Here is a 267645-nt window from a genome sequence, read left to right on the forward strand (position 1 = left end):
ATATATATGCAGGGCTGGGGGGGCTGTCATCTGCCAGTGTGGATGTATATACAGGGACTGGGGGGCCGCCGTCTGCCTGCGCTGATGTGGATGTATATACAGGGCAGGACTGGGGGGCCGCCATCTGCCTGCGCTGATGTGTATGTATATACAAGGTCTGGGGGGATGTAGATGCTGGGTCTGGTGTGTATTCACAGGTGCTGGTGGATATACGTTGTTGGGGCTGATGTGTATACAGGTCCTGTATATACAACAGTCCCAGCACCTGTATATACCCAGCCCCAGCAATGTATCTCCACCAGCACTTGTGTATACACCAGCCCGCCCCTGTATATACACCAGACTCCAGCACCTGTATATATCAGCCCCAGCACCTCCATATACATATGAAATAAAAATCCTTTATTGTAAATGAAACAAAACACTTTTACTTTTTTATTTAAAAACTAGCTGAAGAGCTCGGCGTTGCCTGAGCATAGTAACCAACTCTGGTTAGTTATAACAAATTATAATGATTATATTGCTCATAAAAACATTTCACATCATATTTTCAACACTACAGATTTGTAACACAAATTAACTAATTGATTACCCAAGTATTGATAGTATTTTATTTTCAACTCATTCAAGATTTTTGTTTTTTCCTTTCGGTGCAAAGATGAACAGATTTTTGGCAGTTCCGACTCTTGAACAGATCACGTAAAGTTGACTGTTGTGAGTTCATTTTCCCCTTCGTCACTGGGGTCTGGTGAACTCCCTATTCTGGTAAAGGAAGGTAATGAGCCTGATTATCAGGCACCTGAGTCTAATGAGGATGACTGGCTGAGTGGAGTCACGGACTGGATATAAGGCTGCCGACGCCCTTCTGCCCTGCGGGTGATTTTTCTGTGGACTTCTAGGACACCAGTCTGATTCCTGCTCCTCTCAAGCTAAGTTTTCTGTCTTGCCTGTTAAGCTTTTGTTTTTGTTTTTTGTTTTCCTTGCTTTTCTGTATTCTGCCATTCCCTGCTGGGGTGAGCTAAATCTCCTTTTGCCTGTAGCTCTGTCTTCAGTATATTCCTGAGTACTGACATAGCTTTTTGAAGCCTAGCGTCTTCAGGGCCTTTTTCACTGTCAGTCTGTTGGCTCTTATTTTTATAGGGTTTTTCACGGATTGCAGACAGCAGCCTTCCTGTCCTTTTCTGTCTAGTTAGCTTGGGCCCCTCTTTGCTCAGTCTATCTTTCTGTCTGTGTTAGTATTTTCATCTTGCTTCACCGTCATTATATGTTGGGGGCTGCCTATTGCTTTGGGGTCTGCTCTGGGGCAGTTTAGATTTCCCCTTTCTTTCTTTAGGCCTATTTAATTCTCCGGCTGTGATCGAGGGGTTTGGCATCGTAGGAACCCCCCACGGCTACTGCTAGTTGTGTTGATAGGTTCAGGGGTCTGCAATCCGATAGCTGCCAACTTCTCTGGTTTTCTGGACTTAGCTAGCATTTCTGTTTTTTGCCTCCTACGGTGACTCAATCATAACAGTTGACCATGAGAAAAAAGCATGGAGATTGCAAATCGATCCATACTACTTTAAAGGACTGTCCCTGAGCCTTGTTAATAGACATTGCAAATAGCAGTTGAACTGGAAACTGGAGGCGTTTAAAATAAAAAAACTAATCAGATGGAATGAGTGGAATTCTTGGCCGCAGCAAGATAAGAAAAATAAGTTTGGGGGGGCGGTCCGATGCAGTCCGGTCCGATGGGTGTCGCAGCTCCAGGTCCGGCGCCTCCCTTCTTGCGATGTCGCCATCCTGCTTGGTTCGTGGCTACCCGGCATCGCGCTCCTACACAGGTGTCTGAGTAACTATAATAAAACTTATTTGTCTTATCTTGCAGGTCGGATGGGGGGGCTTATCTACAGCATTATAGTATACTGTATATCAGCCCTGAAAGGCGGTGGTTTACAAAGAATGTGACTAAATAATTTTGAGTGTTTACGACTAAGCATTGCACTTTTGTTTTTAAAGGGGTTGACCACTAGTAGATAACCCCTTCTCAATTACTATATTCCACCATGTAATATAATAACAGCCTGAACTCATCTCTGGTGTTGGCAACATTCCAATCGGCAACATCGGCACTGGGTCTCCTGGGGCTTGCAACAAACTTTTGTCACATAAGCCCTGCAACCAGTCAGCAGCTGATAATGGGCAATTGAACTCTTACTTTCTAACGTAACTGACATTCAGAGAGGGCAGCAGCAGCAGTCCTCACTTCTTCTAGATGTCAGTTTACTCTAAAGTAGGTAAGTGTGAAGCAGCCTATTAACTGCAAGGCTCATGCGACATAATGTCATGCAAGCCCCAGGAGACTCAGTAGCGATGTTGCTGGAACAGCAGCAGCACCAGAGAGGAGTGTAGACTGTTATTATTTTACATGGTGAGATATAATAATTGAGAAAGGGTTGTCTGAGTATTGGATAACCCTTGAAAGTACAGTGCCTTGCGAAAGTATTCTGCCCTCTGGAACTTTTCAACCTTTTCCCACATATCATGCTTCAAACATAAAGATACCAAATGTAAATTTGTGGTGAAGAATCAACAACAAGTGGGACACAATTGTGAAGTTGAACGAAATTTATTGGCTATTTTACATTTTTGTGGAAATTCAAAAACTGAAAAGTGGGGCGTGCAATATTATTCGGCCCTTTTAACTTAATACTTTGTTGCTCCACCTTTTGCTGCGATTACAGCTGCAGGTCGCTTGGGGTATGTCTCTATCAGTTTTGTACATGGAGAGACTGAAATTCTTGCCCATTCTTCCTTGGCAAACAGCTCAAGCTCAGTGAGGTTTGATGGAGATTGTTTGTGAACAGCAGTTTTCAGCTCTTTCCACAGATTCTCGATTGGATTCAAGTCTGGACTGTGACTTGGCCATTCTAACACCTGGATACGTTTATTTGTGAACAATTCCATTGTAGATTTTGCTTTGTTTGGGATCATTGTCTTGTTGGAAGACAAATCTCCGTCCCAGTCTCAGGTCTTTTGCAGACTCCAACAGGTTTTCTTCAAGAATGGTCATGTATTTGGCTCCATCCGGCATCTTCCCATCAATTTTAACCATTCTCCCTGTCCCTGCTGAAGAAAAGCAGGCCTAAACCATGATGCTGCCACCACCATGTTTGACAGTGGTGATGGTGTGTTCAGGGTGATGACCTGTGTTGCTTTTATGCCAAACATATCGTTTGGCTTTGTTGTCAAATGTTCGATTTTGGTTTCATCTGACCAGAGCACCTTCTTCCACATGTTTGGTGTGTCTCCCAGGTGGCTTGTTGCAAACTTTAAATTACATTTTTTATGGATATCTTTGAGAAATGGCTTTCTTTTTGCCACTCTTCCATAAAGGTCAGATTTGTGCAGTGTACGACTGATTGTTGTCCTGTGGACAGACTGTCCCACCTCAGCTGTAGATCTCTGCAGTTCATCCAGAGTGATCATGGACCTTTTGGCTGCATGTCTGATAAGTCTTCTCCTTGTTTGAGATGAAAGTTTAGAGGGACGGCCGGGTCTTGGTAGATTTGCAGTGGTATGATACTCCTTCCATTTCAATATGATCGCTTGCACAGTGCTCCTTGGGAGGTTTAAAGTTTTGAAAATCATTTTGCATCCAAATCCGGCTTTAAACTTCTCCACAACAGTATTACGGTTACGAACCTGCCTATTGTGTTCCTTGGTTTTCATGATGCTCTCTGTGCATCAAACAGAACCCTGAGACTATCACAGAGCAGGTGCATTTATACGGAGACTTGATTACACACAGGTGGACTATATTTATCATCCTTAGTCATTTAGGACAACATTGGATCATTCAGAGGTCCAAAGTGAACTTCTGGAGTGAGTTTGCTGCACTGAAAGTAAAGGGGGCGAATAATATTGCACGCCCCACTTTTCAGTTTTTGCATTTCCACAAAAATTTAAAATAAGCAATAAATTTCATTCAACTTCACAATTGTGTCCCACTTGTTGTTGATTCTTCATCAAAAATTTACATTTGGTATCTTTATGTTTGAAGCATGATATGTGGGAAAAGGTTGAAAAGTTCCAGGGGGCCGAATACTTTTGCAAGGCACTGTATATTGCAATTTTCTTATGTTATTTATCTTTTCTGACATGCTGCATTTTTATGAATAATGAATGTTTTATTCATCTTGTGAATTAATAACGTAAAATACCTCAATCAGCAGACCAAAGTTTGCTCAAAGATTGCACAGATTTTTTTGGTTAATGTTTTTCATTGTCTCAATGTTTTGAGATTGTGTTTTCACTATATATTTAATTTTTGTAGTGGAAATACTATAACTTAATAAAAAAAAAATTTGTTCTTATCATGACTTCTTCCTGTTAAGTTTATTACACGTGTGTTATGATGGGAAGTTCCAGCTACAGTACTAAACTATTTGATGTACATGTATGTTTTCCACCACTTGTTTTTCCGCAATGCTAATATAATTACAAATGGTAGCTTTGTGGTTGATTCAAGTAAGAGCAATCCACCTTTATAGTAAGGTAATATGAAGCAGAATTACCACACGCAAACCTGCAACCAAAAAAAGCGTTGTGAATTTATCCTGTGGGACCATACTTTAAAGACGTCTGTTCTATGATATTTCTGATTTAACAAACTGTAGAGAAAAGGTTGTATTGAAGATACCCTCCCATTTAAAAAAAAAAATGTATGTGTGTATATATATATGTGTGTGTGTGTGTATATATATATATATATATATATATATATATATAATATTATTATAGCACGTGGGCTGTTTTGGTTGGTGTGCCAGGGCTGATTTTTAGTCCCAGTCCGGCCCTGGACAACACTCAGGCTTATCCTCCTGAAACTTCTCCAGAGCACGTTTCAAATCGGGCGAGATGGCAGAAAGAACCACCCCCTCACCTAAGATGGTAGCAGGCTTGGTCACAATAGGAGAATCAGCCAAAAAACTCCTAGAGAGGGCATCAGCCTTAACGTTCTTAGTGCCCGGACGAAAGGAGACCACAAAATCAAAACGCGTGAAAAACAAGGCCCACCTGGCCTGTCTCGGATTCAAGCATTTAGCCGACTCAAGGTAGATCAAATTCTTGTGGTCAGTGAGGACCACAACTTGATGTCTAGCTCCCTCCAACCAATGTCTCCACTCCTCAAATTCCCACTTCATGGCCAACAGTTCTCGATTCCCCACATCATAGTTGCGTTCCGAAGGAGAGAACTTTCGGGAAAAGAAGGCACAGGGGTTCATTTTAGATGTTACAGGATCCTTTTGGGACAAAACAGCTCCTGCACAAGTCTCTGAAGCATCCACCTCCACCTGAAATGGAAGTGAGACATCGGGTTGTCGCAAAACCGGAGAAGAAGTGAACCTCCGCTTCAGCTCCTGAAAAGAAGAAACAGCCTCTAGAGATCAATTCAGCAAATCAGTGCCCTTCTTAGTCAAATCGGTCAATGGTATGGCAATAACAGAAAAATTGGCTATAAACTTACGATAAAAATTAGCAAACCCCAAAAACTTCTGGAGAGCATTCAAAGAAGTGGGCTGAACCCAATCATAAATGGCCTGTACCTTGGCCGGGTCCATTTCAATAGTTGACGGAGACAAAATAAATCCCAAAAATGAAATCCTCTGTACACCAAAAAGACATTTCGATCCCTTAACATACAGGGAGTTTTCCCTCAAAATCCGGAATACAGTCCGAACATGTTCCACATGAGAGTCCCAATCCCTGGAAAAGATCAAAATATCATTCAAATAGATGATCAGAAACTTATCCACAAAGTCCCAGAAAATATCATTCATGAAGCACTGGAAGACAGAAGGGGTGTTAGTGAGCCCAAAAGGCATCACCAGGTATTCAAAATGTCCCTCCGGAGTATTAAACGCTGTCTTCCATTCATCCCCATGCTTAATGCGAATAAGATTATACGCCCCCCTGAGGTCAAGCTTGGTAAACCAGCAAGCACCTTCAACTCTAGAAAATAGGTCAGAAATCAGGGGTAACGGATACTGATATTTAACAGTAATTTTGTTAAGGGAGCGATAGTCAATACAGGGCCTTAATGAACCATCCTTCTTGGCCACAAAAAATAAAACAGCACCCAAGGGTGAAGAGGATGGTCTAATATGACCCTTCTCCAACGACTCCTTAATATAAGAATGCATAGCCTCATGTTCGGGTACAGATTAAAAGGTCGACCCTTGGGAAATTTACACCCCAGACTCAGCTCAATTGCACAGTCATAACTCCTATGAGGAGGCAAAGACGCAGACTTACTCTCACTAAACACATCATAAAAATCAGCCAAATAGTCAGGAACCTCATGCGACTGGGGAGAGGTGGAGAAAACAGGAGTGTCACTAAGAGCACACCGACAACCCCAACTCACCACAGACACAGATTTCCAATCCAAAACTGGATTATGGATTTGCAACCAGGGGAACCCCAGAACGATGGTATCATGCAAATTATGCAACACCAAAAATCTGCAATTTTCTTGATGGTCTGGGGCGACCCGCATTACCACCTGGGTCCAAAACTGAGGTTTATTCTTCACCAACGGAGTAGCATCAAGACCCCTCAAAGGAATAGGCATCCGCTGGGGTGTCATAGGGAAACCACAACGTTTAGCAAAATCCAAATCCATTAGGTTCAAGGCCGCTCCTGAATCCACAAAGGCTTTAGTGGAAAATGTGGACAGGGAGCAGATCAGAGTAATTGCCAGAAGAAACTTAGGTTGTACACCACATACAGCAAATGTGTGTGAAAAAACGTTTCTCTCGTTTAGGGCAGACAGAAATAACATGAGAGGCATCTCCACAGAAAAAACACAGCTTATTACGTCTTCTAAACTCCTGACATTGCGCCCTAGACAAAACTCTATCACATTGCATAGGTTCAGACACTTGTTCAACAGGTGGCAGCATTTCCCATGTAATTTTACGTTCACGTAAACGCCGATCAACCTGAATGGCTAATGACATAGAATCGTCAAGACCAGAGGGAACAGGAAATCCCACCATAGTATCTTTTACGGTTTCTGAAAAACCCTTCCGAAAGAGAGCTACCAAGGCACCATCATTCCAAGTGGTAAGGACCGCCCACTTTCGGCATTTTTGACAGTACAGTTCTGCAGAATCTTGACCCTGGCTCAATGCCAACAGGGTCTTTTCAGCTTGATCAATCGCATTAGGTTCATCATACAACAACCCCAAGGCCTGAAAAAATGCGTCCACATTTGTTACAATAGGATCATCTGGTACTAAAGAAAACACCCAATCCTGGGGATCGCCGCCCAGCAAGGAGATGACAATTTTAACCTGCTGCGCAGAGTTCCCCGATGAGTTAGGCTTCAAGGCAAGAAATAATTTACAATTATTCTTGAAATTCAAAAATTTAGACCGATCCCCAAAAAACACATCAGGAGTGGGGATTTTTGGTTCAGCAGTGTGTGAATGAGCAAGATAGGCGGAAATTCCTCGCACTTCAGCAGCAAGCTGCTCCACACGATCAGACAATTGCTTAAACTCCATCAGAAAAAAATATTCCTCCTACGGCCTCAGAGAAAAATAAGAAAAAATATACACACCCAAAAAAAAAAATTCTGACACTTTTTTTTTTTTTTTTACAATTCTTTCCTGCTCCTGAGTACCCTAGAATCTGCGGTATGGCTGGTGATTCTGTTATGATTGAGTCACCGAGGAGGAAAAACCAAAAATGCAAGCTCAGCCCAGAAAATCAGAGAGGTTGGAAACTAGCGGATTGCAGACCCCTAATCCTATCACACAACTAGCAGTAGCCGTGGAGTGTTCCTACGGTGATCATAGACACCGCGTCACAGCGGAAGATATAAATAAGCCTAAAGAGAGAAAAGGGAAAAACTGACTGCCGCAGAGCAGACCCCAAAGCAATAGGCAGCCCCCAACATATAATGACGGTGAAGCAAGATGAAAACACTAACACAGATAGAAAGATAGGATGAGCAAATGATGGGGCCCAAGCTAACTAAAAAGGACAGGACAGAAAAGCTGCTGTCTGCAATCCGAGAAAGCACTGCTAAAAATATTACCAACACAACTGATAAGCAAAAAGGACCCTGAAGTCACTAGACTTCAAACCCTATATCAGCACTCAGAATATTCTGAAAGCAGAGCAAAAGAGAACACTGATCAAGGAATAAGAATCCAGCACACACCCAGCCGGGGATGGCTGCAATCCAAAACAAGGTAAACAAAACCAAAACTAATAAGTTTTTGCTCTGCTATTGAACTTATCTTTGGGAAGCAGGAATCAGACTGGTCTCAAAGAATCCAGCAGAGAAATCACCAGCCACTCAGAAGGGCGTCGGCTGCCTTATATCCAGTCGGAAGTTCCTGTTACCCAGTCACAATCCACCTGATCGGGTGTTTGGTTTCTTTCATCCAAATCAGACTCCCCACCTTACTTCATCAGAAGAGGGAGATCCTCGGACACAAAAGGTGAATGAACAGATGAGCTCACAACACCTACCATTGATTGGGTTACAGGGGAGATCACTCAATGGGGATGTAAGGATAAATGTGGTAACCTGGGACATCTTCTTAACGCTGTTAAATCCATATCTGTGTCGTCTGTTGGTCTGGAAGGTATTCCGGAGTACCTGAAGGATTTCAAAGACGTTTTTTCTGAAAGTGAGGCTGAGGCGCTGCCACCACATAGACCCTACGATTGTGCCATTGATTTAGTACCCGGAGCCAAGTTACCTAAGGCTCGATTGTTCAATTTGTCTGGGCCTGAGCGCCAAGCCATGAAGGAGTACATAGCTGAGCGTCTCCGCAAAGGGCATATCAGGCCTTCTGTGTCACCTGTGGCAGCAGGATTCTTCTTTGTGAAGAAGAAAGATGGTGGTTTGCGGCCATGCCTCGACTTTCGGGAACTAAACAAGATAACGGTTAGGAACACTTACCCGCTTCCCCACATCCCAGACTTATGTAACCAGTTACCTGGGGCCCAATGGTTCTCCAAGTTAGACCTGCGGGGGGCCTACAATCTGATAAGGGTTCGGGAAGGGGATGAGTGGAAAACTGCGTTCCTCACATCAGAAGGACTCTTTGAGAACCTAGTAATGCCGTTTGGGTTAACTAAGGCATCCGATATTTTCCAGAATTTCATCAATGTTGTGTATTCTGACCTGATAGGCCGTTTTGTTATTATTTATTTGGATGACATTTTGGTGTATTCCCCGGACAGCCAATCTCACTTGCAACATCTACAGACAGTTCTCCAGAGACTCAGGGAGAACCGATTGTTCGCTAAATTGGAAAAATGTTTGTTTTTTTGCACAGGAGCTGTCTTTTTTGGGGTTGATTGTGCCCTGTGAGAGGTTTCGTATGGATCCTAAGAAGGTGCTGGCGATCGCTGACTGGGCTCAGCCTCGAGATCTCAAGGGGCTCCAGCGCTTCTTAGGATTTGCGAACTTTTATCGAAGATTCATTAAAGGTTTCTCACAAGTGATTAAACCACTCATGGACCTTACCCAGAAGGGCGCTGATGTAAAAAATTGGTCTGTACTCACTAAGGAGTCCTTCTCAGTGATTAAGAAATGTTTCATGTCTGCCCCGGTGTTGGTACAACCAGACCCGTCCAAACCAGTCATTGTGGAGGTGGATGCTTCTGAAGTGGGGGTGGGGGCTGTGCTGTCCCAGGGTCTGGCCACCCTTACCAATCTCATACCCTGTGCCTTCTTCTCCAAGAAGTTCTCTTCAGCAGAGAAAAACTATGATATAGGCAATAGAGAACTTCTTGCGGTCAAGCTGGCGTTTGAGGAATGGAGGCACTTTTTGGAAGGGGCGGCTCACCCTATCATGGTTGTCACGGATCACAAAAATTTGGCATACCTTGAATCTGCTAAGAGGCTTACTCCTAGACAAGCCCGTTGGTCACTTTTTTTTTTCACGATTTCAGTTCTCCATTACTTTTCGACCGGGGTCCAAAAATGTTAAAGCGGATGCCCTGTCCAGAAGTTTTGACCCAGTGTCTCCCCCTGAGCCGCCGTCCTCCATTCTTCCCCCAGGGGTGGTAGTGGCGGGGGTCTTAACTGAGTTGGAACAAAAAATTCTAAGGGCTCAGGCCCTAGCTCCGGCAACCAGGCCAGGGAATAAACTGTTTGTTCCAGATTCATTGCGGCCTAGACTTCTGCAGGAGTTTCATGAGTCTAGGCTGAGTGCTCATCCAGGTATCACGGCCACTAGAGAGGCAGTAGCCAGGGGTTTTCGGTGGCCTTCATTAAGGTCCGATGTCAAGGAATTTGTTTCTGCTTGTGGTGTGTGTGTGCCCGTTCCAAAAGCTCGCATAACCGGCCGGCTGGGGAACTCATACCTTTACCGGTTCCTGATAGGCCATGGACTCATCTTTCCATGGATTTTATTACCGGCCTTCCACCTTCCAGGGGCAATACCGTGATCTGGGTGGTGGTGGATAGGTTTTCTAAACAGGCCCATTTCATTCCCTTGGCAGCATTACCCTCAGCAGAAACATTATCAAGGTTGTTTGTGCAGTATGTGGTCCGATTGCATGGGGTACCCCTGAATGTTGTGTCTGACAGAGGTGTGCAGTTTGTGGCCAAATTTTAGAGGGCGTTCTATATGAAATTGGGCATCTCGCTCTCCTTCTCGTCGACATATCACCCGGAGAGTAATGGTCAGACAGAACACACCAATCAATCCGTGGAACAAATTCTCAGGTGTCTGACCTCCGCCAGACAGGAGGATTGGTGTGATGTGTTACCGTTGGCGGAATTCGATTTTAATAACCGGGTGAGTCAGTCCACCAACATGTCCCCATTCCTGATTAACTATGGGTTTAATCCGCATTTTGGGGAGTTTCCACAGGTGGATTCCGGTTGTCCAGGGGTAAAGGGGTCCGTTCAACGGTTAAAAAACCTCTAGACTGAAGTCCAGCGTAATATCTCTTGGGCCCAGGGGAGGTACAAATATTTTGCTGACAAAAAGAGAGCCTCGGGAGACATGTTTCAGGTGGAAGAGAAGGTTTGGCTTTCCACACGTAACATCAACGTAAAGGTACCATCAGCTAAGTTGGGACCAAAGTTCATTGGTCCATACGAGAATATAGAGATAGTCAACCCAGTGGCATATAGGTTGCGTCTCCCCGCCTCCTTAAAAATATCCAATGTGTTCCATAAATCTCTGTTGAAATCCGTAGGGCCTGTCAAAGAGGACTCCGAGCCTGTTGTTCCTCCAGTACTGGTGGAGGGTCAATTGGAGTATGAGGTCGGACATATTGTGGACTCTCGGTGGGTGCGCCGCTCTTTGCAGTACCTGGTCCACTGGAAGGGATATGGACCAGAGGAGCGCTCATGGGTCCCTGCTCGCTCTGTACATTGAGATCGCCTCATTTGGGCTTTCCATGCCAAGTACCCGGGGAAGCCTGGGGGTCCAGAGGCCCCCCCGTTGAGAGGGGGGTACTGTCATGATCCCAGTGCAGGTTTGTGAGCTGCACGTCAGGGGTTAATGTCTGGAGCTCAGTGCAGGTTTTGACCTGCACACCTGGGGTTAATGATTGTGGCCTCTTTCTGGTTCTGGGAGAGCTTCTTAAACCCCTGGGAAGCTCCAATCCCTGCCAGTTATACTTTTGCTTTTGGCCGAGTGTGCTGACCTCCGTGTGCCTGTGCCTGTTCGTTGTTATAGCTTGTTTATATGGTTCTGACCCGGTTCTGTTTCCCGTTGTGAGTTTGCCTGTTGATTCTGTACTGTGCTATCCTCTCTGTGTATGACTCATTGCCTGTGATCTGACTACTCTCTGCTCGCCCCTCTTGTACCGTGCAGCTATCTCTGTGTATGACTCATTGGCTACGTCCTGACTATCCTCCCTGTCTATGCCCCTTGGTAACTTTGTCTCGCAGTTACCCTGCTAGGAGTTCTCTTGCAGCTCCTAGCTCTCTGGAGTTTAGGCCACTCCCCTAGCAGTCACGTGCTTCAGGTCCTGTGGCTCTGAAGCACGCATCTACTCGGCTGCTGCCCGCTCCACAGGTATCTTTGAGCACAGTTCGCTTTACTCAGGACACGCGCACTGGCTCAGTGAGCAAGTCAGTGCGGTGTTTCTGACAGCAAGCTGACGAACGCCCGATGCATAACAACACTGTGGTGATTTAAAGATAATGCATCTGGCGAATGGAAATGGGCACTGTACCTTTAAGGTGCAGCCCGGGTGCATCATGGTCCTGATGTGTGATGTCACACGCACACTCTGCTCGCACTTCCTCATTCCGGAGAGCAGCATACGGTGTGCCACGTGTGGGCGGATGACGGAAGAGAAGGCGGCAGGCAGACGCGGACTGGACGAGCAGGCGGAGGCATGGGCAGACTGGAGGCGCAAGCTGAGGCGGTGGGCCGCTGGTGAGCAGGGTGAGTCTTTTCGGTGAGAAGAGACTTCAGCTTGCTCACCATGGCTGGCAGGCTGCGTCTGCTAGCAATAGCATGTGTATGGCTCATGAGGGCTCCTGGGCGCTGTTGGATGCTGGCCTTCAGTCACCACTAGCCTCCTCCTGGGCCAGGGGGATTCTAGTGGTGACTGTGAGCCTGGGTGGTGGTGGCGGAGCTAGGGTGGAGGCGGAACTCTGAGGGTGGAGCCTGGGCGGAGTCTCAAGGGGGCCCCGAATATGTTGCCAGTATGAGGCCCCGAAATTCCTAGTAGCAGCCCTGGGGCCATCCTACTATATATATGGGGTAATAAAGGCCATCATACTATATGGGGGAAACTGGGGCCATCATACTATATATATGGGGGAACTACGGCCATCGCACTATATACAGTGCCTTGCGAAAGTATTCAGCTCCCTAGAACTTTTCAACTTTTTCCCACATATCATGCTTCAAACATAAAGATACCAAATGTAAATTTTTGGTGAAGAATCAACAAGTGGAAGACAATTGTGAAGTTGAACAAAATTTATTGGTTATTTTAAATTTTTGTGGAAATTCAAAACCTGAAAAGTGGGGCATGCAATATTATTCGGCACCTTTACTTTCAGTGCAGCAAACTTCAGAAGTTCATTGTGGATCTCTGAATGATTTAATGTTGTCCTAAATGACTAATGATGATAAATATAATCCACCTGTTTGTAATCAAGTCTCCGTATAAATGCACCTGCTCTGTGATAGTCTCAGGGATCTGTTTGAAGCACAGAGAGCATCATGAAGACCAAGGAGCACAACAGGCAGGTCCATGATACTGTTGTGGAGAAGTTTAAAGCCAGATTTGGATACAAAATGATTTCCAAAACTTTAAACATCCCAAGGAGCACTGTGCAAGCGATCATATTGAAATGGAAGGAGGTTCATACCACTGCAAATCTACCAAGACCCGGCCGTCCCTTTAACTTTCATCTCAAACAAGGAGAAGACTGATCAGAGATGCAGCCAAGAGGCCCATGATCACTCTGGATGAACTGCAGAGATCTACAGCTACTACAGCTGAGGATGGACAGTCTGTCCATAGAACAACAATCAGTCCTACATTGCACAAATCTGGCCTTTATGGAAGAGTGGCAAGAAGAAAGCCATTTCTCAAAGATATCCATAAAAAGTGTTGTTTAATGTTTGCAACAAGCCACCTGGGAGACACACCAAACATGTGGAAGAAGGTGCTCTGGTCAGATGAAATCGAACTTTTTGGCAACAATGCCAAACGATATGTTTGTCGTAAAGGCAACACAGCTCATCACCCTGAACATACCATCCCCACTGTCAAACATGGTGGTGGCAGCATCATGGTTTGGGCCTGCTTTTCTTCAGCAGGGACAGGGAAGATGGTAAAAATTAATGGGAAGATGGATGGAGCCAAATACAGGACCATTCTTAAAGAAAACCTGTTGGAGTCTGCAAAAGGCCTGAGACTTGGACGGAGATTTGTCTTCCAACAAGAAATGATCCCAAACATAAAGCAAAATCTACAATGGAATGGTTCACAAATAAACGTATCCAGGTGTTAGAATGGCCAAGTCAAAGTCCAGACCTGAATCCAATCGAGAATCTATGGAAAACTGCTGTTCACAAATGATCTCCAACAAACCTCACTGAACTTGAGCTGTTTGCCAAGGAACAATGGGCAAGATGTTCAGTCTCTCGATGTACAAAACTGATAGAGACATACCCCAAGCGACTTGCAGCTGTAATCGCAGCAAAAGGTGGCGCAACAAAGTATTAAGTTAAAGGGGCCGAATAATATTGCACGCCCCACTTTTCAGTTTTTGAATTTCCACAAAATTTTTTAATAACCAATAAATTTTGTTCAATTTCACAATTGTGTCCCACTTGTTGTTGATTCTGTTGGCATATGCAACCAAAAATTTACATTTGGTATCTTTATGTTTGAAGCATGATATGTGGGATAAGGTTGAAAAGTTCCAGGGAGCCGAATTCTTTTGCAAGGCACTGTATATGGGGGAATTAGGGCAATCATACTATATACAGTCATGGCCAAAAGTATTGACACCCCTGCAATTCTGTCAGATAATATTCAGTTTCTTCCTGAAAATGATTGCAAACACAAATTCTTTGGTATTATTATCTTCATTTAATTTGTCTTAAATGAAAAAACACAAAAGAGAATGAAGCAAAAAGCAAAACATTGATCATTTTACACAAAACTCCAAAAATGGGCCGGACAAAAGTATTGGCACCCTCAGCCTAATACTTGGTTGCACAACCTTTAGCCAAAATAACTGCGACCAACCGCTTCCGGTAACCATCAATGAGTTTCTTACAATGTTCTGCTGGAATTTTAGACCATTCTTCTTTGGCAAACTACTCCAAGTCCCTGATATTTGAAGGGTGCCTTCTCCAAACTGCCATTTTTAGATCTCTCCACAGGTGTTCTATGGGATTCAGGTCTGGACTCATTGCTGGCCACCTTAGAAGTCTCCAGTGCTTTCTCTCAAACCATTTTCTAGTGCTTTTTGAAGTGTGTTTTGGGTTATTGTCCTGCTGGAAGACCCATGACCTCTGAGGTAGACCCAGCTTTCTCACACTGGGCCCTAAATTATGCTGCAAAATTTGTTGGTAGTCTTCTGACTTCATAATGTCATGCACACGGTTAAGCAGTCCAGTGCCAGAGGCAGCCAAGCAACCCCAAAACATCAGGGAACCTCCGCCATGTTTGACTGTAGGGACCGTGTACTTTTCTTTGAATGCCTCTTTTTTCTCCTGTAAACTCTATGTTGATGCTTTTGCCCTAAAAGCTCTACTTTTGTCTCATCTGACCAAAGAACATTCTTCCAAAAGGCTTTTTCAGGTAAGTTTTGGCAAACTCCAGCCTGGCTTTTTTATGTCTCGGGGTAAGAAGTGGAGTCTTTCTGGGTCTCCTACCATACAGTCCCTTTTCATTCAGATGCCGACGGATAGTACGGGTTGACACCGTTGTACCCTCGGACTGCAGGGCAGCTTGAACTTGTTTGGATGTTAGTGGAGGTTCTTTATCCAACATCTGCACAATCTTGCGTTGAAATCTCTTGTCAATTTTTCTTTTCCGGCCACATCTAGGGAGGTTAGCCACAGTGCCGTGGGATTTAAACTTCTTGATGACACTGCGCACGGTAGACACAGGAACATTCAGGTCTTTGGAGATGGACTTGTAGTCTTGAGATTGCTCATGCTTCCTCACAATTTGGTTTCTCAAGTCCTCAGACAGTTCTTTGGTCTTCTTTCTTTTCTCCATGATCAATGTGGTACACACAAGGACACAGGACAGAGGTAGAGTCAACTTTAATCCATGTCAACTGGCTGCAAGTGTGATTTAGTTATTGCCAACACCTGTTAGGTGCCACAGTTAAGTTACAGGTGCTGTTAATTACACAAATTAGAGAAGCATCACATGATTTTTCGCACAGTGCCAATACTTTTGTCCACCCTCTTTTTTATGTTTGGTGTGGAATTATATCCAGTTTGGCTTTAGGACAATTCTTTTTGTGTTTTTTCATTTAAGACAAATTAAATGAAGATAATAATACCAAAGAATTTGTGTTTGCAATCATTTTCAGGAAGAAACTGAGTATTATCTGACAGAATTGCAGGGGTGTCAATAATTTTGGCCATGACTGTATATGGGGGAACTAGGGCCATAACACTACATATATGGGGGGTCACTGGGGCATTCTACTACATAGGGCCATCATAATATATATATGGGGGAACTGAGGTCATCATACTATGTGGGAGGCACTGGGGCCATCCTACCTTATATATGGGGAGAACAGGATCCATCATACTATATTTGACGTAATCTCCGGTCCTCCCAAGACCTCCTTCTCTCCTCCACACTTATTCGCTCCTCACCCAACTGCCTCCAAGACTTCTCTCGAAAATCCCCCATCTTCTGGAATTCCCTGGAATTCCCTGGAATTCCCTGCCTCAACATGTCCGGCTATCATCCACACTCGGATCCTTCAGACGGAACCTGAAAACCCACCTCTTCAGGAAAGCCTACAGCCTGCAATGATCCCTGCTGCATCCTCACCACTACTGGAGCTACCGCCTCATAATCACTGGAGCTGCTGTACTGTCTCCTTCCCCACCATCCTCTAGCATGTAAGCCCAAAAGGGCAGGGTCCTCTCTCCCCTCTATATCAGAGGGGGTATAGTTTATTTGCTGTAAGTGAAATCTGTAATTTGTATGTAACCCCTTCTCATGTACAGCACCATGGAACCAATGGTGCTTTATAAATAAATAATAATAATAATAATATATATGGGGGAACTGGGGTCATCATACTAGATATATGGGGGAACTGGGTTCATCATACTATATATATGAGGAGAACTGGGTCAATCATACTATATATATGAGGAGAACTGGGTCAATCATGCTATATATATGGGAGACTAGGACAAACATACTATATATGTGGAGGAACTGGGGCCATCATACTACATATATAGGGGAACTGGGGCCATCATACTATATATATGGGAGACCTGGTGCCATCATCATAATATATATATAAATATATATACTGTATATACACTCACTGGCCACTTTATTAGGTACACCATGCTAGTAAGGGGTTGGACCCCCTTTTGCCTTCAGAACTGCCTCAATTCTTCGTGGCAGAGATTCAACAAGGTGCTGGAAGCATTCCTCAGAGATTTTGGACCATATTGACATGATGGCATCACACAGTTGGCGCAGATTTGTCGGCTGCACATCCCTGATGCGAATCTCCCGTTCCACCACATCCCAAAGATGCTCTATTGGATTGAGATCTGGTGACTGAGGGGGCCATTTGAGTACAGTGAACTCATTGTCATGTTCAAGAAACCAATCTGAGATGATTCGAGCTTTATGACATGGCGCATTATCCTGCTGAAAGTAGCCATCAGATGTTGGGTACATTGTGGTCATAAAGGGATGGACATGGTCAGCAACAATACTCAGGTAGGCTGTGGCGTTGCAACGATGCTCAATTGGTACCAAGGGGCCCAAAGAGTGCCAAGAAAAAATTCCCCACACCATGACACCACCACCACCAGCCTGAACCGTTGATACAAGGCAGGATGGATCCATGCTTTCATGTTGTTTACGCCAAATTCTGACCCTACCATCCGAATGTCGCAGCAGAAATCGAGACTCATCAGACCAGGCAACGTTTTTCCAATCTTCTACTGTCCAATTTCGATGAGCTTGTGCAAATTGTAGCCTCAGTTTCCTGTTCTTAGCTGAGAGGAGTGGTACCCAGTGTGGTCTTCTGCTGCTGTAGCCCATCTGCCTCAAAGTTCGACGCACTGTGCGTTCAGAGATGCTCTTCTGCCTACCTTGGTTGTAACGGGTGGCAATTTGAGTCACTGTTGCCTTTCTATCAGCTCGAACCAGTCTGCCCATTCTCCTCTGACCTCTGGCATCAACAAGGCATTTCCGGCCACAGAACTGCCGCTCACTGGATTTTTTTTCTTTTTCGGACCATTCTCTGTAAACCCTAGAGATGGTTGTGCGTGAAAATCCCAGTAGATCAGCAGTTTCTGAAATACTCAGACCAGCCCTTCTGGCACCAACAATCATGCCACGTTCAAAGGCACTCAAATCACCTTTCTTCCCCATACTGATGCTCGGTTTGAACTGCAGGAGATTGTCTTGACCATGTCTACATGCCTAAATGCAATGAGTTGCCGCCATGTGATTGGCTGATTAGAAATTAAGTCTTAACACACAGTTGGACAGGTGTACCTAATAAAGTGGCCAGTGAGTGTATATATGTATATACTCGAAAACATACTAGAAAACATAAAGTATATATATGTATATACTTTAAAACATTTAGGAGGCCGCAATGGCACAGTGAATAATAAAAATGTAGAGTAGGACCCCCCATATGAGATTGCCTTGGCGTGGCGGGGTGGCTCAATATATTGATCAATATTTTGCTAAATGTCTCATTTTGAATGCAGTAAGATATGTGCATATGCACCTCATGTTATGTGTTCTGACCACTGGCAGTGCTGGCTCTTCTCTCTTTTTTTTGCAAATTGGTTTTGTGGCTGACCACCACTGTTGCCGTGCACGCTGGGTCATGTTCGCCATCTTTTCTGTGTTTATTGTGATTGATCTAGGCTGCTGTGCACACTCACGGCAGCCCCGCCCTGCCCCAGGCTTTATTTATTTTTGCATCCATGTCTGAGCCTGCATTGCCCTTCATCTGTGTTTGCTGGTCAGGCAGTGTGTGGAGGTCAAACCTGAGATGTCTGTGTTCAGACCTGGTTGGCCTTCATCTGCACCTGCTCCATCTGGCTGCACGGGAGTGATGCAGATATGCTTCAGGTATGGATTGCATTTGATATGGTCTTGCTTTTAAAACATTTAGGAGGCCGCAATGGCACAGTGAATAATAAAAATGTAGAGTAGGACCCCCCATATGAGATTGCCTTGGCGTGGCGGGGTGGCTCAATATATTGATCAATATTTTGCTAAATGTCTCGTTTTGAATGCAGTAAGATATGTGCATATGCACCTCATGTTATGCGTTCTGACCACTGGCAGTGCTGGCTCTTCTCTCTTTTTTTTGCAAATTGGTTTTGTGGCTGACCACCACTGTTGCCGTGCACGCTGGGTCATGTTCGCCATCTTTTCTGTGTTTATTGTGATTGATCTAGGCTGCTGTGCACACTCACGGCAGCCCCGCCCTGCCCCAGGCTTTATTTATTTTTGCATCCATGTCTGAGCCTGCATTGCCCTTCATCTGTGTTTGCTGGTCAGGCAGTGTGTGGAGGTCAAACCTGAGATGTCTGTGTTCAGACCTGGTTGGCCTTCATCTGCACCTGCTCCATCTGGCTGCACGGGAGTGATGCAGATATGCTTCAGGTATGGATTGCATTTGATATGGTCTTGCTTTTAAAACATTTAGGAGGCCGCAATGGCACAGTGAATAATAAAAATGTAGAGTAGGACCCCCCATATGAGATTGCCTTGGCGTGGCGGGGTGGCTCAATATATTGATCAATATTTTGCTAAATGTCTCATTTTGAATGCAGTAAGATATGTGCATATGCACCTCATGTTATGCGTTCTGACCACTGGCAGTGCTGGCTCTTCTCTCTTTTTTTTGCAAATTGGTTTTGTGGCTGACTACCACTGTTGCCGTGCACGCTGGGTCATGTTCGCCATCTTTTCTGTGTTTATTGTGATTGATCTAGGCTGTTGTGCACACTCACGGCAGCCCCGCCCTGCCCCAGGCTTTATTTATTTTTGCATCCATGTCTGAGCCTGCATTGCCCTTCATCTGTGTTTGCTGGTCAGGCAGTGTGTGGAGGTCAAACCTGAGATGTCTGTGTTCAGACCTGGTTGGCCTTCATCTGCACCTGCTCCATCTGGCTGCACGGGAGTGATGCAGATATGCTTCAGGTATGGATTGCATTTGATATGGTCTTGCTTTTAAAACATTTAGGAGGCCGCAATGGCACAGTGAATAATAAAAATGTAGAGTAGGACCCCCCATATGAGATTGCCTTGGCGTGGCGGGGTGGCTCAATATATTGATCAATATTTTGCTAAATGTCTCATTTTGAATGCAGTAAGATATGTGCATATGCACCTCATGTTATGCGTTCTGACCACTGGCAGTGCTGGCTCTTCTCTCTTTTTTTTGCATATATATATATATATATATACAGTGGGGAAAAAAAGTATTTAGTCAGTCAGCAATAGCGCAAGTTCCACCACTTAAAAAGATGAGAGGCGTCTGTAATTTACATCATAGGTAGACCTCAACTATGGTAGACAAACTGAGAAAAAAAAAATCCAGAAAATCACATTGTCTGTTTTTTTTTCATTTTATTTGCATATTATGGTGGAAAATAAGTATTTGGTCAGAAACAAGCAATCAAGATTTCTGGCTCTCACAGACCTGTAACTTCTTCTTTAAGAGTCTCCTCTTTCCTCCACTCATTACTTGTAGTAAGGGCACCTGTTTAAACTTGTTATCAGTATAAAAAGACACCTGTGCACACCCTCAAACAGTCTGACTCCAAACTCCACTATGGTGAAGACCAAAGAGCTGTCAAAGGACACCAGAAACAAAATTGTAGCCCTGCACCAGGCTGGGAAGACTGAATCTGCAATAGCCAACCAGCTTGGAGTGAAGAAATCAACTGTGGGAGCAATAATTAGAAAATGGAAGACATACAAGACCACTGATAATCTCCCTCGATCTGGTGCTCCACGCAAAATCCCACCCCGTGGGGTCAGAATGATCACAAGAACGGTGAGCAAAAATCCCAGAACCACGCGGGGGGACCTAGTGAATGAACTGCAGAGAGCTGGGACCAATGTAACAAGTCCTACCATAAGTAACACACTACGCCACCATGGACTCAGATCCTGCAGTGCCAGACGTGTCCCACTGCTTAAGCCTGTACATGTCCGGGCCCGTCTGAAGTTTGCTAGAGAGCATTTGGATGATCCAGAGGAGTTTTGGGAGAATGTCCTATGGTCTGATGAAACCAAACTGGAACTGTTTGGTAGAAACACAACTTGTCGTGTTTGGAGGTAAAAGAATACTGAGTTGCATCCATCAAACACCATACCTACTGTAAAGCATGGTGGTGGAAACATCATGCTTTGGGGCTGTTTCTCTGCAAAGGGGCCAAGACGACTGATCCGGGTACATGAAAGAATGAATGGGGCCATGTATCGTGAGATTTTGAGTGCAAACCTCCTTCCATCAGCAAGGGCATTGATGATGAAACGTGGCTGGGTCTTTCAACATGACAATGATCCAAAGCACGCCGCCAGGGCAACGAAGGAGTGGCTTCGTAAGAAGCATTTCAAGGTCCTGGAGTGGCCTAGCCAGTCTCCAGATCTCAACCCTATAGAAAACCTTTGGAGGGAGTTGAAAGTCCGTGTTGCCAAGCGAAAAGCCAAAAACATCACTGCTCTAGAGGAGATCTGCATGGAGGAATGGACCAACATACCAACAACAGTGTGTGGCAACCTTGTGAAGACTTACAGAAAACGTTTGACCTCTGTCATTGCCAACAAAGGATATATCACAAAGTATTGAGATGAAATTTTGTTTCTGACCAAATACTTATTTTCCACCATAATATGCAAATAAAATGAAAAAAAAACAGACAATGTGATTTTCTGGATTTTTTTTTCTCAGTTTGTCTCCCATAGTTGAGGTCTACCTATGATGTAAATTACAGACGCCTCTCATCTTTTTAAGTGGTGGAACTTGCACTATTGCTGACTGACTAAATACTTTTTTGCCCCACTGTATGTATATACTCGAGTATAAGCCGACCCCCCAAATTTTGCCACAAAAAACTGGGAAAACTTATTGACTCGAGAATAATCCTAGGGTGGGAAATGCAGCAGCTACTGGTAAATTTAAAAAATAAAAATAGATACCAATAAAAGTAAAATTAATTGAGACAGCAGTAGGATAAATGTTTTTGAATATCCATATTGAATCAGGAGACCCACATAATGCTCCATACAGTTTATGATGGGCCCCATAAGATGCTCCATACAAAAAATATGCCCCATATAATGCTGCACAAAGGTTACTAATGGCCCCATAAGATGCTCCATAGAATAATATGCCCCATACAGTTGTTGCCAAAAGTATTGACATCCCTGCAATTCTGTCAGATAATACTCAGTTTCTTCCTGAAAATGATTGCAAACACAAATTCTTTGGTATTATTATCTTCATTTAATTTGTCTTAAATGAAAAAACACAAAAAGAATTGTCCTAAAGCCAAATTGGGTATGATTCCACACCAAACATAAAAAAGAGGGTGGACAAAAGTATTGGCACTGTTCGAAAAATCATGTGATGCTTCTCTAATTTGTGTAATTAACAGCACCTGTAACTTACCTGTGGCACCTAACAGGTGTTGGCAATAGCTAAATCACACTTGCAGCCAGTTGACATGGATTAAAGTTGACTCAACCTCTGTCCTGTGTCCTTGTGTGTACCACATTGAGCATGGAGAAAAGAAAGCCGAAAGAACTGTCTGAGGACTTGAGAAACCAGATTGTGAGGAAGCATGAGCAATCTCAAGGCTACAAGTCCATCTCCAAAGACCTGAATGTTCCTGTGTCTACCGTGCGCAGTGTCATCAAGAAGTTTAAAGCCCATGGCACTGTGGCTAACCTCCCTAGATGTGGACGGAAAAGAAAAATTGACAAGAGACTTCAACGCAAGATTGTGCGGATGTTGGATAAAGAACCTCGACTAACATCCAAGCAAGTTCAAGCTGCCCTGCAGTCCGAGGGTACAACAGTGTCAACCCGTACTATCTGTCGGCGTCTGAATGAAAAGGGACTGTATGGTAGGAGACCCAGGAAGACCCCACTTCTTACCCCGAGACATAAAAAAGCAAGGCTGCAGTTTGCCAAAACTTACCTGAAAAAGCCAAAAACGTTTTGGAAGAATGTTCTCTGGTCAGATGAGACAAAAGTAGAGCTTTGCGGGCAAAGGCATCAACATAGAGTTTACATGAGAAAAAAAGAGACATTCAAAGAAAAGAACACGGTCCCTACAGTGAAACATGGCGGATGTTCCCTGATGTTTTGGGGTTGCTTTGCTGCCTCTGGCACTGGACTGCTTGACCGTGTGCATGGCTTATGAAGTCAGAAGACTACCATCAAATTTTGCAGCATAATGTAGGGCCCAGTGTGAGAAAGCTGGGTCTCCCTCAGAGGTCATGGGTCTTCCAGCAGGACAATGACCCAAAACACACTTCAAAAAGCACTAGAAAATGGCTTGAGAGAAAGCACTGGAGACTTCTAAGGTGGCCAGCAATGAGTCCAGACCTGAATCCCATTGAACACCTGTGGAGAGATCTAAAAATGGCAGTTTGGAGAAGGCACCCTTCAAATATCAGGGACCTGGAGCAGTTTGCCAAAGAAGAATGGTCTAAAATTCTAGCAGAGCATTGTAAGAAACTCATTGATGGTTACCGGAAGCGGTTGGTCGCAGTTATCTTGGCTAAAGGTTGTGCAACAAAGTATTAGGCTGAGGGTGCCAATAGTTTTGTCTGGCCCATTTTTGGAGTTGTGTGTGAAATGATCAATGTTTTGCTTTTTGCTTCATTCTCTTTTGTGTTTTTTCATTTAAGACAAATTAAATGAAGATAATAATACCAAATAATTTGTGTTTGCAATCATTTTCAGGAAGAAACTGAGTATTATCTGACAGAATTACAGGGGTGTCAATACTTTTGGCCACAACTGTATGCTGCTCCATAAAGGTTATGGCCCCATAAAATGCTCCATAGATTATGCCCCCATAAGATGCTCCATAAAATAGGCCCCATATGCTGCCCCATAAGATGCTCCATAGATTATGCCCCTATATGCTGCCCCCATAAGATGCTCCATAGATTATGCCCCATATGCTGCCCCATAAGATGCTCCATAGATTATGCCCCTACATGCTGCCCCCATAAGATGCTCCATTGATTATGCCCCTATATGCTGCCCCCATAAGATGCTCCATAGATTATGCCCCTATATGCTGCCGCCAAAAGATGCTCCATAGATTATGCCCCCATGTGCTGCCGCTGCTGCATTTAAAATAAAAAAAATTACATACTCACCTCTCCATCCCTGGGGGCCAGGTGCCGGTGTCACTGCTGGCACCTGAGATATTCACCTGTCCCCCGGTCCATCGTTGCTTGCTGCTGTTTGGCACGTCATCTGTCAGTGATGTTCAGACTGCAGGGGGCATGGTGTGCACTAACCACGTCACCGTGCCCTCTGCTGTCTGAACGTCACTGACAGATGACGTGCCAGACAGCAGCAAGCAGCGATGAACTCCGGACAGGTGAGTATCGCTATATTTACCCATCCTGGCACGGTCTTTGCAGCCCCCAGCTTCTCCGTGATCTCCCTTTCTGCCTTCAGCGGTCACGTGGTACCGCTCATTACACTCATGAATATGCACATACAATGAGGTTTATTGTACTAACAGAAAATGTGCAATCTGCATTTAAACAAAATTTGACCGGTGCAAAAGTATGGGCACCTCAACATAAAAGTGACATTAATATTTCGTAGATCCGCCTTTTGCAAAAATAACAGCCTCTAGTCGCTTCCTGTAGCTATTAATGAGTTCCTGGATCCTGGATGAAGGTATTTGTGACCATTCCTGTTTACAAAACAATTCCAGTTCAGTTAAGTTTGATGGTCGCCGAGCATGGACAGCCCGCTTTAAATCATCCCACAGATGTCCAATGATATTCAGGTCTGGGGACTGGGATGGCCATTCCAGAACATTGTAATTGTTCCTCTGCATGAATGCCTGAGTAGATTTGGAGCGGTGTTTTGGATCAATGTCTTGCTGAAATATCCATCCCCTGCATAACTTCAACTTCGTCACTGATTCTTGCACATTATTGTCAAGAATCTGTTGATACTGAGTTGAATCCATGCGACCCTCAACTTTAACAAGATTCCCGGTGCCGGCATTGGCCACACAGCCCCAAAGCATGATGGAACCTCTACCAAATTTTACTGTGGGTTGCAAGTGTTTTTCTTGGAATGCTGTGTTTTTTAGCCTCCATGCATAATGCCTTTTTGTATGACCAAACAACTCAATCTTTGCTTCATCATCAGTCCACAGGACTTTCTTACAAAATGTAACTGGCTTGTCCAAATGTGCTTTTCCATACCTCAGGCGACTCTGTTTGTGGCGTGCTTGCAGAAATGGCTTCTTTCGCATCACTCTCCCATACGGCTTCTCCTTGTGCAAAGTGCGCTGTATTGTTGATCGATGCACAGTGACACCATCTGCAGCAAGATGATGCTGCAGGTCTTTGGAGGTGGTCTGTGGATTGTCCTTGACTGTTCTCACCATTCTTCTTCTCTGCCTTTCTGATATTTTTCTTGGCCTGCCACTTCTGGGCTTAACAAGAACTGTACCTGTGTTCTTCCATTTCCTTACAATGTTCCTCACAGTGGAAACTGACAGGTTAAATCTCTGAGACAACTTTTTGTATCCTTCCCCTGAAAAGCTATGTTGAATAATCTTTGTTTTCAGATCATTTGAGAGTTGTTTTGAGGAGCCCATGATGCCACTATTCATAGGAGAATCAAATAGGAGAACTACTTGCAAGTGGCCACCTTAAATACCTTTTCTCATGATTTGATACACCTGGCTATGAAGTTCAAAGCTCAATGAGGTTACAAAACCAATTTAGTGCTTCAGGAAGTCAGTAAAAAGTAGTTAGGAGTGTTCAAATCAAGAAAATGATAAGGGTGCCCATACTTTTGCACCGGTCAAATTTTGTTTAAATGCAGATTGCACATTTTCTGTTAGCACAATAAACCTCATTTGAATCCAGAAATATAACTGAGTCCATCAGTTATTAGATATATGAAACTGAAATAGCTGTTGCAAAAACCAAAATTGTTATAAAGAAAAAAGGTTAACATTAATAGGGGTGCCCAAACTTTAACATATGACTGTATATGGAGGAACTGGGGCCATCATACTTTTTTGGGGGAACTGAGGCTGTAAGGGAGGGACAGGACTGCAGTCGTGACCTGTATTCCGGTAGCAGCTGTGTCCAGTCCTTCCCCTACATGAAACAATACTATTCTTTTCAGCATACCTGCATCTCCAGATTCAGCTTCACCCAGGCACTTCCCAGGCCATAACGGTCCCTCTTCTAGGCGACCCCCATCAGGGAGATGTAGGAAGAAGGACCGGAACAATAAAGGCAAAGGTGTCTCTGGGACGGAACCATTGGGACTGCCACTAGTGTTGCAGCGGGACAGAGAAGCTGACCGGGACAGACCTGTGACCTCTACCACCAAGTGCGTGTCTGATATAAAAAGGACTGTGCGCGGGAATCTGGGGCTTCTGGCGGGAAGACAGGAGGTACGGCAGGTAAAGGTTTGTTCCCTCCCTGCGGATAACACTACTGATGGCAGACTGCGCTTGAGTGCGCACCCCCCAAAATACAGCAATAGCACCAGTGACCGCTTACCACTGCTGGACGTCGACCCTACGTGACCGCAGGCAGGAAACGCTGACCGTACTGTGCAACGCTTGACAGCTGACAGTGTAGAGTGCATAGTTCTCGTTGGGGACTTCGACTTTACAGCCGCAGCTGTTCTGTCCCCACATGAGGCGAATGGATATATAGTTGATTGGGGTTGGGAGAGATTCCTACCTTCCGTTTCCTCAATGCAGAGCAGACAGGACCATTGTTGCTGTTTTGCTGTTCATGCGACCAGAGAGATGATACACACCAGATATTGTGAAGTCCAGACTTGTTTATTGGAAATCTGGACATACAGCGTATGATTGGAAATGCAGTACTTCTCCAGAAATGCAGGTGTAACAACCCAGGTGGTACAGCAATGTGTGTGCAGCAAGGTGTGCAGCAAGTTGGTAGCAAGATGATTCAGCAAGTTGAGCAAATTGTGCAAATTATGGAAAAAAAACTGATGCCTCTCACAGCCTGGTAAGCGTGTCTCTCCCAGGAGAAAATGAAACTAATAATGGCCACCGATAGGAAGAGAAGGAGTCACCTGACCTGGAAATGAAAGGCATGTACTAAAATTAATTAGCTGCAGTCTGCTATACAGAAAAAGGACAGCAGGTGGCAGCAGACCAAATGCAAAACTGAATACAAAGATAGGTAACATAACACAACTATATAAGCATATAGATGGGACAGCACACTCCCCGTCTGAAATTCCATAAAGGATTTCACTATATTAATGTTTTTTGTTTAAGTAAAGTTCAATAACTTAGAAAGGAAACATAAATATGCATGAAATAATAACAACTTCAAAACGAGGTAGATGGCAGTCAGTTCCTGAGTCAATCCAGTGGTACCCATCTTCGAATCGGAGAAGCCGCACTAGGCCAAACTGCCTCCAACCCAACGGTAATCCAATGGATGAAATAGTAGGGCAGTGTTCTGTTCATAGTTCATCCTACCGGAACGTCCTCAATTGGCAGTATCAATACGAGCTCGTGGATTGGCCTCTGAAATGTCTTAGGCTCGTCTTTCCTAAGGACCTTCAGCTCCACCTTCCGGACCTTACCGTCTTGACTAGGGAAAGTCTTTGTAACGATTCCCATAGGCCAGTCGATCCTTCGGGCTTGTTGTTCTTTCATTAGTACCACGTCTCCTTCTTTCAAGTTCGGTTTATTCTGTCGCCATTTTCTTCTTCCTTGGAGAGGAACGCCCTGCCCAACAGAAGGGAAATAATAAACCCCACCTTATCCCGTTCCATAGGGAATCGCGCAGCCAGTAACTCCAGCTGGATAGAGCACTGGCTCACGAATCCCCTACAGGAGGCGCAATTGGCAGAAAATTTATCGGGCAACGGGAGGTGGGAAACTGTCGGCACAGGGGAGGACATGGACATACGTGAAACCGCCTCTGCGATCGCCTGTACAGCAGCCTCCGAAGACTTCGCTGCTGCGATAACACTCTCAAGAGTAGCCAACCCACCCTCTCGCTGGCGAATGCACTGAAGGAGTTGCTGCTAATCTGCCATTACTAGCCAGACCCTGGCGCTAGTATAATGTTAGGAACGGCGGAATGCACTAAATAAAAATAAATAATAAAGTGCGTTCGCCACTCGGGGTCCACCGTGCAGTAGGTGCTACACCGCTGCTAGGTAATGACAGACGAGCAACATGGCGGTATAATGCGCACGGGTTAGACTTCACCCGAAGTGCGCAAAGCAGGCTCTGTTCACACACAGAGGCGCCGCAACATAAACATACGAAAGCGCTGAGCTTGTTAGTGTCACAGACCACAGGGAAATGCACACACGGAATCTGGTCACAGGAGCAGGACCCAAGGCAGAGGAGCTGCGTCCGTCTAGACCTACCGTGTGTGTGGCGTTGCTACTGCGGACGCCAAGGACGGCTGCAACTGCAGCGCGGCATAGGGCACGGCCACTAGTCAACAAAGCTAGTAGGCAGGCGTAATGTCGGACGCTAGAGTAGAGGTGCGGTGTGCACAGTGGCCTAAGGCTTGCCACTGACTGGCGCTGACTGCTGCACTAATTCCCTATCCACATGCCTAATATCAGAGGGAAGGGGTTTCAAATGAGTCAGTCACCAGAGTCATACATCTGTCACCATTCACACATTTAGCTTGAAAAGTCTATACTAGCACATGGCTGAACGGTCATGCGCGCTTTTTATAGCCCTGCGGGACCTTCCAGATCTCCGAGATGGACCAATGAGATCTGGAGCAGGACCTGGGCACATGACTCCCGATCTCCAATGGGAGATCGCCTTGTGAGCATGCCCAGTAGGAGCACAGAGGAACTTAGTCTCTGGAGCGGTCTGCTGCAAAGTAATCTTCACTGCAGTAGATAGACAGCAGGAGACCGCAGAATGTGAGCTCTCGATTCCTGCAGAGCAGACGCAGAACCCAGACGCCTAACAATAATATATACAGTTAGGTCCATATATATTTGGACAGAGACAACATTTTTCTAATTTTGGTTCTAGACATTACCACAATGAATTTTAAACAAAACAATTCAGATGCAGTTGAAGTTCAGACTTTCAGCTTTCATTTGAGAGTATCAACATTAAAATTGGAAAAGTAATTGGACAGATTAAATAATTGTAAATAAAATGTTCATTTCTAGTACTTGGTTGAAAACCCTTTGTTGGCAATGACTGTCTGAAGTCTTGAACTCATGGACATCACCAGACGCTGTGTTTCCTCCTTTTTGATGCTCTGCCAGGCCTTCACTGCGGTGGTTTTCAGTTGCTTTTTGTTTGTGGGCCTTTCTGTCTGAAGTTTAGTCTTTAACAAGTGAAATGCAATCTCAACTGGGTTGAGATCAGGTGACTAACTTGGCCATTCAAGAATATTTCACTTCTTTGCTTTAATAAACTCCTGGGTTGCTTTGGCTTTATGTTTTGGGTCATTGTCCATCTGTAGTATGAAACGACGACCAATCAGTTTGGCTGCATTTGGCTGGATCTGAGCACACAGTATGGCTCTGAATACCTCAGAATTCATTAGGCTGCTTCTGTCCTGTGTCACATCATCAATAAACACTAGTGACTCAGTGCCACTGGCAGCCATGCATGCCAAAGCCATCACACTGCCTCCGCCGTGTTTTACAGATGATGTGGTATGCTTTGGATCATGAGCTGTACCACGCCTTCGCCATACTTTTCTCTTTCCATCATTCTGGTAGAGGTTGATCTTGGTTTCATCTGTCCAAAGAATGTTCTTCCAGGACTGTGCTGGCTTTTTTTAGATGTTTTTTAGCAAAGTCCAGTCTAGCCTTTTTATTCTTGATGCTTATGAGTGGCTTGCACCGTGCAGTGAACCCTCTGTATTTATTTTCATACTTTATGGTAGATTTGGATATTGATGCGCCTACCTCCTGGAGAGTGTTGTTCCCTTGGTTGGCTGTTGTGAAGGGGTTTCTCTTCACCATGGAGATTATTCTGCGATCATCCACCACTGTTGTCTTCCGTGGGCGCCCAGGTATTTTTGCATTGATGAGTTCACCAGTGCTTTCTTTCTTCCTCAGGATGTACCAAACTGTAGATTTTGCCACTCCTAATGTTGTAGCAATTTATCGGATGTTTTTTTTCTGTTTTTGCAGCTTAAGGATGGCTTGTTTCACCTGCATGGAGAGGTCCTTTGACCGACTGTTTCCTTCACAGCAAAACCTTTCAAATGCAAGCACCACACCTCAAATCAACTCCAGGCCTTTTATCTGCTTAACTGAGAATGACATAACGAAGGGATTGCCCACACCTGTCCATAAAATAGCCTTGAAGTCAATTGTCCAGTTACTTTTGGTCCCTTTAAAAACAGGGTGGCACATGTTAAGGATCTGAAACTCCTAAACCCTTCATCCAATTTTAATGTTGATACCCTCAAATGAAAGCTGAAAGTCTGAACTTCAACTGCATCTGAATTGTTTTGTTTAAAATTCATTGTGGTAATCTCTAGAACCAAAATTAGAAAAATGTTGTCTCTGTCCAAATTTATATGGACCTAACTGTACATGAGGGAACTTGGGCATCATACTTTATGGGGGGAAACTGAGGCCATCCTACTATATGTATATGGGGGGAACTGGTACCATCCTACTATATACAGCTCTGGCAAAAATTAAGATCTCTTTCAAATGTTCAGTTTGTCTGATTTTTCTCTTTATAGGTATATTTTTGAGTAAAATGTAAATTGTTCTTTTAGTGTATAAATGTCTGACAACATGTCTCTGAATTTCCAAGCAATACATTTTGTATTTTTTTTCTGACACAGAAAAATGATCAAAATTAAAAAAAAGAACAGTGCTTTGAAACCTCAAATAATGCAAAGCAAACAAGTTCATAATCATTTAGAAACAACAATAATGTTTTAACTCAGGAAGAGTTCAGAAATCAATATTTTGTGGAATAACCATGATTTTTTAAAACAGCTTTCATGAGTCTTGGCATGCTTTCCACCAGTCTTTCACACTGCTTCTGGTTCAAAATTTTAAGCAGTGCTTCTTTGTTTGATGTCTTGTGACTATCCATCATCCTCTTGATTACATTCCAGAGGTTTTCAATGGGGTTCAGGTCTGGAGAATGGGCAGCCCATGACAGGGTTTTCATGTGTTGGCCTCTTAATTTTTTCCAGAGCTGTATATGGGGGGGAGACTGGGACCATCCTACTACATATATGTGGGAAACTAGGGCCATCATAATATATATATATGGTGGAACTGGGGACATAATACTATATATATGGGGGAACTAGGGCCACCATACAATATATGTGGCGGAACTGGGACCATCATACTATATATATGGGGAAACTGGGGCATCCTACTACATATATGGTGGGAACTAGGGCCATCATTATATATATATGGGGGGAACTGGGGCCATCCTACTATATATATATATATGGGGAGATCTGGGGCCATCATACTATATGGGGGGAGCTGGGGCCATCTTACTACATATATGATGGGAACTGGGGTCATCATACTATATGGGGGGAACTGGGGCCAATCTACTAAAATATGGGGTAACTGAGGCCATCGTACTATATAAATAGGGGAACTGGGGCCATCCTACTATATATATGGGGAGAACTGGGTCCATCACACTATATATTGGGGAGAACTGGGGCCATCATACTATATACAAGGGGAGAACTGGGGCCATCATGCTATATATATGAAGAGAACTGGGTCCATCATACCTTCTATTGGGGGAACTGGGGTCATCATACTATGTGTATGGGGGAACTTAGGCCTTCGTACTATATATATGGGGATAACTGGGGCCATAACACTATATACAGCTCTGGCAAAAATTAAGAGACCTCTGCAAAAGTTTCAGTTTGTCTGATTTTTCTCTTTATAGGTATATTTTTGAGAAAATGTAAATTGCTCTTTTATTCTTTAAACTACTGACTGACATGTCTTTGAATTTCCAAGCACTAAATTTTGTATTTATTTTCAGAAAATGAGAAATGGTCAAAATAACAAAAAAATGCAGTGCTTGCATACCTCAAATAATGCTAAGAAAACAAGTTCATAATCATTTAGAAACAACAATACTAACATTTTAACTCAGGAAGAGTTCTGAAATCAATATTTTATGGAATAACCATGATTTTTAATCACAGCTTTCATGCATCTTAAAATGCTTTCCACCAGTTTTTCACACCGCTGTTGGGTGACCTTATGCAGCTCCTGGTACAAAAATTTAAGCAGTTCTTATTTGTTTGATGGCTTGTGACTATCCATCTTCCTCTTGAATACATTCCAGAGGTTTTCATTGGGGTTCAGGTCTGGAGATTGGGCTGGCCATAACAGGGATTTGATGTGGTGATCCTTCATCCACACATTGATTGACCTAGCTGTGTGGCATGGCGCATTGTCCTGCTGTAAAAACCAGTCCTCAGAGTTAGGGAACATTGCCTGAGCAGAATGAATCAACTGTTTTTCCAGGAAAACCTTGTATGTGGCTTGATTCATGCGTCCTTCGCAAAGAATAACCTGATCAATTCCAGCCTTGCTGAAGCATCCCCAAATAATCACCGATCCTCCACCAAATTTCACAGTGGGTGCAAGACACATTGCCTTGTACACTTGTACATTGTTGGCTAGCAACAGAGGTATACTGTAATTATATATGTATAGTTGTTATTTTAAATGGCTATAGGGGGGTCATACGTGGAAACATGTACTTTGGGGCTTGGACCCCTGATCTTTTAGGCCCCTGCTGTACTGTGTGTTTACGTGTTCGTGTTTCTGGAGTTGTATGTTTGTAGGTAAGTTCAGTTATGGTACCATATCTCAGCAGTAAGGTTGGTTCTGGTTCTGAGATCAATGTATTAATCTACATTCTAGTACCACATGTATGCCGTAAGCTTGGTATTGTTCCCGTATCTATGTGGTAGCCTTAGTAAGCTCTGTTCTACTCCCTTATCTCTGCAGTAAGCCCTGTTCTGCTCCCTTATCTCTGTAGCAAGCTCTGTAATGCACCCTGTTATGAGTTCATTTTCTCCTTCACCTCTGCTGTCTGATGAACTCCCTCTGCTGGTGAAAGGAGTTAGTGAAATTGATCTGGATGGGAAGAACCTGTCATCTGAACAGGTGGAGTGTGATTGGACATCCGGAATTTCTGAGTGGATATAAGGCAGCCGACGCCCTGCAGGGTTGCTGGTGATCCTTTCTGCTCTGAGCTCTGGCATCCAGTTTAGTTCCTGTCTACTAAAAGCTAAGTTTTTGCTCTGCTATTTTTCCATGAGATTTTGTCTGTTTACTTAGTGTTTGTGTTCAGCCTGCCCTGGTTGGGACGGGCTGAACTCGATTTTTGTCTCTGATCAGTTGATCTCTTTGCTCTGTCTTCAAAATATACCTGAGTGCTGATATAGTGATTTTGAAGTCTAATGACTTCAGGGCCTTTTCTATCAGACGTGTTGGACATTATTTTTGGCAGGGTTTTTTGCGTGATTGCAGCCAGCATCTTTTCTGTCCTTTCCTACCTAGTTAGGTGGGCCCCATCATTTGCTCAGCCTGTCTTTCTGTCTGTGTTTGTGTTTTCATCTGTTTTTCACCGACAATACTTGTTGGGGGCTGTCTATTGCTTTGGGGTCTGCTCTGGGGCAGTTTAGATTTCCCCTTTCTTTCTTTAGGCTTATTTAGCTCTCCGGCTGTGACGAGGGGTCTAGGGCACCGTAGGAACCCCCCACGGTTACTGTTAGTTGTGGTGAATAGGATCAGGGGTCTGCAATCAGCTAGCTACCAACCTCTCCGGTTTTCTGGACTTAGCTTGTGTTTTTGTTTTTTCCTCCTCCGGTGACTCGTTCATAACAGCACCCATATCTCTGTAGTAAGCTCGGTTCTGCTCCCTTAACTCTGTAGTAAGCTCGGCTCTGTTCCCTTGTCTCTGCAGTAAGCTTGGTTCTGCTCCCTTATCACTGTAGTAACCTCAGTTCTGCTCTCTTATCTCTGTAATAAGCTTGGGCTTGGTTCTGCTCCCTTATTTCTGTAGTAAGTTCGGTGCTGATCTGTTATCTCTGTGGTAAGCACGGTTCTGGCCATATATCTCTGTAGTAAGCTTGGTTCTGCTCCCTCATCTCTGTAGTAAGCTCTGTTCTGCACCCATATCTCCATAGTAAGCTTGGTTCTGCTCACATATCTCTGTAGTAAGCTTCTTTCAGTGCCTATATTTCTGCACTAAGCTCGATTCTGCTCCTATATCTCTTTAGTAAGCGCGGTTTTGCTCCCATATCTCTCTAGTAAGCTCGGTTCTGCTCCTATATAGTAACAATGGTTCTGCTCCCTTATCTCTGCAGTAAGCTTGGTTCTGCTCCATTATCTCGTAGTAAGCTCTGTTCTGTTCCCTTATCTCTGTAGTAATCTCGGTTCTACTTCCTTATCTCTGCAGTAAGCTCAGTTCTGCTCGCTTATCTTTGTAGTAACCTCGGTTCTGCTCCATTTTCTCTGTAGTAAGCTTGGTTCTGCTTCCCTATTTCTCTAGTAAGTTTGGTTCTGGTCTGACATCTATGTAGTAAGCTCAGTTCTTCTCTCTTATCTCTTTAGTAAACTCGGTTCTGCTCACATATCTCTGTAGTAAGCTCTGTTCTGCTCCCTTATCTCTTTGATAAGCTCTATTGTGCTCTCTTATCTCTGTAGTAAGCTCGGTTCTGCTCCCATATCCTTGTAGTAAGCTCGGTTCTGGTCCCATGTCTCTGTAGTAAGCTCGGTTCTGCTCTATATCTCTGTATTAAGCTCAGCTCTGCTCCCATATCTTTGTAGTAAGCTCGGTTCTGCTCCCATATCTCTGTATTAAGCTCAGTTCTACTCACATATCTCTGTAGTAAGCTCGGGTCTGCTCCATATCTCTGTAGAAAATTCAGTTTTCCTGCCATATCTCTGTAGTAAGTGCAGTTTTGCTCCAATATCTCTCTAGTAAGCTCAGTTCTGCTTCCATATCTCTGTAGTAACATCGGTTCTGCTCCCTTATCTCTGCAGTAAGCTTGGTTCTGCTCCATTATCTCTGTAGTAAGCTCTGTTCTGCTCCCTTATATATGTATTAAGTTCGGTTCTGCTCCCTTATCACTGCAGTAACCTCAGTTTTGCTCCCTTGTCTCTGTAATAAGCTTGGTTCTGCTCCCTTATTTCTGTAGTAAGTTCGGCTCTGGTCTGATATCTCTGTGGTAAGCTTGGTTCTGGTCTGATATCTCTGTGGTAAGCTTGGTTCTGCTCCCCTATCTCTGCAGTCAGCTTGGTTCTGCTCCCTTATCTCTGTAGTAACCTCGGTTCTGCTCTGTTATCTCTGTAATAAGCTCGGTTCTGCTCCCTTATTTCTGTAGTAAGTTTGGCTCTGGTCTGATATCTCTGTAGTAAACTCAGTTCTGCTCTCTTATCTCTGTAGTAAATTCAGGTTTGCTCTCATATCTCTGTAGTAAGCTCTGTTCTGCTCCCTTATCTCTGGTAAGCTTTGTTCTGCTCCCATATCTCTGTAGTAAGTTCTGTTCTGCTCCCATATCTCCATAGTAAGCTCAGTTCTGCTCCTATATCTTTGCAGTAAGCTCAGTTCTGCTCCATATCTCTGTAGCAAGCTCAGCTCTGCTCCCATATCTCTCTAGTAAGCTCTTTTCTGCTTCTTTATCTCTCTAGTAAACTTGGTTTAGCTCCCTTATCTCTGTAGTAAGCTCTTTTCTGCTCCCATATCACTGTAGTAAGCTTGGTTCTGCTCCCATATCTCTGTAGTAAGCGCGGTTTTGCTCTCATATCTCTCTTGTAAGCTCGGTTCTACTCCTATATCTCTGTAGCAATATTGGTTCTGTTCCCTTATTTCTGCAGTAAGTGTGGTTTTGCTCTCATATCTCTCTAGTAAGCTCGGTTCTGCTCCTTTATCTCTGCACTAAGCTTGGTTCTGCTCCCTTATTTCTGTAGTAATCCCATTCTGGTCTGATATCTCTGTGGTAAGCTCGGTTCTGGTCTTATGTCTCTTTATTAAGCTTGGTTCTGCTCCCTTATCCCTGTAGTAAGCTTGGTTCTGGTCTGACATCTCTGCAGTAATCTTTGTTCTGCTCTCTTATCTCTGTAGTAAGCTTGGTTCTCCTCCCTTATCTCTCTAGTAAGCTTGGTTCTGCTCCCCTATCTCTGCAGTCAGCTTGGTTCTGCTCCCTTATCTCTGTAGTAACCTCGGTTCTGCTCTGTTATCTCTGTAATAAGCTCGGTTCTGCTCCCTTATTTCTGTAGTAAGTTTGGCTCTGGTCTGATATCTCTGTAGTAAACTCAGTTCTGCTCTCTTATCTCTGTAGTAAATTCAGGTCTGCTCCCTTATCTCTGTAGTAAGCTCTGTTCTACTCCCTTATCTCTGTGGTAAGCTCTGTTCTGCTCCCATATCTCTGTAGTAAGCTCCGTTCTGCTCCCATATCTCTGTAGTAAGTTCTGTTCTGCTCCCATATCTCCATAGTAAGCTCAGTTCTGCTCCTATATCTTTGCAGTAAGCTCAGTTCTGCTCCATATCTCTGTAGCAAGCTCAGTTCTGCTCCCATATCTCTCTAGTAAGCTCTTTTCTGCTTCTTTATCTCTCTAGTAAACTTGGTTTAGCTCCCTTATCTCTGTAGTAAGCTCTTTTCTGCTCCCATATCGCTGTAGTAAGCTTGGTTCTGCTCCCATATCTCTGTAGTAAGCGCGGTTTTGCTCTCATATCTCTCTAGTAAGCTCGGTTCTACTCCTATATCTCTGTAGCAATATTGGTTCTGTTCCCTTATTTCTGCAGTAAGTGTGGTTTTGCTCTCATATCTCTCTAGTAAGCTCGGTTCTGCTCCTTTATCTCTGCACTAAGCTTGGTTCTGCTCCCTTATTTCTGTAGTAATCCCATTCTGGTCTGATATCTCTGTGGTAAGCTCGGTTCTGGTCTTATGTCTCTTTATTAAGCTTGGTTCTGCTCCCTTATCCCTGTAGTAAGCTTGGTTCTGGTCTGACATCTCTGCAGTAATCTTTGTTCTGCTCTCTTATCTCTGTTGTAAGCTTGGTTCTCCTCCCTTATCTCTCTAGTAAGCTTGGTTCTCCTCCCTTATCTCTCTAGTAAGCTCGATTCTGCTTCCTTATCTCTCTAGTAAACTCGTTCAGCTCAATTTTCTCTGAAGTAAGCTCTGTTCTGCTCTCATATATCTGTAGTAAGCTCCTTTCAGTTCCTATATTTCTGTACTAAGCTCAGTTCTGCTCCCATATCTCTGTAGTAAGCTCCTTTCAGTTTCCATATCTCAGTAGTAAGCTCGGTTCTGCTCCCATATCTCTTTAGTAAGCTCAGTAATGCTCCCATATCTCTCTAGTAAGCTCGGTTCTGCTCCTATAGCTGTATAGCAAACTCAGTTCTGCTCCCTTATCTCTGGAGTAAGCTCGGCTCTGCTCCCATATCTCTGTAGTAAGCTTGGTTCTGCTCCCATATCTCTGTAGTAAGCTCTGTTCTGCTCCCATATCTCTGTAGTAAGCTCCTTTCAGTTCCGTTGTCTACGTAGTAATCTTGGTTCCGTTCTCATGTCTATGTAGTCAGCTTGCTTCTGTTACAGTATCTATGTAGGCAGTAAGCTTGGTTCTGCTCTTATATCTATGTACCAAGCTCTGTTCTGTTCCCATATCTATGTACCAGCCTGTCTTTAAAGCTTAAAGTAAAAAACTTGGCACTCAAAAAAGAAAACTGATTTGACAGTTCCTTTATTGTAAAAAGCATCCAGTTCAACACACTTCTTGAACGTTTTCGAGTTTACAAGAAAAACAAAATATTGCAATTAGTAAACAACTCAGTGTTATAGCCAAACATGTACAAGAGGATGCCTCAGACAAATGCATCGTGTGATATAATTTTTTTACATTTTTTAACAAAAGTGTTGATGAAATAAATCAATACTGGAATTGCAAATCCTGAGATAGGGCTTCAAGTGAGCTTAGTGAAACTCCACAGAATATGGGGGCGGTGGTAAAGAGTCCATGCTGTGATGGTTACTAAGGAACATAAAATATACGTGCCACAAGAGGTTCAAGAAAAAATGTGTGTGAAACTACTGAAAGAAGGATACTGAGAGATTCGTCGTCGGCTGGACTAAATGGTGTATCGACACCACAAACAGTAGGTGATAGCCGGATGGAGTACGTGCCAAAACAGATACCTGAAAGGAGCTGTAATGGAAAATTCCTTATATTATTAAAGAGACAGCTGTTATGAGTAGGCACTATTCTGAGCTGAAAGAAAACCACAAGTTAAGTCAATGAGTCATGGTGGCACACAGTCATGTAAACAAATGAAATATGAATAGTGAGGAGAAAAGGGAGAAGCCCAGAACAATCAGTTAATACCTGAGTATATAGGTATACAATTGTGGAGTAACAGACGTCTGAAAGGCAGCGGATAATGGAGAAGAGAACTAGAGACGATAAATGAGATGACAATATTTAAATGCATGTTTTTGAAAATTAGGCAATGTGATATTTGCTATGGACAAGAGAAATAAAATACCCCTTTAAACGGGAGAGTTGGGTCGCCCTCCCAGGGCTGTGGGGTACTCGGTACCGGGCCGGTCTCAATGGGAGATGTCACGGCAGCTGGGACCTGGTCCGTGGCCCTGGGCACCCATTGTAAAAGGGAAATGTTGAGTTTGTGGGTGATGATTAAAGTTTGTGAATTAATGATTTGTGACGCCACCTGTGGTGTTCGGCAAGGGAGATGTTAAGCCAACGCTGCAAGCAGTTCCTCTGGGACAGATGATATGGTGCAGCAAAGATGTAATAGCTCCCCACAGGTGAAGCTGTAGTCCCAGGGCAGTGTAGATGTAGTGACACTTAGATGGTGTAGTGTCTGGCGCCGGGGATGTAGCGGTGCCAGGCAGGCGGACGTAGGAAGGAATGGAGGACACCAGGGCATGTAGTTCCAAAGCTTTACTCACAGTCTGTAGTGCCCGCTTCTGTGCCGTGTCCTCTGGGTCAGGGACTCAGTCAACCTCCAGGCAAGATGGAATTCTCCCTTCCAACACTCCGCCAACTTATGTACCTTTTCTGAACGTCTCCTCTATAGCGCCTTTAAGTGTGAAGATCTCCTAGTACTGAGTTACACTGGAGTTCCTCCTATCAGATGTTCCCAAGAACTCTACTTGTACGGCAGACAGCTGTAGCCTGCTTCTGGGACTCCTTACTCCTGAGTCCCAGCTCTCAATCTGTGTTGCTGTTGTGCCCCCAAGTCTTAGATGGGAGTAGTGCATTTACAGCCCACTACTCCACCGGTGTCTGCTGCAGAACCATTAGTGTCCATACAACCTCGGAGACCGGGCCCCGGCCTTGCGCTTAGAACTTCTAGGCAGGGTTCTCTCCTAACCCTCGTCCTCTCTGTTCCCTTTGTCTCCTTCGTTCCGTGCTAATCTCTCTTTCTAATGGAAGTTCAGGCTTCAGTTCACGTCTTTCTCCTTCTTTCCTTTCCCATGTCAGCAGACCTGGATCACTCAGATCTGCTGCAGCACTCCTTCCTCCATCCCTCTTCCAGGGATCCCCACTCCTCTCCGAGTCGCTTCCTCCCTCCGACTCTCTCGTCTGACTCTCTGACAGACTGACCTGTAATCTTAAACCTTCCCACTCTTTTGTGTATTCTCAACTCCACCTAACTCCCAGCACGTCTAGTGTTCCAAGCAGGGAACCACCAAAAGTGCTCTGCTTCTCTCTAAGCAAGGAGCCGCAATGTGGATATGCTGAACTACTCTAATGTGTGGGGTGCGAGTGTTGGAGTGTGGTTAGGAGTTCCCACCTTACCTGGATGATGGGGCACCACACCTTAGGAGAAGGTGCAGTACCTCTGTGGCGACTGAGCCTCAGGGGCGCCACACTTGCACAGTAGACGTCAGTCTATTGATAGAGGGAAGAGAAGGACGTGATATGCTGCTTTAATGATAAAGACACCCAGGGCATGCGCTGTGGCGCTCTGAAGGGCCCTATGGTGTTGTAATGAATAAAGGAGTTATGAGTTGAGGGGCAGAGCGTGCATTCCTATGTTGGGGTATATATAAGATTACGTTGAATGAGAATATTATTTCCGCCGGTTATCTCTCAATGGCTTTCCTTTCTCCCTTTATTTTCCCATTATAGATTCCTTTCCACATCAAAACGCCCAGTCAATCACACCTGGACATTACAATTTACATTCAGACTCACTCTCCATCTCATTCAACCTAATCTTATATATAAAAGTGTGTTGAACTGGATACTTTTTACAATAAAGGAACTGTCAAATCACTTTTCTTTTTTGAGTGCCAAGTTTTTTACTATATTCTATAGTTGGTTGGATACCTGTCTTGTGCACCTCCCTCTCATTCATTGATTACCATGTTTTTTTCTATTCTGTCTTTAAAGCTTGTTATTTCTACTTCTTTAATTCAGTGGCCAGAGATTAGCAGGCCAGATATGGGCTACTACAATTCGAGGGCCATTGCCCTGTGATTGCCCCCCAGGCTGAATAGTACCTGCCAGCCCCTGCCTATTACTGCACCTGTTGTGTGGTCCTGTGTGACTTCTAAATTATAAAGCAACCCTCTAGAATAAAGATATGCTGGATGCAAGTGACCTAGAAAAGAGCGTCCACATTTTGTCCCCTAGAAAGTGTATGACCCTTTGATAGTCACAGTAACTTGAGTTCCCCTATATCAATAAGTGCCCACTTTACATTTAATAATGTAACGAGTCTCCCTCTATACAGCTCCCCTATATACAGTATGATGCTCTCTTATACATAGTATAATGCCCTCTCACTGTATATATACTGACCTCTTAGTATCCCCCAAACTGTTTGATAGCTCCAACACCGTATGATGGCCTTGTCTGTTATGATTGGGTCACCGAGGAGGAGTGCAAGCCCAAGCTAAGCCACAGAAAACCAGAGAGGTTGGTAACTAAGCGGATTGCAGACCCCTGATCCTATCCACACAACTAGCAGTAGCCGTGGAGCGTGCCTACGATGATCCTAGATGCCTCGGCACAGCCGGAGAGCTAACTAAGCCTAAAGCAAGAAAGGGTAAATCTAAACTGCCCCAGTGCAGACCCCAAAGGAATAGATAGCCCCCAAACATATATTGTCGGTGAGACAAGATGAAAACACAAACGCAGGCAGGAAAATAGACTGAGCAAATGATGGGGCCCACACTGACTAGACAGGACAGGAAAAGAAAGACACTGTCTGCAATCACGCAAAAAACCCTGCAAAAAAGTCCAACACGTCTGATGCAAAAAATACTGACGTCGCACGACTTCTCCCACTATATCAGCACTCTGGTATATTCTGAAAGCAGAGCAAAAAGAGGCCAATCTAATAAGGGACAAAAACAAACTGGCACAAGCAGTAACACATGGATGGTGATTCAGCACAGCCCCAGCCGGAGCTGGCTGACCACACAAAGCTGAGCTAGACAAAACCAGATCAAATGTAAACAGAATAGCATTATTTTTATCTGAAAATGCAGGGACTGAGCTGGAAACTAAGACCTCAGGAGGCAGGAAGAAAATCACCTGCAGGGATAGAGGGAGTCGGCTGTCTTAAATCCCAGTCTGACACTTCAGGTCTCCAATCATTGTCCTCATTATCAGGTGGCAAGCCTCTGTGAATCAGATCAGCTCCATTACCTCCAGTAACCACCAGAGGGAGCCCAGAATGAGAACTTGCAACCCCTCCGTCAATTTGACCAGCTCCACTACCTTCAGTAGTAACCAGAGGGAGGCCAGGAAGCGAATTCACAACACTCGTCACTGTAATCCCCACACTGTATGATGACCCCCTAGATAGCCTTCATATAGTATAATGCACCAGATAGTCCTCAATATAGTATAATGTACTCCCCATAGGTCTCCATATAGTATAATGCACCTGATAGTCCTCATAGCATAATGCACTCCTCAGATAGACTCTAATAGAAGGCAGCGCCCATAGGTAGACTCTAATAGAATGAGGCCCCCCATAGGCAGACTCTCATAGAATGCAGCCCCCCATAGGCAGACTCTAATAAATTGCACCCCATAGGCAGACTCTAATAAAATGCAGCCCCCCCCATAGGCAGACTCACAGGAAATACAGCCCTCCATAGGCAGACTCTGTTATATAATGCACCCCCATAAGCAGACTCTAATAATATGCAGCCCCCTATAGGCAGACTCATATATAAAGCAGCCCTCCATAGGCAGACTCTGTTATATAATGTACCCCTCTCATAGGCAGACACTAATAAAATGCACCCCCCATAGGGAGACTCTATGCTATATAATGCACCCTCCCATAGGCAGACTCTAATAAAATGCACCCCCATAAGCAGACTCTAATAAAATGCAGCCCCCCATAGGCAAACCCTAATAAAATGCAGGCCCCCATAGGCAGACTCTAATATAATGCAGCCCCCCATAGGCAGACTCTAATATAATGAAGCCCCACATCTCCGGACCGCAAGCGCCAAGTAGTGACGTCATTGCGACCCCCTGTCAGTGTCGGCGTCTGTGACATCAGACGCTGACAGGCGGATGGTAGGAGAGGATGTGTGATGCTCCTTCTCTCATCAATGTGGTCAGCTGTATCGGCATCCAGCCGATAGAGCTGAACTTGCGATTATGGGTGGGGTGCCCACTGCTGGCACTGGGGCCCCCAAACCTGCACAGGGGCCCCATAGCGGCCAGGTGGCAGTGCAGGGAGATCGCCCCCTCTGCCCCCCCCAGTGGCAACGCTACTGATTGCCACGCAACTGCATGTAAAACTTATCACACAAAGCACAAAGGCAGGCATTGGATATAGGGGGTATAAAGCATGTCACCACTGGAATCTGGAGTAGCAAGGTGTTCTGTGGAGTGATGAATCAGACTTCTCTATATGGCATATAATGGATAAGTCTGGATTTGGATTTACCAGAAGAACGTTACCTGCCTGACTGCATTGTGCCAACGGTATAGTTTGGCGGATGAGGGATAATGATTTGGGACAGAGTTTCAGGGGTCGGCCTAGTCCACTTATTTTCTTGCATTTCAAGACATTATGGACAATTGTAATGCTCTAACTTTGTGGGAAGAGTTTTGGGGGCTTTCTTCGGTTCTAATTTGACTGTGTCCCAGTGCACAAAATTCATGGTTGGAGGAGTTTAGTGTGGAATAACTTGATTAACTGCATATAGCATTGCCCCCATCAACATCAAATGTATTGTGATTAACTTGAACTAAGATTTTGAGGCAGTTCTTCACATCCAACATCAGGTTGTGACCTCACAAATGCTCTTCTGGATGAAGGGGCAACAATTCCCACAGTCCATCTTGAAGAAAGTCCTCCCAAAAAAAGCATGGTGTTTTAACTGAAAAATGGGAACCAATTCCATATTAATGGCTATGTTCTTGTGGAGGGAGATCATAAAAGCTTCTGGAGACGTAATGTGTAGGTGTCCTAATACATTTGTCCGTATAGTGTAAGTGCTTTACGTAACAGGGAGAATAAATCATGAAGTTGACAGCCTTGCGTTTCACCCTCATTGCCTGTTAGGGTGTGGGTGTTCTTCCCATCACATGTAGAATTAATTCAAGGATTGGCAATCAACTGCATCAAAGTATAGAAAGAAGCCAGTTCTCCGTGTAATCCAAAGTCAACAAATTTGTTTTTGTACAGCCATCAGAAAAAAGTCATTCATTCTTTATATGTAGTGTTTATTATCCAATGTTACAAATTGCAAAAGATCCTGCATGTTTCAAATGCTATTTACTTTCTTATTCGTGACACAGGTGCTTCTCACTAAACTAGAATAGGAGCGGAGCCGTGCGCCGACCACCGCCACAGCGTCAATTCACCGGCAGGGCAAATGGACCGGTGTCTGCAGACCGCGCCGCTCCACCAGCACAAAACCACAGCAACAACAGCCGCCACACAGCACCAACACCAAATGAAAGGAGTCCCCATCGCCCCAACAGAACAGAGCCATGCATGTTTTAATACTTCTTTCATTTGGTGTGGGTGCTGTGTTGTGGCCATTGTTGCTGTAGATTTGTGCTGGTGGAGTGGCGTGGTCAGGAGTCATCGGGACTCAGTCTTGCAGCACGGGCGCTGTGAGGCACCAGGCTGTCCGCCCTGCCAGTGCATTGCCGCTGTGGCGGTGGTCGGCGCACGGCTCTGCTCCATTAGGGCGATGGGAACCCACTACGAGGTTTACCCTGATGTGCCAGTGGGCTTCATACAGTCTGATCAAAATGTTAAACTAAGAACATCATGTTCAGTTAGGTATATTTTTGCATAGCGGCATTAGATCAATGTATGATTTTTGGAGGTGCTGTCCATTCTCTTTTTCAGCATAAAAAATGTTACAAGTCTTAGAGATTGATGGAGCACTCTTGAAATTGGGGGTGATCACAGAACCATGTTGAGAAAAAAAGATGCGCATTAGCTTCCAACGGTTTGAGAAGAATCAAACATGAAGTGACTAAGAACCCAAAGTCCTCCAGTGCTGTCGTATTCCAGAACTGCAACCTCACTGGAGAGACCAGAAGTACAAGGTCTTAGTGCTCAAGTCATGGCCAAGGTAAGGAAGGTTGAAACCCAACCACCTCTGAGAAAGACACAGAAGTTGAATCATCAAGCTTGGGCCAAGAAACATAGAAATATCTGAAGATTTATCAAAGGTTTTATTGACTGATAATAAGAGAGTGGCTCTTGACGGACCAGTTGGATGGGCCCATTGCAGGATCAGTAATGGGCACAGACTTCTACTTACAATAGCAAAGCGGAGGTGAGGTACTGCTATGGGTTAGTATTATTAAAGATGAGATAGTTGGACTTTTAAGATTGAAGATGTTCTCAAAATCAACTCTCAAACTTACTGGCAGTTTTTAGTAGACACTTTCTTCAAGCAGTGGTACAGGAAAATGTCTGCATATTTCAAGAAAACCATGATTTTTATACAGGACAATGCTCCATCGTGTGCATTGAAGTGCTCTACTTCTTGGTTAGACAGTAAAGGTCTCATAGATCTTGTGGGCCCTTTTTAAAGGTAGATTTACGGTTAAAGAAAACGGTACTCCTCTACTGTTTGGTTATTCTCACATAAGTAGATGAAAACAAACAATTTAGATGAGAAAATTTATGTTTTTCATTTAGTTGCATAATAATTCTGCACACTAAAATTTTCCCAATAATTCTACATACATAGATATTCTCCTAACAAAGACAAAACTACACTTTTTCTTTCTTAAATAATCAGGTTTATTAGCCTTTTGGGCTGACTGATGGCACTGTAGTTATTGAATAAAAAAATTACTCATCAGATATTCAAATTGCCTAATAATTGCGCACATAATGTATTGGCAACATGGGGCTGTGTTTGGGAAATGCTAAGTCTTCTAATTGAGTGCCACAGACCAATGTGTGTAACCAACTGACAAGAATGTAATTAGTACAGATATACTGGAGTTAGTATGGCAGCAAATTTTAATCTCAGGGGGCTAGTTTAGACATACACCCACAATACTACCCCTTCCTACCGCTCCCTATCTAATAAAAACTACCGCAATCTTTCCAACTTAAAACCTGTACCATTGACACCCAACCACCTGTTTCCTCTCTCTGGAGCACTTTGGAATGCCATCTGCAATAAGCTTCATGTGATTCATGACTTCTTTCTCTCTCACAATCTTGCCTTCTTCGGCCTCACAGAAACATGGCTGACACCCTCTGACACCGCCTCCCCTGCTGCGCTGTGTTACGGCGGCCTCTACTTCACCCACACTCCTCGCCCTGGCAATAGACACAGTGGAGGAGTGGGTCTTCTCCTTTCTTCCAACTGCACCTTTAACCCAATCCCCCCTCTTCCCTCCCTAGTCTTCCCCTCTTTTGAAGTCCACTCTGTCCGCATCTACTCTCCCTCCAACCTCCAAGTGGCGTCATATACCGACCTCCAGGCCCGACCACTGCCTTCATTGACCAATTCTCTACCTGGCTTCTTCATTTTCTTTCAACTGACATCCCCACTATCATCATGGCTGACTTCAACATCCCCACTGATACCCTTCAGTCAGCAGCCTCCAAACTCCTGTCCCTTTGGACTTACTCAGTGGTCCTCCTCAGCCACCCACACAGACGGACATACATTAGACCTGGTCTTAACCCGCCTCTGCTCTCTTTCTAACTTCACCACCTCCCCTCTCCCTCTATCTGACCACCATCTACTCACTTTCTCATCCCTGTCCTCCTCTCCTGGCACCCATCTCCAGCAACATGCGCGCCCCCACAGAAACCTCGCACACCTAGACACCCAAACGCTCTCTGACTCTATTCTACCACTGGCATCCATATCCTCACTCCATGACACAGACAGCGCCACTGCTTTCTACAATGCCACTCTCGCATCAGCTCTTGACATGGTCGCCCCTCTCGTTCATGGCAGAATGCGATGTTTCAACAGACAACCCTTGCACAATAACACCACTATAAAGCTCCGGCAAGTGTCCAGGATTGCAGAACGGTGTTGGAAGAAAACTAATTTGCAAGACGACTTCACCGCATTCAAACAGGCAACACTCACTTTCAAATCTGCCCTCACCTCTGCTAAACAGGCCTACTTCACAACCCTCGTATCTTCCCTATCTTACAACCCCAATCAGTTATTCAAAACTTTTAACTCCCTCCTCCGCCCACCACTGCCCCCTCCAACCTCTCTCATCTCTGCCGAGGACTTTGCCACACACTTAAAAAATAAGATCGACCAAACAAGGCAAGTCTTCATCATTCAACCACCACAACCCCTTTGTATACCAGACCAATGCCCAATCCCCATAACCTCCCTCTCCAACATCACTGAAGGGGAGCTTAATTGTCTCTTCTCCAAATCGCACCTCACAACCTGTGCACTCGACCCCATCCCATCCCACCTCCTCCCCAACCTCACCACCACACTTATCCCATCCCTAACCCACCTCTTCAACTTACCACTAACATCTGGTACCTTCCCTTCTGCTTTCAAACATGCCACAATCACGCCAATTCTTAAAAAGCCTACCCTCGACCCAACCGCTATGTCCAGCTACCGCCCAATATCGCTGCTCCCATTCGCTTCCAAACTCCTGGAGCAGCACTTCCACGCTGAACTTTCCTCCCACCTATCATCTAAATTGCTCTTTGATAATCTACAATCTGGTTACCGGCCCATCACTCCACTGTGACAGCCCTGACCAAAATTACTAATGACCTACTTACAGCCAAATGAAATGGACAATACTCTATACTCCTGCTTCTAGACCTGTCCTCTGCATTCGACACAGTTGACCACTGCCTCCTACTACAGATCCTCTCCTCCTTTGGCATCAAAGACCTCGCCCTTTCCTGGATCTCCTCATACCTTTCTAACCACACATTCAGCATCTCCCACTCCCACACTACCTCCTCATCCCACCCTCTCTCTGTTGGAGTCCCCCAAGGCTCTGTTTTAGGACCCCTACTCTTCTCAGTCTATACACTTGGTCTGGAGCAACTCCCAAAGTCCCATGTATTCCAGTACCACCTTTATGCTGATGACACTCAGATCTACCTCTCTGGCCCAGACGTCACCTCTCTACTGTCCAGAGTGTCTATCAGCAATATCCTCCTTCTTCTCCTCTCGCTTCCTCAAGCTCAATGTGGACAAATCTGAACTCATCATCTTTCCTCCATCTCACAGATCTTCCTTACCCGACCTACCTATAACAATTAATGACATCATGCTTTCCCCAGTACCGGAAGTCCGCTGCCTCGGAGTAACTTTTGACTCTGCCCTGTCCTTCAAAGCACACATCCAAGCTCTTTCTACATCCTGTCGCCTCCAGCTCAAAAATATTTCCAGAATCTGTCCTTTCCTCAACCCTCCATCTACTAAAATGCTTGTGCATGCCCTCATCATCTCCCGTCTCGACTATTGCAACATCCTTTTATGTGGTCTCCCTGCTAACACCCTCGCACCTCTCCAGTCCATCCTTATCTCTGCTGTCCGACTAATTCATCTTTCTCCTCGCTACTCCTCCGCTTCTCCCCTCTGCAAATCTCTTCGCTGGCTCCCATTCCCTCAGCGTATCCAGTTCAAATTACTAATACTGGCCTACAAGGCCATCTATAACCTGTCTCCCCCATATGTCTCTGAACTAATCTCCTGATACCTTCCCTCACGTAATCTCTGGTACTTCCTTCTCTCCTCCACAATTATCCGCTCCTCACCCAAACGCCTCCAAGACTTCTCCCGAATAGCCCCATCCTCTGGAATTCTTTGCTCTAACATGTCCGATTATCAACCACATTTGGATCCTTCAGACGGAAAATGAAAACCCACCTCTTCAAGAAAACCTGCAGCCTGCAATGACCCCACTACTTCCTCACCACTACCGGAGATATCACCTCAACCAACACCTGAACTGCTGCAACCCACCAACTTACTGTCTTCGTCCACACCATCCTGTAGCATGTAAGCCCAAAAGGGCAGGGTCCTCTCCCTTCTATATCTGTCTGTCATTGTTAGGTTGTTTGCTGTATGTGATATCTGTAATTTGTATGTAACCCCTTCTCATGTACAGCACCATGGGATCAGTGGTGCTATATAAATAAATCCTGCTTTGAGCAGGGAGTTGGACCAGATGGCCCAGGAGGTCCCTTCCAACTCTACAATTCTATGATTCTATGAAATAATAATAATAATACTTTGCAATGTGTGTGCAAATTTTGTTTGAGAACATGCCGCGACAAATTCAAATCATGTTATGGTGGAGTTATCAAAATAATGCCTTCAGTAAGTGTATGGGAGGTGGGAAACTTTTCAAGATGGGTGGTGACCATGGCGGCCATTTTGAAGTCGGCCATTTTGGATCCAACTTTATTTTTTTCAATGGGAAGAGGGTCATAAGACACATCAATCTTATTGAGAATTTCACAAGAAAAACAATGGTATGCTTGGTTTTAACATAACTTTATTCTTTCATGAGTTATCTACAAATTTTTGGCCACTTATAAAATGTTTTCAAAGTGCTGCCCATTGTGTTAGATTGTCAATGCAACTCTCTTCTCCCACTCTTAACATACTGATAGCAACACCGCAGAAGAAATGCTAGCACAGGCTTCCAGTATCCGTTGTTTTATCTTCACAGCATAGACAATTGCCTTCAGATGACCCCAAAGATAAAAGTCTAAGGGGGTCAGATCGGTAGACCTTGGTGACCATTCAACTGGCCCACGACAACCAAATCACTGTCCAGGAAACTGTTCATGTAGGAATGCTCGGACCTGACACACATAATTGATGGTGTGGTGTGGTATATGGGGTACAAAGATAGTGGGGCCATTCTTCATCAATGGAAGCCTCAATGCCACTGGATATCTGAAATTGCTACATGATGATGTGTTGCCCTCTTTATGCACTGCAGATGGCATGTTTCCTGAGTTTTTCTTGCAAGATGGTGCACTACAACATTATGAGTGTCAAGTCCGAGCATTCCTTCAAGGTATCTGTCCCCCTTAGACTAGCATTTCTTCTGCGGTGTTGCTATCAGTTTGTCAAGAGTTCCCGTGCGGTCGGCGGGGGGTGTCAAAACAACGCATCCGCATACATCCGTATGTCCTGCATACCCAATGTTAAAGATAGGTATGCAGGACGCATGCAGAAGTATGCGGAAGTAGGCGGAGCTTAATGGAGGAAGTACGCAGCCCTCCGCAAAGCCCCCAAACGCTAATGTGAACTTAGCCTACAGGTAGACTTAATATCTGTCTTCAAATATCTGGAGGAATGTCACAGCATAGAGGGATCATCCTTTTTCTCATTTGCACATGGAAACATGAGAAGCAGTGGAATAAAACTGAAAGCGAGAAGATCCAGATTAGACATTAGAAAAAACTTTTTGACAGTGAGGGTGACCAATGAGTGGAACAAGCTGCCACAAGAGGTGGTGAGTTCTCCTTAAATGGAAGTCTTCAAACAGAGAGAGGCTGGACAGACATTTGTCTGAGATGGTTTAGTGAATCCTGCATTGAGCAGAGGGTTGGACATGATGATCCTGGAAGTCCCTTCAAACTCTAACATTCTATGAGTCTATGATTATACAGTGTGAGTACTATTGCGTTTGGAGGAAGCAGTGAGGACATCATGCTGTGTATAGGGGAGCTGTGAGTCCTATACAGGTGCGTAACATCTCCGGTTGTAGGGGTCGCAGATGCGACAGGGTCCCTGAGCACTTAGGGGCCCGGGCCCCAGGGCTGTCAGTCAGGGAATTAATGCCCTGACTGGCATATGGAGCCCCTATGAGCAGAGGGGGCCCGCATCGGGCCCCAGCAGTGAGTCAGCCTGGGCAGGAGGAGGGGTCAGAGACGCACCATGTCAGTGCCGACTCCCCACACCGCCGCATTGATCTATACCGGCGTCTATGAGTTCAAAGCAATGATAGAGGAGAGAGCTTCAGCTGACGCTCCCTCTCCCATCATTCCCAGCTCTGCCTCTGATGTCATCGCGCACTCGCTGTGTATCAGTCAGAGCAGGAGACAGGAGTCAGGAGCAGCGCAGGCATGAGGAGAAGGTGAGGAGAGTTTTTTTTTTTTAATGCAGGACCTGTGATGAGGTCACAGGAGGGGAGGAGTCAGGGGTCACATGATCAGGGGGCCCTGACTCCTTCCCTCATGTGACCTCAGCATCAGAGGCTAAATTGTAGGTGCGCGTAGCAGAGCGCATAATGCTGCCCCCTGAGCACAGCATCTGCCTGCCGCCTGAGGGGGCTGGCTCAACTCGCCTCATTATGGGTGCACCCCTGTGTGCTGTATACCATGGGGGGTGCTGTGCTGTATACTATGTGGTGCAGTATACCGTGGGGGGTGCTCTTCTGTATACCATGCAGTGCTGTATACCATGGGGGGCTGTATACTATGCAGTGCTGTGTACCATGGGGGGTGCTGTGCTGTATATCATGGGCGGCTGTATACCATGCGGTGCTGTATACCATGGGGGGTGCTGTGCTGTATACCATGGGGGGCTGTATACCATGCAGGGCTGTGCTGTACACCATGCGCAGCTGTGCTGTATACCATGTGGTGCTGTTATATACCATGTGGTGCTGTGCTATATACTATGCGGCTGTGTTATATACTATGGGGGGTACATTATATTCTATGGGGGAGGCTGTGTTATATAATATGGGGGGTGACATTATATTCTATGGTGTAGCAAGTCAGACACCTGCCCTCCGCTCCTTTCATTCTCTATGTGGGTGTGGAGTTATGGGAGCGGTGGGGCTGTGGACAGTTCGAGGGATGGAGCCTGGGCTGGTCTCAAGGGGGCCCCGAAATTCCTAGTGGCAGCCTGTGGTGGGGGGCCCAATTTGAAAGTTCGCACCGGGGCCCATAACTTTGTAGTTACGCCACTGGTCCTATACTGAGTATAGGGAAGTTGTGGGCCCATTTGCAATGTGAGGACTACTGTGGACCCATCTTACTGTGTATAGGTGAGCCGTGGGTCCACCATACTGTGTATAAGGGAGCTGTGAGTCCACCATACTGTATATAGTGAACCTGTTGGGGCACTGTACTGTTCAAACAACTAACAATGAACCACAAAGCTGTCTATAATCTGTCTCCTCCATATATCTCTAAACTAATCGTACGTTACCTTCCAACATGTAATCTCCAGTCCTCTCAAGGCCTTCATTTCTCCTCCACACTTATACGTTCCTCATCCAATCACCTCCAAGACATCTCCCAAGCATCCCCCATACGCTTAAATTTTGTGCCCCAACACGTCTGTTTATCCACCAGTTTTAGAGCTTTCAGACGGAACTTGAAAACACATCTCTTCAAGCACACTTACAGACTGGTGTTTTCAGCCTGGTCATCTGTTGAGGTTCCTCTATACCAACAACTGGGGTGCGCCACTGTAGTTGTAAACAGGGCCAACTCAAAAGTTTTGCCCTAGCTATACCTCTGTGTGGGAGTCATATTTTGTGAAGAGAGAACAGTGAGAAGCAATAGTTTATTCAAGGGCACAGCGTAGGGCAGATTTTTTTTATTCATGAGCATTATTATCACACTTATTTTTAAAGACACCATGTGGGGATGTGGTGCAGAAGAAAAGAGAAGTATGCAGAGATGAGCTGTGCCTGTAAAAAGTCATCAAGGAAGAAAAGGATGAGAACCACTCGAATTGGAGAAGATGTCACCTATAAGGCTACATTACCATGATGAGCTTTTGGTGAGTTTTTGATGCTGCGTATTTTTGCTGCATGAAAAACGCTGAGTCTTACAGTTTCAACAAAGTGAATGAGATTTATAGAAATCTCCTGACAACTGTGCATTCATTTTACTCAGCCTTACCTGACCTGCGATGCGTGTTTCTAATCCACTGATCCCCAGATCCTTTTATTTGTATTTTAGTTTTTGTATTTTTAATAAATTATTTTTTATCTTTATTATTTGTCATGTTTTTATTTTTTTATAAGCTTTTACTAACTTTTCCTTTTTTGCTTCTATTAAGATTCAATCAATTTAATGTGCCCATTCATGCCTTGGGACCTGTACCTCATTTGTGAAAGTTGTTTTTGGTGTTCTTCTTTTTTCATCATGTGAACTTTTTAGTCCTTCACATATATATGTATTAAATGCATTTTTTGTCTCCATCACTTTTTTATTCAAGCCATTTATTCACTTTTTTGCTGCAATATTTTTTTATGCACTGTCACTTTAAATCACTTTTTGATGCACATGTTTTCATGCACAGTCGCTTTAACATATGCGTCGCAATCATTGTGCTTATTTTTCATGATACATTTCATCATTTTATTATTTTTTTAAATTTTTACTTTTATTATGCACTGTTACTTTAATATGCAGTCCCATTTATGTGCTCTATGTTTATAATATTTATACTTTTGATTTTTATATGTACTTTGGGGCAATGTAATCCAAGCACGGTCACTTTATTTATGTCTTTATTTACTTATACTCCAACACCATACATTTCCGATTCTATACATATTCAAATCAGGTTTCATTTCTCTGGTTACTATGGTCACAGCTTGTTGTATACCGGTAGTACGCATGCAGTCTTACCTCCCCCTCTCTCCTATTCCCCGGCGGGTCTCACCAGTGTCATTGCGGTTTCCTGGACCCGGGTTTCGCTCACTTGATTCATGTGGGCGAGGCCTCGGGTCATGTGATCGGGGTGTCTCCATGATGCTCCGGTGGATTGGAGCAACAGAGGGGTCAATGGGTGTCTTCATACTCCAACCAATACTGGCGTATTAAACGTGCCTTTTGTATCTCTTATCTCATTGGCCACATTACTATGTAACAAGGTGGCATGGGGTGGTATTCATGTCCTAGTCCATTTAAAGCAACAGTCATTAAAGTAGTCATGTCCTAGTCCATTTAAAGCAACAGTCCTTAAACACCCCGGCCCCTTGCACATGAAAAGACAGGTCCAGTCCCACAGCACAGTCAGTTACCTTCTCTTCCACACTCACTGCAGCCACTGAGGGTATCCAGGAACAAAACATGTCAGGCACAGTTCTGATCCAACAGGGAAAACTTTACTGTAAAATAGGACTTCCTGTTCTGTACCTGTACCTGCTTGAGGCCGGTCAGCATCAGTGGCTCCCCTTCAAACTGGAGTGCCACACAGTCATTCTGAAGATGGACCTACGGTCCCAAGGATCATTCACTCTGCCTGGCAGACAAAAGCAGCAGTCTGCGGCAGCCTTTAATCCCCAGTTGGGGGTCATTTCTGTTCCAGACAGGGACACACGTCCTGCTGTAACAAGGTGTCACGGGGTGGTAGTCCCAGCCGAGTCAACTAAGCCACAGTCAATAAACACCACGGTACCTTGTACAGAAATAGGCAGGATAGACGCAATCCAGACACAGCTGCAGTCCAACAGGGAAATGGTTTAATAAAAGGGATGAACAAAATGCAGCAATAACTTCCTGCTCTCTCCCTAACTACGTCCACAGCTGTACCCACAGCAGCTACAGTGGCCGAAAGAGGAGGTAGTCGATATGCCAGAATCTGGACGCGGGGCACTTACGTAATCCTAGTGCCCATTGCGCTGATCAAAGGTCCGGGGGCAGCACCCTTTCCCCTCCTGGAGTATGGCAAGGCTCCCAGCCACAGCTGAGTATCCGCCTGTGACGACCGTCTGCGAGTAGGACAGCGCCCCGAGTAACCCCGAGACCCTTAACCCCTATACAGGGATCTGGAATTAAATGAGAAACTGGGTCTGAGCAGAAAAAGTAAATTAATGTGCATACAAAATCTAATTGCATATGAACACATGACCTTTACACAGAGAAAACCAAAAACAAAACACAAAACAAATATCCTGGAATAAAAAGGTAAAAAATATTGCAAAATTGCATGAAGGTAGTAATAATAGTAATAATAAGGGTATTTATTAAACATAATTTTGATCAAAATAATGTAGAAGCCATCCCGCCACGTCAAGGCAACCCCCGTGGGACAGTCCTAACTCTTGTATTTAAACCTTTCCACTTGTCAAGTGACGTAAATGTGAACAAGGACAGAGGGACTGAACCACCAATAATATAGGCCAGACAGGATGGATTTTCCAGCTCAGAAACAGGGATCTGGAATTGTAGCAAGGCCCAGGGGGTAGCTGTCTAGGGGCGCAGTGGACCAGAGCAGAACGGTCGTTAAAGGGTTAAAACTAAAACCCGTAATAGTGGTCCGGAGAAAGGAGTCGGAGGTCGGCAGAAAGCAGAAGTACAAAAATAGCAGGCAGAAAGGTCAGGAATCCAAGCCAAGGTCAGCGTCAAAAATCAGGAGAAAGGCAAAGGTACAAAAACGGCAGGCAATAGAATGGTCAGGAATCCAAGCCAATGTCAGTGTCAAAAAATCAGGAGAAAGGCAAAGGTACAAAAACGGCAGGCAATAGAATGGTCAGAAATCCAGGCTGAGGTCAGAGCTAACTTTAGCAAATCACACAGTAGCACGCAGGGGAAAGAAGAATATATCCGGCGGCTTGCAAGACCAGTCCCAAGGTATTTGAGGGATCAGGTCATCCCTCACAGGTTTCTGGACTGATGATGTCATCAGGACCGCCCCCAGGACCAGGCTGGATGGTGATGCACCAACCCCTTCATGACTGACAGAGGAGCGGAGCCTGCGTCCACCAGATGCCTGCGCAGGAGCCCCATCTCTGTTGCCGCCATCACTCGGGGGTGAACCACGGCGCTTCCCAGTGACAGAGGCAGGAACAGCAGTCCCCGAGTTAGACGGTGATGTGACAGTCCGGCGCCTCCTAGTGACCGAGGCCGGGACAGCAGGCCCTGAGGCTGACGGTGACGTGACACCGCCCTGGGCAAACGTCCCCAGACTCTGAACTGGAAGCAGGAGCTTCCTGCTCTCCTTTTTGAGCTGTTAGTCCAACCCACAAAGTTAACCCTTGATATCCCTAACGCTACAACAGTACATACAATGGGGGGATACAGGAACATTACACAGGAAATTGCAGATGTAGGGGGTTGTAAAATATGGCACTTTTTCCCCAACCCCCTTAAAGCTTGTAAGCAATGTTTCTAATTGTCCTTGTATGTTGTTTTCCTATTGCTATGCTGCTATTGTAAATCATGTATATTGATGTACAGTTCTGCTACTGTGATATAATGTGTTATACAGGGAAATTGTTTTACCCTGGGTTGGCCACTGGAGGGGGGCCTTATAGTATTCAGTTAGAATAGAGAATTATAGTAGTAGAAATGGTTAAACATAGGAGGGGCATGGTGGGATAAGTTAGTGAGGACTTCCTGATAGGGAGTAGTCGGGGGCGAGGGCACCCATTAGCTCAGTAGGGCTGTCTAGCCCTGGGGAACATCGTGCCCCGTAATGTTTTGACAAGTTCTAGGCCCAGCATATATTTGTGACCTGGATTATCTGAGGAAGGATTTACAGCATCAGTGCTGGGAGTGCAGTTAACGTGGGTCTGCAGTTGCTAGTGAAGACTAAGCAGTACGGGCACATCTCTTACTATGTGGCAGCTAATCTCATGGGCAGACGCCCTAAAAGCCAGGGTGAAACAGCTTAGGGAACACCCAAATGGAGTGAGGCTGAGCACTTAAGATGCTGTGGGACCGTTCGGCACGGTCCGTCCTGGAAGCGGGCTTAGTGACAGGGAAAGGATGAAAGGGACAGAAGAGAAGATGGATGTTGTGAAACCTGATAATGATGATGCTGGAAAGAATATGAATATGCTGTGTACAAGTCTCAGTAAAGTTGCTACTACTTGGGCAATAGTCTCTTCCTCCTCTATGGGTTTACCGTTGGGGCCTCCAGACCCAGGTTGGGGTTCTTCCAATCCTGCCTCCACTTTCCGGGACAGTACAGACATGTGTTCGTGGACAGTCGACATCCTCTCCGCCTCTTCATGGCGTCTGACACCAGAACATTGTCTTGCTCTGCGTGGGGCTCTCCTTTTTCCGCCATACCTTTCCTTCCAGGGGCGATGCTCTCTCCATTTAGCAGGACCCTCAGAGGGGTGAGTGAGTCTCTGCCACCGCCGTTCTCGGGTAGGGCAATTTCTGGACAGGTGTCCCACTCTTCCACATGTCCAACACTTACAGCTGCCTCTGTCTGGTGGGCGCTTTGGCCTGTATGGCCAACCTCGGTGGGAAGCGTCGCTCATCGGTGGTTGCTCTTCACTCCTGGACACATGTTTACGCTCTGGAGCCGCTGGTGAAGTCTTCTTCATGCTCCGCACTTCTCCTCTAACTTTCAATGTGTGCTTCCACACATTCCCTCGGGACATGTCGCTGGTCCCCAAGACAGCAGTAAGGGCTTCTCCCAGACTCTCAAATCTCCTTCCAGATTCTTCTTATCTTCAGCTGGGAATCCCAGGTCCATGCCGTCTCTTCTTCATTCGGGCTGAGTACTCCACAGTTGCAGCATGTAGACGGTCATCTTCGCTGAGCAGCACTAGTCTCACGTTGGGGGGCAGTTTCTACAGCAGGGGCCCTCTTATACTCAGCCATTTCCTCACAGATCCGCTTAATCTCTTCTTTCAGGGCTTCCACCCATTGAGGGGCAGCTGGCTCCCTGCTCCATACCTTCCCTACTGGCGCTATCACTTCCTGCTCCTGCTCGCGCTTGCGCGCCTCACTACCTACTTCAGCAAAAGTCATGACTGGCTTCTTCCGCATGTGCTCTCGCAAGGCCTGCTTCATCAACACGTCTCCCAAGCCCGTCACCAGCTGGTCTTGCAGCGCAACGTCAATTGACCCTATGCCTACACCGTCCTTCCGTTTGACAGCAGTGTGGAGCTCTTGTAGGGCGTTCATAAACTGAGTCACGGTCTCCCCCTCTCTTTGTACCTGGCAAAACAGTCGCATGCGCAGCTCCCCTACGTCAGTGGGGTCCCCATGCGTCTCCTCATGTATCCGTAATACTTTGTCCAGGGTATCTCTCTCCCGGGGGACCTACACATGACAGAATCCCGTGCCTCCCCCTCCAGGGCAATCAATGCTATCTCTGCCTCTAGGGCTGGTGTCTTGGGGTGCATCCGCATCATTCCCCGGATAAGCTCCGTCCAACCCCACAACATCACATTGCTCCCATTAACCTCGGCATCTTATTGAACATGGCTCCCAGTGTAATGTTAGTCCTGGGGCCTTCCCTGACTTCTTGGTCCGCCTCATCCATGCCTGCGTGTGACATCCTGCCGACTACGCCAAGTGTAATAACGTGTGTGGCGCTCCCAAGAGTATGGTAGCCACAATGGCATTGCCTTCCTCCAGGGAGGGTGATGTCAGGTTTGGAAAGCAATGAAGGGTCTCTCTGACAGTTAATCATTAATCATGTCATGCAACACAGTTCCCACTCCGGGCCAGCAAAGTGAGCTCTGAACCAGAATTGGGGGAGGAGTGCTCTGAGGGCTAGGAAGGGGAGTGAGCAGTTAGTGTGAGGAGGGCAACATGTGTAGACGTGTGGCGAGAAGCTGGAGGTTTAGCTGAGGATAGCACGCTCCCTCCCAGTGATAGCGCATGATCTGGAGCCTGGTCTCCATGGTTGTATGGATACTAAAGGTCCTGCAACAGAAACCAGAGGAGTAGGAAGCTGTGAATGCTCTATTCCCACCTAAGACTCGGAGGCACAGCAGCGACGGGTGAGCCAAGAGAGATAGAGGGCTACAGCTGTCTGCCATACGAGGTAGTTCTAAGAGAAGATAAGTAGGAGGAACTTCAGTGTAATACAGTACTGCATGTACCTCAAGTAAGCGCTAGGAAGGAGACTACACAACCCATCTGCTGAGAGAGATCCCTGACTTGCTTCCAGGCTAGCCTGCTACTGTGCCATCTGTGATCGGGACTCTGGACTGCATTTGCCAAGTAAAGGTAAAGAAATCGCACCATGTTGTGTCCTTGCCTCCTTCCTGCAACGTCTTCAGCACTGCTACATCTCTGTGCCAAACACCGCACCCTCTTCCTAAACATTTATCTACACTGCCCTGGGACCAACAGCCCTACCTGTGGAGGGCTACAACATCATTGCTGCACTACACCAGCTGTCCCAGAGGATCTGCTTGCAGCGTCGGCTCAACACCTCCATTGCCGAACACCACAGGTGGTGTCATGAATCATTTACAAACTTTATTCAACCACTCAACCCCTTTTACATGGGCGCCCAGGGCCACGGACCGGGTCACCGCTGCTGTAACACTTCCCTCTGAGACCCCGGCCCAGTACCGAGTACCCCACAGCCTTGGGAGGGCGACCCATTTTGGCGTCACGAACAGGATTACGGAGCCCGGTATCCCCGGGTCCTGTGTGCCAGAGACTGTGTTGTGTGCTATAGACTGTGAAATTGCCGCCATTACCCCGCTGCTTGGCGCGCGTGGGAAACCAAAGAGGCGGGCCGTCGTGGGCGGAGCCAGCCGGAGAGCGCGAACAGTGAAGTCCCGCGCGGGAAGAGGACAGCGCGCGAGAAGTGAGAGGCGGAGGCCTGCAGCCCGCTCATCCAGCCTGTAAAGCGGCAGCCGGTAAGCCTGCTCCACCCCAGGCCCTGGCTAACGTTAACTAGGGGGGAGAAGAGAATGTCTGAGGCAAGTGCCGATGCAATGGTGGACACCCCCGCAAACTCCTCAGCGCCGCAAGATGCAGGGCTCAACACGGCTGCGGCTCCAATAGCGTCGCTGAATCCAGCAGCCAGTGTTGCCTCCGGGGCACCACAAGAAACAGCGCCCACCGCAACGTTCCCCATAATGCCATTGTCTATGCCTTACATACCGGGAGTAGCCTGGCTACCGCAGTATTCAGGGGAGTCACCTACCCTGAGTGAATTTAAAGAGAGACTGTGCAGTTTGTTTGAGGTGTATCCTCTATCTGAAAGCCAGAAAGTGAACATCCTTATTGGGCAGCTAACGGGTGCAGCACAGAGAGAAGTAAGGGTCGCCCTCCCAGGGCTGTGAGGTACTCGGTACCGGGCCGGTATCAGCAAGTGGTGTGTCACAGCAGCGGTGACCCGGTTCGTGGCCCCAGGCACCCAAGTAATGGCGGGGAATGTGAAATGGTGTAATGGAATAGTTTGTGACGCCACCTGTGGTGCTTGGCAAGTGAGGTGTGAGGCCGACGCTGCGGACAGATCCTCTGGGACAGATGGTGTGGTGCAGCAATGGTGTTATAGCCCTCCACAGGCAGGGCTGTTGTCCCAGGGCAGTGTAGGTGAAGTGACACTTGGATGGTGTAGTGTCCGGAGCAGGGGATGTAGCAGTGCTAGGCTGGCAGACGCAGGAAGGAATGGAGGACACCAGGGCATGTAGTTCCAAAGCTTTACTCCTAGTCTGTAGTGCCCGCTTCCATACCGTGTCCTCCGAGTGAGGGACTCAGTCAACCTCCAGGCAAGATGGAATGCTCCCTTCCAACAGTACGCCAACTTATGTGTCTTTTCTGGACGTCTCCTCTTTAGCGCCTTTAAGTGTGAAGATCTCCTAGTACTGAGTTACACTGGAGTTCCTCCTATCAGATGTTCCCAAGAACTCTTCTTGTACGGCAGACAGCTGTAGCCTGTTTCAGCGACTCCTTATTCCTGAGTCCCGGCTCTCTATCTATGTTGCTGTTGTGCCCCCAAGTCTTAGATGGGAGTAGTGCATTTACAGCCCACTACTCCACCAGTGTCTGCTGCAGAACCATCAGTGTTCATACAACCTTGGGGACCGGGCCCCGGCCTTGTGCTTAGAACTTCTAGGCAGGGTTCTCTCCTAACCCACGTCCTCTCTGTTCCCTTTTCTCCTTCGTTCCGTACTAATCTCTCTCTCTTATGGAAGTTCACGTTTCAGTTCAACGTCTGCTGCAGCACTCCTTCCTCCATCCCTCTTCCAGGGATCCCCACACCTCTCTGAGTGGCTTCCTTACTCTCTGACCTCCTATCAGACTCTCCCGTTCGACTGACCTGTCATCCTAAACCTTCCCACTCTCTTATGTATCATTAACTCCACCCACCTCCCAGCACGTTTAGTGTTCCAAGCAGGGAACCACCAAAGGTGCTCTGCTTCTCTCTAAGCAAGGAGCCGCAATGTGGTTTTGCTGAACTACTCTATTATGTGGGGTGCGAGTGTTGGAGTGTGGTCAGGAGTACCCACCTTACCTGGACGGTGGGGCACCACACCTTAGGAGAAGGTGCAATACCTCTGTGGCGACTGAGCCTCAGGGGCGCCACATATCCTCTATCTGAAAGCCAGAAAGTGAACATCCTTATTGGGCAGCTAACGGGTGCAGCACAGAGAGAAGTAAAAGCCTGGCAGGACACTGACAAAGAGACTGTTAAAAAGATTTTGGCAAAGCTAAGAAGCACCTTTGACACCCGCACTGCAGCTGAAATCAAGATGAGGTTCTTTGTATGTAAACAGAAAGCACAGGACAATATAAGGGACTCTTAACCTGCAGGAGACGCTGCGAGCCGTCAAGCAGATTGACCCTGACAGTGGGAAAGATGGAGACGGACTGCTAAAGGAGCAATTTATTGAAGGACTCCTATCCAGTACCCACAGAGCACAGCTGTGCATCATAGCCCTGCAAAACCCTGACCTGGACTTTGCAGACTTCAAGGACAGGGCTATCCAGGTACTGCAGGAACCAACTGTCAGTCGTCCAGTGCCCCCTAGGCGCCCAGCGATCACATACCACCAGGAAGCAACATCCTTCCCTTCCATCCCTGTGGAGGCTGATGCACAGACTCTGGACAAAGATCCATCTGCAGACCTGCGTCTTCAGGTCCAGGAGTTGACCAAGGGCATGGCTGCACTTGCTAAAACCGTGCAGTTCCTGCAGGTGCCCTCCAAGGAGAAGATCCAGCTTGCTTCTAGTCCAGAGGATGTCCCGTGGCTCCGGAAGAAGAGGACCCCCGCCACTCCGAGGGAGGAACAACGATCGCTATGACCAGGACGGACGTCCCATCTGTCATCACTGCCACAAGGCAGGCCACCTTGCAAGATTCTGTTATTTAAACGAGCAACCCCTGGGGCAGAGGGCCAACCCCCAGGAGTAGGACCACAAGGCCCAAAGAACTGGCGAGCCAAGTATGTTGGAGGGAGACCGATCCTTCCAGTGGTGATTGACGGCATCCCCATGAACGCTTTGCTGGACACTGGCTCCCAGGTGACCACTATGCCCTATATCCTCTACAAGCAGTATTGGGCTGACTCTGAACTCACCCGTGGCCCAAGTGATGAACTCACAGTGGTTGCCAGTAATGGCCAGTCTTTACCCTCCCCACTTTAACAGTAATTTCTTTACATCCTACTTGTGGTAGAGTTAAAATCTCAAGGTGTGATAGTTGTGGATATTGATCGACGAGAATGTAATCCCATGATGACTCTTGGTACAAATGTAATTGAAAATTGTCTTTCCGAGGTTATTGTCTTGTTGCAACAGGTGGCTGAGACTGCTGGTTCCAGTGAACAACGAGTCCTGCAGAAGGAGATCAAGGCCCTGAGGCAAAGACAGCAGGTAGAACTCCCTGGCGGAGAAATAGGCAGTGTCAGAGTGAGTGATTCTTTCCCCATTGCAATACCCCCCAGATGTGAAATGCTGATTTGGTGTCGGGCAGCCATAGGCCTCAGAGGAAAAGATTACCAGGCATTGGTAGAACCAGTGTAGTCTGACAGCCGGCCCACTGTCCTGACAGCCAGAGGGGTAGTTGATGTTCGCAAAGGGAGAGTACCTGTACGCCTCTTGAATTGTGGGGAGGAGGAGGCCACAATACCTCGGTATGCCACAGTTGCTAAGCTGCTCACTGTCAGCAACAACACCATACAGGCAGTAGAGCCCTTGGTCTCATCCGACCAGGTGGAGGACAATGGCTCTGTAAAGCAGCTGGAGGAGTGGTGCCAGCAACTGCAGGTGGGGACTGATTCCACCCCTTCATACCAAAAGAATGGGGTTTACCGGGTGACCCAGCTGTATGAGCGGGTATTCAGTAAACACCCCCTAGATTTTGGGAAGGCAAAAGGGGTTCAACATCATATCCCCACTAGAGATCATCCACCCATTAAAGAAAGGTACCGACCTATACCCCCAACACAATACCAATGTGCCAAAGGTATGTTGAGAGAGATGAAGGAAGCTGGTTATCAGAGACAGTTGTAGCCCCTGGGCAGCTCCCATAGTTTTTGTAAAGAAAAAGGATGGTGCCATGAGAATGTATGTTGATTACAGAATAATTAACAGCATTACACATAAGGATGCCTACCCATTACCCAGAATTGAGGAATCATTAGCTGCACTTAAAACTGCTAACTATTTTTCCACCCTGGATCTCACTAGTGGGTATTGGCAGGTTCCCGTGGCAGAGGCAGACAAGGAGAAAACAGCATTTACCACCCCAATGGGTCTCTGCGAGTTCAACTATATGCCATTTGGGATCTGCACCGCCCCAGGAACATTCCAACGGCTGATGGAGTGCTGCCTGGGACACAAGAACTTCGAGACGGTCCTGTTGTATCTTGATGATGTCATTGTTTTCTCCAAGACTTATGAAGACCATCTGGAGCACCTAGCTGAGGTGTTTGAAGCCTTGTCCAATTTTGGCTTGAAAGTGAAGCCTTCCAAATGCCACCTCCTGAAGTCCAAGGTACAGTACCTCGGTCATGTAGTGAGTGCAGAAGGTGTGGCACCAGATCCTGACAAAGTCACAGTCATCCGGGACTGGCCGAAGCCCAGCAACCTCCATGAGGTATGTCAATTCCTCGGACTGGTAGGCTACTACCGAAGATTCATCAAAGGCTTCACTGAGATAGCCACCCCTACGCAAAATCTTCTGGTGGGACAGTCCAAGAAAGCCAAACAGAAGAGTTCCACATTTGAATGGACTGAGGAGTTGGAGAGATCCTTCACTCGACTGAAGATGGCTCTCACAGGAGGCGAAGTTCTGGCCTACCCAGATTATGACCAACCATTTGTGGTGTATACTGATGCCAGCAACGTGGGACTGGGAGCAGTACTGTCACAGGTACAGAATGGCAAAGAAAGAGTGATCTCCTATGCCAGCAGGAAGCTGCGTCCCACTGAAAGGAACCCAGACAACTACAGTTCCTTCAAACTGGAGTTCCTTACCATAGTCTGGGCTGTGACTGAACGATTCAAGCATTACCTAGCTTCAGCCAAGTTTGCCATCTTCACGGACAACAGCCCGTTGACTCACTTGGAAACTGCCAAGCTAAGTGCACTGGAGCAGCGATGGATGGCTTGGCTATCTAACTATGAATTCATAATCAAGTACCGAGCAGGGCACAAGAATGCCAATGCTGATGCGCTGTCCAGAATAGCTAATGTGGCAAATGCAGGAGAAGGCCCTGAGGCTCTTGAAGAAATAGAGTTACCTCCCTTCCACCGGCCAATTGCGGCCCAACGTGTCCAAGGAGTAAGAAACCGACGGTCTGTCTTGAAAGAGGCCACCCTAAATCCATTGCCTCATCATGACTGGGTAGAAATCCAGGATAGTGACCCCGCAGTCCGCCTGGTGAAGGAGCTACTGTCACAAGCTGACTCATGCCCAGAGTCGAATGCTCCTGAAGAAACCCAGCAGTTGTGGAAGGAAAGAGGTCAGCTGTTCATCTATGAAGGGAAGCTGTGCCGGAGGAGTATCACCGCCAGCACTCATGAGTTGGTCTGGCAGGTGGTAGTCCCAAAGAGTGAGGCATCAATGGTCTTAGAAGCCTACCATAATGGAGTTGGACACTTCGGATGGAAGAAGTTGGAAGCCTTTCTCTGGGAGAGATTCTATTGGGCTGGTATGCGGGAAGCCATTGAAAATTGGTGCCGGGAGTGTGGGCAATGTAATCTGCGCAGAAAGGACCGTAACAGCCAGAGAGCTCCTTTGCAGCCAATAGTAACTAAACAGCCACTCGAGTTGGTCACCCTGGACCATGTGAAGCTGGTCCCAAGCCGTTCAGGCTACATTTATGCTCTTACCATCGTTGACCACTACTCTAGATTTCTGGTAGTCATGTCTGTCAAGGATCAAACAGCCAGGACAGCAGCCAGAGCCTTCCAACAGCACTTCTGTAGACCACATGGATATCCTGAGCGAGTGCTTACAGATCAAGGTCCAGCTTTCGAGGCAGAAGTGTTCCAGGAATTCTGTAACTTGTACGGTTGCAAGAAGATCAGGAAAACACCGTACCATCCACAGACCAATGGTATGTGTGAAAAGATGAACCAGGTGGTGATCGACCTGCTGAAGACCTTGCCGTTGGAAGAGAGGAATCTGTGGCCAGAGAAGTTGCCAGATCTGGTAGACCTCTACAATCACATTCCTGTGAATTCCACCAACTGCACTCCAGCCTACCTAATGAGAGCGAGGCCTGGTAAGCTGCCTATTGATTTAGATATGGGAGTCCTTACACCTGAGGTAACATCACCAGATGCTGACTGGGATACAGAGCGGCAACAGCAGTACCGTAGAGTACAAGAATGTGTGGAAAAGAGTCTAGCTCAGGTAAGACAAAAACAAGAAAGGCACTACAATCAACATGCACCTGCAGTTCCTTGTCACCAGGAGAACAAGTCCTAAAGAGGAAAAGAAGACTGCATAAATTGGATGACCAATGGGAAGCTGAACCCTACACCATTCTACCCTCAAACTTTGACAATACCAAGGTGTGCCTTATTAGTAAAGATGGAGGAGAAACCTCAGCAGCAATATCAAGGGATCATTTGACATTATGCCCTGATCAGCTAAAGGAAAGAATGGAAGAACAAAATAACATCCAACCCACAGAAGAAGAAAAGGTCATTACTATACTTGGAGAATTCCCTGCAAATTGGACTAAAGTAAATGATGCCATAGTGGTGCCAGTTTTGACCTTTCCCCAACTGGTAGTACAAGAAGAAGTGACTCATGAGAACTCTGAGAATCAGGAAGTTCAAGCAGTGGATGCCACACCAGCAGAGAATCCTTGCCCTGCCAGTGGTGAATCTGTCATGCCCACAGTGAGTCTAGGAGTTCGTAGAAGGATACTACCCAGTTTACCCACACCAGAGTTACGCAGGTCTACTCGTACTACCCAAGGTACACCACCCATCAGATTCCGCATATGAATAAGTTAAAGTAATGTAAATGTTAAACTGTATATATGTAACTATTCAAGTTTTGTGCCTACAGATATTCTGTAAGAAATTTCCTTTTTGAATTTTCCCGTTTGTTTGATGGACATTTTGGCCACAGGACTGTGTGTGGTCACTAACTTTGTACATAGTTCACCATTTGCCCAGGAATGGACCATGGACATTGACGCATGAACTTATCATCACAGGACTATTTTTGGAGCTTTTGGTTTTTTGTATATTTTATTTTTTTCTTAAATCTTGTAACATTTATATTTGTTTATTTGTTTATATATGTTCATATGTTCTCCTTCAGTCCAGGAGTACTGAATTGGTCAGTCTCATCCGTGCCTGCGTGTGACATCCTGCCGACTACGCCGAGTGTAATAACGTGTGTGGCGCCCCCAGGAGTATGGTCGCCACAGTGGCATTGCCTTCCTCCAGGGAGGGTGATGTCAGGCTTGGAAGCAATGAAGGGTCTCTCTGGCAGTTAATCATGTCATGCAACACAGTTCCCACTCTGGGCCAGCAGAGGGAGCTCTGAACCAGAATTGAGGGAGGAGTGCTCTCTGAGGGCCAGGAAGGGGAGTGAGCAGTTAGTGTGAGGAGGGCAACGTGTATAGACGTGTGGAGAGAAGCTGGAGGTTGAGCTGAGGATAGAGCGCTCCCTCCCAGTGATAGCACATGATCTGGAGCCTGGTCTCCACGGTTGTATGGATACTGAAGGTCCTGCAACAGAAACCAGAGGAGTAGGAAGCTGTAAATGCTCTATTCCCACCTAAGACTCGGAGGCACAACAGCGACGGGTGAGCCAAGAGAGATAGAGGGCTACAGCTGTCTGCCATACGAGGTAGTTCTAAGAGAAGATAAGGAGGAACTTCAGTGTAATACAGTACTGCATGTACCTCAAGTAAGCACTTGGAAGGAGACTACACAACCCATCTGCTGAGAGAGATGCCTTGACTTGCTTCCAGGCTAGCCTGCTCCTGTGCCATCTGTGATCGGGACTCTGGACTGCATTTGCCAAGTAAAGGTAAAGAAATCGCACCCTGTTGTGTCCTTGCCTCCTTCCTGCAACGTCTTCAGCACTGCTACATATCTGTGCCAAACACCGCACTCTCTTCCTAAACATTTATCTACACTGCCCTGAGACAACAGCCCTACCTGTGGAGGGCTACAACATCATTGCTGCACTACACCAGCTGTCCCAGAGGATCTGCTTGCAGTGTCGGCTTAACACCTTCATTGCCGAACACCACAGGTGGCGTCACGAATCATTTACAAACTTTATTCCACCATTCAACCCCTTTTACATGGGCGCCCAGGGCCACGGACCAGGTCACCGCTGCTGTGACACTTCCCTCTGAGACCCCGGCTTGGTACGGAGTACCCCACAGCCCTGGGAGGGCGACCCACGTGCAGGAGGAGTATATGTCACCACGGAACAGGCAGACCAACAGTAAAAGGGGAGGTTTATTTACAGGGAGTAAAACAGATAAACATACGATATAACAGTGAAAATGCTGTAACAGATATTATCAGAGACTGAAGAGATAACAGAAGTGCACAACAATAGACAGTTATTCTCTTATGGGATGGCAACTTAACAGTTCCTGGAGAACTTGATTGTAGAAATCACTCTTCTCCCACGCAGGCACCCAGGCACAAGGAGCGCTTGATGTCATCCATCTCTGGGATCCTAGGTATTGAGGCTCAAGGGGTATGATGATGGCAGTATCCCCCTGTATGCAGAATCTTTCCCTCTGCTGCAGCAGCAGCAGCGTTCCCTTACCAGAGTCAGGGGATCTGCCTGTGCCAGTCTCTCTTGGCAGGTCAGTGTCACATTACAGTCTGCACTCACAGAGAAGCATCTCAGCTACTGCCACAGTCTTCCCAGCCTGGTGCAGGGCTACAATTTTGTTTCTGGTGTCCTTTGACAGCTCTTTGGTCTTCACCATAGTGGAGTTTGGAGTCAGACTGTTTGAGGGTGTGCACAGGTGTCTTTTTATACTGATAACAAGTTTAAACAGGTGCCATTACTACAGGTAATGAGTGGAGGAAAGAGGAGACTCTTAAAGAAGAAGTTACAGGTCTGTGAGAGACAGAAATCTTGTTTGCTTGTTTCTGACCAAATACTTATTTTCCACCATAATATGCAAATAAAATGAAAAAAAAACAGACAATGTGATTTTCTGGATTTTTTTTTCTCAGTTTGTCTCCCATAGTTGAGGTCTACCTATGATGTAAATTACAGACGCCTCTCATCTTTTTAAGTGGTGGAACTTGCACTATTGCTGACTGACTAAATACTTTTTTGCCCCACTGTAATAAACGGGCAGGTACTGATATGTCACCACGGAACCGAGACAGATCAAAAGTTAAAGGGTTTTATTTACAGGGATATGATACTCCTTGCAGGGAGAAAGCAGTGGGGGTTAAACTGGTTTTAAAGCAGTATATCAAACAGTCAAAAAGAATAACAGTTAGGAACGGGTGTTCTTGGAACTTATCAGTCTGCTGAGTACTTGCTTGTAGAGTCGTTTTCTCCCGCGTCGGCGCCGTCAGCAGCGGCACTTGTTGTCTCTCTAGTCGCTGTAGGCTCTGCAGTCTCTGTGGACCCACAGCAAGGGGTCCCAGGGTTAATGAGGACAGACAGGGGGAACACAAGGCATTCCGGGTGTCCCCTGCTCTGAGTCTATGCTCCAAAACTAAACAGTCTCTCCGCAGGAATCAAGGGCTCTTTGTCTCTATAAGTCTCTCAGCAGGAATCAGGGGCTCTGTGTCTCTATAAGTCTCTGCACGGTCTGCAGGATGCACTTCGCTGCTCACTGAAGACCCCGCTTCCAGGTACTCACGGGCGGCAATATCTATGTCCCATCCGTCTGTCTTAGATCCCTGGCCGTGAGATCTCTCTCTGCGGCGTGCAGCTGCGTCCTGCTCTCTCCCCTGCACACGCTGAACTGAGCCCTGTGCACCCGTCTTTCCTGCCCTCAGCCTGTACTGTTTCCTGTCCCACACTGAAAGTCTCCCCCCCGGGGAACCTGCTGTACAGCTCAATGGTTCCGGACACGGAGCAGAGTAGGCAACCCCCCTCCGACTCTTCCTGTGCTTCACCCCCTTACAGATACATACCCCAAAGGTGGTCCTACAAAGTATTGATTGGGGGGATGCTAAATATAAATGCATGTCACTACTAGTTTCAGATTTACATTTTTAAAGTATTTATAAAACCATGTATAATTTCCCTTACACTTCACAGATACTTGGTGATGAGCTGTGCGTTCTTTTGTGTATTTTTTATCTCTATAGGAAGTTGTGAAAAAAACACAGTTGCATTCTTAATTCCAGAATTGAAGCTTTTCTTTGAAATATTAAAACCACTGCTTGAATCTGCACCAAAATGTATCAAATAAAGTGAAAAAAAAACAGTATAAAAAGGCAATATTTAGAGAGGATTCATGTTTCTTATATTGGTGAGGACAACTGCAGAATAAATACGGATAAAAAGCAGCAGAAAGAATGCATATTTACTCTACCTGTGAGCAAGGCCTATGGCTCCAATTTATCACAGCTTTTGGGCTGAAAAAAAATACGCAAAATCTTTGACAAGTCAAAACATTTTGGCTCAACTTTTGGCATTTTCACTCAAGTTTTTCCCAGCTACGCCCATTGTAACATGGGTGCAGCTTGGGCGTGATGCCACAGCTCGTCTAATTCATGAAGAGCACTTGTGTTCCCAGAAATCTCACTCCAAAACCTGACTGAAGTAACATTTCTAGCATGGTGAACTTAGGCACTCATCAGATGCTCCAGGTTCATGAAGAGGCATAGACCTATTCATGAATCGGGAGTGTCTGACTTTACTACTCCCCCTCATCAAGACCGGCGAGAAAATTGCAGGTCTTGATGAATTGGGTCCTATATCTTTAGAGAAGTTTTTCTATTTCATAGCTCGAAGTCCTCTGCATAGACACTGTTTTGAAAGAGAGACTAAGAGAATAATGTTCACCCTTCGACTGGTTACTGTTGACCAGTTCCTGATTTTGTGGCCACCCTGAATAGACCAGAGTAACTACCAAGTCCCACTGCATCTGGTCCGAATGTAATACGACTCTAGGCATATAGACCCCAATTCATTATGGCCTTTGCACCAGTTTTTTGTCCAGTTGTATGTGTTGTTTACCTTTTTTTGTTAGCACCAAATTCATTATTCTATTTGTGTGGGGTTTTTTTAAGTTTATTTCATATGTTCTTGCCTGTTTTTTTTTGTTTACTGCTTTGTGGTTGGAGTTTAATGATTCAAAATGTTAAAAAATGGTCCACTGAGCCACCATGCTACGATTTTTTGCTCAAAAATTCTCAAAAACACTTGATTGTGCCAAGTTAATCAACTACATAATTTCAATGAATTTGGCGCAGTAAACATCAGTGAAAATCTCAAGAGTAAAAGAAAAGTGACAAAAAACACAAATGATGAATCGCTTAAAACGTTCATGCAAGTTGGTCCAAACATAAACCACAATACACGCCGTGGCTCTTCTGATCCAAGCATTATAGCTTCCAAAATTGGGGATATTATTGTACTTATTTTGTTTTCCTCACTGTTCGTGAATTTACTCATATTTGTGTTCTTGATACTCATATTCTTATTGCTCTAAAAATGTCAATATTTTTTTATTTTTTAATAAAAAAGATAAGAGGAGGCACTATAGCATCCTCCTAGCATTGCTGCTAGTGTGTTTCCATTTTCGGTGGTCACTGTTGTGAGGTTCCAATGTCTAAGATATGGACTGGTTTATTGCCAGGAACCTTTCGGTAACTCATTTCTCATCTTTGTGCTGGAGTTATCACAGTAAAACCGCAGTGTCGCATATTTGGCTGATGACTCATTAAAGAGGAAGACGCTTGTTCTGAGCTGTGTTACGTAGTCCAGTACACAGACTAAGACTTTTTTCAGATCACAAGTTTCCTTTTCCAGAGCTGTAATGGGACTTGACATATTCCTGGACATGGTCAGATATAGGCATAGATTGTCTGCCTCCAGATTGACATAAAGAAACCATCACAGGTTGGTCTTCTTGATTATATAATGCTTGATATTTTATGTAATACAGTATATCGTCTACAGGAAGGTATACACTGAATATTATCTTACAGATAATGGGCGTCCCACATGAATGTTAATGGGATACTAACACAATACATTGATGATGTTCCATTTTAGTAAATGTTCTTCTGTTTCCTCATATAAACAGAAAATAGGCTTTATTATGTAATAATTTCATGTACCTTTTATCACTGGAATAAATAAATAAATTCAAATGGTAATCCTGCCACTAGCACAGCTCACATTACATTGCTTAGTGTTGGAAATGGTCATTTTAGAGCAGGGGTGGGGAACCTCAGGCCCCCCCCCCGAGCCATTTACGGCCCTCATTGACCTTTTCAGCCCCGCCCCCAACCCCCCCCACCTGGGCAGATTCTCAGGGACTGCATTCTTGGGCAGGGAGCTGTATTTTGTTTGCAACCAGCTCATTAATTTCTTCTTGCTCTGTTAGCACGCAGACGCAGTGTTCACTACTGAACACTGAAGGGCATGCAATGATAGATTATGTCCTGACACCTGCGCTAGAGTCAGGATGTACATTGTGGGCAGAGTTTATATGGCCCCCGAAGGATGGTATAAGCATCTAAATGGCCCTTGACAGAAAAAAAGATTCCCCATCCCTGTTTTAGAGTAAAGTTAGCTCAACGGAAATTTTGATGGATGGGACTAATTGCCAGCTAATATGTATTGGGACCTATCACACAGCAAATCCTTATGTTCGCCCTGGAAAAGTCAAGTTTGGCAGCAGCTTCCTTCATCTCTCCTAAAAGGTGCATATACATGCATTATAGCTGTTGGCCAAACGATCAGATCAATTTTAGAATTAATTCATAGTCACCGCAAATCTAATTTAGTTTAGTGACCTCTGTTGTAAATCGTGTTTAACTGCCACAGAAAATCAAGATGGATCATCCAGTGGTTACCAGAAAAATATCTCATGACTATGGCCAGCATTAGATGGCAGCAATTTTCCCCAACCTAATAGAATCACTAAACCAGACCAATGTCTGTCCAGTCTCTGAACAAAATTGATAGTTACGGCACTCCTGTGGATGGTGTAAATCTGGTAGAAAACTTGAATCTCAGGTAAATGTTGTACACAGATAATTTTATTGTGTGCAGGCAATCCAAAAATAAAGATGTTTCGGCCCTATAATGACCTTCAACAGTCACAGATTGCCGTATGCACAGGGTTACAGGCAGAAACGAACACTCAGGATCAGCAGCACACTGCTATTCAATAAGATTGTGACAAAGACACGCACGCGCATGCGCCAATACACGTCATTGGTGACCCCGCCGTCCATTGGCTACACTCCCCATCCTATCATCACAGTTCTAAGGCGTATAACTACAGACGCGGTAGATGTGTGCATCATCAGTAACCAATCGGATCAAAGCTCTGATGATTATTCGCTTGTGTCCTTGAACCCTGCCAGGAAATATGCATGTAACATGTCATTGGACTTTGCTTTAATTTCACAAGTCGCTACTGCGCAAGTTAAACAACTTTGCTCTAAACTTGCAAGGCTATTATTGCGCATGTTGTTAGACTTAGTTCCAATTTAACAACTTAATAGTGCACATATCATAGGGTTTAATGAACTACCTTATGGTACGTATGTCTAAAACTTGGTTTAATTTTGCAGACTGGTTTAACACAATAATAACGTGCATATCATTACTTTTTGTTTCTACTTGTTAATATGCATATCATCAAACTTAATTTCAGGACTATTAAAATATATACCGTCTGTCATATGGCAAACTTTCAAGAGAATACAGCTATAGATATTTATTTGCTTAATTATAATCCATTTGCACTCCATCAATATTATGAAGACTCATGAAATAGTAATTTTATCATTATTAGTGTATGTCACTTAAGCAGGTCATATTGATAAAAAAAAAAATATGTTTTAATCAACTAAAGACACATTCTTCTTAACATAGGTTATGAATATAGAGTATAGGGAGGAGAATGGTTTCTTAGCCCCTTTACAAAAAAGCACTATAGCTGAATCCCTCATTGAGGTCCAGGAGGCTCAAGGAGTTCAGTCTAGAGATTCACTTGGCTTCTTCCCATTTTGTCCAGATTTCCTATTCTTGGAGCCAAAACATTTTTCTAATGCCCCAAATTTCCAATTCCAAAGTTTTTCGTGGCAAGGAATTAGTGGCATACCACCAATGGTGGCATGCCACACAACTGCTATGGGGCTTGACGGGTGGCGGTCCCACGGCTCTGCGGCGTTTGTGCCTTTGATTAAATGTCAGCGCCGCCACAAAAGCCGTGCACCTCCTCACTCCTCCTAGTCCTCTGAACTCCTCCTGCTCTGCCCCCAGCTCCGCTCTCTGACTAAATTTTCACAAGCATACAATGCCTCCTGTCTGACCTAGCTTTCCAGACAGAGGAGTTGTAACTGGGAGCCATTAGTTACAATTTGCACATGTGATGAATAGGGAGAACTGCCTGTGGAAATGGGAAAACAGTGAGCTGGGTCTGGCGGTGGTGTTAAAATTAACTTGATTTTTTATAATGTGCCAAAAAAATGCTGATACAGCTACTTGAGAGAGGGGGATAAATATTCTGGATGCACATTTTGCATATTACGGGGGAAGGAATATAAATATCTGGATGCAATTTGTTCATCTTATCCTCCCTCCCACCTTGTAATGTGTGAACTGTGCATCCAGATATTTATCCCCCTCTCCCCTGTAATGTGCAGACTGTGCATCCAGATATTTATCCCCCTCTCCCCTGTAATGTGCAGACTGTGCATCCAGATATTTATCCCCCTCCCCCCATAATGTGTAAACTATAAATCCAGATATTTATGCTCCTCCCCCTGTAATGTGCAGACTGTAAATCCAGATGTTTATCCCCTCCCTGTAATGTGCAAACTGCATTCAGATATTTATTCCCTCCGACCGTAATGTGCAAACTGCAAATCCAAATATTTATCCCTTCCCACCTGTAATGTGCAAACTGTTCATCCAAATATTTATCCCCTCCCACCTGTAATGTGCAAACTGTAAATCCAGATATTTATCCCTTCCCACCTGTAATGTGAAACTGTAAATCCAGATGTTTATCCCTTCCCACCGGTAATGTGCAAACTGTGTATCCAGATATTTATCCCCTCCCACCTGTAATGTGCAAACTGAGCATCCAAATATTTATCCCCTTCTTCCTGTAATGTGCAAACTGTGCATTCAGATATTTATTCCCTCCCCCCCGTAATATGCAAACTGTAAATCCAGATAATTATCCCCTCCCACCTGTAATGTGCAAACTGTGCATCCAGATATTTATCCCCTCCCCGTAATGTGCAAACTGTGCATCCAGATATTTATCCCCTACCCATAATTTGCAAACTGTGCATCCAGACATGTATCCCCCTTCCCCCTGTAATGTATAAACTGTGCAACCAGATATTTATCCCCCTCTCCCCTGTAATTCGCAAACCGTGCATCCAGATATTTATTCCCCTACCCCAGTAATGTGCAAACTGTGCATCCTGATATTTATCATCCTCCCCCTTAATGTGCAAATGGTGCATCTAGATATTTATCCCCAGCCCCCTGTAATATGCAAACTGCGCATCCAGATATTTATGGCGTCATCACTGCATATCAGCCCCTCCCTGCATCTCAGTCCAGGTGCTGACATCTCTCTTCCTGACTTCCTTCCAGTGCTGAGCGGTCACGTGGTACCGCTCACTAAAGTAATGAATATGCACATGTCTCCACTCCCATAGGCATGGAGCGCATATTCATTGCTTTAATGAGCGGTATCACTGACCACTCAGCACAGGAAGAAAGACAGGAAGAGAGATGTCAGCACCCGAGATGCAGGGACTGAGATGGAGTGCCAGGAGGGTGAGTAGGACTGGGGGAGGGTGAGCCATGCGATATCCACCTGTCCCCACTCCACCGCCGCGCTGTGTCTTCCGCATCCTCTGGCTGTGAAGTTCAGGTCAGAGTGCGTGATCATATGGTTAGTGCGCGCCTTCTGCCTGAACAGTCACTGCAGAGAGACGGAAGACACAGCTGCCCGTGGTGGTGGAACGGGGACAGGTGAATACCACAAATGCCGGGGTCCTGAGCCAGTGGCAACACCGGCACCTGGCCCCCATAGCCCGCCTGCTCAAGACACCGGCACCTGGCGCCCAGCGATGAGAGGTGAATTTGTCATTTTATTTTTTTAATAGCAGCAGCAGCATTATATGGGGCATATTTTAATATGGAGCATCTTATGGGGCCATCATTAACCTTTATGGAGCATTATATGGGGCATATTTTTGTATGGAGCATCTTATGGGGCTCATCATGAACTTTATGGAGCATTATATGGGGCGTATTTTGTATGGAGCATCTTATGGGGCCCATCATGAACTCTATGGAACATTATATGGGGCTCCTGATTCAAAATGGATATTCAAAAACATTTATCCTACTGATGTTACTTTTATTGGAATCTATTTTTATTTTTGAAATTTACCAGTAGCTGCTGCATTTCTCACCCTAGGCTTATACTCGAGTCAATAAGTTTTCCCAGTTTTTTGTGGCAAAATTAGGTGCCTCGGCTTATACTCAGGTCGGCATATACTTGAGTATATACTGTATTTGATGCGTTTATGGTGCAGATTTGAAGCACCATTTCTTATGATTTTTTAATAATAGAGAAAAGCTTTGATTCCACACAAGGAGGCTTTGAAAGGAGCTCCATAATGACAAATACGGAGGTCCTCAGCAAATCCTCAGCTGTCATACCAACCCATTGGCGACCTACGATCACATCATGGGTGCGATGATGGGAACATGAAAATACATGCCCCAATGCCGGCATGTGTTAAATGCCATCTCGTCTTCTATCCGGTTTCACAGTGGACGCTGGCGGTGCAATACAGTGGTGTAATCACACCGCCAACGTCCACTGACCTCCGGAATGCCGCAGACACAAAGGTGTAAGTAAGTGCTCTGTCACAACTGTTAACAGTATCAGCATCCAGAAGACAGCCATAACATTAATAGGGTAGCAGACAGTGTGGTCCAGGCAGGACCAGCCCATCTGGCATTTGCAAAAAATTCCCAGATAGTCAGTCCGGCCCTGGCAGTAGGGAACATAACAATATCATGCGATCTCCGGGAGAGCTAGTGCTAACACCACTGGAACAGCTCCGACACCTACCTGCATCCAGTTTAAATCCTGTACAGTTGTAAGAACAGTAACCCTTTGAATTCCAAGTTCAACATTTTATTTATGATGTAATGACTGACCATACCTACAGGATGTCTCTATCACACTTGCACTGCAACTAAAAATTTGGTGTTATCTTTGTTCTCTTATTGCTAATATTCAGGTTTTTCTATTTGTTTTTTTATTTTTGTTGTAACTCTACTTTGATTTTCACTTCTACGAGATTTCCGAAAATAGACAAACAACTGCCAACCACTAAAATATTGCAAAACGTGCTGAGCCTAGTTCTTCTTTTGTTCAAGAGGAACAGCTAACCAATGCAGATACTAAACATCTGCTTCATTTACTGTCACTTCCATTTATTAGGGCATGTAATTATTTATTATTAAAGATCATTTGTCAATTATCCAGCGTTTTCATCTTGAGAAGATAAATTAAACCGTTATCATTTATTAGGCGTGGCTCCATTTAGGTTGGAGTGCCTAAATATAATAGTTATTGATAACCAGTAGCCTGCAAAATAGTGTCAAATTATGTGGGGGCTACATATAGCCCCTATTACTACCTACATAAGTATTCCGGCTCGCTCACACTAGCGCATAAATCGGATGAGTGCAATCCGTTAAAAAATCAGATTGCACTTGGACTAATATTATAATGAGGCAGTGCAGATCTGTGTATTTTCTCGGCTGTATTTGGCAGGAGAAAAAATTGCAGCATACTGTAATTTCACTACGAAATTGGAAGAGAAAAAAATTGCACACCAACCATCAGGGTGGCATCCGATTTTTACAGACACATTGCAGTTCTGCAGCATAGGAAACTGTAAGGTTATGTTCACATGTTGCATTTTTGCTGCATTTTTTGTGCAAATTTTAAGCTGTGTTTTACAGTACCAGCAAAAGCTAGGAGATTTCAGATATCTCATGCACACACATTTCCATTTCAGTTAAGAATAAAAGCAAATGGCTGCGTTTTTCAAAAATTGCAGCATGTTTCTTTTTTCAGTGTTTTAAACCATAATGTCTTGACCTCCTCACATTAGAATGACAGTTAGGATTAGAACAATTTAATTAAATTAATGATACAGTATGTGTAAAGTAAACATTGGCCCACCAAGGAGTGAAATTGAACAATGCCTGTGGCCCACCAAGGTGTGAAAGTAAACAGTGTCCTACAAACTCAATGCTCTGTCCATGTCTTAGGTAAACTATACCTGACCAATTCAACTCCCCCAACTATTACTTTTGAAATTGGGTATTTTTTCATGAATTCATGTGAACTTTTGTGCACAGAATAGTCACTATTTTTCAGACGTAAAAATCTTTTTCCAATAAATAATTTGATCAAATTGACCTCTTTTCCAAAATGGTTTTATGGTTTCACATACATTTTGCATTGGTAACCTATTGTAACACCTTGCATAGTGCATGCTTCTGTGGTGGAAGCAAAGCTGAACTTTGAGATCCTGAAAAATACAGCAAAAAATGCAGCAAAAACTCAGCAAAACCTGCTTTTTGTAAGCAGCTTCTTTACTGCCAAGAGAGCAGATTTTGCCTACAGAAAAAAAACAACAAAAATGCAATATGTAAACATAGTCTAAATGGTTCTGTAAAAGATTAATAGCTGCTGAGTAAAAAAAATAGGGACTTGACAGAGACCCTGATTCCAGTGATGGGTTACTTACTGGGCTGCTAGCTGTAGTTTTGATAAAATCTCTTTTTTGTCTACTGCAATTTCAACAGTTCTCTGAATGCTGAGCTCTGTTTAACCCCACCCACACCATTGATGGATAGGCAGATGTTTGTCATAGTACAGTGTACACAGAAAGCTATCAGTGGTGGGGGTTGGGTTACACAGAACAAGAGGACCACATGGTATGAGACAACTATATAATGTCCTGCTGATATAATACTGAGTTTATTAACCCCTTTTTGACAGTTGACGTACTATACTGTCCATGTGCCCCAGCACAATTTGACCATGGACAGTATAGTACGTCATAGCGATCGGCCGCGCACACGGGTGGTGTGCAGCCGGGTGTCAGCTGATTCTCACAGCTGACACCAGGCACTAAGTGCCAGGAGCAGTCAATGGACCGCTCCCGGCACTTTAACACCTGAAATGTTGTGATCGAAAATGATTGCAGCATTCTGGGAGCAGGCAGAGAGCTTGACAGCCCCCCCGCCTTTGGATCGGAGACCCCGCAGCATGACGCTGTGTCCCGATCGCTGCCATGGTAATGACAACATCCGGGTTACCAGAGCTGAGAAACTTCCTGTCATGTGCAGTGCATGTCAGGAAGTCTCTGATGTCAGTGTGCACAGAGTGCAGCGCTGACAGCTTCTATAACATAGTAAAATGCAATTGTGGTACACATGGTATATGTGGAAGTTGAATTACATACTGAAGTAACTCCAAAATTTGAAGAATAAACCACATACAACTAGATATATAGGACATATAAGGACAACTGCGATTCATATAGAAAGCAACTGGGTCACCCTCCCAGGGCTGTGGGGTACTCGGTACCGGGCCGGTCCTTCAGTCGGGAATGTCACAGCAGCAGTGACCCGGTCCGTGGCCCTGGGCGCCCATGTAAAAGAGGATTGAGTGATGAAATAAAGTTTATGAGTGATTTGTGATGCCACCTGTGGTGTTCGGCAAGGGAGGTGTTAAGCCGACGCTGCAGACAGATCCTCTGGGACAGATGGTGGGGTGCAGCAGTGATGTTATAGCCCTCCATAGTCAGGGCTGTAGTCCCAGGGCAGAGTAGATGAAGAGGATTGGTGTTGAGGAAGAGGGTGCAGTGTCTGGCACAGAGATGTAGCAGTGTTGAAGAAGTTGCAGGAAGAAGGCAAGGACACAGCAGAGTGCAGTTTATTTACCTTTACTTTGTAAGTGCAGTCCAGGGTCCAGATTACAGATGGCACAGGAGATGATTAGCCTGGAAGCAACTTAGGAATCTCTCTATCAGGTGGGTTGTGTAGTCTCCTCTCTAGCGCTTACTTGAGGTACATGCAGTACTGTATTACACTGAAGTTCCTCCTTCTTCTTCCCTTTTGGATCTACCTCATATGGCAGACAGGTTGTAGCCCTCTATTTCTCTTGGCTCACCAGTTGCTGTTGTGCCTCCGAGTCTTAGGTGGGAATAGAGCATTTACAGCTTCCTACTCCTCTGGTTTCTGTTGCAGGACCTTCAGTATCCATACAACCGTGGAGACCAGGCTCCAGATCATGCTCAATCACTGGGAGGGAGCTCTCTATCCTCAGCTCAACCTCCAGCTTCTCTCCACACGTCTACACTCGTTGCCCTCCACACTAACTTCCCCTTCCCAGCCCCCAGAGAATTGCTCTTCCCCTTAGTATTGGTTCAGAGCTATCTCTGCTGGCCTGGAGTGGGAACTGTGTTGCATGACATGGTTAACTGCTAGAGAGACCCTTCACTGCTTCCAAGCCTGACCACCCTCCCTGGAGGAAGGCAATGCCACTGTGGCAATCATACTCCTGGGGGCACCACACAAAAAACACACGAGCAGTCAAAAAGTCCAATAAAAGGTAGAATTTTATCAGAAATCACATGATAAAAACATGGACACAGAAATACATGGAAACAGGGGGAAGAGCAATAGGAGCGTGTGCAGATGGCAAAAATAGGCCGGAAGCAACGCTCGAAAATGACCCAGGTAAGCCCACCTTATAAAATATCATAGACCATATAGCAAGTACATCAATGAAAGGTCTATGATTGTCCTTTGTGTTATATATTTAAGGTCTTTGTAATTGGTGGTTGATATGAGCACCTGCTCTATGTTTGTCTGTTGACAAATGTCACTTTAATATAATAATAACCGTTTTTTGCCATTTATGCCTTATAGACCTTTCATTGATATACTTGCTATATGGTCTATGATATTTCTACCTTTTATTGGACTTTTTGACTGCTCGTGTGTTGGTAGCTTCTATAACATGCAGATGTTATAGACACCACCCTGGAGTGGCACCGGGCAGCTACCTGCCGCACAAGACTGACCTCACCATCAGAGGCTCCAGCGAAGACCGAGGTAGCTGTCCTAGTCACGCCCCTTCCAGGGTAGTCTGGTTTGTGGCACAGTGGGGCCACAACCTCCTCGCTCGCGGCAACCTGCCAAGGCGCCAGCGTGACAGCTTGCTCAGGCCATGGTTCCCGCTGAGTCCCATGTCATTGTGCTCTCAGAGCATGAGAAACTTTTTTCTTGCCCGTATAAGCAACCAGAAGAATATGTTCCACTAAGGGTGGTTCAGATTATTGATTCACCAGACCCAATCATTGTCTACAATGCCATCTTCAATCAACTCCTGGCTTATGAGAAGCTTGACCATGCAGATCCGCCAACGTTTTATGGGAATCCTAAGGAGTGCCAAGGGTTCCTGGAGCAGTGCTTGCAGTACATCAAGTGGAATGCAGCCTGTTTCCCCACTGATTGCGTGAAGGTGGCATACATAATGTCATACCTAGCAGAAGATGCTTTGATATGAATCACTCCCCTCTGGGTAGCAGGGGATCCTATCGTCACAGACCTGGAGTCCTTCCTGGTGGCCTTCCGTAAAGCCTTTGATGCGCCTAGTCCAGCTACTCCTGCTAAGTCTTCCCTTTCCAGATCCGAGAGGCGCTCCAGACGAGCGAAACCAGTGAGGAAACCGCCACGTCAGACCTCGACCATCCGAAACTTTCCTGTTCCTCTACCTGTTAAGGCAACTACCCAAGAGAAACCCAAGAAGGCTGAGGAGAGTGGGTTGGCAAAGCAGCAGCCCGAAACCAGCCGTAAGAAGGGCCTACGGTGTCGCTGCGTTTGTGTGGAACACCCAGACGGTCTCTGTCCAAAGGGGTTAAAGTCCTAGAACCTTGGGCCAGCAGGAGACACTGCCCTTGGTGAGAGTACCTCCTCTCCACCAATATCTGTGACTGTTTCGGTGCCTTGTGGGAGCTTCGGCCCTGCAGATGTATTAAAGCTGCAAGCCAGACTGAGTCAGTGTGTGGTTCCTGTTCAGCTGCTCCAGCATCCGGCGAGGTTGTTTGGTGATGGCCGAGCTCTGCTTAGGTACAGTCTGGTTTTGAAGGGACAACTACAGCTCAAAATCGGAACGTTATATATGGAGAAGTTTGTTTTCCATGTGCTGACCAGTTTGCCCATCAGTCGTTCTGATCTGGGTACTCTACTGCCCATTCCGAGTCCGAAGACCCAGCGTGGTGCTGCATTTGGAACTACCTAGTCACCAGAGGTGTCTAGTTCCAATACTGCAAGGTCAGTCTACAGTGTTGTCACCTTCTCCATCTGATCTGCTGGCTATTGAGTCATGCTGTGCTGGCTTCACTGAAGAAAGGAAAGCAGTGGCGCCTTCTCCACACACCTCCTGTGACAATACCAATGACCAGTTCCCAGGAACATCCCTGTCACTTGAAAGTTTTCCTCTGGACCATGGGCAGAGGATGGATCCTGTGAGGATGCCTTCAGATTCCATGTGGCATGTGGATGAAGAAGTTGGAACAGAAGCCTTTGTATCTTTGTTTTCTACCAACCCGGAGGAAGAGGTCCAATTTTCTTTAGATAATGGGCAGAAGATGGATCCTAAGTGGGTACCCTCAGCTTCCATGTGGCCGGATGGTGAATACTCAGGCGGAGGTGCTCCCCTTTGATCCAAAGGAGGAGCCCCAGTTTTCTCGGGATAGCGGACTGAAGTTGGACCCGGTGAGGGTGTCTTCAGTTTTCAGGTGGCCAGCTGATTTAGAGGTCAAATCTGAAGCTTCCCAGTCCCTGCTTTCTGCCAACCAGGAGGAAGAGGTCCAGGTCCTTGTACCCTCTGTGTTGGGAGCTGACCACGCCGGGCACAAAAAGACTTGGCAGTCTGGGATCTCTGATGTCACACCTACCTCATTCTACCTGAGAGATGTCAAGATGGCTCTGCGTGTTCTCCTATCCTTCTTCTACAAGTCATTTTGGTGGGCTTGAGGAAGAGGGGGCATAAAGGGGGGTACTGTAACAACCCTGCTGGCCTCCCATCCCCCACACCCCAACTTACTCACTGCTCCAGGCCATACTGTGAGTTCTGTCTGCTGCCGGCTCCATGCTGTGTGCCTCTTGCTTCCTGCCTGCTCTCTGCATGCTTCCTGGCTGTATGCATAGAGGCAGTGCCAAAAATCTCTGGTTCTTATGGAAACAGGGTGCACCTGCCTAAGGTGTCCCTGGCTAATCACCAAGAGGCCTCTAGTATTTAGGGCAGCTCCACCCGGTGGTACCTGCCAGAGCAACACCTTTACTCAGTTAGTATCTTGCTGCTGAGTTGCCAGGTCCTGTCCTGTGTTTCGCCTTCTCTGGAGGCTTGTTTCCTAGTCCCGTATCTGTGCCTGTCTGCTCTGCCCTCCAGGAGGCAGAATATCATGGTCTCTGTGTCCCTGTTCCTAGCCTTGCCTTGTATCCATCCCCCTTCCAGGAGGCAGAATATCCTGGTCCTTGGGCTATTGTTCCTTGCCTTGTCTCATACTTGTCCTCTCTGCCCTCCAGGAGGCAGTATATCCGGCTCTCTGAGTCTTTGTTCCAGTACCTTGTCTCACACCGTTACCTTGTCTGAACACTGTCCAACCTCTGTCTGTCAGTCTCCTTGCCTGTGGCTCCTTTCCCTGCTTTGCCTATCCTTGTGTCCTCTCCGTCTGCCTGTGCTCCGCATTCCTGCTCCGCACTCTTGCGGCTCTGCTTGTGCTCTGCACTGTTGCGGCTCTGCCTGTGCTCTGCACTCTTGCGGCTCTGCCTGTGTTCAGCACTCTTGTGGCTCTGCCTGCTCCATACTATGGTGGCTCTGCCTGTGCTCCGCACTCTTGCGGGTCTGCCTGTGCTCCGCACTCTTGCGGCTCTGCCTGTGCTCTGCTCTCTTGCAGCTCTACTTGTGCTCCGTACTCTTGCAGCTCTGCTTGTGCTATGCACTCTTGCAGCTCTGCCGGTGATCCTCACTCCTGCGGTTCTGCTTTGCTCTGCTTCTGCTGCTGCAGAACCTCTTGCTGCTAACTGCAGCTCCTCACCACAGCCTTGCGGTTCTTCTCCAGTGTAAAAAGGTCCAAACCTGTTCTTTCATGCCTATCTATAATTCCATCCTTCCCGTACCAGTACCAGCACCTCCTGTGTGAACGTGAACAGGCCTCTACCTATTCCATACACCACTCCTTCCTGTCCATGTCTCTGTGCCTTCCCAGTCAGCCGCGCCCGCCTGCCAGTGTCTCTGCCATGCCCACATTTCAGTGTCTCAGCCATGCCCGCCTGCCAGCGTCACAGCTGTGCCCGCCTGCCAGTGTCTCAGCCGTGCCCGCTTGCCTGTCTAAGTCGTACCCGCCTGCTAGAGTACCAGCCGTGCCTGCCGTTCTCATCTGCCTGTCTGTCAGTTGCATCTGTCCTAGCGTCCTGTTCCCCAGTGGGATCAGCAGCCACAGCCAGACACCACCCTGGAGTGGCACCTGGCAGCTACCTGCCGCACAAACCTGACCTCACCATCAGAGGCTCCAGCGAAGACGAGGTGGCTATCCTAGTCACGCCCCTTCCAGAGTAGTCTGGTTTGTGGCATAGTGGGGCGACAACCCCCTTGCTCGCACCAACCTGCCAAGGCGCCAGCGTGACAAAAGTGTTCAAGCAAGAGCATACTTATTTTTATGCATCAAAAAAATAAACAAAAAATTTACACATATTTGGTGTCACTCGGAACGGTCTGATCTATAAAACTGTAATCACTAGTTAACCCCTAGATTGAACGCCATTAAGAAAAAAATGGCAAACTATGCTAAAAAAAAGTTACAGCTCTTACAATACAGCGATGCAAAAACAATATTTTTTCAATAAAATAATTTTATTATGTTTACCCCTTTCACATGTATAGTGCCATGGAAAAAATGGCACTATAATAATAAATAATAATATTGTGTAAAACATAATAAAAATATAACATTTTGTATCGCTGTAATCATACTCGAAGAATGAGGAACAGAGTAGAAAATAAATAAAACCAATTCATCATCTGCTGGTAATTTGTTCATTCTGTCTCCCACAGATTGTAGTAAGGCTCGGCTGATAATTTGTCCTGCACTCTACACTGAGCGCTTAAATTGGGGTTTTCATGTACGTCTCTGAAATACGTGATTCAGACAGAACCCCCGGCGGAAGATTCCCTCTAATGAGGCAGATGGAGACACTGCAGATGTGCCTGTCTTTTTAGGTGTGCATAAAAGCACAGTTAGCCACAGTTTTGTGCACTTCTGAAAAGAAGGACACTGCTGAACATAGGTCAGACAGAGTCCAGAGTAACTCTGCTGCCTCATTACAAAATGGATCCTTCGGGGTTTCATCTGAATTATGTATTTTGTAGATTTAGATGGAAACCCTGAAGTGGGTAGACCACAGGATAAATGTGATCCAAAATGTTCTGTACTCCAAAATGACACCAATAAAAGCTGCTACTCAACCCACAAAAAACGAATCCTCACTCAGGTTTGTCATGTGTTAACAGAAATATAGAGGATGTCCACATTACTGGTAGCACAAAGGCTCTGGAAGAGTGACATGGCTCCCACCAAAAGAAATCCAGCATAATATGCACTCCCAAATCCAAATGCCCTCCTCCTCCTGAGCTCAAGAGTGTGCCTAATCAGCAGTTAGCGTCCACATGTTTGCCATTACTGTAGTGATGAGAGCTTGCCTAATTTACAGGGTGTGTGTCTCCAGAAACACAATCTGGGCATGATGTATGGGCACTACAATGGCATATTTGCATTTTCACTTAGCAACATCCATTGCTAGCAAAATCATCACTACACCTGTAGATAAATTCCCAGAGCGGTGTAATTTCCAAATTTGGGTCAATTGAGGGGGTATTCTGCTATTCTGGGACTTGGTGGCTCTGTATATGGATCCACAAACTATTCTATGAAAATTTGTTCTCCAAGAGTCAAACAGTGGTTCTTCCCTCCCGAGTCTCTCCATGTGGCTAAGCAGTACTGTACAGCCACATATGGGGTATTGTCAAGTTAAAAAAAAGTGTGTAACAAATTATGTGGTAATTTTGACCTTTTTCCAATTGGGAAAATGTAAAACATGGGGCTAAAACTACATTATATTGGTAAAAAATGTATTTTTCTTTTCTGCTCTATGCACCCCTAGATGAATTCATTAAAAGGTGTACTTTGTAAAGTTGGGTTACTTATGGGGTGTCCTGCTGTCCTGACACCTCAGGGCCTCTGCCAAATTGACATGGCACTCGCAAATCATTCCAGCAAAATCTGTACTCCAAGCTGGTGGACATTCCCTTCTGAGCATTGCACTGTGCCTAAAAAGCAGTATTTGAGCACATATGGGGAACTTTGGTACTCAGCACACATTTTGTAACAATTTTTTAGATCCATTTTCTCCCTTTAGCCCTTTTGAAAATTAAAAAGTTGGGGCTAAAACAACATTTTAGTGCAAAAAAATGTAACTTTTCATTTTCACAGCCCAATGTTATACAATTCTCTGAAATATCTGTGGGCTTAAAATGCTCACTATACCCCTATAGGAATTGTTTAAGTGATATAGTTTCCAAAATGGGGTCACTTAGGCACATCAGGGTCTCACCAAATGCGACACAATGCCCTCAATTGATTCCAGACAATTTTGCACTCCAAAAGTCAAATGGCACTCCTTCCTTTCCTAGGCCTGCTGTGTGCCCAAACAGTAGTTTTCCCCCACAATTGGGTCGGCGTACTCAGGAGAACTTGCACAGCAAATTGTATGATCCATTTTCTCCTGTTACCCTGGTAAAAAAAAAATGGAGTTAAAAGAGCCTTTTTGTGGGAAAAATGTTATTCTTTATTTTCACAACTCTACGTTAGAAACTTCTGTGCAGCACCTGGTGAATCAAAGTACTCACTACACATCTAGATTCATTCTTAGAGGGGTCTAGTTTCCCAAATGGTGACACTTGTAGGGAGTTTCCACTGTTTAGGCACATCAGGGGATCTCCAAACATGACATGACATCCGCTCTCGATTCCAGCCATTTTTGCGTTAAAAAAGTCAAACGGTGCTACTTCTCTTATGAGCCCTAACAGTAGTTTTCCCTCACATATGGGGTTTCAGCATACTCATTATAAATTGCACAACAAATTTTGTGGTCCATTTTCTCCAGTTATCCTTGTGAAAATAAAACATTTGGGGCTAAAATAAAATTTTTCTGAAAATTAGTAAAATGTTAATTTTTTTCCTTCCACATTGCATTAATTCTTATGAAACACCGGAAGGGTTAATACACTTCTTGAATGTGTGGTTTTGAGTGCTTTCAGGGGTGCAGTTTTTAGAATAGTGTCACTTTGGGTATTTTCTGTCATATAGGCCCCTCAAAGTCATTTCAAATGTAATGTGGTCCCTAAAAAAAATAGCTTTGCAAATGTTGGAAAAATGAGAAATTGCTGATAAACTTCTAACCCTTCCAACTTGCTAACATAAAAAATATGTTTAAAAAATGATGCAGATATAACATAGACATATGGGAAACGTTATTTGTTAACTATTTTGTGTGACATAACTCTCTAGTTTCAGGGCATAAGAAATAAAAGTGTGAAAATTGTGAACGTTTCGCCAAATTTCCAGTATTTTACCAAATAGATTCAAGTCATATTGAACAAATTTTACCACTGTCATGAAGTACAATATGCCACGAGAAAACCTTCTCAGGATCACTGGGATCCGTTAAAGCGTTCTAGAGTTATTACCACATAAAGTGACACTGGTCAGATTTCAAAAACGAGTCTCGGTCATTAGTGTACAAATTGGCTCAGTCCTTAAGGGGTTAAAATATGATTTGGAAAACATGAAGTGGAAGTCCTTGAGTAAGCTTGCAAGGGGAAACTGATTGGGTGATATATGAACTCTTGAAGGACAATTTAAATGACAATATTTTAATCTTGTTTGAGCAAACAGTGTCTGGCAGCGCTATTTGCTGCTTCTACACAGTTTGTTCTTTGGTTTCCTTTACAATGATATTCTCTGCTTTAGGTTCGGTGGTGTTCCTGGACAAGGTATCAGCACTGAGATGAACGTGGAGAGACTTTTTGAAAACTGAGTGCACCTAAAGAAGCAAATGTGGAAATCAGAGACTGCATTGGGTAAACGCCAAATACATACTGGAGAAAGGAGCACTTTTTGGAATGGAGCGACATAGCTGTGTGGTGTGACTGCACTGTATGCTATTACTGCTCCATATCAAACAGTGCACAAGCGTGTCAACTGCTATTAACCTTTGAGCTCCGAATCCTTTTATTAAGTTATGTTAAACCTGAAGTTTATCTCAAAGGTTTTTTTTATGTCTTCTCCTAGAATAAATCACCATGATGATGGGTTTGAAGACCAGAACACATGGGGATCTTCTGTTACGATCTCTGGAGGATCTGAAAAAATGGGAATTCAGGAAGTTCAAAGACAAACTCTCAGATTTGCCTCATAGTTATAAATGCTCCATTTCTCGTGGACTTTTAGAAGATGCAGATTTTATACTCACAAAGAACCTTATGATTAACATTTATGGGGAAGAAGAAGCTTTACATGTAGCTCTCCAGGTCTTCAAAATGATCAATCTTATGGGACCAGCAGAGGAACTTCAGTTGAAAATGTCACAAAAAGGTACATTCTGTCTACAGTCTTATTTTATTTAAACAGTTGTATCAGATGTGAAAGTAAAATCTGCAAAATCTTACCAATAGCCTCGCCATATTTTTACATTTTGCATTAAAATAATCTTATTACCTTGAATCTTTGCCAAGAATTAGTCTAACGGTTATGCATAGTAATATATGGGGGCCATATGACTTACTGAGGTAGCATGGTGCCCTACAACCTTCGTGTATTGTCATACAGGATTTATCTATTGCTAAATATAAAAGGAATATCACTTAGAAGCAAAGTTCCTATTGGACAATATGGAACGCCCACCAGGGCCGTGGAGATACTCGGCATCGGGCCGGTTCTTAAGGGGATATGTCACGGCAGCAGTGACCCTTTCCGTGGACCTGGGCATCCAGTGAAAAATGATGAATTAAGGGGAAATAAAGTTTATAAGAGATGATTCATGACACCACCTGTGGTACTCGGCAAATAGATGCGTGAGGAGACCGCTGGGGCTGATTGTGATGCAGCAGAGTTGTATCAGCTTTCCACAGGTAGAGCTAAGCCCCAGGGCAGTAATAGTGTAAAATGATGGTGATGATGGTGGTTGTAGTGGAGGGCAAGTGACACAGTAAATAAATTGGAGGACACAGCAGTGTGTAGTGTTCACAGGTTTTACTCACAGTTATGATGTTACAATCCCCAGCCGGGGTGCTGTGCCCTCAGGGTCGGTGGTCCAGCCAGCTCCCAGGTAGTTTGGGGTAGACTGTGTCAGAACCCCCTTCAAATGTTCCTCTTCTGGCCTTCTCACTGCGCTGGCTCCCTCCACTCCTGCCCTGCGCCTTCACATACAGTGTCCCAAGCCAGCAGCCTTGGATCTTGTCGGGCGACGCGCTCTAGGTCCCCTGGATCCTATCTGGCTACCTTTTCAGGGAATGTGTTGGATGTGGCTGCAACACATGCAGATACTACAACCTCCGGTTAGCTAGCTGAGTCCTTAGTTTCTCTACTAGTCTGGGGCCGATCCCCTAACTGTGACCCGGTCCCTCCACCCGACTGCAGTCGTCGTGGATACGGGCCCCACGGGTGGATTCCTCACTACCTGTGCCCCTAGGACCCCTTCTTTCTCTCTTCCACTGAAGCTTATCTTTCTGTTCTTCTGTCTTTCCTTACTCTCTTTCCACTGTCTGCTGGTCCAGAGACGAGCTCCTCACTGCTCAAATCCCCAGCTCCAACTGCTCTTCCCCTCCAACTGTCGCTTCCTTCAGCTCTCCCCGCTGCTCTCTCCACCCACACCCTCTACCTAGCTCCTCACCGAGCTCTGAAAGGTCTGGTATTGGATGCAAGTGTGTGAGTTCTGTGTGGTGCCCCATCCTTACCTGAGAGTGGAATACCACACCTCTGGATGAGGTGCAGTACCTCTGTGGTGACTGAACCCTCAGGGGAGCCACAAATACCTCCATACATACTACATACAATAGAGAACACAGTGATACCTGCAGAAAAAGTCATCTGTATATCTCTGTGTAATATCAGAAGCATACAGAGCTACAGTTAAAGTCATATGTACCTTTATGTGTGAGCCCTATTACTGACCTGTATAAGACAGTCCCATAACACAAGTGCACCGAATACTTAATTTTCCTACAATCAGCATCTAGGAAGGGTTCTCAAGTGGATCTCTCTATTCCCTGTAACACAATCTCCCGATTGCACTTGGCAAAGCAGCTAGATTATTCTCCTCTCAAAGGTCTACGCACGCTTGGCATTGAACCCTCTGCTTAGCTTCTCACAGCCCTCATGTCTTGTCTTCACACCTCTTACCAAATATTTCCACAGCCTTGCTGTCTTCCCTGCCTCAGTGCAGAGGGACAAGCTTGCTCTTCAAGTTAACAAAGGTCTCAGATTTCTACTGCTCAAAACTTCAGGAGTTTGATCTATCACCCAACTCTGTAAGTTCCCACTCTCAAAATTGTGCCAAACCTCCTTTTTTATAAGCTCATCTCTGCCTTAAAGAATTGTAGTTCAGCATCCTCACATGCTATATCCCAGCTAACACCAGGCAGGGTAATGGTCACTCTGAATAGCCTCACCCCTTTGTCCAATAACAGCACCTCACACACACAACTACATTGCTGGCCACTAAAACCCAACCACCAGCACACCTGTCAGGCAAACAAATGAAGCCATACATTTGTTACGGACGGCAGAACGCACTAAATATTAAATAACAGAAAGTGCGTTCGCCGCCCGGGGTCCACCGTGCAGAAGGTGTTAACACTGCTGCTAGATAATGGCAGACGAGCTATAAGGCGGTATATCGCACACGGGTTGAACGTCACCTGGTGTGCACTGGGCGTACTCTGTTAGCTTCACAGAGGCGCCTAAGGCATTAACATAAATGCTGAGCCTGTTGGACTCACAGGACTCAGAGAAGTGCACGCACGATATAAATTCACAGGAGCTGGGGCCCAGGCAGAGGGTTAGAGTCCGTCTAGACTTACCGTGCGTGCGGCGTCGCAACTGCGGACGCCAAGAGGAACTGCAGACTGCAGCGCGGCGAGAGACACAGCCGCTATTCGACAATGCCCAAGAGGGGGCGCACTGTCGGACGCTAGCACAGTGGAGGATGCTTATTGTGGCTGTAGCTTGTCACTGGCTGGCGCTGACTCTAAACCTAAGTCCCTATACACACTCGTAATATCAGAGGGAGGGGATCTTAATGAATCATTCGCAGGTTCATGCATCCATCATCATTCACACAGCAGCAACTAGAGACTATACTAGCGCATGGCTGAGCGGCCATGCGAACCTTTTATAGCCAGGACCTTCCGGAAGCTTCCAGATCCCTGAGATGGACCAATCAGATCTGGAGAAGGACCTGGACATGTGACTCCCGATCTCCAATGGGAGATTGTCTCGTGAGCATGGTCAGTGGAGCGACAGAAGGACTTAGCCTCTGGAGCGATTTTCTGCTGAGCAGCCTGCATTGCTATTGCTGACCCAAAGGTGGCAGCAACAGCCAGACCCACAGAGCAGGTCTGAGCAGAGCATCTGGAACGCCGGGACTGCTGAGCAAACTCCTCTGCGGTCGATAGGTAATGGAAGACCGCAGAATGTGAGGCTCTGGATTCCTGTTGAGCCGCTGCAGGAACCCGACGCCTAACACATTTTTGCTTCATTAAAAAAAATTCACAACTCCATATTCTTAAGTAGCTTGAATTTTCCTTCCAACAGTGATGAAAACTGTCATCAGCATCTTAACCTCAGCCTGTGTAAGTTTCATGGTCCCTCACTCTCTTCAGGTCAGGCAATAAGGCCTCCACTTCCTACTGTAGCTTCAACTTCCAAGCCCATTGTCAGATTTCCTTAAGTCCTTGGCTTCAAGAGATCATCCCAGAGATTCTCTTACTCTTTTTTGGTTAGCATTTGAGACCAGACCATCTTGCCAACTGTGACAAGTATAGATTATTTAAAGATTTCCCATCAACTTCATGCCACAATCTCCTGGCCCTGTACACAAACCAGCTATTCTGTTCTCTCCTACAAATTCTTCTCTCTTTGGTAGGTGACTCTCTTTATCAGCTCCACAAAGGCCTTTGAATCATGCCTCCCTATGTTCAGTCCACCACTTACACAGCTACAGATTCTCACTCTCACCCACCTCATTCTAGAGGAACTAGCTTGTTCCTTCAGGTTACTAAGGTTCCAGGTCAAAGGGGATGCGCACACAACATCTTTATGATGCCCACACACCGGCCAAAGCTTTTCAAGGCGTAGCTGCTTCTGGAAAAATCTGAGGGTCTACTTCCACAAGCTGCTTTGCTGGTGGTTTTGCCTTTGTTTTTTGGCAGCTCCACCACCAATGTGATGGTGTGATATGTTATGTGGATATCATTTTGTGTATAGTTCTATTTCACTGATCTTCATAGTGTTTTTCTTGTTGCCTTGTATGTCTACAGCCTGACTGTATCTGTCTCTTGATGACCCCCTGTAGTTCCTTAATCCCCAAGGCTCCTTTGTCTCCTTTGGGAGGCCTGCAAACCGCCCCAACCTGTCTGACTACCCATGGACACAAGGAGGGGGGGTGGGGAGGACAGGAGCTGGACAAGTCAGTTCCTGTGTGGAGAGCATCGCGTGAAGACTGCACCTCAGAGAGAAGGAAGCATATGGACCCATTTTATCCTCTGGCTGCTAGAGTTTTGGAATCTCATCTCCCTGGACATTTTATCCTGTTTCTGGACTGCATTCTAGTTCTGGACTATTGTATCCTCAGTGTGGTGGATTGTTTATGGACCTTCTAATTTTGCCTGTAATAAAGGTCTTGGGATTGTTCACACTTCCCTCGCTCTGTTGATTGTGTGGTATCGGAGAAGGACCCCGTGACAACCAACATCTTTTTTCTATAGCAGAATCCACCCAAATAATGAACATGCTACTTCTTTTAATCCCCTCACGGTTTCCGAACTCTGAAGCAGTAAGATGCACATAAATGTCATTTTTACATTCTTGTATATTATATTCACAATTTGTGGCAGTTTTGCAACACCTTTTCACGTGGGTTTCAGATTAAATCTGCCAGAAAACGATTGTTGTGCGCACATACCCTGATTATCATTTAAACTTTCAGGCTCCTAATACAGTATTGGCTCTACTCTGCCCTTATACCTGTGTTCTCGCACCTGGCAGCGTTATAGCCCAGTGTTCAACCTCACTATGCCCAATAAAGGGAATATGGTCAGTCCATTAGCTCCAACAAATAGGGATTTCACAGTCCACCCTACTTAGCGGCACCATGTCAAGAACAGAATTTCCGATTTATGAACTGATCAAATGTTTGGTTGCAATGAGATTTTAATGCCATAGACTTTTAAGTGCTTTTTTTTCTTCTCTATTTCAGGGAAATTAGGGGAACTAAATAGACATGAAGACATAAAGAGAGGTTTGTAAATAAGTGAAAATATTGTTTAGGCTTTCTTTATGCCTAGTTTTTGTACCATTATACAGTATATACATTTTTTTGCGTTTGGTGCCTTTTTCCCAGTAGCGTTTTCATTTTTCAGGATCTGGGGCTGGGTGTTGGGTTATTTTTTGTGTCCTGTCGTTTTTATTGATTCCATTTTGGGCTAGATATGATGTTTTGATCGCCTCTTATTGGATTTTATTGCAATGTTGCGGCAGCCAAGAAAATACTGTATAATTATGGCATTTCGATTTTTTTTCTCATTACGCCATTAACCGATTGGATTAATTTATCTTAGGTTTTGATAGACTGGACATTTCTGAACACAGCGATGCCACATACGTGTATTTTTTTATTGTTTTATTTTCAATGGGTCACAATGGGGGTGATTTGAACTTTTGAGTTTTTTTATATTTTTGAATTTTTTCACTTTTTACGTTATTTAATAGTCCCTTAGTAGACTTGAAGCTGTGATTGTCCGGTCACCTGTGCTATACATAGCAGTGATTCAACAGAAATCACAATCTCCTATTCATAAGATTCATAAGAGTATTGTAATGACAGGCACGGGGGGTCTACAGCAGACCCCCACCTGTTTTGACAAACTATCAGCGCCCCATGATCACGTGACAGGGCACTGATGGGCTCCTGGAGCATGCTAAATCCCGCAGTCAATCTCTGTATATCCTCCTGTATAATTGGTTAACATCTGCAGGTGGCTCTCCAATCCACCCACGGCTGTTAAAGGCACATGACAGCTGATTAAATCGTGTGCAGGGAAAAATGCAGGTTCAGCACGAGAGTCCACATCAAAGACAGCAACACGACATACGATAGAAATATACCTCATATGTTGTGAAGGAGTTAAAGAAGCACTCACATTTATATTTTTTCATTAAACATACTAATGCGTCTCACAAATTTAGAATATTATCAAAATGTAATTTATTTCAGTTCTTCAATAGTGAAACTCATGTATTATATAGAGTCATTACAGAGTGATCTATTTCAAGTGTTTATGTCTTATGTTGATGATTATGACTTCCAGCTAATGAAAACTCAAAAGTCACTATCTCAGTAAATTAGAATAATTAACAAAAAACACTTGCAAAGGCTTCCTAAGTGTTTAAAAATGTTTCTGTAGGCTCCACAATCATGGGGAAGACTGCTGACTTGACAGATGTCCTGAAGGCAGTCAATAACACACTCCACAAGAAGGGTAAGCCACAAAAGGTAATTTGCTAAAGAAGCTGGCTGCTCACAGAGTGCTGTATCCAAGGAAAAAGTGTGCATAAGCAACAGGGTTTAACCGCAACGTTGAAAGGAATGTTAGGAAAAGGCCATTCAAAAATTTGGGGGAGATTCACAAGGAGTGGACTGCTGCTGGAGTCAATGCTTCAAGAGCCACTGCACACAGACGTATCCAGGACATTGGCTACAAGTGTCACATTCCTTGTATCAAGCCACTCATGACCAATACACAACGCTAGAAGGGTCTTACCTGGGCCAAGGAGAAAAGGAACTGGACTGTTGTTCCGTGGTCCAAGGTGTTGTTTTCAGATGAAAGTAAATGTTGCATTTCATTTAGAAATCAAGGTCCCAGAGTCTGGAGGAAGAGTGGAGAGGCCACAATCCAAGCTGCTTGAGGTCTAGTGTGAAGTTTCCACAATCAGTGATGGTTTGAGGAGCCATGTCAACTGCTGCTGTAGGTCCACTGTGTTTTATCAAGACTAAAGTCAGCGCAGCCGTCTACCAGAAAATTTTAGAGCACTTCATGCTTTCCTCTGTCGACAAGCTTTTTGAAGATGGAAATTTCATTCTCCAGCAGAACTTGGCACCTGTCCACACTGCCAAAAGTGCCAGTACCTGGTTTACAAACAACAGTATCACTGTGCTTGATTGGCCAGCAAACCTGCCCGACCTTAACCCCATAGAGAATCTATGGGGTATTGTCAAGAGGATAGTGATGGGCAGTCCTGCTCTTTTTGGTGATCCAGCCCTCACGGCTCCGCTCACCAAAAAGAGCCAGCTCTTTTTGGATCCTAAATGGATTCCTATTGCAAACCTGTTCAGACGTCCGAAATTCCGCCCACCTACCGCATAAACTCCGCCCACTTTCTAGGAACCAATTAAATTGATGAGTGGGCGGTGTTATGTCTGCTGAACACTGGGATTTTATGCCCTGTGAGAGTCATTCAGGGATTTTAGTGGCTCTCACTGGGGTGCTGGCTCCCATCGTTCACCGCAGGGAGCCGGCTCTTTGTGTCGGATCATTCGCGAACGACACATCAGTACAAGAGGAAGATGAGAGACACCAGACCCAACAATGCAGATGAGCTGAAGGCTCCTATCAAAGCAATCTGGGCTTCCATAACACCTCAGCAGTGCCACAGGTTGATCGCCTCAATGCTACGCCGCACTGATGCAGTAATTGATGCAAAAGGAGACCCAATCAAGTATTGACTGCATTTACTGAACATACATTTCAGTAGGCCAACATTTCGGATTTGAAAATCATTTTACAAGGTGGTATAAAATATTCTAATTTACTGAGATAATGACTTTTGGGTTGTCATTGGCTGGAAGCCATAATCCTCAACATAACAGAAATAAACACATGAAATAGATCACTCTGTTTGTAATGACTCTATATAATATATGAGTTTCACTTTTTTGTATTGAAGAACTGAAGGAAATTAACTTTTTGATGATATTCTAATTTTCTGAGAAGCACCTATCTGTCTATGTATAGAATCCTCTTCTTCAGGATGCAAAACCATTCTTATCCTCTTCTCAGTGACATCATTGCTCTGCAGACTATCCAGGTCATACTGCTCTCTGTGTAACCTGAATATAGCTTTATCAATGTAAGACTACATTCCCACAATGACTTTGGTGATTTTTTATGCTGTGTATTTTCCAAAAAATGCAAGTAGCCTATTTTTCTTAATGGGTGGAGAAGTGGTGCAAAAAATCTGCAACATCAAAAACTCACCAAAAGCTCATCATGGGAATGCAGCCTTAGTCTACGGAGCATAGGCTCCATAGGTTTTCATTGTAAAAGAGACTTCTGTCTCACAAATAGAGCATAGAGCTAGTCGGTTAGTTGGAATTGCAGTGATTTTCAGAAAGGCACTGGGTCCCAGAGACAGCGGCGGCAGGTGAGTATATTATTACATCCACACTAAATTACATACACATACTGTATACAGACATTCAATAAGAAAAATATTGAGCGTGCATCTTAAAAATCCTATAGAGAAGCTTGTGAGGAGGACAAGGCGGTAGTCGTGGTGAGGTGCTCTTGCATTCCCACACCCTGGCACCCCACACATGAAACACAAAGTAGAGCACTCACTTTAGATTGCAGAGTTCCTTCTCGTTCAGCCATCCCGGCTTCAGATTCCCGGTTCTCACAAATTACTTCTAAATCTATGTCCATGTTAAATAGTTTAATGTTACTCAGCAACAAGGTTCTTCTTACAGATGCAGCACAGTTCTCAAGCAAAGACATTCCTGGAGCTTTCCCTGTCTTCCCTGGCAATCTCTGCCTTGTTCTGGCAACCTTTGCCTCTTCCTGGCAATCTCTGTCTTTCCTGCCAATCTCTGCCTCTTCCTGGAAATCTCTGCCTCGCTGGACAATCCATGTCCCATCCTGGCAATCTCTACCTTGTCTTGGCAATCTCTACCTCTTCCTGGCAATCTCTGCCTTGCAGGATAATCCCTGTGCCGTCAGGGCAATCTCTGCCTGGTCCTGGCAATCTCTGCATCGCTGGACAATCTCTGCCAGCATCCGGCAGAGATTGCCAGGATGGGACAATCTCTGCCTTGTCCTGGACAATCCCTGTCCCATCCTGGCAATCTCTGCCTTGCTTCACTTCACCTTGCCCTGGGCATGGCTGCCCGGGCTCTGCAGTGCTCACTAACCAGGAAGTTCCAACACTATATCCCACTGTCTTGTACTACACACATCTGTAGCTCCTCCCAGCCTGGAAAACCCCTTATGCTAACTATGCTTCTAAGGGTACCATTACACTAAGCAACGCACCAGCGATCCCGACAATGATATGACCTGGTAAGGATCGCTAGTGCGTCGCTACATGATCGCTACATGGCTGTCAAACAGGCAGACTTACCCAATGATGCAGCAATGATCCCGTGATCTGTATAATGACCTCGGCGGCCGTTGGGACCTTGTCACACAGCAGCGATTCTGATGACTCCCGCCTGCGTCCCTGAGTTCTGCGTCGCTAACAAGGTCGTCCGTGTCAAACACAGCAATGTGCGCTGGCCAGCGGGACAGCAGCAATCAAAAAATGGCCCAGGACATTCGAGCACGATCAGCGACATCGCAGCGGGGGCCTGGTCGCCGCTATGTGGCACATGTAGCGAGATACCTGGCGAGCTCGCTGTTGCATCACAAAGTCGGTGACGCTTCAGTGATCTTGCTAGAGATCTCGCTATGTGAGACGGGGCCTTAACACTCTCATTCCTTATCTCTATGGTGCCCCACTATTCTAGTCCCACTATTGTCCTATGCTATCCCTAAACCTATACACAACACCTTACTGCAAAAGCAGATAAATGCATTAACATTTATAAACACTATGGAACCGCATGCATTTAATGTAAATACTGTTCAAAGAGGGAGAGGCATATGACGGCCTCTGTCACCTCTCTTACAAAGTTAATGAAAAAAAGTCTGAAAAACCACAATACCTAAAGCATTCTGTAGTTTTTGTGTCATGATTCTTGAACTAAAAAAGTGATGTAAAAGAAAAGCACAAAGTACAAAACATTGATTTTTTTTCTTCATATACCAAGGAAATTGCAGCAAAACAATATGACACCAATTCAATAAGACTGGCATTTTGATTTTCAATGTTGATGGAAGGTGCGTTGAAGTAAGATGTGCTAATTTCATTAAGTGATTTTTGCCTCTATCATTTTGGCCCATCTTTCAGCTGGTGTGCACCACATGAAGAATTTTGACTCCAGTCTGGGACTGGAGTACAGTTCTAAAGAAGTCTATGCCACTTCTCTTGGGTACACATTGATGTTTTTGACAGTCTGTAGGTAGCCACACCTTTTGTCACTTTGCTCTGCACACTTTTCAAAAAGTTGACAAAGATGATGTTAAAGCCCAAAAGTCACAAACTTTTTGCACAACTATGAGCTGCGAAAAAATGTAGTGACTTTTGAATCTGGGTCTATGTGTAAAACCATCCTTTACACACAGCAGAGGCAGACACAGACAGTAAGGGACCATGGCTGATTTATCAAAGTAATTGCTCATAATAGAGCTTCTTATTTCATATTTCATTAATCCATCAGTAATTTATCTGGAGCCAATGGACCAATGGACTCTTCTGTCTTTTTTGAGTTGTGGCATAGACTTCTCTTACCTATAGGGAACTATGCAGCATCATAGACTGCACAGCATTTTTGATCCACAACCAGAAGTAAGTTCAAATGTAATGCAAAATAAAAAGGATACAGTGAGTAAAATAAATCCATAATTATCCAGCACATCTTCTTCATTTTCCAAAAACTTTTTCTTTATTTAATTCTTAAAACATTCTTACAGATCAAGACAAAAAGGGATAGCTAGTCCCACATCAGCATAATGCTGATGTGGGACTAGCTATCCCTTTTTGTCTTGATCTCTAAGGCCGGGGTCAGACTAGCGTATGGCATCCAATGCAAGAGCATTGGATGCAATATGCTAATGACCTCGGCTCCTGCTCTGCTGCAAGCAAGAGCCGAGTGGCATGTGTCTGTGCTCCAAGCCTCTCTCACAGCTGCGGAGGAAGCGGAGAAATGAATTTCTCCGTCTCCTCCATTGCCGGGGTCAGCGTATATCGCACAGCACTCAGATGATATCCGAGTGATGTGCACTGTGTCACTTGCACTCATAGGCTTATATGGGTGCGAGTGAGCCAAGAATCGCCCGAGTGTCGGTGACATTCACAGCAAGCTGAGATTTCACTCGCACGTTGAAAACGGCCGAGGGAAAAAACGCTGATGGGAGCTGCCCCATACATGAATACTGGTCCGAGTGCTATGCAATGTTTTATCACATAGCACTCGTCCGTATTCATCGCTAGTGTGACTCCAGCCCAAGAATGTTTTTATGAGGAATTGAATAAAGAAAAAGTTTTTAAAATCAAGAAGATGTGCTGGATAATTATGGGTTCATTTTGCATGCGGGCTTGAACTCCATTCCCTGCACCTTTGTGGATAGCTGCACCTGCTGCGGACAATTCAAGGGTGAGCTGATAAACTTTTCTTTATATTTTAGTTGGTAAAATAAGTATTTGATACACTGCCAATTTTGCAAGTTTTTCCATCTACAAAGAATGGAGAGGTGTGTAATTTTTATTGTAGGTACACTTCACCTGTGACTCTGTGACAGACTGAATCTAAAAATAAAAAATCGCATTGTAGGATTTTTGAATAATTAAATAGCATTTTATTACATGAAATAAGTATTTGATCACCTACCTTCCAACAAGTATTCTAGAATTCTGACTCTCACCGACCTGGTAGATTTTCTTTCAAGACCAGAGCTTTTTTCAGTTTAGCAGTTTCATTTTTCACTTCCCTCCTTCCCAGAGCCATAACTTTTTTATTTTTCCATCAATATGGCCATGTGAAAGCTTCTTTTTGTGGACAAGTTGTGCTTTTGAACAACACCATTGGTTTTATCATGTCGTGTACTAGAAAACGGGAAAAAAATTCCAAGTGCCGTGAAATTACAAAAAAGTGCAATCCCACACTTATTTTTTTTGGGCTTTTTTTATAGGTTCACTAAATGCTAAAACTGACATGCCAATATGATTCTCCACGTCACTACGAGTTCATAGACACCAAACATGTCTAGGTTCTTTTTTATCTAACAAACAAGAGAACAAAAAGTAGTCCCAGAGTCCACAAAGAATTCAAAATTGTACAGTTGTGGCCAAAAGTATTGACACCCCTGCAATTCTGTCAGATAATACTCAGTTTCTTCCTGAAAATGATTGCAAACACAAATTCTTTGGTATTATCTTCATTTAATTTGTCTTAAATGAAAAAACACAAAAGAGAATGAAGCAAAAAGCAAAACATTGATCATTTCACACACAACTCCAAAAATGGGGCAGACAAAAGTATTGGCACCCTCAGCCTAATACTTGGTTGCACAACCTTTAGCCAAAATAACTGCGACCAACTGCTTCCGGTAACCATCAATGAGTTTCTTACAATGCTCTGCTGGAATTTTAGACCATTCTTCTTTGGCAAACTGCTCCAAGTCCCTGATATTTGAAGGGTGCCTTCTCCAAACTGCCATTTTTAGATCCCTCCACAGGTGTTCTATGGGATTCAGGTCTGGACTCATTGCTGGCCACCTTAGAAGTCTCCAGTGCTTTCTCTCAAACCATTTTCTAGTGCTTTTTGAAGTGTGTTTTGGGTCATTGTCCTGCTGGAAGACCCATGACCTCTTAGGGAGACTCAGCTTTCTCACACTGGGCCCTACATTATGCTGCAAAATTTGTAGGTAGTCTTCTGACTTCATAATGCCATGCACACGGTCAAGCAGTCCAGTGCCAGAGGCAGCAAAGCAACCCTAAAACATCAGGGAACCTCCGCCATGTTTGACTGTAGGGACCGTGTTTTTTCTTTGAATGCCTCTTTTTTTCTCCTGTAAACTCTATGTTGATGCCTTTGCCCAAAAAGCTCTACTTTTGTCTCATCTGACCAGAGAACATTCTTCCAAAACGTTTTAGGCTTTTTCAGGTAAGTTTTGGCAAACTCCAGCCTGGCTTTTTTATGTCTCGGGGTAAGAAGTGGGGTCTTCCTGGGTCTCCTACCATACAGTCCCTTTTCATTCAGACGCCGACGGATAGTACGGGTTGACACTGTTGTACCCTCGGACTGCAGGGCAGCTTGAGCTTGTTTGGATGTTAGTCAAGGTTCTTTATCCAACATCCGCACAATCTTGCGTTGAAATCTCTTGTCAATTTTTCTTTACCATCCACATCTAGGGAGGTTAGCCACAGTGCCATTGGCTTTAAACTTCTTGATGACACTGTGCACGGTAGACACAGGAACATTCAGGTCTTTGGAGATGGACTTGTAGCCTTGAGATTACTCATGCTTCCTCACAATTTGGTTTCTGAAGTTCTCAGACAGTTCTTTGGTCTTCTTTCTTTTGTCCATGCTCAATGTGGTACACACAAGGACACAGGACAGAGGTTGAGTCAACTTTAATCCATGTCAACTGGCTGCAAGTGTGATTTAGTTATTGCCAACACCTGTTAGGTGCCACAGGTAATTTACAGGTGCTGTTAATTACACAAATTAGAGAAGCATCACATGAGTTTTTGAACAGTGCCAATACTTTTGTCCACCCTCTTTTTTATGTTTGGTGTGGAATTATATCCAATTTGGCTTTAGGACAATTCTTTTTGTGTTTTTTAATTTAAGACAAATTAAATGAAGATAATAATACCAAAGAATTTGTGTTTGCAATCATTTTCAGGAAGAAACTGAGCATTATCTGACAGAATTGCAGGGGTGTCAATACTTTTGGCCACAACTGTATGTCTTTATTAAACAAATCCACATAAAAAGGAACAGACAAACTGCAACAATGAGGCGAAGATGGAATCAGATGAACTCCAGCATAAAAATTGCCCAAGGAGGGCTAGATCCTAGTGCAGAGAAATCCAGAGGACAAGAGACAAGATGTCACTAAATATAATGCACAGTATATACTTATGGGTAAAATATATATTGCAAGGCTACACTGGCCATTCCCCTGACATGGTTAATTATGTCATAGATAGGGCAGCATCACCCCAAACCATATCCACATACCCATGGCAGGAAAAAAGTACCCACGTACAAAAACATCATCATGGAAGCATATTAGAACATACCTCAAGTGAAGTAGATGCTGCACCGGATCAGCCCACCTACCCCGACGGGCGTTTCGGCAAGTTGTGCCGTCCTCTACCATTTTGATCGCCCGTTATTGCATTTTGATGCAATGTCGCGGCAACCATAAAAACGTAATTCTGGCGTTTTGACTTTTTTCTGCTATGCCATTTAGCAATCAGCTTAATACTTTTTATTGATAGATTGGGCAATTCTGAAAGTGGTGATACCAAATATGTGTATGTTTGATTTTTTTATTGCTTTATTTTGAATGGGGCGAATGGGGTGATTTAAACTGTTATTTTTTAATATTTTTAAAAACATTTTTTTTTTTACTTTTGCATGCTTTAATAGTCTCCATGGGCCGAAAAGGGGTTGATTTGAACTTTTATATTTTTATTATTTTTTAAAAAACATTTTTTTTTACTTTTGGCATGCCTTAATAGTCTCCATAGGAGACTAGAAGCTGCCACAACCTGATCGGCTCTGCTACATAGAGGCGATGATCAGATCGTCTATATATAGAACTAGCTGAAGAGCCCGGCGCTGCCCGGGCATAGTAACTAACTGTGGTTAGTTATAGCAAATTATAACTATCCTCCATCCCATAGGCCCGTGCCCATATACCCATCATACATATCCTCCATCCCATAGTCCCATGCCCATATACCCATCATACATATTCTCCATCCCATAGTCCCATACCCATATACCCATCATACATATTCGCCATCCCATAGTCGAGTGCCCATATACCCATCACACATCCTTCATCTCATAGTCCCATGCCCATATACCCATCATACATATCCTCCATCCCATAGTCCCGTGCCCATATACCCATCATACATATCCTCCATCTCATAGTCCCATGCCCATATACCCATCATACATATCCTCATCCCATAGTCCCATGCCCATATACCCATCATACATATCCTCCATCCCATAGTCCCGTGCCCATATACCCATCATACATATCCGCCATCCCATAGTCCCGTGCCCATATACCCATCACACATCCTTCATCTCATAGTCCCATGCCCATATACCCATCATACATATCCGCCATCCCATAGTCCCGTGCCCATATACCCATCATACATATCCGCCATCCCATAGTCCAGTGCCCATATACCCATCACACATCCTCCATCCCATAGTCAACCATTATGACATCATAATGAGCGGCGGCGGGGCTTGCAACCTATGATGACATCAGCGTCGCCATGGCAACCATTATGACCCCATAATGAGGGGCGGGGCTTGATACACACACACTGTTTCCCCATTATAGGGGCATTATGACATCATAATGAGGGGCGGGGCTTGACGCACACACACTTTTCCCCCAGTATGTAGATAGGGGCAAAATTGTTTGGTGAATTGGAACGCGCAGGGTTAAAATTTCGCCTCACAACATAGCTTAGGACGCTCTCGGGGTCCAGACGTGTGACTGTGCCAAATTTTGTGGCTGTAGCTGCGACGGTGCGGATGCCTATCCCGGACATACACACATACATACACACATACATACATACATACACACATACATACATACATACACACTTTGAGCTTTATATATTAGATTACTCACTTGCTATGAGCACTGACCACCGGGTGGCGCTCACAGCAAGCCAGCACTGACAGCCATAGAGGTCTCCAGGAGACCTCTGGTTGTCATGCCAAAGAACCGGTGACCCGCAATCACATGATGGGGGTCACTGGTGGGCAGGTTTACGGCCCGATGGCCAGAAGCTCGAGTTAAATGTTGCTGTCAGCATTTGACAGCGGCATTTAACGGGTTAATAGTCGTAAGTGGATTGCGATTCCAACCGTGGCTATTCCAGGCACATGTCAACTGTTCAAATCAGCTGACATGTCCCGGGAAAGATGTGGGCTCTGCGCAGGGCCCACATCAAAGGGAGGGAGTCCAGTGTCGGCGTACTATTATGCCTTAAGTTGGAAAGGGGTTAAGAAGCCCTCCTACTCTGCACTCATTACCTGTATTAACTGCACCTGTTTGAAATCGTTACCTGTATGAAAGACTCCTATTCACACACTCATATCAATCACACTCCAACCACTCTACCATGGCCGAGACCATAGAGCTGTCTAAAGACACCAGGGACAAAATTGTAGACATGCACAAGGCTGGGATGGGCTACAGGACAATAGGCAAGCAGCTTAGTGAGAAGGCAACAACTGTTGGTGCAATTATTAGAAAATGGAAGAAACACAATTTGGCTATTAATCTTCCTCAGTCTGGAGCTCCATGCAAGATCTCGCCGTATGGGGTAAGGATGATTCTAAGAAAGGTCAGGAATCAGCCCAGAGCTATACAGGAGGACCTGGTCAATGACCTGATGAGAGTTGGGACCACAGTCTTTACAGAGGGACCTTGCATGCCCTGCAGTATTTTAATCCAGGATGTCGTAGTGTGTTACTACGTGTCGTAGTGTGGTCCCAGCTTTCTTCAGGTCATTGACCAGGTCCTTCTGTATAGCACATGTCCAGGCCTGTTTGAAGTTTGCCAATAACCATTTGGATGGTCCAGAGGAGGCACGGAAGAAGGTCATGTGGTCAGATGAGACCAAAATAGAACTTTTTGGTATCAAGTCCACTCGCTGTGTTTGGATGAAGAAGGATGAGTACAACCCTAAGATCACCATCCCAACCATGAAGCATGGGGGAGGAAACATCATACTTGGTGCTTTTCTGCAGGGACAGGGCGACTTCTCCTTATTAAAGGGAGCATGGATGGGGTCATTTATCGTGATATTTTGGCCTACAACCTCCTTTTGAAGATGGGTCGTGGCTGTGTCTTCCAGCAAGACTATGACCCAAAACACACAGCTAGGGCTACTAAGGAGTGGCTACATAAGAAGCTTTTCAAGGTCCTGGAGTGGCCTAGCCAGTCTCCAGACCTGAACCCAATAGAAAATCTTTAGAGGGAGCTGAAACTCAATGTTGCCCATCGACAGTCCCGAAACCTGAAAGATCTGGAGAAGATCTGTATGGAGGAGGGGGCCAAAATCCCTGCTGCAGTGTGTGCAAACTTGATTAAGAAATACAGGAAACATCTGACCTCTGTAATTGCAAACAAAGGTTTCTGTACCAAATATTAAGTTCTGTTTTTCTATTATATCAGATACTTATTTCATGCAGTAAAATTCAAACTAATTATTTTAAAATGATACAATGTGATTTTCTGGTTTTTATTTTCAGATTCTGTCTCTCACAGTAGAAGTGTACCTACGATAAAGATTACAGACCTCCCTATTCTTTGTAAGTGGGAAAACTTGCAAAATCGGCAGTGTATCAAATACTTATTTTCCCCACTGTACCTAGTGCAATTCCACCATTAGAGCTCATCAAGTATTCATATTTCACGTCAGTATGTTGTCTGTGTGCAAAATGCATAACATATGGGCAGAGCATTTCAGATGAGCCTTTTTTCATATGGCCCGAATGTCTGTGTGAAAAAACTGCAGCATGTACTTTCATTTTATGGAAGTGACATGCCCATATAACTCAAAGGGTAAAAATTAACTGGATGCGATTACGCGCTGTGAGAATTCTCCAGTGCCAGCGTTGGGAGCCATTTTATGAGTAGACTTATATTGAGCGAGGCCTTGCCTATTTAGTTGGCTCGTGACCGCATGTGGTCATGTGTCTGCCGCTCCCGATGGTGGCACCAAAGAATCATCACAGCGCGCAGTGCATGTAATGTGATGATTCACAAGTCTGCAGTCACATACAGTGACTGCAGACTTGTATATTAAGGGCAGGCAACCCTTTTTTTAGGCACATTTTAGATCTCTGTTGTTGGTATAGATTAGCACTGTATTCAGTCTTTGCACAGGATTTTGCCTTTCGGAGCCTCTCAGCTCCCCACTCCCATACTCAGACAGAGGAATTCCCGAACACAGACTGTAGGAGTATAGTGTACCATTTATTGCTGTACAGCAGTTAAAAGGAGCTTCTAAAAGAGGATAAACTGGAATGCTATATTGTGTTTGGTATAGAAGGAATTAAAATGAAGTCCTAAAATAAATATAATACAAAAATTCATATTTTTGTAATGCAAAGAGGAAAGCTAAACATTTAGTTACTGTTTAAGCTCCTATTTTCACTCTCTATGCTCATCAATGCAATGAGTGTCTTCTATTGGCTTACCAGGATCTGACTTTTGGCAAATTATATGTCCCAGATATCTTGCAATCACAATTTGGTCTTTGTTAATCACTCAGCATTCTACTCTCGCAAATGTTCCTGCTTCTTGTACATTAACTAAAAGCATCAAATTCTCCAATATCCCATGGTAAACAAGGAACTTTTATTATATTTTACTCAAAGATCCCAAAGACCATTGTAAACTTAACCTGATAACTCAGGATTAATAACTATACTTTTATGTAATGTTCACCCATTGACAATAATGAACAATAACCAAATACATTGTGCAGTTGAGAATTGTTCCACTAGTGTCTTCTAGAGTCCTTTGCAGTTCATTGTCATCCACCTGTTGCTGCCATTATACAGAAGCCATTTCTCCATAATCCATATGTGGTGTAGTGACCACTGTGTCCACTAGGGGGCGCTATATGGATGTCCCAGGAGAGTGGATGAATGGCAAGTTACTGAATGACCATTATGTATCTCAAGGTAGGTGGCCTTGAGATGGAGATGGAGATGTGTGTTAATCAACAGTGATACTGCTGAGGTGCTGATTCAATGTGTCAGGGACTAGTTGCCTACAAACCCACCCAGGGGTTGTGTTTAATAACGCTATTGTAAAGTGTATATGTGTGTGTGAAGGACCTGTGATGAGGTCATAGTCATGTGACCCGGTGGGCGTGGCTATGGACCATATAATGTGGCCAGGGTAGGTCAAATGAGGTGAATGCTGGGACCTGGTTGGTCAAATGTGGAAGGTCCTGCTGAGATGGAGCTTCCTGGCTCTGGAGTGGCTGTGGTGAATGGCTGCACGTGTCTGAGAGTTCCCAGGGGAGGGAATGAACGTCTGCTGTAAGCTGAAGCAGCCATGAGGAGACCCGGACGTGGGTGAGATAAATGTGGCTAAGAGAGCCTGTATGCTGGACATTGTACAACCTGTGTGAACACAGGGTTTACAGAGTGAAGCTATAATGGACGCTCTGCTGTTTATATGCTGAATCTATGGAGTTTATGATATTGCTTTGGTTTATGATGATGAATAAACCTCATGGACTATACTGCTTCATGAAAACCCGTGCTGGATCTGGTTTTGTGGCGGCTAAGCGAGAATCCCCTATCTGAATGACAGCGCTGCCTCACACATATTATTAACTTCACCACACGATAGTTTTAATATTACCGATGTATACTTTATAACATGAAGTCTTTGGAAAAATTGTAACTGAAATGGTCCAGCTATTTTTTTCCACAGAATGGAGAGCCCAATACATGAAGTTAATGAGAAATGAATATAAATGTATAGAAGAAAACAATTCTCGTATGGGAGAAACTGTTAGCCTTGAAAAGAGATATACCAACCTACTACTGATAAATGGTCATCAGGATGAAGAAGACAGAAAAAATGCATTGTCATCTACAGGCAGGAGCCATATTGAAATAATGAACATCAGAACTTCTAATAAATATTCTTCAATCACTACCCAAAGTCTCTTTGAGCCTAATGAAGATGGACTTATCCCCACAACTGTGGTTTTAGTAGGACCTGCCGGGATTGGAAAAACCATGACCACTCAGAAAATCATGCTGCAATGGGCCTCTGGGCATTTATTTGGTGACAAATTTGATTACGTGTTTCATGTGAGCTGTAGAGAAATCAACATTCTTAAAGGTGTCAAGAACATTGCTGGACTTATATCTAAAACCTGTAAAATGAGCTTTTCTAATGATCTGGCATTGTCTATTTTGTCAGATTGTAGAAAAATACTTTTTATCTTTGATGGCTTTGATGAGTTAAGATGGTCCATGGAGAATGACCAGGAGTCTTATGTTTGTGATGATGACCCCTTTGAGGAAGCCCACAGAGAGACCCTCATAAAAAGTCTCCTTATGAAACAGATTGTTAAAGAGGCTTCACTGATCATTACCACGAGGCCATTCGCACTGGAAAAGCTGAAGAATTTTATAAAGCGACCACGCTATGTTGAAGTTCTAGGATTTACAGGTCAAGATCGCCAAGAATATTTTTCAAGGTTTTTTCAAAATGAAGAACTTGCAGCCAAGGCATTGAATGTAATTAAAGAAAATGAGATAATCTACACTATGTGTGCAATTCCTATCATATGTTGGATTGTTTGCACTGTATTGAAGCCAAAAATAAAGCAAGACTTGAAGTTATCTGATTATAACACAGCCACCTCTATTTATTTGCTGTATCTAAAAGGTTTAATAAAATACCATGGCAGGAACCAGCCCATAACACCATGCTTGAAGAAGCTATGTTCTTTGGCCAATGAAGGAGTCCTGAATAGAAAAATTATGTTTGATGAAGGAGATCTTAAAAGACATGGGATAGAGATATCTGAAGTGGAATCTGTATTCCTGAATGAAAACATCTTTTACCGGGAAATTGAGACTCAAACCTTCTATAGCTTCATCCACTTGAGTGTACAGGAGTTTTTTGCTGCTTTGCATTATGGTTTTGTTGAAGAGATCAAAGAAGAAACATTCTTACCAGAAATCTGTAAGGGAAATTCTTTATTAGAGCAATGTAGGCATCGTCCACATTTAACTTTAACAATAAGATTCTTAGTTGGCCTTTCAAGTGCAAAATGCCCAAAGGAAACTTTATCCAACCTAGGCTGCAGTCTGCAAGTAACAACTGCAATGGAACTATGGTTTACTGGGGACAATCCATCCAGGTTTTGTACAGAAGCAATTTACTGTCTGTATGAGACACAAGACAGTGACTTATTAAAAAGGTTGATGACCAGGTCATCAGATATAGTGTTTGAACATTCTTGGTATTGGTCAAACAACTACAACAAAGAGTTGACCTACTGTATAAAACACTGTTCTTGGGTTTCTTCACTCACATTTTTGAACTATAAATTGGATTCAAAGGAACAAGTTGAATTTTTCAATCTGCTAATGAGGTTTTCAATGCTTTGGTAAGTTGGGGTGTTTCTATGTCATCCAGGATTTTAAATAATGGTGGTATTACTATTACTTTTAAGTAGCTTTATTTTAGTTTCAGTAAATGTCAATTTGCAAACTTAGAAGATTCAGATCCTGAGGAAGAGCAAATAAGTTTCCTTCTTCGTCTAAGTGATCAACAAAGTAGAATTCAAGAACTCAGGTAAAATTTAGATTTTTTATTATGTCAAGATATTGCAAATAATACTTTAATCAAAATACAATTTTATTGTGATATCTTTCTTACATGTACTTTTCTTATAAACTCAATAAAAAATGGACACCAATCCTTTACACCTTTACAACTTGCGCCGCATAAGTACTGCGCATGTTGTATCCCTCCCTTTGATGTGGGCTCCAGAACGGAACCCACATTTTTTCCAGTATACAGTTAGGTCCATATATATTTGGACAGAGACAACATTTTTCCAAATTTTGGTTCTAGACATTACCACAATGAATTTTAAACAAAACAATTCAGATGCAGTTGAAGTTCAGACATTCAACTTTCATTTGAGGGTATCCACATTAAAATTTGATGAAGGGTTTAGGAGTTTCAGCTCCTTAACATGTGCCACCCAGTTTTTAACCCCTTTCTGCCATGAGACGTACTATCCCATCCATGTGCCCTGGGACTTAATTCCCAGGGATGGGATAGTACATCATAGCGATCAGCGGCGCCCACGTGGTGAGCGCCACTGATCGCGGCCGTGTGTCAGCTGATTATCACAGCTGACACCCGGCACAATGTGTCAGGGGCGGTCACGGTGTACCGGGGGTTATAGGGAAGCATCGGCAGGGAGGGGGCTCCCTCCGTGCTTCCCTGAGCCCCCCACAGCAGCGCAATGTGCAGCGCTGCTGCGGGGGGCTCTTTCCCTACATCGGTAATATTAAAACTATCGTGTGGCGACGGGGACCTTCGGGGGCCTGTAGGGAGCTGGCTTCCTCACTGCCTGCAAAGCGCAGGCATGAGGAAGTCTGCAGCAGTGCCTGTAACAGATCGCCGATCTGTCACAGTGATCTGTGATGTGACAGATCAGCGATCTGTCACAGGACAGTGATGTCCCACCTGGGACAATGTAATAAAGTTAAAAAAAAAAAAAGTGTAACAATAATTTTTAAAGAATCGCTAAATAAATTAGTTAAAAAAAAAATATTCCCCAATAAATTCATTTTTTGAAAAAAAAAAACAATAAAAGTGCACATATTTGGTATCGCCGCGTCCGTAACGAACCACCCTATAAAACTGTCCCATTAGTTAACCCCTTTACTGAACCTCTTAAAAAATAAAAATTAAAAACGAAGCAAAAAATAATGATTTATTATCATACCACCAAACAAAAAGTGCAATAACGCGCGATCAAAAAGACGCATATAAATATCCATAGTACCGCTGAAAGCGTTAGCTTGTCCCACAAAAAACAAGCCACAATACAGCGTCATCCACAAAAAAATAAAAAAGTTATAGCTCGCAGAATAAAGCGATGCAAAAATAATTATTTTTTATATAAAATAGTTTTCTTTGCATAAAAGCGCCAAATCATAAAAAAAAGACCTAAATGAGGTATCGCTGTAACCGTACTGACCCCAAGAATAAAACCGCTTTATCAATTTTACCGCACGCGGAACGGTGTAAACGCACCCCCCCAAAAGAAATTCATGAAACGCTTGTTTTTGCTCATTCTGCGTCTCAAAAATCGGAATAAAAAGCGATCAAAAAAGTCACATGCCCGAAAATGATACCAATAAAAACGTCAACTCATCCCGCAAAGAATAAGACCCCACATGACTCGGTGGGTCAAAATACGGAAAAATTATAGCTCTCAATATGTAGTGATGCAAAAACTATTTTTACAATAAAAAGCGTCTTTCAGCGTGTGACAGCTGCCAAACATAAAAACCGCCATAAATAGTAAATCAAACCCCCCATTATCACCCCCTTAGTTAGGGAAAAGTAATAAAATTAAAAAAATGTATTTATTTCCAAATTCCCATTAGGGCTAGGGTTAGGGCTAGGGTTAGGGCTAGGGTTAGGGCTGAGATTAGGGATAGGGGTGTGTTGGGGTTAGGGTTGGAGTTATAATTGGGGGATTTCCACTGTTTGGGCACATCAGGGGCTCTCCAAATGCAACATGGCGTCTGATCTCAATTCCAGCCAATTCTGCGTTGAAAAAGTCAAATGGTGCTCCTTCCCTTCCAAGCTCTGCCATGCGCCCAAACAGTGTTTTACCCCCACATATAGGGTATCAGCATACTCAGGACAAATTGCAAAACAACTTTTGGGGTCCAATTTCTCCTGTTACCCTTAGGAAAATAAAAAAATGGGGGCAAAAATATCATTTTTGTGGAAAAAAATGATTTTTTTATTTTCATGCCTGGGCATTATAAAGTTCTGTGAAGCCCTTGGGGGTTCAAAGTGCTCACCACATATCTAGATAAGTTCCGTGGGGGGACTAGTTTCCAAAATGGGGACATTTGTGGGGGGTTTCCACTGTTTTGGTACATTAGGGGCTCTCCAAAGGCAACATGACACCCGCAGACCATTCCATCAAAGTCTGCATTCCAAAACGTCACTACTTCCCTTCTGAGCCCCGACGTGTGCCCATACAGTAGTTTTCTACCACATATGAGGTGTCAGCGTATTCAGGACAAATTGGACAACAACTTTTGGGGTCCAATTTCTCCTGTTACCCTTGGGAAAATAAAAAAAATGGGGATTAAAAGATGATATTTGTTGAAAAAATACGATATTTTTATTTTCACGCCCAGTCGTTATAAACTTCTGTGAAGCACTGGGGGGTTCAAAGTGCTCACCACACATCTAGATAAGTTCCTTAGGGGGTCTAGTTTCCAAAATGGGGTCACTTGTGGGGGGTTTCCACTGTTTAGGTACATCAGGGGCTCTCCAAAGGCAACATGACACCCGCAGACCATTCCATCAAAGTCTGCATTCCAAAACGTCACTACTTCCCTTCCGAGACCCGACGTGTGCCCATACAGTAGTTTTCTCCCACATATGAGGTATCAGCGTACTCAGGACAAATTGGACAACAACTTTTGGTGTCCAATTTATCCTGTTACCCTTGGGAAAATAAAAAAATGGGGACTAAAAGATGATGTTTGTGGAAAAAATACGATATTTTTATTTTCACGCCCACTCGTTATAAACTTCTGTGAAGCACTGGGGGGTTCAAAGCGCTCAGCACACATCTAGATAAGTTCCTTGGGGGGGTCTAGTTTCCAAAATGGTGTCATTTGTGGAGCGTTTCTACTGTTTTGGTACATCAGGGGCTTTCCAAACGCGACATGGTGTCCGATCTCAATTCCAGCCAAAAGCGTCAAATGGCGCTGCTTCCCTTCCGAGCTCTGCCATGCACCCAAATAGTCATTTACACCCACATATTGGGTATCAGTACACTCAGAACAAATTGCACAATAACTTTTAGGGTCCTGTTACCCTTGAAAAAATAAGAATTGAGGGTGAAAAGATCATTTTTGTGGAAAAAATATGATTTTTTAATTGTACGGCTGTATGTTATAAACTTCTGTGAAGCCCTTGTGGGTTCAAAGTTCTCACCACATATCTAGATAAGTTCCTTGGGGGTCTAGTTTCCAAAATGGGGTCACTTGTGGGGGGTTTCCACTGTTTAGGTACATCAGGGGCTCTCCAAACGCGACATGGCATCCGATCTGAATTCCAGCCAATTTTGCATTGAAAAAGTCAAACGGCGCTCCTTCCCTTCTGAGGTCTGCCATGCGCCGAAACAGTCATTCCCCCCACATATCAGGTATCAGCGTACTCAGGACAAATTGCACAATAACTTTTGCAGTCCAATTTCTCCTGTTACCCTTGGTAAAATAAAAAAATTGAACCTGAAGTATTTTTTTTGTGAAAAAAAGTTAAATGTTCATTTTTTTTTTTAAATATTCAAAAAATTCCTGTGATGCACCTAAAGGGTTAATAAACTTCTTGAATGTGGTTTTGAGCACCTTAAGGGGTGCAGTTTTTAGTATGATGTCACTTTTTGGAATTTTCTATCATATAGACCCCTCAAAGTGGCTTCAAATGTGATGTGGTCCGTAAAATTAAAATGGTGTTGCGAAAATGAGAAATCGCTGGTCAATTTTTAACCCTTATAACTTCCTAACAAAAAAAAATTTTGGTTCCAAAATTGTGCTGATGTAAAGTAAACATGTGGGAAATGTTACTTATTAAATTTTTTGTGTGCTGTATCTCTGTGATTTAAGGGCATAAAAATTCAAATTTGGAAAATTGCGAAATTTTCAAAATTTTTGCCAAATTTCCTTTTTTTCACAAATAAACGCAAGATATATGAATGAAATTTTACCACTAACATGAAGTACAATATGTCACGAGAAAACAATGTCAGAATCACCGGGATCCATGGAAGCGTTTCAGAGTTATAACCTCATAAAGGGACAGTGGTCAGAATTGTAAAAATTGGCCCGGTCATGAATGTGCAAACCACCCTTGGGGCTTAAGGGGTTAAAGGGACCAAAAATAATTGGACAGATTAAATAATTGTAAATAAAATGTTCATTTCTAGTACTTGGTTGAAAACCCTTTGTTGGCAATGACTACCTGAAGTCTTGAACTCATGGACATCACCAGACGCTGTGTTTCCTCCTTTTTGATGCTCTGCCAGGCCTTCACTGCAGTGGTTTTCAGTTGCTGTTTGTATTTTTGGGCCCTTTCTGTCTGAAGTTTAGTCTTTAAAAAGTGAAATGCATGCTCAATTGGGTTGAGATCAGGTGACTGACTTGGCCATTCAAGAATATTCCACTTCTTTGCTTTAATAAACTCCTGGGTTGCTTTGGCTTTATGTTTTGGGTCATTGTCCATCTGTAGTATGAAATGACGACCAATCAGTTTGGCTGCATTTGGCTGGATCTGAGCACACAGTATGGCTCTGAATACCTCAGAATTCATTCGGCTGCTTCTGTCCTGTGTCACATCATCAATAAACACTAGTGACCCAGTGCCACTGGCAGCCATGCATACCCAAGCCATCACACTGCCTCCGCCGTGTTTTACAGTTGATGTGGTATGCTTTGGATCATGAGCTGTACCACGCCTTCACCATACTTTTCTCTTTCCATCATTCTGGTAGAGGTTGATCTTGGTTTCATCTGTCCAAAGAATGTTCTTCCAGAACGGTGCTGGCTTTTTTAGATTTTTTTTAGCAAAGTCCAGTCTAGCCTTTTTATTCTTGATGCTTATGAGTGGCTTGCACCATGCAATGAACCCTCTGTATTTACTTTCATGCAGTCTTCTCTTTATGGTAGATTTGGATATTGATATGCCTACCTCCTGGAGAGTGTTGTTCACTTGGTTGGCTGTTGTGAAGGGGTTTCTCTTCACCATGGAGATTATTCGGCGATCATCCACTACTGTTGTCTTCCGTGGGCGCCCAGTTCTTTTTGCATTGATGAGTTCACCAGTGCTTTCTTTCTTTCTTTCTTTCTTTCTTTCTTTCTCAGGATGTAACAAACTGTATATTTTGCCACTCCTAATGTTGTAGCAATTCCTCGGATGGGTTTTTTCTGTTTTTGCAGCTTAAGGATGGCTTGTTTCACCTGCATGGAGAGCTCCTTTGACCGCTTGTTTCCTTCACTCAAAACCTTCCAAATGCAAGCACCACACCTCAAATCAACTCCAGGCCTTTTATCTGCTTAATTGAGAATGACATAACGAAGGGATTGCCCACACCTGTCCATGAAATAGCCTTGGAGTCAATTGTCCAATTACTTTTGGTCCCTTTAAAAACAGGGTGGCACATGTTAAGGAGCTGAAACTCCTAAACCCTTCATCCAATTTTAATGTGGATACCCTCAAAAGAAAGCTGAAAGTCTGAACTTCAACTGCATCTGAATTGTTTTGTTTAAAATTCACTGTGGTAATGTCTAGAACCAAAATTAGAAATATGTTGTCTCTGTCCAAATATATATGGACCTAACTGTATGTCAGCTGTTTTGACATGTGCCCACAACAGCCGCGGGTTGAATCGTGATCCACCTGCTGCTGTTAACCCCTTATATGTCTCTTTCAATCTCTAACAGTGACATTTACTTTAATGTGACCACGCCGGAAGCTTACCTGTTGTGAGTTCATTTTCCCCTTCGTCACTGAGGTCTGGTGAACTCCCTATTCTGGTAAAGGAAGGTAATGAGCCTGATTATCAGGCCTAATGAGGATGACTGGCTGAGTGGAGTCACGGACTGGATATAAGGCTGCCGACGCCCTTCTGCCCTGCGGGTGATTTCTCTGTGGACTTCTAGGACACCAGTCTGATTCCTGCTCCTCTAAAGCTAAGTTTTTTGCTTTGCCTGTTAGCATTTGTGTTTTGTTTTTGTTTTCCTTGCTTTTCTGGATTCTGCCATTCCCTGCTGGGGTGAGCTGAATCTCCTTTTGCCTGTTGCTCTGTCTTCAGAATATTCCTGAGTACTGACATAGCTTTTTTGAAGCCTAGCGTCTTCAGGGCCTTTTTCACTGTCAGTCTGTTGGCTCTTATTTTCATAGGGTTTTTCACGGATTGCAGACAGTAGCCTTCCTGTCCTTTTCTATCTAGTTAGCTTGGGCCCCTCTTTGCTCAGTCTATCTTTCTGTCTGTGTTAGTGTTTTCATCTTGCTTCACCGTCATTATATGTTGGGGGCTGCCTATTGCTTTGGGGTCTGCTCTGGGGCAGTTTAGATTTCCCCTTTCTTTCTTTAGGCCTATTTAATTCTCCGGCTGTGATTGAGGGGTCTAGGGCATCGTAGGAACCCCCCACGGCTACTGCTAGTTGTGTTGATAGGTTCAGGGGTCTGCAATCCGATAGCTGCCAACTTCTCTGGTTTTCTGGACTTAGCTAGCATTTCTGTTTTTGCCTCCTACGGTGACTCAATCATAACAGAATCACCCGCCATACCGCAGATCCTAGGGTACTCAATAGCAGGAAAGAATTGTGCTTAAAAAAAAAAAAAGTGTGTGTATATTCTTTCCTCTATATCTCTGAGGCCGAAGGGCGAATTTTTTTTTCCTCTCAATGGAGATAAAGCAATTGTCTGATCGTGTGGAGCAGCTCGCTGCGGAAGTGCGGGGAATTTCCGCCTACCTTGCTCGTTCGCATGCTGTTGAACCAAAGATCCCTACACCTGATGTATTTTTTGGGGATCGATCTAAATTTTTGAGTTTCAAAAATAATTGTAAATTATTTTTTGCCTTGTAGCCTAACTCGTCAGGGAGCTCCGCGCAGCAGGTTAAAATTGTCATCTCTTTGCTGCGTGGCGATCCCCAGGATTGGGCGTTTTCTTTGAAACCAGATGATCCTATTCTGACTAATGTGAATGCATTCTTTCAAGCTTTGGGGTTGTTGTATGACGAACCTAATGCTATTGATCAGGCTGAAAAGACCCTGTTGGCATTGAACCAGGGTCGAGATTCTGCAGAGTTGTACTGTCAAAAGTTCCGAAAGTGGGCGGTCCTTACTACCTGGAATGATAATGCCTTGGCTGCTCTCTTTCGGAAGGGTTTGTCAGAAGCCGTAAAAGATACTATGGTGGGATTTCCTGTTCCCTCTGGTCTGGACGATTCTATGTCATTAGCCATTCAGGTTGATCGGCGTTTACGTGAACGCAGGATTGCACGAGAGGTGTTGCCACCGGTTGAACAGACGTCTGAACCTATGCAATGTGATAGAGTTTTGTCTAAGGCGCAACGTCAGGAGTTCAGAAGGCGTAATAAGCTGTGTTTTTTCTGTGGAGATGCCTCGCATATTATTTCTGTTTGTCCTAAACGAGAGAAACGCTTTGCACACACGTTTTCTGTTGGTGGTGTTCAACCTAAATTTCTTCTGGCAATTACTCTGATCTGCTCCCTGTCCACATTTTCCGCCAAGGCTTTTGTGGATTCGGGAGCAGCGCTAAACCTAATGGACTTGGATTTTGCTAAACATTGTGGATTTCCGATGACACCTCTGCAGACACCTATCCCTTTGAGGGGGATTGATGCTACTCCTTTGGTTAAAAATAAACCTCAGTTTTGGACCCAGGTGGTCATGCGGGTCGCCCCAGACCATCAAGAAAATTGCAGATTTTTGGTGTTGCATGGTCTGCATGATGCCGTTGTTCTGGGGTTTCCCTGGTTGCAAATTCATAATCCAGTTTTGGATTGGAAATCTGTGTCTGTGGTGAGTTGGGGTTGTCGGTGTGCCTTTAGTGAGGCTCCGTTTTTTTCCACCTCTCCTCAGTCGCATGATGTTCCTGACTATTTGGCGGACTTTTATGATGTATTTAGTGAGAATGAGTCTGCGTCCTTGCCTCCTCATAGGAGTTATGACTGTGCAATTGAACTAAGCCCGGGGTGTAAATATCCCAAGGGTCGGCTCTTCAATTTATCTGTACCCGAGCACGAGGCTATGCGGTCCTATATTAAGGAGGCGTTGGAGAAGGGTCATATTAGACCATCCTCTTCACCCTTAGGTGCCGTTTTTTTTTTTGTGGCCAAAAAGGATGGTTCTTTAAGGCCTTGTATTGATTATCGTGCCCTCAATAAAATTACTATTAAATATCAGTATCCGTTACCCCTGATTTCGGATCTATTCTCTAGAGTTAGAGGTGCTTGCTGGTTTACCAAGCTTGACCTCAGGGGGGAGTATAATCTTATCCGCATTAAGCAGGGGGATGAATGGAAGACGGCGTTTAATACTCCGGAGGGACATTTTGAGTACCTGGTGATGCCTTTTGGGCTCACTAATGCCCCTTCTGTCTTCCAGTGCTTCATGAACGATATTTTCCGAGACTTTGTCGATAAATTTTTGATTATCTATCTGGATGATATTTTGATCTTCTCCAAGGATTGGGATTCTCATGTGGAACATGTTCGGACTGTGTTCCGGATTTTGAGGGAGAATTCCCTGTATGTCAAGGGATCGAAATGCCTTTTTGGGGTACAGAGGATTTCATTTTTGGGATTTATTTTGTCTCCATCAACTATTGAAATGGACCCAGCCAAGGTACAGGCCATTTATGATTGGGTTCAGCCCACTTCTTTGAAGGCCCTCCAGAAGTTTTTGGGTTTTGCTAATTTTTATCGGAAATTTATAGCAAAATTTTCTAGTATTGCCAAGCCATTGACTGATCTGACTAAGAAGGGTGCTGATGTGTTTAATTGGTCTCCGGAGGCTGTTGCTTCCTTTCAGGAGCTGAAGCAAAGATTTACCTCCGCCCCGGTTTTGCGGCAACCTGATGTCTCACTCCCGTTCCAGGTAGAGGTGGATGCTTCTGAGATTGGTGCAGGAGCTGTTTTGTCCCAAAAGGATCCTGTAACATCTAAAATGAATCCCTGTGCTTTCTTTTCCCGAAAGTTCTCTCCATCTGAACGTAACTATGATGTGGGGAATCGGGAACTGTTGGCCATGAAATGGGCATTTGAGGAGTGGAGACATTGGTTGGAGGGAGCTAAACATCAAGTTGTGGTCCTCACTGACCACAAGAATTTGATTTACCTGGAGTCGGCCAAACGCTTGAACCCTAGACAGGCTAGGTGGGCCTTGTTTTTTACATGTTTTGATTTTGTGGTCTCTTTTCTTCCTGGAACTAAGAATGTCAAGGCAGATGCCCTCTCTATGAGTTTCTTTGCTGATTCTCCTGTGGTGACCAAGCCTGCTACCATCTTAGGCGAAGGGGTAGTTCTTTCTGCCATCTCGCCCGATTTGAGACTTGCTCTGCAAGAGTTCCAGGAGGACATACCTGAGCGTTGTCCCAGTGGAAAGTTGTATGTTCCTGACCAGTGGAAGAAGAGAGTGATGTCTGAAGTTCATTGCTCTGCATTGGCTGGTCATCCAGGTATTTTTGGTACCAGAGATCTGGTGAGTCGCTCTTTTTGGTGGCCCACCTTGTCTCATGATGTCAGGAATTTTGTGCAGTCCTGTGGGACTTGCTCCCGGTCTAAATCTTGTTCTCGCTCTAGTGGGTTGTTGATGCCTTTGCCGGTCCCCAGGAGGCCATGGACCCATATTTCAATGGATTTCATCTCTGATATGCCGGTCTCTCAAAGAATGACTGTTATTTGGGTGATTTGTGATAGGTTCTCTAAGATGGTTCATCTTGTACCACTCCCTAAGTTGCCATCTTCCTCTGAGTTGGTGCCCCTGTTTTTGCAACAGGTGGTTCGCTTACACGGGATTCCTGAGAACATTGTATCTGACAGAGGAGTTCAGTTTGTGTCTAGATTTTGGAGGACTTTCTGTTCCAATCTGGGAATTCAGTTGTCCTTCTCCTCTTCTTTTCACCCTCAGACCAATGGGCAGACAGAGAGAACAAACCAGACCTTGGAGTCGTATTTGAGATGTTTTATTTCCGCTGATCAGGATGATTGGGTTTCATTTTTGCCCTTGGCCGAATTTGCTTTAAATAATAGAGCTAGTTCTGCTACTTTGATGTCACCTTTTTTTGTAACTTTGGGTTTCATCCTCGATTTTCTTCAGGGCAGGTGGAGCCTTCTGCCTGCCCAGGTGTTGACACTGTGGTGGAGAGAATGCACCAGATCTGGGACCAAGTGGTGGATAAGTTATCTCTCTCCCAGGAAAAGGCCCAGCGGTTTTCCAATCGACATAGGACCATTGGTCCCCAGTTTAAGATTGGTGATATGGTGTGGTTATCATCAAAAAATATTGCTATGAAGGTGGCTTCTCCTAAGTTTAAGCCCAGATTTATTGGACCTTACAAGATTTTGGAGATTCCTGTCACATTTAAAATCCATAATGTGTTCCATAAGTCCTTGTTGAAGAGGTTTGTTGAACCAGTTGTTCCTGGGGTGGCACCTCCAGACCCTGTATTGGTTGAAGGTAACATGGAATATGAGGTAGAGAAAATACTGGATTCCCGTTTGGCTAGACGGAGACTCCAGTATTTGGTTAAGTGGAAGGGTTATGGTCAGGAGGATAATTCCTGGGTCTCTGCCTCTGATATTCATGCCAAAAGATTGGTGCGTGCCTTTCATCGGGCTCACCCTGATCGCCCTGGAGGCGTGGTTGAGGGTTCGGTGAGCCCTCCTCAAGGGGGAGGTACTGTTGTGAGTTCATTTTCCCCTTCGTCACTGAGGTCTGGTGAACTCCCTATTCTGGTAAAGGAAGGTAATGAGCCTGATTATCAGGCACCTGAGCCTAATGAGGATGACTGACTGAGTGGAGTCACAGACTGGATATAAGGCTGCCGACGTCCTTCTGCCCTGCGGGTGATTTCTCTGTGGACTTCTAGGACACCAGTCTGATTCCTGCTCCTCTAAAGCTAAGTTTTTTGCTTTGCCTGTTAGCATTTGTGTTTTGTTTTTGTTTTCCTTGCTTTTCTGGATTCTGCCATTCCCTGCTGGGGTGAGCTGAATCTCCTTTTGCCTGTTGCTCTGTCTTCAGAATATTCCTGAGTACTGACATAGCTTTTTTGAAGCCTAGCGTCTTCAGGGCCTTTTTCACTGTCAGTCTGTTGGCTCTTATTTTCATAAGGTTTTTCACGGATTGCAGACAGCAGCCTTCCTGTCCTTTTCTATCTAGTTAGCTTGGGCCCCTCTTTGCTCAGTCTATCTTTCTGTCTGTGTTAGTGTTTTCATCTTGCTTCACCGTCATTATATGTTGGGGGCTGCCTATTGCTTTGGGGTCTGCTCTGGGGCAGTTTAGATTTCCCCTTTCTTTCTTTAGGCCTATTTAATTCTCCGGCTGTGATCGAGGGGTCTAGGGCATCGTAGGAACCCCCCACGGCTACTGCTAGTTGTGTTGATAGGTTCAGGGGTCTGCAATCCGATAGCTGCCAACTTCTCTGGTTTTCTGGACTTAGCTAGCATTTCTGTTTTTGCCTCCTACGGTGACTCAATCATAACACTTATCATTAATCCTGCCAATCGGCGCCCATGTCACATAACAGAGGGTTGACATGACAACCGGGGGGTCTGCAGAAGGCCCCTGTGGTTGTCATTGCCAGATTGCTATGAGCGCTGCCCAGCGGTGGGTGCTCATAGCAAGTGAGCATTTCTGCTACATTGAGCATGGCTGCATCCCTGCTCTATGCAGCACAAGTGATCGGATGATTGCAACTTCTAGACTCCCATGGAGACTATTGACACAAAGAAAAATGTAAAAAAAAGGTTTTAAAAATATTAAAATAAAAAAATGTAAACGTTCAAATCACCACCCCCCCCATTTGCGGCCCTTACACTGTGGCTTGATTGCATCTATAATATCTTTGTCATTATTTTATTTGGTGATATAAATTGATTTATTAAAAAAAACATTTCTTATTCAAAATGGCGCTGGCCATGTCTGCGCAGTAGCATTTATCGGCGATCTGATAGATGCTACTGTGCAAGCGCCACCTACGCCATTTAGCTATAGGAAAAAATTGTCTCCACCGAGATGGCGTTGGCGGCACCTGCGCAGTAGCATCTATCGGCGATCCAATAGATGCTACTGCACAGGCCCTGTCGGTGCTATTGTGAGGAGTCAGCTTTAGCTGAGTCGACTTTTCTTTAGAGTGGACCCTCTGGGTCGTGGCACCCACCCACCGAGGGCGAGCTGACCTTGTGAGGAACCACCCCCTATACAGGGAGTGTCAGGGGCAAGACCAAGGGGGTGAGCCACCACGACTGCTGGAACCAGACGGCCGGCTCAAGGAAGACACAATGTGAGTGTCTGACGACCAGGGACGGGAAGGAAACAAGAAAAGACAAGACGTAAGTTCAAGGTATCTTCATTAAGGAAAACTTCAGGGTACCATCAGGTACAGGACGTGAAAACACAGGGAAAACACAGCAAGGTGCGTGCGGGGGCACGCCAAGGTCCATGGCATGATACGTGCTAGATGGTATGCCTGGGTACAGGCAAAGGCACGATGATGTCGGACTCCGGACAGCAGGCAACGATCGACAGGATCAGGGCATCAGGCTGCGGACATCAGCTCCAGACATCAGGCCGCAGTCATCAGGCTTAGGATCTCTAGCAGCGATCGGCAGGTTCCGGGCCTACCGGCACGCAAACCAAGGTTCAGGCAAGGAGACACGACAAGGATCAAGACATGATGCATGTTAAGGAACACGCCAGGGTCCAAGGCAAAGTTCAAGGCAGGGTGCGTGTGTAGGGGACACGCCAGAGTTCAAAGCACAAGACAGGGTGCGTGTGTAAGGACATGCCAGGGTTCAAGGTCCAAGGTCCTTGGTGCGCTAAGGAAGCCGCCAGGATTCAAGATTCAAGGTCCTGTGCATGCTAGGGCACGCCAGGGGCACGGTACAAAGAATGGTCCTGGCCATGCTAGGGGGCACGCCAGGGTACAAGGTTAGCAGCGGGTCCCACACATGCTAGAGAACATGTTGGGCTTTGAATTTCAGGACTGGTGTCCTGCGCATGCAGAGGGGCACGCCAAGGTCAGGGTTCAAGGCAAAGAGCAAAGCACAGAGCAAGGTACTAGCAAGGCAAGGATACAAGACAGGTCATAGAACTCAGAACATGACAGAGAGACAAGGTTCAGGACAGAGCAAGGAAAGCGAAAGACTTGTGCAAGAGTAGCACGAAAACGCACAGTGCGAGAAACAGCGTGAGTGCAAGGGAGCACGGAAACCACGACTGGGGCACCGGCAGGCAGTACCGGCTGGAGGCAAAGGCAGGCGGGCACGACTAGAGGCGGCACGGCTGAGGTACAGACAGGCAGAAACCACAATAGCACTGGACGGCGAGCACGGCTGAGGCACAGATAGGCGGGCACGACTAGAGGCGGCTGAGGCGCACCAGGTGGGCACGGGGTGACCAGGTGCATGCAAGAGGGCACGCAGCCACAAGGCAGGGCTAGGCAAAGGTACAGGACAGAGACGCGTGCGCTAAGGCACTGCAAAGCCTGGTACGAGAAGTGCAAGGGCGCACGAAAAACGGAGGCAAGACACAGAGTTCAAGACAAGGTCCTGCGCGTGCAGAGGGCACGCCAGGGTCAGGGTTCAGGACAGAGAGCGGAACGTAGGCAGTAGCACAGAGCCGGGTACAAGAAAAGAGAAGCGGAGCGTATGCTAGAGCCCAGAACTGGGTACAGAGACATAGAACTAGCAGCGGAGCGTAGGCTGAAGCCCAGAGCCGGGTCAAGGCAGAGCCTTGAGACTAGTCCAGGACAGAGACATAGAACTAGCAGTGGAGCGTAGGCCAGAGCCCAGAGCCGGGTTAAGGCAGAGCCTTGAGACTAGACACGGAACACAGGATGAACAACAAGGCAAGGAAGAGCTTAGGCAAGACATAGCGAAACAGACTAAGGCAGAGGACAAAGAAAGTACTACAAGGCATAGCATAGCAAGGACAAACACTGCAAGAGAGAGGCAACACAAGACATGGCACGAGACAAGAGACAGAGTACAAGCACAGAGCGTGTGCAGAGACGCACTACAGAGCAGAGTGCAGGGGCACAGAATACAGGGAGTGACCTAGCAGACCAAGCAGCCATGCAAGGAAGCAACACGATACTCAGGCCCCAACCATAGGAAGGAGTGGTCTGATATAGCACCATAGCATCTGGACCAGGGAATGACTTCCGGTTCAGATCCTCCTGGGTCATAGAGAGCGTTACTAGATCAGACTGGCTGGTCCATAGAGAAGGTCACATGCTCAGGGGTTCTAGGAATACAGAGGATTGCAGAATCAGACAGTGCTGGAACATAGGAAAGGTCACATGATCAGGGGTTCCAGGAATACAGAGGATTGCAGAATCAGACAGTCCTGGAACATAGGAAAGGTCACATGATCAGGGATTCCAGGAATACAGAGGATTGCTGAATCAGAGCAGAGACGGATGGTTACCTAGCAACAGCGTGCAGCCATGAGGTAAGGCGTGCGTACACACTGCTCCAGGCGTCTTGCGGCATAACAGTCATGAGGTGCGCCTGTACACACAGGCGAGACCCGCGGGGCGCCCTCAGGGACCCGGACCTGGGGACAATGAGGCATGACATGCATGACAATGGGGATCATGCAGCGCAAGCAGCATGGCCGGCATGACGGGCATGACAGCTATCTTTGTGGAGACAAATTTTTATCATCTAGCAAAATGGTGTGCCTGCGAGAGAAATTTTTTTTCTGAAAAAATTTACATCACCAAATAAAATAATTTCAAGAATATATTATAGATGCTATCATGCTACAGCGTAGGCACCACCGACTGCTGCCTGCTGAATTATACGGTTCAGGTCACTGAAGGATCAGTGACAGCAAAATAGAAGGGCATTGAGAGGGAGGGGGCCCCCTGCGCACTTGCATCAGGACAAAGCAATGCGATCACGTTGTCCTGATGGTCTCCATGGAGACCTCCAGCTTCAGGGAAAGTGGCGTGTGATGCATTGCAGAACATCAGATCAGTGATCTGATGTTATACAGTAATGTACACATAATAATAATAATCTTTATTTTTATATAGCGCTAACATATTCCGCAGCGCTTTACAGTTTGCACACATTTTCATCACTGTCCCCGATGGGGCTCACAATCTAGATCCCCTATCAGTATGTCTTTGGGACACATATTTGGTATCGCCTCGTCCATAACGACCCGCTCTATAAAACTGTCCCTCTAGTTAACCCCTTCAGTGAACACCGTAAAAAATTAAATAAAAAAGGCAAAAAACATTATTATTATCATACCGCCAATCAAAAAGTGCAATAAAACAAAAATAAGATGAATGAAACTAAAAATGGTACAGCTGAAAACGTCATCTTGTCCCACAAAAAGCAAGCCATCATACAGCTCTATCAGCAGAAAAATAAAAAAGTTACAGCTCTCAGAATAAAGCTATGCAAAAATATTTTTTCTATAAAATAGTTTTTGTTGTGTAAAAGCACATAAAAAAGATATAAATTGGCTATCGCTGTAATCGTACTGACCCGAAGAATAAAGTTGCCTTACCAATTTTACCACACGCAGAACGGTATAAGAAACAAAAAGCAATTCCTTAATAACTGGTTTTTGTTCATTCTGTCTCCCAAAAATCGGAATAGAAAGCAATCAAAAAATGTCATGTACCCGAAAATGGTACCAATGATGATACCAATAAATAAATGGGGTCACTTGTGGGGGTTTCCACTGTTTAGGCACATCAGGCGTTCTCTAAACATTACATGGCATCTGCTAATTATTCCAGCATATTTTACATTCAAAAAATGAAATGACACTCCTACCCTTCCAAGCCCTGCCGTGCGCCCAAACGGTTGTTTTCCTCCACATATTGGGTATCTGCACACTCAGGAGAAATTGCACAACAAATTGTATGGAGTAATTTCTCCTATTACCCTAATGAAAATGCAAAATTTGTAGCTAAAAAATATTTATCTGGGAGAAATTTGATTTGTTTATTTTCACGGCTTAACGTTATAAACTTTTGTGAAGCACCTTGTGGTTCAAGGTGTTCAATACACATCTAGATAAATTCTCAAAGGGGTCTAGTTTCCAAAATGGTGTCAATGTGGGAGTTCCCACTGTTTAGTCACATCAGGGGCTCCTCAAACGTGACATGGCATTCGCTAATTACTCCAGCAAATTTTACATTCAAAAAGTCAAATGGCGCTCCTTCCCTTCCAAGCACTACCGAGCGCCCAAACAATTGTTTTCCTCCACATATTGGGTATCTCCGCACATAGGAGATATTGTATAACAAATTGTATTGAGCAATTTTACCTGTTACCCTTATAAAAATGCAAACTTTGAAGCTAAAAAAGATTTATCTGGGAAAAATGTGATTTTTTTATTTTCATGGCTTAATGCTATAAACTTCTGAGAAGCACCTGTTGGTCCAAGGTGTTCAATGCGCATCTAGATAAGTTCTCTAAGGGGTCTAGTTTTCAAAATGTTGTCACTTGTTGGGGGTTTCCACTGTTTAGGATCATCAAGGCTCTCCAAACCCGACATGGCATCTGCTAATTATTCCAGCAAATTTTACATTCAAAAAGTCAAATGGCGCTCCTTCCTTTCTGATCCCTGCCGTGTGCCCAAACAGTAGATTTCCCAAACATAATGGGTATCAGCATACTCAGGAGAAATTGCACAACAAATTGTATGGTCCATTTTCTACGGTTACCCTTAAGAAAGTAAAAAAAAATAGGTCTAATGGAAAATTCGTGTGAAAGAAAAGTAAATGTTTATTTTTTCCTTCTACTTTCCAAAAATTCCTGTGAAGCACCTGAAGGGTTAATAAACTTCTTGAATGTGGTTTTGAGTACCTTGAAAGGTGCAGTTTTTAGAATCATGTAACTTTTGGGTATTTTCTGTCATATAGGCCACTTAAAGTCACTTTGAATGTGAGGTGATCCCTAAAAAAATTGTTTTGCAAATTTTGTTGTAAAAATGAGAAATTGCTGGTCAACTTTTTACCCTTCTAACTTCCCAACAAAAAAAAATTGTTTCAAAAATTGTGCAGATTTAAAGTAGATATGTGGGAAATGTTATTTCTTAACTTTTTTGTGTGATATAACTCTCTGATTTAAGGGCATAAAGCTTAAAATGTGAAAATTGTAAATTTTCAAAATTTTTGCCAAATTTCCAAGTTTCTAAAAAACGCAAGTCATATAAAAGAAATTTTACTACTATTATGAAGTACAATATGCCATGTGAAAACAGTCACAGAATCAGTGCGATCCATTGAAGAGTTCTAGAGTTATGACCTCATAAAGTGACAGTGGTGAGAATTGTAAAAATTGGCCTGGTCAGGAAGGTGAAAACAGGCTTCAGGGCCAAGGGGTTAATATACCCACCAACCACTACTTTCTCCAGGATCCAGAGCCAGGGCTGCCACTAGGAATTTCAGGGCCCCATACTGGCAAAATTTTCAGGGCCCCCTTAAAACTCCACCCAGGGTCCACTCTAGCCCCGCCTCCACCCCTCGAACCTTCCACAGTCCCACCACCCTCTCTTGGAAAAACTCCACTTCTGCACCACATCCTCACCAATCACACATTTACACTTCACATCACCACATACATAGCCAGCAGCTTTTTGTTTTGGCCAAAAGATTTTTTAATCCGCCACCACGACAAGGTAGACTCTTTTTGGCCGAGCCCTACTCTACTGTAAGTTGCTAAAAATTTGTTAAAATATCCAATACAATTAGGTATATTGTTATTTATTTTTCAATTTTTAAAATAATATCACAAGGGTTGTACCACTGCAACATGACCAGACCTCATATTACCACCATATAGTGATCAAATAATACCACATACAAGTAACAAAAACCACCACACAATGACCAAACCACATATTACAACCACATGGTGAACAATAATACCACACACAAAGAACAAATACCATCACGCCATGACCAGATCACATATTACCATCACATAGTGACCGAATAATACAATACTGATCATTGATAAAAAACACAATACTATCACCATAAGTGCCATTATACATAGGAGATCTGTATTTAGTATACAGTGTCCGTGTGCAGGTAATACAGGGATCACCAGTGACATTATACACAAAAATGCTGTATATAGTGTACAGGCAATACAGTGATCATCAGTGACATTATACAAAGAAGCTCTGTATACAGTATATAGCAGGGGTCCTCAAACTTTTTAAACAGGGGGCCAGATCACGGTCTCTCGGACCATTGGTGGGCCGGAATATAGTTTAAAAAAAAATTAGCACCAAATTCGTAGGCACTCTGCACATATCTTATTTAGAAATCATAAAACAAAATAGGAACAAATACAATATTAAAAATGAAGAAGTAAAGTTAAATCATCAAACTTACTGATTCTTTTGGGTTCTTCGAATATCCTACACTTCGAGTCAATTTTTTCTCTTTCTTGATATCATTGTTTCCTAGGGATTCAAAATTGCTATTAGTAAAATACCAACATATATACAGCGCTACAAAAACAATATACCAGCAATAAAATTGCCCATACAGAGACATACAGACTGCACTGCCCATCAAAGCAGCCTGATCAGTGCCCATCAATGCAGCCTCACCAGTGCCCATATTGGTGGAACTCCACTTTTACCTCAGGCTCAGACTAGTGTGGTGCAAGAATCCCCAAGAGGCAGCATTGGTCCCTAAAAGGCAGGTAAATGTCCCCAGTAAGCAGCACAGGTCCCAAATAGGTAGCACAGGTCCCCAATAGGCAGCACAGGTCCCCAATAGGCAGGTAAATGTCCCCAATAGGCAGGTAAATGTCCCCAATAGGCAGGTAAATGTCCCCAATAGGCAGGAACAGGTCCCCAATAGGCAGCACAGGTCCCCAATAGGCAGGAACAGGTCCCCAACAGGCAGGTAAATATCCCCAATAGGCAGGTAAATGTCCCCAATAGGCAGCACAGGTCCCCAATAGGCAGCACAGGTCCCCAATAGGCAGCACAGGTCCCCAATAGGCAGGTACAGGTCCCCAATAGGCAGCACAGGTCCCCAATAGGTAGCACAGGTCCCCAATAGGTAGCACAGGTCCCCAATAGGCAGGTAAATGTCCCCAATAGGCAGCACAGGTCCCCAATAGGCAGGTAAATGTCCCCAATAGGCAGCACAGGTCCCCAATAGGCAGGAACAGGTCCCCAATATGTAGCACAGGTCCCCAATAGGCAGGTACAGGTCCCCAATAGGCAGCACAGGTCCCCAATAGGCAGCACAGGTCCCCAATAGGCAGATACAGGTCCCCAATAGGTAGCACAGGTCCCCAATAGGCAGATACAGGTCCCCAATAGGTAGCACAGGTCCCCAATAGGCAGGTACAGGTCCCCAATAGGCAGGTACAGGTCCCCAATAGGCAGATACAGGTCCCCAATAGGTAGCACAGGTCCCCAATAGGCAGATACAGGTCCCCAATAGGTAGCACAGGTCCCCAATAGGCAGGTACAGGTCCCCAATAGGCAGATACAGGTCCCCAATAGGCAGGTACAGGTCCCCAATAGGCAGATACAGGTCCCCAATAGTCAGATACAGGTCCCCAATAGGCAGATACAGGTCCCCAATAGTCAGGTACAGGTCCCCAATAGGCAGGTACAGGTCCCCAATAGGCAGCACAGGTCCCCAATAGGCAGGTACAGGTCCCCAATAGTCAGATACAGGTCCCCAATAGGTAGCACAGGTCCCCAATAGGCAGCACAGGTCCCCAATAGGCAGATACAGGTCCCCAATAGGCAGATACAGGTCCCCAATAGGCAGCACAGGTCCCCAATAGGCAGGTACAGGTCCCCAATAGTCAGATACAGGTCCCCAATAGTCAGATACAGGTCCCCAATAGGCAGATACAGGTCCCCAATAGGCAGATACAGGTCCCCAATAGGTAGCACAGGTCCCCAATACGCAGCACAGGTCCCTACTAGGCATGTAAACGTCCCCATTTTGCAGCACAGGTCCCCAATAGGACCCGGAGTTAAAAAGAAAAAAAAAAAAAAACAGTACTCACCTAAGTCCCCTGCTGTTCTGAAGAGGCGCCCGCTCGTCTCAGTCTTCTTCCGGCACATGCGGCGTGACGTCATTAGGCCGAGCAGGCGGCGTGATGACAAACACGTCGTCTGTGTGGTCTCTGCTGCATACTGAGGGCTTCACAACGCCTTTCCTCGGCGCCTCGTCCCGCCCGCGAGTTTTCACTCTGCAGTCTAGTTCTTTAGTGGGCGTGTCAGGGGGGTGGCAGTGTTTGTGAGCTGCAGCGCTGATTGGTTCATCACGGCTGCAGCGCTGATTGGTTCACCACGGCAGTGAGGGCGGTGCAATCAGTGCGGTTAATGTCAGCCTGGCCAGGGGCCGGATAAAAGTCCTTCGCGGGCGTAGTTTGAGGATCCCTGGTATATAGTGTTAGTGTGCAGGTAACACACTGACTCACCGGTGACTTCTCTAGTTTAAGTCCTTCATCTTCGCATTTCTTCTTCATCTAGTTCAGATTGCCATCACTTCTTCCACCCAGGACTCGTCTCTGCAGAAAAGAACACAGTTATTAAGAGCACATTTCCCAATTTTTCCCCAACCTCTATACTACGCCAGATGAAGAAAAAAGCGACCGTATCGTTCTGCACAGTAGCAGGATCTCTCCTCCCCACACTGAAAACACCCCCGTAGAAGTATAATGCAGCCCCATAATGGTATAATGCAGCACCATAGCGGTATAATGCAGCCCCATAGTATAGTGCACCCCCATAGTATAATGCACCCCCGTAGCAGTATAATGCAGCCCCATAGTATTATAATGCACCCCATAATATAATGCACCCCCATAGTATAATGCACCCCGTAGTAGTATAATGCACCCCCATAGCAGTATAATGCACCCCATTAGCAGTATAATGCACCCCCGTAGAAGTATAATGCAGCCCCATAGTAGTATAATTCAGCCCATATATAGTGCACCCACATAATATAGTGCACCCCATAGCAGTATAATGCAGCCCCATAGCAGTATAATGCACCCCATAGTAGAATCATAGAATCATAGAATCATAGAATCGTAGAGTTGGAAGGGACCTCCTGGGCCATCTAGTCCAACCCCCTGCTCAAAGCAGGATTCGCTAAATCATCCCAGTCAGATATCTGTCCAGCCTCTGTTTGAAGACTTCCATTGAAGGAGAACTCACCACTTCTCGTGGCAGCCTGTTCCACTCATTGATCACTCTAACTGTCAAAAAGTTTTTTCTAATATCTAATCTGTGTCTCTTCCCATTCAGTTTCATCCCATTGCTTCTAGTCTTTCCTTGTGCAAATGAGAATAAAGTTGATCCTTCTACAATGTGACAGCCCTTTAGATATTTGTAGACAGCTATTAAGTCTCCTCTCAGTCTTCTCTTTTGCAAACTAAACATTCCCAAATCCTGCAACCTTTCCTCATAAGACAGGGTTTGCAGACCGGTCACCATTCTGGTCGCTCTTTTCTGAACTTGCTCCAGTTTGTTGATGTCTTTTTTAAAATGTGGTGCCCAAAACTGGACACAATATTCCAGATGAGGTCTGACCAAAGAGGAGTAGAGGGAAATAATGACTTCACGTGATCTAGACTGTATGCTTCTGTTAATACATCCTAGAATTGCATTTGCCTTTTTTGCTGCTGCATCACACTGTTGACTCATATTCAGTCTGTGATCTATTAGTATACCCAAGTCTTTTTCACATGTGCTGTCACTTAGCCCTATTCCTCCCATTCTATATATGCTTTTTTCATTTTTATTGCCCAGATGTAGTACTTTGCATTTCTCCCTGTTAAAAACCATTCTGTTAGTTGCTGCCCACTTCTCCAGTTTATTTAAATCTTTTTGAATCCTCTCTCTCTCTTCTCTAGTATTAGCTATCCCTCCTAGCTTTGTGTCATCAGCAAATTTAATCAGTTTACCCTCAATTCCTTCATCTAAATCGTTGATAAAGATGTTGAACAATACAGGGCCCAGGACAGAGCCCTGTGGTACCCCACTTGAGACATTCTTCCAACTGGATGTGCAGCCATTTACGACCACTCTTTGGGTCCGATCACTAAGCCAGTTATGAATCCACCTAACAGTTGCCTTGTCCATTCCATACTTAGTCATTTTTTCAATAAGGATTGTATGAGAGACTTTGTCAAATGCTTTGCTGAAGTCAAGATATACTATATCTACAGCATTTCCTTGATCCACCCAATCAGTGATACCGTCATAGAAGGAAATTAAGTTAGTCTGACATGACTTATTAGTTAGAAACCCATGCTGACTCTGTTTAATCACTTCATTCTTATCCAGGTATTGACATACATGTTGTTTAATAATTTGTTCAAAGATCTTTCCTGGTATAGAAGTCAGACTCACCGGCCTATAGTTGCCTGGGTCCACCTTCTTCCCCTTTTTGAAGATAGGAACAACATTTGCTCTTCTCCAGTCTTCTGGCACTTCTCCTGTTCTCCAAGAATTTTCAAAGATTATGGAGAGGGGTTCAAAAATTTCTTCTGCTATCTCCTTCAGTACTCTGGGGTGTAATTCATCTGGACCTGGAGACTTGAATTCATTTAGGTTAGCTAAGTGTTTCCTCACTATCTTTCTGTTTATAGATATCCTGGATTCTTCTATTCCCTTAATAGGACAGTGAATAACAGTTGATGTTGCATTTCCTTTCTGAGAGAAAACAGATGCAAAATAGGAATTTAAAAGTTCAGCCTTCTCAACATCCTGTCTTACCATTTCATCATTTTCATCCTGTAAAAATCCTATAGCATCTTTGACTTTTCTTTTACTTTTGACATATCCCCAAAATCCTTTATTATTGCTTTTGACATCTCTTGCAAGCCTCAGTTCATTTTCAGCTTTAGCTAATCTGATTTGTGCCCTGCAGGTTCTGCAGACAGCATTATATTCTTCTTTAGATATGCCTCCCTCTTTCCATTTTATAAACATTTTTTTCTTCCTTTTTAGCATGTGCTTAAGTTCTGTGTTCATCCATCCTGGTTTCCTTAAATGCTTCCTATTCTTCCCTCTTTTCGGAATTGTTAACAACTGTGCTTTGAGAATTTCATTTTTCAAGATTTCCCATCCTTCCTGGACATTTTTGTCTTTAAGGATATCCAGCCATTGGATCCCTCCAATTCTCTTTCTGAATCTCTTAAAATCTGCCTTTCTGAAATCTAACCTTGACGTCTGAGTCTTCACAGGTCTTCCACCTCTAGTTATCAAAAATTCTAAAATAGCATGGTCGCTACCTCCTAGGGTCCCAGCCACTTTTACCTCCTCAACCATTTCCTCCCTGTTTATAAGGATTAGATCCAAGGTAGCAGTTCCCCTTGTTTTCTCCCTTACCTTTTGGAAGATAAAGTTGTCAGCAAGAGAGGATAAGAATTTCCTTGACCTGTTAGTTTTGCCTGAGAGAGATTCCCAACAAATGTCTGGATAGTTGAAATCTCCCATGACAACTATGTCATATTTTTTGGAGAACTTGGCCATCTGATGCATAAAGAGTTCATCTATATCTTCGGCTTGCACAGGCAGCCTGTAGTAAATGCCTACAATGGTGTCCTTTCCATTGTTCTGTCCTTGTATTCTTACCCAAACAGTTTCCACAGAACTCCCAGTCTCTGAAGCTTCAATCTCTGTGCAGATATACGCGTTTCGAACATACAATGCGACACCCCCTCCTCGTTTATCAAGTCTGTTTCTTGCAAATAAGTTGTATCCTTCTAGTCTTGTATTCCAATCATGTGTATTGTCCCACCAAGTTTCAGTGATTCCAATTACATCATATTTCTTTTCCTGTGTTAGTAGTTCCAATTCTCCTTGTTTGTTGCCCATGCTTTGTGCATTAGTATAGAAACATTTTAGTTTGTGATTGGTTTCTCTTTCTCCAATATTTTTATTAATTAGATTCTTTCGTCTTTGTTCTTCCTTTCCACTTCTAATAGCAGAGTTCTCAATAGCATTTGTCAGGTGTATGGCTTTTTCTGGTCTTTTGCTTCCCTTCCCATGTTGTTCTAGTTTAAAGCTCTCCTTACAAGTGTAGCAAGGCGACTTCCAAATACATGCTTTCCAGTCTTCGTAAGGTGCACCCCATCTCTAGCAAGTAGTCCATCGTATAAGTAGTTCACTCCGTGATCCAGAAATCCAAATCGTTGCTGACGGCACCATCGACGTAGCCAGTTGTTCACCTGCAGAATCTTATTCCACCTCCTTGTTCCATGGCCATCCACTGGGAGGATGGAAGAGAAGACCACCTGCGCTCCCAGTTCTTTCACTTTCTTGCCTAAGTCTTCAAAGTCTCTGCAGATGATTTCCAGGTCGTTTCTTGCGGTGTCATTTGTCCCCACATGTAGTAGCAGGAATGGGTAGTCATCTGTAGGTCTGAAGAGTCCTGATATCCTGTCAGACACATCTTTAATTTTTGCACCTGGAAGACAGCACATTTCTCTTGTAGTTATATCCGGTCTGCAGATAGCGGCCTCTGTTCCTCTCAGCAGGGAATCCCCCATGACCACCACTCTCCGTTTCTTCTTCACAACATTTTTCTTTCTCCATCCAGGAGGACTCTGAGGGCGTACAAGGTTGCTGTTTGTTGGCAAAGTCTTATCCTGATGTATTTCTTCATCGTTTTCCTGCGTGAGAGCCTGGTACTGGTTTCTGAGCAGTATGGGTGCTGACTGCCTCCTGATCCTCCTGCTTCTCTGGGTCACATGTCTCCATTCCTCTGTTTCTTCAGGTGCACTTCGAATTTCTTCTCTTTCTGTAACATGAAGAGATAATTCTGCTCTGTCCAAGAACTCTTCACCTTCCTTAATGATCTTCAACGTAGCTAACCTCTCTTCGAGATTTTGCAACTTTTCCTCCAACAGGGACACAAGCTTGCATTTGTGGCAGGTGAAGTTTGGCTTTTCCACTGGTAAATCTGTGAACATGTAGCAAGAAATGCAGCTCACCAAATGGCTCCTGGCCTCTTCCATCTTGAGATTTCTTAAAAACGATGAAAGATGAGCCAAATTTCGCGCGCTGATAGGCGCGCGGTTTTTCCGATTTCCTCTTTTCAGCTGCAACGGCCAAAACCCAGTGATCGTTGAGCTCACGGAGACTCTTCACTTATCCCAGAAGGCACTGGGAATATGCAAATGATCTCCTCAAGACTCTTCCCCTGGTTTTCCGATTTCCTCTTTTCAGCTGCAACGGCCAAAACCCAGTGATCGTTGAGCTCGCGGAGACTCTTCACTTATCCCAGAAGGCACTGGGAATATGCAAATGATCTCCTCAAGACTCTTCCCCTGGTTTTCCGATTTCCTCTTTTCAGCTGCAACGGCCAAAACCCAGTGATCGTTGAGCTCGCGGAGACTCTTCACTTATCCCAGAAGGCACTGGGAATATGCAAATGATCTCCTCAAGACTCTTCCCCTGGTTTTCCGATTTCCTCTTTTCAGCTGCAACGGCCAAAACCCAGTGATCGTTGAGCTCGCGGAGACTCTTCACTTATCCCAGAAGGCACTGGGAATATGCAAATGATCTCCTCAAGACTCTTCCCCTGGTTTTTATAGTGCACCCACATAGTATAATACACTAACAGAGTATAATGCACCCCATGCCAGTATAATGCACCCCCATGCCAGTATAATACACCCTCATGCCAGTATAATGCACTCCCATGCCGGTATAATGCCCCTCCATGCCAGTATAATGATCCCAATACCGCAGCTTTATAAAAAAAATGTTGTCCTCACCTGGCCGATCTCCAACAGTGTCCTCCGGTCGATGCATCTGAAGCGCGCAGCGTCATTCCGGCAAATGACAGTGACATCATACGCCGGCGATGTGCCTGCTGACGTCAGCTTCTAGCCTGTGATTGGCCGGCGGCTGTTCACTTTTGCCGTGCGGGAGCATGACAACAAATTTTAACTTCCCGTGCATCTGAGGACGCATGGGCAGTTGCTGAGCCAGGAGAATCATGCCTCTGAGGCTCGATGAGAAGAACAGAGGGGGCCCATTGAGGGCCCCTTCTGCTCATCGGGCCCCATATGCCAGTATGGGCAGTTAAGCCCTGATGGCGGCCCTGACTGCACCCCTAGATGAATTAGGCTCTCCCAGTGGGTCATGGCACCTGCAAACCATAACAGTAAAATATGGTGCTCCTTGCCTTCTGAGCTTTGCACTGTGCGAGAAATATATTTCCCGATTACATGTAGGGTTTATGTGCACTCAGGAACAAACGGACCTCAGTTTGTGGTAAAAAAAATTATATTAGCCCTTAGAAAAATTAAAAACTTGGGGCTAAAACAACATTTTAGTGGTAAAAAAGTAATTTATTCTTTCTTTACCGCTCAATGTTATAAAATTCTGTGAGGCATATGTGGTGTCAATATGATCACTGCACCCCTAGTGTAGTTTGCAAAATGAGTTCACATATAGAGGGTTTCTGTTGTTCTGGTACCTCAAGGGCTCTGCCAATGTGACATTGCACCCTGAAACCATTCCAGCAAAATCTGAACTCCAACATGGTGCCTCTTCCCTTCTGAGCTTTGCACTGTGCCTCAAAAGTAGTATTCCCCCACATATGGAGAAACTGCACAACAAATTGTATGTTGCAATCTATCCTGTTACCCTTATGAAAATGCAAAATTTGGGTCCAAATTAACATTTTTGTGGATTAAATGTGATGTTTTTTATTTTTACCGCTCAATGTTCTAAACTTCTGTTAAAGGGGATCTGTCACCCCATTTTTGGCCTATAAGATGTGACCACCACCATCAGGGGTTTATCTACAGTATTCTGTAATGCTGTAGATAAGCCCCTGATGTAACCTGAAAGATAAGAAAATCGAGTTAGATTATATTCACCTGGGGGTCTGGTCCGGTCCGATGGGTGTCGCGGTCCTGTCCTGTGCCTCCCATCTTCTGAAGATGATGTCCTCCTTCTTACTTCTGCCGCGGCTCCTGTGCAGGCGTACGTTACTCTGCCCTCAACAGGGAAGATAAAGTACTGCAGTGCACAGGCACCGGACCTTTCTGAACTTTCCCGGAGCCTGCGCACTGCAGTACGCCTGGGCAGGAGCCGCGGCAGAAGAAGGAGGACGTCATCGCTAGAAGATGGGAGGCGCCGGACCGCGACACCCACCGCCCCCGCCCCCAGGTGAGTATAATCTAATTAGTTTTTCTTATCTTTCAGGTTACATCGGGGGCTTATATACAGCATTACAGAATGCTGTAGATAAGCCCCTGATGGCGGTGGCCACAGCTCATAGGCCGAAAATGGGGTGACAGATTCACTTTAAGTACCTGGAGGTTCAAGGTGCTCACCACACACCTAAATACATTCCTTGGGGTATCTAGTTTCCAACACATTAAAGGTTCTCCAAACGCGACATGGCGTCCGCCAATTATTCCAGCAAATTTTGTATTCAAAAAGTCAAATGGCTCTCATTCCCTTCCGAGCTTTGCTGTGCGTCCAAACAGTGGTTTTCTCCCTCATATGGGGTATCGGCATGCTCAGGAGAAATTACACAGCAAATTTCAGGGTCCATTTTTTCCTGTTACTTTACCGTTGTCAAAATAAAATTTGGATCTGAAGTAATTTTTTTTCCACATTCCAAAAATTCCTGTGAAGCACCTGAAGGTTTAATAAACTTCTTGAATGTGGTTTTGAGCACCTTGAGGTGTGCAGTTTTTAAAATGGTGTCACTTTGGGGTATTTTCTGTCATATAGACCCCTCAAAATGAATTCAAATGTGATGTGGTCCCTAAAAAAATGGTTTTGTAAATTTTGTTTGAAAAATGAAAAATAGCTGGTCAACTTTTAACCCTTCTAACTTGCTAATAAAAAAAACTGGGGTTTCAAAATTGTGCTGATGTAAAGCAGATGTGTGGGAAATGTTATTTATTAACAATTTTGTGTGACACATCTCTGTAATTTAAGGGCATGAAAATTGAAAGCTTGAAAATTGCAACATTTTAGCCAAATTTCCATTTTTTTCACAAATAAATGCAAGTCATATTGAATAAATTTTACCACTATCATGAAGAACAAAATGTTACGAAAAAAAACAATCTCACAATCACCGGAATCCATTGAAGTGTTTTTGAGTTATAACCACATAAAGTGATAGTTGTCGGAATTGTAAAAATTGGCCTGGTCATTAACGTGCAAACCACCTTCGGGGGTAAAGGAGTTAATTTGGATTTTATGAAAATACACACCCTTCCACCTTTTTTGTCTTTCTTGTCCTTTCTAAATGGCATGTACTCCTCTATGATTGTCACCCAGTCATGGCTTTCATCCAGACAGGTTTCCGCAATGCCAACCACATCGTATTCCGTGACCAACATAAGAGTCTCCAGTTCATTCATTTTGTTTGCAAGATGGCCTAGTTCTTCATGAACCCAAACACTTCCTTCCTGCACCAATTTCTAACCCACTTATTTGTCTTCCTAAGCTCCCACTGTCTTTCTAGTGGCGCTCATGGCACCGGCATTATTTCTGAAAATACCACCTTGGAGGTCCTGGCCTTCAGATTCTCTCCTAGTTCCCTGTAATCACTTTTAAGGACCTTCCACCTTCCTCTAACTTTGTCATTGATACCGATGTGTACCATGACTGCCGAGTTTTTCCCAGCCCCTCCCAGCAATCTTTCTATCCGATCAGCAATATGCCAAATCCAAGAATCCAGCACACACACAGCAGATGACCCGGTCTGTCCTCCTAATTATAGAGTCTCCTACCACCAACATCTGTCTGGCCTTTGCTGCACTCTTATTTCCCGCCTTCCTACAGCAGTCATTTTCCTGGTTGCTAGGAGCAACACCCTGCTGTAGTAATCCTAGTCCTCAGCTTGCATTCCTAATATCAGCAAAATATGCAAATTTACTAGGTTGTGCCATATCACGTCCGGACTCAGGGGTGAACCTAGCCTCTCTGCTGCCTGAGGCGAACTGCAAAATGGCGCCCCCCGTAGTAAAATCAGTACAAATAAATCTGGTTTACTCTTTACTAGCCTAACCTGATGCACATGTAAAATACACACACTTTTAAATAGGAATATATTTGAAACATCAATCTTTACACTTGTCTTCAGGGACTCAATGCCGTCTGAGGCGAAGTGATCAACTTGCTTCATTTTAGGTGCACCCCTGGCCGGGGAATAGTGCTTACTAGAGTTGAGCGACTTTTGGTTTTTTAGGGTCGCGTTTCGTTTCGTGAAACCCGACTTTTCCAAAAGTCGGGTCGAGCAAGATCGTCCGATTATAGGGAAAAGTCGGGGTCGTACCGAAACACGAAACCCAATGTAAGTCAATGGGGAATAAAAGTCGGCAGTGAGAGGAGGACAGGAAACACACCAACAGTGCCCATTTGAATGCCAAAAGCATCAATTCTTCTTACTTAAGCTTGTCAACCTTAATTAACTTCATAATACAAGTTACGCACTGAAAAATGGGGGTTATTTGGCTACAGTTGTGGGGGGGAGGGCTGGCTCCAGGTTTTCATGTGCCCTGGGCGAAAGAGCGCCCTTTTAACACATACCACAACTCATCATGCTCCGATACGGCAGAGAAATAGCGGTATAGTACAATGAAAAATACTTCACTTTTTACATCTCATGACGAGGCCCATCTATTTCTCCATACAGAATCATTGGTCCCATATAATGTTTGAAACAGTATATGATGAGCTCCACATAATGCTACAGTATATGTTGGTCCCCATGGATGAAGCTCCACTGTCTTATGGGCCCAAATAATGCTCCAAACATAATGGGCCCCATTTCTAATGCTCTAGTGTATAATGGGCCCTGTAAATGCTGCTCCAGTGTCTGATGTCCACCTTTGGAATGTTCCAGTGTATGGTGGGCCCCATCTATCATTCTCCAGAGTATAGTGCTCCCCAAAAATTGCTGTCCCAACATTGAAAACAATCAAATAAGTCTCCTCGCTAGGGAATCCCTGTACTTGATGGACTCCTCGTCGTCCCCATCTTCCATCTCACTGCACAGTATTTCAACCTTGCAAGTGCTGTGATCCTGAGCAAGCAGGGGGGGCCCACTCGTTGGCGACGGCACTGGCACAGGGCCCCTGATAGTACGGTGGTGTGTCTGATGGCGGGTGGGCCGAACCTGCACTTTCATCTGCAGCTTCCTCTTTGTCACCGTATAAGATGGAACTGTATATGGGAAGGGTAACCTGAGTTTCATCAGGGTCAGATTCAGGCCCTGTAGCGTGCGAGGGGAATGTAGTGGTCTGGGTCAATGTACCAGCAGATTCATCGAGCAGTGGCTGGGCATCAGTGCACTTGTGTCGCCCCCAGGAGTACGGTCGCCACAGTGGCATTACCTTCTTCCTAGGGAGTGTGATGTCATGCTTGGGAGCAACGAACGATCTCTCTAGCAGGTTAACTGATTGGGCGGCATTATTCCCACGAGTCATGACCCTCCAAACAGCGTTCACGAAGGCAAAGTGTTTGTTTTACGTGGGCAGTATGGTTGCAAAGCTGAACCTTAAAGGAATGTCCAGAAGGGCACCACCAGGAGTGGAGCCTACGGTTAAATTCGACTCCACCTGGGAAACCTCAACCATGCCAGCTACAGAACAGATGCACACATTGCAAGCTTAATTCCGTTAACGAACGAGACTCTGTCATGCCCCGCGGTCCGAGTCCGGCTTACTAGAGGGACACGTGAGGCTCTGGCACATGAGATTGGCCAATAACTGGTGTGTCATGCCCTTACATGTCCGTGGCTGCATGTGCGCTACACTGAAAAGGCCAGCGTTTGTCGCTTACAGGTGCAGATAACCCCCTGAACAACGTTAGTGATGGGGATCACTGATTACAATTATTACCCGCGAACAATGATTTCCCAGTAAGTGCAGGTCAACCGCAGTTCCGGAATTAGGCCTAACCGTCATTCCAGAAAAAATGAAAAACTTACGTATGCAAACCACAGGTGCTGTAGCTTGCTTAACAGCTCGCCAGCCGTTCTCACGCCCAGTATGGATTACACATGATTGCACAAAGGTGAGAAAGGGTACCGTATCCCCAGATAACATGTATGGATAGCGTACACATTCAAAATATATGTCTATACATCAGGAGGCAGGCTCAGACGGTGTTAGGCCCAGTATGGATTGCACGTGATTGCACAAAGGTTAGAAAGGGTACCGTATCCACAGATAACATGTATGGATAGCGTACACATTCAAAATATATGTCTATACATCAGGAGGCAGGCTCAGACGGTGTTAGGCCCAGTATGGATTGCACGTGATTGCACAAAGGTTAGAAAGGGTACCGTATCCCCAGATAACATGTATGGATAGCGTACACATTCAAAATATATGTCTATACATCAGGAGGCAGGCTCAGACGGTGTTAGGCCCAGTATGGATTGCACGTGATTGCACAAAGGTTAGAAAGGGTACCGTATCCCCAGATAACATGTATGGATAGCGTACACATTCAAAATATATGTCTATACATCAGGAGGCAGGCTCAAACGGTGTTAGGCCCAGTATGGATTGCACGTGATTGCACAAAGGTTAGAAAGGGTACCGTATCCCCAGATAACATGTATGGATAGCGTACACATTCAAAATATATGTCTATACATAAGGAGGCAGGCTCAGACGGTGTTAGGCCCAGTATGGATTGCACGTGATTGCACAAAGGTTAGAAAGGGTACCGTATCCCCAGATAACATGTATGGATAGCGTACACATTCAAAATATATGTCTATACATAAGGAGGCAGGCTCAGACGGTGTTAGGCCCAGTATGGATTGCACGTGATTGCACAAAGGTTAGAAAGGGTACCGTATCCCCAGATAACATGTATGGATAGCGTACACATTCAAAATATATGTCTATACATCAGGAGGCAGGCTCAGACGGTGTTAGGCCCAGTATGGATTGCATGTGATTGCACAAAGGTGAGAAAGGGTACCGTATCCCCAGATAACATGTATGGATAGCGTACACATTCAAAATATATGTCTATACATCAGGAGGCAGGCTCAAACGGTGTCAGGCACAGTATGGATTTGACGGCCCAGACTACACAGCGGAGGAGCAGGGAGAGGTAAAGATTGCAAATGCTGGGGCCCTGCCCAAGCAAGGGGGGCCCACTCGTGGGTGTCGGTACTGGCACTGGGCCCCTCATAGTACGGCGGTGTGTCTGACGGCGGGTGTGCACCACCACCGTCAGAGACACTTGATTGCACTATGAGGGACCCTGTGCCAGTGCCCGCGCCCAAGAGTCGGCCTACCCACCTGTCCAGGGCAACGGCACTCGCACGGTGTCGTGCGCTAGGTGGTGACCCCGGCCATGGGGGGGGAGGCAGCACAGTTAGGGAGTTTTAGAAAGTGGCATATGTTGATGTTGGACATTCAGCTGATGCAAAAGGTGAAATAGGTCAAGTCCCAGGAAGAGGTGGACCAAAGCAAGCCATTTTTCTGTCACCCTATGTGTCATCAGGGGAAGGTGGGACAAAATCCTTGGAAACCCATGCGTGGTTCATTTTAATGAAGGTTAGATCATCCACATTTTGGGTTGACAGACGGGTCCTTTTTTCTGTCAGGACTGATCCAGCTGCACTGAAGACTCTTTCCGATAGCACACTTGCAGCTGGGCAAGCGAGCTCCTGTAAGGCATATTGTGCCAATTCAGGCCAGGTGTCCAGTTTAGCGGCCCAATAGTCAAAGGGGAATGACCTGTGTGGGAGAACATCGATATGGGAGGAAAAGTAGTTTGTAACCATAGTTGACAACTGCTGTCTCCTGTCACTTTCCATCGATGCAGTATTACCAGTTGTGTGAGCGGTACTTGAAAAATCAGTCCACAACATTGTCATGAAACCCCTGTCTCCAACGCCACTTCTGCTGTGTGCACCACGAACACCTCTGCCAAGCTGACCCCGGCCCGTACGGCTCGTGTGAGAACCATCACCGCTGCTGTGTGCTGGGAATGCCTCAAGCAACCGATTTACCAGAGTTGCTTGTTTATTAGCCAATATTAGGTCAAGGTTCTCCTGTGGCATGATGTTTTGTAATTTGCCTTTATAGGGTGGATCCAGGATGCTGGCCAACCAGTAGTCGTCATCGTTCATCATTTTGGCAATGCGGGGGTCCCTTTTTAGGATCTGCAAGGCATAGTCTGACATGTGGGCCAATGTTCCCGGTGTCAATGATGCACTGCGAGTGCTGGTTGGAGGAGCACTTTCTGGCAAATCCACATCCCTCCAGTCACGCACAAACCCTGTACCAGACCTTGCCACGCCAACATTTTCACTTGCCCCACGAGATGCATCCTCCTCCCCTAAGTAATCATCCCCATCATCCTCCTCCTCCTCCTCCTCTTCTTCCTCCACCTCGTCCAGGAGAGGTCCCTGAGCAGACAATGGCTGAATGTCATCAAGGATTCCCTCCTCCTCTTCCTCCTCATCAACATTGGCTGCAGAAGCCTGCTCCTTAAGGTGCGTCAAAGTTTGCATGAGCAGACGCATAAGTGGGATGCTCATGCTTAGGATGGTGTCGTCTGCGCTTACCAGCCGTGTGCATTCCTCAAAACACTGAAGGACTTTACAGAGGTCTTTCAGCTTCGACCACTGCACACCTGTCAACTCCATGTCTGCTCTCAAAGTGCCTGGCCGTGTATCCTCCCACAAATGCATTATGGCCTGCCTCTGCTCGCACAGCCGCTCCACCATGTGCAGGGTGGAGTTCCACCCTGTTGCAATGTCGATAATGAGGCGGTGGTTGGGAAGGTGGAGCAATCGCTGCAGCTTCTACATACGAACGGAGTGTACAGGCGACCGGCAGATGTGCGCGCACAGTCTTCGCACCTTCTGGAGCAGGGCTGTTAACTCAGGATAATTTTTGAGGAAGCACTGCACCACCAGGTTCAAGGTGTGAGCCAAGCAAGGTATGTGGCTGAGTTTTGAAAGGGCTATGGCTGCCACAAAATTACGGCCGTTATCACTAACTACCTTGCCTGCCTCAAGATGTACACTGCCCAGCCATGACTCAGTTTGTCGCTTCAAGTACTCGGCCAGCACCTTGGCGGTGTGTCTGTCGCCCAAACACATCATCTGCAACACAGCCTGCTGACGCTTTCCACTAGCTGCTCGATAGGGGGACACCTCGTGTGCAACAGTGGCAGCTGCAGATGGAGTGCTCGTACGACTGCGCTCTGTGGACGAGCTTTCGCTTCTGGAGGAGGAGGAGGAGGGTCGAACGCTTACAGCCAACTGTTTCCTATACCGTGGGCTAGGCAGCACTGTCCCACCACCGCTGTCCCCTGTGGACCCTGCATCCACCACATTAACCCAGTGCGCAATGATGGACACGTAACGGCCCTGGCCATGCCGACTGGACCATGCATCAGTTGTGAGGTGCACCTTTCCGCTCACTGACTGCTTGAGTGCATGGACAATGCGGTCTTTCACATGATGGTGGAGGGCTGGGATGGCTTTGCGAGAGAAGAAGTGGCGACTGGGTAGGTCATAACGTGGTACTGCATAGGCCATGAGTTCGCGGAAAGCTGCGCTTTCCACCAACCGAAAGGGCATCATCTCAAACGAGATTAATTTGGCAATGTGGGCGTTCAAACCCAGTGTACGCGGATGAGAGACTGAGTACTTTCTTGACCTACTCATAGTGTCTGGGAGGGTGAGCTGGACTTGAGAGCTACATATGGTGGAAGTAGCGGTGGACAGGGCGGACTGAGAGAGGGTTGATGATGGTGATGGAGTTGGTGTTCTTTCTGATGGCCTAGAATCAGTCTTTCGTTGATATAACAGTGGGATTCCCTGACTGCTGTGGCCTTGCAACGACACCTCAACATTTGCTGCTGTGCTAACCGGTGGGCTTACAGTGGGGGAAACAATGTAGCGTTGCTGACTACCTTCGTTGTGATCAGTTGCACATGTGGCACTTGAGGTTTGGTGTTGTGTCCACGCTTGCAAGTGCATGGTGTTTAAATGTCTAAGCATGCAACTGGTATTCAAATTTTTCAGATTTTTCCCTCGGCTAAAGGTCTTTGCGCACTGCTTACAGATAACCTTGGCCTGATCATGAGGATTTTGTTCAAAAAAGTGCCACACTGCACTCTTCCTACTTTGGCAGACATTTTGCGGCCTGGCACGCTGTGATCTTTTGACCCTCTGGACAAGCTGTCCAGCAACTCTTTTGATTTTTGGAACCTGTCTTTGGAGTGCTCCGGGCCTGCCAGATAACAGCTGTTGCGATGTCGATGTCTGCTGTGGATGCTCCTCATCTGAGCTATTGGAAGCAGCACCCTCTTCCCCCAATGGATGCCAATCTGGGTCAACAACTGGGTCATCCATCACCTCCTCTTCAATGTCATGTGCACCTTCCTCTGTGTCACCGTGTATGGTGGTATAGTGTGCAGGAAGGGGCACCTGAGTCTCATCAGGGTCAGAATCTGGCTCTGTACACTGCGAGGACAATGTAGTGCTCTGAGTGAATGTACCAGCAGAATCATCCATCAGCGGCTGTGCATCAGTGCACTCCATGTCAGATTCATCTTGGCCTGGGTAATTCACCATTTGACTTGATAATCCAGGCATGGTATGTGAAAACAGCTCCATGGAGTAATCAGTAGTATGGCCTGCGTCATCCTTCAATCTTGGTTGGGGTGAAGGACACAAGGAAAGGTGTGGTTCATGAACATGAGCCTCCAATGACGACTCAGTGCTTTTACTTTTTACAACTGAAGAAGAGGAGGCGATAGAGCTGGAGGCTGAGTCAGCAATGTAAGACAAAACTTTTTCCTGATGCTCTGGCTTTAAAAGCGGTTTGCCAACTCCTAGAAAACTAAGCCTTCGAAGCCTTATGGAGCCAGACGATGACGCAGGCTCAACACCTCCTGCATTCGGTCCTATTTTGCTTTTGCCACTACCATAAGATCCACCACCAACACCATCATTACCAGCTGCCAACCCCCGCCCAATTCCACGGCCTCTTCCACCAGCCTTCCTCATTTTTGGTAGAAATGTAGACAAAATCCAACAAACTATATAGTAATGTAAAACAAGGTACAAGGTGTCTATAGGACAGGGGAGATTTTGAATTTCTGCTCACACTAGTGGACACTGGACACTTTTGGTTTGTGTGAGGCCCACTGAATATCTGAGCGCTATGTCACAGGCTCGATGGCACAGCTGTGACCAAAGTGACTAGAGGATAAGTGAGATTTTGAATTTCTGCTCACACTAGTGGACACTGGACACTTTTGGATTGTGTGAGGCCCACTGAATATCTGAGCGCTATGTCACAGGCTCGATGGCACAGCTGTGACCAAAGTGACTAGAGGATAAGTGAGATTTTGAATTTCTGCAGACACTTGTGGACACTGGACACTTTTGGATTGTGTGAGGCCCACTGAATATCTGAGCGCTATGTCACAGGCTCGATGGCACAGCTGTGACCAAAGTGACTAGAGGATAAGTGAGATTTTGAATTTCTGCAGACAATTGTGGACACTGGACACTTTTGGATTGTGTGAGGCCCACTGAATATCTGAGCGCTATGTCACAGGCTCGATGGCACAGCTGTGACCAAAGTGACTAGAGGATAAGTGAGATTTTGAATTTCTGCTCACACTAGTGGACACTGGACACTTTTGGATTGTGTCAGGCCCACTGAATATCTGAGCGCTATGTCACAGGCTCGATGGCACAGCTGTGACCAAAGTGACTAGAGGATAAGTGAGATTTTGAATTTCTGCAGACACTTGTGGACACTGGACACTTTTGGATTGTGTGAGGCCCACTGAATATCTGAGCGCTATGTCACAGCCTCGATGGCACAGCTGTGATCAAAGTGACTAGAGGATAAGTGAGATTTTGAATTTCTGCTCACACTAGTGGACACTGGACACTTTTGGATTGTGTGAGGCCCACTGAATATCTGAGCGCTATGTCACAGGCTCGATGGCACAGCTGTGACCAAAGTGACTAGAGGATAAGTGAGATTTTGAATTTCTGCAGACACTTGTGGACACTGGACACTTTTCGATTGTGTGAGGCCCACTGAATATCTGAGTGCTATGTCACAGGCTCGATGGCACAGCTGTGACCAAAGTGACTAGAGGATAAGTGAGATTTTGAATTTCTGCAGACACTGGACACTTTTGGATTGTGTGAGGCCTACTTAATATCTGAGCGCTATGTCACAGGCTCGATGGCACAGCTGTGACCAAAGTGACTAGAGTATAAGGGAGATTTTGAATTTCTGCAGACACTTGTGGACACTGGACACTTTTAGATTGTGTGAGGCCCACTGAATATCACAGCGCTATGTCACAGTCAGAAATTAGCTAGTGTATCACAAACTACAAGGTGTATGTAGAATTGGGCAGAGTAGGAATCTCCCTAGAGTGCACGTCTGTAAGAACGGAACATGTCCTCGACTTATTCTCACAGAGTGACACAGATAGCTTCACTGTGGCTGTGATAACAGCCGTTACACGGTACTGTGTGAGGAGCGTACACCGCTGTATGGTGTGAAAACATGCACGCTCAGTACCTCAGCAGGACAAAAAAAAAAAATTGGGATTGCTTTTAAAAAAGCAGTTTGCAACTCAGTACCTCAGCAGGACAAAAAAAAAAATTGGGATTGCTTTTAAAAAAGCAGTTTACAGAGCAGTGGGTAAACAGCAATGCAGCTGTCAGGAAGCCTTAGAAGGCAGCCCAACAACCAACACCACTGATACACCACAATATAGCCTCCCCTTGCACTGCACACACAGTGACTGGTGTGTTGTACAGGCACAATCGCTAGCAGCAGAAGCAGTTTTTTTTTCTTCTTCCCTGCCTAACACTCTCCCTACAGAATCAGCAGCAACCTCTCCCTATGCTAAGATCGGCAGAAGTAAGATGGCGGTCGGCGTGCACGCCCTTTTATACCCCCTGTGACGCCCACCAAAGCAAGCCAATCACTTGCATGCCCTTCTGAAAGATGGTGGTGACCCGTGCCTATGTCATCACGTTGCCCACAGTGTCCGTGGATCCTGATTGGCTGAAAAAGAGCGCAAAACAAACTTTTGAAACGCGACTTTGGCGTGTAAGTCGCCGACCTCGTGGCCGACCTCATCCTAGGGTCGGGTTTCGTTTCATGAAACCCGACTTTGCCAAAAGTCGGCGACTTTTGAAATTTTTCGACCCGTTTCGCTCAACTCTAGTGCTTACTGTAGCGCTTCATCCCCGGCGGGCGTCCGTGTGGGACTGATGCGGCGCACAGTTGCCACACGTATTACACACACGGACACGGATATCTCCACTACCGGTTTTTCCGGTACCGAAAATATCAGGATGTGTGAAACCAGCCTAAAGCCACATTCACATGTTCAGTATTTGGTCAGTATTTTACCTCAGTATTTGTAAGCCAAATCAGGAATGGGTGAGAAATCCAGAAGTGGTGACGTGTTTCTATTATACTTTTCCTCTGATTGTTCCACTCCTGGTTTTGGCTCACAAATACTGAGGTAAAATAGTGAACGTGTGAACGTGGCCTGATAGAGGGTTTCTGCTGATTTCCCGCAACAGAAGTTGCAGCGACAGAAGTTGCAGTGACAAGATGGTGCGGATCAAAGGTGAAGACGGTGACATTATACACAGGAAGTCTGTATATAATGCCAGTGTACAGGTAATACAGTGATCCCCAGTGACATACACAGGAGCTCTGTATATAGTGTCAGTGTACAGGTAATACAGTGATCACCGGTGACATACACAGGAGGTCTGTATATAGTGTCAGTGTACAGGTAATACAGTGATCACCGGTGACATTATACACTAGACCGCTGTATATAGTATGCAGTGTATAGTGTCAGTGTACAGGTAACACACTAACTCACCAGTGACATCTCTAGGTGAAGTCCTTCATCTTTGGTTTTCATTTTTCATCCAGCATAGACCACCGTCACTTCCAGCCAGGGCTCGTCTCTGCAGGAAATAACATAGTTATCTACAGCTCCACTTCCACAACACATTACTTAATTTTATCCCAAATTCTAAACTACAAATAAACAGCAATAAGTGGAATCAAAATCCCACAAATTTCATGAATAAGGTAGTATATCAGCAATTGAGAAAATCATAAACCATAACTTTTAATAAGTAATATAAAAGCTACCACAAGATATAGCGAAGATAAAAACACACTAAATCAAATTTTTACAGACTATAACAAAGAGTGCCTGTATAAGTCTCAGAAACAGATCACACAGCGTATATATGGGTCGCCCTCCCAGGGCTGCGGGGTACTCGGTACCGGGCTGGTGTCAGGGGGATGTGTGTCACAGCGGCGGTGACCCGGTCCGTGGCCCTGGGTGCCCAAATCAATGGTGGTTTGTAGTTAATGAAATGGAATAGTTCGTGACGCCACCTGTGGTGTTTGGTAAGCAAGATGTTAAGCCAACGCTGCGTGCAGATCCTCTGGGGCTGATGGTGTGTTGCAGCATAGATGGTGTAGCTCCCCACAGGTGAAGCTGTAACCCCAGGGCAGTGTAATTGCTATAGATGAGAATAGGCGCAGGCGGTGTGAGGAATGCTGGTATCCAGATGTAGCGGTGCTGACGATGTTAGCGCACAAATGAATGGAAAACACCAGGGCTTGCAGTTCCAACGCTTTACTCACAGTTCGTGGTACACACTGGTGCCCGCTTCCATGCCGTGTCCTCCGGGGCACAGACTCAATCAACCTCTCGGGCAAGTCAGGATTCTCCTCTCCAACACTCCGCCAACATGTACCTTTCCTGAACAACTCCTCTATTGCGCCTTAAGGTGTGAAGAGCTCCAGTACCGTGGTACTCTGGAGTTCCTCCTGTCAGATGTTCCTAACAACTCTACTCGTATGGCAGACAGCTGTGGCCTCTCTCAGGAACTCCCTTCTCCGGAGTCCTGGCTCTCTATTCAGTTGCTGTTGTGCCCCAAGTCTTAGATGGGAGTAGTGCATTTACAGCCAACTACTCCACTGGTGTCTGCTGCAGAACCATAAGTGTCCATACAACCTCAGGGGCCGGGCCCCGGCCTTGCGCTGAGAACCTATAGGCAGGGTTCCTCTTCCAACCCACGTCTCCTCTCTGTTCTCCTACTCCTTCGTTCCGCACTGTTCTTTCTCTCTCTTATGGAAGCTTAGGTTGCAGTTCTACGTCTTTCACCTTCTGTTCCTTTCCCGTGCCAGCTGGCTCAGATCACTGGAGGCATTGTCATCTTAGGAGGCAGCCCATATATTTGGTTAATATGCCCATCAAGTGCTAGTAGGTCCCCTGTAGAGTCACTAACTGACGAAACGCGTCGAGATGCACAGGGACATAATAGGGCTTCTATTTTGAGGGTCAGATGTGGGCTGCCCTTGTTAGGGCAGGAGTCATGGGGGTCAGGTTTGATAGCTCTGATAGGGCTTGATTAGGGTGAATGCCTTTTTTCCTGACCTAACATGAGTCTGATGGGACAACTGACTGGGGATATCCTCCATATGCATGCGGTGAGATCTTTCTATTTCTCATAATTATGTTTGTGGATTCTGTATATGATGTCTCCTTAATATGTATAAACAGGCAACTTCCTTGATAACCCGAACAGGGTAGAGGTTTTCTCTTTTTTTCTCTATATAAAATTGTTTTATGTATTACTTCTAATAAGGAAACTGTTTATTGTTTGACCTTGGTCTTGAGCTTTAGTGTCTCAGACCAAGTATATTCTGTTGTCACAGTCACGTGTGTCTGGACGCAGCGAGTCCCGCAAGGCGAACCCATATGACACACGTGACCCTGGATACACCGCCTCCAGTGGGGCGAATTTAAATAATAAGACGTGCAGCTGGATACACCACCTCCAACTGGCGAATTTAGGTATTACACATATTTATACAATAGTCTGGAAACCCCGCCTCCAGTAAGGCGAATTTAAATAATAAAGGAGAACCTGGGTAACATTAACAATGGTGGGCCCTGCGATAGGGAATAGGGACGTGGAGACCTCCTGCACTCCCCTGAGCCAGAGTCCCTGCACTCCTAATGTTCCCTATGCCGGTTCCACACCGGGCGACGCACAGGAACCTTAAAACCCTGACTCGCCCTGACCCTAAACCCTCACTAGGGAATTGGTCGGTGCGGAAACTAATCCCACCACTGCACTAAACACACACAAGGGAAAATGACAATACAGGGGGAACACCACTTAGCTTTGCTCTGTTGTGTACGCTCCTAGCAACAGAGCCCACCACCTGCGTTCATCTTCTCCTCCACCCGGATCCATCACCATAACCGGATCCATCACCATAGTGCAGCCTTGGAGCAGAGTCCACCACCAGTTGCTGCTGCCCAGTAAACAGAGTCCCAAAGATGAGTCCAGCTTCTGCCAAAAAGTCCAGCATGCTTGAGTCCAGTTTTCAGCAACCAAGTCCAGCATGCTGAATGTAACTCTCACCATCGTCGCCACCAAGCCATGCAAGCACCTCCTGCTGACACCATAAACTGCGACTCCACCACGCCATGCCAGCCCTCCATGCAGACTCCATAGCTGACTCAACCCCTCTGGCTGGGCTGCCCAGGACTCTCATTCAGCTCCTTCTTTCACCCAGGCTTCCTTGAGAATGACTAACTCACAATATCACCAACAGTGATCAAACACACCTGAACTCTTTTATAGAGACTCACACCTGATTTGTAATTAAGTGCACATTAAACCAAAGAAACTAAAGTGCACTACCACTCACCACCACCGGGGCAACTTAGAATGAACGACACCACGTGTAATAATTCTATTGGCCAACGGGGGCAATCAACCCACGTTGGCACCAAGCCAAAGGAAAAAAAGTTCACTTTGTCCATTTAACTTGTCAGATCCAGCCTGGATCATGACATCTGTCCAGTCCTTTCAAACTTCGGACCTGGAATAGTCACATGTATATACGCTGTGTGATCTGTTTCTGAGACTTATCCAAATTCTAAACTACACCAGATGAAGAAAAAAAGCGACAGTGACGCTCTGCACAGTAATAGGACCACCTCTCCCATTTAAAACAGTATCCTCAAAAAATAAAATAAATACATCACTGCAGTAATAATATCCCTTAATTAGCATGCAAAGCATGGTGGATATTAAAACTTAACCCTCATTAGGTAAAATTGTAAAAAGCCAAATTAGTCAAACAAAAACAAAGGGGTACCACAGTGAAGGAAGTGCCCTATAACCAATGAACAGAAAAGAGGGGGGGTTGTTAAAAAGGTACCACTGACCTCTCATATACTCAATATATTAATCTGACCTAATAGCAAAATGACTATAGTTGCCCATAAGCTACATCATCCAACTTGCCTAAGTAAGTCACAATAACATGTATGGGTATAACATCCTTTTCTTATAAGCACCACTTATTTGTACCATGTAAATGAGATCATGTATATACTATTCATCCTATGGGCAGCTATAGTCATTTTGCTATCAGGTCAGATTAATATTGAGGATCTGAGAGTTCAATAGTACCTTTTTAACAACCCCCCCTCTTCTGTTCATTGGATATAGGGCACTTCCTTCACTGTGGTACCCCTTTGTTTTTGATGTTTGACTAATTTGGCTTTTTACAATTTTACCTAATAAAGGTTAAGTTTAAATATCTACCTTGCTACACAGATAATCCCTTAATTAGCCCCTATGGTATAGCCTGGCCCTCATGTGTGAAATTCCTGGTTCTAGCCGTATGTTCTCCCATCCTGCCCTCATGAGTATCCATTCTGCCCCCATGTGATGTCCCATGATCCTGCCCCATCTGTCTCCATCGTATCCATCCTGCCCCATCTGTCTCCAATCCTGCCCCATCTGTCTCCATCCTGCCCCATGATCCATTCTGCCCCCTCCGTGCTCCATTCTGCCACCTCCGTGCTCCATTCTGCCCTGCGGCAAATTTTGGGCCATGTTCCTGACCACACCCATTTCACAACTAGTCACACCTATATCAACACCCCAATCGCCCCCTGTTATGAATGAGTCACCGTAGGAGGCAAAAGCAGAAATACAAGCTAAGTCCAGAAAACCAGAGAAGTTGGCAACTATAAGATTGCAGACCCCTAAACCTATCAACACAACTAGCAGTAGCCGTGGGGGGTTCCTACGATGCCCTAGACCCCTCGATCACAGCCGGAGAAATACATAGGCCTAAAGAAAGAAAGGGGAAATCTAAACTGCCCCAGAGCAGACCCCAAAGCAATAGGCAGCCCCCAACATATAATGACGGTGAAGCAAGATGAAAATACTAACACAGACAGAAAGATAGACTGAGCAAAGACGGGGCCCCAAAACTACCTAGATAGGAAAGGACAGGAAGGCTGCTGTCTGCAATCTGCCAAAACCCTATCAAAGACATAAGCCAACCAGCTGATATGAAAAAGGCCCTGAAGCAGCTAGGCTTCAAAAACTGAATCAGCACTCAGGTATTTTCAGAAGACAGAGCTAAATGAATTCAGCACACCCCAGCAGGGAATGGCAGAAATCCAGAAAAACAAAGCAAAAACAAAGTCAAAGCACAAAAGCAAAAGGCCGAGCAGCAAACTTAGCTTTGGAGGAGCAGGAATTCAGACTGGTCTCCAAGGATCCCACAGAGAAATCACCCGCAGGGCAGAAGGGCGTCGGCAGCATTATATCCAGTCCGTAACTCCACTCAGCCAGTCATAATCATCAGCCTCAGGTGTTTGACAATCAGGCTCACTACCTTTCTTTACCAGAAGAGGGAGTTCCTCGGGCCTCAGTAATGAAGGGGAAAATGAACTCAAAACAGCCCCCATTTAGCTCTGCTGATCACATTGACTGGTACTAAGGGCACAGTGGCTGATACTATGGGCACACTGACTGGTACTGAGGAAAAGAAAGAAAGAAGGAACAGAGAGAGAAAAAAGAAAGAAAGAGTGAACAGAGAAAGAAAGGGAGAAGAGAGAGAAAGAAAGAAGGGAAAGAAAGAACAGAGAGAAAGAAAGATCAGAGAGGGAAAGAAAGAACAGAGAGAAAGAAAGAGGGGAAAGAAAGAGGGGAAAGAAAGAAATAAAGAACAGAGAGAAAGACAGAGGGGAAAGAAAGAACAGAGAGAGAAAGAGGGGAAAGTAAGAAAGAATAGAGAGAGAGAGAAAGAGGGGAAAAAAAGAACCGAGAGAGAGAAAGAAAGAGGGGAAAGAAAGAACAGAGAGAGAGAGAAATAAAGAGGGGAAAGAACAGAGAGAGAAGTAAGAGGGAAAAGAACAGAGATAGAGAGAAAGAAATATCAGAGAGAGAAAGAACAGAGAAAGAAAGAAAGAATAAAAGAGAGAAAGAAAGATTAAACAGAGAGAGAAAGTACAGAGAGAGAAAAAAAGAACAGAGAAAGAAAGAGGGGAAAGAAAGAAACAAAGAGAGAAAGAAAGAAAGATTGGAGAGCGAAAGAAAGAGCAGAGAGAAAGAAAGAGGGGAAATAAAGAGAGAACAGATTGAGAGAAAGAAAGAGGGGAAGAAAGAACAGAGAAAGAAAGAAAGAGGGGAAGAGAGAACAGAGAGAAAGATTAGAGAGTGAAAGAAAGAACAGAGAGAGAAAGAAAGAACAGAGAGAAAGAAAGAGGGGAAAGAAAGAACAGAGAGAGAGAGAGAAAGAAAGAGGGGAAAGAGAGAACAGAGAGAGAAAGAAAGAGGGAAAGAGAGAACAGAGAGAGAAAGAAAGAAAGAGGGGAAGAGAGAACAGAGAGAAGGAAAGAAAGAACAGAGAGAGAAAGAATCAGAGATAAAGAAAGATTCTTTAAACATACTATAGCAGCCCGGTTCCCATTGTAATGCCCACCTGAGCCTCCCCGTGCAGGACATATCATGATCCGCTCACATGGCCGTCATCCCCGATTCCAAAGCGATCCCACTGTCCGCGCTGTCGGAGGAGGACACGTGATGGCTCTGAAGCATTCCCTGAAGTGCCTCCATGGTTCCGTCACAATCTCCTCGTGAAACTGCCTCATTTCCGGTCATCTTCCAGCACATCACTTCCGGTGGAATGTCACGTGTGAGTTTTAAAGTGTTCTTCGGGGCTCTGCTGTGTACTCCTGTGTCCGTGGGAAAAGTAAGCTCCCGGCCGGAACAGCGAGGCAGACTCTCAAAATCGGGACTGTGAGCTGGATCTGGGATGGTTGGGAGGTGTGAATGCTCACCACCATACACTGACCTTGTACACATGGTTCCGCTTTGTATGCCACACACACGGCTCCACTCCCTAAACCTCGTACACATGCGGCTCTGCTCTGTACACCTTGTACACATGGCTCCACTCCGTAAACCTTGTACACATGCGGCTCTGCTCTGTACACCTCGTACTCATGCGGCTCTGCTCCGTACACCTCATACACATGCAGCTCCGTTCCGGACACCTTGTACACACGCGGCTCCGCAAACCTCGTACACACGCGGCTCCGCTCCGTACACCTTGTACACATGCGGCTCCGCTCCGTACACACACGGCTCTGCTCCGCTCCGTACACACACAGCTCAGCTCTGTACACTTCGTACACACAGGACTCCGCTCCGTACACACGCGGCTCCGCTATGTACACCCCGTACACACACGGCTCCGCTCCGCACACCTCGTACACACGTGGCTCCACTCCGCATACCTCGTACACACGCGGCTCCGCTCTGCACACCCCGTACACACGCAGCTCCGCTCCATACACCTCGTACACACGCGGCTCCGCTCCGTACACCTTGTACACACCGCCACCTGAGGCAACATGCTCAACTTGTCTCATGGTAGGTGTGCCCCTGTCTGGAATCCCGGCAGTTTTTCCCCTACCCCTTTTTCTAATTGTCACCCAGTGGCGTAAATACAAAGTTATGGGCCCCGGTGCGAACTTTCAAATGGGGCCCCCCAATGCCAAAATACGCGCACATCTCCGCTCCGTACACCTCGTACACGCGCGGCTCCGCTCCGTACACCTCACACACACACGGCTCCGCTCTGTACACCTCATACACGCTCCGCCAAAATAAAAAAATAAATGTTTTTAAAAATAAAAAAATATAAAGAGTTCAAATCACCCCCCTTTTGCCCCATTCAAAATAAAACAATAAAAAAATCAAGCATAGACATATTTGGTATCGCCGTGTTAAGAATCACCCGATCTATCAGTAAAAAAAGGATTAACCTGATCGCTAAACGACATAGTAGTAATGGGCGATCAAAAAAAGGTATCTGCACCAAAATAGTATCATTAAAAATGTCAGCTCGGCGCAAAAACTAAGCCCTCAACCGACCTGAAATCACAAAAAATGGAGACGCTACGGGTATCGGAAAATGGCGCAATTTTTTTTTCTAACAAAGTTTGGAATTTTTTTTCACCATTTAGGCTGGTTTCACATTAGCGTTTTTTAGTGCAGCGCATCGTGCGCATCCATACGCATGCGTCATTCGCCCCTATGTTTAACATGGAGGGCGCATGGTCTAGCGTTTGAACACGTTCGCATGCATTTTCGTGCGAATGCGTTTTTTTGTAGTGTGCGCCTAGGCGCGCCAGACGCAACCTGTTTTTGGGTCCGTCCAACGGTGTCAAAAAGACGCATGCTCATGCTTGTGCACGGAATGCGACAAAATAACACATTACAGTCTATGGGAACGCGGGCGTGCGCATATCCTGCATTTAAAATCGCATGAATTTTAAGAGTTAACATGGTTAGAAGCTGGTTAAAATGCTTGCGCCTAAAAACTACTACTACTGCGACGAATCGCAGTGCTAAAAAACACTAATGTGAAAGTAGCCTTAGATAAAAAAGAACCTAGACATGTTTGGTGTCTATGAACTCGTAATGACCTGGAGAATCATATTGGTTGGTCAGTTTTAGCATTTAGCGAACCTAGTAAAAATAAGCCAAGCAAAAAACAAGTGTGGGATTGCACTTTTTTGCAATTTCACCACACTTGGAATTTTTTTCCCGTTTTTGAGTACGCAACATGGTAAAACCAATGGTGTCCGTCAAAAGTACAACTTGTCCCACAGAAAACAAGCCCTCAAAAGCCATATTGACTGAAAAATAAAAAAGTTATGGCTCTGGGAAGAAGGGGAGCGAAAAACGAAAACGCAAAACTGAAAAAAGCTTCAGGGGTTTAGGGATTAAGAACATTTTGGAAAGAAGCATCCTCTTTTATTAATCAGCTACTGAAGCTAGACATATCTATAACTCCTAAAATGGCCCTTCTTTCATTGAGTATGGAGAATATTAGCTTCACTTGTAAACCTTTGTCAATCCATGTATTTCTTGAGATTAAGAACTCAATCGCAGCCTATAACAGGTTCCTTTTAAGCTCAAAACTGGCTCTGTCACTAAGGGGTTAAATAGGGTGAAAAAGGATGTTGCAGGAAGCAGGTTCACACTCAGCACATGTGACAGACGTGACAGAGTCTGGAGACGCAGTGGAGAGTGATTTGCTGCCTGCAACATCCTTCAGCATGACCGGTTTGGCAGTGGATCAGTAATGGTGTGGGGTGGCATTTCTTTGGAGGGCCACACAGCCCTCCATGTGCTCACCAGAGATAGCCTGACTGCTATTAGGTACCGCTATGAGATCCTCAGACCCCTTGTGAGACCATGTGCTGGTTCCGTTGGCCCTGAATTCCTCCTAATGCAGGACAATGCCAGACCTCAAGTGGCTGGAGTGTGTCAGCAGTTCTTGCAAGATGAAGGCATTGAAGCTATGGACTGGCCTGCCCGTTCCCCAGACCTGAATCCGATTGAGCACATTTGGGACAGCATGTGGGTCGCCCTCCGTCCCAGGGCTGTGGGGTACTCGGTACCGGGCCGGTGTCAGGGGGAAAGTATCACGGCAGCTGTGACCCGGTCCGTGGCCCTGGGCGCCCAATATCAATGGTGGTGTGTGGTTAATGGAATTGAATAGTTCGTGACGCCACCTGTGGTGTTCGGCAAGGGAGATGTTAAGCCGACGCTGAGGCCAGATCCTCTGGGGCAGATGGTGGGATGCAGCAATGGTGGTATAGACCTCCACAGGCAGGGCTGTTGTCCCAGGGCAGTGTAGATGTGGGGACACTTTGATGGTGTAGTGTCCGGCGCAGGGGATGTAGCAGTGCTGGCGGACGCAAGAAGGAATGGAGGACACCAGGGCTTGCAGTTTCAACGCTTTACTCACAGTTCTTAGTAACCACTGGTGCCCGCTTCCATGCCGTGTCCTCCGGGCAGAGACTCAATCAACCTCCCGGGCAAGTTAGGCTTCTCCTCTCCAACACTCTGCCAACATGTACCTTTCCTGAACGACTCCTCTATTGCGCATTTAGTGTGAAGAGCTCCAGTACCGTGGTTACTCTGAAGTTCCTCCTGTCAGATGTTCCTAACAACTCTACTTGTATGACAGACAGCTGTAGCCTGATCAGGGACCTCCTGGATCCCGGCTCTCTATCCGTGTTGCTGTTGTGTCCCAAGTCTTGGATGGGAGTAGTGCATTTACAGCCAACTACTCCACCGGTGTCTGCTGCAGAACCATAAGTGTCCATACAACCTTGGGGACTGGGCCCCGGCCTTGCACTGAGAACCTATAGGCAGGGTTTCTCTTCCAACCCACGTCTCCTCTCTGTTCTCCTACTCCTTTGTTCCGCGCTGTTCCTTCTCTCTCTTATGGAAGCTTAGGTTGCAGTTCTATGTCTTTCTCCTTCTGTTCCTTTCCCGTGCCAGCTGACTCAGATCGCTGAGGCAGCTGCAGCACTCCTTCCTCTCTCTCTCTCTCGGACCCGTCCTCAGTCTCTCCTGACTGACTGTCCTTCTCCCGCCTGACCTCCCGTCAGACTGACCTGCAATTCTAACCCTTCCCAACCTTTTATATGAATCTCAACTCCACCCACCTCCCAGCACATCTCGTGTTACGAAGCAAGGACCCACGAAAGGTGCTCTGCTCTCTTCTAAGCATGGAGCCGCAATCTGGTCCATTGCTGAACTATCCTGTGTGTGGGTGCAGGTGTTGGAGCGTGGAAAGGAGTTCCCAACTAACCTAGGTGGTGGGGCACTACACCTTAGGAGAAGGTGCAGTACCTCTGTGTCGACTGAGCCTCAGGAGCGCCACATACCCCCCGCTAAAAGCAGCACGTCTGCGGGCTGCAAGATAACAAATAGACAGCAAAGAAACATACAAAAATTTTGTAATGCATAACAAACTTTTCTTATGCTAATCTTCCTAGTATAGGAGGTACTCATCTTGAACGTTACAAACAATTCTATCTTAAATTCTATCTAAAATGTTTAATTCTAAGTGCAATTCTCAATTCAAAGTGCTATTCTCTGTAACACATTTTCTCTCATTTTTCCTCTCTAGTACACATTTATTTTTCTACTTTCACTGTCTCTTCTAGATGCAAGACGCTGACCGCAGATACCTGGTCCGTCACCTGTCTACTTTCAATTCTTTATTCACATCACTCATCTCTAGATCAGACATTCCTAATTCTTCTATAAAAGCCATTTCTCAGTTACTAATACTCTTATAAAACACATTATCAAATACTTCACAATAAAACATTCAACAGTTATTCTTGAAAGTGCTGGACACCACTCCCAGCCGGGATCTCTTGCAGTGTCATTTGAGGTAGACATCATCTTTGAAAAGTGTCCATGCAAAAACATTATCTTCGCAAAGTGTCTTTATATGTAAAACCAAGAAAGGGTACCTAAAGAGGTGCAACTATTTGCAATAAAAGTTTTTGGATCACTCAAAGTTAATGATCGCTAGTTCAAAATTGAGGAACGCTGCCAATCAAAACAGGGCAACAAAAGTGCTACCAGAAAAAAAACAAAAACATGATAGCAAAAAGGCACAACTGGTGCAAACAAACCCTCCTGGGCAACGAGATTTACTGGTACAAACTTTTAGTGCTGTTCCCCTCCTGGGGTTCTGGAAGCTGAACTGGAACTGCTACCAGACATGGTATCTTCATCCTGCTGACTACTTGCTAGCCGCATATACTCTGCTTCCCACAGGGTGAGATAGGGACTTGTTGGGGCAATTGAAAGGGCAGTAGAAACATCTACTGCCTTCGGGGATGGCATATCCGCTACCTCCGATGGCGCTTCGGCGGCTGTTGGGGACTCAGCCACTGCTGCCGCTGATTCCTCAGAATCCGATTCTTCAGTGTCCATCGAGACCTCAGCTAACGGCATTGCAGTCAGTGGTTGCCGGCGGAGGTCAATCAGGCCATTCCTATCTGTAGGTTCCGCTCCCAAAGCTAGGGTCAACCCCGGGGCAGGATTCATACCTGGTGTTTCCAGCCGCGGTTCCGGCTCCGGTACCGGGTGGTAGATGGCCGCAGCCACAACTCCTGGTGTGACTGGTGGGATGGGCCGCAGTTGGATCCATGCCGGGGCCAGGTCGTTCTCAGTTGGGGTCGTCAGTGCAGTCGCGCCCGGTCCAGGCGGGGGCGCGGTCCCGGCCCTCCGTTCTGCTCCAGAGCTCTCATATACCTCCTCCGGACGGGAATCACCCAATGGCAACATTGGTTATAAGGTGGTGGTGGCCGCTGCCGAGGATGTATCAGCGGTCGCAGCCTCCGCAGGGGCGGCCTAGGAGTGAGTGGCCTCTCCTCCCCCTGTTCTTCTGACTTCTCATCCTCTTTCATCATGGTGTTCTGGCATTCTTCTTCCTGCCTCGGCCCCTTTCCCGCCACTGGTTTCTTCTGCCCCTCCTTCCGGGGGCGGCGTCTTCTTCCAGGGCCTCCATACCAAGCCAGTATACGAACCCCTCAGGGGGTTGGCCATGTCGCTGTCACATAGTAATTCAGGCAGGGAAGGCCCAATACTCTTCGCCATCTTTTCCTAGGACCTCCCATCTCTTCAAGCCCTTCTTCTCCGCGCCAGCGGCCATTTCTAATGTCCATTTTACAGTCTATTAAATCAGGTCTTCTGCACATTTTCAAAAGTTCAAAGTCTCACAAATTTCAGGCGCACAGAACCCGATGGCATCGGGTCTTGTCATCCTGTTCGTAACGCCAAAATTGGATCGCCCTCCGTCACAGGGCTGTGGGGTACTTGGCACCGGGCTGGTGTCAGGGGGAAAGTATCACGGCAGCTGTGACCCGGTCCGTGGCCCTGGGCGCCCAATATCAATGGTGGTGTGTGGTTAATGGAATTGAATAGTTTGTGACGCCACCTGTGATGTTCGGCAAGGGAGATGTTAAGCCGACGCTGCGGACAGATCCTCTGGGACAGATGGTGGGATGCAGCAATGGTGGTATAGCCCTCCACAGGCAGGGCTGTTGTCCCAGGGCAGTGTAGATGTGGGGACACTTTGATGGTGTAGTGTCCGGTGCAGGGGATGTAGCAGTGCTGGCGGACGCAAGAAGGAATGGAGGACACCAGGGCTTGCAGTTTCAATGCTTTACTCACAGTTCTTGGTAACCACTGGTGCCCACTTCCATGCCGTGTCCTCCGGGGCAGAGACTGAATCAACCTCCTGGGCAAGTTAGGCTTCTTCTCTCTAACACTCCGCCAACATGTACCTTTCCTGAACAACTCCTCTATTGCGCCTTTAGTGTGAAGAGCTCCAGTACCGTGGTTACTCTGAAGTTCCTCCTGTCAGATGTTCTTAACAACTCTACTTGTATGACAGACAGCTGTAGCCTGATCAGGGACCTCCTGGATCCCGGCTCTCTATCCGTGTTGCTGTTGTGTCCCAAGTCTTGGATGGGAGTAGTGCATTTACAGCCAACTGCTCCACCGGTGTCTGCTGCAGAACCTTAAGTGTCCATACAACCTCGAGGACCGGGCCCCGGCCTTGCACTGAGAACCTATAGGCAGGGTTCCTCTTCAAACCCACAACTCCTCTCTGTTCTCCTACTCCTTCGTTCCACGCTGTTCCTTCTCTCTCTTATGGAAGCTTAGGTTGCAGTTCTACGTCTTTCTCCTTCTGTTCCTTTCCCGTGCCAGCTGACTCAGATCACTGAGGCAGCTGCAGCACTCCTACCTCTCTCTCTCTCTCGGACCCGTCCTCAGTCTCTCCTTACTGACTGTCCTTCTCCCGCCTGACCTCCCGTCAGACTGACCTGCAATTCTAACCCTTCCCAACCTTTTATATGAATCTCAACTCCACCCACCTCCCAGCACATCTTGTGTTACGAAGCAAGGACCCACGAAAGGTGCTCTGCTATCCTCTAAGCATGGAGCCGCAATCTGGTCCATTGCTGAACTATCCTGTGTGTGGGTGCAGGTGTTGGAGTGTGGAAAGGAGCTCCCAACTTACCTAGGTGGTGGGGCACTACACCTTAGAAGAAGGTGCAGTACCTTTGTGGCGACTGAGCCTCAGGGGCGCCACACATGTCTCGCTCCATCCACCAACGTCACGTTGCACCACAGAGTGTCCAGGAGTTGACGGATGCTTTAGTCCAGGTCTGGGAGGAGATCCCTCAGGAGAACATCCGTGACCTTATCAGGAGCATGCCCAGGCGTTGTAGGGAGGTCATACAAGCACGTGGAGGCAACACACAATACTGAGCGTCATTTTGACTTGTTTCCACTTTAATTTTGTCTTGTTTTGATTTTCATTTTGACTTGTTTGCACTTTCATTTTGGGGGTCTCTCCAAATCCAGGCCTTCATTGGGTTAAAAAATTTGATTTCCATTGATGATTTCTGTGTGATTATGTTGACAGCACATTCAACTTTGTACAGAACAAAGTATTCAATGAGAATATTTCATTCATTTAGATCTAGGATGTGTTATTTGAGTGTTCCTTTATTTTTATGAGCAGTGTATAAATTGTCTAAGTTGTAATCAAAGCAAAATATAAAATATTAACCATAACAAAGTAAAAATATTATGTTATATGAACCAATGTGTAACGCTCACGCCCTGACTGGTTGGCCCAGTGCGACTGGTTGGACCCACTGTGCCACAAACCAGACTACCCTGGAAGAGGCGTGACTAAGCAGCTACCTTGGTGTTCACTGAAGCCTCTGATGGTGAGGTCAGACTTGTGCGGCAGGTAGCTGCCAGGTACCACACCAGGGTGGTGTCTGGCTGTGGCTGCTGATCCCACTGACGGACTGGACACTGATAGCAGGTTTGGGCAAGTTCTGACAGGCACGACTGGTACACTGGCGGGCACTGCTGGCACTCTGGCAGGACAGGCGGGCATGGCTGGCACTCTGGCAGGACAGGTACGAGTGGTATAAGGGAACAGGTGAGAAGCTGTTCACACTGGAGGTGCAGGAACTGGTTTGGGAAAGACGGGAACATAGACAGGTATGAAGGGTATGAGGAAACAGGTTGGGACCTGTTCACACTGGAGAAGCCAGTACTGACTTGGAACCAGTACAGACGGGTAGGACAAGGATCCGCAAGATACATAACGGAAGCAAAGCAGAACCGCAGGGTTGCAGAGCAGAGAAGAACCTCAAGAAGTGGAGCAGGGTAGAACTGCAAGGCTGCGGAAAGGAGCTGCAGTTTGCAGCAAGAGGTTCTGCAGCAGCAGGAGCCAGAGGAGCAGAGCAAAAATGCAAGGTATGCGGTGAGGAGCTGCAGCAAGAGGTTCTGCAGCCGCAGGAGCGGAGCAAAGCAGAACCGCAAAGTATGCGGAGAGGAGCTGCAGCAAGTGGTTCTGCAGCAAAAGGGGAGAACAGGCAGAGCCGCAAGAGTGCGGAGCACAGGCAGAGGACACAAGGATAGGCACGGCAGGGAAAGGAACCACAGACAAGGAGACTAACAGACAGAGGTAGGACTGATTTCAGACGAGGTCAGGAACAGGATAAGATACAGGAATATGACACAGTACACACAAGGACGGACACGGGAACAAATACTAGACAAAGACACAGGCCTGAGTATGCAGCCCTCAGGAAGGTGGAAACATAGACACAGAGCGAATGGAAATAGATCTGGGTATGCAGCCCCCAGAGAAGGCAGAAACAGGACAGGACCTGCACCTCAGCAGCAAGACACTGACTAAGATAAAGTGTTGCTCAGGCAGTTTCCACTGGGTGGAGCTGCCCTAAATACTAGAGGCCTCTTGGTAATTGGCTGGGAACACCATAGGCAGGTGCACACTGATTCTATTAGAACCAGAGAATGCTGGCGCTTCCCCCCTATGCACACAGACAGGAAGTATGCAGAGAGCAGGCAGGAGGCATACAGCATGGAGCCTGCAGCAGACAGAACTCGCATCATGGCCCGGAGTAGTGAGCTGGTGGGGGATGGGAGGCCATACAGTGATGCCGGCAGGGTTGTTACACAGTGTACTGATGGGTGATTGTTATTCCAAGAGGATTAATCCGATTTATTCTAGTGGCCCAAATAGAACCATATGTCACTACTTTCTTTGCCTATCACTTGTCTTGGCCATGATTTAAGTTATCTTACGGGCCGGCATATTGTCGGTGCAGCAGGTGCAGCTACACCATTGGTCCGCTAACAATAGTGTCTAGTTCAACTGGATATGTGTCCGAGGCAGCAGGGCTCTCAGTGCGGGTGTTGTACAGTGTCGGAAAGCTATTAACCCTTACCTCTTCATGACCTTGCGATTTTCCATTTTTGTATCTCGCTCTCCTTCTTTCCAGAGCCATAACTTTTTTATTTTTCTGTTAATATGGCCATGTGAGGGCTTGTTTTTTGTAGAATGAATTGTACTTTTGAATGACACCATTGATTTTACAATATAGTGTACTGGAAAATAAGAAACAAATTCCAAGAAAGTGCAATTCCACAATTATTGTGATTCTCAAGGTCATTACAAGTTTGTAGATTACAAACATGTATAGATAGGTTAATCTTTATTTAACCCCTTAGTGACAGAGCCAATTTTGTACTTAATGACCAAGCCAATTTTTACAATTCTGACCACTGTCACTTTATGAGGTTATAGCTCTGGAACGCTTCAACGGACCCTACTGATTCTGAGATTTTTTTTTCGTGACATATTGTACTTCATGTTAGTGGTAGGATTTAAAATGGTAAAATATATCTTGTGTTTATTTATGTAAAAACGTAAATTTGGCAAAAATTGTAAAAATTTGGCAATTTTCAAACTTTAAACTTTTGTATCCTTAAGTAAGAGAGTCATATCACACAAAATAGTTAATAAAAAACATTTCCCACATGTCAACTTTAAATCAGCACAATTTTGTAAACATAATTTTTTTTGTTAGGACATTATATGGGACTAGCGATTTCTCATTTTTCCAACAAAATTTACAAAACCATTTTTTTAGGGACCACATCACATTTGAAGTAAGTTTGGGGGATCAGTATAACAGAAAATACCCAAAAGTGACACCACTCTAAACAATGGACCCATCAAGGTGCGCAAAACCACATTCAAGAAGTTTATTAAAGGGAATCTGTCACCCTTTTTTTCGCCTATCAGCTGCCGGCACCGACATCAGGGGCTTATCTACAGCATTCTGTAATGCTGTAGATAAGCCCCCCGATGTAACCTGAATGATAAGGGGCTTATATTATACCGTACTCACTGGGGGGCGGTCTGGTCTTGATCCGATGGGTGTTGCGGTCCGGCGCCTCCCTTCTTCTAACGGTGATGTCTTCTTCTTTGCTGCCTGTTGTGTCTCCTGTGCAGGCGCACTGCTCTGCCCTGTGGAGGGCAGAGCAGAATACTGCAGTGCGCAGGTGCTGGATCTCTCCCGGCGCCTGCGCACTGCAGGACTCTGCTCTGCCCTCAACAAGCAGCAAAGAAGAGGACGTCACCGTTAGAAGATGGGAGGTGCCGGATGGGTTGGCGACACCCATCGGACCGGACCGAACACCAGGGTGAGTGTGATCTGACTCTTTTTTCTTATCTTTCAGGTTACATCGGGGCTTATCTACAGCATTACTGAATGCTGTAGATAAGCCCCTGATGTCGGTGGTGGCAGCTGATAGGCGAAAAATAGGGTGACAGATTCCTTTTAAACCTTCAGGTGCTTTACGAGAACTAAAGCAATGTGGAAGGAAAAAATGAACATTTTACTTTTTTCACAAAAAATTTACTTTGGAACCTATTTTTTTTATATTTTCACAAGGGTATCAGGAAAAAATGGACCGCAAAATTTGTTGTGAGATTTCTCCTGAGTACGCCAATACCTCATATGTGGGGGAAAGCCACTGTTTGTGCGCATGGCAGGTCTGAGAAGGGAGGGAGCACCGTTTGACTTTTTGAACGCAAAATTGGCTGGAATCAATTGTGGCGCCTTGTCGCGTTTTGAGACCCCTTGATGTACCTAAACAGTGGAACCCCCCCAATTCTAACTCCAACCCTAACCCCAACACACCCCTAACCCTAATTAAAACCCTAACCATAACTCTAACCACAAACCTAACCCTAACACACCCCTAACCCTAATCCCAACCCTAACCGTAATCCCAACCATAACCATAACCCTAAACCTAGCCCAACCCTAACCCTAATGAAAAAATGGAATAACTTTTTTTTATTTTATTATTTTTACCTAACTAAGAGAGGGGTGATAAAGGAGGGTTGATGTAGTATTTTTTTATTTTGAGCACTGTGATAGGGTCTATCACAGTGATCAAAATGAACCAATAGGAAAAATTTCCTATTGTTGCTGGGTACCCGCATGCACCCGCCATTTTCTTTCTGGGAAATCATGGGAAACCGAAAAAGCGCAAATAGGGTCTTATCCCCCAGATTATTTCCAATTAATTTCAAAGAACTGCTCACATGATGGTGTAGAATGAATGCACGTATTTATCAGCTGCTGCAGATCCACAAGTCGACTAGTGACTTTATCATAGACGTTATAGTGGAGATATGTGGATTATATCTGAGCTGCCGTAATAATACAAATCCAGATATAGTTGAAAAACACTCAGATGGTTTATTCTACGCGTTTCAAAGTCTATATGACTTTATCTTCAGGAAATACCAGAAAGACATGTAGAACCAAATGCTGTAACAAGATCAAATGGGAAGGAGCGCTACTTGGCTTTTAGAACGCAGATTCCTTTTGAATAGATTGTGGGCTCCATTAGTATATAGGTATTCTGAGTATTTTGAACCCACAGGTGCCTCACAGAATTTTATAACATTGGGAAGGGGAAATAAAATATTTTAGTGGTAAAAATTTAACTTTTTTATTAGGTGCAAATTTGTGAGTTACACAAGGGTTAATAGGTGAAACTGGACCCCACAATCTATTGCACAATTTCTCCCAAATGTGGGGATGCACGTCAGAAACTACAGTTTGGCCACACGTCAGGCCCGAGAAGGTAGGAGTGCTATTTGGCTTTTGGAGCACAGATTTTGCAGAGCCCTGAAGGTGACAGAACAGCAGAAGAAAAACTAAAGTGACCTCATTGTAGAAATTGCATCTCTCAATGAATTCATCTACAGCTGCAGTGACTATTTTGGCCCACAGTTGTTACCACTTTGTAACATCCATGCCATGCTTTTATTTACTGGAGAAATGCAAATATAGAGCCCATACATTGTGCCCAGCTAGCGCTTCTGTAGACATGCAACATTCCAGCAATAGTTAGTGTCCAGTGCTAACCTCAGAACAGAGTTTGTTGCAAAGTTTGGAGTTCAGCGGAGAGAGAGAATTTTTTTCCAACTCAACAGTTTGGGTTCCCTTTGTTTTCAATGGTATTCGTGTTAAAGTTCAGGTACAGTTCTGGTACCCAAACCAAACTTTAGAATAAAGTTTGGGTCGGGTACCAGAACCAGGACTTTCACAGGTCCGCTCATGCCTACTCTCCCCACTACAGTAATGTCAAACATGTGGCAGTTCACTATGGTTTAGGCACAGTGGGGCTCAGATTTGGATCCCCAGGTTTTACTGGATTTTATTTGAGGGGTGGTAGCCATGTTGCTTTTCCAGGTATTTGTTCTACCGGTAATGTGCGAATCCCCTATATTTACAGTGACAGATGATGGATCTGAGTGGGGGCTAGTTTGGTGTGGGATAAGTTAGGGTCTTTATTAGCAACATTTTGGGACACATAAACTTGTTTGATCACTTTCAGTATAATGCTGGAATGATATTGCTGGGTTCTACGCTGAGCACTTACATTGAGGTTTCCATATAAATCCCACAAAAATGCAATTCAGATGAAAAAAGCGATGGAACCATGCACTATAACGAAATAGATGGAGTCACTTTGGACTCAGTTTGGCATCTGTTCCATTGCAATCCATCCTTTTAGGTGTGTGGACAACTATGGTCGTCCACACTTATGTGCTAAAATGATGACTAAAATGATGGAACACCGTCAGGTTTTTGTTTGATTCGCAGTTTTAGGGATTTACACGGATCCCTGATGTAAGCACTCAGGAGAGAGTGCAAGATAAATATGAACCAAGACTTATTCTGAGCTTTGGGAAGTAGAATGATCAAATAGACAGCAGTACAAGAGTAGTTCTTATTTTTAAGTCATTTTTCGTGTGATATAGGTGATAAGGTTTATTCTTTGGGCCAATGCGATACCAGATTTATATTGTTTTTTTTTTTTTTTTTAAATATACTGTATATTTTGCAACTTTCGTAACTAGAGTTGAGCGAAACGGGTCAAAAAATTTCAAAAGTCGCCGACTTTTGGCAAAGTCGGGTTTCATGAAACGAAACCCGACCCTAGGATGAGGTCGGCCACGAGGTCGGCAACTTAAGCACCAAAGTCGCGTTTCAAAAGTTTGTTTTGCGCTCTTTTTCAGCCAATCAGGATCCACGGACACTGTGGGCAACGTGATGACATAGGCAGGGGTCACCATCATCTTTCAGAAGGGCATGCAAGTGATTGGCTTGCTTTGGTGGGCGTCACAGGGGGTATAAAAGGGCGTGCACGCCGACCGCCATGTTACTCATGCTGATCTCAGAATAGGGAGAACTGCTGCTGCTGATTTTGTAGGGAGAGCGAAAGGCAGGGAAGAAGACACCAAAAACTGCTTCTGCTGCTAGCGATTTTGCCTGTACAACACACCAGTCACTGTGTGTGCAGTGCAAGTGGAGGCTATATTTTGCTGGATCAGCGGCGTTGGTTGTTAGGCTGCCTTCTAAGGCTTCCTGACGGCTGCATTGCTGTTTACCCACTGCTCTGCAAACTGCTTTTTTAAAAGCAATCCCAATTTTTTTTTTTGTCCTGGTGAGGTACTGAGCGTGCATTTTTTCACACCATACAGCGGTGCACACTCCTCACACAGTACCGTGTAACGGCTGTTATCACAGCCACAGTGAAGCTATCTGTGTGTCACTCTGTAAGGATAAGTCGAGGACATGTTCCGTTCTTACAGACCTGCACCTTCTAGTTTTGTCTAGCTTTCAAACAGTTAAATATATTTGCTGTTTGATCACATTCAAAACTATAGAGAGACAGCGTGTGTCAGTCCGTATACTTAAAAAACACGGAGCTTGACAATTTTACGTACACCGGACAGCCATGTACGTGCACGCTCCTCTCTCAGTACCGTGTAATGGCTGTTATCACGGCCACAGTGAAGCTATCTGTGTGTCGCTCTGTAAGGATAAGTCGAGGACATGTTCCGTTCTTACAGACCTGCACCTTCTAGTTTTGTCTAGTTTTCAAACTGTTAAATATATTTGCTGTTTGATCACATTCAAAACTATAGAGAGACAGCGTGTGTCAGTCCGTATACTTAAAAAACACGGAGCTTGACAATTTTACGTACACCGGGAAGCAGTGTACGTGCACGCTCCTCTCTCAGTACCGTGTAACGGCTGTTATCACGGCCACAGTGAAGCTGTGTGTCGCTCTGTAAGGATAAGTCGAGGACTTGTTCCGTTCTTACAGACCTACACTCTAGGGAGATTCCTATTCTGCCCAATTCTAAATACACCTTGTAGTTTGTCATACACTAGCCAATTTCTGCCTGTGACATAGCGCTGTGATATTCAGTGGGCCTCACACAATCCAAAAGTGTCCAGTGTCCACAAGTGTGTGTAGAAATTCAAAATCTCCGTTATCCTCTAGTGACATTTTTCACACCTGCGACATCAAGCCTGTGACATAGCGCTGTGATATTCAGTGGGCCTCACACAATCCAAAAGTGTCCAGTGTCCACAAGTGTGTGCAGAAATTCAAAATCTCCGTTATCCTCTAGTGACATTTTTCACACCTGTGACATCGAGCCTGTGACATAGCGCTGTGATATTCAGTGTGCCTCATACAATCCAAAAGTGTCCAGTGTCCACAAGTGTGTGCAGAAATTCAAAATCTCCGTTATCCTCTAGTGACATTTTTCACACCTGCGACATCGAGCCTGTGACATAGCGCTGTGATATTCAGTGGGCCTCACACAATCCAAAAGTGTCCAGTGTCCACAATTGTGTGCAGAAATTCAAAATCTCCCCTGTCCTATAGACACCTTGTACCTTGTTTTACATTTCTATATAGTTTGTTGGATTTTGTCTACATTTCTACCAAAAATGAGGAAGGCTGGTGGAAGACGCCGTGGAATTGGGCGGGGATTGGCAGCTGGTAATGATGGTGTTGGTGGTGGATCTGATGGTAGTGGCAAAAGCAAAATAGGACCGAATGCAGGAGGTGTTGAGCCTGCGTCATCGTCTGGCTCCACAAGGCCTCGAAGGCTTAGTTTTCTAGGAGTTGGCAAACCGCTTTTAAAGCGAGAGCTTCAGGAAAAAGTTTTGGCTTACATTGCTGACTCAGCCTCCAGCTCTATCGCCTCCTCTTCTGAAGTTGTAAAAAATAAAAGCACTGAGTCGTCATTGGAGGCTCATGTTCATGAACCACACCTTTCCTTGTGTCCTTCACCCCAACCAAGATTGAAGGATGACGCAGGCCATACTACTGATTACTCCATGGAGCTGTTTTCACATACCTTGCCTGGATAATCAAGTGAAATGGTGAATTACCCAGGCCAAGATGAATCTGACATGGAGTGCACTGATGCACAGCCACTGATAGATGATTCTGCTGGTACATTCACTCAGAGCACTACATTGTCCTCGCAGTGTACAGAGCCAGATTCTGACCCTGATGAGACTCAGGTGCCCCTTCCCGCACACTATACCACCATACACGGTGACACAGAGGAAGGTGCACATGACATTGAAGAGGAGGTGATGGATGACTCAGTTGTTGACCCAGATTGGCATCCATTGGGGGAAGAGGGTGCTGCTTCCAATAGCTCAGATGAGGAGGAGGAGCATCCACAGCAGACATCGACATCGCAACAGCTGTTATCTGGCAGGCCCGAAGCACTCCAAAGACAGGTTCCAAAAATCAAAAGAGTTGCTGGACAGCTTGTCCAGAGGGTCAAAACATCACAGCGTGCTAGGCCGCAAAATGTCTGCCAAAGTAGGAAGAGTGCAGTGTGGCACTTTTTTGAACAAAATCCTCATGATCAGGCCAAGGTTATCTGTAAGAAGTGCGCAAAGACCTTTAGCCGAGAGAAAAATCTGAAAAATTTGAATACCAGTTGCATGCTTAGACATTTAACCAGCATGCACTTGCAAGCGTGGACACAACACCAAACCTCAAGTACCACATGTGCAACTGATCACAAAGAAGGTAGTCAGCAATGCTACATTGTTTCCCCCACTGTAAGCCCACCGGTTAGCACAGCAGCAAATGTTGAGGTGTCGTTGCAAGGCCACATCAGTCAGGGAATCCCACTGTTATATCAATGAAAGACTGAATCTAGGCCATCAGAAAGAACACCAACTCCATCACCATCATCAACCCTCTCTCAGTCCGCCCTGTCCACCGCTACTTCCACCATATGCAGCTCTCAAGTCCAGCTCACCCTCCCAGACACTATGAGTAGGTCAAGAAAGTACTCAGTCTCTCATCCGCGTACACTGGGTTTGAACGCCCACATTGCCAAACTAATCTCGTTAGAGATGATGCCCTATCGGTTGGTGGAAAGCGCAGCTTTCCGCAAACTCATGGCCTATGCAGTACCACGCTATGACCTACCCAGTCGCTACTTCTCTCGCAAAGCCATCCCAGCCCTCCACCATCATGTGAAAGACCGCATTGTCCATGCACTCAAGCAGTCAGTGAGTGGAAAGGTGCACCTCACAACTGATGCATGGTCCAGTCGGCATAGCCAAGGCCGTTACGTGTCCATCACTGGGTTAATGTGGTGGATGCAGGGTCCACAGGGGACAGCGGTGGTGGGACAGTACTGCCTAGCCCACAGTATAGGAAACAGTTGGCTGTAGGTGTTCAACCCTCCTCCTCCTCCTCCTCCTCCAGAAGCAAAAGCTCGTCCACAGAGCGCAGTAGTACGAGCACTCCATCTGCAGCTGCCACTGTTGCACACGAGGTGTCCCCCTATCGAGCAGCTAGTGGAAAGCGTCAGCAGGCTGTGTTGCAGATGATGTGTTTGGGCGACAGACACACCGCCGAGGTGCTGGCCGAGTACTTTCAGCGACAAACTGAGTCATGGCTGGGCAGTGTACATCTTGAGGCAGGCAAGGTAGTTAGTGATAACGGCCGTAATTTTGTGGCAGCCATAGCCCTTTCAAAACTCAGCCACATACCTTGCTTGGCTCACACCTTGAATCTGGTGGTGCAGTGCTTCCTCAATAATTATCCGGAGTTAACAGCCCTGCTCCAGAAGGTGCGAAGACATCAGCCGGTCGCCTGTACACTCCATTCGTATGCAGAAACTGCAGCGATTGCTCCACCTTCCCAACCACCGCCTCATTATCGACATTGCAACAAGGTGGAACTCCACCCTGCACATGGTTGAGCGGCTGTGCGAGCAGAGGCAGGCCATAATGCATTTGTGGGAGGATATACGGCCAGGCACTTTGAGAGCAGACATGGAGTTGACAGGTGTGCAGTGGTTGAAGCTGAAAGACTTCTGTAAAGTCCTTCAGTGTTTTGAGGAATGCACATGGCTGGTAAGCGCAGACAACGCCATCCTAAGCATGAGCATCCCACTTATGCGTCTGCTCATGCAAACTTTGACGCACCTTAAGGAGCAGGCGTCTGCAGCCAATGTTGACGAGGAGGAAGAGGTGGAGGGAATCCTTGATGACATTCAGCCATTGTCTGCTCAGGGACCTCTCCTGGATGAGTTGGAGGAAGAAGAGGAGGATGATGATGGGGATGATTACTTAGGGGAGGAGGATGCATCTCGTGGGGCAAGTGAAAATGTTGGCGTGGCAAGGTCTGGTACAGGGTTTGTGCGTGACTGGAGGGATGTGGATTTGCCAGAAAGTGCTCCTCCACCCAGCACTCGCAGTGCATCATTGACACCGGGAACATTGGCCCACATGTCAGATTATGCCTTGCAGATCCTAAAAAGGGACCCACGCAATGCCAAAATGATGAACCATGACGACTACTGGTTGGCCAGCATCCTGGATCCACGCTATAAAGGCAATTACAAAACATCATTCCACAGGAGAACCTTGACCTAATATTGGCTACTAAACAAGCAACTCTGGTTAACCGGTTGGTTGAGGCATTCCCAGCACACAGCAGCGGTGATGGTTCTCACATGAGCCATACGGGCTGGGGGCAGAGGTGTTCGTGGTGCACACAGCAGAAGTGGCGTTGGAGACAGGGGTTTCATGACAATGTTGTGGACTGATTTTTCACGGACCGCTCACACAACTGGTAATACTGCATCGATGGAAAGTGACAGGAGACAGCAGTTGTCAACTACAGTTAACAACTACTTTTCCTCCCATATCGATGTTCTCCCGCACAGGTCATTCCCCTTTGATTATTGGGCCGCTAAACTGGACACCTGGCCTGAATTGGCACAATATGCCTTACAGGAGCTCGCTTGCCCAGCTGCAAGTGTGCTATCGGAAAGAGTCTTCAGTGCAGCTGGATCAATCCTGACAGAAAAAAGGACCTGTCTGTCAACCCAAAATGTGGATGATCTAACCTTCATTAACATGGGTTTCCAAGGATTTTGTCCCACCTTCCCTTGATGACACATAGGTTGCCAGAAAAATGGCTTGCTTTGGTCCTCCTCCTATTCCGCGAACTTGACCTATTTCGCCTTTTGCAGCAGCTGAATGACCCACATCTACATATGCCACTTTGTAAACCTCCCTAAGTGGGCGGCCCCCCCCATGGCCGGGGTCACCACCTAGTGCACAAAACCGTGCGAGTGCCGTTGCCCTGGACAGGTGGGTAGGCCGACTCTTGGGCGCGGGCACTGGCATAGGGTCCCTCATAGTGCAATCAAGTGTCTCTGACAGTGGTGGTGCACACCCGCCGTCAGACACACCGCCGTACTATGAGGGGCCCAGTGCCAGTACCGACGCCCACGAATGTGCCCCCCTTGCTTGGACAGGGCCCCAGCATTTGTAATGTTTACCTCTCCCTGCTCTTCTGCTGTGTAGTCTGGGCTGTCAAATCCTTCACTGGGACTGCCACTACAAATTGATTGAACTGAAACATGATGGTTAAGATGTAGCTATGCCCTGTCCTGCTGGCTGGGCTCTAACTCCAGATGATCAGTGGCTTCCATTTCTTATGGACGTCGACTCACAATTACATGCAGTGGTGGTTTATCATCAGCTTTCACAGTTTTCCTACTCACAAACGTGTGACATTCCGGCGCACATTTCAAAATGTGCCCTCTCATGCCAATCAAATAGAATCGCCTACGGCCTGTGGCTTCTGTCTTTTGCACTCCAAAGTTACGTGACAGATCATGATAGCCAGTGAGCACCATGTTTACATCGCTCCCTGTGATAAAAATTGGATTGAGATGAGTAACAGTGATGGAATCAACGGAAGTGCGATACAGCAAGACTTTATTCACAAAAAAATGTTTTCACTGTCTCAACACACAAATTATTTGAGGGTCAGCATCGCCTATGAGAATTGTGACGGAAGTTTTTCCCGTGAATAATAATTCCTAGATTTCTGCAATCAATAGCCTTTATGTCACTAATTGTATGCATCTCATTTCCTATTGCGGAGAGGCTGGACTGTATTACTGAGACAGAAATATATATGAAGATTTAAAAATAACACCAAAAGTATATAGTTGTGTACGCCTCAAATGCATTTTCTTTTTTCCACTTTTTAGATTGCTGTGTAATCAATACTGAGAACACGGAGATTTTACATGTTTAAACTATGCTATATATACCTGTTATCCAGTGATAAAGAACCCTTTCTCAACTTTGTACCATCTGGTCAAATCCATACTGGGCCTGAGAACATCTGAGTCTGCCTCCTGATCTATAGACATATATTTTTAATGTGTAAACTAGGCTACATATATACGTGTTATCCGGTGAAACTGTACCCTTTATCAACTTTCTACAATGTTGTTGAATCCATACTGGGCCTGAGAACGGCTGCCGAGCTGTTAAACAAGCTACAGCACCTGTGGTTTGGACACGTAATTTTTCCAGGAATGACGGTTAGGCCTAACTCCGGAATTGCGGTTGACCTGAACTTACTGGGAAATCATCGTTCGCGGGGAATAATCTGAATCCCAGATCCCCATCACTAACGGAGTTCAGCAGGTTATCTGCACCTGTAAGCGACAAAAGCTGGTCCTTTCAGTGTAGCGTGCATGTAGCCCCGGACATGTACTGGAATGCTAGACCTGTTATTGCTCGATCTCACGTGCCACAGCCTCGCGTATCCCTCTAGTAAGCTTGACGCGTACCGCGGGGCCATGCCGGAGTCTCGGTCGTTAACGGAATAAAGCTGAGAAATAGCTAGCACAACTACAAACGGACATACCACACCACACACAGAATCGACAAAGCTTGCAATCTGTCCATCTTTTCTGGAGCTTGTATGGTAGTGGTTTCCCAGGTGCAGTCCAACTAAGCCACAGGCTCCACTCCTGGTGGTGCCCTTTTGGACATTCCTTTAAGGTTCAGCTTTGCAATCCTACTGCCCCCGGAAACCAAAAACTTTGCCTTCAGGGACGCTGTTTGGAGGTTTGTGGGAATAACGCCGCCCGATCAGCAGTCGGCATATGGGTCGCCCTCCCAGGGCTGTGGGGTACTCGGTACCGGGCCGGTGTCAGTGGGATGTGTCACAGCAGCGGTGACCCGGACGGTGGCCCTGGGTGCCCATGTAAATGGCGTGGTATAATGGTAAAGAGTTTATATAGTTTGATGCCACCTGTGGTGTTCGGCAACATAGATATTAGGCCGACGCTGCATGCAGATCCTCTGGGACTGATGGTGTTGTGCAGCAAAGATGGTGAAGCTCCCCACAGGTGGAGCTGGAGTCCCAGGGAAGTGTAGAGGTAGTGATGGGGGAAAGGCACAGGCGGTGTAGGTGCTGGTACCCAGATGTAGCAGTGCTGGAATAACTGTAGGACACCAGAGCGTGCAGTTCCAAAGCTTTACTCACAGTCTGCAGGTTACACAGATGCCTGCCTCCGTGCTGTGTCCTCCGGGTCAGGACCTCTGCCAACCTCCGGGACCAGAATGGAAAGCTCCCTTCCAACACTCCGCCAACATGTACCTTCCTGAACGTCTCCTTTCTAGCGCTTGTGGGGGAAGCACTCACAGGACCGTGGTTCACTGAAACGCCTCCTGTCTAACAGATGTTCCTCAGACTTTACTTGTATGGCAGACAGCTGTAGCCTTTTCCTTCTGCCTCGCACACGTCAATGCTGGGGGCCTCCGAGCCTTAGTTGGGTACAGAGCATTTATAGCTGCTACTTCCCCCGGTTTCTGCTGCAGGAACGTCAGTGTCCCTACAAACTCGGAGACCGGAATCCAGACCATGCGCTCCAGCTAGGAGTGAGCCTTAACTCTGCTCATCCTCCAGCTCCCCTTCTCACGTCCACACACTTACCCTTCCCTGCACAGAGTGCCCTAACTTACCTCCTCCCGACCACAGAGAGCAGCTCCTCAGCAGTCAGGTTCAGAGGTCTCCCTGCTGGCCTGGAGTGGGAAATGTGTTGTGTGTTGGTTTCACTGCTCCCAAGCTTGACAACACACTCCCTAGGAGGAAGGCAATGCCACAGTGGCGACCGTACTCTTGGGGATGCCACAAGTGCACTGAGGCCCAGCCACTGCTGGATGATGCTGCTGGTACATTGACCCATACCACTACATTCCCCTCGCACTCTACACAGCCAGAATCTGACCCAGAGGAAACTCAGGTTCCCCTTCCCGCATACTATACCACCTTACACGGTGACAAAGAGGAAGGTGCAGATGAAAGTGCAGGTTCCTTGAGCAGGTGGGGGGGCATACTCACAGGCGATGGCACTGGCACAGGGCACCGCATAGTACGCAAAAGTGTCTCTGCCGGTGGGAGGGCCTAAACAGCCAAGTGCGGTGAGATGGAAGATGGGGACGACAAGGAGTTCAGAGTAGTGCAGGGATTCCCTAGCAAGGAGACTTATGTAATTGAACCTTGAGAAAGGCTCACAATCCTGAGCAGAAACGTCACCAGACTGCAAACTTCAAGCCTGGAGAACCTTTAATCAAAACCACTCTACTAAGACTGATATCACCACCATACAGTGACCACATAATGGTAATATCAGTTCTGCACCAGTGCTCTGCAGACTATATATATGTGTACTGTACACATTCTCACTAGTGATGTTCTCACTGATTGTTGCCATTCATTTTCCCTTTTCTTTTCCATTTGTTCAAGACCGCCATGACCTCTTCTTCCATCTATAATTCATCCTTGTAAAATGTAACACACAAACATCCTTGAATTACTGCTTTTCCAGGACCTTCCACAAATTCTACCAATTCTACACAAACCATATAGTGCTATTATTTTCCCTTTTTTTTCCCTTTTCTTTTCCATTTGTTCAAGACCGCCATGACCTCTTCTTCCATCTATAATTCATCCTTGTAAAATGTAACACACAAACATCCTTGAATTACTGCTTTTCCAGGACCTTCCACAAATTCTACCAATTCTACACAAACCATATAGTGCTATTAACAACGCTCTATACAGTGATAATGCCCTTTGTTTGCCCTATATAGTAATAGTACCCTTCTACTATTCCCCACACAATAACATAACCCAATTTGTGTCCCTACACAGTAATTATGTTCCCTCTGTACTTTCTCATAGCAGTAATGCTCCCCCAAGCCTCCCTACACTTATACTGCACCCCCTATAGAAATGACATCCCCCTGTGCCCCCTCATAATAATAATGCTCCACTGTGCCTCCTTACAGCTATACAGCACCATACAGTATTAATGTCCCTTTGTGTGGCCTTATAATAATTCCCCTGTGCCTCATTTAATAATACTCCCCCTTGAACCCTCATAATAATGACCCTGTAGCAATTTATAAAAATAAAAACACCCCGTGTGCTTTTTTATTATTATTATATTATTATTATTATTATTATTATTATTATTATTATTATTATTATTATTATTATAATGCCTCCTTCGATTCTGCTATAATGATAATGACTCTATGGGTTTTAATACCTTAAGAAAGGCACCGTTTTTTTTAAATAAAAAACATTTTGGAATCCTGCAGCGCAGCCTGTCTAAAGATGCCAGAGTCCATTATTGCAACGATCCCCCACTGTATCTTTTTATAATAACACCTACCCATTGTGCTTCGCTATAATAATGACATTCAGTGCCTCTTTATTAGAATAACGCTCCTGTATATATAAATAACAGGTGCCCCACAGCAAATGTCACAGTCACAGATAGGCATAACTCCCTGCATAATTCTGCAGCATTCGACACGGTACATCATCAGCTCCTCCTCACTATGCTCCGTTCCATTGGCCTCAAGGACACTGTTCTCTCCTGGTTCTCCTCCTATCTCTCTGACCACTCCTTTAATGTATCTCTTGCCGGTTCCTCCTCCTCTCACCTTCCCCTTACTGTTGGGGTTCCTCAAGGATCAGTCCTAGGCCCCCTCCTCTTCTCCTTGTACACTGCCCCATCGGTCAAACAATCAGTAGATTTGGTTTCCAGTACCATCTCTATGCTGATGACACCCAATTGTATGCTTCTTCTCCTGACATAATGCCAGCCTTTCTAGAAAACACCGGCGATTGTCTAAACGCTGTGTCTAACATCATGTCCTCACTATATCTGAAACTGAACCTGTCAAAGACTGAACTCCTGGTGTTTCCTCCCTCTACTAATGTACCTATACCCGACATTGCCATTTCTGTGTGTGGCTCCACTATTACTCCCCAGCAACATGCCCGCTGTCTTGGGGTCATACTTGACTCCGAGCTTTCCTTTGCCCCCCACATTCGATCACTGTCTCGCTCTTGTCATCTGCACCTCAAAAACATTTCTAGAATTCGACCTTTTCTTACATTTGACTCTGCAAAAACTCTTACTGTTTCTCTTATTCATTCTCGTCTCGACTATTGTAACTCTCTTCTAATCGGTCTCCCTCTTACCAAACTCTCCCCTCTCCAATCTGTCTTGAATGCTGCAGCCAGGATCATATTCCTCACCAATCGTTACACCGATGACTCTACCTTGTGCCAGTCCTTACATTGGCTACCCATCCACTCCAGAATCCAGTACAAACTTATCACCCTCACCCACAAAGCCCACCATGGCTCAGCACCACCCTACATCTCCTCCCTTGTTTCAGTATACCACCCTACCCACGCCCTCCGTTCTGCTGATGACCTGAGGTTAGCATCCTCAATAATCAGAACCTCCCACTCCCGTCTCCAAGACTTTACACATGCTGCGCCAATTCTTTGGAATGCACTTCCCAGGTCAATACGATTAGTCCCCAATCCCCACAATTTTAAGCGTGCTCTGAAAACGCATTTATTCAGACTGGCCTATCGTCTCAACACATTAACCTAATCTATCCCTGTGTGGCACAGCCAAAAGTTTTACCATAACCAGGTTCCCCACATCATGTTCCCACATGCTTTATGCATCCATTAGCCCTCTGTGTCTGTACTGTTACACACTTAACATTATGGCTGGTCCATACAATCAGGGCAATTGTTACCACCCACCTTTCGTGTCTACCTCTTTCCTCATAGACTGTAAGCTTGCGAGCAGGGCAATCATTCCTCTTGGTAATTGTTATAATCTATGTGATTATTGTTATGCTGTAATGTCTATTGTCTGTACAAGTCCCCTCTGAAATGTAAAGTGCTGCGGAATATGTCGGCGCTAAAGAAATAAAATTTATTATTATTATTATATTATTATAACTCCCAATTTTCAAAAGAAGCACTCCTCATCCTTCCATCAAAAATGTTATCCTCTTAATATATTGCAGGTATCGTATTATATAGCACACTTACAATTTCTCATTTTTCTTTCTACCTAGTTAATTCTTCTCTTTTCCATTAGATCTTTGACATCCTATGACTAAACGTACTGTCACACTTAGCGATGCACCAGCGATCCCGACCACGATATGACCCGGTCAGGATCGCTGGTGCATCGCTAAGTGGTCGCTAGTGAGCTGCCACACAGGCAGATCTCACCAGCGACATAGCAGCGGTCGGCGGTCGCTACTTACCTGTCAGACGAGGCTATGAAGACGTCCTCCCGCCCGTGTCCGCGCGTCGCTCGTCGGCGCCACAGGAAGCCCAGCAAGAAGCTGGCGACGAGAAATGGCCCAGGCCGTTCTCGTGTGATCAGCGATAACCAGCGGGGGAGCCGGTCGGAGGTAAGTGTCACACATAGCGATATCGCTAGCAATATCGCTGCTGCGTCACAAAACCAATGACGTTATAGCGATATTGCTAGCGATATCGCTTAGTGTGACGGGGCATTAAGAACTAACAAGCTGAATCCTTCTAAGCTCTATGAAGAAAAAGGAGGTCTCTTTTCTCTGTATGAGTCATCACTGCAAAAGTCCCTGGAGGGGGAGGGAGCCGCTCAGTCAGGAGGTGAAGAGGGGGATGATAAATGCAGGGACAAGAGACTTCCTGTTTCTACATAGAGGAGAGAAAATAGAAAAACAAACTAGGTAAAAAGGCAAAATGAACAATTATAAGTACACAGTGCTAAATAATAAGATGACTGCAATATATTAAGAGGATAAACACTTTGATAGGAGAGTTTCTTTAAGACACAGTGAGGGATATGTATTGCAGCACTTGCACAATTATTTTGCCCCTACTGAAGCCCCTAAGTGGTCTCACCCACTAGGATACCTCTTTCATGACCCCCATAGAGTATGATTGCCCCACAAACTCCAGACAGTGAGATGATCATGACAGCCCCCCCATGGCCTACAGCCCATGGTATTCAACACAGTTCCCAATATACAGTAATATATAGAGCTCACTGCAAGCCTCTATATAAAATATAATGTCTACCAAAGCTTCCAAACAGTATGATGACCCCTATAATCACATGATACAGTATGATGGTCCCCGCACCCAGAGCTTCCCGCACAGTATAATGGTCACCAAAGACCTCCACATTAGTATGATGGCCTGCGCAGCCACCCCACACAGTATGATGATTTCCCACAGCCCCAATACAGAATGATGATCTGTGGCGCCCCTGAGGCTCAGTCGCCACAGAGGTACTGCACCTCCTCCTGAGGTGTGGTACCCCACCATCCAGATAAGGTGGAGACACCTAACCACACTCCAACACCTGCACCCCCACACCACAAAGTAGTGTAGCAAAGCACCTTCGGCAGCTCCCTGCTTGGAGTATAGCAAAGCACCCATTGGTGGCTCCCTGCTTGGAACACGAAACATGCTGGGAGGCGGGTGGAGTTAGTATATATTGAGAGAGCGGGAAGTTTTAGGGGCCTTTTTAGTAGTCGGAGTTGGAGAGTGAACAGTCAGCCAGCGAGTGCGGCTGAGTGGATCCCTAGAGAGAGGGATGGATGGATGGATGGAAGTGCTGCAGCAGATCCCAGTGACCTGGGTCTGCTGGCACAGGAAAGGAAGAGTGAGAGACCGACCAAAACTGAAAGCTTAATTCTCCATGAGAAGGAAGGATTAGTTCGGAACGTGAGGAGAAAAGAGAACAGAGGACTCGGGTTAGAGGAGAACCCTTCCTAGAAGTTCTAAGCGCAAGGCCGGGGCCCAGTCCCCGAGGTTGTATGGAAACTAATGGTCCTGCAGCAGACACCGGAGGAATAGAAGTAGTGACCGCTTTATTCCCACACAAGACTTGGGGGCACAACAGCAACTTAATAGTGAGCCGGGACTTAGTAGCAAGGAGTCCCCGAAGCAGGCTACAGCTGTCTGCCGTACAAGTAGAGTTCATAGGAACATCTGACAGGAGGCAGTCCAGTGTAACTCAGTACTGGGAGTACTTCATTCTTAGGCGCTATAAGAGGAGACGTTCAGAGAAGGCACATGTTGGCGGAGTGTTGGAAAGGAGTGCTTCATCGGGCCTGGAGGTTGACTGAGTTCCTGACCCGGAGAACACGGCACGGAAGCGGGCACCTGTTTGCATAACAGACTGTGAGTAAAGCTTTGGAACTACAAGCCCTGGTGTCCTCCACTTATTCTTGCACCAACACATTCAGCACGCCTACATCTCTGTGCCATCCACTGCACTGTCTGCGCCTATTCCCTGTCTCTTCAATTACTACACTGCCCTGGGACTACAGCCCTGCCTGTGGAGGACTACAACATCTTTGCTGCACCACACCATCAGTCCCAGAGGATCTGCATGCAGCGTCGGCTTAACACCTCCCTTGCCGAACACCACAGGTGGCGTCACGAATCATCAATAGACTTTATTTCCCTTTTACAATGGAGCCCGGGCCATGGGCCGGGTCCCAGCTGCCATGACATTCCCCATTTAGATCAACGGGCCCGGTACCGAGTACCCCATTGCCCTGGTGACCGAGGGCGCTCCAAAAACTTGGCGTCACGAACAGGATGACGAGACCCGATGCCATCGGGTTCTGTGTGCCTGAGATTTGTTGGACTTAAAACTTTTTGGAAATGTGCAGAAGACCCAATTTAATAGACTGTAAAATGAATGCTAAAAATGGCCGCCAGCACGGTGAAAAAGGGCATAACAATATGGGTGGTCCTAAGAAAAGAGCGCGGACTGTCCTGGGCCTCCCCTGTCTAAACTTCTATTGCGACAGCAACATGGTCCACCCCCCGAGGGGTTCGTATACTGGCTTGGTATGGAGGAGTTGGAAGAAGACGCCACCCCCAGAAGGAGGAGCGGAAGCCAGTGGCGGGAAAAGAGCCGGGGCAGGAAGAACGCCAGAACGCCATATTGGAAGGAGAAGGGAGGAGGCCAGTGGAGCGCGAGGAGGTTGAGCTGAATCTCCCTGGCGCAATGGCTGAAGGCTCTGACCCGGCTTCCAGGATGAACTGTCAACAGCTGGAGGAGGAGATTGCCCGGTGGACTCATGAACTGCGGCTGAAGCAGGAGGCGCTCTGGAGGAAGAAGTGGCAGCCTGACCTGGAGGGGCCTACACCCACGTACCCATGTCACCGGTACCTGCCACCGCTATACCGGATCTCCCCCGGGAAGACCCTGTAGCGCCAGAGACTGCTGCAATGACACCGGCGGCGTCCCTTGCAATCTCTCCGCTACCACCGTCGCTGTGTGAAGTTTTGGGAGCTGAAGCGGAGGAAGAGGAGCTCCCGCCTGGACCTGACGCGGCTGCGCAGGTCCCACCGGAGACCCCTGTAGACCGGACAACCACAGCCACCACCGCTGCCGCCAGGGCCTGTGCCGTGCTAGCACCGGACCTGAAACCGCACCGCCAGGAGGCACCAGGTACGCACGTCGCCCCTGAGGTTGGGGAAGCCACTGGGTGCCCGCCAGCTACAGCGGCCGGAGAGGTGGTGCTGGACTTGGTTTGGGACCGGGATATCAGTCCCCGGGGGGAAACATCTGAACCTCTGACAGTAGTGCCGCGGTCCACAGTGGGCAGGGGCCGGTCCCTGGAAGAGGAAATGAGAACCCGATGCCAGAAGATCATCCGCCAGCTGGCAGCCAAGCAGCGGGAGAGAGAACAGCGGAGGTTAGCTGTGCTGGGCCCTGACCTGGACCGGAAGGAGAAAGCCCGTGCTGGTCACTATGGGTCCCGGGACTCGGCAGGATGGGGCCAGGTTCTTAATGTGAACCACGAGCGGGGGTTCGGCTTCATTGCAGACCCTACACGGATCTCTGACCTGTTCTTTAGCTGGAGAGATGTGGAGTCTCATCTCCGGAAAGGACACCCTGCTTGAGACCTGCAACCGGGGGAATATGTGACCTTTACACGGCATGAAGGGCTCCGTGGCTGGTACGCTTGAAATGTACGCCGGATACCAGAGGATTTCCTTGCCACCTTTAAGAAAGAAAAGGCCTGTGCTTCCCCTGCACCTCCCACCGTGATCACCAAAACTGTGTTGGTACCCATGCCCGTACGCCAAGCTACATCTGTACCAATCAAGCATCCCTTGGTACAAATCACCACCCCTGCTGTACCCCAGGCAGCAGCCATGCCAGATGAGAACTGGCAGTTCCTCAACCCACCAGGAGGTGGACACCCAGAGCATCTCCCCTGGAAGCAGCCCAAGCAACCAGCTTCCAGCAACCCAAGAGGAGATAACTAGCCATAATGATGATTTAAACTAACTTTTGTTACCCAGGAGGGTATTTGCACCTTTGTTCTTGCTTTCCATTTTTTTTTTGGTTATCATGTTTTTTGTTTACTTGTTCTTTTTCTTCACAGTTGTTGCCCAGTTTTATTGGCAGCGTTTTTCACACTTGAACTGTGGAGATCATGGACTCGCCAGCCAGCGAGTGCGGCTGAGTTGATCCCTAGAGAGAGGGATGGATGGATGGAAGTGCTGCAGCAGATCCCAGTGACCTGGGTCTGCTGGCACAGGAAAGGAAGAGTGAGAGACCGACCAAAACTGAAAGCCTAATTCTCCATGAGAAGGATTAGTTCAGAACGTAAGGAGAAAAGAGAACAGAGGACTCGGGTTAGAGGAGAACCCTTCCTAGAAGTTCTAAGCGCAAGGCCGGGGCCAGGTCACCGAGGTTGTATGTACTAATGGTCCTGCAGCAGACACCGGAGGAATAGAAGTAGTGACCGCTTTATTCCCACACAAGACTTGGGGGCACAACAGCAACTTAATAGTGAGCCGGGACTTAGTAGCAAGGAGTCCCCGAAGCAGGCTACAGCTGTCTGCCGTACAAGTAGAGTTCATAGGAACATCTGACAGGAGGCAGTCCAGTGTAACTCAGTACTGGGAGTACTTCATTCTTAGGCGCTATAAGAGGAGACGTTCAGAGAAGGCACATGTTGGCGGAGTGTTGGAAAGGAGTGCTTCATCGGGCCTGGAGGTTGACTGAGTCCCTGACCCGGAGAACACAGCACGGAAGCGGGCACCTGTTTGCACAACAGACTGTGAGTAAAGCTTTGGAACTACAAGCCCTGGTGTCCTCCACTTATTCTTGCACCAACACATTCAGCACGCCTACATCTCTGTGCCATCCACTGCACTGTCTGTGCCTATTCCCTGTCTCTTCAATTACCACACTGCCCTGGGACTACAGCCCTGCCTGTGGAGGGCTACAACATCTTTGCTGCACCACACCATCAGTCCCAGAGGATCTGCATGCAGCGTCGGCTTAACACCTCCCTTGCCGAACACCACAGGTGGCGTCACGAATCATCAATAGACTTTATTTCCCTTTTACAATGGAGCCCAGGGCCACGGGCCGGGTCCCAGCTGCCGTGACATTCCCCATTGAGATCAACGGGCCCGGTACCAAGTACCCCATTGCCCTGGTGACCGAGGGCGCTCCAGATCCCCCACAACCCACCATATAGTATAATGGTTCCCCCTACGGATAGCCCTATTACAGTATGATGGTCCTTCACAACCACCTATATAGTATGCTGGACCAATCCACAGCACCTTATATAGTATGATGGTCCACCTCACAGCCCCCTATACAGTATTAGGATCCACCCCACAGCTCCCTAAAAAGTGTGATGGTACTCCCCAACATCCTTCTATATAGTATGATGGTTCACCTCAAAGCTACCTATATAGTATGATGGTACCCTCAGCATCCTATATAGTATGATGGTTCACGTCACAGCCAAATATATAGTATGATTGTCAACCCCACAGCATCTTATGTAGTATGTTGTCCACCCCACAGCCCCTATATAGTATGATAGTTCTCCCCACAAGCCCCTATATAGTATGAAGATCTTCCCAACAGCCCCCTATCAGCCCTTTACACAGTTCGTACGGAAAGTATTCAGATCCCTTTAAATTTTTCAATTTTTGTTTCATTGCAGCCATTTGGTAAATTCAAAAAAGTTCATCTTTTTCTCATTAATGTACACTCTGCACCCCATCTTGACTGAAAAAAAACAGAAATGTAGAAATTTGTGCAAATTTATTAAAAAATAAAAACTAAAATATCACATGGCCATAAGGGGTCTGAATACTATCCGTACCCACTGTATATAGTATGATGGTCCACCACACAATCCTACATAGTATGATGGTGTACCCCACAGCACCCTATATAGTATGATGGTCCACCCCAAAGCCCTGTATATAGTATGTTGGTCCACCCCCTGTTAGGCGTCGGGTTCCTGTTGCTGCAGAGCAAGAATCGCGAGCCTTGCATTCAGCAGTCTCCCATTCCACTCCAGCTGCAGAGGAGGCTGCTCAGCAGACTCGTCGATCCCGGTGCTCTGCTCAGACCAGCTCTGTGGGTTTGGTTGCTGCTGCCACCTCTGGTCCAGCTATAGCAACGCATGCTGGTCAACAGCGAGCTACTCCTGGGACTAATTCCTCCTTTCGGTCCACTGAGCATGCCTGTGGGACGATCCCTCATTGGAGATCGGAGGTCAGATGCTCAGGTCCTTCTCCAGCTCGGATTGGACCATCAGGAAGGTCCCGGAAGGATGCTGCTATAAAAGGTTTGCATGGCCGCTCGGCCATGCGCTAATATAAAGATTTAGACCATGTGGAGTGAGTGTTGTATGCATGTATGAATGTCTCTGGTGAATGACTCATTGGAAACCCCTACCCTTGGTAGGCATGTGTTGTGTAACCTAGCCTGCTAGCGCCCAGGCTGAGGTCCAGGTAGAGGTAGAGTCAGAGACTGGCATCAACATCCACCGATGGCCTTGTCTGTACGCAACGGTGCACATAGTCTGCACTCCTCTGTGGTCAGCATTCATTATGGGCGTCCGCAGGTGCGATGCTGCACGCTCAGTAGGTCTAGAGGGACTCAGACTTCATGTCCTTGGGGTTGAGTTCTGTGACCACATACTGAGCGCTCTCTTGCCGAGTGCTGTGAGTTTAACAGGCTTCGGCATTTATGTTCAACGGTAGTGCGGCTCTGTGTCATAACAGAGTTCGCTTCTGTTCACACTGGGTGATGTTAACCCACGTGTGACCTTTTGTATACCGCTTTATACTTCCGCCATTACTAAGCAGCAGTTTACCACCCCTGCACGGTGGACCCCGGGCTGCAAACACACCTTACTATTATTTTATTATTTGGTGCATTCCACCAGCCCTAACATTATATTAGTGCCAGGGTCTGGCTAGTAATGGTGAACGAACAGCAAAAGCTGCAGCACATCTGGCAGCTGGGGAGCAGGTTGGCGGCTCTCGAGCATTCAGCCTCAGCTGCATATGTTACTGCGGTCGCTGTTCAGGCAGCCATGGAGGCTGTCTCCCGTGTGACCATTGCCATCCCTGCTCCGACTTTGTCCCACCTCCCTCTGCCCGAGAAGTTCTTGGGTGATAGTGCCTCATGTAGGGGTTTCGTCAGTCAGTGCGCTATACAGCTAGAGCTGCTGGCGGCACAATTCCCCTCAGAGCGGGCTAAGGTGGGATTTATCATCTCCCTCCTGTCGGGCAGGGCTCTGGAGTGGGCCACTCTGCTGTGGGAGCATGGTGACCCCGTGCTACAGAGTGCCCCTCAGTTCCTGGTCACTCTGAAGCAAGTCTTTTTGGGGCCTTGGGTCACACATGACACTGCACTCCAGGTCCTGGCTTTAACACAGGGTTCGTCCTTGGTCAGCCAATATGCCATCCACTTCCGGATTCTGGTCTCAGAGCTGGAGTTGCCTGATAAGGTCCTCATTCCTATCTTCTGGAGAGGCCTGGCTGATCATGTCAAAGACGCCCTGGCCACTAGGGAGGTTCCCGCAGCACTGGAGGAGCTCATTACCGTCTCCACCCGCATTAATCTTCGTTTTACTGAGCGAGGGTTGGAGCGGGCCCAGTCCAGCCAGAGGTTTAGATTGGCACCAACCTTCACTAAACCTCCGAAACTCCCCGATCAGGTGTCTGAACTCCCAGAACCCGTGGAGGTGTCTCGCACGGGTTCCAAGTCCCGGTCTGTGCGAGCATCCCTAGTCTGTTCCCTCTGTCAGCAGCCTGGTCACAATGCCAACAGGTGCCCACAGCAGTCGGACGCTCGCGTCTAGTGTCTGTCGGAGGGGGTCTATTAGACACAGCGACATTTTCATCCAAGTTGTCCTTTAAGGGGACACACTTGAGTTTGGCTCTTCCACTCTAGAGGTGCAGGTTTGTGTGGATTCCGGAGCAGAGGGCAATTTTATGTCCTCCGCCTTCGCCCAAAGGCACGCAATCCCCTTGGTCTTGATACCTCAGCCTGTCACTATCAGAGTGGTGAATGGAGCGACACTACCCTCCCAGATTACCACTAGACTGGTCCACTGAGTCTCTCTCTGTCTCCATCCCATCAGGAGACGTTATCCCTCCTTGTTATGTCTGAGGGCATCGATCAGGTCCTCCTAGGGGTTCCCTGGTTGCGTTTCCACTCTCCTCATATAGAGTGGTCCTCGGGAAAAATTCTCAGTTGGAGTAAGTCCTGTCAGGGTAGATGCCAGAGGGACTGCGTACAGGTCACTACCACAGAGGTTCCCCCAGATATTTCCTCGCTCCCCAAGCACAATCACCAGTATGCAGACATTTTCTCCAAGAAAGCGGTGGAGAGTCTTCTACCGCCCAGTCCCTATGACTGTCCTATTGACCTCTTGCCCGGTGCTGAGCCTCCTCGGGGTCGTGTCCATCCCCTATCTCTCCCGGAGACCGAGACCATGTCTCAATACATCAGGGAGAATCTGGCAAGGGGATTCATTAGGAAGTCAGTGTCACCAGCGGGGGTGGGATTCTTCTTTGTCCAAAAGAAGAATGGAGAATTACGTCCCTGCATTGATTACAGGGTTCTTAACACCATCACCGTTAAGAATAAGTATCCTCTACCCCTGATATCAGAACTGTTTGATAGATTACGAGGAGCAAGGGATTTTTCCAAGCTGGATCTGCGGGGGGCCCATAACCTGATATGCGTCCATGAGGGGGACGAGTGGAAGACGGCCTTTAACACCAGGGATGGCCATTACGAGTATCTAGTCATGCCCTTTGGGCTCTGTATTGCTCCTGCCGTCTTCCAGGACTTTGTGAATGATATCTTTCGAGATAGACAACCACCGAGGTAGAGAGCATATCTGGATGATATTCTCATCTTCTCTCCAGATATGGACTCCCACCGGAGAGAGGTTTGCAAGGTCTTCGACTGTTTACGGGCAAATTCCCTCTACGCCAAGTTGGAGAAGTGCCTGTTTGAGCAGGAGTCCTTGCCTTTCCTGGGCTATATCATCTCTGCCCAGGGTTTGGCTATGGATCCTGCCAAGCTGCAGGCGGTAATGGACTGGCAGGAACCTCACTCAAAGCGGTGCAGCGCTTTTTGGGGTTCATAAATTACTATTGCCAGTTCATTCCCCACTTCTCCACCTTGGTAGCTCTCTTGGTTGCCTTCACCAAAAAGGGAGCTAACCCCAAGTTATGGTCGGAACAGGTCTTCAAGGCCTTTTCCTCTATCAAGTCCCACTTTACTAGCGCTCCCATTCTACATCGTCTCGATGTAGATAAACCTTTCATCTTGGAGGTAGATGCCTCGTCCATCGGTGCCGGAGCGGTCCTCTTCCAGAAGGATGCTCAGGGTCGGAAGCACCCCTGCTTCTTCTCTAAAACTTTTTCACCGGCAGAGGAACTATTCCATCGGGGACAGGGAGTTGCTAGCGATGAAATTGGCCTTCTCGGAATGGAGACATCTCCTGGAGGGTGCTCGGTACCCTTTCCAGGTGTTCACCGACCATAAAAACTTGGTCTATCTCCAAACCACCCAGCGGTTAAATTCTCGCCAAGCCTGATGGTCTCTCTTCTTCTCCCGGTTCCACTTCACCCTACATTTCCTTTCCGGTGAGAATGTCTGGGTCGATGCGCTCTCTCGCTCTGTGGTGTCAGCGGAGGAGGAGAAGGAGCCTCAGTTAATTGTACCATCTGAGAGGCTGAGGACAGTGGCTCCTGTTGCCCTTGAGTCTGTACCTCTGGGCAAGACTTTTGTCCCTGCCCATTTGCGTCCGGAGGTCCTCTCTTAGGCTCACGCGTCCAGGGTGGGTGGACACTTTGGTACTAAGCGGACAGTTGAGCTTTTGGCGAGGATGTACTGGTGGCCGCATATGGCCCGTGATGTCAGACTATATTCAGGCATGCATCTCCTGCGCCAAGAATAAGTCTTCCCGGCAATGACCCACTGGGTTACTTTACCCCTTACCGGTGGCGGACAGGCCCTGGGAGATGTTTGGCATTGACTTTGTGGTGGGTCTACCCAAGTCCAGTGGCAGCACAGTTATTTGGGTCGTCACCGACCATTTTTCTAAAATGGTGCACTTGGTGTCTCTCTTGCGGCTACCTTCTGCACGGGGCCTAGCAGTGTTGTTCATTAAACACGTTTTCCGGTTACATGGCATGCCAGACAAGATTGTCAGTAACCGGGGTCCCCAGTTTGCATCTTGGTTCTGGAGAGAGCTCTGTCGCTTGCTCAGTATTGAGCTGAATCTCTCCTCAGCCTATGATCCCGAGACGAATGGGTTGGTAGAGAGGACCAACCAGACCCTGGTCACATATCTCCGACATTTTGTCTCGGCCAGGCAGGATGACTGGACATCCTTGTTTCCGTGGGCAGAGTTCGTCTTGAACAACACTGTGGCCGATTCCACCGGCCAGACCCCATTCCTCCTTAACTACGGCCAACATCCTCATGTCCCTGTGCTCATGCCCGTGTCTTCCACCGACTCTAGGGTGGCAGCCTGGGCGGTGGAGGCACATGATATTTGGGACCGCACCCGGGCCTCTAAGGAGAGAATGAGGGTCTCCGCGGACGCACACCGGCGTCCTGCTCCAACCTTCTCCCCTGGCGACTTAATGTGGCTCTCTGCCCATAACATCAGGCTGCGAGTCGAGTCCACTAAGTTCGTTCCTCGCTACATTGGTCCCTTTAAGGTCCTCGAGCAGATCAGCTCTGTGGTCTATCGGCTGGCCCTTCCACTACACTTGACTATCTCTGACACCTTCCATGTGTCCCTACTTAAGCCGGTCCACATGTGCCGTTTCTCCGAGTCATCTGCCGCTCCTGGCGCTCTGCTCAGACCAGCTCTGTGGGTTTGGTTGCTGCTGCCACCTCTGGTCCAGCTATAGCAATGCATGCTGTTCAGCAGCGAGCTACTCGTGGGACTAAGTCCTCCTTTCGGTCCACTGAGCATGCCCTTGGGACGATCTCTCATTGTAGATCAGAGGTCACAAGCTCAGGTATTTCTCCAGCTTGGATTGGACCATGAGGAAGGTCAGGAAGGTCCCGGAAGGACGCTGCTATAAAAGGTTTGCATGGCCGCTCGGCCATGCGCTAATGTAGAGAAAGATTTAGACCATGTGGAGTGAGTGTTGTATGCATGTATGAATGTCTCTGGTGAATGACTCATTGGAAACCCCTACCCTTGGGACGCACGTGTTGTGTAACCTAGCCAGCTAGCGCCCAGGCTGAGGTCCAGGTAGAGTTAGAGTCAGAGACTGGCATCAATATCCACCGGTGGCTTTGTCTGTACGCCACGGTGCACATAGTCTGCACTCCTCTGTGGTCAGCATTCATTAGACGCGTCCGCAGGTGCGATGCCGCACGCTCAGTAGGTCTAGAGTTACTCAGACCTCATGTCCTTGGGGCTGAGTTCTGTGACCACATACTGAGCGCTCTCTTGCCGAGTGCTGTGAGTTTAACAGGCTTCTGCATTTATGTTCAGCGGTAGTGCAGCTCTGTGTCGTAACAGAGTTCGCTTCTGTTCACACTGGGTGATGTTAACCCATGTGTGACCGCTTTATACTTCCGCCATTACTAAGCAGCAGTTTACCACCCCTGCACGGTGGACCCCAGGCTGCGAACGCACCTTACTAATATTTTATTATTTGGCACGTTCCACTAGCCCTAACACCCCTAGCTCCCTATATAGTACGATAGTCCACCCCACAACCTCCTATATAGTATGACAGCCTTCCTAACAGCCCCCTGTCTAGTATGATAGTCCACCCCACAGCCCCTATATAGTATAATGGTCTACCCCATGGTATGTTGGTACCCCAACAGCCCCCTATATAATATGATGTCCTCCACAGCCCCTATGTAAGGTTCGGCCAGGGTGGTAGTCGTGGTTGAGGACTTCTGCTCCAACAGACCCTGGCCTCCCCTCACATGAAAATAGTATCCCTTAGTCAGCATACCTGTGTCTCCAGGTCCAGCTTCGTCAGGTTCTCCTCTGTGCCACTGAAAGCAGTCTGCAGACGATTTAGCAAGAATTGAGACACAGTCCATATCAACTTAAAACTGAACATCTTTACTGTTTCCATTTCTCAGCACATCCAAGTATTTCACAGCATTAATTACAGGCTTCACATTGTACATATCTTCCTCTTTCCCTGTGCTTTCCTCTCTGACACACAGCACATACTCGGGATGGACTGTCTCATACGGTTCCTCAGTGTCCTCCCTGGCCAATTCTGCTACGGTTAGGCGTCCTTTAGTCTGTTTCACCCCAGACACTAGAACTTCAGCCCCTGACATCAGCTGCCACATGGTGAGTGACCTGCCCTCCTGTACTGTTGTCTTCTCCTGCAGTACTTCCTATGGCCTCCAGTATATTACGGGGACCAACCGTCACTGCCTGTATCACAGCATTCTCTCCGCTTACACTCACTTTGGTAGGAGATTCCCTCAGCCATTTCACCCCGGATCTGAAGGCATCAGCCCATGCGATGAGTTGCCACATCTTGGAGTCTCCTGTGCACCTCACTGCTGTAGCCCACTGTAGTCCTGTCTTGTGGTTTTCCTGGCCTGTGTTACAGATGGTTGGGCTCTCACTTAGCATAACGTTGCGTGGTCTCTTCAACAACTCCTGGGCACTAAGGCCCATGCAGGAGCTATGGGCACCCAGGCCCCGACTGAGCTACAGCAGATAACCCCTCCTATGTTTTTAACTGTTAACTATATACACTGTGAGATTCCTATCTAAACCAGTGTAAACTAAAATGCCCCCATCTAGTGGCCAAATTTAGGTACTACACTTTCCCTATGCAAACTATGTACATAGAAGCAACAGTAAATACATACAACATAGGAAATTTTACAGTATCACAAATCAGCAATAAAACATTACGTCAAATAGAGCATATGGTAAGAAGCAAGGACATAATACATCCTTTTACACCTACAGTTGTGGCCAAAAGTATTGACACCCCTGCAATTCTGTCAGAAAATACTCAGTTTCTTCCTGAAAATGATTGCAAACACAAATTCTTTGGTATTATTATCTTCATTTAATTTGTCTTAAATGAAAAAGCACAAAAAGAATTGTCCTAAAGCCAAATTTGATATAATTCCACACCAAACATAAAAAAGAGGGTGGACGAAAGTATTGGCACTGTTCGAAAAATCATGTGATGCTTCTCTAATTTGTGTAATTAACAGCACCTGTAACTTACCTGTGGCACCTAACAGGTGTTGGCAATAACTAAATCACACTTGCAGCCAGTTGACATGGATTAAAGTTGACTCAACCTCTGTCCTGTGTCCTTGTGTGTACCACATTGAGCATGGAGAAAAGAAATAAGACCAAAGAACTGTCTGAGGACTTGAGAAACCAAATTGTGAGGAAGCATGAGCAATCTCAAGGCTACAAGTCCATCTCCAAAGACCTGAATGTTCCTGTGTCTACCGTGCGCAGTGTCATGAAGAAGTTTAAAGCCCATGGCACTGTGGGTAACCTCCCTAGATGTGGACGGAAAAGAAAAATTGACAAGAGATTTCAAGGCAAGATTGTGCGGATATTGGATAAAGAATCTCGACTAATATCCAAACAAGTTCAAGCTGCCCTCCAGTCCGAGGGTACAACAGTGTTAACCCGTACTATCCGTCGGCGTCTGAATGAAAAGGGACCCAGGAAGACCCCACTTCTTACCCCGAGACATAAAAAAGCCAGGCTGGAGTTTGCCAAAACTTACCTGAAAAAGCCTAAAACGTTTTGGAAGAATGTTCTCTGGTCAGATGAGACAAAAGTAGAGATTTTTGGGCAAAGGCATCAACATAGAGTTTACAGGAGAAAAAAAGAGGCATTCAAAGAAAAGAACACGGTCCCTACAGTCAAACATGGCAGAGGTTCCCTGATATTTTGGGGTTTCTTTGCTGCCTCTGGCACTGGACTGCTTGACCGTGTGCATGGCATTATGAAGTCTGAAGACTACCAACAAATTTTGCAGCATAATGTAGTGCCCAGTGTGAGAAAGCTGGGTCTCCCTCAGAGGTCATGAGTCTTCCAGCAGGACAATGACCCAAAACACACTTCAAAAAGCACTAGAAAATGGTTTGAGAGAAAGCATTGGAGACTTCTAAGGTGACCAGCAATGAGTGCAGACCTGAATCCCATAGAACACCTGTGGAGAGATCTAAAAATGGCAGTTTGGAGAAGGCACCCTTCAAATATCAGGGACCTGGAGCAGTTTGCCAAAGAAGAATGGTCTAAAATTCCAGCAGAGCATTGTAAGAAACTCATTGATGGTTACCGGAAGCGGTTGGTCGCAGTTATTTTTGGCTAAAGGTTGTGCAACCAAGTATTAGGCTGAGGGTGCTAATACTTTTGTCTGGCCCATTTTTGGAGTTTTGTGTGAAATGATCAATGTTTTGCTTTTTGCTTCATTCTCTTTTGTGTTTTTTCATTTAAGACAAATTAAATGAAGATAATAATACCAAAGAATTTGTGTTTGCAATCATTTTCAGGAAGAAACTGAGTATTATCTGACAGAATTGCAGGGGTGTCAATACTTTTGGCCACAACTGTATATAGTATGATGGTCCCAACAGCTCACTATATAGTATAAAACAATAGGGGGAAAATAGTGGGGAAAAAAGTCAGCTCACCATCTGTTGCAGCACCTTGCCGGATGAAGTAACATTGCCCGGAGTCTTCTCAGTCTTGGACGTCAGCAAAATAGAAAAAGGTAGGGGTTGAAACCTCCAGTGATGAAATTAAGAAGGAAAGTTATCTTTTTTGTAAAAAAATATGAAATAAACTTTTATTCGGTACAACCTGGGATGAACAACCATCCGTGTATTTTTTAATGTAAGACTGTACCGAATAAAAGTTTTTTTCTTACAAAAAAGATAACTTTCCTTCTTGATTTCATGGCCCCAATATAGCATGATGCTCCACCCAACAGACCTTTATATAGTATGATGGTCCTCCCCACAGCACCCTATATAGAATGATGGTTCCCCACTGGCCCCCCCTAAATAAAAAAAACCTTATTCTCACTTAATCCAGACACCTCATACTTTACAGCCTCTGTCTACTTTTCTATCTGGTCTCGCAGTGGACGCTGGAGCATGATGCAGTAACATCATCGTATCATCGACGTACCCTAGGTGGCACCGGCCTCTGTCAGGTCTAAGTCTAGAAAGTGAGTGATGAGTTAGAGTAAGTGACGGAGTAGGTGGGTCTGTGCTCCGTCACAACTGTTAACAGTATCAGTGTCCTGAGGATGCCAATTCTGTTAGCAGTGTAGCACATAATGCAACCTACAGTTGGACAGGCCCTTCTGGCATTTGCCAGAATTGCCAGATGGCCAGTCTGGCCCTGATACTTGCAATAGCTATCTCTAGAGTCAGAAGGAGGATTGTCTAAATCCGTGGAATCCACAGACCCTGAGATTGCCATGACAGTTGGAGAATTTTGAGAAAACCTCCTTGTGGGGATATTTTTCGGTAGCAGAGACAGGGAAAATGGTCCAAGTCGATTTTAAGATGGATGGTGCAAAATACAGGGATATTCTTGAGCAAATCCTGGTTCACATTCCAACAAGACAATGACCCAAAGCATACTGCTAAAGCAACACTCGAGTGGTTAAAGGGGAAACGTGTAAATAATTTGGAGTGACCTAGTCGAAGCCCAGACCTTAATCCAATTGTGAATCTGTGGTCACACTTGAAGATTGCTGATCACCAGAGAAAACATCTAAGGCCGGGGTCACACTAACCGATGCAAAATACGGTCCGTACTTTACATGCGTAATACGGATGAATGACCCCTAAATAGTGCTCCGTATGTTATCCGTAAGCAAGGTGTGGTCGCGTATTTTGCGCATGTCAGCATCCGTATGTAATACGTATGTAATCCGTATGGCATCCGTATGGCGAGATTTTCTCGCAGGCTTGCAAAATGGACATTTAACAGTTTTGAGGCCTGCTAACTATTTAAATCATGAGCCTGCACCCTATTTATTGGTTCAGGAACAGGTGGCTGCCTCCATTCTGTCCATTTGTGACCTTGCCTTCACTAGGTGTGCTGGTGTTGTATGTGCAACATGGCAGACAGTCTGAGTTTCAACACAACTGAGCAGGTTCTCTTCAACTGGCTTTTGTCACGCCGCTTTGGTCAACCGTACCCAGTGATAGTGGATCCGCGGAGGAGGAGACGCATGTGGGTCCATCCACTTTTGAGACAACAACTCACAAGAGGTCATTTTCACCGCCTCTATTCTTCTCTGCGGGAGCATCCGGAAAAATTCTAGCAATACTGTCGCATGAGCCTTGCAACATTTGATCGACTCTTGGAGACAGTGCGCCCTGGGATATCCTTTCAGGACACAAGGATGCGCAAAGCTATATCTGCAGAGGAGCGACTTCTACTCACATTACGGTATGTACTACACAACCACATTCTCTATGTTCATGATGTGTTGCCCAAAGTATGTATTTTTTGCTTCTTGGACTAAGTTTAATGCCCTCATCTTATTCCAGATATATTTAAACTTACAGACCAGAATGTTATGTGTAATATGTACTGAATATCACTTAGTCATTGTGCGACCAAATATATGTGTTAGTAGATCTGAATTATTAACAAGTTTGGTATGTATGTACCTGGTTTTTAGTTAATTTGTGTATTCTAAAATGTTACATTTCTGTTGTTTTTCAGCTTCCTAACCACTGGCCTGTCTTATGCCGCCCTACACCATGAGTTTCTCATTGGAAGATCTACCATTTCTGGCATAGTCAGGTCGACATGTAGTGAAATATGGTCAAGACTACATCAACTCGTCATGCCCGAGCCCAGGATGGAAGACTGGTTGAGGATATCAAGGGACTTTGAGGAGGAATGCCAGTTTCCTAATTGTATTGGGGCCCTTGATGGCAAACATATCCGGGTGCGTAAGCTGCCGAACTCTGGCTCCCAATTCTTCAATTATAAACAATGCTTTTCTGTTGTATTGTTGGCTCTGGCCGGCCCTCAATACAAGTTTATAATTGTTGACATTGGGGCCTATGGAAGGACGGGAGACTCTAGAGTCTTCAATTCTTCCATTATGGGTCGGCGGCTACGCACCAACTAGTTGGATCTACCACCACAATGCCACCTACTAGGCTCCACTCAAGAATCAGTCCCTTATGTCCTTGTGGCAGATGATGCATTTCAGTTAATGCGCAATGTCATGAGGCCATATCCCCGGCGCAACCTGGACCACCGGCGCAGAATTTTTAACTTGCGCCTACCACGTGCTCGGCAACTAGTGGAGTGTTCCTTTGGCATTCTTTGTGCCAAATGGCGGGTCTGCCATTCAGCTGAGTGAACAAAATGTTAATGAAGTTGTTAAAGCCTGTGTGGTTCTTCATAACTTCACCAGGATACATGATTGTTCCTCCTCTGCTGGTGTTGTGCGTGGGTCGGACAATGTGCGTAGGGCGAGACCATCTATCAACCCTCAACATAGACCGCTGTCTGGGCTCAAAGTGCGTGATATTTTCACAAATTACTTTATGTCACCTGAGGGGGAAACTTCTTGGCAAGAGCATGCTGTGTCTATGTTATAATTATTTGGTTTATGTCTGTCTAAATATATATATTTAAACCCCTTATGATTCTATGCTGACACCTTTTTTTAGAATTGAGACAGAGATGTAAAATGTAGTAGACAATTGTTTACTTTAGCCTTTTTTTTTTTTTTTTTGAAGCAAAACATATTATTGCCATATGAGAAATGTGGCAATGGGCCAAAGTGGCCCTTGTGCAGATGTGAAAATTGGGTACAATTAACATTTTCGGACATATAAAGCAACCAAAATACCATTAGGCAATAACAAAATGGCAATATTATAAATTTTGGTACGTCGGGGGAGGAGAAGGCGGAAGACCAGCCTGTGTTTGCTGCTGGCTACTTTGCCCAACTTGGCCAACGCCCTGTGTGGGGGCATACTGTTGCCCATGATGTGGATAGTGTACTGCCTCCTGGGATTGTGCTTGGTACTGGCCAGAGTGATACTGGAGAGGGGCCTCTTGTTGGGACTGGTAGGCCCGAGTCTAATACCCACAAATATAGCCATGTCGTCCCCAACCAGGCTGGGACCAGCCTCCAACACTGGGTGGGAACAAGTGGCCATATTGGTGAGGTTGGCTAGAGCCAGACATATGTGGCTGCTGTTGGAAAGGTTGGGTAGGGGGAGGAAGGGGGTGAGGTGTAGGCCCACGTATTTGAGGATCTTCAGAGCCTGCTTGAGCAAGCATGTGAGTGGGGTGTCTAAGGCGCATTAGATTTCTGGGTGAAAGCTGCCACCTCTCCAGATATTCAAATAACTCATATGGGGTATTGGGGTATTTGCTTGCATCAACCAGGATCTGAAAACATCCTCGAATACGGAGCCTCACATCACGGGAAAGGGCACGAAGATAAAGGGCCAGGCTGCGTGAGTATGCCTCCTCGCCATCATCATTATTGACTCTAGCCAGATAGTTCAGTACCTCTGTGTCCACATTGGTATGGGTATCTTGGGCAGGGATATGGCGCCTTCTTCTTCCTCGCCGGGATGGTCCAGCAGGCTGTGGGGATCCCCGGATCTGGCCAGTTGGGCTGCTGCTCTTGTTGCCCTGCTCCTCCTGTATGGCTGATGGTGCAGCACCAGACGATCCTGCTTGTGGATGTGGTCCTGGTGGTGGGGTTTGTGGCGCAGGCACTGGGTTTTCCTGAGAGGAATCTTCACCCATGCTTCTTGGAGGGGGAGAAGATGGGCCAGCCACCTCATCCCCTACAGACTCAGGATCTATGATGGGCTCGGTATCTGAGCCAGTTCCTCTCTCCGTAAGGTTGGACTGTGTTCTGTTATGAAATAGAACAGAGCCAAAAATAAATCAATTTTTTTGGCCCTGTAAAGTATCTGTGTAATGTGGTGTGAGGTATCTACTTACGGTCTCAGATCCAGAATAGGAGCGAGGAAGGAGAGGCGGTCATAATAGATGTATTTCCTCTTTATGTGGCCCGCATCACCACTCCTGGACCGCTGCTGACGTTCCCGCCTGTATTGGTCGTGGATGCTGCGCCAGCGTCTCATCACATCTTCCACTGCAATGTGACAGGAAATATTCTCAATTTCACATATTTGATAGGTCAAATTTGCTACCAGTAGCCTAGGCATGTGGCATTCTGGGGTGTGCTTTCTACCCAGGGTGGCATATATAATTGGGGCATCCAGGCCAGATACACAGGGGCACAATAGTTCATGTATCAAGTAACTACACTTAATAACTTGGTTGGCTAGGAGGATGAGGAGCTTGTGGCCTGTGCCAAATGATGGCAGTGTAAAACCATGGGTCACATCAAAATCTACCCGCCTCATGAGGAAAAAAGTACAAGCACAGGAAGTTGGGGGGGCTGATTCTAAATGCATTTTTTGAAGTGAGGTAATTTTAAACAGTTTTTAGGTTGTACTTACTTAGTTGCTGCTGCTCCTCAAGTGGCCGATCACCAAAATCGTGGAACATCTGGCGACATATGTGCCTCCATGACTCCTCCTTTCTTGCCCGGTTGGCATAATGGACATCACGTTGGTCCCATATTTCTGGCCGCTCCTGCACTAAGACAATCAGCATCTCCACATTAAGAAAATATGGTGCATGACGCTGCAGGACTCTGTGGAGGCGTACTTCCTGGATGTCTGGAGCGCTTTTTGAGCTCATTTGCATGTCTAAGCTTCCTGATGATGGATTGGCCCATTTCCTGTCACCTGCCAAAAGACCTGCGTATTTCTCGTGGTCCGTGTGTAATCCGTTTTTTTGCGCACCCATAGACTTGCATTGGCGTACCACGGGCGTAGTACGCTGATAATCGCAGCATGCTGTGATTGGAACGGACCGTAGAATACGGGCGAGAATTATACAGCTGTTGGGAGCTGCCCCATAGAGAATCATTTGTCCGTGTGTAATGTGTGCTCATGCAAATTGTCTCTTCAGAGAGGAAGAGGACTAGAACTCTAGTGCCACCGATTGGATGTAGCAATCCTAAAAGTCAATGTTGACCCTTTAACGAGCCTAGTTACATGACTTAGGATAAAAGCCAAGCCAGAATCTCCATTTGCAGACACCGTGTTTTTTTTTTTGTTTTTTTTTTAAAACCATTCAGGTTAGTTATAAACAACTCAATATAAGCTCATCAACTTAAACGTCGTTGTTTCAACTCTCATCATCATGGTTCATATTTATTTTAGTATAACAAACCAAGGGTATACACAAAAGACATCCTGAACATCAATAAACATCACTAAAATTCACTGATATTTGATCAGGTGCTTCCATTTTTTAAAATCTTTCAAAATCTTACCACTCAAGGTCAAGTCTCTCAGTCGCCAAAAATTTAACTTACGCTCTATGCGCAATCCACACTCCTCCCAGCTCTCCTTACCTTCCAAGTCCTTATTAAATAATACTCCCAGCACTTTGATAGCACCCTCCTCACACTTTACCCCCTCCATTTTAACCCTGTCATCCCCAAAACATTTAAAACTACATTTATTCCAATTCACTCTAAAGCCAGATGCACCACAGAAAAACTCCAGAAGCAACTTAACCCTACTCATAGACGCAACACTTTCACTCACAGCCACAACATCATCCATATATCCAAGAACTTTCACATGCTTCCCACCACTCCCAGGTACCAACAAACCTCGCATCATTTTATCACGTCTCACCAAGCACAACAAAGGTGCTATCACACATACAAACAAGACAGGGGACATGGGACACCCCTGCCTTACTCCAGACTTAATATTCACTTTCTCACTCAACCACCCATTAACAAGAAACTCACTTGACACACAATCATACAAAGACATTATCCCATTCACAAATTTTTGAGGAAATCCCATTCTATCCAGAACTTTAAACAAAAACAAATGCGAGACCCTATCAAACGCTTTCTCAAAATCAATTGACAGAACCATACACTTCCGTTTTCTTCCCATGCAGTCTCCAATCAAATCCCTTAATAACTATAAGTTATCACTCATACTTCTTCCAGGCACAGCACACACTTGATCCTCATCCACAACACTACCAATCACCTCACGCATACGATTCGCCAACAATTTGCTATAGATTTTGTAATCTGCGTTCAGCAATGTTATAGGTCTCCAATTCTCTAAACACTTTCTCTCACCTTTCTTATGCACAAGCACAACCACCCCCTCTTTCATTGATTCACACAACTTACCACTCTCCCACATATACTTACATATCTCAGTCAAATCAGCACCCAGAAAATCCCACGCCTTCACATAGAATTCTACCGGCAATCCGTCTTTACCTGGAGTCTTATTCTTTTTAGCACTCTTCATCACATTTTCTACTTCTTCCATAATTACATCCTCACAGGGCTGCCACTAGGAATTTCGGGGCCCCATACTGGCAAAATTTATGGGGCCCCCCCTTGAGACTCTGCCCAGGCTCCACCCCCAGTTCCACCTCCACCCTAGCTCCTCCTTCACCATGCGAGCCTTCCAAAATCCCTGATCACCGGGGCCCCATACAGGTGTAATGCCTGTCATGCCCTGATGGCGGCCCTGTACAATACCATTATTGGCTATGTAAAACAAAATCCGCTGTGCACATGCTGCGGATTTTTCTGCGCGGAATTAAAAGAAGCAGCATGTCACTTCTTTTGGGCGGTTTTGCTGCAGTTTTCCACCTGCTCCATTCTTGAAATCCGCAGGGAAAAAACGCACAAAAACTGCAGTAAATCCGCACAAAATATGCACTAAATCAGCAGGAAAAATGCTGGTCATTTGACCTGCGGATTTAGTAAAATCTGTGCAGAAAAATCCGCAGCAGAATCCGCACCATGTGCACATAGCATTATACAGTCAGAATTCAAAAACTCTTTAGGCTATGTTCCCACGGTCAGTAAACGTTGTATAATACCAGAACAGGGAGGGCACCATCAGGAAAAACAAACCAAATATATCAGGGATCCAACCGCTGTATGTCAAAAAGTAGATCCAAATAGAAAATAAAGAAAGCAAAGTAGACATACACACATGCATGGATCACCCTTATAAAGTTAATTTTTAGTACATATAGATGTGCAGAAAAACACCACAAATGATAAAAACATTTAAAATATATGCAGGTGTCACCAAACGTGACCTGTATATAAGGGAGCGGCTAGACGGTACTGGGCAATATATAAATGTACAACAATATTCAATAAAAGTTCAGTATTCTATGTAGCATGCCAGGGCAACAAGTATATCATAAACACATATATTCAGTGTATTTGTTGTGGCCAATGAAATCCTCCGAATTTCAAATAACTCTACAATCAAAAAAGTCTTATGCATAAACAAGAAATACTGATGATATTACAACAAGCCACCTTATAAATAACAAACAGCCATGTTAGCAATAGGATTGGCATCTAATAAAAACCAGATACAAGCGGATAGTATGTTAATCAAAAGCCCAAGACAACAGAAAAGGCCACTTTGCAATACCCTTTTCTTAAGATAAGCCACCCTTGCTACTAGCAGAACAAAGACATGCTCACTGAACATGACGAACCATAATGAATGCCCTGGTCCCAGGAACGGGATGCCACTCTTGTTACCCGACACATTTCGTCACTAACGTGACTTCATCAGGAGTGGAAGAAGTCACTTTTCATAAGAAAAGGGTATTATCATTGACCCTAGTATTTCTAGTAACCCCTTTTTTTCTACTCTAACTTTAACCCTATTTACAAAGCGGCCTTTTCTATTGTCTTGGGCTTTTGATTAACATACTAACCGCTTGTATTTGGTTTTTATTAGGTGCCAATCTAAAATCTAATTTTATTTTCGCAAAAATTATCTTTTCACCCCCAATGTTTGTTTTTCCCCAAGTGTAACATGAGAAATTGGACCCTAACAGTAGTTGTGCAATTTGTCCTGAGTAGGCTGATACCCCATGTAGGACTACAGGCTGAGCTGCAGGTGGAGACAGTCAACATGCTGGTACTGTGCATGTGCAGCAGAGTCTGTGCTGATGGAAAGGATAGGACTACGGGCTGAGCTGCAGGTGGAGACAGTCAACATGCTGGTACTGTCTGTGCATGTGCAGCACAGTCTGTGCTGACAGAAAGGATAGGACTACGGGCTGAGCTGCAGGTGGAGACAGTCAACGTGCTCGTACTGGTCTGCACAGTCTGTGATAACTAAAAGGAAAGGACTACAGGCTGAGCTGCAGGTGGAGACAATGTGCCTACTAATCTTGGCACTGGAGATCTGTCCCCCTGGGCCCTGGCTCACCCCATCAGCCGGGCCTCCTGGGTCTCCCCATCATCAGCCCCCTCAGACCCCCCATGAACAGCCAGGCCCCCCCATCATCAGCTGGGCCCCTTGGTCCCCCAGACCCCCCCACGGACAGCCGGGCCCCTGGGTGACCCCCCCCATCAGCTGGGCCTCTGGGTGCCCCAGACCCCTCCACAGACAGCCGGGCGGGCCCCTGGGTCCCCCCCCATCAGCTGGGCCCCTGGGTCCCCACCATCAGCTGGGCCCCTGGGTCCCCCAGGCCCCCCCCCACGGACACCCAGGTGGGCCCATGGGTGACCCCCCACAGACAGCCGGGCGGGCCCCTGGGTGACCCCCCAACGGACAGCCGGGTAAGCCCCTGGGTCCCCACCATCAGCTGGGCCCCTGGGTCCCCCAGGCCCCCCCCACAGACAGCCAGGTGGGCCCCTGGGTGACCACCCACGGACAGCCGGGTGAGCCCCTGGGTGACCACCCACGGACAGCTGTGCCCCTGGGTCCCCCCCATCATTAGTTGGACCCCTGGGTCCCCCAGGCCCCCCTCACAAACAGCAGGGTGGGCCCCTGGGTGACCCCCCACGGACAGCCAGGCAGGCCCCTGGGTCCCCCACCATCAGCCGGGCCCCTTGGTCCCCACAGGATCCCCAATGTCCCCCATGATAAGACACAACCAGCCCCCCCGGGCCCCCAGACTCCCCCCCATGATCAGACACAACAGCCCCCCCGGGCCCCCAGAGACTCCCCACAACAACCGGCCCCCGGCTCCGGGGCCCCCAGAGACCCCCCCCCCCATGTTTGGACTGAGACAACAGGTCCTCGGCTCCCAATGTCCCCATCCCCATGATCAGCAAGCTGCAGCCAGACATACAGACATAAAAAGAATTCACTTACCTGCTCGCTGGCTGTCCACAGCACCGTCAGACCGTGACCCGTCCCAGGGACCTGACATCATCTGCTCTGCTGCAGGCCTGCAGCCGCTCCCACGCCGATGCCACGTGCACACCGCTCTTCAGCTTTCTCAGGAATGAGGAAGTGAAGAGGCAGCGTGTGACGTCACATCACATGGTGAGCCGGGGGCGGTGCTGGAGTGACCATCCAACCATGGTGCACTGGGGAGGGGAGGAGGAGCCAAGCGCTGGCCGTCTGTCACAGACTGAGTGAACTGTGAATGTAACACAGGCAGAGCAGGCTGAGGGGGGAGAATGGGGGGGGCCGAACCGCTGAAATAATTGTAAGGGGGGCCCGGCCGGGACCCGAGCGGCGAGCGCGGACCAGGCTGCAACGCCCAGCTTGCTCAGTTACTGCCGCGGCCGCTGGGCCCGGGAGGGCCCCCCTGATCACCGGGGCCCCATACAGGTGTAATGCCTGTCATGCCCTGATGGCGGCCCTGCATCCTCATTCAAAATATCACATTCTCCACTATCCAACTTGTTCTCTAACCCATTCAGCACTTCTGAAACAAGACCAGAATCAATCCATTTTTTATCATATAACTTGCTATAGAACCTATTCACCTCCTTTATCACATTCTCACCTGACACACACAAACCATTCCTATCCAGGATTTTATCCATATCAGCCTTTCTCCCATTCATTTTCTTAAAAAAGAACCTCGTGCACTTTTCATCTTTCTCAAGATGTTCTATTTTGGTGCGATAGATGATTTCTTTCCCTTTTTCATCCATAACACTCTTTAATTCACTCTTTGTCTCAGCCAGCAGATCAGACACATCCATGCCACTTTCTCCACACTTCCTTAACCAGTCTAAGCGCCTGTTTAAATCATTAAATCTACTCCGATAAATAGCAGCTTTTTTATAGCCCCACTTTTTGAAAAATTTTTTGCAACACACCTTAACCCAGTCCCACCATTCCAGTACACACGCAAAATCCCTCTTACATACTCTCCACTCTTTATACTTTATTTTTAATTCATTCATCACATCCTCATCTTCTAACAATCTTACATTCAGCTTCCAAACCCCACCCCCATACACACGGTCATCAATCGCACTAAACACACCTCTCAAACACTCATGATCAGAAAAAGGTACAGCATTTTGTTCAAAATTCATACACAACATATTTTGGAAAACAACATTTTATCTATCCTGGATGCAATACCACCCCTATCAGCATGGTATGTTGGCGGTGGTGGGATGCCAAATTTCAGAGCAGCAGCATCTAGAAGGGAAAAATCAGAAATAAGATTGGATAACTTTTTACCAGTTATGTCACAATTCCCTTCTGTGGTGCAATTAAAGTCTCCAACTAAAACTGTAGGCATTTTGCCCGGAAGAAACAAACTTAATTTTTCCAAAAGAGCCAGACGCTCCTTTTTCCTGTCGTGTCCTGATGGACAGTACACATTAATAATTCTAGCCCGCCACCCCCTATAGCTAACATGTGCAATTATGCATCTACCCACTTCTACCACCGTGTAGCTATCTAAACTAATCTCCCTGTTACCCATTAATATCCCTACATCATCGTTCCTATTAACACATGAGCCAGACCATACATGCTGTCCGTAAGGCCAGTCCTTATCGCTTGGAGCGTCCACAATTCCACATTCCTGAAGACAAAAGATGTGAGCATTCATCTGTTTAATATAATCTAGAACGATTGCCCTCCTGAATTTGGATCTAATTTGCCTGACATTCAGGGACGCAATGCCCCAACCAGCTTGGGGAGCCATAACATGACTGTGTTATTTACATGACGACAAACACGCCACTTCCTCTTCAGCCGTTTTCGTCTTCCATCTGGAACTGCAACTCCTTGAATCTGTTTACGTCTGCGGGAATGCCTAAAAAAGCATTGGTGTCAGGAGAGAAGACATTCTGAGGGTAACTACGTTCACTCACCGGACTTAAACCAACTTCACCGGGGTCTGCCCAATCCGTTCTGGGCTTCTTACAGGAATTTCCAGGCTTCTCATCCTCAGAGGACCTCGCAAGAGTGAAGTCACCTTGATCTCCACAACTGGCCAACTCCTCCTCAGTAGCAAACCAAGATACACTGGGGGTATTGCCAAGAGTACTCTCCAACTCCCCCTCCCCACAGACATCAGACTGAAGAGGGAGCTCACATTCAACATCAGTAGCTTCCAAAACTGCCACCTCTTGGCTGGGAGACTCCGTTTGGGGCAGGGCCTCCTCATGTGCCTCCATGATTTCAGGTTCCTCAATATGTTCCGAGTCTGAAACCTGTGGAATGTCAACAACAGCAGCAGGGGGTGCAGCTGCCCCACCTGAGACCTCAGCATAAGACCTAGGACTGATCCTGGCCTTACAGTCCCGATACTTATGGCCCTCCTCACCACAAGCATTACACATAACAGGATTTGTGCAGCCTTTTGCCATATGGCCAGAAGCATTGCAATTCCTGCAAGTTGGCATCTCCTTGCAACTATCCTGGGTATGCCCGAAATTTTTACACCTCCTGCAATACATCGGGGCATCTGGAAAGAACAAAAAAACAGTATTTTTCCCAATTGAAAAATTAAGAGGGGGGTAATGGATGCCTCCCGGGCCTTGGGGATCCATACCAAATCTCACAAAAAATTTGTACTTCCCAGTCCAGAGCCCTTCTCCATTCAGGACCCTGTGGGAGTACTGAACATAAATGCAATGTCTTTTCAAAAATAAAGCAATGTCCTCCAGGGAAACAAAAGGGTTGTGCATGAATACTACAATTGGGATATCTCCCTTAGAGTACAGCACAGTAAAGGTAAGACCTTCCAGCAAAGGATTTGCCACTCCATTTTTCAGGGCAGTAAACAAATTCTGGCAAGCCGCCATAGAAGATAGCACCAGTACATACCTGCCTTCTCTCCTAAACTCCTGCAGGCATATTATATCGGACTTCCGAATCTTCAGGATGTCATAAAACACCATGTTGACCAAATATCCCAGGGAAAAATGCAACTTCTTATCTTCAGCGATGTCAATCCTGAATCCATTTTTGACCCGGCTATCACCGGTCCCAGAGAACTGAAGTCGGACTCCCATCGTCCACAGCTCCAAGGATTTCCTACAAGAAACCTCCTGGCTATCTCCCAAAAGCAGCGACCGGCTTAAGCCACCGAAGTGGCGATGCCGGAAGGCCAAGAGACAACACTCAAGGTATTCAGGACACTCTGCACCTCATCAGTGCAAAGTGGGAGATCTGGTTTGCCTGTGAGAGAGGCGTCTGACCAATATCCAAGAAGTATAATTTCTCCTTGCGGAGAATGACATGCTAAGCATGTCTAGGTGAGGAGACTTAAAGCCGCAATGCTCCTCTGGAAAATATGCTAATTATGCAAATTGTCTCTTCAGAGAGGAAGAGGACTAGAACTCTAGTGCCACCTATTGGAGGTAGCAGTCCTAAAAGTCAATGTTGACCCTTTAACGAGCCTAGTTACATGACTTAGGATAAAAGCCAAGCCAGAATCTCCATTTGCAGACACTGTGTTTCAGGGTACTGTCCTCATCAGTGCAAAGTGGGAGATCTGGTTTGGCTGTGAGAGAGGCGTCTGACCGATATCCAAGAAGTATCATTTCTCCTTCGGGAGAATGACATGCTAAGCATGTAGAGGTGAGGAAACTTAAAGCCGCAATGCTCCTCTGGGAAATATGCTAATTATGCAAATTGTCTCTTCAGAGAGGAAGAGGACTAGAACTCTAGTGCCACCTATTGGAGGTAGCAATCCTAAAAGTCAATGTTGACCCTTTAACGAGCCTAGTTACATGACTTAGGATAAAAGCCAAGCCAGATGTGTGCTTTTAACGCCTCTCACTCGTCTGTATTCCTCTCTAGTTTGACCCCGGCCTAACTTGAAGGAGCTGGAGCAGTTTTGCCTTGGGGAATTGGCAAAAATCCCAGTAGCAAAATATGGAAAACTCATAGATACTTATCCAAAGCGACTTGTAGCTATAATTGCAGCAAAAGGAGGGTCTACGAAGCACTGACTTTTGGGAGGTGAATAGTTATCACACTGAAGTTTTCAGTTTATTGTGTCCTATTTGTTGTCTGCTTCACAATGAAAAGAAAACCAAATGTTCACAGTTGTAGGCACGTTGTTTATATGAACTGATGCAAACCCTCAAAAAAAAGCAGTGAAGTTCCAGGTAGTGAGGTAGCAAAACACAAAAAATAACAGTGGGGTGAATACTTTTGCAAGCCACTGTAAGTATAAGTGCTCATACCCATTTGCGAGAAATACGGACGAGTGCAAACCGATAAAAAAATCAGATTGCACTCGGACCAATGTTATTCAATGGGTGACAGCTCATCTGCGATTTTTTTTTTCTCAGCTGCAATTGGACTGAGAAAAAAAATTGCAGCATGCTGCGTTTTGCCGTGTATCTCGGACGAGACATGCCAATGCAAATCAATGGGTGCGAGAAACAAAATCGCACAGCACTCACACCATGCTAGTGCTGTCCAATATTTACGTGTCCTTTGAAAAGTCGGCAATTCATGTGCGGCTACACTAAAATCACACTGACAACTTACAAAAGAATAGATATATGCACATAGAATACATATATACACTCACTGGCCACTTTATTAGGTACACCATGCTAGTAACGGGTTGGACCCCCTTTTGCCTTCAGAACTGCCTCAATTCTTCATGGCAGAGATTCAACAAGGTGCTGGAAGCATTCCTCAGAGATTTTGGACCATATTGACATGATGGCATCACACAGTTGGCGCAGATTTGTCGGCTGCACATCCCTGATGCGAATCTCCCGTTCCACCACATCCCAAAGATGCTCTATTGGATTGAGATCTGGTGACTGAGGAGGCCATTTGAGTACAGTGAACTCATTGTCATGTTCAAGAAACCAATCTGAGATGATTCGAGCTTTATGACATGGCGCATTATCCTGCTGAAAGTAGCCATCAGATGTTGGGTACATTGTGGTCATAAAGGGATGGACATGGTCAGCAACAATACTCAGGTAGGCTGTGGCGTTGCAACGATGCTCAATTGGTACCAAGGGGCCCAAAGAGTGCCAAGAAAAAATTCCCCACACCATGACACCACCACCACCAGCCTGAACCGTTGATACAAGGCAGGATGGATCCATGCTTTCATGTTGTTTACGCCAAATTCTGACCCTACCATCCGAATGTCGCAGCAGAAATCGAGACTCATCAGACCAGGCAACGTTTTTCCAATCTTCTACTGTCCAATTTCGATGAGCTTGTGCAAATTGTAGCCTCAGTTTCCTGTTCTTAGCTGAGAGGAGTGGTACCCAGTGTGGTCTTCTGCTGCTGTAGCCCATCTGCCTCAAAGTTCGACGCACTGTGCGTTCAGAGATGCTCTTCTGCCTACCTTGGTTGTAACGGGTGGCAATTTGAGTCACTGTTGCCTTTCTATCAGCTCGAACCAGTCTGCCCATTCTCCTCTGACCTCTGGCATCAACAAGGCATTTACGGCAACAGAACTGCCGCTCACTGGATTTTTTTTCTTTTACGGACCATTCTCTGTAAATGCTAGAGATGGTTGTGCGTGAAAACCCCAGTAGATCAACAGTTTCTGAAATACTCAGACCAGCCCTTCTGGCACCAACAATCAGGCCACGTTCAAAGGCACTCAAATCACCTTTCTTCCCCATACTGATGCTCGGTTTGAACTGCAGGAGATTGTCTTGACCATGTCTACATGCCTAAATGCACTGAGTTGCCGCCATGTGATTGGCTGATTAGAAATTAAGTCTTAACACACAGTTGGACAGGTGTACCTAATAAAGTGGCCAGTGAGTGTATATATATATATATATATATATATATAGAGAGAGAGAGAGAGAGAGAGAGAGATGTCAGTGACAAATACAATTAGCATAGTGTGTGTGCAAAATTCTGGACATGTATTTAACTAATAAATGATTATTTCACGGAAAAAAAAATGGTGTGAAGTCCCTCTATAATTAATAACCAGCAATGGCTATGCAGACAGCTGAGGGCTGATGTTAGCGCTGGCATATGGCGCTGGCATATGGGGTAATAGTTGGGGAGTTGATGTCACTTTTCAGTTGATGTCAATAAGACGCCCCTGTTACTAACCCCATATAGTCAAATTGTAAAGAAAACACAGACACCCATTAAAAAAATCCTTTATTTGAAATAAACACACATACTCCTTTATTGTTCTTATTTAAACTGAACTTACAAACACACCTAATCCATGCAAAGCCCTCATTCTCCTGTAATAAATATAAAATAATAAACCAACAATATACCATACCTGTCCATCATTCTGTCCCACGTCGTAATCCATATCTGGGGGATATACAGCTTGCAACCAGGATGGTGCTAAAATGCGACCGCCCCAGCTGCAAACTACTGTTGAATGAATGAGATGCTGCCAGCGCTGACTCAGTGACTAACGGTGACGTTACTGATGCTGCGCTGCCTCACAGCCTGAACTGCGATGACCACTTGAGCGTGGGAAAATGCCAGTTGATTTTCCCATGCTCCAGAGTTTAGCACGGGTCAAGCTGTGAGGGAGCGCAGCATCACTGACATGACCGCTATTCACTAAAGCTGTTCTCGCAGCCAGGCTGAACTGCTGTGACCTTAAGACTTTAGGAAAATGCCAGGGGATTACCCCTTTAACATTCAAATAATTTGTTCATTTGTTCAGAGCAGCCTATCATGTTCTCTAACGAAAGTAATTTTATGTGTGAGAGGGTGTGTGTGTGTGTGTACTCCCTCAAGATGGCTGGACTGTAAATACACACCTGTACTTTGTATCTTCCCCACCTCATTGTAGATTGTAAGCTCTCACGAGCAGGGTCGTCTTATTTTGCTTTAATTATTGTATTGTTAACATTGTTACTTATGACTGTTGTGTTTGAAACTGTTAAACTGTAAAGCGCCACTGAATATGTTGGCGCTATTATTATTATAAAGAGAAAATTGTTTTTTTTCCAGGTTTAATGAATCTTTTCTGCCAACACCATTATGCAATGATCTACACATGCTTGTAAGAAGCCAGTCCTTGACTAAATTGTGCTTAACATGGAGAGCATTGCTTCCTTCAGGAGTAAAATATCTGTGTGAGGGACTCAGACATCCGAGCTGTACCCTGCAGGAGTTGAGGTGAACTTTTCATATTATGTACTAATCAGGGTTGCCAATCGTTGAGAAATTAGAGGGCATCCGTATAAACAGGGGCCTTTCTACTGCCACAAACATTGTATAATTTTTGGGATATCATACTGTACCAAGTAAAGATATTCAAAATATTCAATGATATTCCATCCTGTCACAGCTTAGCTGGTTGCCGACTGGTTCCATCATCATGTGAAGATCTAAGTTCTGTTATTAGCACAAACCACAGTCTTAAAAAAATGGACCTGTCGTGTAATTTCCTTGGAGACTCTGGAGTAAAATTTCTTTGTGAGGGACTCAAACATCCAGGCTGTACCCTGCAGAAACTAAGGTGAGGAGGATGCTATGATTGAAACAATATTTACTGCATGTCAGTGGGGGAAGGTCTAGAATAAAAAAAATATTTTTGATGACATTCACAATTTCTCAACTTGGACTATTAAGTCAAGAATCATCAAGCTAAATTGCCCATATTCTATAAGACATTACGGACGTTCCAATTCTTAAGTCCAAATAATTAGTTGATGGGTTAGTGTTGTGTTGTGTGTTTAGGCTGAGTTCACACGTGGCGGTTTTTTCGCATTTCCGCGGCGGTTTTAACCGTGCGATTTTGCCGCGAAAACACGAAAAATAAGCATCCCATGCATTCCTATGGGAATCCGCAATGCTGTGCTAATGCTGCGGTTTTTACCGTGGCGGAATCGCTTTGCGGTAAAAAAACGCAGCATGCTCATTAATTTTGCAGAATCGCGGCGATCCCGCACCCATAGGAATGCATTGTTCTGCTTACTTTCCACATGTGGCTGTGCACACCATGCGAAAAGTAAGCAGAACATTTGCGGATGGTACCCACGGTCCGGAGGAGAGGAGACTGTCCTCCGGGCTTTGGGTACCATATCCCTGTAAAAATAGAATTTAAAATAAAAAATATTGTTATTCTCACCTTCCGACGTCCCGTGCAGCCTTCCCGCCTCTATCAACGCTCCCAGTCCCAGTAAGCCTTTGAGAGCGATGACGTCCGTTCTCGCGGGATCGCGAAGTCTTGCGGTCATTCGCGCGACGTCATCGCGAATGACCGCGAGACGTCTCGATCCTGCAAGAATGGACGTCATCGCGGTAATTTTTGCAAAAGATTACTGGGACCGGGAGCGTAGAGAGAGGCGGGAAGGCTGCGCGGGATGTCAGAAGGTGAGAATAGCAATATTTTTTTTTTATTATTATTTTTTACATCCTATCTCTTACTATTGATTGCGCATAGGCGGCCTCAATAGTAAAAAGTTGGTCACACTTGTCAAACACTATGTTTGACGAGTGTGACCAACCTGTCAATCAATTCTCCAAGCGATGCTACATATAGCTTGGAAAAAGCTAGCAATTCTTCAAGCTAATAACGCTTGCAAAATGCTAGTTTTTCTGCGGGAAAATCGCGGGAATTTACAATGCGATTTTCCAGCGGAATAAAATTCGGAATTCTCGAGGTAATTTCCGCGTGAGTTCCGCTACGTGTGAACCCAGCCTTATAGTTATATGAGATTATACATTTTGTTTTATTAGTAAAGTTTGATCTTGGATCATCAAAGTTTTGAATGATGTTTCTAGAATGTCTGTAACCCAGAGCTGGGCAAAGCTCATCTTGTGGGCCACATTTGGCCCTCTGGCTCTTCCAGTTTGACTTTGATGGAATGGTCTGCGGGTGTCATGTGCATTTGGAGAGCCCCTGATGTACCTAAACTATTGAAAGTCCCCACAAGTGACCCCATTTTGGAAACTAGACCCCCCAAGGAACTTATTTAGATATGTGGTGAGAACTTTGTGAGCGCCGCTGATCGCTGTGACGTACTATCCCGTCCCTGGGAATTAAGTCCCAGGGCACATGGACGGGATAGTACGTCACATGGCAGAAAGGGGTTAATGGTGAAGCCAGGACATGTTGTACATGCATTTCTCCTTGAAAGCTTGAGAAATATGGGTCCTTTGAGACATTGTTCAGAAGAACAGCGCACTTTGATTAAAAAGTTGATTTGGAGAGGGTAAAACGTGTAAAGACGTGCAGACAATGATAAACTGTTCAGCTAAAATGATCTCCAATGCTTTAAAATGGAAAGCCAAACCAGAAAGACTTGGAAGAAAACAGAAGACTACCATTCAAGTGGATGGAAGAAGAGCCAAATTGGCAAAGACTCAGCCAATAGAGACTGGCGAACAGTAGCATGAACTGTTCGGGCACAGACACCAAACACAGATTTCAACCAGGAAGTCCATGTTACTGTTCATGTTCGGCCCTCTGAACACTGGGTGTTTGTTGCGCTGTCATGCAAATGACAGCGCGGCAAACACCACTTCTGACCAGCGGTAAAATCATCACCGCCAGTCAGACATCCACGGTTTCCACACTGTCAAATGACAGCGTGAGCCCGCAGCTGTGATCGGAGGTATAAAGTTTACCTATGGTCACTGGTGTCAGCTGAAGGGCCTACTGCTCTCTTTAATTATGCACAATATTAAGTGATACAATTAATATAAAATAATTATAATTAATATGAGAACATTAATTTTGAGCTGAATTAATTTCAGCCTATTGGTTCTGCACTCCACTGCAGTCATGGTCTCTCATGTGGCCTCTTGGGAAAAAGAATTTCCAACCCCTGCTCTAACCAATACTTTGATATACTAGTGGTGAATAAATAGCACAAAATTGGTATGATATTTTAGTAGCAAGATTTGTTGAAAGAGGACCTTTATACAGTTAGGTTAATTAAAGAGGACCTGTTGCAAGTGAGAAATGGGCAGTATTTATTGCTAATTTATTCCCGCTGTTAAGATAGAATAGAATGTTAGCGTTGGAAAACACCACAAGGGTCATCGTGTCCAACCCCCTGCTCAATGCAGGATTCACTAAACCATCTCAGACAGATGTCTGTTCAGCCTCTGTTGGAAGATTTCCATTGAAGGGGAACTCACCATCTCTCATGACATCCTGCTCCACTCATTGGTTACCTTCACTGTTAAAAAGTTTTTTCTAATATCTAATATGTATCTAATCCCTTTCAGTTTCATTCCATTGTTTCTCGTATTACCGTATACAAATGAGAATAAGGATAATCCCTCTACACTGTGACATCCCTTCAGATATTTGTAAACTGCTATTAAGTCTCATCTTCCCCTTCTTTTTTGCAAGCTAAGCATTCCCAGATCCTTTGACTGTTCCTCGTAGGACATACTTTGCAGTCCGCTCACCATCCTGGTAGCTCTTCCCAAACTCAATGTCTTTTTTAAAATATGGTGCCAGAACTGGACACAGTATTTCAAATGAGGCCTGATCAAGGAGGAATGGAGGGGGATAATTACTTCACGTGATCTAAACTCTATGCTTCACTTAATAAATCCTAGAACTGTGCTTGCCTTTTTTGCTGCTGCATCACATTGTTGACTTATGTGCAGTATGTGATCTTTTAGAATACCCAAGACTTTTTCACACATGCTGCTGCTTAGTTCTATTCTTCCCATTCTATAGATGTAATTTTCTTTTTTCTTGCCCAGATGTAGAATCTTGCATTTCTCCCTGTTAAATACCATTCTATTAGTCACTGCCCATTGTTCAAGCTTATCTAGATCCTTCTGAATCTTTTCTCTGTCTTCTCTAGTGTTAGCTATCCCTCCTAGCTTTGCATCATCTGCAAATTAAATTTAGTTTACCTTCAGTTCCCTTATCTAGCTCATTTATAAAAATGTTGAACAACACTGGGGCCAGGACAGAGCCTTGTGGTACCCCACTTGAACCACTTTTTCAACTGGATGTGCAACCATTTATTGCCACTCTTATTGAGTATAATCACAGAGCCAGTTATTAATCCACCTAACTGTAGCCTTGTCAATCCCATACTTGGTCATTTTTTTTCAATAAGGCTAGAAAGATATTCTTTATCAAATGATTTGCTGAAGTCAAGATATACTATATCTACCACATTTCCCTGATCCACCCAGTCAGTGATTCCATCATAGAAAGACATTAGATTAGTCTGGCATGACTTGTTTGCTACAAACCCATGCTGGCTCTGGTTAATTTTAGTATTATTATCCAAGTACTTACATACATGCTGTTTAATAATTTGTTCAAATATCTTTTCTGGTATAGAAGTAAGGCTCAATGGCCTGTAATTTCCTCCTGACTCTATCGTCTTTGTTTTTTTCAAGATAGGGACATTTGCCCTTGTCCAATCTTCTGGAACTTCTCCTGATTTCCAAGATTTTTCAAAGATTCTGGCTAGTGGCGCTATAAGTTCATCTGCTATCTCTTTCAATCAATACCCTAGAATGTAATTCATCTGGACCAGGAGATTTAAATTATTTTTAATTAGCTGAGTGTTCCCTCACCAACTGACTGTTTATGGATAGAGTGGATTATTTTATTCCTTCAAAGGCACCATAAAGATCAGTTGATGTTGCATTTGCTTTCTTAGGGCAGTTTCACACGTCAGTGTCTCCGGCACGTCTAATGACAGTTTTCTCACGTACCGGAGACACTGATACACGTAGACACATTCGAATGAATGTGTCTATGCAGATGTCAGCGTGCTTTCACGGACCGTGTGTCCGTGTGCAAAAAACGCTGACATGTCCGTTTTTGTGCAACAGCACGGATCACACGGACCCATACAAGTCAATGGGTCCGTGTAAACACGTACCACACACACGGATGCTGTCCGTGTGCTGTTCGTGTGCTGTCCTTGTGTGTTTTTAAAGGTCAAAGTGTTAACACTGAAAATAATTTTTCAAAAACACGGACATGGACAGCACACGGACAGCATACGGATGGTACACACGGACATACGGATAGCACACGGATGTCACACGGATGGCATATGTATGCAAACGGACACATGGACACGGATAGCTCCGGTACCGTTTTTTCCAGTACCGGAATAATCTGGACGTGTGAAACTGCCCTTAGAGAATTCTTTTGTGAATTCTAGTCTTTGGTTTGCTTTTTTTTCCGAAGCCACCAAATGGTTTCATAGCCCTGCTATGTGTAACACAAGCGATCAGATGATCGCAGCTTCAAGTCTCCTAAGGAAACTATTGAAGCCAGTAAAAAGTTAAAAAAAAAAAGTTTTCAAAATAAAAAAAAATAAAAAAATCTAAAAGTTCAAATCATCCCCTTTTGCCTCATTCAAAATAAAATGATAAAAAAAAGAATACAGCAATACAGCCGCTGCTGGCGAATGTCCTGGGTCTGTGCACACCCAGGAAGAACAGTAACAATAAATAAAAAATATATTACACCTGCGCTGGCTGACTATATCCCGTAATGACACCTGAATAGGTCATAAACAAGTACTTACTTCCTATAAACTGTGGGGCTGCGGGTGGATCCAGCGTGCGCCACGTGTGGAGGTGAATGTACCACGGTGTGACAGGAGACGCAGCACCAAGGAGGCGTCCCCCCTGTGGGCAGTGGTGCGGGAGCGTCTCTGAAGCTGACAGCCGCTGGGCGCGCTGAATGGTGGTGGCGCGCTCCGGCCGAGAGGCGCCGCCGGCGTGCAGCGGCTGAGAGGGAGGAGATCAGGTGACGTCACCAAAAAGAAGGGGGAAGGAAGCGCGTGCAGGCCAAACTAGAAGCCAACGCGTTTCTAAGGTCTACGGACCTTCTTCATCAGGGCCCTCCATTCAGCGCGCCCAGCGGCTGTCAGCTTCAGAGATGCTCCCGCACCACTGCCCACAGGGGGGACGCCTCCTTGGTGCTGCGTCTCCTGTCACACCGTGGTACATTCACCTCCACACGTGGCGCACGCTGGATCCACCCGCAGCCCCACAGTTTATAGGAAGTAAGTACTTGTTTATGACCTATTCAGGTGTCATTACGGGATATAGTCAGCCAGCGCAGGTGTAATATATTTTTTATTTATTGTTACTGTTCTTCCTGGGTGTGCACAGACCCAGGACATTCGCCAGCAGCGGCTGTATTGCACATATCCACTATCAGTTGCATCAGGGAGCGCCGGTGTATATTTGTTATTTACAAATACACATATTTAGTTTTGCCGCCTTCAGAATCACCCTATCGATAAAGATATGACAAGAATTATTCCAATCAGTAAACGACATAACGGGAACAAAATCAAAATACCAGAATTCCGTTTTTTTTGCTTGCTGCAGCATTGCAATAAAATGTGATAAAGGGCTATCCTATCTGGGCCAAGATCATATCAATAAAAATGTCACATTAGCTCGGCCCGTAAAATAATAAGCCCTCACACAGTCCCATATCCTGAAAACTGGAGACACTACTGTTTTTTTTTCCCTCAACTTTGGAATTTTTCACCACTTAGGCTGGTTTCACATTGGCATTTATTTGCGCAGCGCATCGTGCTCGTCCATGCGCATGCATCATGCGTAGCTATGTTTAACATGGCGTGCGCATGGCCTTGCGTTTGCACGCGTTCGTATGCATTTGTAGACACTGGTTTTAACTCCTAGAGAACGAATGCGCATAAAAAACACAAACGCATGCAAAAACGCATGATGAGTTTTTTGCATGTGCTTCTATTGCGCACAAAAAAAAAACCCTTCTGCAGGCAGATGCCAGCCATAATCTCATCTTTAATGTGTAGTTAATAAATATGCTTGAGGTTTTCCTGAGGGATATATAAATAAAAATCTATTTGAAAATGGCACCCACCATGTCTGCGCAGTAGCAGCTATTGGTGTATAAAGAGGTGATCCGATAGCTGCTATTGCGTACGAGCCGGTGGCACCATCTTGCTAGAGAAGAAAAAAAAAGTCCTCCTTCAAAATGGTGCCGCTCACGCCTGCAGAGTAGCAGCTATCAGATCACCTCTATATGCACAATGATAGCTGGTACTGCGCATGCGTGGCGGGCGCCATTTTCAAATGGATTTTTTTTTCCTATACTATCAGGATCACCTCAAGTACATTTATTAACACAGTAAACATGCGATTATGCTGGCACCTGCCTCGAGAAGGGCAAAGGTTTGTTTTTTTCTAGTATGTACATATTTTCATTATGTAAACTAGGGGGCAGGTTACTGAAGGATCAGTGACCTGTAATAAGCCCATACAAGCTCCCTTCCGAGCCCTGCCGTGCACCCAAACAGTAGTTTTCTTCCTCAAATCGGGTATCGGCGTACTCAGGAGAAATTGCACTACAAATTGTATCATGCAATTTCTCCCATTACCATTTTGAAAATGCAAAATTTGGGACTAAAAAACATTTTTGTGGGGAAAATGTTATTTTTTTAAATGTTCACAGCTCAACGTTGTAATCTTCTGTGAAGCACCTCAATGTTCTCACCACACATCTAGATCAGTTCCCTGAGGCATCTAGTTTCCAAATGGTGTCACTTGTTTAAAGTAGTTTTTTGTTTAAAGTAAATTTTTTGTGAAAAAAAGTTAAATGTTAATTTTTTTTTTCCACAAAAATTCCTGTGAAGCACCTGAAAGGTTAATAAACTTCTTGAATGTGGTTTTGAACACATTGCGGGGTGCAGTTTTTATAATGGTGTCACTTTTGGGTATTTTCTATCATATAGACCCCCTCAAAGTCACTTCAAATGTGAGGTGGTCCCTAAAAAAAAGGCTTTGTAAATTTTGTTGGAAAAAGGAGAAATCGCTGGTCAACTTTTAACCCTTATAACTTCCTAACGAAAAAAAAAAGTTGTTTCAATAATTGTGCTGATGTAAAGTAGACATGAAGGAAATGTTATTTATTAATTATTTTGTATGACACATTTCTCTGATTTAAGGGCATAAGAAATTTGAAAATTGCTAAATTTTCGCCAAATTTCAGTTGTTTTTTCACAAATAAACGCAAGTTGAATTGAAGAAATTTTACCACTATCATGAAGTACAATATGTCACAAAAAAAACATTCTCAGATCAGTGGGATCCATTGAAGCATTCAAGAGTTATTACCTTGGGCTGCTTTTACACATGCTGTTTTTTTTGCGGCCCGTTTTTACGGGCCGTATTGCCTTGATTTTTTTGGTCACCCGCTAAAACGGGCCGCAAAAAACATTCTCGGATCACCGTTTTTCCCTGTTATAACAAATAGCAGGGAAAAAACAGCGATCCGCAAATACGATGTACCGCAAAAACAAGCTGCCTTTGTTTTTGCTGTACCATTGATTTAAGTGGAGGCCGTGTCCGTGAACCGTGAAAAATATCGAGCAAACTCGATATTTTTTCACGGCCATATATACGGCCCTCACGGACATATGAGACACGGCGCTCCAATGTATTTTTGCCGGCCGTTTTTGCGGCCCCATAGAATTCTATTGAAAAAAAATGACCTAGTATGGGATTGACAAGGCTACAGTTAGATGGATTAATAACTGGCTCAGTGCTCGTACTCAAAGAGTGGTAATAAATGTTTGCACAGCCAATTGAAAGAGTGTTTCAAGTGGGGTACTGTCAGGGATATAACCCAACTTTTTGTTTCCACTTTCAGTTCCAGTTAGGAACTTGCAGCTCTCTGGCGCCACCTTACCCTTAGGTCAGTCAGGGAACTGCACCTAGGATAAGAAGTCGCTGGAAAGGCTGCCTTGTCGCGTACTGACTATTGGGCACTCTGCAGTGAGGGAGTTATGTATATCACCAGTCCCAGGCCGGGAATACACACATAAATCTCCGATCGGTCACTGCCAGGGCTCCCCAATACCCCCAGGACGCTTCACTGCCACCAGTTCCTCATTTGATACTAAAGCCTATATCGGGTCAGGAACCAACCCACAGGTAGCGTGATATGGCGCGGAGTACATGTCGGTTCAGTCATAGAGCAAGTAGAATGAAACTAGAAAATTTACAAGAAGCTGTGTGTTTGCACATGGAGCTTAGTTTTACACGAACCAAATGGGGGGATGGCAACAGGCAGCTCTGGATACATACCTAGGATATTAGGAAATAACTCATATTTTCCTGACAGGTACAACAAGGCCTGGCCTTACAAAACTAGGATGGATTCAGAGAAAGGATTCAGAAGGATCTAGATAAGCTTTAAAATGGTATTTAACAGGGAGCAATGCAAGATTCTACATCTGGGCAAGAAAAACGAAAAATTACATCTACAGAATGGAAGGAATAAAACTAAACAACAGCACGTGTGAAAAAGACAGGCATACTAACAGATCACAGACTGAACATGAATCAATAGTGTGATGCAGCAGCAAAAAAGGCATACACAGTTGTGGGATATATTAAGTGAAGCATAGAGTTTAGATTACGTGAAGTAATTATCCTCCTCATCTCCTTCTTGGTCAGACCTCATCTGGAATACTGTGTAATGTTCTGGGGACCACATTTAAAAAAAAGACATAAAACAACTGGAGCATGTTCAGAGAAGAGCTACCAGGATGTTGAGCAAGCTGCAAAGTATGTCCTACGAGGAACGGGTAAAGAATCTGGGAATATTTAGCTTGCAAAAAAGAAGGCTAAGAGAAGACTTAATACCTCTCTAGAAATATCTGAAGGGCTGTCACAGTATAGTGGGATCATCATTATTCTCATTTGCACATGGAAACAGGAAAAGAAATAGAAATAAACTGAAAGGGAAAAGATACAGATTATATATTAAAAAAATCTTTTTGACAGTGAGGGTGATCAATGAGTGGAACAGGTTGCCAGCCTGCCACTAGACGTGGTGAGTTCTCCTTCAATGGAAGTCTTTAACCAGAGGCTGACATCTGTATGAGATGGTTCAGTAAATCCTGCATTGAGCAGGGGGTTGGACACGTTGACCCTGGAGGTCTCTTCCAGCTCTACCATTCTATGATTCTATAAACTCTAGCAATACCAGATTACTATCAGTTTTTTAATGCTTTGGTGCTATTTCAGACGAAAACCAATATTTTATAAAATTGTATTTGTTTTTGCATTGCCATGTTCTGAGAGCTGTAACTATTTTATTTATTTGCAGAATGAGCCAAATTAGGGCTTGGTTTTTGCAGGACAGTTTGGCATTTTCATTTGTACCATTTTTATTTATTTCTTTAAATATGAAATTTTGATTGATTTTTATTCAAATTTGTGTGTGTATCTATGATGAAAAAGTTACATTTCTGGGGTGTTTTTTTTTTTTTAATTTTTATGGTGTTCGCCATACAGAATAAATAACATGTTTTATAGATCTGGTCGTTCTGGACACGACAATACCAATTATGTGTACTTTTTTGTATATTTTTTTATTTAATACAGAGTGCATTTTAGTAGTGAAACGGCTTTTCGCTATTTGTGTGCGCTTTATGTTTTTTTACTTTATTTTTTTTAATTTTCACTTAGTCCCACTATGGGATATGACTATTATTTACTTTGATCACTGGTCTCATACACTGCAATACTCGTGTACTGCAGTTCATTAGTCCTGTCAGTGTCTCACTGACAGAGCCTGTTAGGCTGCTTACAGTAGGGTCTAACAGGCCACCATACCCTTGGGTCACCAGATCTCCTTGGGGTACCACAACAACTATTGGCATCTGCGATTACAAGTACTGCTGTTGTGATTGACAGCAGTATTTAAGAAGTTAATCGGCCCCGATCGGTTACAAAACCAGTTGAGCCAGTGCCGCTGGGTGCTAAATTCAGGTATCAACTGCAGGATTTTTGTCCTCTGGGGTCGCTTTAGGCTATGTGCACACTTAGGCAGAAAATTTCTGCATGAAAACCGGACTCCTTCCCAGAAAACACACTTTTTTTTCCCGCACGTTTTTTGCGCAAAAAACGCAAGTTTTTTATGCGCTTTTTTCCGCGCGTCCCCAGTCTCATAGAAAATAGCTAGAAATGTGGATTTTTCCGCAAAATTAATGAGCATGCTGCGTTTTTTACCGCGATGCGTTTTTTTCGCGGAAAAGAACGCATCAATATGCACAAAAGTGCAGAATTCATTAAAATGAATGGGATGCTTCTTGTAAGCATTTTTTAAGCATTTTTGCCAGTAAAAACGCTTAAAAAACGCTTACGTGTGCACACACCCTTACACTTATTGCTAATCGCCATTTTAAATTGCCAATCAGGTATAAGGCCCCTTAACAACAACTGTTTTAATGTGTACTGGCGATTGTTAAAGGGGTTTTCCCATTAATAAAGTACATTATAAGCAACAGATCTTAGAATAATAATTTCCACAATTGAATGTGTTAAAAAAAAAATGTTCCTGTGCTGAGATAATCTTATAAATGTGCCCCTGCTGTGTACTGGCTGTGTCTGACCATACAGGAACATGGTCTGATCATACCACAGCTCCTGGGCAGGGGAGGAAGCAAAAGAGTATACAGACAGGATAGCACAGGATCACAGCTGCTGGTTTCTGTCAGGTAGAACACATTTAAAAACTGGAAATGTGCCCTATGTAAGCAATTAAATAAAATCTTGTCTTGGTCCACTGATTTAGTTATTGATGTCATCAACTGAATTGTATGTTCTGTAGGTTTGACATCTACTTTACAAGCTGGGGTTATGACAATGACTTGCTCACTTTCTGAACCTTTCTATGCAGATTGTCTGAGTGTGAACTCACCTCTTCCTGCTGTGATGACCTTTGCTCAGTTTTAATGACCAACCAATTTTTGACCAAACTGGATCTATCAAATAATAGTCTTCAGGATGGTGTAAAACTGCTGTGTAAAGGACTGAGACATCCAGGCTGCCCCCTACAGAAGCTGAGGTAGGAACTATACATTCTAGAATATGTAAGGAACATGCAACACCTCCATTACTGATCTGAAACTGGAATTCTTAACCAAATTCAAGAAAAAGAAATGGTGAGCACAGATACCCTGAACTGCCCCATTAATTAGAGGCAAAACAAAATTGGAGGTGAGGTGGTAGTATAAGATTTTGACATATGTCTTCCTGATAGCTGTGAATAAGGGCGCAGCCAGACAACTGTATAAATTGGAGCACAATGCACGGACTGTCCGGCGGCTCTCATGACCTGAATATGACACCTGCATAGAAATACATGAAGCTGTGACGCTCAGGTTGTGAAACCTCCTGGCCAGTCTGTGCGTTGTGATCCGATCTCAGTCCGATTTATACAGTCATTTGGTTGCCCCCTAAAGAGTGATGACAGGTTAATCAGAATATAGGCTTGTTTTGCAGGCAAACTACTTGGAAAGTTCTAGTAAAGCCAGTTAAGATTAGCACTTTTTCATTTCTTGTAATGTCCATGTGCACAATGGGCTGTGCATAAGCAGTTTTAATTTATGGAAGAAGTCATGGAATCTACTAGCCTCACCCATTTTTTACTTCATTTATCTGCAGATTATGGGGCTGTAATCTGGAATCATCCTGTTGTGAAGATCTCCACTCTGTAATTATCACAAACTCAACTTTGATCAAGATGGAGGTGTCTATGTACATTTGTGAGGAACAAACAGAGTCTGAATTGCAAGAATTGTGTGAGAGATTCAGCAGTCTTGCCTGTGTCTCAGAGAAGAAGAAGTAGGTTCATAATGAGAGTATATGATATCTCCAAATGATGTATCATTACAGGAAAGCCCCTCAAATTCCTTTGTGGACACCCAAGCACCTTGTCTTGGGGTCTATGGTGACGAGAATATCAGACTGGTCCAGGTATTTGCATTAAGGCTCATTCATCATGATCACAGTATTTCCTTTCATAGGGAAACTAAGAATTACATTGTACTTTACTCAACAACTAACACAGTACAGTTGTAGCCATAAGTTTTGCGACTGACACAAATTTTGGCTTTGCTGCCTCAATGTTTTTAGATCTTTTAGTGCTGTTTCTATGGTTATCAGTGTTTCATAAGTTTTAAAGCTTTTACTTGCAAATACAAAAAGTTTATGCAAAACTCAATATTTACAGTGTTGACCCTTTTTCTAGCATGTTGTCCAGTCATGCTGGATACCAGCTTTTGGGTCAAATCCCAGTGGATGACAGCCTATTCTTGTCTAATCAGTGCTTGGAGTTTATACTATTTCTGTTTGCTTGTTTGTCCACCCACTTTTTAAAGATTGATGACAGGTTCTCAATGGGCTTGAGATCTTGGAAGTTTCCTGGTCATGGACCCAAATTTTTATGATGTGTTCACCAAGCCACATCGTTATCATTTTTGCCTTGAGACATGGTGCTCCATCATACATGAAAAAGAAAAAAAGCATTGTTCATCACCAAATTGCTCCTGGGAAATTGGGAGAAGTCGCTCTTGGAGGTTGTTTAGATACCATTCTTTATTCATGTCAGTGTTCTTAGGCAAAATTGTGAATGAGCCCCGTCCTCCAACCTCACACGTGAATGGTCTTAGGATATTTTACTGAGAGTTGCAAAGTTCCATATGTCTAGTTCACATGGAAGAACACGGCTTCATTGACTTTCTATGGGAGTAGTGGTCAAGCATGTGATCATGTATAGGAACTTTGAATGACTCATTTATGGGGCTCAGCAGTCAGTACCCCTGCAGTCATATATTTATATTCTATCCTGTTTAGAAGGGACAACACATTTAATTGTCACATTTTTAGTTCTTTCTACAGATCTGAACTGACACTGAAATACAGAAAACATGAGAAGATACTGCACAATCTACAGTAATTTATCCTCAGGACTAAAGGTAAAGTTTGGATCCTGTGCATGCTGATTGATTTGCTCCAGTATACTATATCTAAAGTACAGGTCAACATTAAATGGGTTTTCCACTTTACAAAAGTGTTCCCAAGTGCTTTTATACATGTGAAATAACAAACAGAGCAGGCATTCACTCCTCCCTGGGTCCACCACTAGCTCACCACTGCTGCTCCGGTTTCTATATATTGTCTGCAGCGGTGACGTCACTGGCTCATACAGTCTGAGCTCAGTGATTGTCTGTAGCGGTGACGGTGACGAGCCCTGTAGTTGTGATGCTATCACTTCAGCCAATATTCAGAGGCCTAAGCAGGAGCACTGGGTGGGTGATTACCTGCTCTATTTGTTATGGGGCTTGTATAAAAGTGTTTGGGGCTACTTATGAAAAAAGAGATAAAGCATATAGAGGTAACAGTACACGGTGTCAGTATGAATATAGAAACCCGTATGAAATGGATTAGTTCAAGAAGGTTCAGCACATTAAAGCATAGTGAAACATATGAGAAAAGAACACACCAGAAATGAACCAAGGTGTACGGTAAAAGATGTAACTTTATTAAATTCGTTTAAAAAAGGGGTTATACAGAGCAAAAAGGGTAATCAAACAGTGGTAACAACCACAGAATGTGGAACCGCAAGTCGGCGGTGCAAGAGTAAGTTCAACATGCCTATGTAAAGAGTAATAGTTCACATACATAATAAGATATGCTAAGTACCTGATATATTAAAGAAAAATATAAAACCAAGGGTGAACATGAACACATGTAAAAATAAATAAGAAGGCAGAGAGAACATTTAGATGGTTGTGTCATTACCTGAGACCTGCGGTGCCACCACCCCAAAGTGCGTTTCGGCTGAAGTGCCTTCTTCCGGGTGAGTATGTAAAAGGAGGAAACTCACTTTTACACGGAGTTATTTTCCTAAATAAAATGTTTGAGAAAAGTCAATACAAATAAAGTTTGAAAAGTTAAATATTTAATAAGTAAAAAGCCATTACAACAATCTGATTAGTGCATTAAATCATAGAGATAAGATCCAGATCACAATATAGAGTTTTACTTATAGACAATCAAATCAACTAAGCAAACCATACCAATTCGCAACTGTGATGGAGGGTAGGCAGAAGTAAACACTTTAGGTATGTAAAACCAAAATTTTATTAAACAAACATGATGACAGTGAAGTTAAAAAATCAATAGAAAAGATGCCTCTCAGAAGGGGGGGGAATGACAATAAAGCCCGTGTAGACCAGCCAGAGAGTACAATTGAAAACAAGTAGATAAGATGAGAAAAGACCCTATGCTATACCTCAGCATGTGTAATACAGGAGGTAAGTATAGAGGCAATGTCCTAAAGATACATGTATACAGTTGCTAGAAATATATAACCCTAGTTTCATACAGGGAATGGCAAATATATAAAGTGCAAGTGCATAATAGCAGCCATAAATGTTTCTCCTGATAAAGTGACAGGGCATGACGGGGGAGTGTAGCTAGGCAGGATAGGTTAGAAAGTACAGTTACATTACCTAGGAAAGGTGCGGGACAATGGCCATGGGCTTGTCAGGCGTTCCCCAACTCACATTTCAAATCCACTTCCTCGGGGGCCTTGCGTTTCTCATTTTATCTACCTGTTTACAATTGTACTCTTTGGCTGGTCTGCACGGGCTTCATTGTCAGTTCTTCCTCCTTTTTGTGAGGCACCTTTGCTATTGATTCTTTAACTTCACTGTCATCATGTTTGTTTAATAAAATGTTGGTTTTAGATACCTAAAGTGTTTACTGTTGCCTGCCCTCCATCACAGTTGTGAATTGGGATGATTTGCTTAGTTGATTTGGTAATCTGATTTGTGCAGTATGAATAAGGCTACTTTCACACTAGCGTCATGCGTTGTGAAAGTTTTGCAAAACGGGGGCAGCGAATGCAGTTTTTCAACGCATCCGCTACCCCATTGTAATGTCCAGGGAGGAGGGGGCGGAGTTTCGGCCGCGCATGCGCGGTCAAAAATGGCGGACACGGCGCACAAAAAAAGTTACATGTAACGTTTTTGTGTGCGTCGCGGCCGCCAAAACACGACGCATCCGTCGCACGACAGATGCGACGTGTGGCCAAACGTCGCAATGCGACGCTAATGCAAGTCTATGGAGAAAAAACGCATCCTGCGGGCAACTTTGCAGGATGCGTTTTTTCGACCAAAACGACGCATTGCGACGTACGTCGGCCGATGCTAGTGTGAAAGTAGCCTAAGCTGACAGGTTCCCTATGAAGAGCTGTTTACACTGTTTGACACTTTTAGGCTGTGTGCACACGTTGCGGATTTTGATGTGTTTCCGCAGCGTTATTGGACGTACGGAATTGCATCAAATCCACAGTGTAGTACAGTACCAATGATAGTCAATGGGGATTTGAGATTTGCTGTGCACATGCTGCGGAAAAATCTGCACGGATTCGCTGCGTTTTTTTCCCGCAGCATGTCAAATCCGCACATCAAAAAACACATGACAATCCGCAGCAAATCCGAAAGAAATCCGCAAGCATTTTGGCCTGCGTTTTCTGCCAAGAGATGCAGATTCTGTGCGGAAAATTCTGCAGGCCAATCCGCAACGTGTGCACATACCTTGAGGGTATGTGCACATACCTTGAGGGTATGTGCACACATTCAGATTTGTTGCGGATCCGCAGCGGATTTGCTGCAGATCCACAAATGCTTGGCCATACAGTGTTAACCAATGGAAAATAAAGTTGCTGTGCACATGCTGCAGAAAATTCCGCACGGAATCCGCAGAGGTTTATTTTCCGCAGCATGTCAATTCTTTGTGCGGATTCCGCTGCGTTTGTACACCCATTTCATTATAGAAAACCGCAGGCCAAAAAACGCAGGGGAAATCCGCATTAAATCCGCACAAAAAACGCGCGGATTTTGACCTGCGGATTTTGCCAAGAGATGCAGAATCCGCTCAGGAAATTCCTGAGCCCAATCCGCAACGTGTGCACATACCCTTACTGTCTTCAGGCTTTGCTTCAAACTCTCCTGTTCTGCTCAAAGTTCAGGAAGTTGCCTCTATATTTCCATTTCAAGTTACTCCTAAAAAAAAATCCGGGAACGTTGTCATAAATTGACTTGACACATGGCCACGACTATAGTTATTTCTTAGGGTATGTTCACAAATTCTTGATTTGCTCTAGGAAAATTTGGTAGAAACTTTAAAGAAAATTAGCAGTAAAAAAGTACACATTTTTCTTCTTTTTACATGTATGAATTATGTAAGATCATTTTTACTAATTTATTTATATTGCATTTTACTATTATATAACAGTAAAACTGTTTTATTGAAATTTTAATTGTAATATTTTTCATTTTTTTTTAGGAATGAAGAAATGATCTGTGAAACTCACTGATTTTAGAAGATAAAAAAAATGAAAATGACAAGTTATTTTATTTTAGGCTCAATTTACCGGTAAAACAATAAAATTGTAATAAAAATATCATTGTATTGACATTTGTTGATCATGGAATTTTATAATTTATGCAATTTTTTTTTTATAACAGATTCTATTGCACCAATACCAATGTGTCTGCTTCATTGTGCTCCTTAAAGCTTTTAAATGGAACCTGGCATGCACCCAAACGCTATATACGCTATATAAATGTAGGGTCAATGTACAGGTTAATAACATTAGAATACTGAAAGTGCATCTACCTGGAGAAAATGTACTTTATTCATTTTAATGTTGCCAGTTTTTTTTTTCATTGTGCAGTAAAAATTTTCAAAAAAGTTTCATTCAAAACTACAACTCATTGTGCAAAAAGGAAACCCTTGTATGGTTGTGTAGATGGAAAAATAAAAAAAGCATGGCTCTGGGAACAAGGGGTATGGAAAAGCAAAAGCCCAAGAAACAGAAACTTCCATCGTGATTAAAGGGTTACAGCGTTTGGCCCATGGTGGCATGAAAGTGAAAAAAAAACAAGACACAAAACCTTAGACTTACCTGCAGTTCTCCAGTGTGAACATCACATGACTACTGCAGATAATCTGTGGACACATCAGTGATAAAGTCATCACCACTGCTGCCACTGATTGCGTGCAAACCTGCCATAGTCTTTATCTTCAGCTCCAGGAACTGAGTTCTCACCACACACAGTAGCTGACAATGTTAAAGTGAACCTGTCACCTGTTTTAGCCGCTAAAAGATGCGGCCGCTGCCTTTCAGGGCTTATCTACAGCATTCTATAATGCTGTAGATAAACTCCCGGTCCGACCTGAAAGACAAGAAAAATAAGTTTTATTATGCTCACCTGGGGGGGGTGATCCAGTCCGGTCCGATGGTGTTGCAGGTCCGACGCCTCCCATCTTCTTGCATCGAAGCCCTCCTGCTTGCATCATTGCTCCCCGACATCGCCCTCCTGCGCAGGCATACTTCTCTGCCTTGTTGAGGGCAGACCAAAGTACTGCAGTGCAAGGCCCATCGACTGCGCAGTGCAGTACTTTGGTCTGCCCTCAACAAGGCAGAGAAGTACACCTGCGCAGGAGTGTGATGCAGCGAAGATAGACAAAAAGTTTTAAGACAAAGGACGTTGGTAATCATAGACTGATATCGTAGATCAATCAGAAGGTGCCAATGTGAAGACATAATAACCACAACTAGATATTATTTCAGCATAGGGACCTCTATTTCTCTTTATATGGACCCGGGTGAACGACAGAAGGTCTGCTATAGGATGATAGTATAGACAGAACAAAATAGAAAAAAAGTCACAGCCCAATGTAAAGGAAAAGAAATGTTCAGATCTGTTTGTAAAAACCAGTAAATAATAAGTCCTCGTTCAGGCCCGAGGGAGTCAGACTTCCCACTTTGATTCTGCACTGTCATTATTATTATATTTGTGCGCCTCATTTTTGATCAGGATACCCTTGGGGCTTTATTATTCCATGTGCTGTGCCTTATTTTCTACCATTCAGGTCTGAAATGCATTTTTCACTGTAACCATATATTATTGATGCCTTTGACTCATATATGATTTAATGTGTCTATTTGTGCTCTATATATCTCCCATTTGGGGTTATTTTGTTTATATGGACCTAGGGTCTTAGGCTACTTTCACACTTGCTTTTTTGCAGCACGTTTTTTGCGCAAAAAAAGCATGGAAAAAAAGCATACAAGCTCTGCGTTTTTTTCGAGCATCGTTTGTATGCGTTTTTAGTGTGTTTGCATTTTTTTACACATTGTTTGTCCTCACCCAAAAAAAACAAAACAAATAACAATCTGGCAACACACACGACCAATGAGACGTCAGTGGCGGTGTGGTATGTTAATATATATACCCTGTCTACAGTATTCTTCACATTTGCTTGATTGTTCTCGTGTCAACATGGATCTGCGCTGGAAGAGTTTTCACTTCAACTTGGATTTGGACATCGCGATGGCTCAGGCTTATGCAGTTGCTTGCCATGAACAAAGGAAGAGAGAGAGGCAGCGAAGACGGCAGCGGCGGCGTATGTGGATACATCCGATTGTTGAACTCCGGGAGAGCCGTCGGGCATACCACACCCTCTACAGTGAGCTACAGGCAAACCCGGAGAAATTTACAGATCATATCTGGATGTCCCAAGAAAGCTTCAGGGATTTGCTTGCTCGTGTCCAAGAATCCATCCGGAGACAGGACACACAGCTCCATCGTGCGATTCCTCCTGAGGAACGGCTACTGGTGACATTACGGTACGTAATATTTAACACTAGAACTACTGGACTCGTGACACCTAATAGAAATACATAGTGCGAAGTAGTCAAAATGACTACCTCAGTAGTTTTAGTGTTAAAAACCAAGGGGTGGGGTCTGATGGGTTTTTTTTTTTACATGTACTATTCAAAACCTTGGCTAATTATTTTTCGTGAATGTACTAATATTTTATTTTATAGTTTTACAAAACCATATACAGAAATATTAATTTTACTTCTTTCTCTGTTTCGCAGATTCCTGGCAACTGGAGAAACCCTATCTTCACTACACTTCCAGTACCATATTGGAATCTCTACCTTGTCTGGAATTGTTGCGGACACCTGCCGGGCTCTCTGGAATGTTCTTTATCCAGACTTTATTCCCCTTGCCCACCGCTGAAAAGTTGATGTAAATTGCTGACAAATTCTGGACAGTCTGCAATTTCCCCAACTGTTTGGGAGCTGTTGATGGTAAACACATACGGATCATCAACCCAAAAGAACTGGATCTGAGTACTATAATTACAAAAAGTACTTTTCAATAGTACTGATGGCCATTGCGGATGCCGGATGTATGTTTGTAGCAGTGGACATTGGAGCATTTGGCCTTGGTAATGACTCACAGGCTTTTAAAAACTCAGACATGGGCCGGAGGTTGTATGGCAACCAATTTATTTTCCCTATCCCACGGCCACTTCCTCACACCGAAGCTCCGCCACTGCCCTTTGTAATGGTTGGGGATGAGGCTTTTCAAATGTGCGCAAACTTACTGAAACCCTACTCCAGCCGGGACTTGGACCACACCAAAAAAATATTTAATTACAGGATGACCAGGGCCAGAAGAACTGTCGAGTGTGCTTTTGGGATTCTTGTCTCCAGATGGCGAATTCTCGGCACAGCCATTAGGCCGGGGTCACACTGGCAAGGAATACGGCCAAGTGAGAGGTGCTAAAAGCATGCATTACACACGGACAAATGATTCTCTATGGGGTCCCTCGCACCAGCCGTATATTTCTCATCCGTATTCTACGGTCCGTGCCAATCGCAGCATGCTGCGATTGTCAGCGTACTACGGCCGTAGTACACCAATGCAAGTCTATGGGTGCGCAAAAAATACGGATTACACACGGACCAGATGTGTGACCTGCGAGCAATACGCAGGTCTTTTGGCTGGTGACAGGAAATGGGCCAATCCATCATCAGGAAGCCTAGACATGCAAATGAGCTCAAAAAGCGCTCCAGACATCCAGGAAGTACGCCTCCACGGAGTACAGCAGCATCATGGCGTCCACTTACATTAATGTGGAAATGTTAATAGTATGGGTGCAGGAGCGTCCCGAAATCTGGGACCAACGTGATGCCCATTATTCCAACCGGGCAAGAAAGGAGGCGTCATGGAGGCGCATCTGTCGCCAGATGTACCATGACTTTGGTGATCGACCACGTGAGGAGCAGCATAAAATTCGTAATTACAAGCCAAAACATGAGTAACCTTAGCGCAGAACAAAAAAGGAATATAGAATCAGCACCCCCCTTCCTGTGCATGTACTTTTTTCCTCATGAGGCCGTTAGATTTGGATGTGACACGTGGATTCACACAGCCATAATTTGGGTTTAGGCCACAAGCTCCTCATCCTCCTAGACAAACCAATTATTAAGTGCAGCTATTTCATACATCAACTAAAGAGACCCTGTGTATCTGCCCAATTAGATATGCCACCATGGGTAGAAAGCACACCCCAGAAGGCCCCATGCCTAGACTACTGGTAGCAAATGTGACCTATCAAATATGTGAATTTGACAATATTTCCTGTCACATTGCAGTGGAAGATGTGATGAGACGCTGGCGAAGCATCCGGGACCAATACCGCCGGGAACGCCAGCAGCGGTCCAGGAGTGGGGATGCTGGCTACGTTAAAAGAAAATATATCTATTACGACCGCCTCTCCTTCCTCGCCCCAATTCTGGATCTGAGACCATAAGTAGATACCTCACACCACATTACACAGATACTTTACAGGGCCAAAAATATTGATGTATTTTTGCCTCTGTTCTATTTCATAACAGAACTCAATCCCACCTTACAGATCGAGGAACGGGCTCAGAGACAGAGCCCATAATTGATCCTGTAGGGGATGAGGTGGCTGGCCCATCTTCTCCCCCTACAAGAAGCATGGGTGAAGATGAGTCATCACAGGAGAACCCATTGGCTGCCCAACAAACCACACCACCAGGACCGTCTGCTGCTGCCCCATCACCCATCCTGGAAGAGCCGGGCAACTTGAGCAGCAGCCCAACTGGCCAGATCAGGGGATCCCCACAGGCTGCTGTTACATCCCAGCGAGGCCGAAGAAGGCGCCAGGTCGCTGTTCAAGAGAGCAGGACCAATGTGGACACAGGGGTGCTAAATTATTTATCTAGAGTCACTACAGATGATGGGGAGGAGGCCTACTCACGTAGCCTGACCCTTTATCTCCGTGCCCTTTCCCGTGAGGTCAGGCTCCATATTAGGGGATGTTTTCAGATCCTGCTTGATGCAAGCACCCCCCCCAATACCCCATATGAGCTTTTCGAATATCTGGAGAGGTGGCAGTTTTCCCCCAGAAATCTAATGCGCATGAGACCACCCACACAGATGCTTGCTCAAGCAGGGTCTGAACATCCTCTAATACGTGGGCCTACACCTCACCCCCTTCCTCCCCCTACCCAACCTTCACAACAGCAGCAACAGATTTCTGGCTCTAGCCAACCCCACCAATATGGCCACTTATTCCCACCCAGTGTTGGAGGCTGGTCCCAACCTGGTTGGGGACGACATGGCTATATTGGTGGGTATGAGACACGGGCCTACCCGCCCCAACAAGATGCCCCTCAGCAGTATTACTATGGCCACTAACCCCAACAATCACAGGAGGAAGGTCAGTACCAACAGCATGGGCAACAGTATGCACCCACACAGGGCTATGTTGTTCAAAGTAGTCAGCAGCAACCACAGGCTGCTCCTCCGCCTTCTCCTTCCCCAACATTCCACAATTTATAAGTTGCTAAAAACATGGAATTAGTAAACCCATACTGTACATGAGTGTTCTTAATCGGTCTGATGGGAGGAGATGTCCAGTGTGTTTGAACTGGTGGTTACAATCCCAAGGCAAAGTAAAAAAGAGGTTTTCTCCATCAGCAAAATGAGCTAAAACAGATAATACTAACATTTCTTATGACGGTTTTCAAATCATATGATTAAGACACCATGACAGGCAAGGGTACCTTATGCGTTTCTTAGACATACAGTGGGGAAAAAAAGTATTTAGTCAGTCAACAATAGTGCAAGTTCCACCACTTAAAAAGATGAGAGGCGTCTGTAATTTACATCATAGGTAAACCTCAACTATGGGAGACAAACTGAGAAAAAAAAATCCAGAAAATCACATTGTCTGTTTTTTTTTCATTTTATTTGCATATTATGGTGGAAAATAAGTATTTGGTCAGAAACAAGCAAACAAGAATTCTGGCTCTCACAGACCTGTAACTTCTTCTTTAAGAGTCTCCTCTTTCCTCCACTCATTACCTGTAGTAATGGCACCTGTTTAAACTTGTTATCAGTATAAAAAGACACCTGTGCACACCCTCAAACAGTCTGACTCCAAACTCCACTATGGTGAAGACCAAAGAGCTGTCAAAGGACACCAGAAACAAAATTGTAGCCCTGCACCAGGCTGGGAAGACTGAATCTGCAATAGCCAACCAGCTTGGAGTGAAGAAATCAACTGTGGGAGCAATAATTAGAAAATGGAAGACATACAAGACCAATGATAATCTCCCTCAATCTGGTGCTCCACGCAAAATCCCACCCCGTGGGGTCAGAATGATCACAAGAACGGTGAGCAAAAATCCCAGAACCATGCGGGGGGACCTAGTGAATGAACTGCAGAGAGCTGGGACCAATGTAACAAGGCCTACCATAAGTAACACACTACGCCACCATGGACTCAGATCCTGCAGTGCCAGACGTGTACCACTGCTTAAGCCTGTACATGTCCGGGCCCGTCTGAAGTTTGCTAGAGAGCATTTGGATGATCCAGAGGAGTTTTGGGAGAATGTCCTATGGTCTGATGAAACCAAACTGGAACTGTTTGGTAGAAACACAACTTGTCGTGTTTGGAGGAAAAAGAATACTGAGTTGCATCCATCAAACACCATACCTACTGTAAAGCATGGTGGTGGAAACATCATGCTTTGGGGCTGATTCTCTGCAAAGGGGCCAGGACGACTGATCCGGGTACATGAAAGAATGAATGGGGCCATGTATCGTGAGATTTTGAGTGCAAACCTCCTTCCATCAGCAAGGGCATTGAAGATGAAACGTGGCTGGGTCTTTCAACATGACAATGATCCAAAGCACACCGCCAGGGCAATGAAGGAGTGGCTTTGTAAGAAGCATTTCAAGGTCCTGGAGTGGCCTAGCCAGTCTCCAGATCTCAACCCTATAGAAAACCTTTGGAGGGAGTTGAAAGTCCGTGTTGCCAAGCGAAAAGCCAAAAACATCACTGCTCTAGAGGAGATCTGCATGGAGGAATGGGCCAACATACCAACAACAGTGTGTGGCAACCTTGTGAAGACTTACAGAAAACGTTTGACCTCTGTCATTGCCAACAAAGGATATATCACAAAGTATTGAGATGAAATTTTGCTTCTGACCAAATACTTATTTTCCACCATAATATGCAAATAAAATGAAAAAAAAAACAGACAATGTGATTTTCTGGATTTTTTTTTCTCAGTTTGTCTCCCATAGTTGAGGTCTACCTATGATGTAAATTACAGACGCCTCTCATCTTTTTAAGTGGTGGAACTTGCACTATTGCTGACTGACTAAATACTTTTTTTCCCCACTGTATTACATGTCTGTAAAAAATACAATATTTCACGGGGCTATACTGGCAAAGTCAAAGGATCAAAATAGAGTACTCACTTGATAATGCATAGAAAAGGCGTGCTGTCCATATTGACTTAGTCCAATTTAGGCCAGCTAACTATATTCCAAAATCAAGGCAAACAGCCTCAAGACCATCGCGCTCTCTCTATGTATTATCAAGTCAGTCTTATAATTTGATCCTTTGACTTTCCCAGTATAGTGCGGTGAAATATTGTGTTTATTACAGACATATAATATGTGTCAGAAACGCGTAAGGTAGCCATGCCTGTCATGGTGGCTTATTAATATGATTTGAAAACCCTCAGAATAAATGTTAGTATTATCTTGTGTAGCTCATTTTGATGGCTAACTCCTCTTTTTTACTTTGGATTACAAATGTGTAAAGTTGCAATGTTGTTATTGCACTATGTATGTTGTAGGATATGTTTGTAATTTTGTTTGAACAACAATGTTGAAATATGCCAAAAGGCCAATTTGGGCCATTGCCCAAGTTTTTCATAGGGCAAGAATATGTTTGCCTTACAAACTAAAAAAAACAAAAAACAAAAAAAAGCCAAAAGTAAAAATTTGGCAACTACACTTTACGTCTCTGTCTTAATTGTCCAAACCCATATCAAAATACGCTTACCAAATCAAATCAACAGTCATAGATTCAGAAGGGGTAGAAATATATATATTTTGACACACATCAAACCAACATTGCCAACATAGATCCAGCATGCTCTTGCCAAGAAGGTTCCCCCTGAGGTGCCATAAAGTAATTAGTGAAAAGATCACGCACTTTGAGGCCAGAGATCGGTCTACGTTGATGGTTGATAGGTGGTCTCACCCTACGCACATTGTCCGGCCTACGCACAACACCAGCAGAGGAGGAACAATCATGTATCCTGGTGAAGTTATGAAGAACCACACAGGCTTTCACTACTTCATTAACATTTAGTTCACTCTGCTGAATGGCAGACTGGAGTAGCCGCCATTTGGCACAAAAAATGCCAAAGGAACACTCCACCAGTCGCCGAGCACGTGATAGGCGCAAGTTAAATATCCTGCGCCTGTGGTGAAGGTTTCTCCGGGGATATGGCCTCATGACATTGCGTGTTAACTGAAAGGCCTCATCTGCCACAAGAACACATTCTTGAGTGGAGCCTGGTAGCTGGCGTAGTGGTGGTAGATCCAACTGGTTGGTGCGTAGCCGCCGAGCCATAATGGAAGTATTGAAGACTCTAGAGTCTCCCATCCTTCCATAGGCCCCAATGTCAACAATTATAAACTTGTATTGAGGGTCGGCCAGAGCCAACAATACAACAGAAAAGTATTGTTTATAATTGAAGAATTGGGAGCCAGAGTTCGGCTGCTTACGCACCCTTATATGTTTGCCATCAAGGGCCCCAATACAATTTGGAAACTGGCATTCTTCCTCAAAGTCCCTTGATATCCTCAACCAGTCTTCCATCCTGGCCTCGGGCATGATGACTTGATATAGTCTTGTCCATATTTCAATACATGTTGACCTGACTATGCCAGATATGGTTGATCTTCCAATCAGAAACTCATGGTGGAGGGCAGCATAAGACAGGCCAGTGGCCAGGAAGCTGAAGAACAACAGAAAAGGATGATTGTCGAATGCACATATTTACAAAACAAACAGGTCCATACATACCAAACTTGGTAAGATTTCAGAGCAAATAACACACACATCTTGCTTTACACAATGAGTAAGTGATATTCAGTACATATTCCACACAACATTCGGGTCTGTAATTTGAAACATATGTGGACTAAGATGAGGGCCTAAAACTTACTCCAAGAAGGCAAAAATTCAAACTTTGCCCAACACATCATGAACATAGAGAATATGGTTGTGTAGTACATACCGTATTGTGAGTAGAAGTCGCTCCTCTGCAGATATAGCTTTGCGCATCCTTGTATCCTGAAAGGTTATCCCAGGGCGCACTGTCTCCAAGATTCTATGAAATGTTGCAACGCTCATGCGACAGTATTGGTAGAATTTGACAGGATGCTCCCACAGAGAAGAATAGAGGCGGTGAAAATTAACTCTTGTGAGTCGTTGCCTCAAAAGTGGATGTACCCACATGCGTCTCCTCCTCCGCGGATCCACTATCACTGGGTATGGTTGGCCAAAGCTCCATGACAAAAGCCAGTTGAAGAGAACCTGCTCAGTTGTGTTGAAAGTCAGACTGTCTGCCATGTTGCACATACCACAGCAACACACCTAGTGAAGGCAAGGTGACAAATGGACAGAATGGAGGCTGCCACCTGTTCCTGAGCCAATAAATACAGTGCAGGCTAATGATTTAAATAGTTAGTAGGCCTCAAAACCGTTAAATGTCCATTTTGCAAGGCTGCGAGGAAAATCTCGCCATACGGATTACATACGGATGCTCACATGCGCAAAATACACGACCGCACCTTGCTTACGGATGACCTACGGAGCATTATTTAGGAGTCATTCATCCGTATTACGCCTGTAAACTACGGACAGTATTTTGCGCAGGTTAGTGTGACCCCGGCCTTAATCTTAAACTTGAAACAGTCGATGAGGTGGTGAAGGCGTGTGTGGTTCTACATAATTTTGTGATGGCTAAAGAGCACCCGACCTTTGAACTCGATGCTGCTGCTCCTAACCCATTGTCTGAATTCGCTCAGCACCCTCTCAGGTCATCCGTTGAAGTTGGCCAAATGAGGGACCAATTTGCGGCCTACTTTATCTCTGATGTAGGACGGGTGCACTGGCAAGATGAAATGGTGTAAGAATGTTTTCGTTTGAGTATGTTAATAAAAAACCTGTTTTGATACCAGTACCGAGTGCACTGTTTTTTACACTCCAATAAAATAAAAAACTTCCCATGTATACCTGTGAATTCATGTTCTCAAACCTCCGCAGGTAAATACACATGAGTTAAAATGCAGCATCGCTAGTCTGTGTTAAATATATTGGTACGTAAGCAAAGCTGCAGGTTAAATATGATATGTGTATTAATCAAGCCATGATTGATAAATAGTTATGATAATGACATTTGAGCGACTTTGGTAGGATCGGGTTTCATGAAACCAAATTTGTTTCAAATGAAACTTGTCCAACTAGTGGAAAACAAGTAGGAGATTCGTTCAAAACCAAACCACAATGCAAAGAAAGTCGCCATTTTTTTGCCCGAGTTTCACCAGTTTGTGTTTCAGGAAACCAGATCCTAGTCGGTAAAATGCTAGTTATTATACTAGGCCTTGGTATTTAACATATTAACATATGACGTGTATTTTACCCATCAGTGGATTTAACACACAAGAGTATGTTGTTAATTACAAGGTATATCAATAATCCCCCTTGCCTAGAATCACAATAAGTGAAATGAGGATGGTAAAAACAGCCAATCCTCCAAACACTTTTTATGACACCTTGCAAAGTTTAAGTCGCATTGTGTGTACGACGCAGTGTGTGTGAGCGGCGCCAAAAACATTAATCAAACTTTGTTATGGTGAACCAGAAATTTTAAATTTATTTTTAACCAGAAAAATTAAAAAAACTTTATTTTTTTCTGCGTTTGGGGGCAGATGGTTGCAAGTTGGGGGTGTGCAGGGAAGATGCAGAACTTACAGTTGAAGAAGGTGTTCTAGGGGAAGGGGCAATAAAACTTGTGGGGGAAGGGAGTCCAGTTATGGGAATTGAACTAGAAACATTTGGAGGAGAGGAAAGAGGTTCAGGGACATTGGTCCTAAGTGCTTGTCTCCATAAACTTGTCTGCCTGGACGTTCTTGGGCCCAATGCCCGCCTTGATTGATGGCGCCTTGAACTTGGGGCAAATATTGAATGTGGGTCCCCCGTCTGCAGCTGTGGCTGCTGCTGCTGTGGCTGCTGCTGCTGCGGTGGCTGCTGCTGATGCTGTGGCTGCTGCTGATGCTCTGTGGTGGCGGTGGCAGTGCTCGTCCTTGCAGGAGGACTGGTGGCAGCAGTGATGGTCCAGGTTTGCGGAGTGGTGGTGGCAGGGCTACTACATGTTGTTGTAGTGGCAGGGCTGTTCCACGTTTGCGGAGTGGTGGCTGTGCTCCAAGCATGCATGGGGGTGGCGGTGGTGCTCCAGACAGGAGCAGCGCTTGCCATGGTGGTGTTGGTGAAGTGACCAGCTGCACTCAGACTTGTGGTGGTGTAGCAGTGGGTGTCCTGGCTTTGAATAGAGGTGTCCGTGCACTGGTATGCAGCACAAGTCGGTAGTGAGGTGAAGCGAGTCAATGGTGGAACAGGTGGAAATGACACCACTGACTGCTGCCCGTACCGATTATGCTGCATAGCCTACAAGAAAGCATTGTTGTAGGCCTGCAGCACATTCAGCTGTTGCTCAGGACTAAGGTGTTCCGCCATGCCCTTTTCAATCTTACTAAAAAAATGGTGCGCTGGTCTGTTGAGGTCGGCCTCCAGATGGTCAAGGCGCTGTTCGACAGAATGGAAGCGGTGTTCCATGTGGTTAAAACCACGTTCCATGAGTGAAAAACCGCTTTCCACTCTGTCGGACAGCGACTTGAGGCTGGCATTAAAGGCCTCGCTCAAGTGCATAAACTCGGGCAAGACATTCCTGTCCAAGGCCCTCTGCCGCTGGCGGGTAGTGCCCGCATAACCAGTGGCAGAGACCTGGGACAGGGGAACACCTGATGGACCAGCTTCCTGGTCACCAGCTGTCTGTGTGGCTGACCTGCAAGGTGCTTCCTGGCTGTCGGATGGCTGGGACGCGTCAGAGGACATCCGATGAAGGACCGCTCCAGGGCCAGGTTGCAGGGTGCTGCTCCAGGTGCTGTGGAAGGAAAATCATTACTATCATGCCTTTACAAGAAGCATCAGCTGTGGATTAGAAAAACACAGATTAATAAAAATAAAAAACAAAAAATTATAATACTTACGTTCTGGTGGCAAGGACAGGCCTTAGGAACTGCAACGCGTGATAGTATCGGTATCTTGTTCTTGTCCTTGACGCAGATCCACTGCGAACCTGGCCCTCAGCACGAACATCACTGTTGAAGCGGTCCTTGATCGAGCGCCAACGAGTTCGGAGTTTGTCCACTGTTGGAAAAACAAACCAACAACATGTAACAATTGTGTTTGATGCACGACATATGCTATCATTAAACCCAACAGTGCCATCAAGGACAATAGTCACTGCGGCACAATACAGCAATACAATACCCAAAGCAGTCACTGTAGAGCCCGATGACACTGTTGGGTTTCCTGCTAGAATATATCTAGCACGAAAGCCAACTGTGCCATCAAGGACAATAGTCACTGCGGCATAACAGAGCAGGGAAATACTTACTAAATGCCTTTTTGGAGGATGCAGTGGCGCTGTCCCAGCCATCCATCAACGCTGCGGCCACCTCATTCCATAGCCGCCAGGTCACCACATTGTCCTTGTACAGCCGGTCACGGCTGTCCCACAATGGGGCACGCTCCTGGACCAGGCTGATAAGCTGCTCATTATCCAGGTATACGTCTTCATCCCGTTGTGGAACCTAGACAAAACACATTCATTAGAATATTCAAATTTTGAGTGAATAAAAAGTTACAAAAAAACTACAGAAAAGATGAAATATAGAAGATTAAAAATAAAGAACATTACAAATCATTTGATACTTACATTCCGTATCACCAACGGGACTTGGCTTGGCTGCTCCTGCTGATCGCCCTCAGTAGTCACGTCCGCAGAAGATGACGATGTCTGAAAAAAAAACAAACGTAAGAGATTTGGAGAAGCAGCAGATATACTTACCAAACGCCCGAAAATAATCACCTCACGGTCTGCTTGCACCAGTTCCTGCCGGGATGGGGAATATTCTGATTCCGAAGACATACTGCATGTAAAAATAAGAAAATGCATTAGTACATATACAATTTAAAAGGAAAGGCATACATTATTAGATGTAATAATACTCACATTCTTGACGCTGAACCTGGGATTGAAGATGGGTTCGTTTTTAGCTGAATTTCTACTCTCCAGTCTGTCACTATAGTTGTGGTACAGTGTTGGCAGACACCTCCTTTATATAGACATGTTTTTTTTTGGGTTGGGAATTTTATAACTTGTCTAACCAGTTGACACCAAAAATACGCATGCGCAAAAAAACCGCATACATGCGCATGCCAATGCACACGTATGCGCATCCATGGTCATAATGGTCATTTTTTTGCGCAAAACGTGCGCATGCATTTTTTTAAAGCGGTTGGGCGGACCAAAAAATGCAACATGTAGCGTCTGGAAAATAAAATCGCACAGCACAACAAACCACAGTGCACGAAAAACGCATATGTGCGCATGCCAATGCGCACATATGCGCACCCATGTTAAATATAGGGGGAAAAGCGCATACGCACTTATGCGTTTTTTTGCAGCGCAAAAAAATGCAAATGTGAAACTAGCCTCAGGTATCATTCCCGGTGAGAGTGCTTTTTGGTAGCAGGTGGGTTGCTCTATTATGAGCATTGTGCAGTCTTTGTATGTGTCCCATGTGTGACCATTTTTAATGTTTTTAAATTTTTTTGAGTCTTTTTGCTGTGTTTAAATAAAAATTGTATTATATATGCTATTTCCTATCCAGGGTGATCCCCTGTTTGTGGCCTATTCTTTCTTCTTTTTGTTAATGATATGTGGTTTGTAGGTCTAGGTTGGATCCCCTGAAATATTTCAGTGGTGCCCCCGCTTCTGTTCTTTATCAATGCAAGAAGATGGGAGGCGCTGGACCTGCGACACCCATTGGACCGGACGGCCCTCCGGGTGACTATAATAAAAAATATTTTTCTTATCTTGCAGGTCGGATCGAGGGCTTATCTACAGCATTATAGAATGCTGTAGATAAGTCCTGAAAGGCGGTGGCCGTGTCTTATATCGGCCAAAACTGATGACAGGTTCCCTTTAACCCCCTTTACCTCTCAAGCCAGTTTTCACCTTCATGACCAGAACAAATTTTACAGTCCTGAGCAGTGTCACTTTATGTAGTAAAAATTCTAGATACCACTGATTCAGAGATGGTTTTCTCATGACATATTCATAGCTCCCAACCGTCCTGGCTTCTATACTCACCTCTCTTCACCGATGTCTTTATCGCTCCATAGCACCTCCTCCTCGTGTGGGGTGGGCGGCGTGGGCACATTTCTCTGCTCAGTGCATAAATTAAATTATATATTCACTGCTTCTCCCTCCTGTCTTCTAGTCTTCCCAGGACAAACTCTTATCTCCATGTTTACAAGCTGTGACTTTACCTAGCAGCCACAACTCACAATGATATAGATAGGAGAATTTAGTAATCTTGACTTCTATTGCAGGCAATGAACCCAGCAGCAGGTTATACATGTCCATAGAGATATATAACAATGTGTTTCTATGGTCCCTGTATACTGAGGTGAAGAAAAATATCATTTTGCTCCTAGAAAAGTAGTAAAAATAATAAGCAATTATAAAAATGTATTTTTCCATTGCGTCAATCCGGACAGCACCATGGAGGTAGTCCTTCCTTGACCTCTAGCGGGACAGGATCAAAGAGAGGTTAAAAGGCCCTTCCCACCTCCACCCTCCAGTGTTTTTCCTGTCCCAACAGGGGACGGTTGTATGAGGTTGCTCCTAGAATGAAGATAGCCTGTGGACGTTTTACGGCTTTCCATTACCCCTTGCAGACGGTCCGTGGCTGATTCCTCTCTGGGTAGAGGTCCCTCAGCCATCAATCGCTGTACCAGGTGATCTCGGGGATTGGGGGTCTCAGCCCTCTCTTCCCCCGTCAAGCGGACCGTGGCTCACACCTCTTGGAGAGGTTCCTCAGCCAGCAGCCAGCCTGCGTGATGGGCTCAGGGGGATCGTGCGGCGCATCCAATTCTTCCCCCTGTCAAGTGGCCCAGGGTCGACACACCACGTGGGGGAGTCCCTCTGGAGTCCCGAGGTTCTCGGCTCGGATGCCGGCCAGAAAAACACCGCTACTTCTGGAAATCATGAGGTGGAGAAGGCCGTCGCTCCTCCGGTGTCAGAGTGGGGCGCCAGGACGTAAGGTCAGCATGCGTTCCACGGTGGAACGCGAAAGTGCAGAAAGAGACAGGCAACAGGCTAGTTTCCTGGATCTCGTGGGGCACAGGAGGGGAAATCACTAGCAGTAATACATTTCCGGCCAGACGCCGCTTCCCTCCATGGTAGGATCTCGGCGTTACAAGCTCCCCCTGTCTTTCTAGCAGGTGTGGAGCCAGCACAGGTGAGTGCACTTTGGAATGTTGTGTTGATGGCCTAGGTTTCTGGGCTTATACTAGTCTCATGCATTTGTGCCAAAGCTGGGCCTAGAGCCTCATGTGCTGAGATGTGTTTTCACATATAAGCAGCTAGCCCTTACAATCATGGCCAAAAGTTTAGAGAATGACACAAATATTAATTTTTACAAAGTCTACTGCTTCATTTTTTCTAATGGCAATTTGCATATACTCCAGAATGTTATAAAGAGTGATCAGCTTAACAGCAATTACTTGCAAAGTCAATATTTGCCTAGAAAATTAACTTTATCCCCCAAAACACATTTCAACATCATTGCAGCCCTGCCTTAAAAGGACATCGTTTCAGTGATTGCTCCATTAACACAGGTGTGGGTGTTGATGAGGACAGGGCTGGAGATCAATCTGTCATGATTAAGTAAGAATGACACCACTGGACACTTTAAAAGGAGGCTGGTGCGTGGCATCATTGTTTCTCTTCTGTTATCCATGGTTATCTCTAAAGAAACACGTGCAGTCATCATTGCACTGCACAAAAATGGCCTAACAGGGAAGAGTATCGCAGCTAGAAAGATTGCACCTCAGTCAACAATCTATCGCATCATCAAGAACTTCAAGGAGAGAGGTTCCCTTGTTGCCAAAAAGGCTCCAGGGCGCCCAAGAAAGACCAGCAAGCGCCAGGATCGTCTCTTAAAAGTGTTTCAGCTGCGGGATCGGGCTACCAGCAGTGCAGAGCTTGCTCAGGAATGGCAGCAGGCAGGTGTGAGTGCATCTGCATGCACTGTGAGGCGGAAACTCTTGGAGCAAGGCCTGGTCTCAAGGAGGGCAGCAAAGAAGCCACTTCTCTCCAGAAAAAACATCATGGACAGACTGATATTCTGCAAGAGGTACAGGGAGTGGACTGCTGAGGACTGGGGTAAAGTCATTTTCTCTGATGAATCCCCTTTTCGATTGTTTGGGACATCTGGAAAACGGCTTATTCGGAGAAGACCAGGTGAGCGCTACCACCAGTCTTGTCTCATGCCAACTGTCAAGCATCCTGAAACCATTCATGTGTGGGGTTGCTTCTCAGCCAAGGGAATGGGCTCTCTCTCAGTCTTGCCTAAAAACACAGCCATGAATAAAGAATGGTACCAGAATGTCCTCCAAGAGCAACTTCTCCCAACCGTCCAAGAGCAGTTTGGAGATCAACAATGCCTTTTTCAACATGATGGAGCACCTTGCCATAAAGCAAAGGTGATAACTAAATGGCTCAGGGAACAAAACATAGAGATTTTGGGACCATGGCCTGGAAACTCCCCAGATCTTAATCCCATTGAGAACTTGTGGTCAGTCATCAAGAGATGGGTGGACAAACAAAAAACTTCAAATACAGACAAAATAAAAGCATTGATTTTGCAAGAATGGACTGCTATCAGTCAGGATTTGATCCAGAAGTTGATTGAGAGCATGCCAGGGAGAATTGCTAAGGTCCTGAAGAAGAAGGGTCAACACTGCAAATATTGACTTGCTGCATTAACTCATTCTAACTGTCAATATAACCTTTTGTTACTCATAATATGATTGCAATTATATTTCTGTATGTGATAAAAACATCTGACAAACACACATAAAAACCAGAGGGCAGCAGATCATGTGAAAATATAATATTTGTGTCATTCTCTAAACTTTTGGCCATGACTCTAGACCTCTAGGCTATAGTAAGTCCATATGTCCAAGCTACATCTAGTGCCTCTATGTATCATATAGCTTCCTAGTGCCTCTGTACATCATACTGCATCGTATGGCTTCATAGTGCCTTTGTGCATCATATTGCATCGTATGGCTTCCTAGTGCCTCTGTGCATCATACTGCATCATATGGCTTCCTAGTGCCTCTGTGCATCATATGGCTTCATAGTACCTTTGTACATCATATAGCTTCATAGTACCTCTATGCATCATATTGCATCATATGGCTTCATAGTGCCTCTGAGCATCATACTGCATCATATGGCTTCATAGTGCCTCTATGCATCATACTGCATTATATGGCTTCATATTGCCTCTGTGCATCATACTGCATCATATGGTTTCATAGTACCTTTGTACATCATATTGCATCATATGGCTTCATAATGCCTCTATGCATCATATGGCTTCATAGTACCTTTGTAGATCATACTGCATCATATTGGTTCATAGTGCCTCTGTGCATCATATGGCTTCATAGTGCCTCTATGCATCATATTGCATCATATGGCTTCATAGTGCCTCTGTGCATCATACTGCATCATATGGCTTCATATTGCATCATAATGCTTCATAGTAACATAGTTATTAAGGTTGAAGGAAGACTAAGTCCATCTAGTTCAACCCATATCCTATCCTAACTTGCCCTAACATGTTGATCCAGAGGAAGGCAAAAAAAACCCATGTGGCAAACAGTAAACTTCACATTGGGGAAAAAAATTCCTTCCCGATTCCGCATACAGCAATCAGACTAGCTCCCTGGATCAACGCAATATTAACCCCTTTCTGACATCAGACGTACTATCCCGTCCATGGGACCCGGGCCCCTATGCCCATGGACGGGATAGTACGTCTAGCGCGATCAGCGGCGCCCACGTGGTGAGCACCGCTGATCGCGGCCGGTGTCAGCTGGTTATCACAGCTGACACCCGGCACTATGTGTCAGGGGCGGTCACGGACCACCCCCGACACGTTAACCCCTTGCACACCGCGATCAAACACAATCGCGGTGTACCGGGGATTAAAGGGAAGCATCGGCAGGGAGGGGGCTCCCTCCGTGCTTCCCTGAGCCCCCCACAGCAGCGCAATGTGCAGCGCTGCTGTGGGGGGCTCTTTCCCTGCAGGTCCCTGGATCCAAGATGGCGACGGGGACCTTCGGGGGCCTGCAGGGAGCTGGCTTCCTCAGTGCCTGGCAAAGCGCAGGCAAGGAGTAAAGCTGCACACTGCCTGTGACAGATTGCTGATCTGTCACAGTGATCTGTGATGTGACAGATCAGCGATCTGTCACAGGACAGTGATGTCCCCTCTGGGACAACCTAATAAAGTTAAAAAAAAAGTGTAAAAATATTTTTTTTTAAAAATCGCTAAATAAATTTAAAAAAAAAATATTCCCTAATAAATTCATTTTTTTTAAATAAAAAAAACCCGAAAGAATAAAAGTACACATATTTGGTATAGACGCGTCCGTACCGACCTGCCCTATAAAACTGTCCCATTAGTTAACCCCTTTAGCGAACCCCTTAAAAAATAAAAATAAAAAACGAAGCAAAAAATAATGATTTATTATCATACTGCCGAACAAAAAGTGCAATAACACGCGATCAAAAAGACACATAAAAATATCCTTGGTACCGCTGAAAACGTCATCTTGTCCCGCAAAAAATGAGGTGCCACACAGCATCATCAGAGAAAAAATAAAAAAGTTATAGCTCGCAGAATAAAGCGATGCAAAAATAATAATTATTTATATAAAATTGTTTTTATTGCATAAAAGCGCCAAAACATAAAAAAATGACATAAATGAGGTATCGCTGTAACCGTACTGACCCGAAGAATAAAACTGCTTTATCAATTTTACCGCACGTGGAACAGTGTAAACGCACCCCCCAAAAGAAATTCATGAAACGCTGGATTTTGTTCATTCTGCGTTCCAAAAATCGGAATAAAAAGCGATCAAAAAATGTCACGTGCCCGAACATGATACCAATAAAAACGTCAACTCGTCCCGCAAAAAATAAGACCTCACATGACTCAGTGGGTCAAAATGCGGAAAAATTATATCTCTCAATATGTGGTGATGCAAAAACTATTTTTACAATAAAAAGCGTCTTTTAGCGTGTGACAGCTGCCAAAAATAAAAACCGCCATAAATAGTAAATAAAAACCCCCGTTATCACCCCCTTAGTTAGGGAAAAATAATAAAATAAAAAAAAATGCATTTATTTCCATTTTCCCATTAGGGCTAGGGTTAGGGCTGAGATTAGGGTTAGGGGTGTGTTGGGGTTAGGGTTGGAGTTAGAATTGGGGGGTTTCCACTGTTTGGGCACATCAGGTGCTCTCCAAACGCAACATGCCGTCTGATCTCAATTCCAGCCAATTCTGCATTGAAAAAGTCAAATGGTGCTCCTTCCCTTCCAAGCTCTGCCATGCGCCCAAACAGTGTTTTACCCACACATATGGGGTATCAGCCTACTCAGGACAAATTGCAAAACAACTTTTGGGGTCCTATTTCTCCTGTTGCCCTTAGGAAAATAAAAAATTGGGGGCAAAAATATCATTTTTGTGGGAAAAAAATATGATTTTTTTTTATTTTCACGCCCGGGGGTTATAAACTTCTGTGAAGCCCTTGGGGGTTCAAAGTGCTCACCACACATCTAGATATGTTTCTTAGGGAGTCTAGTTTCCAAAATGGTGTCATTTGTGGGGGGGGTTTTCCACTGTTTAGGTACATTACGGGCTCTCCAAAGGCAACATGACACCCGCAGACCATTTCATCAAAGTCTGCATTCCAAAACGTCACTACTTCCCTTCCGAGCCCCGACGTGGGCCCATACAGTAGTTTTCTCCCACATATGAGGTATCAGCGTACTCCGGACAAACTGGACAACAACTTTTGGGGTCCAATTTCTCCTGTTACCCTTGGGAAAATAAAAAAATGGGGACTAAATGATCATGTTTGTGGAAAAAATACGATTTTTTATTTTCACGCCCGGGCGTTATAAATTTCTGTGAAGCCCTTGTGGGTTCAAAGTTCTCACCACATGTCTAGATAAGTTCCTTGGGGGGTCTAGTTTCCAAAATGGGGTCACTTGTGGGGGGTTTCCACTGTTTAGGTACATCAGGGGCTCTCCAAAAGTGACATGGCGTCCGATCAGAATTCCAGCCAATTTTGCATTGAAAAAGTCAAACGGCGCTCCTTCCCTTCTGAGCTCTGCCATGCGCCGAAACAGTGGTTCCCCCCACATATCAGGTATCAGCGTACTCAGGACAAATTGCACAATAACTTTTCCAGTCCAATTTCTCCTTTTACCCTTGAACCTGAAATTTCTTTTTTGTGAAACAAAGTTAAATATTCATTTTTTTTTTTTTTAAATATTCAAAAAATTCCTGTGAAGCACCTGAAGGGTTAATAAACTTCTTGAATGTGGTTTTGAGCACCTTGAGGGGTGCAGTTTTTAGAATGGTGTCACTTTTGGGTATTTTCTATCATATAGACCCCTCAAAGTGGCTTCAAATGTGATGTGGTCCGTAAAAATAAAATGGTGTTGTAAAAATGAGAAATCACAGGTCAACTTTTAACCCTTATAACTTCCTAACAAAAAAAAATTTTGGTTCCAAAATTGTGCTGATGTAAAGTAATCATGTGGGAAATGTTACTTATTAAGGTTTTTGTGTGCTGTATCTCTGTGATTTAAGGGCATAAAAATTCAAAGTTGGAAAATTGCGAAATTTTCAAAATTTTCGCCAAATTTCCGTTTTTTTCACAAATAAACACAAGTTATATGAATGAAATTTTACCACTAACATGAAGTACAATATGTCACGAGTAGTGTTGAGCGATACCATCCGATACCCTAAAATATCGGATCGGATGGTATTATCGGTCCGATACGAGAAAAGTATCGGGTATCGCCGATTCCGATACCGGAAGTCCCATTCAAGTCTATGGGACTTCCGGTATCGGAATAAGAAAAACCCTTTTCTGTCCTTGTACAGCCTCTCGGGGGGGTGTACGGACCGTCCGGGGGTCTGTGCCGACTGCCCGGGGGTCTGTGCGGACTGCCGGGGGTCTGTACCGGCCTGCCGGTGGTCTGTACCGACTGTCCGGGGGTCTGTGCAGGCTGCGGGGGGCTGTGCCGGCCTGCCGGTGGTCTGTACCGACTGTCCGGGGGTCTGTGCAGGCTGTGGAGGTCTGTACCGGCCTGCCGGGGGGCTGTGCTGGCCTGCCGGTGGTCTGTACAGACTGTCCGGGGGCCTGTGCAGGCTGCGGGGGTCTGTACTGGCCTGCCGGGGGGCTGTGCCGGCCTGCCGGTGGTCTATACCGACTGTCCGGGGGTCTGTGCATGCTGCGGGGGTCTGTGCAGGATCGTCCGATGGGACTACAAGTCCCACCGGGTGATGCCTGCTACCATGACGGTGATTGACACATTAGCCAATGATGGGACAGTAGTAGTCCCATCATCCGGCTAATGTGTTGAATGTACAAAAAAAAAAAATACATGCTACATACATACTACATACATACTACATACATGCTACATATATACTACATGCATGCAACATACATACATACTACATATATACCACATGCATGCAACATGCATACAACATATATACTACATGCAACATGCATACTACATATATACTACATGCATGCAACATACATACAACATATATACTACATGCATGCAACATGCATATATACAACATATATACTACATGCAACATACATACTACATATATACTACATGCATGTAACATCATATATACTACATATATACTACATGCAACATACATACTACATATATACTACATGCATGCAACATACATACTACATATACACCACATATATACCACATGCATGCAACATACATATATACTACATGCATGTAACATGCATACTACATATATACCACATATATACTACATGCATGCAACATACATATATACTACATATATACTACATGCAACATGCATATTACATATATACTACATGCATGCAACATACATATATACTACATATATACTACATGCAACATGCATACTACATATATACCACATGCATGCAACATACATACATACTACATATATACCACATGCATGCAACATGCATACTACATATATACCACATATATACTACATGCATGCAACATACATATATACTACATGCATGCAACATGCATACTACATATATACCACATATATACTACATGCATACTACATATATACCACATGCATGCAACATGCATACTACATATATACTACATGCATGCAACATATATATACTACATGCAACATACATACTACATATATACTACATGCATGCAACATGCATACTACATATATACAACATATATACTACATGCATACTACATATATACCACATGCATGCAACATACATACTACATATATACCACATGCATGCAACATGCATACTACATATATACCACATATATACTACATGCATGCAACATGCATATATACTACATGCATGCAACATGCATACTACATATATACCACATATATACTACATGCATACTACATATATACCACATGCATGCAACATGCATACTACATATATACCACATATATACTACATGCATGCAACATATATACTACATGCATGCAACATGCATACTACATATATACAACACATATACTACATGCATGCAACATACATACTACATATATACCACATATATACTACATGCATGCAACATACATACTACATATATACCACATATATACTACATGCATACTACATATATACCACATGCATGCAACATGCATACTACATATATACCACATATATACTACATGCATACTACATATATACCTCATGCATGCAACACGCAAACTACATATATACCACATATATACTACATGCATGCAACATACATATATACTACATATATACTACATGCATGCAACATTCATACATACTACATATATACCACATGCATGCAACATGCATACTACATATATACCACATACATACATACTACATATATACCACATGCATGCAACATGCATACTACATATATACCACATGCATGCAACATACATACTACATATATACCACATATATACTACATGCATACTACATATATACCACATGCATGCAACATACATATATACAACATATATACTACATGCATGCAACATACATATATACTACATGCATATTACATATATACCATATATACTACATGCATGCAACATATATACTACATATATACTACATGCAACATACATACTACATATATACTACATGCATGCAACATACATACTACATATATACTGCATATATACAACATGCATGCAACATACATATATACATATATACTACATGCATGCAACATACATACTACATATATACTACATGCATGCAACATGCATACTACATATATACCACATATATACTACATGCATGCAACATACATACAACATATATACTACATGCATGCAACATGCATACTTAATATCTATCCACATATATACTAAATGCATGCAACAAACATATATACTACATGCAACATGCATACTACATATATACTACATGCATGCAACATACATACATACCACATGCATGCAACATACATACCACATATATACTACATGCATGCAACATACATACAACATATATACTACATGCATGCAACATGCATACTACATACATATATACTACATGCAACATGCATACTACATATATACTACATGCATGCAACATACATACTACATACATACTACATATTTACTACATGCATACTACATATATACCACATGCATGCAACATACATATATACAACATATATACTACATGCATGCAACATGCATACTACATATATACCACATATATACTACATGCATGCAACATACATATATACTACATATATACCACATGCAACATACATACTACATATATACTACATGCATGCAACATGCATACTACGTATATACTACATGCATGCAACATACATACATACTACATATATACCACATATATACTACATGCATACTACATATATACCACATGCATGCAACATACATATATACAACATATATACATGCATGCAACATGCATACTACATATATACCACATATATACTACATGCATGCAGCATACATACTACATATATACCACATATATACTACATGCATGCAGCATACATATATACCACATATATACTACATGCATGCAACATACATATATAATACATATAATACATGCAACATACATAATACATACATACTACATGTATGTTGCATGCATATAGTATATATGTAGTATGCATGTTGCATGTAGTATATATGTAGTATGCATGCATGTAGTATATATGTAGCATGCATGTTGCATGCATGTAGTATATATGTAGTATGCATGTTGCATGCATGTAGTATATATGTTGTATGTATGTGGCATGCATGTAGTATATGTGTTGTATGTTGCATGCATGTAGTATACTGTATATGTTGTATGTATGTTGCATGCATGTATTATATATGTAGTATGTATGTTGCATGTAGTATATATGTTGTATATATGTATGTTGCATGCATGTGGTATATATGTAGTATGCATGTAGTATATAAGTGGTATATATGAAGTATGCATGTTGCATGCATGTGGTATATATGTAGTATGTATGTATGTTGCATGCATGTAGTATATATGTAGTATGTATGTTGCATGTAGTATATATGTATGTTGTATGCATGTAGTATATATGTGGTATATATGTAGTATGCATGTTGCATGCATGTGGTATATATGTAGTATGTATGTATGTTGCATGCATGTAGTATGCATGTTGCATGTAGTAGATATGTATGTTGCATGCATGTAGTATATGTGTAGTATGCATGTTGCATGCATGTAGTATATATGTTGTATGTATGTATTATATATGTGGTATATATGTAGTATGCATGTTGCATGCATGTGGTATATATGTAGTATGTATGTATGTTGCATGCATGTAGTATGCATGTAGCATGTATGTAGTATGTATGTAGTATGTATTTTTTTTTTTTAACATTCAACACATAGGCCGGATGATGGGACTACTACTGTCCCATCATTGGCTAATGTGTCAATCACCGTCATGGTAGCAGGCATCGCCCGATGGGACTTGTAGTCCCATCGGACGATGCCTGCGCAGACCCCCGCAGCCTGCACAGACCCCCGGACAGTCGGCACAGACCACCGGCAGGCCGGCACAGCCCCCCGGCAGGCCGGTACAGTCCCCCGCAGCCTGCACAGAACCCCGGACAGTCGGTACAGACCACCGGCAGGTCGGCACAGCCCCCCCGGCAGTCCGCACAGATCCCCGGGCAGTCGGCACAGACCCCCGGGCAGTTGGCAAAGACCCCCGACAGGCCGTACAGACCCCCGGGCAGTCGGCACAGACCTCCCGGAAGGCCCGAACTGACGGCGCATCATGATGCGCACAGACCACGCATCATGATGACGTCATTTTGGCAGCCAATCAGAGCCACAGCAGTGGCTCTTTGCATTATGGGAACTTCCGATTCCAATATTGAAAAAATATCGGTACTCGGTATCGGAATTCCGATACAGCGAATATCGGCCGATACCCGATATTTGCAGTATCGGAATGCTCAACACTAGTCACGAGAAAACAGTGTCAGAATCACCTGTATCCATGGAAGCGTTTCAGAGTTATTACCTCATAAAGGGACAGTGGTCAGAATTGTAAAAATTGGCCCGGTCATGAACGTGCAAACCACCCTTGGGGGTAAAGGGGTTAAGGAAACTAGTGTATATACCCTGTAATAATATACTTTTCAAGAAAGGCATCCAGTCCCTTCTTAAATTTTACTAGGGAATCACTCAAAACAACATCATATGGCAGAGAGTTCCATAGTCTCACTGCTCTTACAGTAAAGAATCCGCGTCTGTGAGTATGCTTAAACCTTCTTTCTTCCTGACGTAGAGGATGCCCCCTTGTCCCCATCACAGGTCTAAGAGTAAAAAGATTATTAGAAAGGTCTTTGTACTGTCCCCGCATATATTTATACATTGTAATAAGATCACCCCTAAGCCTTCGCTTTTCCAAACTAAACCCCAGGTGTATTAACCTATCTTGGTATTGCAGACCCCCTAGTTCCCTAATAACCTTGGTCGCTCTTCTCTGCACCCGCACCAGTTCAGCTATGTCTTTCTTATACACCGGAGACCAGAACTGTACACAGTATTCTACAGTAAGTGTGGTCGCACTAGTGTCTTGTATAGAGGTAAAATTATGTTCTCCTCATGAGCATCTATGCCTCTTTTAATGCATGCCATTATTTTTGTTTTAACCCCTTCATGACCCAGCCTATTTTGACCTTAATGACCTGGCCATTTTTTGCAATTCTGACCAGTGTCCCTTTATGAGGTAATAACTCTGGAACGCTTCAACGCATCCTAGCGATTCTGAGATTGTTTTTTCGTGACATATTGGGCTTCATGTTAGTGGTAAATTTAGGTCGATAATTTTTGCGTTTATTTGTGAAAAAATCAGAAATTTGGCGAAAATTTTGAAAATTTCACAATTTTCAAATTTTGAATTTTTATTCTGTTAAACTAGAGAGTTATGTGACACAAAATAGTTACTAAATAACATTTCCCACATGTCTACTTTACATCAGCACAATTTTGGAAGCAAAATATTTTTTTGTTAGGAAGTTATAAGGGTTAAAAGTTGACCAGTGATTTCTCATTTTTACAACAAAATTTACAAAACCATTTTTTTTAGGGACCACCTCACATTTGAAGTCACTTTGAGGGGTCTATATGGCAGAAAATACCCAAAAGTGACACCATTCTAAAAACTGCACCCCTCAAGCTACTCAAAACCACATTCAAGAAGTTTATTAACCCTTCAGGTGTTTCACAGCAGCTAAAGCAATGTGGAAGGAAAAAAATGGACATTTTAATTTTTCCAACACAAATTTTCTTTCAGCATCAATTTTTTCATTTTCACATGGGCAACAGGATAAAATGGATCCTAAAATTTGTTGGGCAATTTCCCGAGTACACCGATACCTCATATGTGGTCATAAACCACTGTTTGGGCGTACGGCAGGGCTCAGAAAGGAAGGAGCGCCATTTGACTTTTTGAATGGCAAATATGCTGGAATATTTAGCGCTTGCCATGTCGCGTTTGGAGAGTCGCTGTGTGCCTAAACACTGGAGCTCCCCCACAAGTGACCCCATTTTGGAAACTAGACCCCCCAAGGAACTTATCTAGATGCATAGTGATCACTTTGAACCCCCAGGTGCTTCTCAAATTGATCCGTAAAAAAAAAAAAAGTACTTTTTTTTTCACAAAAATTATCTTTTAGCCTGTTTTTTCATTTTCACGTGGGCAACAGGATAAAATGGATCCTAAAATTTGTTGGGCAATTTCTCTTGAGCACACCAATACCTCATATGTGGTCATAAACCACTGTTTGGGCGCACGGCAGGGCCCGGAAGGCAAGGAGCACCATTTGACTTTTTGAATGGAAAATTAGCTCCAATCGTTATCGGACACCATGTCGCGTTTGGAGAGCCCCTGTGTGCCTAAACATTGGAGCTCCCCCACAAGTGACACCATTTTGGAAACTAGACCCCTTAAGGAACTTATCTAGATGTGTAGTGAGCACTTTGAACCCCCAAGTGCCTCACAAAAGTTTATAACATAGAGCAGTGAAAATAAAAAATCTTTTTTTTTTCCTAAAAAAAAAAATTTTTTAGTCTGCAATTTTTTATTTTCACAAGGGTAACAGGATAAATTGGACCCCAAAAGTTGTTTTCCAGTTTGTCCTGAGTACGCTGGTACCCCATATGTGGAGGGGGACCACTGTTTGGGCACACGTTGGGGCTCGGAAGGGAAGTAGTGACATTTTGAAATGCTGACTTTGATGGAATGGTCTGCGGGCGTCATGTTACATTTGCTGAGCCCCTGTGTGCCTAAACAGTAGAAACCCCCCAACAAGTGACTCCATTTTGGAAATTAGACCCCCCAAGGAACTTATCTAGATGTATGGTGAGCACCTTGAACCCCCAAGTGCTTCACAGAAGTTTATGACGCAGAGCCGTGAAAATAAAAAATCATTTTTTTCCCTAAAAAAAATGATTTTTAGCCCGCAATTTTTTTTTTCACAAGGGTAACAGGAGAAATTGGACCCCAAAAGTTGTTGTCTAGTTTGTCCTGAGTACGCTGATACCCCATATGTGGGGGATGACCACTGTATGGGCACACGTCAGGGCTCGGAAGGGAAGTAGTGACGTTTTGGTATGCTGACTTTGATGGAATGGTCTGCGGGCATCATGTTACATTTGCAGAGCCCTTGATGTTCCTAAACTGTGGAAACCCCCACAAGTGACCCCATTTTGGAAACTAGACCCCATAAGGAACTTGCCTAGATGTGTGGTGAGCACCTTGAACCCCGTAGTGCTTCACAGAAGATTGTAACGCAGAGCCATGAAAATTAAAAATCTTTTTTTTTCCTCAAAAAATGAATTTTTAGCTCGCAATTTTTTATTTTCACAAGGGTAACAGGAGAAATTGGACCCCAAAAGTTGTTGTCCAGTTTGTCCTGAGTACGCTGGTACCCCATATGTGGGGGGAAACCACTGTTTGGGCACACATTGGGCCTCAGCAGGGAAGTAGTGACATTTTGAAATGCTGACTTTGATGGAATGGTCTGCGGGCGTCATGTTACATTTGCTGAGCCCCTGTGTGCCTAAACAGTAGAAACCCCCCACAAATGACCCCATTTTGGAAACTAGACCCCCCAGGGAACTTATCTAGATGTGTGGTGAGCACCTTGAACCCCCAAGTGCTTCACAGAAGTTTATAACACAGAGCCGTGAAAATAAAAAATCATTTTTTTCCCTAAAAAAAAATGATTTTTAGCCCGCAATTTTTTTTTTCACAAGGGTAACAGGATAAATTGGACCCCAAAAGTTGTTGTCCAGTTTGTCCTGAGTATGCTGATACCCCATATGTGTGGGGGAACCATTGTTTGGGCACACGTCAGGGCTCGGAATGGAAGTAGTGACGTTTTGAAGTGCAGACTTTGATGGAATAGTCTGCAGTCGTCATTACGTTTGCAGAGCCCCTGATGTGCCTAAACAGTGGAAACCACCCACAAGTTACCCCATTTTGGAAACTAGACCTTCCAAGGAACTTATGTAGATGTATGGTGAGCACTTTGAACCCCCAAGTGCTTCACAGAAGTTTATAATGCAGAGACATGAAAATGAAAGAAACATTTTTTTTCCACAAAAATAATTTTTTAGCCCCCATTTTTTTATTTTCCCTAGGGTAACAGGAGAAATTAGACCCCAAAAGTTGTTGTGCAATTTTTCCTGAGTACGCTGATACCCCATATGTGGGGGTAAACCACTGTTTGGGCACACATCGGGGCTTGGAAGGGAGTGAGCACCGTTTGACTTTTTGAACGCAAAATTGGCTGGAATCAAAGGTTGCACCATGTCGCGTTTGGAGACCCCCTGATGTGCATAAACAGTGGAAACCCCTCAATTCTAACTCCAACCCTAACCCCAACACACCCTTAACCACAGCCCTAACCCCAACACATCCCTAACCCTAATCCCAACCCTAACCATAAACCTAACCCCAACACACCCCTAACCCCAACACTAACCATAACACTAACCACAAGCCTAACCCTAATTCTAACCCTAACTCCAACCCTAACCCTCTTTTCAACCCTAACCCTCTTTTCAACCCTAACCCTCTTTCTAACCCTAACCCTCTTTCCAACCCTAACCCTAATTCCAACCCTAACCCTCTTTCCAACCCTAACCCTCTTTTCAACCCTAACCCTCTTTCCAACCCTAACCCTCTTTCCAACCCTAACCCTCTTTCCAACCCTAACCCTAACCCTCTTTCCAACCCTAACCCTCTTTCCAACCGTAACCCTAACCCTAACCCTCTTTCCAACCCTAACCCTAACCCTAACCCTCTTTCCAACCCTAACCCTAACCCTGATGGAAAAATAAAAATAAAAATATTTTCTTTATTTTATTAGTACTGCCTACCTATGGGGGTGATAATTGGGGGGTTCATTTACTTTTTATTTCATTTTGATCACTGTGAGAGTGATCAAAATGAAATAATGGAATCTGCAGCCGGCAGATTCGGGCGGGCGCACTGCGCATGCGCCCGCCATTTTCCAAGATGGCGGCGCCCATGAACCGGACCCGCCGGACACCGGGAGCGAGGGGGGACTTAGAAGGTGCCGGGGGCGGTGAGAGTGGGTGAGGGGGGGATCGGAAGCTGGCGGGGAGCGAAGGGAATGGGAGGGGCAGATGATGACAGTGGCGGGGGGGCGATCGCCGGTGGGGGGGGCAAATCTGTGTCTCCAGCCATGTCCGATGCTACTGCAGCATCGGCCATGGCTGGATTGTAATATTTCATCAATTTTCATTGATGAAATATTACTATCGCTCTGATTGGCTGTTTCACTTTTAACAGCCAATCAGAGCGATCGTAGCCACGTGGGGGCGAAGCCACGCCCCCTGTGGTGAATTACAAAGCCCCCTGTATCTGCGGGTCAGGTGACCTTTCATTGACCCCGGTCACCCGACCCGCAGGGGGGCTTTGAATTCATGACACAGGGTATGCGTCATAGGTCGGATTGGCACCGACTTTCATGACGCATACGCTGTGTCACAGGTCGGGAACCGGTTAAACATGTTTTTATTGGTTTAAGAGAAATAACATTACATGTGACTGATATGATCAAGCATTATTAGTTTCTCACATTTCAAGTTTGATCTTACTAATCGTAAATTCACATCTCATATATTACTGCTTGATACTTGTTGCTATGCAGTAAACCAGGTAGTATCCGTCTAAGTTTTATTGCTTAAACTGAGTCCCAGACAAAATCTTTGACATAGATCCCTGGATAAGATGTGCACATCAGTCGTAACAAAATACAAACTTTTAACTGAGTAGAAAGAATAAAAGTTAGGTAGAGAAGTAGAGTGGATAGAAGGGGGAGTAATTAAGGGTGGGATGGAGTAGGAATTCCAGTCAGGGGAGTGATGTCCATTCGGCAGGGGGTTTTGCCCTATTGTCTGAATGGTCAACCAGTGTTGCTCCAAGATAAGTTGGTCTTAGGGCAATTTGATGAATTTTACTAAGGGTTTAGTAGTTTTAAGTATTCATCTGTTTCTCTAAAGAGTGTCCACGGCGCCCAAGTCAATCTGAATTTACCTATCTTAAAGGTCGTGCTGGCTATTATTTCTTCTGTGTAAGATATTTGGTTCACCTTGTGCAACCATTCTGCCAGGGTAGGACAGTCCTGTGATAACCAATGTAAGGGGATAAGCATTTTGGCTGCTATCAAATACATAAGAAATTTTTTATGTTTGCATTGTGCAAGATCGCTTGCCCAGTTTAGAAAAATCAATTTCAAGGATGGGGGGTTTGGAAGCTGACAAAGTCAAGTTGCAATTTTAAGAACTTTCATCCAAAATGGTTGAATATTTTTGCACTGCCACCATATGTGTAAATAAGATCCCCTCTCCCCGAAACATCTCCAACAATTAGAGGGTGCATCAGGCTGCCACTTCTTTCTAGTGTCAGGGGTGGTGTACCACCTAGTAAAGACTTTGCAAGAATTTTCTTGGACCCTCACACAGCCAGAAGGACCATGCGAGTTTTTATATATCTTTTCAACCTCCCAATCTTGCAATACAACCTCAAGGTCCCTTTCCCATTTCATTATAAACGCTCATTTAACCAAGGTTGAGTGGGCCAGGAGCATCTGGTAAAGCTTACCCAACACGCCCCTTGGTTTATTTCTCTGAGTCAGCAACTTTTCAAAAGTGGTCAACTCTCTGTGCGGAAGTCCAGATTGTAAATACGATCTGATCGAGTTTTTGAGCCTGTTGTAATGAAGAAAGTTAATATGATAGTGTGGAAATCTCATTTGTAAATCTTGCAGAGGGAGGATCACACCATCCTCCATGAAAGCATCTAGACTTCCGTTTATTTTATGTAGAGAGTCTGTGTCCTTAAGAAAAGGGCGATCTAAATAGAGGCCAGGTAGGTCCCCTACTTTTATCAGGGGTGATGGAAGTGGCATTAGTGAGGATGAGAATCTAGCCCAGGTCCTAATTAAATTTTTTGTTATTGCATTTGGGGAGAGAACCTTCTTTATAAAACCCGTTGGCAAGTGAAGGATAGTAGAGATTGGTACTGACAGTGACTCGCTTGCAATCCCTGTCCAAAGTTTGTGACTACTCTCTCGTCCAATCGATTAATAGCGACAAAGTTGCCGCTGCGTGGTATTTTTGTGGGTCCGGTAATCCTATACCCCCATACTCTTTAGGTAGGGAAAGAGTATTATAGCTTATTCTAGGTCTTAAGCCTCCCATATATACTTCCCAAAAAGAGATCGGACCTTCTGAATAAACGTGTCAGGGACTTTAATTGGTAGCATTCTGGATATATAACTATACTTGGGTAAAATAAATCCTTTGATGAGATTTTTTCTTCCTACCCAGGAAATATAGGGTGCTCTCCACGACTTAATGGCTTCAAGAGTATCATCAAGAAGGGGTACAAAGTTGAGTGAGAAAAGGGAGTTCCAGTGAGGACTCAGTTTAATACCTAAATACTTAATATATTTAGAGTTCCATTTTATTGGGAATTTAGCTTTCAAATTTTGGATTGTTGTATGTCGAATATTTATCCCCATCGCCTCAGACTTCTCTAGATTAATCTTAAAGTTCGATAACTCTCCAACTGCCTCAAACCTCTCCAACACCGCCGGAATTTCTTTTTCAGGGTCCGTTAGGAGCAAGAGAAGGTCGTCTGCGAACGCTGCTACTACATGTGAGGAGTCTGAGATCTCGATACCCCCTATTGCTGGATGCTGTCTAATACTCTGAATTAACGTCTCAATGGTTAGGACAAATAAAGCTGGTGAAAGGGGGCAACCCTGACGTGTGCCATTTTTTATCTCAAAGGGTGGAGAAAAATCCCCGTTTACCCTTACTTTCGCAGACGGTGACTTATAAATTTGAAAAATGGCGTCTATAACTGTGGGAGGAAAACCAAACCTCGCAAGAGTCTCACGCATGAATGTCCAGTCCACCCTGTCAAACGCTTTCTCTGCGTCGGTGCCCATTAAGACTAGGGGTTTGTGGTGGCTGTGCGCATGCTGAATCAGGTACAGAACTCTAAGGGAGTTGTCTCTTCCCTCCCTACCACTGACAAAACCGTCTTGCTCAGGTGAGATGAGTGTGTCGAGGATCAGGCCTATTCTTGTGGCTAACATCTTTGCAAATATTTTTAGGTCATTATTTAATAGTGAGATCGGCCTGTAATTACTGCATAGATCGGGGTCTCTACCTTCTTTGTGTATTAAGGATATGTGTGCTTCCAGTGTCTGTCCTGCAAAGGCCGCACCCCCCAGTACACCATTGCACAGCTTCAATAAAAACGGACTCAACGGTGTCCTGAAAAGTCTTATAATAGGATATCGGGAGGCCATCTGGACAAGGGCTCTTGCCCATAGGACAGTCTGACAGGGTAGTCTGGAGTTCCCCTATCGTGAAAGGGGCTGTCAGTTCCTGTTGTTGTGTTTCAGATAAGGTAGGGAGGTTTATAGATTGTAGGAATTCCTTTATATTCACTCGTCTTTTTTCTAACTGTTCTACATTCTCTCCCGGTCGCAAATCATACAAGGTGGAATAGTACTCCCTGAAAGCTGAAGCTATCCCGTCTGGGTTTGTAATTTTGGCTCCATCCGACCCCTTTACCGTATATATAAGAGACCTAGCCTTACGCTTTTTAATCATGGTTGTCATAAATTTTGACATTTTGTCTCCATGAGCAAATACCCTGTGTTTCCATCTAGTATAAATTTTTATTGAGTCTTTGTTTAGTAATTCTCTAAGAGATTGTCTCTTCTGTGAGAGGAGAGCTAAGGCATCAGGGTCCAGTGTCATTCTATGATCTCGTTCTAGTGTTTGGATCTCTTTATAAAGAGTGTCGGTTTTTTCTTTTCTGCTTTTATGCTTATGCTAGGCCATAGAAATCAATTCACCTCTTGTTATGGCCTTGTGAGCCTCCCAAATAGTAGAAAATTGAATATTTTCACTCAAGTTGATCTCAAAGTACTCTTGAATTTTCTTTTTTATTTTATTTCTGGAGGGTTCATCTGCAATTAAAGTTTCGTTTAGCCTCCAAGGGATATTATTTGGTCTATGGCCTATCATAAGTTTATTAAGATGGAGTGGTCGGAGTGAACGCTCGGAATTATTTGTGAGTCTTTCAGATGTAAGGACATCTGGAATAGGATAAAAAGATAGTCAATTCTACTATAAGACGATTGTCCTTGTGAGAAATGTGAGAAGTCTCGTACAGTGGGGTGGAGAAATCTCCAAGTATCAATCAGTTGGTTCAGATGTAGGGTTGTTCGGATGCGTGTTAGTGCATTCTTAGGAACACTAGTTTTCCCAGTAGAGGAGTCTATTGGTGGTTCAAGAGGAACATTCAGGTCACCTCCCAGGATCAAAGTGCCCTCTACAAATTGACTTGTCTCTCATAATTCTGGAAAACCAGGTGTCTTGTTTTGTGTTGGGGGCATATACACATCCTATTGTGACCAGTTTGTGTGCCAACTTCCCCTTTATGAAAATATATCTATCATCTCTGTCATGAACCATGTCGATATACTGAAATGGTGTATTTTTTGCAAGAGCGATTGCCACTCCCCTCCCCTTCCTTGAAGAGGCAAACGAGTGGAACCATGTATTATAGTAGTGTTTCTCAAAACTCAGGGTTTTTTCCTATATAAAGTGGGTCTCCTGCAGGAGTGCAATGTCAGCCCCCAATTTCTTAATATGTGCCAATACCCGAGCTCTTTTAATTGGCCCGTTCAGTCCTCTTACGTTGTATGATGCTATTGTCGTTTCTTGCATACGATCAGCCATGTCGGGTCAGTGGGCGCCGGGGCTCAGGACAAGATGAAAGGTGATTCGCCGATGGACATGGGAAAGGTTGGGGAGGGGAAGAGAGAAAGGTAAAAGACAAAAACATTAGCGTATATTCAACAAAAAGGGCTTGTTGCCCTAAATTAACAACGTTCTTTGTAATAAGCAAAATTACAAATACCACTGTAATACCCATAAGGAAGTGTAAAGGAGAAAACATGACAATTTTTCAATTTGTTCCATATGTCAACTTGGCAGTCACTGTGGATCAGCTTAAAGGATCCATACAGAGATGGTTAGGAGACAAGGGTCCCTATTTCAATCGCTGGAGGAATGCTGCTTCCCTGCTTGTCTTTTTCTGCTTCTTTGTTCTTTAGAGTTGCTCGCTCTTCTCCAGGGTTCTTGCAATGGCAGATCCGGAAGACAAATTAGTGCGGGCGAGACGAAGATCAGGCAGCGAGTCAAGTTGAATACCCAGCTCTGCACATACTTTGGCAATGTCGTAAGATGACTTAACTGTAAATCTCTTGCCGTTTGCTGTGATGAATAGACCAAATGGGAAAAGCCATCTGAAAGGAAACTGTCTCTGCTTGAGGGTGTACGTAAAGGGTTTCAATAAGACTCTCTTAGACAAGGTTGATGGTGCCAGATCCTGGAAAACACGAATTGTAGAGCCTTTATATTCCAATGAGCTTAGTGTCCTTGTCTTTTTGAGAATTTTCTCTTTCATGTGGAAGTCCAGAATTCTGCAAATTATATCTCTAGGGAATTCTGATTGTTTAGGCTTGGGTTTTAGTGCCCTATGTGCTCTCTCAAGAATTAACATCTTTCCTTCTTCTGTGTCCAGCATAGGCAGAAAGAGTTCATAAAGAATGGCTGGTACATCCTCTCGGTCGGTCGCCTCCGGCACTCCCCGGACTCTGAGATTGTTTCTTCTGTTCCTGTTTTCAATATTTTCCATTGCAGTACAGAGGGAATTGATATGATCTGCCTGTTGCTGAAGGCCCGTTTTTAGATCCTCAGCGAAGGCAGACAGCTTCGACTGCGCCTCCTCCACTCTGCTGCCAATCTGCTGAATGTCTTTTTTAATTGTAGATAAATCTTTCGCAAGGGGGGGCCAAGGCTGAGGACAAAATACTTTTAATGAAAATTCTAGAAATAGGTTTATCTGAGTCCGCAAAGTCAGAAGGATCCTCCTGCGATTCCTCCAAATCTGGGTCATCACCTGGGTCCTTATACTGCGATGGCCCTTGTTTAGGTCCACTTTGTTTTGTGATAAATTTTTCCATCTTTTTGGTTGTTTGTGACCCACTATTAGCGTTTGTGTCAGCTGATCTACCAATCTTGACCATGGTCCGTTTTTGCTGAAAAAAAACAAACTGGTGATGTAGTAAGTTTCGCCACTAAAAACCGTGGGCAGGTATCCAGACTGTTAAATATATCTCTCGGCAGAAGTGGGACGAGAGATCAGAGAGATTTCTCAGCTGGCACTTTCCTAATGCACCACTAGATGGGGATCACTCCCCTTTTTCTCAAAAGCCTTTCAGTGGCCTAGCCACTAGTGTACTTTATGAAAACCTAGCACTCAACTTAATGCTTGGTGAGGCAGTTTATTGTAGTACCAGAAAACGTTTCGGTCAATATAGACCTTCATCAGTTACGTGCTAGTATGTTTGAAAGTAGCTTGAAGGAGGCGCTTTTATGTTATTCACTGATAACGCCTAAAAAGAAGTGATTGGCGCTGTTACAAGTGTATACATAAGGTCAATTAGGTGGTGTTGCAGAATGCTACATACCAGTAATCAAATGGTCAGAATGCTGCTGTAAAGCAGGATAATCTTAATAGTTGAAAATATCAGCGCAGCCTGGTCCTCCTGGACGTGGGTAAACACCACAGTGGTGTTTACCCACGTCCAGGAGGACCAGGCTGCGCTGATATTTTCAACTATTAAGATTATCCTGCGTTACAGCAGCATTCTGACCATTTGATTACTGGTATGTAGCATTCTGCAACACCACCAATTGACCATATGCATACACTTTAACAGTTTAACAGTGCCAATCACTTCTTTTTAGGCGTTATCAGTGAATAACATAAAAAGCGCCCTCCTTCAAGCTACTTTCAAACATACTAGCACGTAACTGATGAAGGTCTATATTGACCGAAACGTTTTCTGGTACTACAGTAAACTGCCTCACCAAGCATTAAGTTGAGTGCCAGGTTTTCATTTTATCATATATAGTTTGGGAACCTAACTTGGCACCACTACAATAGTGCACACGGTGTTTTCTACTAGTGTACTTTATAGCATGCATAAGAAAGAAAGAAAAAAAAAATTGCCTAACAGCAGCTTGGCGGTTCATTCAGCAGTGAGCATTATTTTATGAGAGAAAGTAGCTTCCCTATGACTCATGGGAGTCCCAGGTCTCCCCATCTCCATTGAACTTTCATATATGTACCTACCCGGTGGGCATGTCAGTTCTTTAAATCATGACAGGAACAGAAAGACTGAGCGGTTGTTCAGAAATAGTGCTTAACAAAGCAGAGATAGGTGTCGTGCATAGCGTTGCCTCTAATAAATGTTGAAAATGAATGCTCTTATTTGGAGCTTCCAACTATAATCGCTGCTGCATATATCTTCCTCCAGGGGAGGGGGAGAGCAACTGTTGCTGGGGTGAGTGGGCTTTATATATCGCCGTGAAAATACAAGTCAATTTGACATCAGGGCCTAATGGTGGGTCTATTAGTGGTCCCAGCGGCACCTGTTTCTTCCCACTGTACTCAGGCAGATTGTCGCCCCTCTGCTTCACCAGTCACCCACCTAGTGGATGTTGGTCAATCCTCTGTGTTTCTGCTCCTCTGTAAAAGCTGTGTGCAGGCAGAGCTCAGTTCAGTAATAGGAGCAGGGATGTTTACTCACCCACAGTAGGGGAGGAGGGATCTTCTTGTCTATAGCTGTGAAAGCAGCTTGGCAGTCATATTGGGATCTTGCAGCAGTGTGATCTTATTATCTTCTGTGATGAATATCTTTGTATTAAATGGTCCAGGGGTCCGAATTAAGCCCCCGTTACACACTGCGATATCGCTAGCAATATCGCTGTAAAGTCACCAATTTTGTGACGTTACAGCGATATTGCTAGCGATATCGCTGCATGTGATACTTACCTCCGACCGGCTCCCCCGCTGGTTATCGCTGATCGCGCGAGAAGCTGCTGGATCATTCCTCGTCGTCCGCTTCCTGCGGCGCCGACGAGCGACGCGTGGAGCCGGGCGGGGGGAAGCAGGATCGCCGCGTCTGACAGGTAAGTAGCGATCCCTGTCCCCAGCGATGTCGCTGGTGAGATCTGCCTGAGTGGCAGCTCACTAGCGACCACCTAGCGATTCACCAGCGATCCTGACTGCGTCATATCGCTGGTCGGGATCGCTGGTGAGTCGCTAGGTGTAATGGTACCCTTAGGTCTCAAAATGTTCCAGGGGAGATAGGGAATAATCCTATGGTGAATCGGAACCTCAAAGTCCGCTTTTGAGTTGCTGAAATCCTGTGGGAGCTCCAGACTTCTGCTTCCTCACATGTCAAGAGCTAGGCCACGCCCCCTGCATCCCATTATTTGCCTTTGCAGCAGCTGCCTGACACTGACCACTAAATGTGAGTTTGTCGTCCACCCATACACCCAGGTCTTTTTCAGTGACTGTTTTGCCCAGTGTTTTACGATTAAGCACATAATTATACATCTTGTTCATTCTACCCAAGTGCATGACCTTACATTTATCCCCATTAAAGCTCATTTGCCATTTATCAGCCCAAGCTTCTAGTTTACATAAATCCTCCTGTAATATAAAATTGTCCTCCTCTGTACTGATTACCCTGCAGAGTTTAGTGTCATCTGCAAATATTGAAATTCTACTCTCTATGCCCCCTACAAGGTCATTAATAAATGTTAAAAAGAAGCGGGCCCAATACTGACCCTTATGGTAACCCACTGCTAACCGTGACCCAGTCCGAGTGTGCTCCATTAATAACCACCCTTTGTTTCCTATCCCTGAGCCAGCTCTTAACCCACCTACACATATTTTCCCCTATCCCATTGTTCTCATTTTATGTATCAACCTTTTGTGTGGCACCGTATCAAAAGCTTTTGAAAAGTCCATGTACACTACGTCCACTGCATTCCCTTGGTCCAGTCCTGGACTTACCTCTTCATAAAAGCTTATCAGATTAGTCTGACAGGAACGGTCCCTTGTAAACCCATGCTGATATTGGGTCATAAGGTTATTCTTCTCCAGATACTCCAGTATAGTATCTCTTAGAAAACCCTCCAGGATTTTACCTACAGTTGAGGTTAAACTTACTGGCCTATAATTTCCAAGTTCAGTTTTTGTCCCCTTTTTGAATATTGGCACATTTGCCTCTGTGCATCATATGGCTTCATAGTACCTTTGTAAATTATACTGCATCATACGGCTTCATAGTGCCTCTGTACATCATACTGCATTGTATGGCTTCATAGTGCCTCTATGCATCATATTGCATCATATGGCTTCATAG

At 45.1% G+C, this 267645-nt stretch overlaps 1 protein-coding gene across 2 annotated transcripts; it reads left to right on the top strand.

Annotated features, from left to right (window-relative positions):
- The first annotated feature begins 70502 nt into the window (after nucleotides 1–70502).
- LOC141100096 (NACHT, LRR and PYD domains-containing protein 3-like) lies at nucleotides 70503–228290 on the top strand. 2 transcript variants are annotated; one of them, XM_073588311.1, is made up of 12 exons: nucleotides 70505–70640; nucleotides 86924–87033; nucleotides 87245–87547; nucleotides 92430–92471; nucleotides 106846–108541; nucleotides 108622–108729; nucleotides 210725–210892; nucleotides 211065–211235; nucleotides 222411–222578; nucleotides 223178–223357; nucleotides 224402–224490; nucleotides 227870–228290. In XM_073588311.1, the coding sequence occupies exons 3-11, from the start codon at nucleotides 87256–87258 to the stop codon at nucleotides 224469–224471; spliced, it is 2895 nt and encodes a 964-aa protein (XP_073444412.1). In that variant the 5' UTR covers nucleotides 70505–70640; nucleotides 86924–87033; nucleotides 87245–87255; the 3' UTR covers nucleotides 224472–224490; nucleotides 227870–228290. The 2 variants fall into 2 exon arrangements, with proteins under 2 accessions (XP_073444413.1, XP_073444412.1); XM_073588312.1 differs by lacking the exons at nucleotides 210725–210892; nucleotides 211065–211235 and having other exon boundaries at nucleotides 70503–70640.
- Nucleotides 228291–267645: the final 39355 nt, after the last annotated feature.

Source organism: Dendrobates tinctorius, unplaced genomic scaffold, assembly GCF_039654945.1.
Source record: "Dendrobates tinctorius isolate UK_male_01 unplaced genomic scaffold, ASM3965494v1 ptg000103l, whole genome shotgun sequence".
Lineage (NCBI taxonomy): Eukaryota > Metazoa > Chordata > Amphibia > Anura > Dendrobatidae > Dendrobates > Dendrobates tinctorius.

Bases quoted from the DNA above. Each gene is read 5' to 3' on its own strand.
- LOC141100096 (XM_073588311.1), top strand. From the start codon at position 87,256: ATGATGATGGGTTTGAAGACCAGAACACATGGGGATCTTCTGTTACGA. The intron at 92,472-106,845 runs GTTTGTAAATAA...TTTTTTCCACAG, and splicing joins ACATGAAGACATAAAGAGAG to AATGGAGAGCCCAATACATG. The intron at 108,542-108,621 runs GTAAGTTGGGGT...GCTTTATTTTAG, and splicing joins ATGAGGTTTTCAATGCTTTG to TTTCAGTAAATGTCAATTTG.